This window comes from Leptopilina boulardi, unplaced genomic scaffold (assembly GCF_019393585.1).
Source record: "Leptopilina boulardi isolate dan_hultmark-lab unplaced genomic scaffold, ZJU_Lbou_2.1 LbouV2_298, whole genome shotgun sequence".
Classification (NCBI taxonomy): Eukaryota; Metazoa; Arthropoda; class Insecta; order Hymenoptera; family Figitidae; genus Leptopilina; species Leptopilina boulardi.
In genome coordinates this window covers 78872-367229 of record NW_026137860.1, presented here as the reverse complement: position 1 = coordinate 367229, position 288358 = coordinate 78872, and the positions used below count along the sequence as shown (strand labels likewise).

The window sequence follows — 288358 nt, the reverse complement described above, 5'->3', positions numbered from 1 at the left end:
AAAATTTAAAAGTGATAACATAGTTATGGTTAAGTGGGGAAGAAAAATTTTTGAAGGGACAGTAATTGCCCAACATGGTAAATGTATTTGTATACTTTTTTCCTATTTAAAAAATTTCTAATAAACAATTATTTATTATTTTTGAACATTATTTATATTTCAATCTCTGTTTTTAATTTATAATAATTAAATTTTATATTAATGTGAATTTGAAAATTATTATTTTATTATTATTAAAATTATTTTCTTCATGTTAGAATCTGAAGATTGGTTGAATGGGTTGACTGTTAGTTCAGAAGGAGTCATTTTGGGAGAAAGTTCTGAAACCAAAGAAACTAGTAAATTTTAATATTTTTGTACAATTTATATTTATAATAAGATATAAGATGAATATTTTTAACCTTCCATTGAAAAATTGCTTTTTTAAAACGAGTTGACACTTTGTTTATTATTATCATTTTGAATACACATTTTAATATATTTTTATCATCTTGTCATTTAATTGAATAGTAAATTTCAAAAAGGGCTCAACTCGTTTTTGCAATAATTTCAAGTGTCACAGAAACCAATGAATATCTTAAAAACAGTTTAATTTTAAAGATCTACATATTGGAAGTTCGATGACCCGCGACAACGAGAAGGAGCATAGATACGGGCTCCCCGCGTATTGCAGTACCATCGGAACCTTGCGACGAGCCTCTTGACGTTTTTCGCTAATAACTCAGGAACTATTCAACATAAAATTATGCAAATAGGATATTCGGATTCGGAACGACGCCGCAAGCTTTAAAAACCTTGGTGCAACCTTCCCAATCCATAAACAACGAAGTTACCAATTGGGAAGGTTGCGGTCTTGAAATTTCTATTCTGTTTAATTTTCTGAATCCAATGAACCTTACCGCAATGTTCCCGAATGATAAACACCGATGTTAATCCGGATAACCTGAAAAGCGTCGCGGATCATCGGATATCCATGCCTATACTCCTTAGAATGTAGTAGGATGAATAGAAACGCATGAACTCGCATGTGTATACCTAAATATTACTATTATCATCATTATTGTTTAAGATATACGAATGATTATATTATTATAAAATAGTCACAAATTTTGAAGTTTATCAAACCAAAATTTGGAAATTGTAATTACCGATGCCGAAATTAAAATAATATTTCCGCGCTGACTAGTGGGGGTCATCACTCAACACGTTCAGTGGAAGCTCCCCTCGCATCCCTCGGCAGAGCGCGAGAGAGAAAGAAGATACACTGTACCAGCAAATCTTTCTCTCTTAGATACACTATTCTTGCGTTCTCTCTCAACCGCATAAGTGTTCTCTCTTAGATTCACTATAGAGCGTGCGTCCCCTTCTATCTAGTAGCCGTCCTAAGAGAAAAAGGAGATACATTGTACCAACGAACCTTTCTCTCTTAGACTAACGTTTCTTTCAGCTGTATCGCTTCTCTCTTACTCCACAGACCGTTGAATGCATGGTAGTCGTTGGTTCTCGCATACTTGTTTGGACTATATGCTACAGGAACCTATACATATGAGCTCGGGCTATAGGCGCATACATGGTACACTGTATTCTCCAGTACCACACACTCTTATTCTCCCCACATATAGTTTCTTTCTTTCCCCTTGCTTCTCCGTTCTAACCAAGCCTACAAGCTACGCTATACCGTGCTGTCAAATTTAAAGCACGTGTACTTATTTTGATTCTATGCAACTCATGAATTCCAGATCAATATTGGCATGAAGCAAAATTACAAATTTCACCCAATACTGGAATTCCAATAAAATTAAAAAGATGTACTTTAAAAATTAAACATTTTTAATGATACATGTACAGTGAATGTACCAAGGATTTTCCTATAAGGAAAATTCCTATTTTCCAATTAATCATCCTTTCAGGATAATATATCAATTTTATTAATTATTTTATTGGGATTAAGTTTAATTCCAATTCTCGAAATTATTTAGCAACTTCCGTTTAAATGTGAAGTCAGCTAAAAATCAGCGTAGCAACAAAGTTCAATACTCCTAACTTCCATTTCCACACGTTTTCCAAAATTCCGATTCAGCATTAATTTCCCACTTTTCATCCCTAAGTGTACCTACGAGGCGTCTCTCGCCCCTAATTCGATTACTGCGGCCGGACGTAAAATAAAATCCAACTTACTCCGAAGTCCACGGAGGCCGGTTGAAATCAATTCGGGGAGAAGCTTTAAGAGAAGGTCGCTTTCCTTATCTTTGTCGCGAGACCAGCCGGGTACGTGTAGGACCCGCGCCTGCCCTTGCAATTGACGGGTCAACAAATTAGTGTAAGAGGGTGGAGTTGTCTGTCCCTGTCTAGTTAACGCGAAAACGACATACGGCAAATCGCTAATGCGCCACCTGAGTGAGTGTGAGAGGACACATAATTATAATAGTTTTTTTTATTGAATGTTTTGCCCGTCGGAAAGTGTTTGTAAGAGGCGAGAAGGTGTTCAACTCTCGACTATCCGACGGTAGAATAAGGAACATGGAACGGTAAGTACTCAACGTATCGTTCCGAACTAAAACTCAATTTCATTTGTTAAAATCTGATTATTTCTTTCTATGTCTTGGCAATCTTTTGATAAATAAATTTGTGATTCTTTCCTAATTCTTTTCTATTTATTTCCTTTCCCTCTATTCTATTCATAACAATTTAATAAAGGAAGTTGCGGTATATTTTCTAATTCAATCTAGAAAATATCAGCATTTTAGCGAAAACGAACCCATAAATAAAAACTTAAATCCTAAATTGGATTTAAGGCAGTTTGGACCTCCGAGAACTCTAGAAACTTGGGCCATCTCAAAAGCCTACAGTTTCTTTTAATTAATTATTTTTAAAGTAATTGATTTCTATAAACTAATAATTTCTTCAGTTCATAACAATAATTATACTTTAAACTGTTTTCAGTTTAACATTACATTAAACATTGTTTAATATTAATTTAATATTAATATATATATACACTACCGTCCGAAATTGTGCGAACTCTGCTTTTTCAACAACTATAAAACTGTTCAAATCTTCAAAAATATTAAAACTAAAATTTTTTCCTCTTTATTTTATTAAAGCTAATAAAATTCTGAAAGAAATGACACCTTGACAAAGAGAATATGTTAATTTTTCAATTAGATATCTAAGAAAAACCCAATTTTCAATGTTTTTACTATTTTTTTTATTTCTCTGGCAATAATTAATATTTTTAAACGTTCTTAGGCACATTGAAATCGTATTTTGTTATGCAATTCAAATTATATAAAACAATTCATGTACACATTCTTCCCTAGCGTATGCAAACCGTGAAAGTTGGCTCATAAAATGTCAAAAAATTTAAATTTAATTCTACAATAAAATATAATGTTTAAAAATCAAGTAAATATATCATTCTAAACTTCTCTGATTTATGTAAGTAAATTTAAGATTTATACATTTTACTGATTATTTTTTGTCATATAAATATTAATCACAATTTTTTGACATTTTATGAGCCAACTTTCATTGTTTGCATACGCTAGAGAAGAATGTGTACATGAATTGTTTTATATAATTTGAATTGCATAACAAAATACGATTTCAATTAGCCTAAGAACGTTTAATAATATTAATTTTTGCCAGAGAAATATAAAAAATAGTAAAAACATTGAAAATTGGGTTTTTCTTAGATATCTAATTGAAAAATTAACATATTCTCTTTGTCAAGGTGTCATTTCTTTCAGACTTTTATTAGCTTTAATAAAATAAAGAGGAAAAAATTTTAGTTTTAATATTTTTGAAGATTTGAACAGTTTTATAGTTGTTGAAAAAGCAGAGTTCGCACAATTTCGGACGGTAGTGTATATATATAAAATTTTATTAAATTAATATTAAACATTGAAAAAACATATAACAAATCTATCAAAAAATTATCTACACTGAGAAAAGTTAAACACAGATTTCGTACTAAACATACGTTCAGATAGTGTACATAACCTTTAGAGCAACATCGGTTCTAAATTGTATCGCAGCTGCGCTTTTTGGTGGACAGATACTGTACTAAATCGTTTGCCCCACAAGTTAGGTCAGAATCTGTACTCAATTGGCGCTGCTGCTGTTCGATTTTTGTACTGCGTCTGCACATGATTTAGGTACAATATCTGTCCCTCAAAAAATGCAGATGTTGCGTTAAACTTCTCTCAGTGTATCTTTACCTATCCTAAAAAAATAAAAAGAACATAAGAAAGTTAAAAGTTTTCCTCATTTATTCTTATACGAAAAGAATTATAAAAGATAAAATTTTCTTTACTAATTTTTTATTTCATATTTATGGATGACATTCTCAAAAAGGATAAATCAAACCTGTATGATGTCGGATACGACTTTTTTCAACAATTTTAAAATTAATTTAAATTATTGAAAATTCTGCAAGCCATACAATAACATTTTTCAGTCAAATGACAAAAAAATTTAAATAAATAGTCAAATGACTGAAACATTGTGTAAAATTTGATGTTAACAATCCACTCCGTAACGCCATATTTCATTCAATATTTTAGTGGTTTGGCCTTTTTCTTAATATTTCCTTAGGGATATGATACAATATTGTTAATTCTTATCGTATGGCTGATAGAATTTATAATAATTTCAATTAATTTTATTATTTTTTTTAAATACCGTAAATGGCGATTTGTCCTTTTTGAGAAAATCGCTTTATTTATTGTTACTTATATTGTTTTGTAGACAGACGTAGTCAGACTGAGAGAGCTGATTCTTTGGTGGAATGTTTAAACAACTGTTCTTTGGGAAATTCCCGTATCCCTATTCGTAAAACCGAGGTCAAGGCTGATGACAAGATTGACATTGGAAACGGCATTTACATCACGAGACTGCAGGACGTGAATTTAACCGAATTTATTGATAGACCAAAAAAAATTACCACGACTCTACTGACGTATATACTGGGAAAGGACAATCTACAAAGTATGTCGCTAACGGGAATGGGTAAACATGAATCCATTCCAGAAAGCGTTTTGGAAACTGTTGAAAGTAATACATAATTTTACATTTATACTTTGAATTTTCTAAATAAATTTTTAATGTTAAATATTTAGATTAAATTATATTTAATCTAAATAAATTTTTAATTTTTAATGTTTAATAATTTAATATTAAAAATATTAAATATTTTTAATATAACCCCATCTTTTAAAGGGGTTATATCGCTTTGTTACTTTTTCTAAAATTTTCTTAAACAAAAATAATTCCATTTCTCAATTTTCTTAACGAATCTTTTCTCTTGAATCTTATAGTATTTTTGATTGCTATAATCATCTCTCTACTTTTGGGCGGGTATTCTGCTGCTGCCCTAATAGCACCGGATTTTTAAGGATATTCTTGAGACATCCTAAGGATATCCATTTGCTTTCGGTGGTTTAGATATCCCATTAATGTTCTACGATATCTTAGGGAAAACCAAAATGCCACATGCAAATAGGTATACCCAGGATATCATAGAGATATCCTTAAATATCCTGTGAAATGTTCATTTTTTAAATATATTTATTTTAATATAATACATTTTTATTGCAGAAGTTGTATTTGAGAGATGTTCCAAAAAACTAACAACGTTTGAATTTAGAAAATGTATTTCGAAATTTTGCAATAATTTAAAACAAAAATAAAATATAAAAGTTTGTTGTTCGATAAATATTGTCAAATTTTTATTAAGTTGAAAAATAATAAAAAAATAATTAAAAGTAAAGATTGTTTATAAAACATAAAATTTGCACGACAATATATATCTTAATATATTAAGCACGTTCAACTTGACTGTCTATGTAACTGGAATTTCCAACTTTGATGTAAAAAATTGCTGTTGAACCTTATTTTCTATTCAGCAGACAATTTTTCTATAGAAGATTTAATCCATTTGAATTATTTTACATTGTCTAATACTATTATGAAGACATGAGTATTTTGGGATCATCGTTGTAACATCTTCTGTGATAGTGGATTTATAGGTATCGCATTGTTTCCTTCGTTATCTCTATTGTTATTGTAGAAACCAATTGAACCTTCTTTTGGTTCTTCTAGGTAAACCCTCTTTTCAGCCAAAAATTGTCATAACGGGAATTTTCCGCTGGTTTTTGGAGTCAAAGAAGAGTCAAGTTCGATTTAAAAAGTACGCTTTCAATAATTACGATTAAAGGCAAATAAAGTCCTTTTTCACACAATTTCTCTTTCATTATACCCTATAAAAGATGGATAAGATATATTTTAAAGCGTTTTAATTAAATAATTAGAAGCATAACAATTTAAAAATTTTTAATATTTTAATCAATTTTTTTACCCTACAAGTGTCAGAAAGGGAATTTTCCGCCGACTTTTAAAGTCAAAGCAAGGTCGTTTGAACCCTAGATTTAAACTAAAAAAGTAGGCTTAAAATTTCGACTCGGGATTATACGCATTATTAAAAAATATAAATAATCAAAAAAATATTTTAATGGACAGTGTTTTAAGTAAACAATAATTTATTATTTAAAAAAATTTTAAATGAAGCCTCCAAAATGGCTACCAAAATACAAGGCATTTTAATCTCAAAATAAATGCTGAAAAATAAAGTTCATTTCCTCGAGAAAGACGGGCTTCTCTAGAGACGCGACGATTTCCAACTAATTTCACGGCAATAACTGTACGGCAGAAATTCCCTGAAAAACACAGACACTCATATAAAGCACTATAAATAATTAATAAAAATTATGGAAAAAAGTAATAAACCCGCACTGGAATAACGATTTCAATACACATAGAAAGGGGGAAATGGTACTACTGACGTCGAGACTGACATTATCATCTTGCCGGTGCAGGAAGTTTTGAAATTAAATCAAATAAAAAAAATTATTATTCTAATATTTATTTCTATTTATATGCGAAATGAGAAGTTTAATCAACGTCTACTATAATGTTTCTTATTTTACTATTTTAAATATCTAATTTATGTGTTTGAAGTCATTTGCAAAAAAATGTTTATGAATCCACATTTTCGCTTCGGCCAAAAATATGTTTTTTCGTTCTTGAAAGAAAAAATATTTTTTTATTGTTCTTAAAGTGGATAAAATTATGGAATATAAATTTTCAAAATTTTTATGTCATGAAATTTAACTTACTTTCAACGATCTACAACTTCAAAGTTATTAAATTTAGAAGAATTATGCATAGAGGAAAATATTTAGTATTTGTTCTAACTTTGAATATTGTTAAAAAAATTGTGAAATGTTATTTTTAAAGAATATTATTTTTAAACAAATTAATTTTGTCACTTTAGAACCAGTAACAAATTTTTTTGTTTATTACATATCTGGAAGAATTAATATTTTGCAAAAAAATTTTGTGCTAATGAAACGTTTTAAATATTTGTAAAATAATACAAATATTCTTACGTTTCTCATTTCATTTGTCCAATCTTGAAGTGTTTTATTTTTATTTTCTATGAGTAAAAAAATGAAGAATTGAAATATATCCAGGACAAGAGTACAATTCTAGAAAAATACTATTTTTTCTTATTTTTTATCGCAGTCACTAAACTCAAAAAAATATTAATTTTTTTTATCTTTGCATGTTGCTTGGCCCATATGAAAAAATTCTGCGGAATCTCCGCAGAAATTCAACGGAGTGACTCCTCTTAGTGGCTCCGCAGAAACTCCACAAGAAAATCTTTTTTGTGAATTTTAATTTTAAAAAAATCTTTGAGGAATTTCAGCGGAGTCACTCCGCGGAATTTTTTAATCATAGGACGTATTTTAGACAACAACATTATTGGAATGTCGACTGGAATTTAAAAAAAAAATTAATTGATAAATGCAAATTATCGTTTGGGCTTCTGGCTTTAAAAACTTAAAAGTCAGTTGAAAATAGTCTGAATACTTTCGTCAACTGTCAGTCATCATTCCTAAAACATATTTTAGCCAAAAAAATTATATTAAAAATGTTTGATTGTCGTTACAAAAATGGAAAACTCTGCAAATTGCTTTTCTTGTTACAAAGCTCAATTCAAATTGAATTATAGACTTTGGATAGTCTCGACGTAATAGTAAATTTTTGAGAATGAAAAAATGAATTTGAAAAAATTTTTTTTTCTCATTTCTTCATAAGTGTCACTGAATTCAAAATTCGAACATAAATGTTTTTCACGTCAGCAAATTTTTTTTGCTTGTTGCAAAGCGGAATCTAAATTAAATTACAAACCTTAATTTTAAAAATATATCTCGTCTAATCAAAAATTCAAAAATATTCATTTTGGATGCTCATGGTTCGGAAATTTTTAGCAAGTTTAATGAAGAAAAAGACAGTTCAATTGAAAAATAGTAGAAAAAATAGAAACGTTTTTAAGGGTAATTTAATTAAATTTAATTACAAGTGAAAACTATAAATCTAAAACAATTCAAGTAATTTTATACTTAATTTAATCGAAATTTAATAGATCGATTTACTTTAGTGACAATAGTCTTTTGTTATTTAATTTTGTTTGTGAAATTTGCACGTCGAAACCATTTGGGTCGTATACAAATAATTAAAAATGAACAGACATATTTATTCGAATTTAAGCGGTAAGTTTTGCAGTTCAATTTAGTCTCTAAATTATTTATTTTCGTTTTAAAATTGTCAAAATAAAGTTTTTGGCTGACATATTATTTGATTATAATAAATTTTATTATTTAAATTGACATTTATCAATCTGTTTTGGATCTTATTTTGTAACTGATTTTTACCCTGTTTGGTTCAATTTTTTATGGAAAGATTTAAAAATTTGAAAAAAATAATTTATTAGTTAATCAGTTTTGCCACAATATGATACGAAAAATATCTGTCTCAATCTTTTAATTTCATTCTTCTGTTTTCATTTACTCAATCCTTTTTTAAATTATCTCTATTTCTTATAATAATTAATTCTCCTTTACTTTTTCTATTTCTCTATTTCCAACGTTTTTAGTGATTTTTGTTTCATCTCTGTTTTTTTAAATTTTCCTTTATTTTTAGGGTTCCGTACCCGAAGGAGGAACCCTATTAATGAGACTAGTGAAGCAAGGCATGTACCCCCCCCCCCCTAGCGGTCACACGAATTTATCTAGAGGGCTGAAATTTGGTATACATATGTATTTTGGCGTGTAGATTACAGGAAAAATATAGCGAATCTCATAGGAATTGATTATCATAGCGTTGTCAAGGAAAAACCATGAATTTTTACGAAAAATCCCTGAAAATGACTATGTACCCCCCCTCTGGTTGCCACATCTTTTTACATAGAGAGCTCAAATTTGGTACACTTATGTATTTTTACGTGAAAATTACAGGAAAAATATAGCGAACATGATTCGGATCAATTTACATAGCGTTGCCAAGGAAAAATCAAAAATTTTGAAAAAAAGCGTTTAATCCACCTAGCGCACACACTATTTGACCAAGACAGTTCATATTTGGTATACTTACGTATTTTTGCGTGTAGATTACAGGAAAAATATAGCGAGCACGATTGGAGTTGATGATCATATTGTTTTTAAGGAAAACTCATATTTTTAGAAAAAATCATGGATTTTTCGAATAAAAAAAGAAGAAAATTTTATCCTAAGAGATCCAAATTTATACTTTTTTACGTATTTTTACGTGTAGATTATAGAAAAAATATAGCGAGAACGATTCGGGTTGATTATCATAGCGTTTTCAAGGAAAAACTGATAATTTTCGTTTAAAATCATGAATTTTCCTCAAAAACCGAAGAAAATTTTATCTAAAAAGTTTCAAATATACACTGCGACCCGAGTTTAGCGTTTCTCGGAAACGGCAACAATAGGATGGTAATTAAGCGGTAAGCGTAAGATGCTCCGACTCGAGCAGGAGCGTAAAAGTAAGGCAACGCGGTTCCTTCTAGTTGAAAATGAGTACCAAGCGGAGACGTTCGTCTGGGAGGTACAAGGTTCTTTAATCTTTAATTTTAAATAAAAAATTTGTTAAATTATAAAAGCTTATTTATTTACATGTATACAAATTTTATTTTTGTTTTCACTCCCAGCAAATTTATAAATTTACTTTATGAAAATCTTAATTTTAATATTTGCTCTCAATGTTATATTTGATGAAATTTATATTATTTAATTTCAAATAAATTTAAAATTTATAAGGCAAATGGTGAGTTTTTCCCCTTTCTTGTCTGATGTCAGTACAATTATTTGAATTTTTATTAAAAGTAATTTTATAAAGGGAATAGACGGGGAGGAAAAAGAGACACCTAAGATATGGATAGTGCAGCTAGGATGTGAGGAAGAAAGAAGAGAGGTGATGGCGAATAAATATAAGCTGAAGGGAAGAAAGGAGAGGATAGAGGAGGATAAATCATGGGCAGAGAGAAGGAATGAATGGCTATTAAGAGAAAGAGCATGGGAAGAGATGAGGAAGGGCAGGAAGGTGCAGATAGGTAGAGACTGTATATGGGTGGAGGGGAGCAGATGGACGGTGGAGGATATAACAGCAGGAGTTGAAAGAAAAAGAGGAGGGGGGTTTGGGGAAAGCGCGGAGAATACAAAGGAGGGGGAGAAAGAGGAGGTAGTGGAATAAAAATTGTTTTTTGGAATATAACAGGGTGGAAGAATAAGGAGGAGGGTTTTTGGAGGAGTTTGGATAAATGGGATGTTGTAATGCTAAGTGAAACGTGGACAGAAGAGAAGGAGTGGGAAGTCGTAAAGAGGAAATTACCAAAAGGATTTTTATGGGAGGTGCAGGTAGCGAAGAGGGATAAAATAAAGGGAAGGAGTGCGGGAGGGATGATCTCGGGGGTAAGGGTAGGAATAGAAGAAATGAAAGAAGAAAGGCATCAGGAGGATGGAGTCATGGTAAGGAGGATGAAGATCGATAAGGAGATGTTAACAGTTGTAGGAATTTATAGGAGAAGGGGGGAAAGAAAAGGATGGAAAGTGGTGGAGAGTTGGATGGAGAAAGGGAAAGATGAAAAGGTATTAATGGGTGGGGATTTCAATGCGTGGACCGGGGAACTGGGAGGAGGAGGAACGTGGAACGAAGAGGAGAATAAATATAATAGAAATTCCAAGCATAAGGAGGTGGATGGTGAAGGAAGAGAATTGTTAAGTTTGTTAGGGGAAAGTGGATGGGCAATTTGTAACGGGAGTGTCGAAGGTGATGAGAAGGGGGAAATTACGTTTGTGGGTAGGGGGGAAACAGTAATAGATTATGTGCTAGCAGATGAGAGGACAAGGGCAGGGATCAAAAGAATGGAGGTAGGAAGTGAAGTGGACTCCGGTCATTTTCCGCTGGTAGTGGAGTTGAAAGAGAAGTTAAGGAAGAGGAAAGCGAGAAAAAGTAGAAATAAGGATGAGGTTAGAAAAGAGAAAATGGGAAAATGGAGTGTTGAGAAGTTGTTAGAATTTGAGAGAAGGATGCAGATTAAAGGCATAGAGCTGGAAGGAGAAGGGGGAGTGGATGAGAGATTAAAAAGGTTGAAGGCGGTAATAGAAGGAGTTAGAGAAGAGATGAAGGGAGTGGGAGTTAAAAATGAGAGAAAAGGGTGGTGGGATGAGGAGTGTGAAAGAAGCAGAGAGGAGATGAGGGGATATATAAGGGAATGGAGGAGAGGGAGGATGGAGAGGAAGGAGTACAACTGGAAGCATAAGGGACATGAGAAGCTGGTGAAAAGGAAAAGAGAGGAAGGAAAAGTGAGATTCTTGGAAGAGGTAGAGAAGGCGATAGAAGAGGGTAGAGAATGGGAGGTGATTAATAGGGAAAGAGGTAAGGGAAAAGGGGTGAACAGGGAGATCAAGATGGAGGAGTGGACGGAGTATTTCAAGGGATTAAGTGGGGGAATGGATAATAGAATAAGAGGTGAAGGGAGAAGAAGGGGTAGGGAGATGGAGATGGGTGGGATAAGTAGGGATGAGGTGGATGCAGCAATTGGGAGATTAAAGAAGAACAAGGCAACAGGAGGAGATGGGATAGAAGGAGAAAGTTTAAAATATGGAGGGGAGGCTGTAAGGGAGGAATTGTGGCAAATAATGAGCAAGGTATGGGAAGGTGAAGGTTGGCCGGAAGAGTGGAAGACGGGCTGGATAGTGCCAATAGTAAAGAAGGGTAGTGGGAGGAAGGTGGAGGATTATAGAGGTGTAACGCTGATGCCGGTGGGATACAAAGTTTACGCCGAGATTCTCAGGAAGAGATTGGAGGACAGGGTGGAAGATTTGGGATGTATTCCGCACAACCAGACCGGATTCAGGAAGGGTATGGGCACAGTGGATAACATCTATGTGTTGAATTATCTGGTGAGCAGGAATCTTCAAAAGGAAAAAGGGAAGCTGGTATCTCTGTTTGTGGACCTGAAGGCGGCGTTCCCATCGGTGAATAGGGGGGTGTTATGGAGGGTTTTAGAAAAATTGGGGCTTGAGCAGGGTTTAATTGAAAGAGTGAAGGAGTGCTATGAGGAGACAAGAGAAAGAGTGAAAATAGGGGAGGAATTAGGGAAGGATTTTTGGTTGGGGAGGGGGTTGAGGCAGGGGTGTCCGTTGAGCCCTGTTTTATTCAACTTGTTGATGGCCGACTTAGAGGAGAGGATGAGAAAGAGAGGGAAGGGGGGAGTTATTTTAGGGAAGGGAAGAGTGTATACCCTGGCGTATGCGGATGATGTGGTATTAATGGCTGAGGAAGAGAGTGGTTTGAGATTGTTGATGAGAGAGTTTGAGTTGTATGTGAGAGAAAGAGATTTATGGGTGAATGTGGAAAAAACGAAAGTTATGAGATTTAGAAAGAAAAGAGGGAGGGATGAGGAAGTGTGGAGTATGAATGGGAAAAGCGTGGAGGAAGTGAGTGAATTTTGTTATTTGGGATATTGGTTTAAATGGAATGGGAGTCAGGATTTGAATGTGAGTAAGAGAATTAATAAAGGGGGGAGAGTGATGAAGCAAGTATGGGGGATTGGGGAAAGAAGATTTAAGAATGATTGGAGAAAGAGAATTTGGTTGTTTGACGTGCTAGTATGGTCGGTTATAAGTTATGGGGTAGAAATATGGGGATGGAGAGAGAGTGAGAAATTGGAAAGATTGCATGAGAGGTTTCTGAGATGGACCATGGGAGTGGATGAGAAATGTCCAGGGTATATGCTAAGGGAGGAATTGGGTAGGGAAAAGCTGGTCATAAGGCAGAGAAGAAGAGCGATGGGGTTAGAGGAAAAGCTAAAACAGGGGAAGGGGAGTAGAGTGGCACAGGCGTGCTGGGCTTTGGTGAAAGAAGGAGTAAGGAGAGGAAGGAAGGATGTATCGGGATGGGAGAGAGAAGAGGGGCTATGGAGGAAGGAAGAAGATGGAGTGAGGTGGAAGGAGATGTAAAGGATGGTTGGAGTAGGAGGGACAAGCAGCAAAGGTGGGAAAGGATAGTTGGATCGCGTTACAATAGATGGTACAGGATGGTGAGAGGGGAAGGGTTACCGGGGTATCTGGAGACGAAAAAGAAATTTGAAGAATGGAATAGGGTGTGCAGGTTCAGAATGGGTGAAGGTATGAAAGAATGTAAGTATTGGATGGATGAGTTTGAGAAAAAATGTAGAATATATGGGTATGAAAGAGAGAGCTGGGCGCATGTGTTGGATAGATGTGTGGGAGGAATGGATGAGGGAAAAGGAGTGGGGGAAAGAGTAAGTTGGATTTTAGAAGAGAATGGACAGGGTGAAAAGTGGATGAAAGGCTTAGAGAGAATGAGAAAAGAAAGAATGGGGGGTTGTTAATTAAGGGGTGGGCGTTTTGTTTATATTTTCTTTGGGGGACGAAGCCAAAAAGGGCAATTGAAACTGGAAACGGAAGCCCTGGCACATTGGCGGATATAAACTTGATAGATTTAAGTTAGATTAAGTTTTGCGATTAGGTTAAGGATTTATGTATTTAGGTTAAGTGGAAGTTTGTATTTGGGAGTCTCGAACTCTGCGTATGCAGAGAGAGTAAATAAATATTTTTATTAAAAGTAATTTTAAGTATTACTTATTACTGTTTATAATTATAATAAAATCTAAAAATTAAAATATAATTATAATAATTATTGCAATAAAAATATTATGTATTATAAGATGAAGAATTTTCAAAAAAAGAGTTTAAGGATTTCGTATTTCAAGTAGTTCTTACGGCCCTGATTGCTGACGCCGATTTCGGGAAATCTCATTACTGAGTTTAGCGAACGACCCACCAAACCTGCCGCTAAACTCAGGTCGCAGTTTATACACTTTTACGTAATTTTGCGTGTAGATTACAAAAAAAATATAGCGAGAACGATTGAAGTTGATTATTATAGCGTTTTCAAGGAAAAACTGATAATTTTCGATAAAAATCATGATTTTTCACCAAAAAATTTTTTAATTGAGTTTTTTCAAAACATACAATTTTTTTAAAAAGTGGACTTTTTCCTTAAGTTTTACAATTTTTGACCTAGAAAGATAAAATTTTCTTCCTTTTTTTGGGGCAAATTCTTGATTTTTTTTTAACTCCAATTGTGCTTGCTATATTTTTTTGTAATGTTTTGCCATTCTTTATAATTTGCCATTTTCTATTTTTTACCATTTACTATTTTTATTCTCTTTTGACATTTTTTATTTTTTGATATTTTTATTATTTTTTAGTTTAATTAATTTATTTTCAAATCTATGCGCTCACATTATTTTCAAATTTATGCGTAGATTATGTTCTATGTTTATGTCTATGAATATGTCTATGTTTTCTATCTAGGCCTTCAAACTTTAAACCCCTCAAATTTTAGGTTTAAGGGTACGGAACCCTCGGTTTTAATGCGAGTGTAACTCGCACTTGTCCGATTTTCTCTTATTGTTCTAAATTCATTTTTAATTTATTATTAGAAACAACACGAAGCCTTATAGTAGGCATGCATCTAGCAGGGAGCAATACCGCAGAAATTTCAAATGCAGTTCGCTGCTCTTCTAATACTGTTCGTCTGTGGATTAACAAATATTTGCGTGGAGGCCTTAATAGTTTTGAAGATCATCGAAAATTTAATCACGCACCACGAAAGACAAATTTAATTCAAGACGAAATTATAAATGAATATTTCTCAGAAGATCATCCATTTTCTACCGCTGACAATTTTTTAAGCTTCGTACAAGCTGACTTTGGTCCTGGCATCATCAGGAGGCGACTTCACGAAATGAATATTCACAGTCGTACCCTTCTGTTAAATTTCGCCTCACAGATGATCACCGTAACCAAAGATTGCAATACGCTCAACGCTATGTCGGAGAACCAGAGGACTTTTGGGAAAATGTCATATGTGTCGACGAGAAAAATTTTTCCACTTCGGAAGATGGTCGACGTCGTGTGTGGAGGGGCCCCAACAGTAGACTGAAAGAAAATTGTGTTGTGGCGAAACAACATAGTGGAAGAATTTCCTGCAACTTCTGGGGTTGCTCTTCTGCATACGGAGTGGGTCTGCTACGACAAGTGGGTCGAAGATTTAATTCAAGGGCATATACACGTTTGTTAGAAAATGACTTTCTACCATATCTCAATCGAATTTTCCCGGAGAATGAGTATGAAGAAGTAAAAGTTATTCAAGACAACTCCAGAATACACACAGCTCGTTTAACACGACAGTGGTTTGAGCGGCACCCTCGAATAACTCTACTTCCCCATCCTCCCTATTTTCCGGATCTAAATCCGATTGAGAATCAGTGGGCATTGGTGGTTAAAAATTGGCAATCAGGTCAGGATAGAGATTTGGAGAATTTAGTTGATCATACCTTTCGTAGCTGGGAAGAAATAGGAAATACCCCAGAAGTTGTGAGAAATTCGATTCTCTCTATGCCGCGAAGACTCCAAGCGGTCATCGACAATGGCGGTAGTTGGACGAAATATTGATGTCAGATGTTTAATTTATTTAATTTTCTTTTCGTTTTACTATAATTGGCTACTGTTTTGATTTAAAACTATTACTGAACTTAATGGCATGTCACACGATCAATCTTTCTCTTATATTTTTTTTGGATTTATAAATTATGTCCATATTATTAAGTACTTAAAAATTTATTAATTTAATAAAAATGATTTCTATATTGGTTTTGAAGTGGCTTAAATTGAAGCCATAAATTCATGATAAAATTCATGCTTAATTTAATCCAGATAAAAATAATTAAAATATTCATTTTTAACTTTAAATTTTGTACGAACTCGTACGTACTTAGGAATTTTTGTATTTTCATTCTCTAAATTTAAAATAATAATTTTCTACTAATGAAAGACAGCGAATCCATTTATCCAGAAAATACAAGAAATTTTACATATCTTTTAGTAGAAAAATTTCTCGATTAATTTCCTGGATTTATTGAGTTTCCCGCTCTACTCGCGAATTTTATCAAAAAGGTATTTTTTTATAGTTATAAGTTTAATTTTATATAAATTAAATTAAACAATAATTGTGTATTGCTCAAAATTGAATAATTCATAAATTCATAATTATTGAATTTTTGAATTTCTTTTTTATTAATTACATTTTCTAACTTTTACAAAAATTAAAAATATATAAATTTACAAAAATTTTCTATAACTGTTTAATCAAGGATTAATAAATAAATTAGGTATTCAATTAAAATAATTATTATTAAAATACAATAAAATATATTTTTTTAAATATCAGGTAATAAAATAAAAACGTGATCTAAACTCTCTATTCATAGCTTTTTTTAAAATTCGTTTTATATAAAAAAAATTTTATAATAAAAAGTTAATTTTTCTATAGTGAATTTGAATTTTTTACATCAAGACGAATCGATTTGTATAAATATATAAAGCATATGTTTGATCTAAATTAATAAAATTAATCCAAATTCAAAAAATCAAAATTTCACGTTTTAGCCAAAAACTTTTATTTATTTAAATTAAATTAATTAATTTAAATTAAAATTAAAATTTAATTGAATTAATTAATTCAATTAAATTCAATTATATTCAATTAAATTCAATTAATTAATTAATATAATATAATTCTTCTAAGCTTTGTTTATCACGCATATATTCTTTGAACATAAGAATATTTACTTACACCTTAAATATTTCTTCATGTTTTCTATGATAAATTTTTTTAAATTTTCTCTGTGGTATTGTTTTATTTTTGAAGAAAAATATTTAATTATATTTAAATAAAAATTGTTGGAAATTAAATATTACCTTGATTTTCACTTTTTAAATAAATTTTTTACAGGAGCTCTAATGAACAATGTTATTCTAGACATCCGGAAAAAACATTGTCAGCTTTTTCTGAAAGATTTTGACGAGACTGAGGATGAGGATGTATTTTTTTTGTTAAAGTTCGACTTTTTAAATAAGCATGTGCCAAAAACGGAAGAAATGGTAAACAATAATTTAAAAACTATAAGCTTAGTGTTTGGCTATCTGCTATGCAATAGGTCATATAGGAATAACAAAAAAATTATAATTTTATATGACTGTGTAAAAAAATTTTTTTTAGTTTTATTTAATATTTTGTTTCTTTGTTTTTTTATTGTCATTATTCATTGCTTTCTGTAAAACTTTTTAATTAAATTTTATTTGTTATTTATTTACATTTTATTAATTTTGTTTATTTTCATTTGAAAAAATATAAAAAATCTACTTAAAAAATTTTTTCGCATAGTGTTTTATTTATAATTTATTTTATATATTTATATTTGAGACGTTTCACGTCAACCGGCCCAGAGCTCCATCCAAAATTCTAATCAACGAAAATCAACTTATTATGGCTCAAAATAATCGTCAGCTCATACTGCTTCGAATAAAAAGTGGCGAATTAAAAAATTCAAAATGGCGTCCTTACTGTACCTTGTTTTGCAAATTTTTTTAATAACTCAGCAAACAAATGTATTAATTACCTTGAGAAAATAATTGCAACATGTTGGATAATGGGTCACTCTTATGTTTTTGGGGTCACTGATTACGAATCTGAAGTCAGATTTAAAAAATTTTTTAAATTCAAGATGGCGGATCCAATATGGCGGACATTTTTATTAAAATTTGATCAGATTCGCTTGAAACTTGCTACTCGAGGATTTTTGGGGTCGCTGATTACAAATATAAAGTCAGATTTTAAAAATTCAAAATGGCGGATCCAATATGGCGAACAAAAATTTTTTAATAATTATCAGATTTGCTTGAAACTTGTTACTCGGGGATTTTTGGGGTCGGTGATTACGAATTTGAATCTGGATTTTATAAAATAAGATTGGTGGTTCCAAAATGGCTAATGAAGTATTTAAAAATTGGATGGATTCGCCACCCTTAACTCCATAAACCACCACTTTCACATTATTCAATTAGTTGTTTTAAATTTTTCTTCCATACAAATTTAGGCTTCATTTAAAAGATCTTAAATATCATAAAAGTAATTTTTCAAAATACTACCCTTAATCCCCAAAACTACCCCTTAAGGGGAGGGACTGGAGAAATTTCAGCCTACTGAAGTTATTATTGTTAAAGAGTGTCAATTTTTTTTCTGGCATAATTTAGGATCCAAAATTATTATAAATTATTAAAATTTAAAAAAAAAAATTTTTAGCCATTTTAGAAAATTTATTTTTTGGAAAAATTAAATTTCTTTAAATTCCATACGATTGATTGTTTAAAATCGTGAAAAAAGCGTAAAAAAAATTCGACAATAAAAAATAATGAAAATTGTGGAAGTAGTTGAATTTTTTTCAAAATTACCACTAAAATTGAAAGCAATCAAAATTGATCTTGTTTAGGGGTAATAATTTTTTTCAACATTTTTTTCAACCAAAAATCTTATTCTACTGAGAAAATCAACAAAAGGTAATTTTTAACAATTTTACAAATATTTTTATTTTTCAAAATTTTCATTTTTTGAAAAAATTAAAATTTTCAAAATCCATACGCTTGATTGTTTAGAATCATGAAACAAGCGTATAAAATAATCGGCAGTCAAAAATAATTAAAATTGTGAGAGAAGTTTAAATTTTAAATTTTCGAGAATTTTGAATTTGATTTTAAAAATTATTAACAAATTTATAGTTTTTCAATTTTTCATAATATATTATACATTTAAATAATTAATATTGTCAGAAAAAAATGGCCACCCTTAAACAGCTTTAATTTTAATGTGTTAAAATTTCAGCGGTCCCTCCCCTTAATATAGACATTTAAGATTTTTTAAAATTTACTCTACATAAATCTTTTATAATTTTAGCTAATTTGAGGCTTTTAAATAGCCTTAAATTAAATTTTAAAAAATCTACCCTTAAATTACTTTTTTAAAATTTTTCCTTTCCTTTATAAAAATTTCCTCTGTATCATTTTTTTACAATTTAAGCACAACTGAAACTTTCAAATATTCTTAAACTTAATTTCAAAAACTGTCCTTAACTCTAAAAACCTTAACCTCAAAAATCAGCCTCATTACATTTAAGTTTATAAATGCAAACAAATGTTACAATTTCATCCGCCATATTGGCTCCACCATTTTGAATTTTTAACAACTTTTACATCAGAATCGTGATCTGTGACCTGATTTTTAAAAGTTGACGTAAGATTCGTGATCATCGACCCCAAAAATCCCCGAGTAACAAGTTTCAAGCAAATCTGATAATCTTTAAAAAAAATTTGTTCGCCATATTGGATCCACCATTTTGAATTTTGGGTGCACTTCCGAAAACCCCCCCCTTCCGATTTTAATGAAACTTGGTATACTTACGTAATTTCATGCGCTGATCACGAAAATGATAGTGAAAATTACCGCAAATTTCATTTTTATGGTGAAAACCATAAAAAACACCATAAAATTATGGTTTTTTGCGTTTAACTCGTAAAAAACGCAAAATTAAAAAAAATCGTTCTTACAAAAGTTGTAGAGCTTCTAAAAATGAACATTTTATGTCCTATACATTTTTTACCAAAAGTCATTAGTTTTCGAGAAAAATGCAAAATATTTAAAAACGGTGAAAATCACCAACTTCTAGCTATTATCCACAAGAGGCAGATGTCTTATGTGACGGACAATGACTTTAGATTCGTAATGAGCGACTCCAAAAACCCCGGAGTAACAAGTTTCAAGCAAATCTGATAATTTTAAAAAAAATTTTGGTCGCCATATTGGATCCACCATTTTGAATTTAAAAAATTTTTTAAATCTGACTTTATATTCGTAATCAGCGACCCCAAAAACCCCCGAGTAGCAAGTTTCAAGCGAATCTGATCAAATTTTAATAAAAATGTCCGCCATATTGGATCCGCCATCTTGAATTTAAAAAATTTTTTAAATCTGACTTCAGATTCGTAATCAGCGACCCCAAAAACATAAGAGTGACCCATTATCCAACAAGTTGCAATTATTTTCTCAAGGTAATTAATACATTTGTTTGCTGAGTTATTAAAAAAATTTGCAAAACAAGGTACAGTAAGGACGCCATTTTGAATTTTTTAATTCGCCACTTTTTATTCGAAGCAGTATGAGCTGACGATTATTTTGAGCCGTAATAAGTTGATTTTCGTTGATTAGAATTTTGGATGGAGCTCTGGGCCGGTTGACATGAAACGTCCCATTTATATTTTATATTTATATTGATTTTATATTTATATTTACTAAATTGAAAATTACGTTTATTTACAAATACAATGAAATTAATTTATTTTAGACATTTAACATAGGCAAAGGAGGAAACTTTGTGAATGCGTATCCTAAAATATACAAACAACAGAGGCATTTACTGAGACATGGATGGTGGTAATTTGCTATAATTTGATTTGCTAAATTTTGATTGCTAAATTAATATTCCAATTGTTACTGATAAAATGATATATAGTTAACTTCTAAACAAATAAATAATTAAAAACCATTTAAAAAATATTTAAAAATAAAATAATTTTAAAGTCACGTGTTTTTTATTTTTGAGTAAAAATACACAACATTTTTTCACTTTTACAAGTGACAATCTCCCTCAGTAAAAATTTTGTTGGTGTTAAAGAATAACTTCTGGATAGAGAAAGCATAAATCGCAGTTTAAAAACTTTTCTTCAATAGTAAATAGTTATTGCCTTGTATAATTATGAGGCAATAAAATAAAATATGTTTGATCTAAATTAATAAAATCAATCCAAATGAAAAAAAATCAAAATTTCACGTTTTAGCCAAAAACATTTATTTATTTAAATTCAAATTGATAAATAATGAAATTGTATTCTTTGTATTGAAAAGAATCGACTAGTAAAAAGTATACACTTGAGTTAAAATTAATATAAATTTTCTTAATTTTTATTTTTTAAAGAATTGAAATTTCCTTTTTTGTAGCTTCGTTAAGTGTCCCGTATGTTTTCTTTTCCTAAAGTATAAGAACCCCGTTCTTGTTTTACAATTTATTAAATTAGTTAAAAAATTTTATTTTTTATAAAAAAAAATAATTAAAACAAGTAGGGTGTCCTTTATGTTCATTTCATGAACATTTTGCTTCCTCATTATATGATGCAAAAAATTTGCTTCCTCATGGAGGAAGCAGTAACACTGAAATTAATATACATAAAAAAATTGTGTTTGTTTAAATTCAAGTTTAAACATAAAATTATTTCATTCCTTGCATTATAATAAATCGATTAGTATGTATGATATATATTTAAATTATTATTATTATTTAAATTGAAAGAGTTAATGAAAGTTTAAAAAAGGAATACAATTATTTTATATTTGAACATGAATTTAAATAAACACAAAATTTCTTTGTTAAAATGTAAATTTTTTATTTTTTAACTTTCCTTAATTGTTTTAATTTAACGCAAATGTATACTTTATACATACCAGTCGATTCGTTTCAATGCAAGGAATACAATTATTTTATGTTTAAACTTGAATTGAAATAAAAACACAATTTTTTAGCTAAGACGTAAATTTTTTATTTCTTAAATTTCATTAATTTTTTTAATTTTATTCAAATGTATACTTTCTATATACTAATTGATTTTTTTCAATGCAAGGAATAAAATTATTTCATATATAAACTTGAATTTAATCAAACACATCATTTTTTAGCTAAAATGAGAATTTTTGATTTTTTAACTTTCATTAATTCTTTAAATTTCAATCAAATCTATACTTTATATATATCAATCGATTCATCTTGACATAAAGAAGACGATTATATTATATATTACCTTAAATTTTTCGATTTAAAAATTTTTTCAATTAAAAAAAAATTTTGGAAAAAAGACGATAAAATTTTTTTTTTTGGGTATTTTTAAAAATCCTCTCGTCATTTTTGAGAGATTAATGTGTTAAATAAGCCTACCAAATTTTACCCAAATCCATTAAAACCTGTTAAAGATATCGTGTTCACAAAAACTATCCACACACATACACACACACACACACACACACATACATCCGGACAATTGATCAGGATCTCATATAACATGTTTCTATATAGAGGAAAATTTGTTTTCACCATTTTTAAAAATTTTATAAACGAAAGGACTACATAGCTTCCTCCACGAGGAAGCAAAAACAAACAAATAATTAAAAAAATATTTAACTAAATAATCGTTAAAAAATTAGTTTCTTTAAAAATTTTTGGAAATATTAATTTTTCCAAACTCATATAACTGCCTGGGCAATTCGGATTTTTTTAAAACAATATCTCATACGGTTAACAACATTGCAAGCGACCAATTTCGTGGAATCGATGTCGGCCAGTCGCCCATTAGGACTTTGTATGGGACCTCAAACATCCTGTTTCGTACTGTCGATCAATTCGTCTGATTCAAAGCACAAATCATTGGACCACGGAATGACAAATCCAAAATATTTTGCAAAGCACTGTCCACTAACTGTGTGAAAACGAGCAGAATTTTTTTTTTTGATTGCACATGAATTTTGGCTCATAGTTTTTCTGTACTTCAACGACAATTAATGCAAAAAAACATGAAATAAAAATTAAACAAAAATTAATCATAAAATATTACAAAGAAACATCGAAAACAAAACAAAAAAATTTTAATTACAAAAAATATTATAATTTTATGTTATTTTAAATATTTTGTATTTAAAATTGTTATATTCTATAATTGAAGATTTTTTATATTTATATATTTTAATAAAAAAATATATATAACTAAATATAAAAATAAAATCAATAAATTAAATAAAACTAAAAAAATCAAGAAAATAAAATTAAGAGAAAATAAGATGACAAAAAATACAATTAAAATAATTTACTAAAAAATTGTAACAAATTCTTATATTTAATCAACAGATCATGAAGCATTAAATTATTGAGTAAATCGCAGGATATAAATACAAATGTATGTGATCTGTTATTATTGTTATCAAAATTCCCTCACTTTCTCAGGTTTTCCAGGTTGAAAAATGCGCTTTTTCCAGGTTTTTTGAGAATTATTTTTCTTAAGAAAGAAAAACCAAAATTCAAATTCATATAAATATGTTTTATTATGTGGCGCTTTAATCTACATTTTTTTTGTCAATTGTTTCACTGATGTTAACCAAACATAAAAAATGGAAGACAAAAAATTAATTAGAATGTGCGCGAGTGAAATTAAAATTAGGCCAATTATTTATGACAACAATTATGTCACCACTCCCCGTTACGGGAACAGAAAGCAGCTAATTAAAAAGGCATTTGAGGCGGTCGCTGAAAAAATTAAAGAAAAGGAAGACTGTTACTTTTGGTTAAAAGGTTACTTTTTTACAATTCTATCAATAAATATACACTAAACCCACAAGAAACATTTTCTACATAAAATTTAAATTTTATAAAAAATTATTTATTATAATCAATATTATCATTATAATCGAACTGAAAATATGGGTAAAAAATTTTTTTATTTCTGGGTTAATTTCCCGGATTTTTCAGTTTCCAGGTCAACCCGCGAATGTGACAATAAATTTTTTTTCAAGTGTTATAAGTTGTAGTTGTAAGTTTAATTTTATGTAAATAACATTACTTTTATCTATTATTCAAAATTGAACAATTCATAAATTTTTTATTCTCAAGCTTTTTAATTTCTTATTTGTAAATTAAAATTCTTAATTTCACTGTGTCAGCCTCTAAAATTGAATTTTTAAACATCCAAAACACGTCGATACCTCGATATTACTTAATTTTATTCTCTGACCTTCGAAGTTTTAAATCTGCAATTGCGAATTTTTTTATTTTGATGATAAAATCTCTATCAGGAAATAGAAAATTTTAATAACAAATGAAATGCCATTTACAACGATAACACATATTGAGACACATAATACGACTATTAACCTTGAAAAAAGAAAACTTTTTTAATATACAATTAATTTCACTTAATTATTTTTTAATTTTAATGTTAGAATTTTACACTGTCCATCTGAAAAATTTGACTAAACAAAGTTTGTTATTCCAATCTATCAAAAATAAAATATATTAAAATTTATTTTTTTTTTGAATTTTTTGAAAAAGTGACATGTTTCTTGTCAAACATAATAATTTTTAAATTTATATGGCCTACATTTTTAATTGCATTGAATTGAATTTACAGATAGACAGATAATGGTATTTTCATAGTAATTTTTATTATTTATGGTAGTTTTGGAATCTTTAAAACAAAAAATAGCACATGAAATTAATTTTAAGCAATGTCAATTTTATTTACATAGATTCTCATTATATTTAGCGATTCATGTTTTCTTAAACATTAATAACAGATAATTATAAAATATTAAATTAAATTACAGGAGGTAAAATCGAAAAAATGTGGCCCAAGATTAAAAATAAATTTACACAAATTTTGAGAAAAGAAATTAAATCAATGGATGAGGAGAATTATTTAGAATTATTTTCTTTTCTCTATAATCACATTGAAACCAGAAGACGCTAAAAGTGGTTAGTATATTTTTAAAACTGATAGATAACTATTTTATTCATCATTTATTTGTAGTAACCTTTATGATAAATAATGACTGGAGTAATTACTGGAATAACTATTTCAATAACTACCGCAAACACGAGTAATTTCTTCGCCTTACATTGTTAAAATATTTACCTGTTGCGCACTAAATTTTTATACTTTCCACGTCTGCGGAATAATTTTTTTGTTCTAAATTAAATGCATTACCACATATTGACAAAAAATTACGATTTCGTTGTAATTAAAAAAACATTGCTTATTGTAAAATTCATTCCGCGAAAAATTACTGAAGTTTCCAGTAATTATTTTTCATAAGGAAACACAAAAAATGTAACAGCTATAATTGAAAGAACATTATTATCGAAGTAAGCCAAATATTCGTGTAACAAATCATTATTCACAGCTAATTATTTTATGGTTTCAGAAAATTCCCAGTTCTTGAATTTGGATGCATTAAAGAAAAGGTGTCTAATTTCGTTCCGAATAACAATGCTTTGATTGTGTATTTTAATAATTATTTTTTTAATTCTAAATAAAATTTTGTCTTATTCCTTGATCCTGATAAAAATGTAATTCAAGAGATTTTTATTTATAACAAATAAAAAATTTTTAAAAGACAAATTAATAAATAAATAAACATAAAAATTTAAATTAACATTTTCCACATAGATCAAAATTTGTGAAATTTAAAATGCGATTTCAAGAATGCGAATGATAAAAAAATATTTAAATACTGGAGAAAATTTTGTTTTGCAATTCTTATTTTACAAAAATTTTCACTAAAAAATTTTAACGTCAAAAATTTATTATTTTAGAGAAATTGCTATTTCATAAAAGTTTAATAAAAGTATTTTAAATTTTCTTACTTGTCAATTTTCAATTAAATTTTTTATTAATTGCAATTACTGCAATTCATTTAATGTAAATTTTTATTAATTGCAGTGAATTAAAATTTAAGAAAAGAAATTTAAAGAAAAATTTTAAAATATACTTTTACAAAAATTACACAATTTCTTTATACAATTGGAAAATATAATTACATTGTTTTATATGAGATACAGAAAAATTTATTTTTACGAGTTATTTTTGATAATATTCTAGCGAACTCGAATGACATTAATTTAAATAATTTGTTTTGAAAAATTAAAATTTTCGGGAAAAGCTATCCATCTTATTCTTATTTAATTCATGTATTTCTTTGTGCACGTGACACAAAATATTGACGTAACCGATCCATAGTTGCTGCAAAAATCTGATTTATAAATTCCATGACTTTTCCAGGTTTTCCGGTACCAATTTCAGAAAATTTCAAGGCTAATTTACAAAAAAAAAATTTTCTATAAATATAAAGTTATTTTATTAGTAAATGTAAGGTTAATAATTATATTAATCATTATAAAATGAAAAACATTTAAATATAAAATTTGTGAAAACAAACATTTTTTCTGTTTGTTTTTAAAAGCTAAAAAAATTGTGAGCAGAATCAGACACGGGAAAAGTTATTTTTTAAATATTTTATTTTTGAAAAAAGAATTATTTTCAATGTGTCATAAAAATTTGAAATAATTTTTAAAATAATAACATATAATTTTTTTCTTATAAAATGCATGCCGTCAAAGTTTTACCTAAAAATTTTGAAAAACTCGAAGTCATTTTTTGAACAGAAAAATATTTTTTTAAACTCAAAAATTTATTGCATGCAATTTTCTAGAACAATCTAAATATATTGTCAAGTATTTTTATATTTCACAAGATAGTTTTTGATATAAGAAAATAATTCCAAATTTTTTTTTATTTATTTATTTATTGAATGTATACGGGTAGAACCCATTCGTACAAAGTACTATAACAAGAAATTTTATAACAATTAAAAAATTCAGTTGGCCGCATTAACATTATTGTTGTTATTATCGTACAATAGGTTACGAAGTTCTCTTATGAAAGAGTTTAAAGAAATACCAAAAAAATTGACATTACTATTGAACTGATTTACCTCCCTACGTAGTCTGTTAATTACAGAATTATCTAAATAGTCAGTTCTGCAAAAAGGAACATTAAATAATTGTGGATGCCTTGCGGGTCTTTGTGGTATATGAAAACCAAATAAAAGTAAAAGTTCTGAGCAGTTAATAATACCGTTAATAATTTTGAACAAAAATAATAAGTCAGCATACATAAATCTTTGAGATAATAATGGTATTTTAAATGCCTCACGCAAGTCTGTGTAATCATGATTCTGGTAATCTACAGGCATACCAATTTGTCCAGCTATAAAACGCAAAAATCGATTCTGAACACGTTCAATATCAACTATCAGGTAATCTTGATATGGTCTCCACAATACTGAGGCAAATTCAAGTATAGGCCTGACAAGAGCAAAATAAAGAGTTTTCAATGCTGTTAAATTACGAAAACTTCTTGCATTCCTAATAACGAAACCCAAAGCTCTGGTAGCCTTATTAATTGTTTGAGTAATGTGATCAATGTAAGAAAATGAATCGTTAATCATTATCCCAAGGTCACGTATCAAGGACACTCTAGAAAGTTTACTGCCATCTATAGTATAATTTTGAATGATGATATTTGAGGTTTTAGAAAATGATATTACTTTACATTTATTGATGTTTAGAAAAAGTTTATTTTTTTCAGACCAAGACAAGTTGATTAAGATCATATTGCAATTGCATGTAGTCACTAACATTGAATATTTTAATAAATAATTTCAAATCATCAGCAAATAATAAAAATTTACAAAATTTAAATATTAAGTTTATGTTATTGATAAAAAGTATAAAAAATAGAGGTCCAAGATTTGAGCCCTGTGGGACACCAGATGTAGCAATAAAAATGTTAGAATACTCATAATGTACACGTACTGATAAAGTTCTATTTTGAAGGTAGCTTGTAACCCACTTGAGTAAATTAGAAGAAAAACCCAGAGCTTCAAGCTTCGCCAAGAGAATACCATGATCAACTTTGTCAAAAGCTTTGGCAAAATCTGTGTAGACCACATCAACTTGTATACCTTTATCTAAGCTATTAAGTACAAAATTAGAAAAAAGACTCATATTTGTCAAAACTGATCTGCCCCTCATGAAACCATGCTGCTCCTCAATAATTGATGACTCCAACTGACTATAAAGATCATCATGAATGATGCTCTCAAATATTTTGGAAATAGTGTTTAAAATATGTATTGGTCGGTAATTGGTAATATTATTTTTGTTTCCGTCCTTATAAACAGGAACAACAAAACCACGTTTCCACAAAAATGGAAAAATGCCACAGGAAAGTGACCAATTAAACAAAATGTAGAGTGATTCAACGAAAGAGGAGCAGCAAGATCTCAAGAGGGAAGGTGAATGTCATCAGGTCCAGCCCCTTTGTTAATATCCAAATTTTTAAGTTTTAACAAAATTATTTCTTTAGAAATATGAGACACATCAATTAAATTATTACTTTTAATAAAATCATTAGCTGAAATATCAGAAGGGAGAGTGTGAACAGAACTGAAATAATTTTTAAAACAATTTGCAATATCTTCATTAGTGTTAACAGTTATTTGTTCATGTACCATCTCATTTGGAATTCTAGAAGTTCCGCGCAAAGTATTAACAAAATTCCAGAAGTATTTTGGATTCAATATAACTGAATTTTCTACACGGGTCATATAATTTTTGTAACACATCTTAGATTTACGTTTACACTCAGTACGAAGTTGTGAAAATATTAAATAATCTAGATTAGAATTAGAGCGTTTATAGTTTCGATGAGCCTCTTTTTTTAATGATACCAATCGCCTTAGCTCGCTAGTAAACCATGATGGATAATTGGATGATGTTAACATTTTTATAGGTACAAATAAGTTAAAGCCATAATATACAATATCATAGAAAATAGAAACTGCATCATATTCAAAACATTATCCCATTTAATATTTAACAAATAATTATTCAAGCCACACAAATCAGCATTAATAAAATCATATTTACCACGTGAAATACCAATATTATTATTAATGGCATTAACATCACTCGAAACATTAATTTCTGTAGTAAAAACTAGAGGTGGATGGTACTTATCTATTGGTAATATAGGCTCAGTCGATATATGCAAAGTAAAATTTAAAGAATTGTAATGTACCAGATCAAGAATATTACCAGCTTCATTAGTAAAAGTATCCACTTGATTGATATTTAAAAAGTCAAATGTTTCAGATATACGGGTGGCAATCCTGTTATAACTCTTCGATGTACGAAGTTTAGAGGTACATGAAGGACCATTTTCAGTATGCAAACGCCAAGAAACAAAGGGCATATTAAAATCGCCAATTATAATTAATATTGCTGAAGGAAAAGAATTATAATTTTTTTCTATAATATTACAAACAGCTAAGTATACATTAAAGGTAGAATTAGGGGGAATATAAAATGTCCCCAAAATATACAATACTGTTTTGATAGAAAATTTTACAAAAATGTGTTCTACTGAAAAGTCATTAGTCTCTAGAAGTGCGGCATTTAGCATTAAATTACATGCTATCAAAACACCACCACCTCGTGAATGTACGCTGGTATCACTATTTCTGTCCAAACGAAATATGTCATAATTCAAAAAGCCAAGCTCTGATGAATTAAAAGACAAGTTTAGCCATGTCTCAGAAAATATATAAACACTATAAGATACTGATAATAATGATTGCCGAAGATTAATTAATTTACTTCTCAATCCCCTCACATTCTGGTAATAAACCGATAACGTGAGAAATTCAGCTGTAGCAGGTCCGCACAATGAGCGAGAGGGGGGAGCACTTGATGAATCAGCTGTGTCACACAGTAACTCAGCACCAACACTCAAATTTACTATGTCTGAGTGACATGTACATTGCTCCGTGGCTTCTGACGTAAAGTACCGGACACTATCGATGGAGCACCGTTGCGATAGACAATGCGAGCATTTGTATCCTCCTTTTGTTGCCGCTCTTTCAAATCCTTTTTCAATGACGAAATTTCCTCCAATTGCATTTTCGTCATGTCTCTTGACAGTCGCATTTTTTGTAGAAGAGGTTGAAAGGCATCGTTCTTCTTTGCTGCCAGAAATGACATGTGGAGTAATCTTGCTCTCTCCTCTGTGCTGCATATAATTTTCAGGGGTCTTGGATGTTGCTGCGTCTGCGCAAACAAACCAATTCTAAATATTTTAGAATTTTCCAGTAAATCTGGAGAAGAGAAATTTGAAAAAAGTTGCGAAACATTATTTGAAGGGCTTTCTTTAGAATGTTCGTTAGGCTTATCATATTTATTTTCAGCAAGACCAAAAAGAATTAGATTTCGGGAACGAGAAAGACGGTCTTGAAATTCAGACATGCAGTTTGTAGTTGAGGAATGAACATGCAACTTTTCAAGAGTACCTTCAATAACTGCAATTCTTGTTGAGTGGTCGTTGACAGTTGAAATCACTCCACCAACTTTCAAATTCAAATCATCAACTTTAGAAGATATTTCACTTATTGTTTTTAACATTGTTGACATTTCATTTCTTGTTTTTGTCATGGTTGACAAATTATTATCCAATCTCTCATGTATTCCCTTCATTGCTCTGCTAATTATAAGTTCAACACTTTCATTCGTGATAGATTGCATTTCAGCACGATCTTGAGATAAGGTAATCGATTCCGATTGATTTATATTTAGTGGCGATCTTGGTCGACAACATCTTGAATATCCACCGTTAGTGAGCACAGTTGTACGAAGAGCACATCCAGGGTGATATGGAGTAGAACAAATCTTGCAAAAGGTTGCGTCAACAACATTTTGCTTACACATAATACACAACTTTGCACTCACAATATTATCCTTCGCTGCCATGCTTTATCAACACAAAATTAAGGTTAGAAACTGTAAACACTATGAATAGTCACCAATTTGATCATCAATCACCACAATAATTAACAAAAAACATGTAAAAGATTATCAGTAAATGAATTAGACCACGTAAAAGAAAATAACAATGCTAAGAACACAATTTTATTATAAAATTTGCAAGAGCATCCGACACGTGCTACAACAGTAGGCGGCCAGGGCCGTATTTTTTAGTTGTTTTTTAATATATTTTGACAGCTTTATTTATCCAAGAAATTTGTTTTTAATTGAATGTAATTTAATTTTCTAATTTAATTTTTGAAAATGTTTTTTTATTCATCAAAAATTTAAACCCATAAAAAATGTAGAAAAGTCAGGGAATTTTTTTTTTATTTTGAAATTTTATTTTTGTTTTACTTCGGAAAACCTGGTAATTTGTGAGAAATTTACAAGAAATATTAAAATTTCTGAAATTCCCTGAAATTCCAGGCTATATTTTAAAATTCCATGACATTTCCAGAACTTATTCAAACATCCATAACTTTTACAGGTTTTAAAGGTTCTGTAGCAACCCTGGAATAGAAGTTTTGTCTATTCTTTTAACAACCTCTACGAGGAAGTGCACAAAATACCAGTTCCAGTTTGCCTCTCCTGACTCACCGTCGTTAACTAAAATTAAATTTTTATTTTCACTAATTAGGTGTATAATTTTATTAAGTCAATTTTAAGTTTTCTTGTTTTAATTTACCTTTCAAATAAAATGTTAAAATTTTTATTTAAAATTATTTATTTTAAATTCGAATAAATTGAAAGTTTTTAATTTATATAAAATTAAATTTTAAAAAGTTTAAAGACATTAAAAACAAATAAATTTTAAAATGAGAGAGTCTGTATTATTATAATCATTTTGCAACAACTTTTATTGAAAAATATTTAAAACTTTAAAAACTAGATACCAGCTAGGTTTAATATATGATTCGTGAGGTCACGTACGGTTCAAATGCTCTTAACTCCATTGATTATATCATTGACTTATTGATTGAAAGAATTCTCAATAATCGTAATTTTTTAACAATCCGTATCGATTTGAATGGCGGAAAAACTTGAAAAACTTCTTGGACCGTTTGAGGATTTAATCCGTTTTAGCCACAAAAACATTCACATAATATTTCTAAAAATAGTAAGAATTTAATCATTAAATCTGGATTCAATTTTAACGCATAACTTTAAATTTTTTCATTCTACTGCTTTTAATTATTAAAAAAATCTTTTTTACAGGCAACAATTTTTTTTACATTTTTTACACATGTTTAAATTTACTTCAATGATTTTCTGATAATTAAAAATTCAACAAATTTGGTTTTTACTTTCTCAAATAATACTTTCTGAGAAAGTATTATTTTATTTCATATTTAATAATAAAATTAACATTTTATTTTTAGAAAACACACTTACCAAATAAATAAATTTTTTTATTTTTACGAAAATTCATTCTAGAAACACAGGCTTCACATATCCGTTGAATCCTTGCCTTTATTTTAATTTTGCAACTAAAAAATATAAAAGTTTCTTATTTTGATAACCTAAATTTCAAACGAATATTATTTTGAAAAAATCAAACTAAAAATTTATGAACATTTTATTAAATAAGAATTAAATTAAAATTAATTTAATTAATTTTAAAAGATTAACAATCTTCTATTATATTAAGTTAACAAATTTCGAAAAACGACACCGACCCCGTGACCTCGACACCGTCCTTGAAAAATCTATTTTCAATTATTTTCAAATAAATCAAAATACTTTGCATATATGCTGTTAGAAAATCTTACAAACTATTTTTATGTAACATCTTTTTTCAATTTCAACCCGAAAAAGGGTTATTTTGCAATTTTTTAAGAATTTTTTGATTTTTTCAATTTTTTATGATTATTTTTTATTATTTATTGTTGTTTTTTCAATTTTTAGTTAGTAACCTATAATATTGTGTTTAATTTTAAGTGTCATTAAAATCAAATGTTTTTAACTTAATAATTTTAACATTTCTTAATTTAAAACGAAACATCTTCTATTATATTAAGTTAACAAATTTCGAAAAACGACACCGACCCCGTGACCTCGACACCGTCCTTGAAAAATCTATTTTCAATTATTTTCAAATAAATCAAAATACAATGCATATATGCTGTTAGAAAATCTTACAAACTATTTTTTTTTATAAGTCCAAAAAAATTAGGGACTTAGAAAAATATTGATTTTTTTATTTTTAATACTTAATTTTCATTTAGAATAATGTAAAGTTATAATATGTTTTAACTTATTCATCGCATCCGTTCTGCAATTTTCTTAAGTTGTTTTATTTCTTATTAATTTTTAAATTAATTTTTTATAATTTAGTTTTATATGAGTGATGTTATTAATAAATTATTATAATTTATTATATTATTTTCTGAATATAACGCAGCCGTTACTATTCAGCGCAGCCATTCTAAAATTTTGGTTATTGCTAGATCATATTTTATATATTTTCTTCTTTTAAATGTGTATTTTTCCTCTTATAGGCGATATGAACAGTATAATATTAATTATATATATATATATATATATATATATATATATATATATATATATATATATATATATATATATATATATATATATGTGCATATACATGCGTATGTAAAGAATTATAAAATCTACAAATATTATTAAACAAACAAATAGGTAATAATAAGAGAAATTATCAAAATTATAAATTATCAAAATTATCAATAGTTATCACTATTGATTCACTATTTTATATGTATAATGACACTATGCAATTCTTAGAAGAACTGTACGTGCCACTTAACAATATTGCGCGAAACGTGCTACTAAACATTTTTGCGCAAAACGTGCCACTTAACAATTTTTCAAAATCCGTGCTCTTATTCTAAATCATCCCCAATAAAGCAATGGATTGAATGGTATATAAACCCCATCTCTGATCAGAGAAGATGTCAAAAGTTCCAGTGTATATCTCCGTGATTAATCTCATTGTAGAGCGACCCTTCAGTTAATTTCACGAAATTTATTGTAAACTTTCATAAAAGTACAAGTTTTGTTAAAGTTTCAATTAGAACAAATTCTTTCCTGAAAAGGTGCAAGAGAAGCAAATTTAATATTTAGAACAAAGTTCTTTCCTAAAAAGGTGCAATTTAAATTTCTTTTCACTTAGAATAGATTCTTTCCTGAAAAGGTGCAAGAAATAAAAACTAAATAATTACATTAAATAATTTCATTGATTTTACTGTCGTATTTTGTGATATAAAATATTTAACAATTAAAAGTCTGTAAGTTGCTTCTCTTTCACATTTTAAAAGAATTCTTTCAATGTAGGTGTGAATAACGTGAGATAATAAATTTAAAGCCTGAAAGTTGAATATTATATCATCATAAAGAAACATTAAAGTTGTGTGTGTTACACAAGTGTGATTCCACAAACTGTATTTTCATTATTGAAACAGAACCAGAAATAAATCTTATACGACGACTCAGCACTTCCATTGAAATCCGAATACAAGCGTAGAAGTGAGTAACCTTTACACATGTATATTATCATATGTATAAATAATAAAACATTAAAAAGGGGAATGTCTATCTATTATTATTGTTTTTAACGCAAGACCCATAGTTTTTTATAGTAACAACGATCCTACAAAATAAAAATATCAGATCTTACCAATCTGATTAATCAGCACAACCCTCCCAAGTAAATAAATAAATTATTTGTTTAAAAACCAAGCCTTAGCTCGGGATGTAACACACAACATCAAGCAACATATAATAAATCTCGACCCCCACCGGAGCCACCCCCTTCTCAAGATATTCCGTCGGTCGAACAATTACCTATAAAACGAAACATAATAGAATGTAGAGACCAACTTACAATGCGAAAAGATAATTACGCTTATTTTACTTCAATAACAGGTGAACCTAGAGATACAGGATCAAAATTACTTTTTCAAAGAAACGAATTGCCAAAATTTAAAAATTTAACCTTAGGACAAGTCAAGGAATATCACCGTGGTAATAAATATCACTTAGTATTACCAATTGATTCAAATATAAAACTGAACCTTACAGATAAACTAAATTTTATTAAATCAGCTATAAACTCATTATATGTAAAAGCTAGAGAATTAAAATTACATTCAATAAGTATATCAAAAACTGCAGAAATAAATCATATATCCTGGAATGAAATTTTAAATATTATAAATGACATTTTTTCCGATTTTTCATTAAAAATAATTATTTGTTTGGGAATAACCCAATTCCCATCCAAAGAGAAACAAAAAGATTTGATTGAGGAAGCACATTCTTCGGCGTTAGGAGGACATAAGGGTGTATCAAAAACATACAACAGAATACGTCAAAATTTTTATTGGCAAAACATGAAATTAGACATACAAAAATATATACAATCTTGCCTTAAATGCCAAATAAAAAAATTGGTGCGCGTAAAAACTAAAAATCCAATGGTTATCACAGATACTCCAGGTACAGCGTTTGAAAAAGTCTCTATGGATATAGTAGGGCCATTACCTGTAACAGAAAAAGAAAATGAATATATATTAACGATACAAGATAATTTTACTAAATATTCTTTAGCTATTGCACTACCCAATCAATTAGCAAGTACAATAGCAGATGCTTTTATTAAAAAATTTATTTGTATTTTTGGTTCCCCAAAAGCAGTACTAACTGATCAAGGAAGAAATTTTCTTAGTAATCTCATCAAAAGATTAGCCAAAAGATTTCGCATTAGACAATTTAAAACTACAGCATTTCATCCACAATCAAATGGTTCTCTAGAAAGATCACATCATGTTCTTGCGGAATATTTAAAGCAATTTGTAAATAAAAATTCTCAATGGGACGATTGGCTTGAATTAGCAACCTTTTCTTACAATACTAGTATTCATGAAGGAACACGTTGCACCCCATACGAATTAGTTTTCGGCAAACTAGCCAGACAACCATCTAGTGAATCTCCAGCAGATCATGAAAAACTTGAAACATACGATGATTATTTAATAAAACTAATAACTCGTTTACATGAAATCAGAGGAATAGCTAGAGAACATCTAATTACCGCAAAAGAAAAATCAAAAACATATTATGACAAAAAAATAAACCCCCAAAATTTCAACATAGATGATAAAGTATTTTTATTAAGCGGACCTAAACCAAAGAAATTTGGTGATCAATATACTGGACCCCATAAAGTTTTAGAAATCTTAGGAAAAGGAAATATTAAAATTGAAATAAAAAATAAACCAAAAATAGTACACGTAAATAGACTCAAAAAATCAAAATTACAGAACAAAAACTAATATATTTTTCTGTTTTAGTTTAGGCTAACACCATCATAACTCCGTTTACCATTGCCAGGTAAACAAGAAAAGGAATATAAAATATTTTTAATTTTTCAGAAAAACCAAAAAAAAAAAGGATAAATTTCTCTATGGTAAAATTAATTCTTTTATTTACTACCAAAACTCTTTTAATTATCTACTCCAAACATTCCTTTCAAACTTACTCCAAACATGCCTTTTTTTTTAAACAAATTAAAAATACTGTACTAAATTCAATGATAATAATAAAAAAAAATTTTTACTCAATAAAATAATGAAAATAAATACTTACCAAAATCACAATATTATTGATGAAAAACAGTCTTTTTAATATATATGGGACGTTTCACGTCAACCGGCCCAAAGCTATGTCCAAAATTCTATGCAATAAAAATAAACATGTAATAGATGAAAATACTCGTAAACTCATCCCCTTTCAATTGCAAAGTGGCAGGATTGAAAATTCAAAATGGCGTCCTTACTATGTCAAGTGGAAGCGGCTAACTTGAGAAATAAGTAAATATAATTATTAATTTCTTTTAGAAAATTATGCAAAAATTTTAGGTCACCACATATTTTAATGTTTTTGGGGTCGCTGATTACGAATCTGAAGTCAGTTTTTCAAAATTCAAAATGGCGGATCCAATATGGCGGATTATTTTTTAAAAATTCATTGAATTTGCTTGAAACTTGTTACTCGGGGGTTTTCGAGGTCGCTGATTACGAATCTGAAGTCTGTTTTTCAAAATTCAGAATGGCGGATCCAATATGGCGGACGAATTTTTAAAAATTCATTGAATTTGCTTGAAACTTTTTACACGGGGGTTTTCGAGGTCGCTGATTACGAATCTGAAGTCAGTTTTTCAAAATTCAGAATGGCGGATCCAATATGGCGGACGAATTTTTAAAAATTCTTTGAATTTGCTTGAAACTTTTTACTCGGGGGTTTTGGAAGTCGCTGATTATGAATCTGAAGTCCTAGCGTTCTGAGATGCCTGAAAGCTTCCTCAAACACAACTTTTCCTTAATTTTTCTTTACTCTCTGCTATGATTTAGAAGAAAATTAGGTACAATATTTGTAGATAAAATTATTCACCTTGTTGCGAGTCAAAGAAACTGTATAAATCGAAAGGAAGAAAACGAATAATCAAATAATGTGTCTGATTCAGTACATTTCATTATTAACTGATTAACTGAGTTTTAGTTACTTCTTAAATGCGGCTGTAATAATAATTTATTTTCATGAATGTTCTTGTAAGTAGTAACAACATTTGAGCATCGTAAAAACATGGACGATATCTAAAATATAAAAGAGCTTATTCAGAAATCGTAAAAATCTTGCACCTTCTGAACTGTAAGATCAGGTAATACTTTACCTTTTTTTGAAATGGATATTGCCAAAACTCCCTCCGCTTTTCTCAAAAGTTTCGCTTTTTTTGCTTGTCTTTCAGAACAACCAAATTCGGAAGCAATCTGACGAATAGTCCAACATTCAGGAGCTATTGTCAGTATCGATAAGCGTGAAGGATCGTTTTCAGGGAGAGAAGCAAATTTCTCTTTAAGACCACATAATAATTCTTCTAATTCATCCTCTCTCGATAAAAATTTTTTTTTCGCGGTGGTTCATCAGGTTTGCTTGAATTCTCTACTGAATTATCTTGGTTACATCTTTTTCTACATTCGTAACATATCCTAGAGAACGAAGAAATCTGAGGAAATACCTTTAGTAAGTTCTTCGATATTTTTCTCAAACCTGATCCCTTATGATTTTCTCGATTAAGGGGATTGATGCATCGATCTCCGTGGGTTGAACCACCAAAAAACTGTTCTTTACTCTCTGACATGATATAAAATGAAATTAGGTACTAAATTTGTGGATTCACTTTGTTAGGAAGCAAAGAAACTGTGAAAAACGAAATTAAGAAAAAAAACAAAAATGTAAATCGAACAATTCACCTTGTCATAAAATGGTCAAACACAAAATGAAAACGCAAGAATGAAAACAAATAACAAAAAAAATCAGTTAATGAAATAATTTAATTTATCAGGAAACGAATAAAACAAAAGAAACGAAACATCAATTTATGTTATTGAATCTGAGTTCAATACTATGAATGAAATGATCCTCCTTATCAGGAAGCGACAAAGACAAGAAAAAAACGGGTAATCTTTAATTTTTAAGTAATCAATCTCACCAACTCAAGAGTACAAGTAATTTTCTTAAATAAATCACATCTAAAACTATACACGTTAATTTGACACACTGAGGGATCAATAAAAACATTTGAACATCGTGAAAAAAATGACAATCGCTAAAACATATGAAGATCACTAAAACATAAGACCATCGTTATAACCTTTTAGAGGCCAATTCTATATAACTATTTTTACAGTTGACACACTGAGGGATTAATAAAAACAGTTGAACATCGTGAAAAGAATGACAATCGCTAAAACATATCTTACGAAGTCTGAATAAGCTCTTTTATATTTTAGATATCGTCCATGTTTTTACGATGCTCAAATGTTGTTACTACTTACAAGAACATTCATGAAAATAAATTATTATTACAGCCGCATTTAAGAAGTAACTAAAACTCAGTTAATCAGTTAATAATGAAATGTACTGAATCAGACACATTATTTGATTATTCGTTTTCTTCCTTTCGATTTATACAGTTTCTTTGACTCGCAACAAGGTGAATAATTTTATCTACAAATATTGTACCTAATTTTCTTCTAAATCATAGCAGAGAGTAAAGAAAAATTAAGGAAAAGTTGTGTTTGAGGAAGCTTTCAGGCATCTCAGAACGCTAGGACTTCAGATTCATAATCAGCGACTTCCAAAACCCCCGAGTAAAAAGTTTCAAGCAAATTCAAAGAATTTTTAAAAATTCGTCCGCCATATTGGATCCGCCATTCTGAATTTTGAAAAACTGACTTCAGATTCGTAATCAGCGACCTCGAAAACCCCCGTGTAAAAAGTTTCAAGCAAATTCAATGAATTTTTAAAAATTCGTCCGCCATATTGGATCCGCCATTCTGAATTTTGAAAAACAGACTTCAGATTCGTAATCAGCGACCTCGAAAACCCCCGAGTAACAAGTTTCAAGCAAATTCAATGAATTTTTAAAAAATAATCCGCCATATTGGATCCGCCATTTTGAATTTTGAAAAACTGACTTCAGATTCGTAATCAGCGACCCCAAAAACATTAAAATATGTGGTGACCTAAAATTTTTGCATAATTTTCTAAAAGAAATTAATAATTATATTTACTTATTTCTCAAGTTAGCCGCTTCCACTTGACATAGTAAGGACGCCATTTTGAATTTTCAATCCTGCCACTTTGCAATTGAAAGGGGATGAGTTTACGAGTATTTTCATCTATTACATGTTTATTTTTATTGCATAGAATTTTGGACATAGCTTTGGGCCGGTTGACATGAAACGTCCCATATATATCACTTCAGGTTTTTAACCGGGAATCCATATATTACCATTATTCAATTTTAATAATATATGCACAAATATATATTTTAGATATTCCATCTATCACCCTAAATTCAAATCACTCATCGATTATAATAATTAAAAAAAACACACACAAAAACACAAAAAATATAATAAATAAACAAAAAAAAAAAAACTTTTTTTTATAAATAAATACAAAAATAACAATAATAAATAAAAAAATAAAATACCATTATAAATTAAAAATTACACGAAATATTTCGTTGCAACTTCAAAATTAATTTACAATTATAAAAACCTTTAATTTGAAGTAAAAAGGTTTACATTTATTTAAACATAAAATTTAAAATGAAGAATTCTGAATTTTTTTTTTCATAAAAAAAAGAATCATAATAATAATACAGATAATAAATTTTTTTATATGTAATATTGAATTAACGATAGATTGTCAAGACAGGCAAATTTATATTGTAATAACATAAAATTTATAACTCTGTATTAAATAGAATTACGACGTCTCTGCGTAAAATGTTTAGAAATTAGTAACAACGTTATGTTTGAGTAAAATTAAACAAAAAATTAATGTAAAACTTCTCTAAATTAGTACTTCGATATGAAAGGACTCATCTTTTTTTTATAAGCCCATGTAAACAAATAAAAACGAAAAAGGAATTTAATCACGCTCACACTGTAATTAATAGATCAACGAATATACTTACTTTCGTTTAAATAATTTATGTAAACAAACAAAAAAAATCTACGAATATATGTAAACAAAACTGTCGACCATGTTGTTGCACTTCGTTTCACCACCATGCTCGATTTGGGGGGGAGGTGTCACGTCACCGTAACATATTTTATAAATAAAAGTTATTATTTTTAATTAATTAATTAAATAAATAAATATATTTGTAAATAAATAATTGTTTATAATTAAACAAATATTTGTAAACAAATATTTGTAAATAAACAGTTGTCTATAAATAAACAAATATATTTATAAATAAATAAATGTTTATAAATAAACAAGTATTTTTTAAATAAACAAATACTTGTAAATTAACAATTGTTTATAAATAAACAATTGTTTCTAAATGAATATATGTATTTATAAATAAATAATTATGAAACAAGTATTTGTAAATAAACAAATACTTGTTAATAAACAATTATATGTAAACAAATAATATTTTATAATAATATTATATTTATAATGCAAATGATATATATGTTGTTTTTGATGTTTGGTGGTTGAGGAATATAATTTTCAAATGAATGGACCATATATGTGAGTCACTACTACATAGAAGAGGGGACTAATACTGTTTACATCGGTGAGGTGGTACCGTGCTAGAAAAAGACTTCCTGGGTTAGCTGGTCCCATCGAAAGATTTACATTATAAAATTTTTGTATATAAAGGGAAATCTTTCCCATAGAGGACAGTCAAAATCAGTATCAATATCAGTATCAGTTGTGAAGCAGTTTAGTTCGACGAATATATACATATATATATATATATATATATATATATACATAAGTGTCGGCAGTATCTACAGTTACAAAAAGTCCAGAAGTTCAGTGAAAATTCTGTCATAAAATTTTTACGAGCGACCTTTTAACATCTGACATAGAAGATCTTATCTGACGTTGAGTGGTCCAGCTGTCGAAACACCAATAAAAGATTCGAGGTAAACAAGAACCCAAATCTTATAGGAAGGAATATTTGATAATTGTTTCTCATCAATTAAATAATTAAAAGCATAATATTTTCTTTTAAATAAACTTTTATATTTTGTTTATTAATAAATAGTTTTATTAAATAAATAATATTTTTTGACCATTCATTTAATACCTCTTCCCATCTTAATTTATTTAATTAAGTTAAATTGAGGAAACAGATTAGGGAATAATTATAAGTTCATTAGATTAGGAAAATTTAATAATATTTAAAAATTTCAAATTTAAATTTTAGACATAACAGCGTATATTGATGTAACTGTAATTTCATACTTTTATTGAGTTCTTTCCAATTAAATAAAAACAAATTGTAAAAGGGAAAATTTTTGTTTTATTGTGTGTTCAAAAAAAAAAAAAAGAAAATTCTTACTAAAATTTAAAATGATGAAAGTGTCTTGGCAGAAACGTTTTTAAATAGGATAAACGGTCCCACAAAATAATAAACAAAATTCTAGAGTTTTTCAAGTAACACGTTTTAATATTCTGAATTTTGGCAGCTTGGTGCCTCCCCATAACCTCAAAGTTGATAAGAAATAAATTAATTAATTTTCCGGTTTGTAACAAGCTGATGGTGGCAGCGGTGGGATGTTTCCTGCGTAACTGCCAGCCACGTTACATTTATGACATAAAATTGTTACTCCAAGGTGGTCTATATTGTGTGTGGCATGAATTACCTAGATCATTTAACTAGCAGGGAACGAACGTCCTTCTAATTTAGCACAGAATTTAGGGAGGATCAATCTGAAAATAAATTCTTATTGATCTTCTGTTGACTTGGAGTGAGGAGTAAAGTGACGACCCTATCCAGCTACAGAAAAAGAGATTTTGGCTCTCCTTAAGGATGATGACTTAATCTCTCTCTGTTAGTAGGACGGGGGCTCCAGAAACTCATGCAAGGTCAACAAACGAATTTGGTGTTGAGATACGAGGATTTTCTTTTCCCTCAATATCAATATTCTCAATTTTCAAAGTAGGAAAATTCCTCTTTTCTCATACGTCCTGCTAAGAGTATGTGATGATCCTAACTACAACAAAAGACTAAATGAATTTTGGCTCTCCTTAGGATGACGACATGAATTCTATCTGTCTTGTAGTTGGGAGCTCCAGAAAATTGTAGAACGAGAAAGAAACACCTTTTTCCTGCTGAGAAATTGAAGAATAGTCTTCGACAAGACACTGTAGTTTTATAGAAAGGGAAAGTTTAATAATAATTTTATTATTATTATTATTATTTTGTTTTTACTATTTTCTTTAAATCTAAAAAAAAAAAAATAAGCCGACAGTTTCCTCCGGAATTCCGCAGATCGAATATTAAGTTCGAGAATTCAAACAATTTCAAAAAAAATTTGCCATATCAAAATTAAAGAAATAAATATAAAGCCACTGATTTATCTTTTTCTTTACAATCACTCTAACTCGCTGTTGCCGGTACAACGCCGCGAGATCGGAAGAGCGTAGCTGCATCTGAGTGATTTTCCTTACTGGAAAATAAGATCTAAAGAAACTTACATTTTCCTATGATCTATACAAGCTCAAAAGCGCTGTTTGGTACGATCTCCCCGCATAGGAAAGTTTAACATGCTGAGTCTGATGTAGCGTGACAATTCAAAATTATGAAAATTTGGAGAAAGAGAAACCAAGAAAACTGTTGTTGAACTTAAAAACAAATAAAGTATATATATAAACATAGAATTAAATTAAAATTTTTTTTTATTCTTTTTTTTATCTTTGTTTTGTCTGGTTTAAAATTATGACTGGGGAGAATGCCAAGCAAGAATAGACTCCGTGGTGGCAGATCTAAGGCCAAGAAACTTTCCCAACAAAAAAATTTAGTACCTTTTGAAAGTAACTTCAAGAGCCCTTTGATTACGTGGGAGGAATTTTCTTACTATTTTGAGTGCCTGTTGAACCGAACTGAAATCGAAATTAGCCGCGCTCGGGAAAATTCACTTCAGGTAGGAAAAGTCGAGACATAGAAAAATCGGAAAATTAGTAGGAAAAGCAACGTTCACTACTCAATAACCTTCTCAAAACTGTCAGGATGACTAGCACTATTATAATTTAATATTGTGTGTTCTGGAATTTTAAATTATTCCTATGACGTTTTACGATGACAATACCGGACTATGATCCACAGACTACCATAGTGACGTCAGAAAACCTCATTAACGGTAATGCAGTAATCGAAATTTTACCTTCACTAAAACACAATTACATTTGCGAATCCGAATTAGTGACAAACTGTGACATTCTTGGACATCCGAGAGACGACTGCGCGAATGGAATTTTCATCGAAATCCTGGGGGTAATTTACCTTACGATCAACGGGACTCCGACTTGTTTCCACGTTGTTGATTCTTTCTATACAGGAAATTCTATCACAAATCCCGGTGTATTAGGAGGAAAAAGCGCAATCGAACTTGGATTGCTAAATTAACATTTCCAAGATATCAATCAACAATTTCCCTACAGAATTTTGAAACCCGATTTAAAAAAAAAAAAAAAAAAATTAAAAAAAATTTTTCTTCTCGTATGCCAAAATTTTATTTTAATATTTCTAAATGTCTCCCGGAATAAAGAAACAAGTTAAACGCAAACCTAGAGGAAAGCGTGCGGGAAAACGAGTAAAATCAATAACCGTTGTAGCCCCAGGTTCTGAAATTTACTACAATCTCGTGAATCCCGTTCAAAAGAAAAGACCGATCTGTAAGGTTACCCATGTACCTCGCGCAATTGCCGGCGAAATCGAGACAGGTCTCCCTAATGTGCCATCAAAGGCCAATTCCAGATATTGTTGCCGTTGCTGGGCTCCAACGCCCTATTGTCGAGGAAGTAATTCCCCCACCTCCAGGAATAATCCCCATTAGCGAGGTCATTAGGCAAAGGGGTTTGCGAAGAATTAGAAATCAAAGGCGATCCAGGCCTTACAGGATTCATCATCCCAATTAGGTCACATAAATGTTCCCCCGATTAACTAGAATTCCTACGGGGTTTTCCCAAGATCAATGGGAAGAGATTACAGAGAGGGTGGAAAACGTAGAGGAATTTTATAACCAACTCGGCTTTTATCATTCAGCTTTGCGATGTCAAACTGAAAGATTGGGAAAAAGAGCAAAGTTTTTGTCCCTCTGGTTAGCCACTCTTGCGGACTCGAATGCGTATCTCGCGGAGAAAATTCAGGAATTCGAAAAAAAAATTAATGACCAACAAACTAGTGTAGATGACCTTGTCGCCGAATTTAAAAAACTATCACTAAAGAAAATGAATGCCAATGGCTCCTGAGTGGAAGGAGATTTCTTTTGATAACTCAAAAGAATTCTTGTTAGAAGTACATAGATATTTAGCATATCTTATATACGAAGGCATTAATTTAAGAAGGTGCAACCTTTTCCTTGAATCCCGCTTAAGGGCATTAGGAACAAAATTAGATTTTTACTTCCGGCTAATTGGCGAAGAAACCGAAAGGGCTACTGAATTGAATTTATCCATCCTAGAGTTAGAGCTTAAAATGCAGAAATTGAAACTTGAGTAGCGATGCGATCAATAATAAAAATTTATGAAATGACTACAGAACCAGAATCTCCCTTTTTAACACCAACTGTAAACTGTTTTACAAAACAAAACAATAGATTTTGCATCAGTTACGAAAAGATCATATGTAAAAAAAAAAAAAAAAAAAAAAAAAAAAAAAAAAAAAAAAAAAAAAAAAAAAAAAAAAAAAAAAATTTCTTTTAGTAAACTGAAGCAAGCGCAGGAATTTTCCGCGGTGGCGACGATATTCGTACCCAAAATCTTCCAAGCCACAATTATATAAGCAACAATTGTCGTTAATTCCATTCAAGCAGCAAAATATATATATTTATAATTTTTGTTTGTGAAAACCAAGTAATATACGTGCAGAATGTCTGACCACGAGAATGATGATCAAAACCCGAATGGTGCCGCCTTTTATCCAAGGGGCGGTAACAATCCCAACATTTCTCTACAACAACAGGCAATTAATCATGACACTAGTGCAGCCATGACCTCGGTACTCGAGTGCTTAACCCTTCAACAGAGCACCTATCACATCCCTATTTTTGACGGAAGCAATCCTCCGTTAAAAGAATTCATTCAGGATGTACAAAATGGTGCAGTTTTTATTACGGGAGCTACCGAACCCGCGTTTGTTAAGGCTGTTTTTAGTAAACTGAAGGGCGCAGCTCGCGAGAGTTGTAGGGACAAATGTTTTAACCGCGTTTCAGAATTAATTGAACATTTGAAGAAACGTTTTGCCCCAACCAAGAAATATCAGTGGTACTTCGAAAGTATCATGACTCTTCGTTTAAAACAGTCGGAAACAGTGGGTGATTATTATGATCGCTTACAAGGATTACTTAGTGGAGCAAAATATGCCCTCGAAACAAAATATAACAAAAATTTCAGGGAAATAGGCCAAGATGAACGTAATCGGCGATTATCAGAAAGCGATATAATAATGCAGCCCGTAATCGACTGCGCCTTAGAATCTTTCATAAGAGGGTTACCGGAAGAAATGTCGATTTTCGTGGATACCAGAAATCCAGTAAACCTTCCGGAAGCATTAGAGCATGCAATCCGCGCCGAAGAACGTCAGAAGTTCTCGGAAAAATCTAGAACATCGTCCTACCATATTACTCGAACAGAGGTGCGTCCGCGCTCACCCAGCCCATATTCAAGGCAAGTAAGCAAAGAAATCCTTGTAGAAAGGAATAGATCAAGTAGCGATAGAGATACTACTCCGAATAGGTCAAATAGAGAGAAAACCGATGATACTCTTCGGTTTACTCCGGAACAACTCGCTACATTTTATAGATCCATGATGCCACAGCTTCAGGCCCCGACATCCTTTCCACCCCCTATGCAATCTGTGGCATACCCATCACCTCCTACGCAGCAGGTACCAACATTCCAACAGCCAATAATTTATCAAAGGCAAAATCAAGGCTACAATTCGGCCGCAACCCCTCCTCGATCATTATCCCCTGGACCACAAAGAAGTCCAAATGTCCAACATGGAAATTTAAACTTTCCGTCGACTCGTCGCTTGGACGCGGCCGCGAGTCCGACTCCGCAGCGTCAAAAGAACGTTCAATTTGCAGAGAATACAGTAGGGTCCTTAGAGCAGGAATCGAGGCCGAAGACTCCCCAGTAGTAAATTTAAAGGCTCCCGAATTCCGGAACGATAGGATCAAGTTTCTTGTAGATCCAGGATCGGATACTAACCTTATAAAAACCTGTGCGTTAAAACCCGAACTCACAATTGATAGGAGTAAGTATGTTGAAATTACGGGAATAACTCACCATGCTGTTAAAACACTGGGAATGATCGAGCTTACTATATGGAATATTCCCGTCGAATTCCATGTAGTAAGAAACAGTTTTCCTATTTCTACTCATGGAATCTTAGGAAGACCTTATTTGCGACAGGAGCAGGCGCAGATTTCTTTCAGGCACAATGCTCTCGTAACTGTATCCAATCCAGTGACCCCTATTCCATTTGTGGATAAGGAGTCACTGAAAGCTAGAGAAGCATTGAAGCCGGAAATCAAGCCTTTTGCCAGAACCTTTCGAATAAAGTCTAGAACTAGAACTCCTGTCTCGATTGACGTTACCAATTTAGATTTGAAAGAGGGATACCTTCCCCGACTCGAAACTCCCGAAGGATTATATTTGGGCGAGGCTGTTGTCTCTAACAAAAATGGTGTTTGCCATGCTATGGCTATTAACACCACTGAAAATGACATTGACATAAGGATTAATCCTCAGGAATTAATCCCGTTCGATTTTTGTAAATTCCCCGGAGAGGAACTTACAGATTCTGAGACTGAGGATCTAAATGTTGACCCGAACCAAGCGTATTCTGAAAGAGTTATAAGAGTAAAAAATGCGCTTCATTTATCTCATTTAACCCCAGAAGAGAGGAAAGTCGTGTCTAAATGGGCGGAAGATTATGGCGATGTCTTCCATCTAAATGGAGAGATGCTTACGTGCACCCCACTTATTCAACATCGAATCCCGACCATTAACGACAAAGTCATTCGCAGAAAACAATACCGGTCCCCTAACGAAGCCCTAGAACAGATTGACACCCAACTAAAAAAACAGTTTGACAGTGGTATCATTGCCCATTCTAACTCACCCTACAATGCACCTCTTTTAATTGTACCCAAAAAATTGGACGCCTCAGGCGAGAAAAAGTGGAGGGTGGTTGTGGATTATCGTGCCCTTAATGAGGCAATCCAGGGCGACTCTTTTCCCCTGCCAAATATTATTTCAATTTTTGACAGACTAGGGACCGCCCGATATTTCACGGTTTTCGACCTCGCGAGTAGTTTTCACCAAGTTGAAACACACCCAGACGATAGACATAAGACTGCATTCTCATCGCGCAACGGACACTTTGAGTATTGCAGAATGCCTATGGGCATTAAAAACGCTCCTCCCACATTCCAAAGACTTCTTAACGGCGTTCTAAATACAATGCTTGACACTGAAGCTTTCGTTTATTTGGATGATATTATAATATATTCAGATACTTTGGAAGACCACGATAAACGGGCCAGGCGTCTTTTTAACCGGTTACGAGACGCGAACCTAAAACTCCAACCAGACAAATGTGAATTCCTAAAAACAGAGGTGGCATATTTAGGTCACATTATTAGTGAAAACGGAGTGAAACCCAACCCTAACAAAATCATTGCAATTAAAAACTTTCCAAAACCAACCACCCCTAGAGACATCAAAAGCTTTTTAGGACTTTCAGGTTACTACAGGCGTTTTATAAGAAATTATGCGAAATGGGCTAAGCCCTTGACAGAACTTTTAAAAAAGGATGCCCCATGGAAATGGGAAAAACCCCAAAAGCAAAGTTTTTCTCGCTTGAGAAAATATCTCTGTCGCGACCCAATTCTCAAATATCCAGACTTTAGTGCGATATTCAAATTAACGTGTGACGCTTCGGAAAATGCCATTGGTGCAATGCTGACCCAAGAAAGAGATGGAATTGATATGCCGGTTGCATATAATTCTAAAGTGTTAAACGAAAACGAACGAAAATATCCAAAGCCAGAAAAAGAGTGTATCGGGATACTATATGCGACAGAACATTTTAAACCATACTTATACGGTCGTGAATTTATTTTAGCCTGTGATTTTGAACCGATTCATTGGATGACTTATATTGATGATCCAGGGCCTCGGATTCAAAGATGGAGAATTCGACTCCAGAACTATCAATATAGGTTTGAATACAAACCAGGAAAAATCAATAGGATTGTTGAAGCGTTATCAAACAATTCTTTCGATGAAAATAAAAGAAAACAGGGAACTGATTCCGAATCTAACTGGTCCGATTCATCCTTGTCCGATTCGGGAGCTCAATTGGGAAAGAAAGAATTCGTTCCCGATTCGGACGAGAATGTAGCAGGTAAACAGTCCAGACTATCTCGTACTTTTATGATTACAACGCGCTCCTCCGCTAAACGCAGTGAAGATAATGCGCGAGTGAACCCTGAGTGCCCCAAAATTGACTCCAAGGATACGCCACAACTCTCTACTTCAGCTGGATTTCATAAAAGGACTCATAGTTTGAAGGAAGGATTGAAATCCGTGAATCCAAAAACAGGAACAAAACCTTCTTTGAGAGCAATAAAAAGGGCACCGCCCATCACTACCAAGGAAACGAAAAGGACGGGTGTGCCCATGCAAGAAACTACAAAGCCGAAAGGATCAACGGATCCGCCAATCACTAGGGTAGCGTTTGGATCAGGATTAACGATCCTCAAGAGACCAAAAGGAATTAAGCCAAGCGCCAATGCCAAGTCAACTGGCGTTCTATATCCGGTTCCAGATCTTACCTCCGTAAAAACAAAAAAACCCAGGTTCGAAACCGCCCCTAGACCCCGAGGCAGACCCAAGGGATCAACAATTGCTAAGGATCCAAACGATAGTGAGGCTTATACGCCACCCCCAGGACTGACTCTTACCGATGCTGATGAGAGTGGTATTGCCCAACGTCTTTTGCAGCGACGAAGGACCTGCGCTACTGCAATCACCACACAAAGTGACTCAGCTTCATTATCGAATGAAGCATCGTGCGAAGAGGAAGAAAGTGAAGATGACGGCGAAGAGTCCGATCCTCCCGTGTTTCGGAAGGAGCACAGCGCTTTTCCTCATTTTCCCCCTAGTCCTACGTCAATAAAGAATCCTATCCAAAAACCGAATGATGACTCAACTAAAAAAACGGTTCCTTGGACCTATGAAAATCCTGATCCATACACTGATGTTTATGTGGATGGAGCATGTTGCGAAAACGGAGGTTTAAGTCCCAGGGCCGGGATTGGAGTCTGGTTCGGACCGAATCACCCCCTTAATATTTCTCGAAGATACAATGGTCGACAAACCAATAATGCTTCGGAAATTGAAGCAGCTGCTGTCGCGGCCCGTCAAGCAAGAAAGGCAGGCATTCAAAAACTAAGGATAAAAACTGATTCCCGATACTTAGTGCAAAGTATAAAGGAATGGGTACCAAAATGGCAGCAAAACGATTGGAAGACCACAGAAAATAAGCCTGTAAAAAATCGAAAGGTATACGAGCGCTTGATCAGGGCTCTAGGACCCCTTGATGTCATTTGGGAGCATGTCTCCGGTCATAATGGTATTGCTGGAAATGAGGAAGCTGACCAATTGGCTCGTGAAGGAACCCTAATGGAACCAGAACCAGACTCGTCATCTTCTGAACCCGAATTACCTGAGGAACCACCGCCAGAACAGATTATCATTGAAGGTCAGCGTCGTCCTGAAAGCAGTGATGAGGATCCTAATGAACAGCAACATCATGACCTATGTGAAGATGAAAACCCCGTTAGCAAGGAATTGCGAAAGGACCTTAACCAAGAACAGGATGAAACTACTAAATTGGTTCAAGAAGTGAATGATTCAATTAAAAAATTTGACGAAACTCTCGTCAACATTAAACCCACTGATCAAACCAACGATACCCTACTTTGGGATTATGAAGGATTGAATCATGATCCTCGAAGGCAATATGTTTCGGATGGAGAGGAGGATCAAGAACATCTGGAGTATCTAAAAAGCCTCGACCCAGCGACCGAATTTGATGATGAACTTCCTGAAAGAGTAAAACGATTCTTAGAAAGTTTTAACCGCACTCGTACTGGGGAACAATTAAAAAAGGGTCAACCTGATCCTACCATCGTTACCACAGAAACAGCAAAACAATCTCCTATTTCTACAAGAAGAAGTGTTGTTCGTTTCAGAGATGACCCTGAAATGTTTGAAAACTCCGAAAGGGATCAAATGTACTTGAAACAATCTCAACTATTCACCCCAGGACCGTTAAGGACCCCAAATGCACAATCCACCCCATTTTCCACATTCGGAGGCCAAAGGGAAATGAAAGGGAAAGAAGGTAAAAAGGAGAAAACACAGTTGGAACCTCGCCGACTACAACCAAGGAACGATGACAATCCAGTGAAGTGCGTACCCTCTGGGAGTTCGTTTATAAGTGTGAACGTTCCTTATTGTGATCCACCTTCCCTCCCTTCTACTACTGATCCCTCCAGTGACGAAGAGGGTGTGTTTGAAATACCAAACATCCCCAAAAGTGAAGTTTCTCCTATAGTTATAAACCAATGGACTCAATCCCTGACGTACGAACGAGACAATTATGCCCATTTTATCTCTGAAGACTGTGAACCTATAGATTCAATTTCCAAACTTTTGATTGCTACAGAAAAAATCGACCTCCAGGACATTCGCGATAGTAGGCCTGTCAAGGGACAAGTTTACGTTACTCCTTGCGGCAACTATATGGTCTATTCTATCGTTGTGAAAAAACGTCACTTTGATCAGATCAGATGGGAAGACGTAAATACAGGGTTAAAAAATTTAAAAATGGCCCTCGAGACTAATAAACAAAGATCCTGTCGAATGGCAAATAGCGGAGACCTTTTAGGTGCGTTACCCCAATACAAGATGTCGGAACTTGTCGCAGGAATTTTCCGCGGTGGTGACGTCACCATCATTTTATGCCACGGAAAAATCGAAGTTCCTCCTGTCGAATTGCGTCATAAGATTATTTCCGAATTTCATTCGAGCCTAGTTGGTGGGCATAAAGGAATAACAAAAACCTATAGGAGAATTCGTGAGCGATATTAGTGGCCCGGAATGCGTAACGAAATTACGAATTATATTAGGGAATGTAAAAGCTGTTTTGAAAACAAATTGGTTAGAGCACGCACTAGGGAACCTATGTTGATTACCGACACCCCAGCAATGCCTTTTGACAAGGTATCATTAGACACAGTGGGAAAATTGAGAACAACCCCAAACGGAAATCGACATATCCTCACAATGCAGGATAATTTTTCCAAATACTGCATCGCGGTTCCTATCCCTAATATCGAAACTAAAACTATTGCCCACGCTGCGGCAACTAACCTCTTTTCCGTATTTGGAGCACCTCGATGTGTGCTTACAGATAGAGGTCCTAGTTTCATAAGCTCTTTAATGAGAAAACTAGAAAGGATTTTCGGTGTTAAACAACTTACTACCTCTGGCTATCGACCACAAACGAACGGAGCTCTCGAAAGAAGCCACATTGAGCTGACGGACTATATTAAACATTATGCAAGGGACTTTGACGATTGGGATCGTCTACTCCCATTTGCCATGTTTAATTATAACACGTCTGTCCACGAGGCTACAAATTTCACTCCGTATGAATTGGTGTTTGGCTATGTGGCACGAGCACCTAGTTCCTTACCAGAGGGTCCTGATATTGAAACCTATGGATCCTATCTGAAAGACTTAATTACTAGAATGAATGAACTGCAAAATATTGCAGCAAAATATCTTGTTAAAGCAAAGAAAAAATCCAAAGAAATATATGATGCAAAAGCCCGACCTTTAAATGCCAAAATAGGCGATCAAGTGTACACCTACAAGGAAGTGAGAACGAATAAATTCGATAAGAGAGCGAATGGTCCGTATACCATAGTAGGGTTCACGCAAAATAACAACGTAATTCTCGAAAATGAAAACGGCGAAAGATTTTCTAAACACCGGGACAAGGTCATGGTTGCCCATTTATAATCAATAACCTTTTTTTTTTAACCTCTACTAATGTGGTATTCAATTTTAGGAGAGTAGACGAGCTGGGGTACAAAGACGACGACGACCATGATGAAAATTTTAATAGTGCTGTGTCTCTTCCGAATCCCAGTAGCACCAGCAACTCAGAGCAGCTCCAATAGATCTGATCGGACCAACTACGATGACCTTTTCCAAATCACTCCATTCAAGGCCAGCAGCGGGATGTATTTTGAATACATCGGTGAAATGAGGAGATCTGTCAGCAACTGGAGAATCGCAGTTTTTCTTGATATCGGTAAACAATGCCGATTCTTCGATGATTTGAAGTCCAGGTTGGAAAGACTAAGAAGGCAGTGCAGACCTGATGAAGAATGGTGTGAAGAATTAGTAGGGATTTATCAGTGGGAAGACAGGTGAGAAATGGCCTCGGAGCTACAAAAACAGTTCCGAGCCCAAATCGAAGAATTAGAAAATACTAAAGGAACCTTACCCAGGAGGATGACTTCTCAACTACGAAAACGACGAGCAGTCCCATTGCTGGGATTCCTTGGAAAGATCGCTGGACCCATAGCTGGCATGTTGACATATGATGATGGAGAAAAATTTAACGCAGCAATCCAAAATCTTAACAACGCTCAGGCCAACTTATCTCATCTAGTAGGCAAACAAACTCATGTAGTCAGGTCCCAACTCGATACACTGCACTCGCAGATTCAACAGCATGGCTCTTTGCTGAAGGAATTGCAAGAAAAGCTTCAAGACCTACTGGGTCACGTAGACCGTCCGAAGTCACCAGCTGAAATGGTACGGATGAATTTGACGTATGCTCTAGCTAGGGCATTACGGTTGGGACTTGATCATAGTATCCAGGCGACAACAACGATGCTGGAAGCGGTTCACGAAGCCAGAAAAGGAAATCTTCATCCGGGTCTCATCACATGGGAACAACTGGAGCCGATCCTGCGAGAAGTACAGGATAATCTGAAGGAGGTCAAGTTTCCTTTAGCCGGACCAAGGATAAGCATTGACGAACTAATGCGCATTTCCACAGTCACTATTCTCTGTGAAAATCATCAACTAAAGGTCCTGGTTGACATCCCACTCCTAGAAAAATACAACTATCAGACATTGAAATTCTGCGACGTGCGAGTGACGGTTAATCAAGATTCATATTGGAAGCCATTGACCACGATAAGCGGATGGATCTACTCCTTTGCAACACCTGAATCTGTGATAATTGCTTGTCACTCTACCAAACCTGTCAAAGTTTCCCTAAATGGCGTCGGAATTTTAAAATTGGCTCCAGGATGCTTTATAAAAGCCCAGGATGTAATTATACCAGCTACTACATCACAGGCCAGAGAATCCGAATTCATCTTTGAATCAGATCTGCACCTAAATCTAACGGACCTTTCGTCCCCATTATCGAAATACAACTACTTATTAACCGGATCAAGAATTTTAACGCCTTATGAGAAAGCAACAGAAGCAAAGTTTACTACCTTCGAGGCTAATTCTAAAACTCTCGAAGAATTGGAACAGCAACTGCAAGAATTTGCATTTCAACAACATTTAAAGGGTGAACAATCACTTCTTGTATACGGATCTTACATAGGAATCGTTCTGATATGCGTATTACTTGCCATTTATTCCTGCCGGTCGCCTTTAAAATCTGGAATCAGTCAATTGTTTCAACGACAAAATCACGGAAAGATTGAAATTAAAGTAATCGAGCAAGGCATACCACCAACCCAGAAAAGAAATGCAGTCCCGTTGGGTGGAGACTCCATTGTTTCAGAACAGCCAGTCCTACCGAATCCAGGTGTAGAAGATATAATCCTATTAAATACAGAAGCAATAGCAGCTCCAAGAAAGGTGGCTTCAACTGTCAAAGGTAACCGATTAATTTCTGAAAGAGAATGGACATCCATCGAGCCAATTGCAATACCAATGCGTGAGAAAAAGTCTGCAACTTCCGAAGATGTGGCACCTCCGAAGATTAAATGACTAAAACCAACGTCTGGGTCTAGGTTTTCGGAAACAAACTTCGAAGGACATGCAATTATGAACTATGAGAACAACCCTGTAGTTAAAAATAAACTGAACATCGTGAATTACCTAGAAGGGGAACTGACGAAAACGCCTTCATCTCCGTCAAGATCTTCCCCGGAGACCAACTCAAGGGTACCAAAACGACTACCCATCCAGCACCTTCAACCAGCATAGCCAACGTCACATCGTAAGTCATACGGTATAATTATTTAAGATTAAAATCATTGGTACACGGAAATGTCCAAATAGTGTTTGGTTAACACTAATTAACCAACCACATATGTGTATATGTATATGTATGCGAGTAAAGGTTGACCAAAAAAAAAAAAAAAAAAAGAAGAATAGTGTATATGCATATATATATGTTGTTCTCTCTCTTTTCTGTCTCACAAAAAAAAAAAAAAAAAAAAGGGGTGACGTACTGGGGGCTTTCTGACTCTGAAACTGCGAATTGTTCCGATATCATAAATAAATCAATCACAATTAATTGTAATTTGACGTGGTTAATACCGTTTATTTTTTTTCTCTTCTACACAAATAAAAAAAAGGAAAGAGGGAAGGTTTCTTTTGGCCTTCGCCGGACTGGATACTTTTTATATACACGGTTGGCAGGATCCCACCCAGGGTGGGCCAAATGTTTTCTTCTTTGTATATTGCAATAAGGGCTTGGAATCGTTCAGTTTTTTTTTCCAAAATTGTTATATGTTACCAAGTGGTATATTTTATTAATGTTTTGTTTGTTTTTTGTTTGTTTGAACAATTTATTGTTAATAATTTATAATTTTTTTTTAAATATACATACGACAGTAGAAAAATTTTATAAATTTGTTACCTTTTCTTCGTAGTTATTAATTCAAGGGTTATAAATAAAATAAAATATATAATTCAATTTGCAACAACTATTATTATAAATTGTTTAAACAAATAATTGTTGCTGTTTATTAGCATTCTTCATAATATTCCTGGAAAGTTGCAGTTTTTTTTCTGGTTTTGCGGCTTGACAGGCACAACATAGTAACAGAAAGATTTTATATGAATTTACTATTTAACTAATTGTTTAAACAATTGTTGAATTTACAATTTTACATCAAATCTATCTTTTATTGTGTTCCGCTTGATAAATTGCGGGATTGGAGGGGAACTGCATCTTTCTAGGTGCAGAACAGAGAGAGTTAATGGATAGTAGCAGTGAATTGTTTGAACAGATGAAGGATGCAATATGATATTTTTATATCTATTATTTGACATCATAGAGCACTCACAGTGAAGGGTCTGCATGATTTCAGGTCTTTTTGTAAAGTGGAATTAAAAAAAAAATATCTGAATCATCCCGGTTATCTCCGTACATACATTGATAAAAGTTATAAATAATCAAGAAGAAATTTTTTTCAAAAATTTGTTTTTACATTTTTGAAAGTTCTTAAGATTTTGTTCAGTGACTTAAAATCACGAATCAATTAAGGCAAAACTTTAGAAGATATGGCAATTTCAATTTGTCTGGCCCACCTGGGTGGGCATCTTGTCAAGCGAAGGTTAGAAGAAAAAAAAAAGGGGGAGAATGGATTTGACAAATTGGAAAGAGCCAAACTTTCCCTACCACTCTTCCTCCACGTCTTGCTCAGCATTGTCCTCGCCGTTGCCATTTTGAGCTACTGTCCGCTCCGGAACATCCGCCCAGGCAAATTTGTTGTCGACATTTAACCTCTAAAAAAAAACGAAAAAGAGAATTTAAAACAGTTTTTATTAATTTCAAACAATTTAAACAATTTCCGCTTAGTTTCGAAATATTCGCAATTAAAGTTACAATTATGTATTATAAAATAAAAAAATTTTTTTTTACTCTATTATAGGGTAAGTGCACTAATTGCGGCGCGATTCGAGTAAAAACACCTTTGAAATATAAAATTCGACATTTCTATTGTATAACGTCAATTTAAGACTTATAAAAATTGATTAATTAAAGAAATATGAGAAATTAAAACTAGTACCGTAATTTTCTATTGCGGCGCTTTTGTATCAATTTCGGTGACCAAAATTACGTGTATTTTGAAAATACTACGCCCGCCGAAATCGGAGCCAATGAAAATCTTAAAAATGTTTCAATTGCGGCGCGGAAAAAAAAAGAAAAAAAAAAATTTTGATCTTAAATAATTAAATTAGTAATTGTTTAAATGTAAATCTTTATAAGTAATTGTGTTAAAAAAAAAAAGATTAAAATAATTTTTTTTTAAATCATTTTGCAACAGTTATATTAAATATAACAGTAATAATAGTTATTTTTTTTTATGAATGCGCCGTAATTGATGCACTCGCCGTAATTGGTACACTTACCCTAGATGTAATTTTTGTTGTTGTTGTAAGGACATATTTCTAAAATGCCGCAGTCATAAGTATAAATTGTGGGAGAAAAGAGAAAGAGAATCGTCTTACCACTTTCCACCAGCCTCTTGTGCGTGGCTGCCCTGGCGCCAACCAGTCGTGGCACTGGAGAAAAGTCAGCTTGAATCCCTCTTTCAAGGGCTGAAACCCTACTTTCGGAGGGATCTCAGGCAGGTCCCTTAAAAGACTAAAAAAAAAAATATATAAAAGTTAAAAAAAAAAGAAAAAAAAAAATTTTGAATTGTTTTGTCTTACCAAACTAACGGAGGCAGACCCTCCGAAATTCCTCCCTCAACCAATTCCAGTGTCGGTAAATAATCCCCGACGTATACTGGGTTACGAAAGGATTGCTAAAAAAAAAAATAAATAAATTTTCAGAATTTTATTTTTTTGTTTGTCATATTTAAGTAGATACTTACTGGAGCCCAAAATCCACGAGCAAGGTAATTCCTCTCGCTCTCGTCCCAAAAATACTCCTGAAACCAGGAGGTCATGGAGCTAGCTCTTTCGACCCCGAAAGCCAAACTCCGGTCATAAGGCCATAATTCGCCAACTACGGTTCGGGGAGAAACAGGCCTCCATTCCCCAAAATTGATCATAAATCTAAAAAAAAAAACAGCATAATCATAAAATACAAAACAATTTATTTCCCTTTTCTATGCACATAATCTAATTGGAAGGAAATTTTCATAGGATTGGTTTAAAAAAAAAGATTATTAAAAAAAAAAAATTATAAAAAAAATTTTGTTTTATATTAAGTATAGAAATAATTTTATTTATCTTATGAACGAGTAAAAGAGGATATACATATATATATTTATTTAAAATACCTTTTTTTTGTACAAAATGTAGATCTTTTTCAGGTTTTCTTCAATTCAATTATAAAAAAAAAAAATAATTTTTTGAACTAAAATGATTCTTCAATAAATTAATTATTTTAATAATTTTCAAATACATCACAAATTCAATTATATCAAAATTACTTTTTCAATTAAAATTTTATGAATTGTCTATAATTAAATATATATATATCAAAATAAAATTGAATTAAAAAATAAATAAATAAATAAATAATTTTTTTTTTACCCGAAATTTCAATTTAAAATAAAATAAAACTCAATTATTTTCTAAAATTTCTATTCAAAATTAATTATCCAAATTTTCAATCAAAAATAAACTTAATTTAAATTATTATTCAAATCTCAATTATTTTAACTATTTTAATAATATTCCTTGAAAATTCAACCATCTGAAACCATTTTCATTTAAAATTCATTTTCAAAATATTGTATTTTGTCCGCATTTTCTAATAAATTTTAGTGAAATCTTCAAAAAAAAAAAAAAAAAAAAATTTTTTAACTACAAAAACATTTCAAAATTCTCAATTTTAAATCCTCGAAAATTCTATTAAATTCAAAAAGTTTTCTAAAATTTTTTTTTGGAATCAGATCAGACGTGGTATGGGGGGGGGTTCGGCAATGGGCTCTTCGGTTTCACGTGGGATGCTCATAAAATTACATAGTTAATACGAAATTTTAGATGGCTAAACACTACGGAAGAAATATGATTAATATCATCATTTTATTAAAAAGGGAAGATCAATCGTTGATTGATTGTAATACAATTAATCAATTTCCCGCGGCGAAACTTATAATTAGGATTTTTATATTGTGCATGTGCTGAAATCAAATATTTAGTCTAATAATTAATAAATTACTTTAGTGAGGTTCACAGCGTTTCTGATCAGCGATTTGAGGGAACAAATATTTTCTATTTAAATATTTACATATTTTGCACAATAAAACTATTTTACTTAATTTTCGATCAATAATTTGTAAAAAGAGAAAAAAATTATAAACAAAATGTTTTATTGTTTTTGTCAAGAAAAATAGTTTTTTTTCTTCGTTGTGGGAAGCGTTTTGAACTTCGCCGACGTATTAAAATTCTACTTTATTTCTAAGAAAGTGTTAATGACTGGAGCAATTATACCCTATTTGGTAATATATTGATGTTTAATAAAATAATTTTTTTTTTACAAAAACATCATACAAAATAATTTCTCAAAGTTCAAAGAGGTTTACCATTAAATAAGACATTTTAATTTTAATATTTTCGAACTGATTTCTACTTATTTAAAATTATTTTCACATTCTTAATAATTTAAATTCATTATATTTTCTAACGAACTATATAAACTAAAAATTTTCTTTTACAGTTTAATCATATAGTAATATAACCTGAAATTATGATAAAAAAAAAAAATAAAAATAAAAGAAAAAAAAAATTTTTATTTTTTTTTTCTGAAAATTAGACGGAAATTAGTCATGTGGTTCTTGTCATTTTCTCACTATTAACCATCAAAACTAATTTTGGGAAGGGTAGTGACGTCACCGGAGGCGTCGGGGCCTAGCCGAGTTCTGCGTTTTTCCCTATCAGAAACTTATCAAATTTTAGTTTTCAATAGGGAAACCTGGAGAAACTTCTCTACGGGTTCACATAAAAAAAAATCACTATTGAGCCATAAGGTCTCTGGATTTAAAACACGTTTAAAATACTGAAATTAAAGTTAATTCCCTTTTCCTTGTTTATGACTGTCGGTTACGAACTTTGTGCTTATGTATGGAAATAAGTGATTAAACACTCTAAATAAAAAAAAATATATATATATATTTTTTTTAAATATTAAATTTGACAAAAAATCAAGATTATTTAAAAAATGATACTTACCGAAATTGCAGCTTGCAAATTAATTAAAGCTGTATTCAGTTGTAAATCATCTGATTCTTTTAGAATTTGAGTATTTGAATCGTTGACAAAAGTAAATGGCATTCCATACATTCCTTTATCAAAGAGAATTTTTAAATTGGAAACTGCTACCACGTAGCCAATTTTAATATTTGAAGAATCGCGAAATCCATAAATTGATGATTTAAATAAAATCAATAAAAAATTTGAATTTAAAGAAAATTCAGTTGAATCACAGGATGACGACATAAAAGGAACATAATCAGTTTCATCAAATGCCTCCGAATTATCATCTGAATCTACGTTATTATCATCACATGATGCAATGACAATCGATTCATATTGAAAAATGCCCTAAAAAATAAATATTATTTAATATAATAAACTCAAACACAAATAAAATAAAAATATAGTTGCGTAGCAACCTGGAAACAATACAAAAAACCAGGGAATTTTCTATCAAGTACTGGAAATGAGGGAAAAATTTAAAAAAAATTGAATGTCTGTAGCAACCCTATTCAGAAATGAATATTTACTATTTGTGACCATCGTGCATGTTTTTAAGATACTAATGATCCAAGAGAAAAAATATAATCTTTGACAATTTAAATTTAAGAGTTTAAAATTTATGGGTGGAACCTTCCAATAATTATTTATTTCAAAATCCAATTTTAATTTTAATTCTTTATTAACTTATTTATTGAGATGAAATATTTTTTCATACATTTAATTCTTTGATGATGAAGAAATGTTTAATTCATTTATAAAAATTTATTAAACTTATTTAATTTGGGATATTATAAATGTATTTTTTAAAATATGAAAAAATTTAGTTTTTTAACCTGGAAAAGTAGGAAAAGTCATGGGATTTCAATTGGGAAAAATATGGAAACTCTGAAAAAATAAAAATTAATTAAAAAAAGTTTAACTTACATGTGCCACAAGATCTATTTTAATGACGACACCAACAGTGCTGCAGGAATCTGGAACTTTTTTATCACTATTATTGAAATAAAAATATATTTTTTTTAGCGAAATAAACTTTTCATTCGAAATGTTTTTATTAATTTGATTCTCTCTACTAGTAGATGGCTGATTTATATCAATTTCTTTGACATTTGCATTTTTCTTTTGAAAATATGTCAAAATTCCCATTGGTTGTTCATCATGGTCACCATCATCACCATCATCATAAGCATTATTATTCATATACATTTTTACTCAATTAAAATAGAAAAGGAACACAAAATTTAGAATAATAATAATTATTACTGAGAATGAATTTTTTTTCACAATAGAAACACTTCACTTGTATATAGGGAGACTATGTAATCTTAGTTTCACGAAAAGGTGCAGATGTCGCCACTGTAGATCACAATAATAAAGGCCAACGCACAATAGATTCGCGAAAGTGGTTCGCGAACGAGATGCATGAGATAGAAAAGGATACGAATATATCTGTGTCCTTTTCTAACTCATGTTTCACGTTCGCGAAACTATTCTGCTTAGGCCTTAATGCGCTTGTCCAAATTTGAAAATTCAAATTATGCTTTTTTATTTTCATGATTATAATTTTTTTTGCAACACTAATCTCTAAAGTTAAATTTTACACACCGAAAAGTGTGTGTAAACAAGCTCTTTTTAAAACGGTGTGTAAAGTGGTTCACTTTACGCACTGAAATTTACTTTACGCACCGAAATTTTTCTCACATCACAGTTAATTTGCATTTATAGATTCTCTGAATTCGTGATAAAATATAAATTTTGAGGTTATGGGTGTTTGTTTACTAACTTGAAATCTTTTACTTCTGCGGTAGTTCCCACTTAAAATATATATTTTATATCTTTTTAATAACATGCATACTGGATATTATTTAATAATGTTGTTTAAATGTAAAATGTGATTAGTAAACAAACACCCATAACCTCAAAATTTATATTTTATCACGAATTAAGAGAATCTATAAATGCAATTGAATCAAATATATAACAAAATTAATTATCAACACACATTTTATTTCAATTTAATTTTTAATTTTAATTTTATTTAATTTTATATGCCACAGACAATAATGCAGGTTACAATATTGCACTTTATTTCTAAAAAAAGTTTTCTATAACTGAAACTGTTCAATACTTATAAATTTTTGCTCGTTTCTCACGCGAAATTCATAATAAAATTAATTATTACAGTTAAAAGTGGAATAAAATTAAGAAATAAATTGATAAACTTTCCAGTTAGTATATGCCAGCCATGACACTCGAACTTTGATACCAATTTAAGGATCAAAAATTAATCCAGATTTTCGGATCATTTTTAAAAATGATCCAAATTTTCGAGTCAATTTGATTCCTTTTATGAAATCAAAATGTTGCAAGCCAAAATGAAACTTTTAAAGTAACTGTGTATAATATAAGGATTATTTAGACTATACAAAACCACAAACCTAATGAAAGAACTTTACTTTTAAAATTTAGACACTACGGTTTAATGATATTTTTCCTGATCTTCGATTGATTTATTTAATTCTGTACAATCGAAATTATTCTAATAGAGAGTTGGAATTCTTCATAATAGGTACTTAACTTTAGAGGTGGGTGTTGCAATAAATGTTGTATGATACACGAGCGTAAATCTGATTATACTTGTGTGATTTGCATCACTCATAATCACTCACTTTACGCACTTGTATCATAAATAACTATTATTAATAATTTTTAGTTAATAATTTGTTTTTTATCATCATCACCTAAAATATAATATAATAAAATATAATATATGATTTATTCTACGTCAAATTCAAAGTCCATCTGCAATTGCATCTCCGATTTTTTAAGATTTTTTTCTCTTTTAGTACTTATGGAGACTAGCTTTTATAAATTTTTTAAAAAATTTTGACCAAGGCATTTTAAAGTTATGAACAATTAATTAAATGAATAAAAATTTTATTTCTTCTAAAAATTCAATGTTTGTTTATTAAAATTATATTGGTCCACGTTTAAATAAATGAAGAATATACTGTATAGACACTTAATTTGCATCCGACTTATTTTTAACTTATTTTAATAGAATATAATTTTTGAAAAGTTGTAAAATATTTTAGCATTTAAAATGCACTTAAATTCATTTACTGTTATTCAAAATATATTAAAATTTAGTTATTTCTGAAAATATTAATTTTACTTTTTAACACTTCAATTACCTGTAAAATTTGTGTACAAAATTGAAATGATGAATTAATTTTTTAATAATTAATTGAATATAATACCTCAAGATATTGCGTAGATATTCTAGGGATATTAAATTAATTAACACAATTGCTGATAAAATCAATATTTATTATAATAAACTTATAACTAAGAATACTATGAAATTATAATAATAATAATAATAATAATAATAATAATAATAATAAATATTATTAATTTTACAATAAATGTAACTCTCACAATTAAAAAAACATTTATATTTTAAAAAAATTTTACAATAAAATAATTTATTATTCTTTGTAAAATAAAGTTTTCTCATAATACATTTTTAATAATTTTAAATTCTGTTTATTTAAATGGCCACCATTTATAAAACAGTTCATAATTTTTTCACCATCTTTTAAATTTTGGAAATTTAATACGAAAAATTTTATTGAATATTCAAATAAAGTTGAAATAGAAAAAAATTGTGAAAAATCAATGACATCAATGACATTGTCGCAATTTAAATTAAATTGTATATTTTGAATACATTGTTGTTTTAAATTTTTCAAATCATATTTTTCAGCAACGTAAAATAAATCCATTGCGGAATCATTAAAATTTACTATTTCTCTATTGTACATATAACAAAGCATTTTATCAAAAATTCTTGGTTGGATATCTGTAATTTCAACAATAGATGTTTTTTTTCAATCATATTGATTAAAAACATAGTTTTAAAAACACAACTATGTGAAGCCAATACAATCTTATGTGCTTTAAATGCAACACTGTTGACAATTAAGGGGGTCATCCCAACTGAACGCTGTTTTTTTTCACTTTTTTCGGGATTTCTTTCTGGGAAAGTGAATAAAACTACAACTGTGAACTTTTTCCTATATATTTATTAATATTTTGAGCCAACATTAAAATATTTTGAGACCAAAATAATGGCTCTATCCTTAGATTTTTCACTATGAACTTACTCATTAAAAAAAACTGCAAAAAGGCTGCCACGATAGCGGGACTTCTATTAATCTGAAACCAAAAAACCAAATGGCATTTTAATCTGTGAAGTAGCAGCTTTTATATGAACTAGGATAAATCAAAAATATTAAAAATTGAATATTTGGCAGGTTGTTAAACATTTTTTTATGAATTTTGGTGTTTTTTGCTACTTTTCAAGTGTGTAAAACAAAAACGGGTTGATGAATCAGAATTATCCTACTTCAGATAGGACAAATATTAGTACTGAGTAAGTCCTATAAATTTGGAGAAAATCCGTTGAATAGATTTTGAGTTATGGTGGCAGCCAATTTTTAAAATCCTGTTTCGAGAAAAACGCGTTTAAAGATTGATATACGAAAATCACTTATAAAATTTTGACTTACCCTTAATCTGCTATGCCTGGTCCGTAAAGTGCTCCTTCTTCTTCTTCGAAAAATGCTTGCAAAGCAGATTGTTCGTTTCTGGACTCTGTCCTCGCTTTTTTGGCGCTGTCGCTCAAGCGTAGTTCGGAACGGGAGATGCGTGCATTATTACGGCGATCCACATAAGCTTGCGTGATATGATTTATAGGGCAACCCATTGTTTCCATCACTTTTGCAATTCCATCAAAACCTTCATTAAAGATGATAACGACAAGAAAAGTGGCTATTTCCACTACCTTGGTGCCAGAATGAAGGTGTTTTGCAGCAAAAGTCCAGATCAGTGAATTTATGGATTCATTGTTATTTTGGGTTTCCGCGCCTAAACATCTAATCAACAGATCATCCTTTGTCAAATCTTTATAAATGGGTTTGATTACTGCTTGAACTTCTGCAGTTAGAGCTGGCTTAACATGGTGGAAATTACGGAGTTCCCCTGCAGCTTCTGCCTTGCGCCATTTACACCAGCTGTCTTCACCTACTGGACAATTTTGGTGCTGTGGCTTTTGATCTGTGGAACATTTGTGGAAGAATGTTGCCCAAATTTCATTCTTCATTTCAGCAATCGAGTCTGTGTGTCGTCGAATACCTAAGCCGTAAAATTTAGTTAATTCATTAATCAGCTTATCAGTCAATTTTCCAGCTCCTTTTCCTCCAATTCCTTTGTTGTTTTTCTTGGCGTTCCGGAGTCGCGTTCCCATTCTCTTCTCGACATGCCCCACACATTCCTTTTTTATGACTGACTGATCTTCTTCGTATGGCTCAGTTTTGAGAATCCCGTTAAACGTTTTGCTGTCACCATCTCAAACGTAAGTAAGATACTTTACGCCATGTTTTTCTTCAGATCGCAAAAACATTTGCACAATGGCATCGACTTCCATTTTTCCAGAGCTTCCTGTGTGATTTATACTGCATTCAGCTTCATGACTTTGAAGCCATACCTCGTAAGCAATCGAATCACTATCTTTTTTGCTTTTCCACAAGTTACATCCCCCACAGAAGCTACTCATAACAGATGTATCCACAACTTTACTGGAATATTTAGCAACTAATGTGGAAACACCAAACAAAGATGAAAATCCTCGCTTCTTCCAAGTACCGTCACCCGAAACTGTGAATTCGTCCTCAGGCTTTCCAGCTTCTTTATTCATTTGCTTCTCCTGAGTTACGGCAAATGATAGAACAGTTTCATAAACAGCAGATGCAGCTGTGCGAATATTTTGTAAGATTAGCGCATACGTAGAATTTCCGATGCCAGAACATATGCCCATTAAGCTGCAGGAAAGATTCAATCCTTCATGGCCGATTCCTAATAATCGCATTACAAAAACAACACGTCTATTCACTTCATACACATTTCCTATCAAAGGGCAAGAGTTGATCGTTTGAGTATTTTTACATTTACACGAAACACAGATTTTAAAACCCAAGCCTCGTAAATTGGATTGCGAAAAAGTCACATCACGTTCACACATTTTGCACTTTACATTTGCAGAAATAGCTGAAAATACACTAGTAAATTGTAAAATACAATACACAAAACTTGAATCAATTGGTACTTTTAAGTTCATGTTTCCTAAAAGTTTCTTCGCTGACGTTGAGGTAAATTCTGTTTCCTGTTCTTTTGAATGACGATTTCCATGAAATGACCGTTTTTTATTTCTAAAATGTCGAACAGGAGCAACTTTACTCCCTTTTGTAAAATTCATTTTAAAAACTATTCACTTCAAGTAAAAAACAAGTATCATTGCAAAGTACATTTCAGTTTGAAAGTTATGTGCTATGTACACTAAGTCAATAATAAACTAACCGTAAGATCGAAATACGTGACTGAATTTTTAAAATGCAACGTCTTCTGATAAACTATTTGCAATTAGAGCTCTTAGATATAAAACTTAAGAGTAAACGATGTTGTAAACCGCGCCTTTACCAGTGCTTGAACGCCCGATCAAAACACCTTGCCTAATTTGCTCTATAACTCCCCAACGACTTCGAATATTGAAAAATCCTTTTAGACGCATATTCTACTTAAGATTGTTACATCCCGATATAACATTTTTAAATTTTTCTTTATTTAAATTAAAGAATTTAAATATTATTTCTACACTTTATGTGTATTTTACAAGTTAAAGGCCCCTTAATGCAGATTAACCGTTATGCATATATGATTAACAGAGTGGTCAAGCACAAGTAATGACATAATATTAATAATGGTACAAAATAGGTTGAATAACATGATTATTATTCATGAAATATTATTATATTAACATTATTTGTGATTGAAAAACATTCTGGCAACAAGAAAATAACATCAATAATATTAATTAAAATAGCGTCAACTAATTATCATAAGGCATGATAATTAATCGACATAAGATTATAATTGAAATGTCGATATAGTAGAAAGCAATAAGATAAAGAATTCTTCCTTTTTGACATGAATAAAGAATGACTAATGTATAATAAAATACATATGTACGTATGTATATATATATATATATGTATATACATGCGTATGTAAAGAATTATAAAATCTACAAATATTATTAAACAAACAAATAGGTAATAATAAGAGAAATTATCAAAATTATAAATTATCAAAATTATCAATAGTTATCACTATTGATTCACTATTTTATATGTATAATGACACTATGCAATTCTTAGAAAAATTGTTAAGTGGCACGTTTTGCGCAAAAATGTTTAGTAGCACGTTTCGCGCAAAATTGTTAAGTGGCACGTACAGTTTTTCTAAGAATTGCATAGTGTCATTATACATATAAAATAGTGAATCAATAGTGATAACTATTGATAATTTTGATAATTTATAATTTTGATAATTTCTCTTATTATTACCTATTTGTTTGTTTAATAATATTTGTAGATTTTATAATTCTTTACATACGCATGTATATACATATATATATATATATATACATACGTACATATGTATTTTATTATACATTAGTCATTCTTTATTCATGTCAAAAAGGAAGAATTCTTTATCTTATTGCTTTCTACTATATCGACATTTCAATTATAATCTTATGTCGATTAATTATCATGCCTTATGATAATTAGTTGACGCTATTTTAATTAATATTATTGATGTTATTTTCTTGTTGCCAGAATGTTTTTCAATCACAAATAATGTTAATATAATAATATTTCATGAATAATAATCATGTTATTCAACCTATTTTGTACCATTATTAATATTATGTCATTACTTGTGCTTGACCACTCTGTTAATCATATATGCATAACGGTTAATCTGCATTAAGGGGCCTTTAACTTGTAAAATACACATAAAGTGTAGAAATAATATTTAAATTCTTTAATTTAAATAAAGAAAAATTTAAAAATGTTATATCGGGATGTAACAGTCCTCCCTCCTTAGATTGTGCATCGTCCTCGATGGACTAAAATTTAGATTTCATTATGTGAAATTTTACAAGTTTTACAATTTGGATGTGTAATACTTTTTGTTTATAGAATATGTTACAATTTTTGCTGAGTGTAATAAAGTGATTAATGTAGTGTTTAAAGGAAACTTTGCAGCTGCGAGGTAAGTTGAAGTTTAAACAATATAACAATGTAGCTGATGGTCCAGATGGCTCCTCGTGAGAAATTTAAAATGCTGTTATCATCAAATTGTTACATGATGATCTCAGTAGTCTTGTGATGATCCGTGTACATCCCTTTTGTAATTAGTCTCGCATTTACCATGAGTGCCAACAGTTCGTCCAGCAACGCGTCCACTGAAGATTTTGGAGATTTTTGCATCAACAACATGCTGCCCCTACCACTACTGATAGATCGCGAAATTCCTCATGGTGAGTTGAATCCTTTATCTTTTATTTAGTGTGTAATTAGTGTCTGCAGTGTGACGTCGCGTAAAACTATTAATTGCATTCTTGTTTATTCTTTTTCATACGTGTAATTTTCGTGAATATAAAGTTTATTTTTCATTATTATTTCTTTTCTTTTTGTGTTTTTATTTTATTTTTTATATATAATTTTTTTTTTTTTTTTTTTTTTTTTTTTTACTATGGAAGGTGATGATGTTGACATTAGTGATTCGGTAGAAAATAGTGATTTTGATTTTATTAATGACTTCGATCTCGAACTTTTAGGAAGTGATAATGTTGAAAATGACAGTTCGGTAGAAAATAGTGCTTTTGTCGAGAACAATAATTTGTATGATTGTGCACCAGGTCCGAGTGGAATAAATTCCTCTCCAAATGTACCATCAAATTCGTGGGCAGAAACTATGATAGTTTCGCATCAGCGCCTTCTCGGTTTGAGGATTAGTGATATTGAGGACAGTTTGGGCATATTTCAATTTGCCATTTGGAAAATGCCCTTCGAAAATGCTGCGAAATCTGTGCGTGATTTGTGCGAGTCGGTTTTTGAAACAAACTTTCAGGAAAAAGATTTTAAAATAGTGCGTAGGTTAGACATTCGGCGTGGAGGTGTCATGGTGCGCGTGTCATCCTTATCCTTAAAAACATTAATTTTGCACTATAAACGTCTATTTATGCTTCGTGGCTATCATGTTGATGCCTTGTAAATTTCTGTGAGAAAATTTTTGTTTGTTTGTTTATTTGTTGAAGTTTTATTGTATATTTTATTTATATACTTTGTGTTTTTGTTTTACAGATCGCGCACCTAGTGACAGGCCAAGGGTGTGGAGTCCGGGAAAAATCACTCAGTTGGTTTTTCTTGCCTTGAAGTTGGTCCAGCTTTCCCGGGAAGAACGGGAAACCACAGGGCTTCTTGGTTTTTCCCCCAACTTTGAGGTAAGGAATGCCGGGTCCAAATCATCTGGAAAAATGCGTATCCGGCGAGTGAGGAATTCCTGGAGTCCACATTTTTCTCCTGAGGGCAGGAGATCTTCTTTGTTCCTGGAACGAGTTCGCGTGGAACAGCAGTTACAGTGTTTACTGGCAGGGGTGAATCAAATTCCTGCCGGTAGACCTGACTGTTTGCACATGTCAAGAGCTGACACGTGTACTAGGTATTGTATTTCTATGATTCATATACGTATATATATTTATATATATATATATATTTTTTTTTTGAAATATGTAATCTATAATTCTTTTTCATAATTTTCTTGTTTCTATTTGTTTGTTACAGCTTCCAGGGACAACATCGGCGTTTTTGTCTATGTGGACGGTTGCTGAGCATTACACAGCGGGCAACCATGTGTAAATGCGGAACTAAATTTGAGGATCCAAGGATGCCTGGTCCTTCAGATTCTTCTGTTAAAGAATATATCCCTCCTTATAAGGTTATGTGTGGTCGTCAGTGTGAGTGTGGAAAATATGTTGTGAATGAATTTAGAGTAGATAAATGTAGTTGCGGGGCGAAGTTGCCTTATGCAGCGGATGCCACCGAGTATTTTAACCCTAGGCCTATAGATCTTAGTTTTAATAATACAGATATAGACGTAGAAAATTAAGATTATTTTTAACCTTTTAATATTTGTATATTTTTATTCTGTTTAATATAATAACAATAATAATAAAATTTTTACCTTGATTTTCCTTGATTTTATTTTCAGGTGTTTATTAAATTTTTAAAATATTAAATTTTTAATTTAAATTTCATTAAATTTTTAAAATATTAAATTTTTAATTTAAATTTCATTAAATTTTTAAAATATTAAATTTTTAATTTAAATATTAAATTTAATTAAATTTTTAAAATATTAAATTTTATTTTTTAAGTATTTTTATTAAATTTTTAAAATATTTGTTGTACTGGCTGAACTAGTAAGTATCATTATTATTATTATTATTATTATGCATTATTTAATAATACTAATGTGAAATATAAACATTTTTTTTTTTTTTTTAGTTTTTTTTTTTTTTTTTAATTACGTCATATATAAATGTAGCCCTTTTTTATCAATTATATAAACTATTATTATTTAGAATTAACAAATAATATCCCTTAAATATAATTGATACATTTTTTTCACAATAGATTGATCAATTTATTGATTTAATTGATCAATCTAGCGTTCTTAATGGAATAATTGTATTAGTATAATATACGCGCAGAGAAGCACTGCATATATATGATGCGTCAACATGGCTATTGCTCAGCGCACTCATATATATATGTCATGCAGGCTAGTCGCGACAGCGAGTATGACGGCCATGGGAGAGTAGGCGGTAGCCCAGGCGCGTGGCTGTTGGAGAGGAGGCGTGGGCCTGACCACGCCTCGCAGATCACCTCCGTTCTCCCATGCTCGCCTAATACCCAGAGCTCGCTACGAGGTCTTTTGCGCTCAATTATTATTAACAATAATAATAATATTGAAGTCAAAACACATTGTATATTGTTAGTTAGGTTTGTTTGTTTGAAATTATAATTATTAATGATTATTATTTAGGTATTGTTGATTTAGTTGTAAGGTATTGTTAGTTAACATTAATTATGAGGTTATTATTATTATTATTATGATTATATAATTATGAATAGAAGATTAATTAATTTATTTGATGTGTAAGTATAGAATAAAATGCATATGTGTGCGTATAGACACGTATTTTTGTTTTATTTTATTATTATTCCTTTAATTGTTAATTAAAATTAATATTAATGAATCAATGGACTGGTATTTAATTAGTAAAATTATTAGTTATTGATATTTTTATTAATATTTTTATATTTAATATTAATTAGTAATGGTGTTAGTTATGTTTAATATGTAATGTTATATTTAATTATTATATAATATTATTAGTGATGGTAATGGTTATTATTTTGTTATTTTAACTGATATACTTATTCATGTGTATTGGACAAGCGCCTTTTGTTGTATTGATGTCCTTCGCTTGGCGGCCATTGTTGTATTGGTCTTGATTTTCTTAGGGTCGATATACATGGTCGATATACAAGTTTTAAGTTGGCGCGTAGGTTTGAAAACTGTTGCCTCTTCTTTTTCATATTTTCTTGATAGTTTAGCTTGGAAATATACTTTATTTAATGAAAGTTTTTGGGGATTTTTTGGGGTCGGTCCTCCCTCCTTGGAATAATCATTGTCCTCAATGATCATTTTATGGATTGTTTAAATTTGGTTGATTTCTTGATCTTTTTCTTCGCATTGTTATCATCTTATAACATATAAAAATGTTTTTTAGGACTATTAATGATACTAATAATATTAATATCTTAATTGCCATAGATATGTAGTAAGTAGTATCGGTACGTGCCACTTAACAATTTTGCGCGAAACGTGCTACTAAACATTTTTGCGCAAAACGTGCCACTTAACAATTTTTCAAAATCCGTGCTCTTATTCTAAATCATCCCCAATAAAGCAATGGATTGAATGGTATATAAACCCCATCTCTGATCAGAGAAGATGTCAAAAGTTCCAGTGTATATCTCCGTGATTAATCTCATTGTAGAGCGACCCTTCAGTTAATTTCACGAAATTTATTGTAAACTTTTCATAAAAGTACAAGTTTTGTTAAAGTTTCAATTAGAACAAATTCTTTCCTGAAAAGGTGCAAGAGAAGCAAATTTAATACTTAGAACAAAGTTCTTTCCTAAAAAGGTGCAATTTAAATTTCTTTTCACTTAGAATAGATTCTTTCCTGAAAAGGTGCAAGAAATAAAAACTAAATAATTACATTAAATAATTTCATTGATTTTACTGTCGTATTTTGTGATATAAAATATTTAACAATTAAAAGTCTGTAAGTTGCTTCTCTTTCACATTTTAAAGGAATTCTTTCAATGTAGGTGTGAATAACGTGAGATAATAAATTTAAAGCCTGAAAGTTGAATATTATATCATCATAAAGAAACATTAAAGTTGTGTGTGTTACACAAGTGTGATTCCACAAACTGTATTTTCATTATTGAAACAGAACCAGAAATAAATCTTATACGACGACTCAGCACTTCCATTGAAATCCGAATATAAGCGTAGAAGTGAGTAACCTTTACACATGTATATTATCATATGTATAAATAATAAAACATTAAAAAGGGGAATGTCTATCTATTATTATTGTTTTTAACGCAAGACCCATAGTTTTTTTATAGTAACAACGATCCTACAAAATAAAAATATCAGATCTTACCAATCTGATTAATCAGCACAACCCTCCCAAGTAAATAAATAAATTATTTGTTTAAAAACCAAGCCTTAGCTCGGGATGTAACAAAGATATAGATCAAATTTATGCAAAAAAAAATCGATTTTTTGAAACGAACAGTTGGGATGACCCCCACGGTGGGTAGGAAGCGACGATAGGTTGAACAAAAGTGTCAAGAAAAACTGAAAGTGGGGTTGTATTTATGGATGATTGTAGGTGAAAAATCCGTTTAGAATGAAATCCTAGCTGCTCCTATTTCAAAGTTATCCACATTTTAATTTTTTTAATAGGATCAATTTTTGAAAAATAGAAAAGGCGCGAACATTTCTTTGTGTTTGTGTGTGTACGTGTAGACATATGTTCACATACGATTTCCACACTTGTAGCCAAATATAGCATCCTTTGTAATTTCCCAATTATAAAATAATAAATATTAAGTGTTGAAAGTCACTAGTAGACGTGGCAAATAACACAGCCCCACAAAAAAAGAGTGTCGTGCGCGGCAGACCAGACTAGTCATTTCACATGTATTTTGACGCGCTAAACACGAATCCGAAGTCCGTTTTGCTCCATCACGTCAGGATTTTTTTCTAACCTCCAAAAACCTGTCGGATTTTGAGAGGTAGGCTATTTTTTTAAAAAATTGATGGATTTACTTCAAAATTGGTATCTAGGGGTTTTTTGGGTCGCTGATGAAGAATTTGAAGTTAGATTTTCAAAATTCAAAATGGCGGCTCCAATATGGCGGACGAATTTTGTAAAAATTGATGGATTTACTTCAAACTTGGTATCTAGGGGTTTTTTGGGTCGCTGATTACGAATCTAAAGTTAGATTTTCAAAATTTAAAATGGCGGCTCCAATATGGCGGACGATATCGACCCTTCAAAGGGTCGAATTCCGCCCTTACACACGAAACTAGGAGCAATTAAACAGTTTGTCAAAGCCTTAGATAAAAAAGGAAACTGTTTCAAATACCTGGAACAAAAGTTTCCAAAAATCTCTGATGCGAAACTAAAAGAAGGGGTTTTCGACGGACCTTGTATTCGCAAATTGTTAAAAGATGAGCAATTTATCACCAAGATGAATAAAAAGGAGAAAGCCGCATGGCTTAGTTTCAAAGCAGTTGTCGAAAATTTTCTGAGTAATCACAAGAGTGAAAATTGGGAGCAAATAGTTAGTGATATGATTAAAAACTTTGGTAAGTTAGGATGCTTAATGAGCATAAAGTTGCATTACTTAGACTCGCATCGGGATCAATTCCCTGAAAATTTGAGAGATTACAGTGAAGAACAAGGAGAACGATTCCATCAAGATCTGAAAGATTTTGAGCGTCGTTATCAAGGAAGATGGGATGTAAATATGATGGCCAACTACTGTTGGATGCTGAAAAGGGATATTGTACATGGAGGCACCAATTTGAAAAGAAAACCATTACACAGATCCTTTGAGGACAAAAGAGTGCGCTACCATAAAAAGACGTAAATACCTTACTTATGTATATAAGAATTTCCATTTCTAGTTTTGAAAATCTAACTTCAGATTCGTAATCAGCGACCCAAAAAACCCCTAGATACCAAGTTTGAAGTAAATCCATCAATTTTTACAAAATTCGTCCGCCATATTGGAGTCGCCATTTTAAATTTTGAAAATCTAACTTCAGATTCGTAATCAGCGACCCAAAAAACCCATAGATACCAAGTTTGAAGTAAATCCATCAATTTTTACAAAATTTGTCCGCCATATTGGAGCCGCCATTTTGAATTTTGAAAATCTAACTTCAAATTCGTCATCAGCGACTCAAAAAACCCCTAGATACCAATTTTGAAGTAAATCCATCAATTTTTTAAAAAAATAGCCTACCTCTCAAAATCCGACAGGTTTTTGGAGGTTAGAAAAAAATCCTGACGTGATGGAGCAAAACGGACTTCGGATTCGTGTTCAGCGCGTCAAAATACATGGGAAATGACTAGTCTGGTCTGCCGCGCACGACACTTTTTTTTGTGGGGCTGTGTTATTTGCCACGTCTACTAGTGACTTTCAACACTTAATATTTATTATTTTATAATTGGGAAATTACAAAGGATGCTATATTTGGCTACAAGTGTGGAAATCGTATGTGAACATATGTCTACACGTACACACACAAACACAAAGAAATGTTCGCGCCTTTTCTATTTTTCAAAAATTGATCCTATTAAAAAAATTAAAACGTGGATAACTTTGAAATAGGAGCAGCTAGGATTTCATTCTAAACGGATTTTTCACCTACAATCATCCATAAATACAACCCCACTTTCAGTTTTTCTTGACACTTTTGTTCAACCTATCGTCGCTTCCTGCCCACCGTGCCCCCTTAATGTGACATCTTTGAAAGTTTCATCGTTAAAAAAAAATTTCAATTCATTTAAAAAATAATTAAATTTGTTAACAGTACTAAAATCCTCTTCAATATTATGTTTTAAATCACTTTCGTATTTTACAACACACTTAAAAGTTAAGTCTGGATAATCAACTTTCTGAAATTTAGTTATATCAACAACATTGTTGAAATTAAACACCCAAGTTAATGGGAAAATATTATCACAATTACTCGCTCTATTTACTAACACTTCAAATTCATGGGGACCATAAATAAGTGAAAAATCACACATGAAAGTGTTTATTGGACCACTAATTTTTTTTAATGTCATCCTAAAATATAAATTATTTTTACTTATATATTTTACGAATGACAATTGCCATTGATTATTTTCCTCTTTTGATTTTGTCGGGAAAAATGGTGAACGAGAAAATTTTTTAGTCATTGACAAACATCTAAAATCTTTTATTTTCCATTCCAATTTGTCCTCAACATTAATTCCTTCAGAAAAACAAATTGTCTCCGAGGAAAAATAATCGGAATCAATAAATTCGTCCGACATTTTGAAGCTAAAAAAAATTGAAATCTGCTTATTTTAATTAATGTAAAATGAAAAAAAAGTTTATTAACAAATAAAAATTTAAACTTAAAAGTAATATGTAAATTTATATTTGGTCAGTAAATTTTAAGAAAAATAACCTATAAAACCTGGAAATATCAGGGAATTTAGGTTTTGAAACTATAGCAACCGTAACATTACAATTAATAGAAAAAAAAATGAAACCAAAAATAAATCAAAATAAGCAAAAAAATAACGTTATTCTTTGTCTTGAAAATAATTTATTATTTAATGTATTGATTGCTTCATTGATTAATTGAATCAAAAATTGTTAACTCTTAAATTATTTATATGCAACGTACATAAGTAAATTTGCAAAAATTTATTAGTAATTAATTTTTATTACAATTTTTTACCTTTAAAAGTACTGGAAGAGAATTTTATAATTTTTAATTTCTGATACTTTAGAATTCAGCCTTAAAATTACATGGGAGAATATAGTAGAAAGAAAGACCAGAGCATGGAAACTTGTTATATACAGTAAGAATCATAGAGATATAAGAATAGAGTGCGCAAGCCTGTACAATTCCCATGTTACGCTGCGACAAACCAATAGAAGAAGACAGATTGCAACTAGTGGGCCCTGCCTTCCTTCTTATCTTACTAACTCTGAAACATCAGTGAAACAAGGATGTGAAAGGGGCCTACAAATCGCATCTGTCTCTTTCTGTCCAACGCATATAATCTGTCGTTTTTTCGAGCCTCTTGCACACTAACAGCAGTTCACGGAATACGGTGTACGCAGCCTTTGGCCGCATTATGGTCCTCTTGTTTGCATATTTAAAAAAAACAAGTAGTAAGGAGTCAGATATGGCTGAAAGTATTCTTGCTTGATAAGAAAATTTGAATATTTCCCGCATTAGAACTGTTGGAATTTTTTTGGTGTCGAATTAGGGCGCACTCACACCTTTTGGCTGCCTGCCTGCAGGAGTTGTCATGGCAACGTGTAGGAGTAACAGAGAGAGAAAATTCAAATTTGAATTTACTATCTCTGTTACTCCTTCACGTTGCCATGACAACTTTTTCTTCCTTTCTTTTTTTTTATTATTAATCAAAAAAAGAGATTACTTATATAAAAATAATTTTATAAATAATTTCATATTATTGTTATTATTATTATTTTACACTGAGATTTATCACGTGCAACTGCGCATCTGAAGTAAACAAATCGTAAAAAACAATGAATAAAAAAAATGAAAACCAAAAGACAAAAATGTGTAAAACAAATCGTGAACTATTCAGAAGAATGAAATGGCTTTATAAATTATTAATTTTTTTATTTATGGGTGCAGATAAATAAATAATGAATTTAAGTAAATAAATTATAAGTAAAAAAAAAATGACATAATTTTTTCTATAACATTTTTAAATTTAAAAAGAAATGGAATAAAAGGAGGAAGGATGAATAGTTGTAATTTTTAATTGGAAATTAAATTAAATAATATGAATCCTATTGCATAACAATTTTACATTTTAAAGCAAGATAAAATATTTAAAAAAGGAAGGATGAATATTTATAATTTATAACTCAACAATAAAATGACATTATCTAATATTTTTATTATATTATTTCTTTATTTTAAAGAAATTTGAAAAAAACATTATAATCTTTTAAGTACATTACGAGGAATGACAATGTTTCTTATTACATTATAATTAATTTGCGAAATACTTTTTCGTGATATATTGCTAATTTTAAATTCTTCAAAACTATTATTTATTTCATTTAAATCACTTTCATTCTTTTTACTTTTTAATTTTTTAAGATTTGAAATTGATCTTCTCTTTTTTCCATACATTTTTTTTTCTTTTTTATCTTCATTAACATTAGTATTTAAATTATGAACAATTTCATAAAAATTGTTATCGACAATATTTGGCCATAATTCACAATTTTTTAAAATAAAATCAGAAAACTCATTCTTCAAAATTAAAAACAAATCTGACTCTTCATTTAAATCATTATTTCTATTGCCACTATTATTATTTAAAGCCACTGACTGGAGAACAATTGGAATAAAAGCATTTTTTATGAGAATTGTCTCAAAATTATTTGATTTTAAAATACATTTATTCCAAATCTCAGAAACTAAAATTTTTTTTTCAATGCAAATGCCATTATTAATTTTTTCGACAATACTAATATTATATTAACAAAAACAAAATATTAAATAATTAAAAAAAAACATTTTTAATGGTTTAAATTCACTAACTTTTAAACATATAATCCAATATTAACTTTCGACCCATCAATTTTTAGTCATTCTTTATACCTTTCTTTTTTAATAAGAACTTTTTCCTCTAGTATATAAAATAAATTTTGATCTAACAAAAAAGTAAATTTGAATTATTTTTTAACATTCTTTAATAGTGGCTAAAAACAGAAAAAACCATAATCTAAAATTAAGGATATATTCTTAATGCCTATTCAAGAATATTTTATATTTTTTTATAATAAATATTTTTCATTGAATACGAATATACACTGAATTCAATTATAAAGGCGCCGTCCCATGACAGCGTGAAACGCCGGCGTAAAAGCGGAAAGCATGTGAATGAAAGAGATAGTGAGATATGTTCGTCTCTTTCACTCTCATGCTTTCCGCTTTTACGCCGGCGTTTCACGCTGTAATGGGACGGCGCCTTTATATTACATCCCAAAGGTTGCATAAAGTAAATTCGAGTAGCGCAAATGAAATTTAAAAAACTAGTTATAATTTTAATTTTGTCATCAATTAATTCATTTTTTCATTTAATTAATAATTATTATTATTCCTTTAATTATTTCATTTTTAATTAAATTCCTCCTCACTTTAATAAAATAAAGTGTACTGTGTAAAAAAAACGACAGCGTCGTCGGAAGCCCTAGTGGGTGACCACCACCACTATCCTAACCTACACCTAAAATTAAAAGTTTAACCACAACGACTATCATCACCATCATCAACATCATCTAAAAATGTGTTTTACCAACATCAAAAATGATGAGAAGAGGATCATCAGAGATTTACTAAACGATGATATTAGTAAACAACAATTGTTGATGGGTAAGTAAAAATTTTAAAAATAAATTTTCAAATAAAATAAAAAAATGTTAAAATCGTAATTCCTCTCACACGTCATTCCTCTTACTTCTCAGAATAAAAATTAAAAATTAATATAACTATCAAATCTTTATTAACTGTCATTGAAAGAAAAACAAAAAATTTTGAAGAGTAATAATTAAAGATTAAAAAAAAAATTCTGTTAAGTGTTACATAATAACGGAATTGTCATGTAACGGACTCGCCAATTAACTGACATGTCACATATAAAAAAAATGTCAAATAATTAAAATGACAAATAACCGAGTTGTCAATTCACGGAATTGTCAAATAACCAATAGGTAATTTTACCGAAATGTCAAGTAACAGATTTATCATTTAAACAAATTGTCATTTCACGAAATTGTCAGTTAACAAAATTGACAGTTATTTGAATGATCATTTAACGGAAATGTCAATTAACAAAATTTTTATTTATCAGAATTGTCATGTAACGGAAATAATCATTTAACGGATTTGTCGTTTATCAGAATTGTCAGTTAACAAACAATCTTTTAATTTCCGTTGAGTGACAATTCCGATAAATATAAATTTCTTTAAATAACAATTCCGATAAACGACAATTTTGTTAAATGACAATTATGTTAAATAACAACTATGTTTATTGTCATTTCCGTTAAATTACAATTTCGTTTAAAGATTATTCCGTTAAATGACAGTTCCGGTAAATTACAAATATGGTAATTGAAAAATTCGTGAAATGACATTTTCGTTAACTGACAATTCCACTTACTGACACTTTCGTTAATTGGTAAATGCGTTAAATGACAATTCCGATAAATAACATATTCGTTAACTGTTATTTCCGGTAAATGACAATTCCGTGAAGTGATAATTTGGTTAAATTACAAATCTTTTACTTGAAATTTTGCTCGAATGACGTTTTGGTTATTTGACAATTTCTTTAATTGGCAGTTCAGTTAATTTTCATTTTGTTTATTTTACATTTCTGCTGTGTGACATGTCGGTTAACTGGCAAGTCCGTTACATGACAATTATATTTTATGACAATTTCATCAAATGACAATTCGGTTAATTTACCTTTCAGATAATTACATTTCTGTTAAATGACAATTCCGACAAATGACAGTTGGTACATTTTCATTTGTCCCTTTAAATTTAATTATTATATACAATTTAAAATTTATTAAATTTTTATATTATATTTAATAATAATTTCTTTTTTTTCAGAGCAAACAAAACATGTCTTTTTAAATTTTTATACTGTCGCGCTTCCAGTCGAGGATAAAATTGCATTACTGAAAAGTGACTATTGCTTTTGTAAGATAACCAGAAGTAAGTAAATTATATTTAATTTATTAAAGTAATATATATTTTTTTTATTTTATTTATATAAAAATTGAAATATAATTGTATAATTATATATATATATATTTAATTTTTCAAAATTATTAAATAAATTCTTTAATTTAAAATAAATTAAAATCTCCAATTTTTATTTTTTACAGGACTCAACAATAGAGAAGAAATAATGAGAATTACAAAATTGTTTAAAAATTTACAATTGAAGATTACAATTTTTGAAATTAGTAAAATTGTGATAGAAAAGTTATATGATATATATTATAACAAGAATTTTAAAATTGTAAATATTGAAGAATATAATGAAATTTTTGAGTCTGATGAACTTCAATGTATGATTGAAAAATTATTGTTGCATAAGATATCAATGGAGCACGACTTAGATGAAGACAAGATATCATATGAATCAAGTAAAGAAGGAATATTGAAATTATTATATATTGAAATTTATTTGTATTTATCTGTAAATAAATTGGCTTTAATTTTTGAGCCACTAACAAATTAATTATATGTGTATTTTTATTTATTTATTTATTTAAAAAAATATCAAAACAATTACCAACTAAAAATACAATTCACACTTGGCTTCAAGTAGATTTAGGTTTTGCAAAAATGGTGACGAAATCTGGAAGTGGCATGTTATTACTCTTTATTTAAAGGTTTAAAAAACGTAAAGACCAAAATCTTAGCTGATCCTTTTCTCAAGTTATTGTCAAATTAATATTTTTTTAACGAAATTTATATAAGATAATAAGAGAATAATTATTGCACATTAGTTTAATTAAAAAATTTAATGTTTTAGTAACAATTAACTATCTTAAAAATAACAACGAAGATATTTTTCTTAATTATTTTAGTTTTAATTAACAAATTTAACACATTGGAATCATCGACAATTTTCTCAAAGGTGTTTTGAAGAGAACTCGATTACTGCTTTTTTGAATCGAATTAAATAGGTAGGATCGTCAATCAAATTAATTTTGTAACGCTCCCAAAACTTTAAAAATTCTCGGTGAATTGATTCACCAGCCTGTTCTGACCACAAACCTAAACCACGATTTCCTAAAAAACTCAAAATTTATTGAATGTGTGATACTGCGACATGGATTTTTAAAAGAATTCAATAAATTTTGAGTTTTTTAGGAAATCGTGGTTTAGGTTTGTGGTCAGAACAGGCTGGTGAATCAATTCACCGAGAATTTTTAAAGTTTTGGGAGCGTTACAAAATTAATTTGATTGACGATCATACCTATTTAATTCGATTCAAAAAAGCAGTAATCGAGTTCTCTTCAAAACACCTTTGAGAAAATTGTCGATGATTCCAATGTGTTAAATTTGTTAATTAAAACTAAAATAATTAAGAAAAATATCTTCGTTGTTATTTTTAAGATAGTTAATTGTTACTAAAACATTAAATTTTTTAATTAAACTAATGTGCAATAATTATTCTCTTATTATCTTATATAAATTTCGTTAAAAAAATATTAATTTGACAATAACTTGAGAAAAGGATCAGCTAAGATTTTGGTCTTTACGTTTTTTAAACCTTTAAATAAAGAGTAATAACATGCCACTTCCAGATTTCGTCACCATTTTTGCAAAACCTAAATCTACTTGAAGCCAAGTGTGAATTACCAACGAGACAACGGTCTCTAATTATTAAAAAATTATTAAAATTTTAAAAAGTTTTACTAAAACTATAATTAATAAAATTACTCTTATTACTAAATTAAAATTTCAGTACTTACTTAAATACTTTTCCCAATTATTTATTCCATTAATTTTTTTATTACTTTTTCAACATTTAATACAATATTTTTTACGTTACTTCTTACAGTAATTATGTAAGTACTTTTTTAAATTATGTTTCCAATACATACTCCAATACTTTTTTAAGTACTTACTTCAATATATAATCCAATACACGATCTTTGTATTGAATAGAGTAATTTTTCAAATTACTTCTTTTAATATTTGTTGCAATTCTTTTTTTAAATACTTATTTCAATACTTGATCAAAAATTTTTTTGTTTTATAAACACTTGCGTACTTATTATTGTATATTATGTATTACATTATTATTATTATAATAAAATAATTGTATATAATGTATAACATAATATATAATAATGTAATAATGAAGTTATATATATATTTATATAATGTATTATATTTATATTATGTATTATGTAATATCATATAATTCTGTACAATTAAAACACACACCTATATACAAAAGCAGAAACATACATTATATACACTTACACGCAACAAATGTTACTTTTATTATAAATGTAATATAATTTATTTACATTCACTTTATATTGTACTATTTTCAAGAACTTGTAATCTTATATTAAAAAATATTTTCAAATTGTACGCTAGATAACGATTAAATCACTTTCAGGAACGCTAAAAAATGTTAATTTTTATTGAAGAAATTAAAACATTAATTAAAACATGAAAACTCACATTTTTTAACATATATAATAGAAAACTTAACATAATATCTTCATTTAGGTGTAATTTTCTTTATAATTTTAATATCTTTCAAGAAAAAAATGCAAAGAAAGAAATGCAAAATGTTAACATCCCTCAACTTACAAACACATAGTGAACAGCAATCAGCATATGGAATTTTTTCAGATTTTATTTTATTTTAAACAAATTTAAGAAGGACATCATTAATACCTTCAATCATGAACTCCGACAAATGAAAGAACAAATTTTCCTCAATACAATCAACATCAACTCACTGGCTCAATATTTTGGAATTCAATGTAAATGAAAAGACACAAATCGAAAAATTACATCGGTGAATGTGAAATATTTAAACGATATTGAAAAAATTGAACTTAGCTTGTCTTCGACCTCTTCAAAAAAAGTAAAAAAAATTAAAAAGAAACGGAATTCTAAAATATTAAAAATTTTCAATACTTTTTGTTTTAACAGTTTTTAAAAAAAAATATCAAAAATGCCCTGTAATTTATTAAAAATATTAAAATTTCGTTCAAACATTAAACCAACATAACTAAATAATTTTTAACCACACTGTGTCAGCATCAGTGTAAATAGTTTTTGCCATTTATAATTATAATATAGATATAATTTACCGCGCTCACGCGATTACTGCATTTCATTTTGTTATATAGTATTTCACAATCACAATTTTATTGAAGAATATTGTCAAATTGTTGACAAAAAAAAGAGATTATTTCTATAAAAATAATTTTCTAAATAATTTCATATTATTGTTATTATTATTATTTTACACAGAGATTTATCACGTGCAACTGCGCATCTGAAGTAAACAAATCGTAAAAAACAATGAATAAAAAAAATGAAAACCAAAAGACAAAAATTTGTAAAACAAATCGTGAACTATTCAGAAGAATGAAATGGCTTTATAAATTATTAATTTTTTTTATTTATGGGTGCAGATAAATAAATAATGAATTTAAGTAAATAAATTATAAATAAAAAAAAATGACATAATTTTTTCTATAACATGTTTAAATTTAAAAAGAAATGGAATAAAAGGAGGAAGGATGAATATTTGTAAATTTAATTAAATAATGACTACAAAATATATAATATCATTGTTCCTTGATAACTTCTTACTTTCTTCATCAATGATTTTTGATATTACTTCATCTAAAAGTATCAAGTTTTGTCCGGTCTGTAAAAAAAGAAAATTAAATTTTTTTTAATAATAAAAATAGTATTATAAAATTGGGCAATTAGTAATTATTTTTAATATTTAATCAACAGAAAACAGAAATTTAAATTGTGTCTTAAAATTTAAGCTGAGTCTACAATGGGCACAATACGAAGTACAGTAAATCGTTCACGTGCTTACATCACAATGATATTTCAAACGTGTGATAGAAAAGGATACAAATATATCTGTCCTTTTTCTAACGCATGCATCTCGTTCGCGAACGACTTTTGCAAAACCTAAACTAAAATTCAGACCGTTTTTTATTTTACAGAGAAAAATGTCAAAATTTTTTAAAATAATATTACTATTAAATTTTAAAGTTTTAAATATAAAAAATTATTTTTCTCAAGTGACCTACTGATGATTTTTATTCAAACTTTTTTTCAAAAAAATTACTTTCATTTACGGAAATTTTAACCCAGATAGCACAACATTTTTCAGGAAGTTTGCTGCAAGTTTGCAATGCAAAACTCGCAAGTTTGCAACAAACTTGCGACAAATAGCAAAATGTCGTTTAGTGGCAAGTTTACTTCATAAGTTTACTGAAAGTTTGCTTAAAATTTAGGTGGCAAAGTTAAAACTGATTCTGTGCGCAGTAGTTTTTTTAAGCATTTAGGGATGCACAGTAATTTTTAGACACCTTTCCCATAAGGAAGAAATGAATGTTCTAAAATGCATACATTTCGCAAACAACAAATTTTTCAATTTTTCTAGAAAGTTTGCAGTAAATTTTCAGTAAACTTGCCACTAAACGACATTTTGCTATTTGTCGAAAGTTTGCTGCCAACTTGCTGTGCAAACTTGCGAGTTTTGCATTGCTAACTTGCAGCAAACTTCCTGAAAAAAGTTGTGCTATATAGGAAGTATATTCCGATTGTGGGTAAACAATTTTTACAATTTTCCTCTATATAGAAACATATTATATGAGATCTTGATTAATTGTCCGGATGTATGTATATACATATTATGCGTGTGTGTATGTGTGTGGATCTTTTTTGTGAACACGATATCTTTAACAGGTTTTAATTGATTTGGTTAAAATTTGGTAGGTTTATTTATCACATTAATATTTTAAAAATGACGAAACGATTTTTAAAAATACAATAAAAAAAATTGTATCTTTTTACAAATTTTTTTTATTCTTATTTGCAGCCCTCATCCGAATACGAATTTATTGAGGGTCTTTATGCAGTTTGTGCAAGTGATCCCTTCTCAGAAAGAGTTATATTTTTCATCATATTTTTTAAAAATGTTACCTAATTTTAATTATCTCAGAAGTTATGGATTAAATCAAATAACGTGTTTCTCATCCCTCTGTAATTCAACCATTTCGTATTAAAGAACTTTGTTTACCTGATTGATTGAAAGTCGTCATTGTAATTAAAAATTTATTTTAATTTTAATTATTAAACTTTTGTACATGAAAGTAATGGAATCTGTAGAAATTAAATTATTATATTGTTAGAAAATTGCAAAAATGTCTAGAAAAAATATACAAAGCTTAGGCTTTCGTGTATAATTTTGCGAATCGCATTTCCAGAAAAATATATATTGTACTATTCGAAACATACTCTGTACAAACGAATTAGTCTTGAGTAAATTATTCGTACAGAGTAGCGAAGCCCACCGTAATTGCTTCAATTAATATATTTTTCAATTTAATTTATTTTTATATTAAAAAAAGAAGTAAGAATATTTGTGTGTATTTATGAAAAATGTATAATATTTTACAAGTGAATAAATTTAATTTTTATTATCTTTTAAATACATTCAAACAATGTGAAAAACAAATTTTTAATTGACAAGTAGATGTATTAAATAAACAGATGAAAAGGTTATCTGAGGTAATTGTTAATAAAATTCAATAAAAATACAAATTTATAAAACGTTTATTTAAATTTTCAAACACATTTTTCTTAAATATTGTTGTACAATATTTTTTAAAAAACTATATCAAATGATATTATTTTAATACTAAAATACGAAAAATATGATAACAATCTTTGATAATAGTTTTTTTAAATTACACTCTAATGTTGATAATATTCTTAAGAAGAAGAAACATTAATGTATGTAAAACAAAAATTATAAACAAAATAAAGAGAAACGAAAAACAAAAGTAACTTTTTTTCCTCTTTAATTATAAATCAAAATAAAGAAAATGAAAAGAACCAAAAAGAAAAGAATAATATTGACATTAAGAAAGAAAAATCTTTAATTTTTTTATATATTCTTACTTAATTTTTTTACGTCTTGAAATGACGAGTGGGAAAAAAATTTTTATAACGATGCAAACTCCAACTTCTGGAAAAAATGTTTTTTCGATTAAAAAAATTCAGAGGGTGATGGGTCAATGCTGGCTTTATTTTTTTTAATTAGTAGAGCAAAACTACAAACATGTAAGGTTCTGTTTTTAAAAAAAGCCGGTAATTTAATATTTTTTTACTTCTTAAATTTGAATTTTTCTATTTAAGGGTGGTTTTTTCGATTTAAAAAAATTTTAGAGTGTGAGGGAGCATTTCTGGCTTTGTTTCTGCATTGCTGGAGTAAAAATGTCTGGTTATAAAATTTTTTAATCAGTTATTATATTGTATTACCTCCTGAATTTGATTCTTCAGATTAGGGGTAGTTTTTTCGATTAAAAAAAATCAGGGGGTGCTGGAACAATGATGGCTTTGTTTTTTTGAGTTAGTAGAGCAAAACTATAAACATGTAAGGTTCTGTTTTTAAAAAAAGCCGGTAATTTAATATTTTTTTACTTCTTAAATTTGAATTTTTCTATTTAAGGGTGGTTTTTTCGATTTAAAAAAATTTTAGAGGGTGAGGGAGCATTTCTAGCTTTGTTTCTGCATTGCTGGAGTAAAAATATCTGGTTATAAAATTTTTTGATCAGTTATTTTATTGTTTTACCTCCTGAATTTGATTCTTCAGATTAGGGGTAGTTTTTTCGATTAAAAAAATTCAGGGGGTGCTGGATCAATGCTGGCTCTGTTTTTGAGTTAGTGGAGCAAAGTTTCGTAGATGTAAAATTTTGTTTTTTAAAAAAATAAGTTGATTTATTTTTTATCTCCGAAGTGTGAATTTGTCCGTTTAAGGGTGGTTTTGGTCGATTTAAAAAAAACTGAGGGTGATGGAGCAATTCTGAGCTCAGATTCGGTTTCAGCGGGCCAAAATACTATAGGAAATATATGTGTAGTTCAAGAAACAGGCAACTTTTTTTTTTTGTGTGCCTGTGTTATCTATGTTTTAAAATTTAATAATTTTTTTATTTCTACTTACTTTAAATGATAATGGTGATTATCCAATTTCTACTTTTCATTTCTAAAATTTTTCGGAAATTGTAGGTATTTTTTTCCAAATTTGGTGAAGTACTTTTTTGAAATTTCCCTTTTATTTTTCGATGTTGAAGCAACAGCATTAGTACCTTCAGCTTTGCTTGCATTTGTAGACTCGGCAGAATTAGTTTTTGAAGTTTCACCGACAAGTTTTGGATCATCTGCGACTGCAGCAGCGGCTGCGTCGGTTGCATCGGTTGCGGCGGCAGCCCGGCTTGCCTGTAATTCACGAATTTTTCGAACAAAGCTAGATGTCTCCTCCCTCTGCAATTGCGATTTTTCAGCATCCTGTCTTTGCTTCACGATTTTAGCTTGTTTTGCTTTAAGTTTTGATATTTCTGCATTCATATATTTTCGCATGAAAATATTTCGAAGATAAACATATTTCTCTTTGAAATCCTTTCCAAACATAAATTCTGTGCTGATAAGGTCGTGAGACACAATATTTGAAAAGACATTTAAGAGGACCTTCTGCAGATTTTCTGCACTTTTCGATGAGAACAACTGAAAAAAAATTAAATGAAATTAATTTAACGCACTGTTGAAAATGTTTTTTTTGCATTATTTTGTATATATAAAATAATGAGGAAATAAATTGAAACACTTACTCCCGTGGACAACAAATGACGAGAATATTCTATTGAACTTTGCAAGTGCAGCGATCGGTGATCAATCTTAATCTCAGTTGCGATTAATTTGAAATTCACGGTATCCTCTTCCGTAACATGATTTTTGTTAATTTTTTCCTGTTCATTTCCACTTGCATAACAAACGCAAGCATATTGCATAAAGAATGGATCAGTCATTAACCAATATTTATTAAAAATCGGTATGTTATTTATTATACATTCCTGGATTTCTGTCGACGAACTCAAAATAGTTAATGCAAGATTACTCGTCATTAATGGGTGAATTTGTTTTAATGACATAGTGACCCACGATTTTGATTCGGATAGTGTTTCAAACAGTGTCTCATCGGTGTACATATTTTCTCCGAAAAAATTGTCACCTTTAAATCCAATTTTTCTCATCAATGCAGTACATAGGAAGGTGAAAAACTCGTTGACATTCAATCCTCTGTCAAATGCAAAGACTTCCTCCATGCACCTTTTTACGCAGAAATTGCGTACGCATTCCAAGGTTCTTTCATCTAATTGTAAATTTTCCATGTCTAGAAATGCCTCCTTCATTTCGAAAGCACTTTCTTTGTCCGCAACTACTTTTCTCCAATAGTTTAGCATTCTTTCTGTTTCCTGTGCAATGAAATCCTCCTGCTGCACGGATCGTGGCAAAGCATGTTTCGTAATGTATCCCACTTGAGCATCCGAGTACTGTGATTCCGTTTGGCAGTATAGTTTATCAAATTTCAATGTTCTGCATGGATTCTAGCACTTATTTTCGATGCATCCAGTACATAAGTTGAAATTGTCTGCATTGTCCGAAAAAGTCATTTTATTTACTCGAATAGTTGTTTCATCGTCTTTGAAATCCAGATAATTCCTCTCGATGACGAAGCGATGATAATCAAAATTGCAGTGGTTTTCTGAAGTGCAGTCATGTAGCACATCATTTACCACATTGACTGGATTCGCACTTTTGTCTTTCTGAAATTATAAAAATAAGGAGGATGTTATATATTTAACTTAATTATTTTTTTATTTTTTTTTCAAGTAAAAAATTTAATATTTATACAATTTTTAAAAGTTAAATTTAAATTTTATTTTAATTAATAAAAACGTATTTTTTAAGAAATGAAACAATTAAATTGTACAGTGTCATAAAAAGGGGCTCATGATAATTACACAATTATCACTTTACTGAATTGGCAATTAAGAGAACTTACACTTTACCAAAATGTCATTTCACCAAATGTTAATTTATGAAAATTGCTATTTCTTACAACTAGGCAAATTGACTATTTCGCGATATGACAATTGGTAAAAGTGAACAATTAGGAATAATTCCAATTTGGTGAAATGACAGTTCCAACAAATGACATTTCGTTAATGTGTCAGGTCTGTTAATTTCCAATTCAGTAAAGTGGCGTATCAGGAAAATTAAAATTCTGTAAAATAATAATTTAGAAACATGTCATGTCGGGCAAATGATTTTTTAAAAAAATGAGTTTCTACATAGTGATATTTAAGTTAAATAAAAGTTGTACAATTTTCATGATCAACAAAAGAAACCAAATGTTAATAATAATACTGTTTAATATTTTTATGGCAATATTGTTTATTTTAATTTATTATTTAATCTAATAGAATATGAAATAATTTATCTCCATTTTGATGATAGAAAATGGGTGATTAACTGTTCTCTCAACAGTAGTTTGCAATTCAGAATTCCCTTTTTCATCCAATGAGTATACATATACCTCACCAACCTTGTGGTTGTACATTGATGATGAAAATCTTGCTAGTACTGTAAAAAAAATTGATGTGATATTGTAATATTATTATTATTATATTGATAACATTTAAAAAATGTTTACAATTTTCAACATGAGAAAAAAACAAACAAATGAAGAATAAAAATAGAAACACACACACAAACACACACATAAGCAAACAAAATTTATAATTTGTAAAAATGATTATTTTTTATAAGTAAATGAAATAATATAAACTTACTTGTCAAATGACGCAACTGCTTGATTCTTCGATTTCAAAGATTTTTAACGGCGAGCGAGCAAACAGTCAAAAACTAGCAGCAAGAAACAAGAATAATAAGAACTACAAGGAAAACAATGAAATAACAGCAATGAAAAAAGAAGTAGAGAAAATTTTTGGATAACTTGTACATATAACTTTAGATGTGACTTGAAACCAAAATGGCGATGACATTGTAAAAATGTCTTAAAGCTGTGTTTGTAATGAACTCAATGTGAAAACATAAAGCGTTAAACACATTTAAAGTTTGAAACTGTAGAAAAAATATGTTTATTAATAATAAGGAGCGGTCACAACTGTCCAGTCTTGCTGTCTGCCTGCAGGTTGTTGTATTAACCAACATGAATTATAGTTAAACAAAAATTGTAATTTAAATTTTATATCTCTATTACTTTTTAGCGTTTACTTTAAAAGTTTAGGGTGAAATCACAATGAGAACTAAAAAGTTAAACGAACAGCAGTTTTTCTTGAGCGCAAGTGAGATAGAAGGATAGATTATTCTTTATACTTTCATGAAAAACTTTAACAAGCTTAAGACTTTAAGAATCAATTGTGCGTTATCCTTAAACGTAAAAAACAAAATAATTAAAAAAAATTTTAAAAAACATAGACAATTTGTAAATAAGTATTACGGAATAGCGTTCTAAAATTCTCGGTAAAATTGAAACCGGACAAGGAGAGAAAGAAGATTGAGGTAAATTACCGTTGGCAAGAGAATTTTCGATAATTTATGAGAATATTCAAAAAAGTTATGGATAATTGACTTTTTTAAATTTAAATATATATATTTATAGTGTCTAGGTTAAAAATAGACAACAAACTTGTTATCATATTAATAATTTGAACAATGAATATAGTAGACTGTAATTTTCTCTGTTTTTGGCATATATGACTGCACTTTTATCCTTGTCTAACACATACGTAGTCATGGCAACATGTGTGTTAAACAAGGATAAAAGTGCAGGAATATTAATTTACATGATTTATTATAATAATGTAATATTATATTAATATTAATATAATAATATATATTATATATTGTAACAAAGATTTTTTTTAATTATAATTATAATGAAAATTATTATTAATAATAATTGTACAGTCGAAAACATAAATGTCTATACTTTTATCCATGTCCAACATACACGTTGTCAGGAAAACATATGTGTCAGACAAGGATAAAAATGCATGTATAAATTCTCATAAATTCTCAGAGAAAAAAAAATGTGGTAATTTTCCAGGTAAATTACCGCAATCTTCCTAATCTTATTTACGTAAAGTACTTTAGGTAGAACGCTAAATGTAATCATATTTTTTCATGACTATTGTGAATTTACCCATTTTTTTGTAAATTTCCGTTTTGTCCACAATGTAAAAGTTTTACTGTGCTCAAAGCTTTACGTCTGCATATAATGTGTTCATTACAAACGAACCCTTAACCCTCCTTAGTACAGGTAGTGAGGGATTCCCTCACCGGTTTCAGTATTTGCTATCTAACTTTTTTTTTACTTACTACAAGACACTGTCCGTCCCAATACCTTTCAACAAAATCCTCATGTACACTTTTGTAAAAAAAAATTTTGTTTTGACTTAATAAATTTTTAATTATAAATTTTTAAAGGAGACAAACCCACAAAAATGTGAGAGATTTCTTCAAAAGAATCGTAATTTACAATCAAATAAATGTAAGTAATTATAAATAAACAATCAGTTATGTCCTTTTAATAACTTTTTTACTTATTAGTTTATAAATATATATGATTTTAATAAAATTTTGTAAAACCTCACATAACCTCAAATTCACTGCTTCTATATTGGATCCAATTGGATCAAGGTTATCATTAATATAAATTGTATATTTGTTGAAATTACTTTAAAATACTTATTAAAAATACTTAAATTTTTAATTCAAATTTGAAAAAATGTATTACATGTTTGTTTTGTAATATAATCGATTATTATTTAAAGGTGAGGGATTCCCTCTACAGTTGTACTACGGTGTAATTATTTCTAGGTTGTACTAAGGAGGGTTAAGGCCTAAGCAGAATAGATTCTTGAACGGGAACGCAATCGTAAACGGAAACGTAAGAAGGAGTAAGAGAAGGATAGTAAATATCTTTATTCTTCTCATGTCGGTTCTACAATGGGCACGTTTGTACATGAACGTGAACGTGTACGTGCTGACGTCACAATGTTCTGCAAATGGGTGACGTCAGCACGGAACGTACACGTTTACGTACAAACGTGCCCATTGTAGAACCGACTTCACACTCATTCTTACGTTTCCGTTTACGATTGCGTTCTCGTTCAAGAATCAATTCTGCTTTGGCCTTTAACAAAATTCCACTTGATCTGCCATTTTGGTTTTTTCGCATCGCGTCAACTCCAAAGTTCTCTGAAAATTATTTCTCTTTCTTCTAAATTATTGTTAATCCATTGTTTTAGTTGTTATTTTTGTTATTGTTGATTTTGTTGTTGTTTGTTTTTATTATAACTGTTGTTTGTTATTGTTATTCTTGACTATTGCTCACGAGTCAACGTCAACGACAACAGCTCAGCAGCGGGCAGTAGTGTCGTCAACGACACATGTAAGATTTTCATTTCTCATTGTATATTATGATGAATATACTGAATATACAATATTTTTTTGTCTGTTTCATTTTTTTAAAATTTTTATTCTTTCTAACCTCAACTTTTAAAACTTGGAAAATGGTAAATTTTTGACCAAGTGGAATAAGTGATTCTCTTTATAATTGTCTTAATTTACTAGAATATTTTTTTAAATAGTTTCCAATTTTTATATATTTTCATTCTATTCAACTTTATTCTCCGTTGAAATCCGATTTTTCTGATTTTCGACCCTTCTGAATTTGAATTTGGCCAAAGATAAACTGGAATTTTTCTGAAAATTGATTTTTTTAAATTGAAATTCTATAACGATTTAATGTTTATTCAATTTCTGTTATTTCAAAAAATCTCCCCTCATTTTTAAATTTTCTACAATATTTTTTTGGAAAGATACCAATTTTTCTCAACTTCATTTACATTTAAATTACCATTTTCATGATTTTTTATTCTTATAAATTTCAAATTTGGCAAATATAAATTGGATTTTTTAAAAACCTATTTTCCAAGTTTATATTTTTCAAAGTTTAGTTTTCTGAATTTTAATTTTTTAAGAATTGAGATTTTATTCGATTTCCGGTATTTGATAAATTTGTCCGTATATTTTGTGATATTTCACCATTTTTGTTTATTCGTTTCTGAATTTTACTGAACTTTGATTTTTCTGTCCATTTTCTTTGGAATCACGTTTTTACTGAGTCTCTAATTTTATAAATAAAACTTTTGGCAAATCTGAATTGGGATTTCTCTAAAATTTGATTTATTCCAAGTTTTTATTTTTTAAAACATTGTTTCTTAAATTTTAATTGCTTGTAAATTGTAATTTTATTCAATTTCCGTTATTTCGGAAATAATCTTCTTTATTTTACCAAATTTTAACAATATTTTTTTGTCATAATTCCGACGTAATTATGGTTATATATAATATTATAATATTATATATAATATGTAGGGTCATTTGGGGTAATTTTAAACAATAGAGGTAAATGTAAACAGTAGATATTGCAGCTTAATTTACAGATTTACAATTAAGTTCGATCCCAATATTTTAACCTCAGGTAACCTGCAAGAGGTTTTCATTATATCCTATTTTTTATTTCGACAATTGGCATTAAGAAAATTCAAATTATCTATCAATGCAAAAAAAGTTGAAAATCAAAGTCAAACTGTTTTAGTATTTTCTCTCGCATTTCAAAGAAAACGGACTTAAAAATCATACAAAAATTTTTTCTTATTCCTTATGACTCCCTTAAAAGAAATTCACTTGAATTTTTGATTTTTATCAATTCAGTTAATAAATAATTAACTGTTTACATTTACCCCGCTAAATTTGACAACTCGGGGTAAATGTTAACAGCAGCTTTAGACCATATATATTTTATAATATATCGAGGCAAAAGTTGTTTCTTTTTCATCTAGGAGACTTTTTAAAAATTTTCCTTGTTGGACCAAATAAATAAAATGACGTATCATATAAATTTTTATCAAAGTTGCTCAAAACGCTTAATTTGTGTTACATTAAGATTAATCAATTATTATTTATCCAGGAAGGATTTTTTCAAGTTTTTCTATCCCATAATGCAGTAGAAAAGTTAATATAATTTTTCTCTTAAACATTTCTGAGAAATAAATGTTTTTACATTTACCCCGAGATTTTGTATTTTTTACAAAATCTCCGGCTAAATGTAAACAGAAGTTGTTAGCGATTCAAGGTTACCTGTATTTTTTATTACTTCATAAAATTGTTCTACGGACCTAAAGTAATAAGTTTATGCAATAGAAAACCGGAAGTATTGCTTTTTAAAATAAAAAAATTATGTTATTCTCGAAACTAAGCAAATCGGTTTACATTTACCCCAATTAACCCTATAAAATAATAATAAAATTAATTTAAAATTACAGAAAAAAATGGAAAATAAATACACTAGAATCAGACTGGACGATCTGAAAACATTTGAAGTTGTTGCTTTGAATTCCATAGAGAAATTCGATCCAGCCAAATTTGACCCGAACAATAACTCGAGACTGTTCTTCAAGTTAGTTGGAACTGAACAACGTGTCCAAGTCTTTGAAATTCTGGGTAAGTGTATTAATGAAATGCATTTAAGTATATAAAATAAAAGTAAAATATATAAAATGAGAAAATTAATCGACAGAATTGGAAAACAATTTGAGACATGATGAAAAACTTGCTGAAATGGACAAAACTGGAATGAAATTAGTGGAGGAAAAACATTTGGAGAAGAAAATCAGCAGAGAGAAGAAGGATGAAAAGCTTGCTGAATCAGACGAAACTGGAATGAAAATAGTGGAGGAAAAACATTTGGAGAAGAAAATCAGCAGCGAGAAGAAGGATGAAAAGCTTGCTGAATCAGACGAAACTGGAATGAAAATAGTGGAGGAAAAACATTTGGAGAAGAAAATCAGCAGCGAGAAGAAAGATGAAAAGCTTGCTGAATCAGACGAAATGAAAATTAAAGCGATAGAAGAATTTTTATTGAAGAACGGTGACAACTGCAAGAAAAATCATTCAGAAGCAGAAAATGAGAGAACAAATGCGGTAATTATGAAAAATGAAATGAAAAATTTTTTTTTCTCTTATTTTATTTTTAGAAAAATTAAAAAATAATAAAAATATTTATTAAATTTTAATTTTTACAGAAATCAGTCGGGAATAAGAAAATTGAAACTGTTTGTGAAGGAAAAATGGAAATTATTTTGAGCACTGTTAATCAATTTCAAAATCAAGTTATGGATATGAATGCAGAAAGGACTCAAGAAAATGACGAAGGTAAGGAGAATCTATAAGTGTAAACTCTCCCTTCTTTTTCCTAAATTTTGAATCAAGTACCTAAATTTATTAGAAAAAGTAATTTTAGTACTATACTAATTAAATTTTTCCTTTAAAGGCAGTTATTATGAAAAAATATATTTCAATTATATAAAATTTTTTTTCCCTCATGAACAATATAACTAATTGATAATTACAATTAAATAATAAACAAATTTAAAGAATTAACAAAAATATGTTGAAAATATTAATAATAAACAAAATAAAATTTTTAATTTTATACTTTATACAGAGAATGTATGGAAGGAATCTTTTTATGAACTGCAAAAAAAATCGTTATCATTTTGTAAAGAAGTGATAGCGATATGCAATTCTGAAACTGCAAATGAGGAGAGGGAAAAAGAGAAAAACCAATTCAGCTCAAAGGAGAAAGAAAAAACATTGAAAGCATCTGAATCAGCATCATCCTGCAATGATAATGAAAGTATGTTGAAAAAAGAATTACCAATTTTACAAATTACGTGAAGAAATAAATTTTTTGTCATATTTGAAATCTGAATTTTGAAATTAAATTGAATTTTTTTTTATACAGTTAAGAAAAGAAAAATGGTAGAAAAAGTAAAGAAAACTTCAGCAGAACCAGATGCAAAAAGGAAAAAGAATAGCAATAAAAATGAACAAAGTGTGAGTATTAAAAAAAAGAATGAAATAATAATTAAAAAAAGCAAAAAAAGGAAAAAAAATATATAGAATTAAATAATATTTTTTGAATTAAATTAAAAATTTAATTTTCGTAAGGTTGTAATGATTGTAATAAAAATTGTTAAAAAAATTAATAAAAATAAAGCATAAATAATGATAAATTTTTCTTTTACAGGATAACAAAGAAGTGGAATCAAAAGACAACGGAAACGTGGCAATGTACACTAGGGAAAATGATATGGTAAATATTAATTTTAATGTAATAAAATTTAAAAAAAATAATAAAATTGTAGAGTTAAAATCATAATTAACAGACATTCATGTAATGTAAAATTTATATTTTTATTTTTTCAGATACACATTGGCAGAGACTACAAAATAAATTACAAAAAATGGAAAGAAATTAAGAAATATAAGAAATATTCCCTCATGTCCGCAGCCATTGCGGAGCAAGTGTTGCCAGATTTACACTTGTACACGTTTGACCTGGAAAAAGCCAAAACTATTAATGAAGAGAAAAGAAAATTGTTTCCAAATTCTTTGCTGAAAGCAATAGAAGGTAAGATTTTTAAAAATTAAATATCAATGAAGATTTTGCGTTCAGTTCATGTAATCCAATTGAAAAAAATTATTATTAATATTCTTATAAGTCGGTGTAAAAAAAAGCACTTTTTTTAACCTCTTTTAGAACGCGGTGCAAAAAATTGCACTTTTTTGCAACTTGTTATAAAAAGTATCGTTCGTAACTAGTGTTAATATTTGCAGATTTTTGAAAAAATTTTTTTTTGGGACGAGAAGCTTCGCTTCGCCTACATCTCGTCCCAAAAAAAACACTTTTTCAAAAATCTGCAAATATTCACACTCGTTACGAAATATACTATTTTAATATGTTAAAAAATATTAATATTATAGTAGATATGTAAGGGGGCTTCTGGATAAAGCGTTGACTTTAGCTATATCCAGAAGCCCCCTTACATATCTTTGATTGCGCAATATTATTTAAGTTAGGAATGTTGAATGTTTTTCTTATTTTAGCATTTTGTCATTTAACACTTTCTGTGGAATTTTTCTTGCGATCAGAGTGCATCCGATTTAAAGAGGATAGATAAAACAGTGTTGAATATGCATAATATGAGTGCATTTATTATAAGAAATATGCAATGTAAAAGATAAAATGTTAGGTCAATTTGCAGTAAATGTATCATTTTTAATTGATTATAAGACAAATGTTTTGTCTTGTAATAATACATTATATATATACATATAATGTAATGTATATGCCGGTAGCGTATGTCATATGGAACTTGTTTTCAATTTATCGCGTGCCACATGTTTATTTTTTTCTTATCAGACTATGAGAAGCCTGTCGCATGGTTTGAAATTTGAAATGCCGCGTGGCGTTATGTGCGGTGTAAAATTTGAAGACGGTAATGGAATTTATTGATGCAAAGAAAGGTATGTGATATATATATATATTTTTAACAATAAATTTTTCCAGGCAACTATTTTTTTATTAGCAACGTGAAGGGCAGTATAAAAAGAAATTGTTTATTGTTCTTTGCAGTCATTTTTCATCGAAGCTCTGTATGAGATTGTATAATATATTACTATTTAAAAAGTGGTTGTTAATAGTTACAAGTGTCTCTTGTTTTATTTAAAAAATATGAATTCTAATTGCCAAAAAATGATTAAAATTATGGAAAGTGCTCTGGAGACTGTAAATACAATTCAAAATAATAACAAATTTTTAAATGAAATTGAAAAGTGGATAAAACTGGGTTCATAAAATATTCTTGTTTTAAATAAACTTTTAAGAGTAAAGAAGGATCTAACAGTAAGTGATAAAAATAAGATAATAGCCACTCTAGGAATTTTGAAAACATTAAATCAAAAATTAAAGCAAACAAAAAAAGAAGGTAAAGGTATTGAAATAAATAAAAATAAAAAATCTACCAGAATTAAATGGGAAGACTTAGAATCAGCGTTTGAAAAAAGAGTGAGAACGGGAGTTATTATTAATTTAAAACATAAAGATTTATTTGAATTTTTAGAGGATTCACGATCATTAATTAAATATCGTTTAAAAAATGCATTGAAGAAAAACAATGGCTTGAAAGTAAATTTTATATTTACAGCTAATTTTACAACCGCGAGCGATGGTGAAATTATTGAAAAAAAAAAATTTTTTAACACAAAAAATGAAATTATTCTTCATTCTTCAGACATTGAATTGTTCTTTGATAATACAATTGAATATATTTCACAAAAAGTTGAAGATTTTAATGCAAAAGAATCAGGGTGGTCTTTGAAAGAAATTATAAATTTAATAGTAAATATTAACAGATATGTACCTTTACAAGGTGGATTCAGTACTTTTACAGAATTACCAAAATTTATAAGAAATAAGAAAGCTGTTGTTAAAATTAAAAATAGAGATAATTTTTGCTTTCTTTGGTCAATAATATCAGCTTTATATCCTGTTGACAATAATTCAAACCTTACCAGTTCTTATCCTGATTTTAAAGGTTTATTAAAATACGAAGGCATTAATTTTCCTATTGCTTTGTCAGATATACCAAAATTTGAAAAAATGAATAGTTTAAGAATAAACATTTATGGATTGGATAGTATTAAAAGCAACAAACAAGAAATAGTTCCTTTATATATAAGTAAACAGTTTTCTGAAAAACCGACTATTCACTTATTGATGATTAATAAGTTAGATGCTGTTTTTGATAATAGTGATGAAAATGGGACAAATTTTTATCATTTTGCATGGATTCGTAACTTGTCACGGTTGGTTAAATCACAAATGACAAAAAGTAAATGTCAAATTTGGATTTGTGATAGATGCTTATGTCATTTTAAATATGAATATTCACTAGAAAAGCATAAAATTGATTGTATCAAATTAAACACATGTAGAGTAATTTTACCAAATGAAAACGACAACATTTTAAAATTTAAAAATTTTAGATTTAAAGAAAAAGTTCCATTTGTTGTGTATGCTGACACTGAAAGCATTTTAGAACCTATTAATGATAATAAAATAGTTTCAGGTGCATATAATAAACATGTTTCACATAGTGTTGCATTCTATTTAAAATGTGAGTTTGATGACACAATTTCAATATTTGAAAGTTACAGAGGAAAGGATTGCATTACCTGGTTTATGAATAAATTGAAAGATATCGCAAATTCTGTTGACTTTTATCTAAAAAAAATAGTTCCAATGGAACCTTTAACTTTTCAACAAGAATTAGAATTTCATACTTCGGAAAATTGTTACATTTGCGAAAAATCATTTGAAATTAATGATATTAGATGTCGAGATCACAATCATTTCACAGGAAAATACAGGGGTGCTGCCCATCAGGGATGTAATATAAATTACAAAAGTTCGCATGTAATTCCAGTAATTTTTCACAATTTATCAGGGTATACTGCTCATTTTTTTATAAAAGAATTATGTACGAGTTTCGAAGGATGTGTTAAGCTTTTACCTATAAATAAAGAAAAATATATATCTTTTACCAAATATGTAGATGGAAAAAATGTGTGCTTTAGATTTTTAGATTCTTTCAGATTTATGCCCAGTAGTTTGGATAAATTGGCAAATTTTCTTAAAAATGATGAAAAGAAAATCACAGAAAAATATTGTAACAATATTAATGAATTTAATTTATTAACAAGAAAAGGTGTTTTCCCATACGAATATATTAATAATTGGGAAAAATTACAGGAAAATCAATTACCACAAAAAGAATCATTTTATTCTAAATTAAATGATTCAAATATTTCAGAAGATGATTATCTACATGCTTGTAAAGTTTGGACCACCTTTAATTTAAAAAGTTTGGGTGATTATTCAGACTTGTATTTAAAAACAGATGTCTTACTTTTAGCTGACATATTTGAAAATTTTCGAAAAACTTGTTTATCTGCTTATAATTTAGACCCTTTACATTATTATACTGCACCTGGGCTTGCATTTGATGCAATGCTCAAATTAACAAAAATAGAATTAGAATTATTAACTGATATAGATATGGTGCTTTTTTTGGAAAAGGGCATCAGGGGTGGAGTTTCTCAATGTTCAAACAGATATGCAAAAGCAAATAACAGATTTATGGAAACAGATTTTAACAAAAATCTTGAAGAATCATATATTATGTACTTTGATGTAAATAATTTATACGGTGCAGGAATGAGTGAATTTCTACCGCTTTCAGATTTTCAATGGGAAACAAATTTAATAAACTTTGATGTATCTGAAATTGCGGATGATGCTGCTTATGGTTATATTTTAGAAGTAGACCTAGATTACCCGGAAAATTTGCATGATTTACACAAAGATTTGCTTTTATGTCCAGAACATTTTGTGCCTCCAAATACTGACATCAAATTACCAAAATTGATAACTAATTTATATCCTAAAGAAAAATATGTTATCCATTACAAAAATCTTAAATATTATATACGATTAGGAATGAAATTAAAAAAAATTCATAAAATATTAAAATTTAAGCAATCACAATGGTTGAGACAGTATATTGATTTGAATACAGAATTGAGAAAGAAATCTACTAATGTATTTGAAAAAAAATTTTATAAGTTAATGAATAACTCAGTTTTTGGAAAAACAATGGAAAATGTAAGAAAACATAAAGATGTTAAAATAGTTACAAAATGGGAGGGTAGATATGGAGCTAAAGCACTTATTGGTAAACCAAATTTTCATAGCTGCAATATATTTGATAAAAACTTGGTTATTATAGAGCTCAATAAACTACACGTTAATTTTAATAAACCAATCTATGTTGGATTTAGCATTTTAGATGTTTCTAAATTATATACTTATGATTTTCACTACAATGATATAAAGAGAACATTTGGCGAAAAGTCCAAATTACTTTACACTGATACGGACAGCTTAATTTATCACATTAATGTTCCAAATATTTATGATTTTATTAAACGAGATTTAAAATTTTTTGATACATCTGATTACCCACAAGATAATATTTATGGAATTCCATTAGCAAACAAAAAAGTATTGGGATTAATGAAAGACGAATGCAATGGAAAAATTATAACAGAATTTATAGGATTACGCTCAAAACTATATACATATAAAGTATTTGGTGAAGAAAATGAAAAGAAAAAAGCAAAAGGGGTCAAACGTTCAACACTAAAAAAAATTACAATTCAAGACTATAAAAAATCACTTTTCAATTTCAAAAATTTGATAAAAACACAACATTTAATAAAAAGTAAAAAGCATGATGTATATACTCTGAAACAAAAAAAAAAGTTTTAAGCTGGCATGATGATAAAAGACTGTTATTACCTAAAAATACAGATACACTACCTTGGGGTTTCAAAAAACATTAAAATGCGACAACCACATAAATTAAATAACATAAAGTGCATTCAAGTTGAGTGAACTAAACATATTGTGCTTTCGTGATTTTTTCTAGTGCCTTTTTCGCAAATTGTAAGCAAAATTTCAAATTAATTTGAATTTATTATTTAATTTCAACAGTAAAATTTATTTTATTTAACAGAATTTTTCATACATTAATTTAATAATTAATTTTATTTTACAAATTAAAACCTCCTTTAAAATTTTTATTTTAAATTTACTTATTAATCAAATATTTTAATCGTTTTATTAAAGTAATAAATAAATGTTACAAAAATAATAAATAAATGTCAATAAGTAATAATACTCAAATTAACAATTTTTAATAAATTATTTAATAAATAAAAGTACTAAATAAATATAATTAAAGCAATAAATAAATTTTAATAAATTATTTAATTCTTTCATAAATTTTAATAAATTTCTTCATAATTAAATAAATTTTATGTAATATTTTTTTTATTTGATTTTTTAAATATAAGTTTCTTAATTTTTTATTTAATTGACTTCAATTGATTTAACAATTTCATTTTATTAACTTTATATTTATTGGTTTTCATTAAATTTTTAAATATTTTAACTGAAGTTTTTAATTTATTTGTTGGATTTTATTAATTTTTTAATTAACTTTTAATTTGTTTATTTGAATTATTCATTTAAAGAACATTTATATTCAAAATTTTTATTATGAATTTTTAAAATTAAAGCTTATTTAAGGCTTAAAATTTTTGTTATATTTAATTTACAGAAATAAAAAAAATGCCGTACACTAGGGTATCAATTAGAATTACTGCTCCTTCAGCTTGGCTTCATTCATGTGTAAATCATCAAACTTTTAAGAAATTGTGCATAATTCCAATAGCAATGCGAGCGAAAGAAATAATAACCGGAACTTTAATTCCTGATGGAAAGACGACATTATTATTTAAAGGAATTAAAGCCGAAATTATAAAAACACCGCAGGGATATTTTATCAAGAGACGTGGATTTACAGTCGAAGATATATTAGTAAGTAAAGTTATTTAAAAAAGTAAAATAAATAAATAATAAAATAAAATAATTAAATAGTAAAAAGTTACAACTATAACATTTTTTAAATAAATTAATTGAAAATATATAAATAATTATTTTTGATTCTATTTTAATATTAAATAATATTTTTTTTACAGAGTGGTGACTTTTACTCGTCTTTTGAAATGTCATGCAAGCTGAAAAAGAAAATAATAATTTAATTTGGGAACTAGAAAGCAGCTTAAATAATTATGCAGAGTCCGAATGCGAGGAATCTATGGACGTTAAAACAACAGAAGAAGGCGAGGAGGACGAAGGCATTGATATGGTAGAAGGTGTGGAGGATGGCGAGAGAGAACCAGCTGCTTCTAATACAGGAGAGCAACCGATGGAAGTTGAAGAGGCGGGAGAAGGGAAGGGGGCTCAAGGCATTGACGATGGTGATACAGTAGAAGGCGTAGGTGAGCAACGTATGCCTGAAGAGGGGAGAGGAGAAGAAGAAAAGGAGAATAAAGAATGAATGAAATAATATTTAGAAGTCAATGGACTTTACACTCTATTATATGTATAAAATTATATATTACTTATTATTTCTTCTTTTTCTTATACACATTATACACATTCTTATACAAAATTCTTACACATATTTTTTATATTTGTAAAGAACATATAAAATAAAATAAAATACAAAAATATTTTATTCCTGTGTGTTTAATTATAAATAAAAATAATTTTTTATAGACTACAGTTTTAATAATAAGCAATTTATTTAAAATATTTCTTTTTTTCCTATTGAGAAACTATTTCATTAATTATTACAAAACGAATTAAAAAATTAATTTAATTATTTTTTAAATAAAATTTATGCTTACTTTACTATATTTTTAAAAAAAAATTTTAAAATAATAATTCATATTAATAATTTATTAAATTATATGTTATAAAAATAACTTTATAAAAAAAAATTTGGATATCCGTATAAAATAACATTAAAAACTTGCAAGTTCTATTTATCTTTTTATTTTTCTTCATTTTACGTACAATTATAATTAAAATTACTGTTTTTATTAATAAAATAATAATAACATTTTTTCTTACTAATTAAATATAAAATCATAATAAAAAATTATTAGAAGATATTATAAAGCAAACTAATTGTATGTGATATACATATATGTCTTGGTACCCGACCATTCCCCCGAATAACATTCCCCGAATGTATTTTTCCCCGATGACCATTTCCCCGAATTGAAAAAAAGGACATTTCCCCGAATAGAAAAAAGACATTACCCCGAATTGAAAAAATAGATTTAAAGAAAAATGAATTTATTTTTGGCCAAATATTGTTACATTTCTTTTTTTTGTCAATTATTTTTAAATTTTCCATTGAATGTAAGTAATTATCCATCTTTTAAATTTAGAATTTGTTATTACATCGAAACATTGAAAGTGGCCAGTTTTTAATTAATTACAATATTGCAGCCAATTGCATGCAGATAATCTTTCCAACGCGCTAATCCATAAGTGCCGTAGGATTCAACAATTGCTTTCATTCTTCTTTGACCATCAAACCATTTCTTTTTCGGTGCTGATCTGATTTTTCGGCCTAATGAAAGTTCTACTAGTTGGATTTCCGTATCCCCTTGTTCTTTTTTGAAGTCAGTCATCACTTTCGTCGGTTGAAGGTTGGGCATCCCGTAATCTGCAGCGGCTGTGACTATTGCATTAAGAGCGGCATTATATTGCACTCCTTCTTTCGATGATAGTAGACAGTAAACAAATGGTAAAGCTACAATTTGGGAATTTTGGTCTGCCGGATTCGAGGAGGCTGTACCAAGCACAGTAAAAACTTGCGTGAATATGGTCGGAGAAACTTTGAAAGTGCCATCTAAGTACCACATCCGACTTGCTCTGTCAGTTATTCGAAATTTAATTTTTTCTGCTTCTACTTCTTCTCTCATCGGTGGGTGTGTATGTTGTGATTCATTAGGACCTTTAAGAATTTGCAAATTTCCATCGACGACTTTCGAAATTGCCCTAGCCTTACATTCCTTATCCCTTACTTTTTTACAGTCCCAGTATGTTTTTCCATCCCCTATTCTGGACCTTATATATAGAAATCCATCTATAGACACTCTTCTATCACCAATCGCTTCAACGTCGTAATTCATATTAAAAACTTTAATGAACAATTTATTTGAATTCGCTTTAACAAATTAGCAAGCTTTAAAACGTGGGTTATAATGTCAATACAGTCATTTGTTTTTCATTTTATATATATATATATATTTCGAGAAAATTGTTTTTCGGGGAAATAGTTTTTCGGGGAATATTTTTAAAATTCTTTTTCGGGGAATCGGCTTCGGGGAAATCGTCATCGGGGAAATCGTATTCGGGCAAATATCTATTCGGGGGAAGGTATTCGGGGAAATGACCGGTAATCATATGTCTTATAAGTATACACGACCTACGACAAATTTTACACAAGGTCGAGTGCGACTTAATACGTAAACATCAGATTAAATTCATTCACATAACGTAGTATTGAATTAGTTACATATGAAGAGTACTTTTTGATCTTTCTTTTCATTTTAACAAGTATTTTTAATATAAGTAATTAATTTTTTTAATTTAATTAAAAATTACAATTATTTAAAAAATTAATTAATTTGAAATTATAAAAGAATTTCTTCTATTTCTTATTCATAATAAAATTACAGTAATAACACAGGCACACAAAAAAAAAAAGTTGCCTGTTTCTTGAACTACACATATATTTCCTATAGTATTTTGGCCCGCTGAAACCGAATCTGAGCTCAGAATTGCTCCATCACCCTCAGTTTTTTTTAAATCGACCAAAACCACCCTTAAACGGACAAATTCACACTTCGGAGATAAAAAATAAATCAACTTATTTTTTAAAAAAACCAAATTTTACATCTACGAAACTTTGCTCCACTAACTCAAAAACAGAGCCAGCATTGATCCAGCACCCCCTGAATTTTTTTAATCGAAAAAAGTACCCCTAATCTGAAGAATCAAATTCAGGAGGTAAAACAATAAAATAACTGATTAAAAAATTTTATAACCAGATATTTTTACTCCAGCAATGCAGAAACAAAGCCAGAAATGCTCCCTCACCCTCTAAAATTTTTTTAAATCGAAAAAACCACCCTTAAATAGAAAAATTCAAATTTAAGAAGTAAAAAATATTAAATTACCGGCTTTTTTTAAAAACAGAACCTTACATGTTTGTAGTTTTGCTCTACTAATTAAAAAAAATAAAGCCAGCATTGATCCATCACCCTCTGAATTTTTTTAAATAAAAAAAACTACCCTTAATCTGAAGAATCAAACTTAGGAGGTAAAACAATAAAATAACTGATTAAAATTTTATAACTAGGTATTTTTACTCCAGCAATGCGGAAACATACCTGGCTGTAAAATTTTTCAATTAGTTATTTTGTTGTTTTATCTCCTGAATTTGATTCTTCAGATTAGGGGTAGTTTTTTCGATTAAAAAAATTCAGAGGGTGATGGATCAATGCTAGCTTTATTTTTTTGAGTTAGTAGAGCAAAACTACAAACATGTAAGGTTCTGTTTTTAAAAAAAGCCGGTAATTTAATATTTTTTTACTTCTTAAATTTGAATTTTTCTATTTAAGGGTGGTTTTTTCGATTTAAAAAAATTTTAGAGGGTGAGGGAGCATTTCTGGCTTTGTTTCTGCATTGCTGGAGTAAAAATATCTGCTTATAAAATTTGTCAATCAGTTATTTTGTTGTTTTATCTCCTAAATTTGATTCTTCAGATTAGGGGTAGTTTTTTCGATTAAAAAAATTCAGAGGGTGATGGGTCAATGCTGGCTTTATTTTTTTTAATTAGTAGAGCAAAACTACAAACATGTAAGGTTCTGTTTTTAAAAAAAGCCGGTAATTTAATATTTTTTACTTCTTAAATTTGAATTTTTCTATTTAAGGGTGGTTTTTTCGATTTAAAAAAATTTTAGAGGGTGAGGGAGCATTTCTGGCTTTGTTTCTGCATTGCTGGAGTAAAAATATCTGGTTATAAAATTTTTTAATCAGTTATTTTATTGTTTTACCTCCTGAATTTGATTCTTCAGATTAGGGGTACTTTTTTCGATTAAAAAAATTCAGGGGGTGCTGGATCAATGCTGGCTCTGTTTTTGAGTTAGTGGAGCAAAGTTTCGTAGATGTAAAATTTGGTTTTTTTAAAAAATAAGTTGATTTATTTTTTATCTCCGAAGTGTGAATTTGTCCGTTTAAGGGTGGTTTTGGTCGATTTAAAAAAAACTGAGGGTGATGGAGCAATTCTGAGCTCAGATTCGGTTTCAGCGGGCCAAAATACTATAGGAAATATATGTGTAGTTCAAGAAACAGGCAACTTTTTTTTTTTGTGTGCCTGTGTAATACACGAGAATACTGTCGGTAATCGATTAAAAGCAAAGAATACAACATCAGCGCCACGTGATAAGTTACCACGTGGTAACTTACCACTTACCATGTCGCAACGACTTGCTGTCGCGCCGCCTTTTCGTCCGCTAGGTGGAGTTGTCCATTCAACTGTGTAACAGTTGAATGAAAGTAAACACATTGAATTTGACAGGTGACCAAGGAAGATGTTTTACATCAATAAAAATAATTTAAAAACGATGTTGTTAATAAATTAATTAAAATTACTAACTTTTAATGTTTTTAAATTCTCATCATACTGAGAAAGTTTTTGATTTGTGTTTTTTTAATCTGTCATTCCATGTGAGATTTTCATTAATTTTTTTTTGATTTCTATTTTTTCAAAATTTTTATGAAAAATAAAAAAATGCGCATTTCCATCAAACCACTGAAAATCATCTGAGCGTGTCAGCTGGAATATTTTAAAAAAATCTAGTTTTAATATTATGTGAAACTATGTGAATTTCTACGTTCATTGGTCATAATATTACCGTGTCAATTTTATTTCGTTTTAAATTATAATTTATTAAAAGTAAGAGGTTCACGACGTGATTTGGTAATCTTAAATTTTGCACTTTTTTTGAAAATATTATTATTCGACAACTGCCAAATATTACATATTCTTATTTACTGGAAACATAAATCAATTAAAAAATGATGGAATTATTATAGGGTCAGTTGGGGTAAATGGGGACAAGAGGATTTGGAGCTTAATTTATAGATTTAAAATTAAGTTCAACGCCAATATTTTGACCTTAGATCACCTGCAAGAAGTTTTGAGTATTGCCAAGCTTTTATCTTGACAATTAGCAGCAAGATAATTCAAGTTATCGCTCAATATATAAAAACTTGAAAATCCAAGTCAAACTGTTTCAGTATTTTGTCTCGCATTTTAAAGAAAACAGACTTAAAAATCTTACCAAATTTTTTTCTTATTCCTTATGACTCCTATAACAGAAATTCACTTAAATTTTTCATTTTTGTCAATTTGGTTAATAATAACAAGATGTTCCCATTTACCCCGAGTTTTCAAATTCTTGGGGTAAATGGGGACAGCTTGTTATTATTAACCAAATTTACAAAAATCAAAAATTCAAGTAAATTTCTGTTATGGGTGTCATAAGGAATAAGAAAAAATTTTTGTATGATTTTTAAGTCTGTTTTTTTTCAAATGCGAGACAAAATACTGAAATAAAAAAAATAAAAAAATTTCAATTGGTTCAACTATTATATATCTACTACAAATTTTTTTCAAGTTTTTTCATCCCTTAATACAGTAATATACTTAAGGAAACTTTTTTCTTAAAACTTTCTTGGAAACTATGCTGTCCCCAATTACCCCAAATATTACGAAATTTTCTAAATTTTGGGGTAAATGGGGAGAGTCAGTTTCATGCGTTTAAAACTTATCTAAATTTTTCTCTGCTGCATAAAATTAATCCTGGGAATGTAAATAACAACTTTAAAAAAAATATACCCGCAAATATTACCTTTTAAAGGAAGAAACTTACGTAATTTTTGAAAAATAGCGATTTTGTCCCCATTTACCCCAACTGACCCTATCATTATTTTATTTTTAGATGTTAATTCGAATTTGAAAATTTGTATATACTTCCGAAGTAGAGGTACCTCCGATTTTAATAAAACTTGCTATACTAACGTATTTTGGTGCGCTGATTACGAAAATGATAGTGAAAATTGGCGCAAATTTGATTAGCATGGTAAAAACCATAAAAAAAACACCATAAAATCATGGTTTTTTGCAATTATCTCGTAAAAAACGCAAAATTTCAAAAATTGTTTCAAACAAAAGTTGTAGGTCTTAAAATAACACATATTTTATGTTGTGTGCATTTTTTACCAAAAGTAATTATTTTTCGAGAAAAATCCAAAAAACGATCAAAAACGCCACAAAATGATGGAAAAATAGTAATTAGAGAGGAATTTGGTAGTTGTAAGTAAGGTACTGCTCGCTTCCCTTTTTAAAGAAAGTATTTTGCTGAAATTGTGGGGTAGAGTCTACAGCAGCGGTGAACGCAAAATAGTAAACACGGCCTTCGACCGCGTAAGGTACTGCTCGCTTTTCTTTTTAAAAAAACCTTAGCGAGAGGGGGTGGATATGGCCGAATGTATTTTGCGGAAAATTGTGGGGTGGAGTCTACAGCAGCGGTAAACGCAAAATAGTAAACACGGCCTTCGGCCGCGTAAGGTACTGCTCGATTTTCTTTTTTTAAAGAAACCTTGGCGAGAGGGGGTGGATATTGCCAAAAGTATTTTTCTGAATTCGTTGGATCCTGAGTAATGGTGAATATGATACTATATACGAGTTAAATAATATGTCTAACCATGACTGATGTATATGTTATCATTATCATGGTGTTTTTGGTATTTTGGATTTTTCTCTAAAAATAATGACTTTTTGTAAAAAATGCATAAAGCATAAAATGTGTGTTTTTTTGAGGTCTACAAGTTTTGTCCAAAGCTTTTTTCGAAATTTTGCGTTTTGTATGAGATAATCGCAGAAAACAATTTTTTTATTATTTTATCCCTACTTCGGAAGTGCACCCGAAAATTTTTTCAGTCAAACAATTTTACAATTCTTTGAAGCTTGTAACTTTTTTCTGGAAGCTTTAAAAACATGTGCGAAACCCCAAAATTTTTTAAGCTTCTAGGAAAATGTTACAAGCATAGGAAAATTGTGAAATTTTTTTACTGACAAATTTTTCAAATTCGAATCAATATATTTAAAAATAAAATAATTATCTAATAATTCTATCATTTTATGATGTAGAATAAATTGATTTATGTATTCTATTACGACCAATGAACTTAGAAATTCACATATCTGCGCGCATCTATTTCGCCCGCTCGGAGGAACTACTTCATTCTTATATTTCGCCCGCGACGGGCGAAATAGATATGTGAAGTGTCTATTTCGCCTGTCGTAATAAATGTGATTTAGAAGACGTGCGAAATAACAAAAATTGATTATTTCGCCCGTCAGGTGATAATAAAAAAAATCGACCGAAATAATCTAATTCTAACTACAATATTTCGCCCATCAGGTATAAACGCGCACCTGTTGCATATTTTTCAAATTAATTTTAAAATTAATTTGAAGTTTTAAAGTAATTATTATATTAAATAACAACTTAATGTAAAAAAGGATATAAAAAATTAAGGTTATTAATATAACCGTGTTGTTAAATTTACTTGTTATTAATTTTCGCATTCGAATTGATAACAATCAGATAAGAAAAAACTAGATTCAGTTATAAATTGTACAATTAAAAATTAGCACATTTATAATAATTATAGGTTGAATAAATTTTAGAGAAAATATTCCGCAGCTCATACAATGTTTATACAAATTCATCTTCGGCAATTTATATCATTTTTCATGGGCAATTTTTTTACATGCTTTCTTTTATGATTCTTAACAATCAATCGTATATAATTTTCTTGTTTTTAAAACGGGTTTTTAAAACCTTGAAATAAATTTAAAAATCGACTGTTACTGACATTTTTTGTAATGTAAAACGATTAAAACTTTTTTTCCCCTTAAAGTTGATTCGAGATATAAGTGAATTAAAGATATTTTATAAAAATAATTATATAATTGTTTTATTGACTTTAATCATAAAATAATCGAATTTTTTTCAGAACTTTACATAATAAAATATTTTTATAAGCTATTGTCTAAAATTTATTTAACATAATTATTATATGTAAGCTAATTTTTAATTGTACAATTTATAATTGAATATAGTTCTTTCGTATCTGATTTTATTTATTCAAATACGAAAATTAAATAGACACTGCAAAAAGATTTATTTGATTCAAATAATCAGTAACTTGACTATTATCAAATAGGTAAATATTTATTTATATTAAATAATTATTATTTGAGTCACATAAATGGTATTTTTTCTAATACATAAATTATTATTGATTATTTGAAACAAATAATTTTTTTTTCAATGCATGTAAATTTAACAACATATATTATTAAAAAACTATATTTTTTATAACCTTCTTTAACCCTATAAGGAGTACATGAATTTCCTCACCCTCTAAAGGGTAACTGGAGTGTCTAGACACTCCCAACTTGAAAATTGTGTAAAAAGGTTTCTATTTGACATAAAACTAACTATATATAGTGATTTTTATTGATTTTTTAGTAAGAAAAACAATAGTTTTACTGATTTTTTGTTAAAATATAAAAAAGTTTTAAAAAACTTGCAAAAACGAAAAAAAAATTGCCAAATTTGTATTTTTTTTAAAAAATGTAGTTTTTCGAAAATTTGACTATTTAAAAAATATCGATCACATTTTGAAAGGTGAATAGATTTACTTTTAGAAAAAAATATTGGTTTTTGCATTATTTTAAAAAAATATAATTATTTGAACAACTAAAGTGCAAAAAAAATTGAAGAAAATTGACCAATTAAAAAAATCACAAAAATTGATTATAAAATAGATTTTATCAATTAATATTTATTAGTCTACTAGATGATTTAAACTTATTAAAAAAGATTTTACATAAAATTTAAATTTACTTCTTTTTTTAATTTTGTAACATTGGGGGGTAACTGTGGTGTAAATATACCCCACACGTATTTCAATTCGATACAGAGCTTCTCCTGGAGCAAAAATTTCGCGCGCAATACCATAGATCAAAACTGTCAGATGTAAAAATTGAATTATCGTTATGGTCCCGTTGTGAAAATATGATTGGTTAAGTCAGGAACATACTTTCAATGTTGCTTTGGTTGTCTAGATACCCCAGTTACTCCTTCTAGGGTTAAAAAAAGTCATTATTCAATATAACAATTATTTCTCAAAACTTCAAATTAATTTTTAATAACAAATATCCAATAGTTGTTTATACCTGACTGGCGAAATAATATACTCGCCTGTCTTGCAGATACTCGATTTTATGTACGGGATCTCATACGGGAGTTTACAATAGGGAATCACAATAGGGATACAATTAATTATAAATTTATTAAAAAAAAAATTTACAAATGTTTATAAATTAATTGTGAATATTAATTACACCCCCCCCCTTCGCGATAATTATAAATTTGTTTTCGTTTATTTTATTTTCATTTCCTTTTTTAACTTCTAATTTTTTTCCTTTTTTTTGTTTTTGTTCACTTTTTCCTTTTGTTTTTTTTTCCTCCTGTTTTCCCTTAGCAATAGCCTGAAACAAAAATTGAATATAATTCTTAAATTAAACATGATTTGTATTTTTATAAAATCTATTTTATTTATAATATTCTTACCTTAAATGCGTCATACCTTTTCTTCTTTTTTATGCCTCCACTTCTCCCCCTTGAGTAGCGAGTCCTTGGTGTCTACAAATTAAATGTTACACTATTGAATGAAATATTAAACTAAAATATAAAGGTAGATATATAAATTTTGATGAATTAATTTTATACGAAATATTTAGTTAAAATTACTAACATGTCGTCCTTTTAAAATCATTAAAAAAAAATTTTTGTGGAAAAATCTGGCCTAATAACTCTAATTTAATATAATTATTACCAGATAAATAAAATCTTAAATTAAATTATTAATTTTTGGAAGAGTTACAGTTGGCATTTTCAGAAATAATTAAAATTGAAAATGTGTAATTTTGAATTTTTTTTGAATTTTTCAAAATAATTGAATTTAACTGATTTTGAAATAAAATTTTTTCATGATTTTTGTTGCTGAATAATTTATTAAAAATTAAAGACAAAAATTGAATTTTCAAATTCTTTAATATTAAAAAATGCATACAGACAATTGAATTTTTGAAAAATAAAATAATCATTAAAAATAATTGATTTTTGGAAGAATTATAATTGAAATTATTAAATTTGGATAAAAAATTTTTAAAATAATAAAATTTTAAAAGGTTTTAAGTAAATTGAAATTTTTTGTAATTTTATTTGATTTGTTTTTAAATTGTAAATAACTGTTGAATTTCGTACAATTTTTAATTGAAAATGAATTTAAGATAATGGAATTTGATAAGAATTTCATTAAAATTATTAAAAGTAATTAATGTAGAGAAAGTTTTTCTTTAAAAATTTGTTAAATAATTGAAATAAAGAAGATTTTGGGATGAAATGTTTTAAAAATGAAAAAAAAGTAATACTTACTATCGGCATTAATTCCTTTTCCCCAGAAGTATGACTATCTGTATCAATTTCTCCTTCACGATGTAATTGCTGTGAGTTCTGAAAATTGTTGAAGCAAAAACATCAATAATAATAATAATAATAATGAAAGCAATAATTTGATAAGAATTTCATTAAAATTATTAAAAGTAATTAATTTAGAGAACATTTTTGGTTAAAAATTTGTTAAATAATTGCAATAAAGATGATCTGTATTGTATACTAAAAAGGACGTTTTGTGTTTAAAAATTTTATAAAAACGATTTTCGGATGGAATGTTACCTCCCTGAAGTACGCAACGTTTATCTTTAACGAAAATTTTTTTTTTAATAATTACATAAAAGTCCTTAAAATAGGTACAAACTAATGAAAAATAACCAAAATAGAGTTTAGAAAAAAAAATTACACAAATTACACCCCAAACACCCCCATAAAATTGAAAAATCGAAAAAAATAGAAAATATTCTATTATTTCGAATCTAAATGCGGGACCAAACATTTTATTTTTATTTTCGCATCTTTATATGTCCCTTAGAATGTAAAAAAATTGTGAGCTAATTTCATGGTCCGCAACCCCGATTTTTTTACCCCTAAAGTTTGAAAAAATTCAAAAAAATCGAAAAAAAATTCATCATTTCAAATCTAAAGGCGGGACCAAAAATTTTATTGATGTTTTTGCATCTTTATATGTCCCTTAGAATTCAAAAAAATTGTGAGCGAATTTGATGATCTGCAACCCCAATTTTTTACCCCTAAAATTTGAAAAAATTCACAAAAATCGAAAAAAAATTCATTATTTTGAATCTAAATGCGGGATCCAAGATTTTATTGTTCTTTTCGCATCTTTATATGTCCCTTAGAATGTAAAAAAATTTGGGTCAATTTTTGTGTCCCGCAATATTGGTTTTTTCACCAGCAAAAGCTGGAACAAAAGTTTCATTGTGTTAATTGTAGCCACGTGGAAATAAAACGTTAGAACATTTGGGACGCAGAATATGTTCTACAAATCATTACTTAGAATTTTCATTTTATGGAATTTCATTTGTCATAATTACATTTGACCCGAATTTTTATTTGTACAAAATAGTATTTTGCCGAATTTTCATCACATCTATTTTTTATATTGCAGTATTTTTGGATAACCTAAAATTCACTTCACAGAATTTTTATTTACTCGAATTTTCATTTAACATAATAGGCATTTTAAAGAATTTTTATTGGATAGAATTTCATTGCGTAGAATTTTCTTTCAGATGACTTTTTATTTGTTCGAATTATTATTTCATATAATTTCCGTACAACCGATTTTTCATACTACATACAGAATTTTTACTTAACCGAAAAATTATTTAACAAAATTTCTATTTCTACAATTTTTAATTGTTCGAAATTACCAAATGGCCGAAAAAACATGAAATTCTAACCAATAAAAATTCTTTAAAATGCTTATTATGTTAAATGAAAATTCGAGCTAATAGAAATACTGACAAATAAAAATTCAAACAAATAAAATGTCTGTGAAGTGTTTTTCGTTTCTATAAAAATTCTGTAATATGGAAAGTCGGTTTGATAAAAATACTGCAAAATATTAATTCAATGAAATAAAAATTTGACTCAAAAATAATTATGACAAATGAAAAGCTATAAAATGAAAATTCTAACTAATTATTTTTAGAGCATAATCATCTGTCCCAAAAATCAGAAAACAGTTGTGATTGCCTTTGACGACTATGTAGTCTAGATGCGTGTGTGGCGGGGATAGAGCCGAGCGCGGATATTCGGCTGCGTTCTGTTCAGATCGGCTCCTTGCTTGGCACTGGCCTCACCCTTCTCCCCATCAGACCCCGACGAAAGTCTCAAACTCCTTGAAAATCTTATTTTGCGTTTATCGATATATGCGTGCTCTCTCCATTCGGACATAATTTAAACTTGCTTTGGTGAGAAAGTGAAGCTTTATGTTTGTGTCAATATTATTTAGTGGTGACATGATCCTGAAAAATTCTGATTTTTTTTCAGTGATTGAAATTTTAAATTTTTATCATGAATAAAATTATAAAGTTTTTAATATTAAAATTTTTGAACATTTTTTGAAATCTTGATTTTAAAAATCATGAATTGTAGGACAATTTAATTTTTAATTCATACCTAATAATTTTGTTAGAATGTTTGTTGTTAATTTACATAATAATAAATAAATTGATACGTTTTTAAATATTCTACTAACTGGTTATAATAGTTTTGACATAATAATTACACAAATATAAATTTTTGAAAAATTATAATACATATTATCGACTTTATAATTTTATTCTTGATAAAAATTTAAAATTTCAATCACTGAAAAAAAATCAGAATTTTTCAGGATCATGTCACCACTAAATAATATTGATACAAACATAAAGCTTCACTTTCTCACTAAAGCAAGTTTAAATTATGTCCGAACGGAGAGAGCACGCATATATAGAGAAACGCAAAATAAGATTTTCAAAGAGTTAGAGACTTTCGTTGTGGTCTGATGGGGAGAATGGTTGAGGCCAGTGCCAAGAATGGTGAGGACAATGCCAAGCAAAGAGCCGATCTGAGTCGAACGAAGCCTAATATCAGCGCTCGGCTGTATCCCCGCCACACACGCATCTAGACTACAGTGAATGGCAATGATCACTGCTGTTTAGTTAAAATTTTCATGACACATGATTAAGCTCTAAAATCATTAGTTAGAATTTTCTTTTTGTAGAATTTAATTTGTCATGATTATTATTATTCTGTGCAATGAAATTCTAAACAATAAAAATTCTTTAAAATGCCTATTAAATTGAATGAAAATTCAAGAAAAAAAAAATTCGAACAAATAAAATTTTTTTGAAGTAAATAAAAGACAAATCAAATTTGTCCACAATTTTTTTATATTCTCAGGGACATGAAAAGATGCGAAAACAATAAAATTTTTGGTTCCGCATTTTGATTTGAAATAATGGATTTTTTGTTGATTTTTTGGAATTTTTTCAAAATTTAGGGGTGAAAAAATCGGGGTTACGGATCATTAAATTCGACCACAATATTTTTACATTCTAACGGACATAAAAAGATGCGAAAACAACAATAAAATTTTTGGTCCCGCGTTTTATTCGGAATAATAGAATATTTTCTCGATTTTTTCAAACTTTAGGGGTCAAAATATCCAGGTTGTGGATCATCGAATTTGCTTACAATATTTGTACATTCCAAAGGACATATAAAGATGCGAAATCAACAATAAAATCTTTGGTCCCGCGTTTAGATTCGAAATAATAGATTTTTTTCGATTTTTTTAAATTTTTGCAAACTTTAGAGGTCAAAAAATCGAGGTTGCGGATCATCAAATTCACTCCCAATTTGTTTACATTCCAAAGGACATATAAAGATGCGAAAACAACAATAAAATCTTTGGTCCCGCATTTAGATTCAAAATAATGATTTTTTTCGATTTTTTTGAATTTTTTCAAACTTTTGAGGTCAAAAAACTGGGTTGTGGATCATCAAATTCGCTCCCAATTTTTTTAAATTTCAAAGGACATATAAAGATACGAAAACAACAATAAAATCTTTGGTCCCGCGTTTAGATTCGGAATAATAGAATATTTTCTCGATTTTTTCAAACTTTAGGGGTCAAAATATCCAGGTTGTGGATCATCGAATTTGCTTACAATATTTGTACATTCCAAAGGACATATAAAGATGCGAAATCAACAATAAAATCTTTGGTCCCGCGTTTAGATTCGGAATAATAGAATATTTTCTCGATTTTTTCAAACTTTAGGGGTTAAAATATCCAGGTTGTGGATCATCGAATTTGCTCACAATATTTGTACATTCCAAAGGACATATAAAGATGCGAAATCAACAATAAAATTTTTGGTCCTGCATTTAAATTAGGAATAATTGATTTTTTCGATTTTGTATGGTTTTTTTTTTAATTTTAGGGGTCAAAAAATCGGGGTTGCGCATCATCAAATTCGGACACAATTTTTTTGCATTCCAAAGGAGATATAAAAATGCAAAAACAACAATAAAATCTTTGGTCCCGCATTTAGATTCGAAATAATAGATTTTTTTTAATTTTTTTGAATTTTTTTCAAACTTTAGGGGTCAAAAAATCTGGGTTGCGGATCATCAAATTCGCCTTCAATTTTTTTTCATTTTAAGGGACATATAAAGATGCGAATAGAACAATAAAATCTTTGGTCCCACATTTAGATTTGAAATAATAGAATATTTTCTATTTTTTTCGATTTTTCAATTGTATGGGGGTGTTTGGGGTGTAATTTGTGTTATTTTTTTTTCTAAACTGTATTTTTGGTTGTTTTTCATTAGTTTTTACCTATTTTAAGGACTTTTAGGTAATTATTAAAAAAAAATTTTAGGCGCATGAATTTTCCCAAAAATTAAAAACGTCGAAAACTTAATTGATCGAATTACATTAAGTCGATATTTTATTTGAACGAAATTCTAAATGATCGATATTTAAAATGGTCAACATTTCATTTGGTCAATATTTTATTTATTCGAAATTCTAAATGATCGATATTTAAAGTGGCCGATATTTTCTTTAGTCAATATTTTATTTTATCGAAATTCTAAATGATACAGTGTTGTTCATAATTATTAGAACGGACTGAAAAAATGTCATTTTTTGATTGCAGAATTTTTATAAATTAATTATTTGCTTCTGAGTAACAACTTTTTAGTAAATTATGTTCTCCTTGAATGTTTACAGATTGTAGTTATTGCACAACATCGCGTAATCTGCAGAAAAAATTATTCTCTCTTGACATTGTCTATTTTCGGTGTTCAAAAATATTCGAACGGATGATAAAAAAAGTTATATTCAAGTAAGTATTAGTCGGTTTCCTTTTCACTTCGATAAATTTTGTATTTTATAACATCGTAAGTTAAAAAAAAAATTATTTAGGGTGTGAGAAATAATCAGGACAATACCAATGCCCAAGAGTTTGGAAATTTCCAATGATCTTCGCTATCGCATCATTGAAGACCGAAAAGATGGATTATCATACGCAGACTTGGCAAAAAAGTATAAATTGTCAAAGTCCGGTGTCTACTATTTGTGTAAAAAATATGCGACAACTGGATTCGTCGAAAACAAGAGCGGGAGAGGCAGAAAACCCAAGACAACTGCGAGAGACGACTCCATGATTGTAAGACTGGCTAAAAAAAAGAGCGATATATCGTCAAGGGAAATTGTGGAAGACTTAAAATTAAACGTATCAGCTGTAACAGTTCGCCGACGACTCAAAAAATCAGGATTAGACAGCCGTATCCAAAGAAAGAAGCCATACATCTCAAAAATAAATATGAAAAAACGATTATATTTTGCAAAAAAGTATGTTTCAAAGGATTCTAAATTTTGGGACAGCGTTTTGTGGTCAGATGAAAGTAAATTTGAGCTTTTTGGATCAAAAAAACGTAAAAGAGTATGGCGCCGATCAGGTGAAGCGCTTAAACAGGCGAATATTCTGCAAACGGTAAAACATGGCGGCGGAAATGTCATGGTTTGGGGCTGTTTCGCCTCTAAAGGTGTTGGAGAAATTGCGATGATTGATGGGAAAATGACCGGAAGTATGTATGTCGGTGTTTTATCCCAAAATCTAAAACAATCTGCCACAAACTTGCGTATGGGTCGACGATATATCTTCCAGCAAGATAATGACCCTAAGCATACGTCGAAAGTCGCGAAAGATTATTTCTTGAAAAACAAAATTCAGTTACTGGGCAGTCCACCACAAAGTCCAGACCTTAATCCAATTGAGAATTTGTGGTCGATTTTGGATCAGAAGTTGCCTTTTGAACGACGAAAAAATAGGAATGAGTTTTTTGAGACAATCAAAAATGAATGGCGCAAAATCAGCCCGGATACAACGCAGAAATTGGTAGATAGTATGCCTCGCCGACTGAGAGCAGTGATTGAAGCCCTAGGAGGTCCAACTAAGTATTAAGCGATGATAGTTGATGGTTAAAAAATTTTTGTTTTCACTTTTTGTCACAAATTGTTGACAGTTCGAATAATTTTGAACAATGCGTTAATTGGTTTTATGTGAAAATGTTTCTATTTTCATTAATTTTATAAAGAAAATTAATTTGTTTTAAGCGTTTTGTACCTAATTAGAGTCAATTAAATGTAAAATTAGCTTATTTAAAAAATAAATTAAAAATTGAAGTTTCTATAGCAGAATGTATAAAATTTTTATTCCCGTTCTAATAATTTTGAACAACACTGTAGACATTTATGAAGGTCGACATTTTATTCCATCGATTTTTTATTCGGTCGAAATTCTAAATAACCGACATTTATGAAGGTCGACATTTTATTTAGTCACTATTTTATTTGACCGAAAATTTAAATGGTCGATATTTAAAGTGGTCGACATTTTATTCAGACGATATTTTATTTGGTCGAAATTCTAAATGATCGACATTTAAAGTGGTCAAAATTTGATTAGTTCGATATTTGGTTTGGTAGATATTCTAAATGAACGACATTTAAAATGGTCGATATTTTATTTGTTGGATATTCTAAATGATAGAAATTTAGAAGCATCGAATTTTATATCCTTCGAAATTTAATTTGGTCGATATTTTAAAAGCTCGACACTTTTTTAGTTATACGAGTTTTTAAAATGTCGACCAAATTAAATTTCGATGGATATAAAATTCGATGCTTCTAAATTTCTATCATTTAGAATATCAAACAAATAAAATATCGACCACTTTAAATGTCGATTATTTAGAATATCTACAAAACCAAATATCGAACTAATAAAATTTCGACCACTTTAAATGTCGATCATTTAGAATTTCGACGAAGCTGAAGTACGCAACGTTTATATAAATGATTTTTGAAAGAAATAATTTTTTTAAATGAAAAATTCTATAATTTTTTGCCTAAAAAATATTTCTTGTAGTTTTCGTTAACCAACAAATTATAAAAAAATATTTTTTAGGCAAAACATTACAGAATTTTTCGTTTAAAAAAATTTTTCTTTAAAAATCGTTTATATAAACGTTGCGTACTTCAGCTTCGTAGAATTTCGTCCAAATAAAATGTCGACCACTTTAAATATCAACCATTTAAAACGACCAAATAAAATATCGACTAAATAAATTGTTGACCACTTTATATATTGATCATTTAGAATTTCGAATAAATAAAATATCGACTAAATAAATTGCTGACCACTTCATATATATTGATCATTTAGAATTTCGAATAAATAAAATATCGACCAAATAAAATGTCGACCACTTTTAATATCGATCATTTAGAATTTCGATCAAATAAACTGTCGACTTTCATTAATGTTGTTCTTTTACAATTTCGACCAAATAAAATAACGACTTAAAGTAATTCGATCAATTAAAATTTCGAACTTTTTAATTTTTGGGAAAAATCATGCGCCTCAAAATTTTTCGTTTAAGATAAACGTTGCGTACTTCAGGGAGGTTGGAATGTTTTAAAAATTAAAAAAAAAGTAATACTTACTGTCGGCATTAATTCCTGTTTCCCAGAAGTCTGATTATTTACATCATTTTTAGCTTCAGAATGTAATTTCTCTAAGTTCTGTAAATAAGGAAGAAAAAACATAAATAATATTAATAATAAGAATAATGAAAGCAATAATATAGTAATATTTACCTTCTTCGATTTATCACTCTTATCTTCTTCTACGATTTCTCCATCTTCTATTTCTCCTCCTTCTGAAATATCATTTTCCTTGTTTTTGTTTGAAAACATTCTTGTTGAAAATGCATTAAAAACAAATGCCATTTTTGAGTCTGAAATAAATTATTTATAATAATTAATAATTCTTTAACGTCCGAGAGAATATATTTAAAAGGGTAAGTCCGAATGTTATCGTTTTTACTTACCCTTTTAAATTATTTATAATAATTATTTAAAAAGGATTTGATTATAATATTTATGCTTGCGCAAGAAACATAATTAAAACAATTTTACGTCGGTGCAGTTCGCAACGTTTATGATCAACGATTGATATGAAAATATTTTTCTATGCAAATTATTATTATATTTCAGATCTACAAAATTTTTTGCAACGTTTCTTGAACAATAATTTTTTCAAAAAAAATTTATTGAAAACAAATTATTTATTATGTGAAAAATACTTTTTTTCAATCAATTGTTTTTAACGCTAACAAAATTATAATAAATATTAATTTCAAACAATTTCAAAAGATCAAGATTTACTCCTTTCGAAAAAAATTATTTTTTTCCAAAATATTTTGTCAATAATTATTTTTTTAACATTTAGTTTTTTTTCTTTTAAATCAGAAAAAAATTGCAATTTTTAACCAATTTTTATAAATATAAGCTCATTTTACTCAGTGAAACATTCTCTACAATAGTTACCTTTTTTATATTCTAATAAGTATGTTGTTAAAAAGTTATTTTATAAATAAAATTTTAATTGTTTATAACTTTTTAAAAACATACTTATTACAATATAAAAAGGTAACAATTGTAGAGAATGTTTCACTGAGTAAAATGAGCTTTTGTTTATAAAAATTGGTTACAAATTGCAATTTTTGTCTGATTTAAAAAAAACTAAATGTTAAAAAAATAATTATTGACAAAATATTTTTTTTTTCGAAAGGAGTAAATCTAAATCTTCTAAAATTGTTTGAAATTAATATTTATTGGATCATTCCATTTTATTTCACCTATAGTCGTTGCGGCCTATTTTTAGAAAAATTTGGTATTTTGTATTAATGACTTTTAATACCCGTACAATTCATTTTTGACAATTATTTTATGAAATTTTATTTATTTACGTTGAAATTTAGTTTTTAAGTTGAGTTGCACGGAAAATAGGTTAGTTTGACAGCTTTGGAAATTTAATAAAAAAAACAGAAATAATTCAGTTAGTAAATTTTTTTTCATTGATATTTGTTGAAAATAGTCTCATTTAACCAATGTTAATTGATAATTGTGTAAAAATGTCCAAAATACTGCGTGAAAATTAATATTCAAACTTACCTGTAAAATGTCAAAATTTGTCACATTTTATTTATATTTTCCAAGAAAGTTTATAAATATTATAAAATTCATTACTACCTAACAATAAGTACTTTCCAAGTACTTTCACATAATATGTTGACTTTTTATTTTTATAATATAGAAATATGTGAAATTTTACCTTGAATGTTGTACTTTTCATCAACATTTTCATTTTATATGATTTTAAAAATTAATTTCTTCGCAGGCGATTAATGAAAAAATCCCATTTTGGTTTTAAAATTTAAGTTAAATCTTCTTTATTTATCTTATCAAAATTTGGTGATGGAGAACGAGCTAATTTTTATTTTTATTCACTTTAAAAAATTCACCGTAAAATACGAATTTTAAGGTTAAAAAACAAGTAATTTTATAAAACTGAAGTTGGGTTTCTCAATATAGATTTATTTGTATGAATTTTATTTATAAAAATACTTGTTTTTTAACCTTCAAATTCGTATTTTACGGGGAATTTTTTAAATTGAATAAAAATAAAAAGTAGCTTGTTCTCCATCACCAAATTTTGATAAGATAAATAAAGAAGATTTAACTTAAATTTTAAAACCAAAATGGGATTTTTTCATTAATCGCCTGCGAAGAAATTAATTTTTAAAATCAGATAAAATGAAAATGTTGATGAAAAGTACAACATTCAAGGTAAAATTTCACTTATTTCTATATTATAAAAATAAAAAGTCAACATATTATGTGAAAGTACTTGGAAAGTACTTATTGTTAGGTAGTAATGAATTTTATAATATTTATAAACTTTCTTGGAAAATATAAATAAAATGTGACAAATTTTGACATTTTACAGGTAAGTTTGAATATTAATTTTCACGTAGTATTTTGGCTTTTTTTACACAATTATCAATTAACATTGGTAAATTAGACTATTTTAAACAAATATCAATGAAAAAAAATTTACTAACTGAATTATTTCTGTTTTTTTTTATTAAATTTCCAAAGCTGTCAAACTAACCTATTTTCCGTGCAACTCAACTTAAAAACTAAATTTCAACGTAAATAAAAAAAAATTTCATAAAATAATTGTCAAAAATGAATTGTACGGATATTAAAAGTCATTAATACGAAATATCAAATTTTTCTAAAAATAGGCTGCAACGACTATAGGTGAAATAAAATGGAATGACCCTATTATATTTTTGTTTGCGTTAAAAACAATTTTTTACTTTTTAAAGATTTTTGAGGTTATGTTGACCCGCCACCTTCCTTAAATAAAACAAATTTATAATATCAGCAACACTGATGTTCAAAAAAGCATTTAATAATTTTATCATAAAAAATATATAAAATCTTTCAAGAAATCTATTTTAATTGTCCGTAAAACTTTATCGCGGTTTTCTCTAAAAAAAGAAACTCTCAAACCTGGTCATACCTATAATATTAATATTTAATATAAAATTATAAAAGTTAAATGTAAAAGTTAATTATATATCATTTCTTACTTATCACTACACGTGCGCGTCCACTTGACTTGGAATATAAATCAAGACTGACCAACTCGGCTAAAGGCCTGAGCAGAATAGAAACGTAACCGGAATCGTAATCGCAAACGCAACAGGAAGAATGAGTTAGAGAAGGACAAACAATATGTCTATCGTTCTCTAACTCATTCTTCCGGTTGCGTTTGCGATTACGATTCCGGTTACGTTTCTATTCTGCTCAGGCCTTTAAGGTCCTTCTCTAACTTATTCTTCCGGTTGCGTTTACGATTACGATTCCGGTTACGTTTCTATTCTGCTCACGCCTTAATAGATTGACGATGGCGACACACGTTACTGACACTTGTTGCCTGACTTGTGATTGGCTGTTACCCCCTACTATGAGCTATTAATGGAAATGTGAAGACGAAGTCTTTATAACACCTCATTGTTTCAATATCGTGTGTCGCGTGCATATGCGTTTCACTGCATTTGAAAATTAAAACAGTTAAAAACTGAAAATATTTTGAGTGACAATTGTGTTATATAGTACAATTATATTCACGCAGTTCTTAAAAAAATCAGAAGGAGAATCAGCTTTAAAGGTAGAAAAAATGATATTTTTTTAAATGTTTTTATTTCACCTCTGCGTGACTACTTTTTCCAACATGGCGTTTGCTGTTTTGCGATAGGTTTTGACAAATATATCTTAATATATAATGCTTAAGATTGGCTAACAAAATAGTATTTTTTTTAAAAATATAAAATTTAATATAATATCAACTGTCTCAACCTGCATACATCTCCCCTATATATATATATATATATATATAAATGAAATATCAATTAAAATTATCTATTTTATATTCGCCTGTTTTCGTAAAATTAAAGAGTTGTAGATTATAGGTTGTATTTTTAGCTATTTCTTAAATAAAATACAAATGAAAAAAATTATGTATGTAAATAATTTTAAATAATAATTTAACATTAAAATAATTAAAAATTAAATTTTAAACAATTAAAAACAAAAAATTAAAAATTGTTTTTAAATGTGTTATAAAGAAATAATAGCTTTAATAACAAATTTTAATCGCATTTTTTAAAATTGTTTCTATCACTGAATTCTTATCTTTTAAAACATCGGAATCTGAAAGTATTTAACTAAAATAGATCAATAGTATTTGTAGAATTTACAATTATGTTTACAACATTTCTTGAATCTAAATGTTAAAGTTATTTGATATTTCAAATGTAAATATTCTCCACATATTTTCTAGCAAAATATTTGATAGATTTTGAGCTAACATTTTGTAAAAAAAAATTAAAAATATAATAAATATGGGCGATTTCACATGAGATTTTCTTCGACCCTTTGTTTTTATTTTTGTAAATGCAGACCTATATTTAATGGCTGCTAACTAGGAAAATATGGATTTTTTCAATTTTTTCCAAGAGAAGATAAGTTTTAGTTTTTCTAATATTTTTCAATAATGTTAACGAAAAATTTTTTTTCACTTTTTATTAAGAAAATCCATTTTTTATAAACAAATTAAGTTTACATATATATATATATATATATATATAAACTATCTTGTATATATTAATTAATAGATAAATCAGTTTTTTTAAATTTATAAGTATATGATTTTTAAAATATTTTTTAGAACATATCTGGAAATACTAAGAAGATTTTGCAAAAAAATTTATAGTGGGCCGATAAGTTTTATAGGTTTAAATAAACATTGAAACACCGCGTACTGTATTGTGCACATTTCTGAAAAGTAAAAAAAAAGGCTGCATCTATTTCGCCCGTTCGGGTGAACTAATTCATTCTTCTTATTTCGCCCGCCGAAATAAATGTGTTTTACTTTTAGAAGACGGGCGAAATAAGAAAAATAGATTATTTCGCCCGTTAGGTGATACAACAAAAACGAACGAAATAATGAAAGTACAATATTTCGCCCAGCAGGTATAAACAGCTGTTGGATATTTGTTATTAAAAATTAATTGGAAGTTTTGAAAAATAATTATTATATTGAATAACAACTTGATTTAAAAAAGGTTATAAAAAATTATAAGGTTTGTTAATATAACGTGTTGTTAATTTTCGCATTTGAATTAATAACAATCAAATACGAAAAAAATAGATTCAATTGAAAATTAGCACATACATAATAATTAGGTTGAATAAATTTTAGACGAAATATTCCGTACCTTATAAAAATATTTTATTACTTAAATTTTGAAAAAAATTGATTATTTTATGCTACTAGTAAGTAAAAAAAAAAGATTACATAATTATTTTCATAAAATAATTATAAAAATGAAAAAAAACTTAAATTTTTATTGGTTTAAATTTTACTGTTAATACTTTTAAAATTCAACTTCTTCGACAATTTATATTATTTTTCATGGGCAATTTTTTTACATACTTTCTTTTATGATTATTAACAATCAATTGTATATAATTTTCTGGTTTTAAAAATTTTTAATTTAAAAAAAAAATTTCTAAAATTGACAAAAATATTTTTTTTCAAATTTCAATAATTAAGAATAATTTTTAAACCCTAAATAATGCCAGAAAAAAAATTAAATAGACTACATAAATTTTGAAATTTTACTGGTCCCTCTCCCCTTAAAATAAATTTAGAAATCGACTGTTTCTGACATTTTTTGTAATGTAAAACTATTAAAACTTTTTTTCCCTTAAAGTTGATTCGAGATGTGAGTGTATTAAAGAAATTTTATAAAAATAATTATGTAATTTTTTTTAATTGACTTGAATCATAAAATAATCAATTTTTTCAGAATTTTAAATAATAAAATATTTTTATAAGCTATTGGCTAAAATTTATTTAACCTAATTATTATATTATATGTACGCTAATTTTTAATTGTACAATTTATAATTGAATATAGTTTTTTCGTATCTGATTTTATTTATTCAAATAAAAAAATTAAATACATGCAAAAAGATTTATTTCATTCAAATAATCAGTCACTTGACTATTATCAAATAAATATTTATTTATATTAAATAATTATTATTTGAGTCACTTAAATGGTATTTTTTTCAAATACATAAATTATTATTGATTATTTGGAACAAATAAATTTTTTTTCAGGCATGTAAATTTAACAACACATATTATTAAAAAACCATATATTTTATTACCTTTTTTAAATCAAGTTTTTATTTAATATAATAATTATTTTTCAAAACTTCAAATTAATTGTAAAAATAATTTTTAATAACAAATATCAAACAGCTGTTTATACAGAATTTTTATTTTCTCTAATTTTCGTTTAACATAATAGCCATTTTAATATATCTTTATTACGTAGAATTTTTATTGAACAGAATATTCCTTTAGATGAATTTTCATTTGTTCGAATTATTATTTAACGGAATTTCCATATAACCGATTTTCCAATCTACAGAACTTATACTTAATCGAAAAATCATTTAACAGAATTTCTATTTTATAGAATTTTCATTTGTTCGAAATTAATAAAAAAAATATATATAAAATTATTTTAAAAAATTTCACTCCCATTTGGAAGGATTTCGGAAATTATTTCTGGATAAATTGTAGAAGCTTTTCCAAGATTTTGTATGGAAAAATTACTTATTAGAATTTCCAGAGATTTTTTATAGAAATTATATTTAAAAACTTTATTTAACTTGTGATTATTAGCCAATAATCACCTAATAACCTACTTTTTTTTATTTTTCGTAAAATACTGAATAGATTAAACTGAAATTTTGTAGAAAATTCTAAAATATGATAATGAAAGGCAGTGTTGTGTAAAAGTGTTGATATTTGTTAAAAATAATTATTATAATATATTGGTAAACTATTAAAAAAGTAAGAATTTTTGGAAATAATTTTCAGTCATTTTGTAAGGATATATACTCTGTTCCAGGAGAGATCGATATTTTTCTGCGCATCTTGTTGTAAAACATGTGTTGCTTTTCCTATGACTAAAATCAATCAAATTTAAAAAAAATTGAAAGATAAAGCTTATTTGCTGAAACAAAAAATAATATACGCCTCCTTTTATAGTTTTTTGCGCGTAAAGGACTCAAATTCGTCCTCAAAAATATCGATCTCTCCAGAAATAGAGTATAGTTCCGATTGGCCCAAAACCTCCAATCTTTTTGAAACTATGTATATCCACGTATTTTCGGAACATAATATTGTCAAGAAAAATGTTAGCATTAAAAAAAAATTTTAGAAAATCGAATTTTATTAAGTAAAAAATTAGATTTAATTTTGAGAAAAGAGGAGGTAAAAAATTTAAAAAACAAATTTTTTTTAAGTATCAATGATAATGATACACATACAAATTCAAACTGTACGCTACACCTACATTGAGACCACGCCTGTTAAAGGTGGAGTTTCTTACAGTATATAGATAACGCCTACTCATGTACACCATTTTGAATTTTTAGAGTTTTATGTCAGTGTATTAACTTTAAAATTTTAATTTATCAATTATAATTAATTACTACTATTGACAGTAATGATTAATAAGGATATTTTATAGAATTCTGAATATATTTTTATCATGCGTCCGAGAATATTTCTCTATAACTTTTAAGAAGAATCAATATTAGTTCGAAGATGAAAACGGAGTTAGAATATAAGCTATGGTAAATATAAAATTTACGATAATATATATAGGTACTTTAAGTATAATATAAACATGATTATTAACAATTCCATTAAATAATAATTATTGTAAAAGAGTAAAATAAACGATTGATGCGTGTTGTTTATTTTAAAATGAAATATTATGGATACTGAATGAGAGAATAATTTCCATACATGATGAATCGTTTAGATTAACAACAGTAAATATAATATTGAAAACTCTGAATGTTTTCTTACACATAATCTCATCGTTCCGGTATTTTCCACCTCTAAATATCAAACTCTCTATATATATTTCGAAAAGTAACAGTAAATATATATGGAATTCCTATAAATTTGAAAAAAGATGTTTAGATATTATTTTAAACATGTGTAAACATAATCTTCTGTGTATATCTCGGTACTTTGATATATAATATTGTACATATACTTACCGTACTGAGCTAGTTAAGTTCTCTTCACGTTTTTGGGGTTCTTGTGTCAATTACCGGATAATGACTTGTAAATATATATTGAGAAAGTTATACGTAGATAATTCGTCACGAAATGACTGTCACGAATGGTGTTTCAACATCCATATGTAATTTTAACATCATACAAAGCCCGCATATAATCTCTCGATATTCGTTGCCTATATTATATATTTACATTTCTAGAATTTACCTCAAAAAAAAATTAAAATTTTATAATTTAAACCTTCTGTTCAAAAAAATTTAATTTCTATACGATGAAACATAGAAAAAGAACTGGACTCATTTCCGTTGCAACTCATTATGAGATCTGCATCAAAATGATGAGTTAACAGCCAACTTCAAATTACTTAAAATGTACCTAAAGTGATTCAAATCGAGTTTGCATAGAAAAACTGTAAAAATATAGATTATGTTTTACATTGGGATATTTTCATATTGGTGTAGTACACTGCAGAATATTGTAAATTATCCCAGACAGCACGTAAGCTTGCAGCAACCTTGCGGCAAGCTTCAAATGTCCTACCTGACCCCAGCTTTCATGGTAAGCTTACCGAAAGATTGCAGTGTAAGATTACTGCAAGATTGCACAATAAGATTATCGCAAGATTGGCCAGTAAGCTTGTAGCAAGGTTGGTGCAAGGTTGCCAAATAACCTTACTTTAAACCTAAAAAAAATTTGTAAATGTTTCGTCTAATTTATATATAATAAAATTATATAAATTAAGTGAAACATTTTTTTAAAAAAATTTTTTTAGGTTTAAAGCAAGGTTACTTGGCAATCTTGCACCAACCTTGCCACAAGCTTACCGTGGATTCTTACTGATCAATCTTGCGATAATCTTATTGTACAAACTTGCACTAACCTTAAACTGCAATCTTTAAGAATACACTGTTAAAAATGTTCCTAGTTTTAATATACATAAAGTACTTCAATTTAAGAAACTGGTATATTAGAGTGTAATTCACATACAAAGTATATTAAATTTTATCACTGAAAAAAATTCAAATTAAAAAATTGCATTTTACTCAATTTATACATGTTCTTGTGTACAAAATAAGGTTTTTATTAATAAAGCAAAGTAATTTCTTTCATGTAAATACAAGTTTAAATCAATTTACATTGTAAAAATGCATATAATTTGACATTTATAGTACTTAACCTAAATGTCACATATAAGTATTAAAATTCTTGTATTTAGAATGTTTTTTTGAAAAATTTTCCCCTTATAAAACATTATTTGGACATAAACAACACAATAGTTAAAGAATTACGCACTGTTGTTTCAATTTCAAATAAATTTTCAATATCAAGGAAATAATGACCGTTTGGTGAAATAGGCATCTACAGCCGCCATGTTGTCACATTAAATTTAATATACAAGTATCTTAGTTTTCAATACCTGTAGTGCATATTCGCTTCATACGCATGTATATTAAATCTAATACAGATTTTTCTAACAGTGTATACTTACCATGCAAGGTGGAGTCCGATGGGACATTTGATATAAAATAAATATTAAAGTAAATTATACTTAGAGAATATTTATTTCTTTGATTCTTGTGTAATAAAATTTGTGAAAATATGAAAATTTCTTCATATTTCTTTCTTTTTCATTATATATTGACTTTATTTTAACAATTTTTAAATTAAGCGCCTTTTGCGCTTAGTTACTTTTGCGTTATACTCTCTAAATATGAATTAGTAAAAATGTTTATTAATTTCAATTAGTGACTAACTTTTTGCTTCTGAATTAGTAAAATTTTACTAATTATTAGTAACTTTTACTAACAATTTGTAAAAATTAAGTATTTCTAAAGCAAAAGGTGAGTCACTAATTTAAATTATTAAACATTTTTACTAATTCAGATTTAGAGATTATACTCTAATTTTGAAGCAGCGAAATCTCACTGATTCTTAGTGAGTAGTCGCACTGATTGAAATAATTATAAGTATTGTTTCAATCAGTGAAAAATTAATTCACTGATTCGATCAGTGACAGTTAGCTATTCCAATCAGTAAGTTTCACTGATTCGTTTATTAAATGAATTAGTAACAGTAATGATTAATTTTTAGTCAAAAATGACTAATTCATTAGTTAATCTAATTTTTAGGTTATGTTACATGACTAAAAAATAATTAATAGATTTATGTCTACCAAATATTTTAGTAATTTTTTTTTCAAATAATTAGTTAAATTTGACTGTTAAATGAGTTGTTTTCTACTAAAAGTTAGTTATTTTCTATTAATTGAAAAGGGGCTGATTCGTTCACGGTTTTATACTGTTAATTTGTAGTTTTCTACTAATTCATAGATTTAGAGAGTACTGCTGCTAATTTATTAGTTATGCTTACTATAATCGTTTCTCTCAGTGTATTTTTTAATTTTATGATTATTTTACAATGCTTTTAATTTTGAGAATATTTTGTTCTTTTATAAAATATCGAACTCTGTGGAAAACTATCGAAAGTAATGAACATTATATAGTTTAATTGTGCGACGAATTTAAAACGCCAAAAAGACTATACAATAACTGCAGGTAAAATTATAGCACAGAAAATTAAAAGGCATTAAAATAAGCTGCAACGCTTATTATTTTAATCCAATTTTGCTTATTTTAATACTAAAATAGATTAAAATAGGCAGAATTGGATTAAAATAATAAGTGTTGCAGCTTGTTTTAATGCCTTTTAATTTACTGTGAGGAGACTATACATTTACATCAATTTTCACGGTAGAGTTCTACTTTTTTGAGAATAAAATAGCGATATAAAAAAGATAAAAAATAAAAAAATTCTATAAAAAAGAATATTTTTTATGTAAAGGCTTATAAGCACAACTGCTTCGCGAACGTGAAATTCGTTCGCGAATGAATCGAACATAGCCTTATTTAATGCATTTTTCCATTAATTGAGGTTATGTTCGATTCGTTCGGGAACGGCGTTCGCGAATGAATTTCACGTTCGCGAACCTATTGTGCGTTGGCCTTAAAAAGTCAAATTAAAATTTTTGGTGTGTTCAGCTGCTTCAAAAAAATGTATGGCCTTTACAACGGGTTTTAAGGTTTTAAATAAACTTTTAAAAGAATTAATATTTCGATTCAAGCTAAAATTAAGAAGATAACACAGAAAAAATGTAATATTTGTTTTTTTGTAAATAACTTCAATTGTGACTCTTTGAAAAACTCTATTATTTTCAAAATTTTAATAAAATTAATAATGATTCAAAAAAAGTGATTATTACGATCAAAGTAAAAAAAAAATTTTAATTTTGAAATGAGTTTATGTCTTTTTCTTTTTGTAAGATATTTTTAACTAATTTTATAAAATATTTATATTTTTTCATATTTTGAATTTCGCGCCATTATCTTTGGTTTTTAGACAGTAGCGCCGTTCATATTTTGTTTACGTTATTTGTAAACGGTGTGAACGTTGTCACTCATGACAGTTCCTAACCTAAAAATCTAGTTTACTTAATTTAATAAATACAACAAACTCGACAATAAATATTAAATTTTTTCCAAGTGCAGTGTGCTTCCGTATTAGAAACAATCATTTTAATTCACATTTTTTTGAATAATTACTTGTTATTCGATGATAATTGTCATTTTGTTTGAATCAAAATGATCCTGATCCGGATCATTTTGATTCAAACTCAGAATGATCCTAATCCGGTTCATTTTTGCTGCGTATCAAAATGATCCCGGTAGCCGGATCATTTTGATCCCAGGTTTTTACTGTGTGAGAGGAATGACGAGATACTAAATGACAAAATTCATTTTCTATATTTAAAAAATCTACCAGACATATTTCATTCATATTTTTGAAAAATGTTCTTCAATAACATAACTTTTAGAAAAAATTGATAAAGTACCAATTTTCATGTTTCAAATAATTGTTTTACATATTGAAAGAATGAGAATCACTTAGATGACAGGTTAAAAGATCGATTTTTAGGAGGTAAAATTAGAAAAAAATTCATTAAACAATATAATTTTACAACTTTTTCTAGCACAACGTTTAGAAAAAGTAATGAAATACTGAAATATAACTTAGTACTTTCCCAAATGATTATAATTATTTAGAAAATCATGATTATATGCAAAATGATTTTTTTTAGAATCTCTCATATATGTATACACATGGGGGATTTATTCACGTGAGATTACCGTCGACCCTTTAAATTCGGCCAAATATTTTTTTTGTTCTGTAGTGATAAAAAGGGATACGTATTTTTTTATTTTCTGAAAAATTTTCGTCATGAATTTTCAAAATTTCAGCTTTTTCAATGGCTGATAACTCAAAAAAAATTTATCTTTTTAAATTTTTCTAAGAGAAGAAAAGTTTCAGTTTTTCTTTTACTTTTCAATACCCAAATAGCACAACTATTTACAGCAATTTTGCAGCAAGTTTACAATGCCAAGTTTGCAAAATTGCACTGCAAAATTGCTGCAAATTTGTGGCAAATAGCGATATGTCCTCCCTTTTCCAACTTTGCATTATAAGTTTGCAGGAAAATTTTTCAGAAAGTTTGCAGAAAAATTTCTTAGGTAGTTTGCAGAAAAATTTTTAGGAAGTTTTGCAGAAAAATTTCTTAGGAAGTTTGCAGAAAATTTTTATGTCAAACTTGAAGAAAACTTGCTAATTATTTGCTCAACTTCATGTCATGCGCAGTAGTTATCTATGGCACCTAGGGCTGCGCAATAGATTTTAGTGGCCTTTTCCACAGGAAAGTTATCCAGTAACAAAATATTATCATATTTACAACTCAAAAATTTAAAAAATTTTTTCTAAAAATTTCTGCAAGTTTTCTTCAAGTTTGACATACAAATTTTTTTCAAACTTCCTAAGAAATTTTTCAGCAAACTTCCTAAAAAATTTTCTGCAAACTACCAAAGAAATTTTTCTGCAAACTTTCTGAAAAATTTTCCTGCAAACTTATAATGCAAAGTTGGAAAAGGGAGGACATATCGCTATTTGCCACAAATTTGCAGCAATTTTGCAGTGCAATTTTGCAAACTTGGCATTGTAAACTTGCTGCAAAATTGCTGTAAATAGTTGTGCTATTTGGGTAATGTTAACAAAAATTTAATTTTCATCTTTTATTAAAAAAATTACAATTTTTTATAAACAAATTAAGTTTTTTTCAAATTTGGATATCATTTTTTTCTAATTTTTTTAAACATACCTGGTAATACTAAGAAGATTTTGCAAAAAAATTTAGAGTAGGCCGTTACCCAGATAGCACAACTTTTTGCAGCAAATTTGCAATGCCAAATTATAAGTTTACAATGTAAATTTGCTGCACAACTGTGGCAAATAGCTATATGTCCTCGCTTTGCGAAGTTCGCATTGCAAGTTTGCAGAAAAATTTCTCAGAAAAATTGCAGGAAAATTTTCTGACAAATTTTAAGAAAACTTGCGGACATTTTTCGACAAAAATTAAAAAATGTCATTGTTGTAAATATGATGATATTTTGTTACTGCAAACCTTTCCTAAAGGAAAGGCGACTAAAATCTATTGCGCAGCCCTAAGTGCCATAGAAAACTACTGCGCATGACATGAACTTGAGCAAATTATCAGCAAATTTTCTTCAAGTTTGCCATAAAAATTTTCTGCAAATTGTATGTAAAATTTTTCTGCAAACTTGCAATGCAAACTTCGCAAAGCGTGGACATATAGCTATTTGCCACAGTTTTGCAGCAAATTTACATTGCAAACTAACAAATTTGGCATTGTAAACTTGCTGAAGAATTGCTGCTAATTGTTGTGCTATCTGGGTAAGTTTTATAGGTTTAAATAAACATTTAAACACCGCGCGCAGCATTTTGCACATTTTTGAAATTTAAAAAAAATTGTTAAAAATTTTTTTTTTGGAAACTGAAATTATATTTCACTATGAAAAATAAAAAAAAAATTATTTTTAAAAATCCCGTATTGAAAAAAGCCATGATCTTGCCCCCAAAACTTTAGGGCCCCCGGCGGAGGCGAAGGAGGCGGGTGATCCATGATGGCCAAAGTAGGGGCCCCGCATGGATCACCCACATGATCGTTTACTAAATTTTTTTAAGTCCAAAATTCAAATATTTTTTCATCAGCAATAAATTAATGTTTACAGAGATTTAGAACAACGAAAAACAAGTTTTTAATTGTAATTAAAAAAAAATTTTTTGTTAACATTATTGAAAAGTAAAAGAAAAACTGAAACTTTTCTTCTCTTAGCTAAAATTGAAAAAATCCTTTTTTTCGAGTTATCAACCATTGAAAATAGGTCTAGATTGAAAAAACTGAAATTTTGAAAATTCATAACTCGAAAATTTTTCAGAAAAAAATAATAACAAAATACGTATCTCTTTTTTAGGGTTCCGTACTCGGTTCGGAACCCTATTAATATCGGTTTTTTTGAAATCGTGTACCCCCCCCTAGCGGCCACACGAATTTATCTGGAGGGCTGAAAATTAGTACACATATGTATTTTCGCGTGTAGATTACTGGAAAAATATAGCGAACTTGATTGGAATTGATTAACATAGCGTTGTCAAGGAAAAACCATGAATTTTTACGAAAAATGCCTAAAAATGACTATGTACCCCCCTCCTGGTGGCCACATCTTTTTACATAAAGAGCTCAAATTTGGTACACTTATGCATTTTTACGTAAAAATTACAGGAAAAATATAGCGAACATGATTTGGATCAATTTATATAGCGTTGTCAATGAAAAATCAAAAATTTTTAAAAAAGCGTTTAATCCTCCTAGCGCACACACTATATATTTGACCAAGGCAGTTCATATTTGGTATACATACGTTTTTTTACTTATAGATTACAGAAAAAATATAGCGAGAACGATAGGAGCCCAGGCGCGAGTTGGCGGTAGGCACCAAGTTGGGCCAACCATGTGCTCAGTCGGCCCACCTTGGGCAGCCAGAGGACGGGCCAACTAGCGAATTGATAACGTCAACCGACCTAGGGTCGACTTGGTTGGCCCAACTATGGGTACCCAAATCGGGCCAACTGTGGCTGCCCTAGTTGGGCCAACCGTTGGAGACAACGGTCGGCAGCCACAGTTGGGCCACCTTGGGCTGCCCTAGTTTTGCCGACTGTTGGGGACGACGGTCGGCAGCCATAGTTGGGCCAACTATGGTAAAGATTGTCGGCTCACCTATGGTAGCCAAAAGTCGGGCCAACTAGCGAAGTGATAACGTCAACCGACCTATGGTCGACTCAGTTGGCCCAACTATGGCTGCCAAAGGTTGGCCGACCTGGGCATTACAATTTTTGCCGACCAATAACAAATAAAATATAAAAATTTGTTATACGAATAACATATATTCGTAATTATTCTAACTTCATCGTACAATTATTTTAGGTATTTACACACTAAACGCAATCAAATACATACATACATTTTAAAAATATTTATCGCTCGCAAGGATCGAACCCACAACCTAACGCACCGAAATCTAACACGCTATCCATTACCCTACGCTTACATGAGAGTCTAACGAAAAATTATTCTAAGTTGCATCTTCAAAGAAATTTAGCCGACCGTCGGCCCGACTTGAGCCGACCATTAAGAAGTGGGTTTCTTAATATTTTGGCTGCCACAGTTTTATTAATCACCATTTTGTTTAAAGTATATCCCAACTGTGATTGCCAAATCACAAATCATGTCAACCGACGATCCCATAGTCGGCCCAACTAGGGCGACCAAGGTTGGAAAAACTGATAATTTTCGATAAAAATCATGAATTTTCTTCAAAAAACGAAGAAAATTTTATCTAAAGGGCTACAAATTTATACATTTTTACGTGTAGATTACAAGAAAAATATATGAGCATGATTGGAGTTGATAATCATAGCGTTTGCAAGGAAAAACTGATAATTTTGGTTATATTATGTGTCTATCTATGTCTTTATATGCTCACATTACAGGAAAAATTAATCAAAATTGGAATTTTTCCACCTGCCTTCACACTTTAACCACCTTAAATTTTAGGTTTAAGGGTACGGAACCCTCGATTTTAATGCGAGTGTAACTCGCACTTGTCCCATTTCTTGAATTTAAAAGACATAAATGAACATGTACAAGAACATGTTCCACATCCGGTACAAGAAAATTGACATGAAACCTGCCCTTCTAGAAAAAATCGATTGAAAACAATAGGAAAGAAATTTCTATTGTCCCCAATCGTGTTTCTTAATCGTGTTCTTACAATTGAAGACGATTGACTTTCTTATTATATTCAATCGTTTTCAATCGTGTTCTATAGATTGTATTCCATGCACTATTGCTTGGCGGGAGTTTTTGAAAATTTTAAAAAATGCAACTAATTAAACAGTCTAGAAATATATCATTAATTCAAAGATTATTTTCCGAACTAAAAAATTAAAATATTTATCAATGTATTTGTCACCACAGAAGAAAATCATATATTTTATCAAAAATTAATTAAAAGTTATTTTTTAATTTATCTTTGAATGAAGCTGCACAAGACGAAATGTTTCTAGTTTATAATTTATCGAAAAAATGTTTAAAAAATAATTTTTGACAGATACATCAAGTATTGTTTTAAATTGAATTATTGAATTTTTTTTTAATTTCAGTCAATATTGAATTTTTTTAAATAATCGAATATTGGAAGATCTACAATAATTATAAGATTCGTAGAAATAATTAAATTTCAGGTGATTTTAAATTTAAAATTTTGAAAATATTTTAATGAATGAAAAACTTTATACAAATGTAACATTCGTTTCTAGCACTAAATAAGTTTGTAAAGAATTTTAATTTAAAATTTTTAGAAAAAATTGATATTTCGAAGAGTTGCAATCAAAGTTTTTAATGAAGAAATTTTTTTTTTAATTTATGATAAAATTTGCAAAAAGTATTAGTTAAAATTTTCTATAAATAAAATAATTATAGAATTTAATAGAAGTAATTCAATTTTAGAAGAGTTAGAATTGAAAGATTTTGACTTATTATTTTTAAATAATTGAAATTTTGTAAAATTTAATTGAAAAATTTGAAAACAATAGAACTTTTTAAAGAATTTGATTGCAATTTTTAAAAATATTTAATAGAAAAATTATGGTTTTTTGTTGTTGGAAGGAGTTTAGGTGAACTTCGAACAAAATTTATACTGAATAATTTTTTTGTTAAATTTTTTTGAAAACCTGCTGGACACCTAAAGTTTAGAAAAACTAAAAATTTTGTTCTAAAAAAAAATTAAAAACTGAAATTATTTTAAAATGTAAGAAATAGAATTTTTTCTTATAAGTATTTATTTTTATATGTACCTAATTATTTATTTAATTTCTGTTTATATGTATTTTTTTACGAACCCATTTATTTATTTTTATTTTTTTGAGGTTATGTATTAACAACTCAAAGGTTGTTATATTTAATTTGTTCATATACAGGATAAGTAAACATATTGACATTATTCATATCACTAGAAATTTTACTTTAGATTTTAAATATTTGACACATACGCACGAACAGAACAAACTATATATTACAAAACACTTATAAGTAAAACATCTTTTCTGTTTGATTCAACACTTTTCTTATTCTTATAATTAACTATTTGCGCATGTGCGTATATCGTTCTCTCGATAGCACCCGATTAAAAACAATTGAAAAAGTTTAACTTATTTTACACGATTCTTAAAACCGATATTTAGGTACCATTATACTTTAAAAGCAGTAAAAAAGGAGTTAAAACAAAATTTTTTTCTCGTTAATTAATTTATTTAAAGGAAAGAAACCTTCTGTACAATATTAAGGGCGAATAGTTCTTCAAGAAAAAAACAAATTTTATTGGATCTTTCTGGTTAAACTGCAGCCTCTCAGGGTCATCGGATTTAAAAAAAGCGTTTTAAAGCTGAGACACGTGATTGAGTGAGCAAAGCGCCTACATAATACGGTTTCGTGGCTTCTAATGGGCCTTCTTGAAAATTTACGATCATTTTAAAAAAAAATTTAGTCCTAAGTTTTTTGCTTAAGTAGACTTAAAACTTAAACAAGAATTAATACTTATTCTTAAGTCTTATGTCTTAATTCTTATGTTTTAAGTCTTATGTCTTAATTCTTATGTCTTAAGTCTTAAGTCTTATGTCTTATGTCTTAAGTCGTATGTCTTAAGTCTTATGTCTTAAGTCTTAAGTCTTATGTCTTAAGTCTTATGTCTTATGTCTTAAGTCTTATGTCTTAAGTCTTAAGTCTTATGTCTTATGTCTTATGTCTTAAGTCTTATGTCTTAAGTCTTATGTCTTAAGTCTTATGTCTTAAGTCTTATGTCTTAAGTCTTATGTCTTATGTCTTAAGTCTTATGTCTTAAGTCTTATATCTTAAGTCTTATGTCTTAAGTCGTATGTCTTAAGTCTTATGTCTTAAGTCTTATGTCTTAAGTCCTATGTCTTATGTCTTAAGTTTTATGTCTTAAGTCTTATGTCTTAAGTCTTATGTCTTAAGTCTTATGTCTTAAGTCTTATGTCTTAAGTCTTATGTCTTAATTCTTATGCTTAAATTTTATGCTTAAGTCTTAAGACATATAAGACTTAAGAACTACGGACGGACGCCCGAGTCTCGCTGTAAGGCTTTTGGGCCTGGGCCACAAAACCCTAAAAATGACAAAATGGCAGCAAATTAAAAAAATGTTGAAAAAAGGGGTTTTTGGCAGTTTTTAGGTTGTACCATAAAAACCAAAAAGGAATAGATAATCGGTTTTAGACATAATGCCTGCAATCTTTAATTATGAAGAAAATGGTATTTGTTTTGATAAATAAAACCCGAGTTATGCTGTCCGCCAGTTTTAAAAACATCGTTCCGAGAAAAACGCGTTTAAAGTTTTAACTCCCAAATGTACAAATTTTTATCAAAGTTTGTCGCTGTATTTTCGAAATGAAGCTCTGCAAAAAAGTTTGTAATAGCCATTTCTTGTGTGCCAAAAACCGCTCTTTAGAACGTCGGTTAAGTTCACCACGTATATGATAAACAATTGAAAAAAATATTTATTTTCCAATCAAAAAATTATAACAAATTTGTTTTTCAATTACAGTCGAATCTCCCATAAGTTAACTTCCCATAAGTTAATTTTCCCCTATCACGTACCCCCTCTACCTAAAAAAAACTTTAGTTTTTACCACGAAGTAGTATAAGGAGACCCCACTTCCTTTTAAAACATGTAGTCGATTTTCCAATTTTCTTTCGAAATGTTATATTAGCGATACTAGCGAACCTATAGTGAAAATGTCGAAACACTAAAATTGTCGTCTGCTGCGCGTCTGAGATCGTCTGCTATATTATGCGACATAAATACCAGAGAGTATTAATAACATTAACAGTGTTGTTAAAATCAATTTACAAAACCTGAAAACCAAAAAAAGAGAAATAAATAACAATAACTCAATTACCTGAAACCACGTTAAAAATTGTTTTGAAATTGAGTTTAATATATGAACATATATATGATATCATAAAATTATTAAAATTAATACATTAAAAAAAATTGGAATGATTTTTCATAAAATATATATTTCAGTTTTATTTTTTTTATTTATTACAAAGCAGATATGAAATATATATCAAACTTGTTGCAGGTTGATGATAATATATAAATCTACACAAGAAAGTGTATTTTATAATAATACTTACATTATTTTCCATTTATCTTGTAACACTAACAACTTTTTTTTTTATCAGTTCTAACATTTTTTAAATGTTAAAAATTAAATAATATTGTAAGAAAATTAATTTTAACGTGAATAATGTAATTAAATTAATTTACTTAATTTATCCAATCCAATTGATTTAATTTATAATTTATTTAATAAGAGATTAGTTATTTTATAATTAATTAAAAGAAATTAGAAAAAGAAAAAATTTCAATTATGAGGCTTAGAGCATTATTAAGAAACTGTAACATTGGAAATAAATAAAATTAAGAAATTAAGGTGCGATGTCTATCTTAGAGCCACCAGACTGTCCATCTTAGGACCAATGACTCCATTTTTTTGGGGCAAATAAAAATTATTTACCAACACAGTGTCAACCGAATCATCATCATCATCAACCTCATAAATGAGGTTATTACGCTATGCATCCATTCGAAATCAAAAATATAGATAATTTTACCGACTGAAATAAAAACTGTTACAAAACTTTTTAAAACAAAAAATCCACGTGATATGTATTACAAGAAGAAAAATAATTCTTTCCGATCCGTGTTTATAAAAAAAGCTTCATCTGAACAAACTAAATCAGTAAAAAAAATCCCGAGGCGATATATACTTATACGAAAATTTTATATCAAATGTCCATCTTGGGGCCCTGTCCATCTTGGAGCCCTCTCCCCTATATAGTAATGAAGTTTAAAACTCAATAAGATATATCAGTAATAAAGTGTCACACATTACTATTTTTGTAATATAATGTACTATATGTAATAATGTATTAGTAATGAGTCGTCAAGTGTACATACATACTTTGTTATTACCCGTGTGGAAATTTTTCCAAACATTCTTAAGCGTCAATGTGACCCCATAGGTATCACCCTATAACGTTTAAGGCACAGTCACAGCTCTACTGCTTGACAGCCTGCGGGCAGACGAGGTGACATGACATGAGTCTTCCAGCAGGCAGGTAGGCGAACTGTGACCGCGTTTTCAGATTTATTTAGCAATTCACACTTTAATGAAAAGTAGTAAATATTTACTAACTTTCCAGTTACAATCGAAATTGTTGGAAAATTACTATAAAGTTACTATACATTCACTAAATTTCATCGAATATGAACGTGCTTGTTTGGGAGCTCACAGTAGCTTGGTGGGAGGCCGTCCAAAAATTACGTAAGACTTTTTTTTTGTATTAATTTTTCCCCCTTTTTCTCATGTTTTATTGGGAACCGCAGAGCTGTGATACGCCATCTGGTGTCGACCCACTTGCGGTAGACATTTTTTATTTTGTCTGTGTCTAACATATGTGTAAAGAAAGAGACAAAACAGCAAGATGGTTGCCGCAAGTGGGTTCAGGGTTGAGTAGTTACACAAGATTTCGGATCCCAATTGGTCGTAAGAAATACTTGACCTCCACCCACCTAAGTCGTACGTAATTTATAGACTGCCCTGAGCTGCGTTAAGGAAGCCCTGATCCTTACAAGGATCGCTTTAATATACAGTTTTTGTTAATTTTAACGCAGTTCAAGATTGTGGGTTATATGAAAGCAATATTAGTAAACTTTATTGCCAACATTTTTTAAGTATATTTTTTACAATATAAGTTTGAAAAATACAAATAAAAAATAATTTACAATAAAAAAGAAAATAATAAATAATTATAAATTATCAACAACTTTTAAATGGTAAGTATTGAAAAAAAGTTTTTTAATTTAACTTTTCTTTAAAATTAATGAATGAGAGCAGGATATGGAAATTGTAGACATTCTTTTAAAAATTATAAAACTGAATTCAAATTTTCTAAATGTAGTATTATTCTAGATTAATATTTGACATTACATTCTATAGATGGGTTCAGAGTATGAAGGAACTCCAACTACTTCTCAAACGAATGCTGATACTCTGGACCATGAATTGTATGGACGAGGTCAAAGGGGTAGAAAGCCTTTATTACCCTGGACACCAACAGCTCCAGAAGAAAACGGCCCACCATTAAAGGTGAAGAAAACGATGCCAGCTAAACAAGCTACTATAGACGCAGATAAAGAGGCGGCTAAACAGTTTAATGTACGATAAAAATAAATATGTTTCAATTATTATATTTAGAAGATAAATTACCTTTAACCGTAAATAAATGATTTCAGAAAAAAGTAAAAGAAGGCATTGCGAAAATTACTGAGGAAACAGACGTTATATGCTTAGAACGTGCTTTAAACAATGTAAATATTAGATTAAATATACCAGTTTATAATATGTCAATTATTAGTAACATTAATTAATTTGCAATTTTGCAATTGTAGGCTAATCCAGGCGTTGTAGTAAAAGTTGTTGAAAGAAAGCCTCCAAAGTACGCTATAGTTACAGCAACGAGCACTCAGGTAAATTAATATCAAATATTTTTCTTTTCAACAGATAAAAATGTATAGTATCTACAGAATACATCTTTAATCTTTTCACAGTGCAATATTCAATATAACAACTCAAACTTTCCACTAGACGATGGAGTAGGAGTAATTCCGAGAGATGAAGTTGCTGGAATTGATAGCAATGAAACAATTTCTGCTTTGAGGGTGGAAAATGAACAGTTAAAAATACGACTGGAAGCTGCTGAGGCTGTAATTAATGAATTAAAAGTAAAATGTAATAAATTAACAGCAGAAAACATTCAAACAAAAGCACACCTGCAATATGTGGAGAACAAGAAGGATACCCTTCTCCTTCAACAAATGGGAGGCGTTTTCAGGGCAGAACTTGCTCCTATTAACGAGAACGTTGAAACTTTACTCCACAGGCAAAACAATCCTGATGCTGCTGCCGCAGAAGCGTTCGGGGATCCAAACTCAATGGTACATTATTATAAAAATTTTCAACTATCCTAACTACTTACATTTTTGTCTACCCGGGCTATTACATTACAAAAGATGTTACTTTTAAATTGATTGATTTAATAAAATTCAGACACAAGTTATTAATCTTTCCCGTGTAGAAGCTTTGTTGTGGGCTCGATGGGGGCCAAGTATGGTCAATTGAGGGCTCCTGTTTACCCACTGGGTACATGTTTTTAGACATTCTGAGGATATTACATATACAGGGTTGCCACGGAACACTGATTTCAAAATTTTATGACTTTTCCAGATCATTTTTAAAAAAATTCCAGACCCAAATATAAATTTTTAAAAATTAGATTTTTAGCTAATTGTGACGAAAATACAAAATTATTAAGAAAATAATGTATTAGGATCAGTTCGGGTAAATAGAAACAACCCAGTATAAGTTTGTTAGATATTTCTATGACACGTTTGTTAGGCTTTTATGTATACATCATTTCATTTTATTTATTTGAGGAGCCGGGAGGAACAACTCGCCGAGCGCTCGGCTGGACGCTCTAAGGCAAGTTAAACGACCCAAAATGTTCGAAAAATTGAAATTCGAAATTATGATATTTAAAATATATTACCCTGTTTGATATAAAAAGGCGCATCTTTTTTTCTTTTGACTTTTTTTCATAGGACAAAATCATTGGATATTAAATGCCAAAAACTAAAAATAAAGTTTTCACGAATTTCATTAAATTTTTTAACTTAAATCGTCGTATCTTTAACAAATGTTAATGAAATCACTTGTCACTTTGTATACACACTTATTACGGTACATAGAAGACGATAGCATAATATAAAATTAAAGAATTATTTATTTTTTTAAATTATATATGTATATATAATTTGTATAATTTATATAATATGTATAATATGTATAATTTATATAATATATGTAATTTATGTAATTTATATAATATATTTTCTCCTAATAAATAAGTTTAAACGATACGTAAAATGAAAAATGCAGTTGAAAACGTTTGTTTACATTTAAGGTCAGCTTAAGGACAACACAACATTAGTACGTCTCGTTAGCGCGTCGCCGCTTTTTGGAGAAACACTTATATTTTCAAAACTTATAAATGAATCGATTTGAAAAGGAGAAATGAAAAAAAGATGCGACTCTTTATACCAAACAGGGTAATACGTTTTAAATATCAAAATTTCTAATTTAAATTTTTCCAACATTTTGGGTCGTTTGACTGGCTTTAGAGCACACTGAAAGAAATTTTTCGTAATTACTGTCATAATTCTTGCTGTTTCTGTCATATCGTATAACTGAATTAACATGGAACTGTTACTGCCATTCAGTTGGGTAATCCAACCAAACGAATAGTACTTCCAAAGAGCAAGATCTCTGAATCAGACTTCACATGACTAATATAACCTAACTTACCTACCAATTTGATAGAGTGTATAGCCAATTCAATAAGAAATCTCAACCATAAATTTGTGGCTGAAATTTCGATAGCATTTCTATCCGTACATCCAGCCGAGCGCTTGGCGAGTTGTTCCTCCCGGCCCCTCATTTAGATTGTCAAAGATTTTTCAACTTATCAGGCCATTTTTTCTATCAATATGTTGAGGGTATTAAAAGGCTCTAGTTAGACATTTTCAGCACACACGGAGAGAAAAAAAAGGCTGAGATAACCGGAGACCCAAGTAGTAACTGCCTGAGTGACTCAAGTAATAGCATTAAAGTCAACACAACTTGGGTCCCAAGTAGTTTTTGCCTGGTAAACACAATATTTATTAAAAGCATGATTAAAACTTAGATGATAAGGTAGGAAATGCTTGAATTTGCCAGCATAATTTACGCGCTCCCTACCTTACCATCTAAGTTTTAAGAAATCTTTTAATACATCTTGTGTCTGCCAGGCAAAAACTACTTGGGACCCAAGTTGTGCTGACTTTAATGCTACTACTTGAGTCACTCAGGCAGTTACTACTTGGGTCTCCGGTTATCGTAGCCTTTTTTTTCTCTCCTCGCATGTTTGGTACATTTGCAATATATATTTGGGACATACTAAGGACATGATTAGAACATTTTTGGATAATTTGAGAACATTTTAGGGAAGAAGATAATATCAAGTAATATATTACTTATTACTTAATATATTACGTACTAACAATATCATCATAATATCAAGAACATTTTTTGATATTTCGGTGATATTTTTAGGACATTCTGGGGGTAATTTCATGATATTTCAAAGATAATCTAGAGGAGTTTTTGTGGCAGACATAGAACATGTTTAGGGCCTGTATTATGTTTTTGGAACATTGACGCAATGTCCTAGGACACTTTGGAACGATCTAAAGACATCCTAAGACGTCTTAGTGCTCACAGGCTTAGCCATATTAGGGCAATTTCTATACGGTTTTTAATAAAAAATATCGCACTACATTCATAGCTGTCAATAGCCCGGATGACAATTTCTTTCTTCTTTCTCATTAAAAGATTTTGATTCCGTAGGTAATGTTTGCCGGTGTGAAAATAAATAATGAAAAATTGGCTAAAGCCAAAAGTGCACTATCGTTGACGTCGCGAGTGACGTTTCTTGCGCAAGGATATTGGTTACCTGAACAAATACCATTTGTTGGATCAAGGAAACCACAAAATGTTAGCGATGAAGATTTTATACCTGTCACACTAACCGATATCAATAACATTAAGCGTATGTATAAAATATTTGTATAGTATACTTAATTTTTTTAATAATATAAAAATTAATTATTAATACTTTATATTTTCTAGGAATTCTTTGTAGTCTTCAAGAAGACAATACATTAACAATAAAAGATGGATCGGAAACTAAGTTGAATGACGATAAGTTTATAAGAGAACATATTTTACAGGCTATAAAAAATTTGCGGCGTCCCCCAAAAACGAAGTAATTACTTAAAAAGTATACAACTTTGTACGGAGTTTCGCGCAAAAATATAATAGAAAATATAAAATTGATCACTTGCGCTGAGAATTCGCGCATTGGATCAATTATTTTTATAATTATCAATGTCAGTTTATTGCTTGCGTTGAGTTTCGCGCAAAGATATAAACAAAAGCATGAAATTGATCACTTGCGCTGAGAATTCGCGCATTGGATAAATTTCTTTGATAATAATAAATATCAGTTTATGGCTTGCGTTGAGTTTCGCGCAAAGATTTAAACGAAAACATGAAATAGATTACTTGCGTTGAGATTTCGCGCATTGAATCAATTTCTTTGAAATGGGGTGGTTTTAGTGGGTAGGACCGGTCACTGGGGAGTCCCACACTACCGAAAGGTGTGCGTAAATGCATTTCCACCAAAGAAAGGGATTATTCAAGACTTAAATAAACAACAAAAGAAGGAGGTAAGTATGCTTATTTAATACTTGAATGATCACAAAGAAGAAAAAAAAAAAAAATAAGCCGAATTTAATCTCACCATTGACAAGATAAAGGAACAGAAAGCCTTCATTATCATTCATTCTAACAACTTTTAAATGGTAAGTAATAAAAATAAAATTTAATCTAACATTCTATAGATAGCTTCAAAATATGATGAATCTCAAACCACTTCTTCAACGAATGATGAGTCTCTTGTTCAAGAATCGCATAAAGGAGGTGATATTGGCAGAAAGCCTTTCCCATCCAGGACAACAGAAAAAGATGGAGAAAACGAGCCACCAAAAATGACCAAAAATACAATGTCAGCTAAAGATGCGTTTAAGGTTCGATAAAAACAAATCTATTTTAATTATTATATTTAAAAAATAAATTGACTTTAGGCATAAATAAATGATTTTAGAAAAGAATAAAAGCTGCAATTGCGCAATCGACCAGGGAGACGGATATTTTGTGCTTGGAGCGTGCTTTCAGTAATGTACGTATTTGATTAAACATAAAAATTGATGTCAATTATTAATAACATTCATTAATTCGAAATTTTGTAATTCTACAAAGAACTAGGAGTTAAGGCGCAACTAGTTCCTTATAAGCATCCCAAATGCAGTCTGCAAAAGACAGTAGCTAGTCAGGTAAAATGAAACAGAAAATATTTTTTCATCTGAGAAAAATGTGTAATATCTACTATACAGTCATTTTCAATGTTTTTACAGTATAAAATCGAAAGTAATAAAACAAGCAATACAAAAATTTGTGCTGTAATGCTGGAAAAGTAAAACTTTTAAAAATATTAGAAGAGAGTCAGACAGAAAGTAACAAATTAGGAGCAATAATTAAATTGACGCAGAAAGCTAACAATGCTGCACTTTCTTAAAAGTAAAAGGCATTTACAATGAAGTGATTGCTCTCATGAGAAAATATTTTGAGATGTTAGTTCGCATAAGTAAAAAGTAAAAGTGATTTTCAATGAAGAATTTGCTCCCATGCGAAAATATGTTGAGATCTTAGTTCGCATGAATAAAAAGTAAAATGCATTTTCAATGAAGAAATTGCTCCTATCCGAAAGTTTGTTACGTTCTCAGTTTGCATGCAAATCAACCCCGGTGCTGCTGCTACTTGAATGACACCAAAGCTAAACAAAGTTTTATTAGAGATAATTTGTACACAAGATTTTGTGACATACATACATACACACACATACATCCGGACATTTGTTTAAAACTTCAAATATATGCATTCTAGATAAAAATAAAGCCCATATAACCCATTTTATAAAATCGAAAATCGTCACGAATACGAAGCTTCCTCGTGAGGAGAGGAAGCAAAATGCAAGTAAAGCTTGTAATATAAATAATAAATGTATTTGAATTATTATATGTAGAAAATAAATGGATTTTAAGCTAAAATAAATGATTGTAAAAAGCAGTAAAAGCTGGCATTAAAAATTTACTAAGAAGATAAACATTTTTCGCTTACAGCGTGATTTCAACAATGTACGTATTTGATGAGACATTTCAATTTATAATGACAATTATGTATAATATTAATTAATTTGAAATATTGTAATTGTAATAATAAAATTTGTATGCAATCAACAATGATTATTATTTGTGATACTTTTTTTGTGGTATGCAATACTTTTCTACTTAACTATTAAAACATTTAAAAATTAAAATTGAATACTAACACCAAAATGTCACAAAGAAAACCAAAAATTTTTTATTTTCTATTCAAATGAGAATTGTAAAAGAGATATGCATGGTTTGTTTACATTTCATATTTGTTTATTGTTTACAACTTGAACTTGCCCTTAAAAAACATATTTTTTCACTATATTATAACTGGACTGGAATTCTAACCCGCGTTCAACATGCAAAAACAAAAGAGTTGTGACCAAATGATCTAAGCAATCATCTGAAGGAAAAAATTTTCCCAATACTTTAGAAGCAAAATTTTTTAATGGTACAGTGTAGTTTTCAATACCTATCACAGCACCGGATATTTAAAAATATCCATAGGTCTTCCTATGAAAATCCATTTGCTTCTAGCGGTCTGGATATCTTGAGAATGTCCCAGGGATATCCTTAAATATCCGGCACTGTATGGAACATTTTTAAAAGAGAAAAGTACAGATAAAATAGCGTTACAAAATAATGGATTGTCAAAACCTACAAAATAAAAATAGCAAACGTAAATATAATTTACTTTTAACAACTCTATATTTTTACTTTATTAAAATAAGATTCTAATGTCTACTTTTTAATTCTACTATATTTTTAGATTTAAATAAGCGATGGATGTAATGGAAGAAGATAATTCTTTCTTAGAAGAAATAGATTATCCAAGCGAAGAGGAATATCTGTCAAATAATGAGGAAGAAGAAATACATATTCCTCACGAAGAAAATAACCTAGCAGATCCTGTGCAACCTGATGCAGAAGGATTTAATCAAAATCTTCTTGAAGAACAAGAAGAAAGAAATGATCTTCAAAATGTCAATGGTATTGAAAATGTCGATGGAAATATACCATTGCAAGAGCAAAGAGAAATAAGAGATCCAATAGCCGTAGGTGCACAAGGACCTCTTTTTGCAGGTTTGCAATATGATCAAAGAATGAATATGTTTCTTCAAGGAAGAAACGATATATATGCAAAAGATCACTTTTTGATTGCATTAGCACAAACTGTGGCTGCTAGGGAGACTTATGAAAGTCTCATTAATAAATTGGTATGGATAAAGCAAAGCTATATTTATTGCCATATACCAACTACAATGAAGCAGCTATGGAAAACAATGGGTCGAGATACATCCAATCTAATTTATTCACTATATTGTTCGATATGCAGAAATAAAGTTGGCGATGGTAAGACAGTCACAAGAGAATGTCATTGCGGTTCTTGCGGACCTAACTCATCAAACAAACATTTAGCAACTTATATTCTAACACCAATAATTCCTCAATTGCAGGAAATTTTAAAATTGCCAAATATAGCTGAAACTTTGCGTTATAGAGATGAGCGTGTTAAAATAAATGCGAATAATATAGAGGACATTTTTGATGGGGAAAAGTATCAAGAGTTACGCAGAAATGGAATTTTAAGGGAACCTTATAATATGTCTTTAACTTTGTGGATAGACGGAGTTGCCTTGGCAAAGTCATCAAAAGCTTCATGTTGTCCGATACTTTTACGTATTAATGAATTGCCACCGTATGCCAGACATAAACATATTATATTAGCCGGAGTTTATGTAGGAAACCAAAAACCGCACATGAATTATATGTTAATGCCAGTTGCAAATGAATTAACTTATTTGCACAATACTGGTATCACATGGGAACCATATGCCGGAGTTGAGGTCACCAGTAAGTTTGTAACAACAATACTTACGGCAGATTCTGTTGCAAGACCAGATGTATTAAGAATGACACAATACAATGGATATTTTGGTTGTACTAAGTGCCATGCACGTGGAGAACAGCTCCCAGAGACTAGAAAGATGGTATACCCTGATGTACCTCGTGTTTTGCGTACAAATGAATCTATCCGCAATGATATAACTCTTGCAGTAACTGAACGAAGGGTAGTTAATGGTGTAAAAGGAGCCACTGCTTTAGCACAAATACCGGATTTTGATTTAGATTCTGGAGTTGTTCATGATGATTGTCACAACTTTCATTTAGGATGTGCAAGACAGTTAACAAAAATATTTCTGGATGATAGAACAGGACAATGGTACATTGGAAGTCCTGCAAACTTGAAATTAATTGACGAAAGGCTTGCAAAAATTAAAGTACCATCAGAAATGTCTAGACGACCACGATCTATCAAAGATTACAATAACTGGAAAGCAACTGAATGGCGAAATTGGTTACTGTACTATTCTCTTCCATGTTTGGATGGAATATTAAAGGAACCGTATTTCAGTCATTTTGCATTATTAAGTGGAGCAGTATTTATCTTGAGCAATGCATCGATATCACAAAATGATGTATTGGTTGCACGTGCTTATTTAGACCAGTTTAGTTCTCTAGCACAGGGACACTATGGATTGAAAAACATGTCGTATAACTTACATTTTGCAGGACATTCACCAAAGTCAGTTGTTGAATGGGGACCATCATGGGTATATTCCACATATCCATTTGAGAGTTTCTGCTCGAAAATTAAGGATAACGTTACTAGTGCGAATAGTCGAGCAGATCAAATAGTAACCCGTTTTTTCATGAAAAAATTTCTCCAAAAGTGTGTTCATTCAAATGATATTTCTGAGAGAACAAAAAATGAAATAAAGCGATTGTTGGAGTATAATCCAGTAAATATTCCAGAAGGAACGCAACCAGGGCATTATTTTAATGGTAAGGGAAGACCAAACCAAAGACAACCTACTGTCCTGGAAATTAATGCAATAAGAATAACTGGAGAGACAATAGAGGAGGAAACTATTGTAAATGTCTATGAAAAAGCAATAATTCACAGGGTAGATTATCAAATATATGATAATGTACAAAGAGACATTTGCAATTCTGTAGTATACACAAGAAATGGTTTTCTCATAATTAGAGGATTCGTTTCCTATCAAATTGGAGAAAGAACAGTTTGCGGAATTATCGGAACATGTTTAGAAGAAGGTAACAATCTTTATGGAACTAGATACATAACTGAAGTTTTTCTAAATGGTGAAATATCTTTTGTGTCTTTACATGATGTAATTGTACCAGGAATTCTAATGAACATAAACAAAAAATGGATTGCAATTCCTATGTCAAACACTTCAAGTATAGATTGAATTTAGGCACGATAAATTCTGTGGTTAATCTAAAAGAAATAATCTACATTAGAAAATTGATCACTTGCGCTGAGATTTCGCGCATTGGATCAATTATTTTTATAATTATCAATGTCAGTTTATTGCTTGCGTTGAGTTTCGCGCAAAGATATAAACAAAAACATGAAATTGATCACTTGCGCTGAGAATTCGCGCATTGGATAAATTTCTTTGATAATCATAAATATCAGTTTATGGCTTGCGTTGAGTTTCGCGCAAAGATTTAAACGAAAATATGAAATAGATTACTTGCGTTGAGATTTCGCGCATTGAATCAATTTCTTTGAAATGGGGTGGTTTTAGTGGGTAGGACCGGTCACTGGGGAGTCCCACACTACCGAAAGGTGTGCGTAAATGCATTTCCACCAAGGAAAGGGATTATTTAAGACTTAAATAAGCAACAAAAGAAGGAGGTAAGTATGCTTATTTAATACTTGAATGATCACAAAGAAGAAAAAAAAAAATAAAAATAAGCCGAATTTAATCTCACTATTGACAAGATAAAGGAACAGAAAGCCTTCATTATCATTCATTCTAACAACTTTTAAATGGTAAGTAATAAAAATGATATTTAATCTAACATTCTATAGATAGCTTCAAAATATGATGAATCTCAAACCACTTCTTCAACAAATGATGAGTCTCTTGGTCAAGAATTGTGTGACAGAGGTGATATTGGCAGTAAGCCTTTCCCATCCAGGACAACAGAATAAGATGAAATATATGTATGAAAGTATATCAAATAAATTTTTTTTGAGTATAAAGAAAAAATGTAATTAGCAAACAAATATTTTTTTAGAATTCTTTTATTTAATAAAATTAATATACGATAAATAAATAAGGTAATTACGATATGAACCTATTTCTTTCCAACAAAAAATTCACCTGTAATAAAATTTTTTATTACAGGAAGAAAAATAATTCATTTCGCATCTTGTTTTTATAAAATGCTTTAACTAAACAACCTACATCAGTAAAATAAATCAGAAGGCGACGTAAACTTATAAAAAAATTGTATACCAAATGTCCATTTGGAGCTCTCTTCTCTATAAGCACGTAAATTTCGAAAAGTAATTTTAATTAGTCGTGTCAACGATAAAGAAATTAGAATCATAATTTCAAAATGGCAAATTCAATATGAGGGAGGACTTTTTGTAAACTAATCAAATTCATTTGAAACTTATCATCTGAGAGTTATTGGGGTCGCTATTTATAAATGCGATGTAAAATTTTAAAAATTAAAAATGATCAAAAAATATATCTTGATTCTTCAGCATGTATATAACTCTCAGTTTGAATGAGTGCTTTGAATTACAATGTAGTTCTGTTTGAAAAATTTATAATCAAATTTCAAGCTAATTTTATGAGTTTTATAAACTGGAAATGTTTAATAACCTCCAATATGTTCAAAAACGCCTTCACTTTTAGGTTACATCATCTATTATAATACCGGGATTACCCCGGGCGGAATAAATTTTGAGATCAGACTCGGATTTAGCACATTAAAATGCATCAAAAACTAGTCTAGTTCTTGACTCTGAATTAGAAAGAAATTTTGCGGGCCTCCACAATTTTTTTCAATTTTTTTTATAAAACCGTTTGAAGATTGACACAGCAATATTTCAAAGTCAGACAATTTATCAAATTTTGACAGTTTGTATTTTATGTCAATTTAAAAAATCATAATTTTCCAAAAATTTTTGTCGAATAGTTTTTCAGAAAACATTTTTTTGTGCAGTATGACATATGGACTCCTACCGGAATTTTACACAAATCCTAAAAAGGATGATTGAAATTCGCAGTTTGCATGGAAGACTGTGTAAACTTGTTAAAAAAGTTAAGTTTCATTTAAAAAATTTGTAATTATTTTTTATAATAAAACAACTTTTGCATATATTTATGTTTTTCATATTAACATAATTTTTATTTTTTTAAAAACACTAGTACTTCTACTTTTAAAAATCATCGGAAATTTCATGTTAGAATTTCGTAAACGCCAAACCTGCGTATAATCATATATTATATATTGCCAAACTAATTTCCATCCACTGCACAATATATTGCTGTAAGCTTTCCTTGAGTTGTAACCTAAGATTTTTAAGCTAACAATGTAAACTTCAGGTAAGGTTAAGATGAGTTTCAAATGTCCGACATTCGTAAGCTTACAATGTAAGATTGTAGTCACTTTACATTACAGTAAATCTTCCCAATCAATCAGTAAGAAAACTTGCAGGAAGCATGCCGTGCAACACGGAGAAAAAGAAAAGTGTTATTAACTTGAAAACTTGTAAATTTTACAAGATGGGCTTGTACTTATATGGACAACGTGACTTTCTTGTTAATTTTACTAGGTTTTTCATGTAAACACGTTCAATGGTTTAAACAATTTTTACATACAGTTTTAACTGGCCGGTTAGTTAATTTTACTAGTTCGCTTAGTTTATTAAACAAAGTTCAGATATAAAAATTACCATTATAATTTGTCAATATCACAATTTCAAGAAGTAATATAAACTTATATAAATTGTGAAAACTATTAAATTTAATCATTGTTTTAACAAATTCCAAAAGTTAAAATTATATTAAATAACGTTATTTTTACTATTTTGGAAAAAAAAGCTACTTAACAATAATGCAAATTTTATAAATAAGTTTGTTGGGAGAAATAAATTAAAAATATATTGGCATTTGAACAATATTTATTTATTTAATTACAAATTTTGTATTCACATAACGTTCATAAAATATTCCTTTACTCATACTTTTACCAAAAGAGTTGACACTTTTCGTAAAAAAAGTTTCCTCTAATTCTCCTGGAAAAAGCTGAACGCATTCTATGGCCCACTCTTGAAAAGTTGAACTACTTATTCTATAATTAAAAAAATTCAAAATAAAAATTTTTTTAAACATTTTCACCTTCCGCATTTAATTATTTTATTTATACCTGTTTTCTTCAAGAGTTTTGTCTATAACAATTGCTGTTAATTTATTGTAATTTAAAGTTTTGCATCGTCTTCAATTCATACATTATTTCTGTTCCTTTAAGGGGTAACACCACTCAAGCAGTAAGGAAAATAGCCTAACTTTGACGATTTATATTTGCAGTAGGATAAAAGAAATAGGATTTTTCTTCAGATAGGTTTATTTAACACATATTCAAGTATAAAAAATAAATTTAATATTATTATTTTAATATAAAATAGCGGCGATAGAGTCCGGCTCAAAAATCTTGAATTTTTAAAACACCTACACGGGAGGACGATTTTCTAGGAAGGTGTAAGATCTAGAACAAAAATCCAAGAATTTTATGAATCTCTACTCCATTGACTATGGAACTACGTAGGGGTTTTTTTTAATCAAAATTTGTACAAATGGTAGCACTTTGAAAAAAAAATCGATTTTTTGCCAAAAAACAAGCAGTAAATTGTTTATAAAAAAAAAAGTTTACATTAAATCAAAAAACGGCTACGTAGTTCCATAAAGAAGGTTATTGTGTAGTTACTGTTAAAATTTTAGATCAATCGATGCAACGGTGTTCGAGTAATCCGTCCTCCCAGTTTGAAAAAAGTGGTTTCGAGAAAAACGCGTTTAAAGTAGAACTAACACACAATGGGCCAGCAGACCTTTACAATGTTCTAAAATTCATAATTTCCGGAGTACAACAAATTTAAAGCTTTTCATGACGAATTCTATAGTTTTTGGGGTCACTGATTACAAATCTGTAGTCAGATTTTGAAATTTTTTTTTTTTTTTTTTGAAAGTATGGATTTTTTCAAAGGCGTTGTTCAGTGCCTATATGATGCATTAGTGACACTCAAAGGGTTAAAAAAAAATTTTTTCGCCATAGGACACCCGCCTATTGTTTCTACAATCCTAAAGTACATTTTAACAAAAAAAAAAAATTTTTTTTGAAAATTCTTGAGTGGTGCTACCCCTTAATCGTAGTTTCCAGAATTTTTTTAATGTAACCGCAGCTTTTGTTATTATTTATTAAACAATTAGCCACAGAGACATCAATATGTATTTCAACGGATGAGTGGTTTTTTCAGAAGTTGTTTCATCTAAAGGATCTACGAAAATGATTTCGCTTCCTACTACAAATTCCGCTGAATTCACTGAATTTAATAAATCCATTGATTCTTTTGAATTAGATAAATATGTGGCATATTTATTGGAAAATTTACTTCGGTCGCCTATTACGGGAATTAATTCTTTAATCATATCTTCCGTTAGAAGCAAAAATGCTTCAGAATCAATTGCGTTTCCTAAAAAATGTAAGTGTGAGATTTACTTTATTACGCAATAATTAAAAATTATTAATACAAAAGGAATCGCTGTGTTTCTTTTAAAAAGAAAAGGAAAATGTGGTAGGTAAATAATTTTTCGAAAATTGATGGATAAAAAGTACTTATGAAAAAAATTTAATATATAAAATAACGAAATTATCCCTATTGAAATTGAAATTCCCATTCAAATTTCTTTGAAAATTAATTTGAATATTAATATTACAATAGCGAGAAATAGTTAACCTATAAAGTAGATGCCAAGTGAGAACAGAAAAATATGTATTATAATGATATAAGAAGATGATATCGATCATTCCAAGTCAAGGATTAAATAAAAACATTATTCTTTACGTTTCAATGGCACAGCCATCCTCTTCAGGAACTTAAAAAAATGAAACATTATTCAAAAGGAACTTTTTTGGAATAAGTAAATTTCAAAAAGATTAAACGTCTCAATTGACAGTGTCTATTAGCAATCGTGTCAATTGAGACGTTTAATCACTTTTAAATTTAGTTATTCAAAAAAAGTTCCTTTTGAATAATGTTTCATTTTTTTTTTAAGTTTCTGAAGAGGATGGCTGTGCCATTGAAACATAAAGAATAATGTTTTTATTTAATCCTTGACTCGGAATGATCGATATCATCTTCTTATATTATTAAATACTACCGAGTGAGAGAATCAAAATTTTATTATGTATTATAATGCTTACCTTCAAAACTGTCAATAAGGTGACTGAGTCCCTATGTTGATAAACACTCGATGACATGCTTGTCCATATTTTACTTTATGTATCACTTTATTAATCGTTATTAAAAAAATCTCACGAACCGGCATCGAACCACGCTACAATATACAGAGAGCTAAGAGACGCCGCACGTTAGGTTAAGTAAGGTATAGAGGACACTGTGCGGTTAGTAGATTCTACTAGTTTTCCCGTAGAATTCAAATGTACCTACAATGTTTTATAAACAATATTAAGAGTAGTAAATTAAACAAACAAAAATATTAGATATACATATTTCATATTTATGTTTTACTAGAATGAGTGTTTTTATTTTAGCCAAATTTTACTTGTAATTAGTACATAAAAAATGTATAATTAACATGTTGCGGGTAATAATTTTTACTCTTTTCAAGGTTTTTTCTACTTAAAGTTTTTAACAAGGTTTTCATTAGTTATTTTAACATTTCTTTTTTTTCCGTGAAGGCATGTAGTGCAAACATGTAACACCTGAACTTTACGCTGCACAGTGGTCCAAAAATCCAAAAAGTTGGCCAAAAGTCTAAAAGTGCTTAAAAATTTCTGAAAATCGTTACTCGGGGTTTTTCGAGGTTGCTGATTACGAATCCAATGTCAGTTTTTCAAAATTCAAAATGGCGGACTTAATATGGCGGACGTAAAATGCAAAAAGTGATTAAAAATGTCTGCAAATCGTTACTTGGGGGGTTTTCAAGCTCGCTGATTACGAACCCGATGTCAGTTTTTCAAAATTCAAAATGGAGGATTCAATATGGCGGACGTAAAATGCAAAAAGATCCCACTTATAATTTGATATTATTTTTTATAAAACAAAAAGACGGATGCAATATGGCGGATTTTAAGTGCAAAAAATAATACGAGGAAAATAGCGAAACCGTACTTTCGTTCGCAACGAGAATGTAAAAAGGCAGCCATGTTTGTCGTAGCAATGACACGCGCGCACACACACACACAGCAGCAACTAAGGCTCCCTCAACACGTGGTCAGTTTACCGGTAGATAGTCTTATATATGTGTGTGTGTGCGCGCGCGCGTGACGTTGCGACGACAAACATGGTTGCCTTTTTACATTCTCGTTGCGAACGAAAGTACGGTTTCGCTATTTTCCTCGTATTTTCTTTATTTATATTCGAATCAGTTTGAAATTGTGGGAAAAACTTCCTGATTAGTAAAGGAAAAACTTTCTCGCGAGAAGTTTTCATAATTTGAAAATTCATCGCATACTTTTTTGTGTTGAAAAGTGAAATTCCTCTATTTGTAAATGACGTCTTTTAAAATTTTTTAATAAATAAATAATGTGATTTTTCTTATTTTTTATAGCTTGTAGGCTTCTGTTGTGTATATTGTGTATACTTAAAAAATTTCACAAAATTTCGTCAATATTTGACCGAAAAAGGACGATATATTTATTAAAAAGTAATTTATTTTCGAAAAAAAATTTTTTCAGTTTTTATTTTTTAGTACTAATAAATTACATTTTAGAAAAAAGTTTCAAATAGATAAAATATGTATTTTTTTCTTCTGCATAACCTAATATTTTTTAAATATTTTATTTATGAGTTTTAAAATTTGATGGTATAGTGGAGGGGCGGACAATACTTCTGCGTGAGTTCGAGCGAAGAATCGGTTCTACGATCCGGCTCCTCAATTGGTACTAGAGGCTTTCTGAGGTTCATGATTTCGAATTTTCACTTTTAGGCAATTTTCTTGATTTTTTGTATTTCGTTTTTGTTCACATTCAAGTGTGTCTGTAACTTGTCTTGGCAGGTCTTGGCAGCTAATCTTTCCATACTTTTTAAATGTACTTATAACGAACATTTTTGTATATCAGACTTGGCAGTACACCGCAAAACTTTAAACTTATACATCTTTATTGGAAAACTTTACGTATCTCAATAGATGATTTTACGTAATTTTGATGTTTCCAATTGTCCGAAACTTTCTATCAAAAATTATGAACAAATACTTCTCTGAAAATACTTACTTTCTTAAGTTGAATTTATTTTAAGATTTTAAAATTAGTCAATCCGTTGAAAAACTGTGCACTAACAAAGAAGATTGTTTTTTTACCGAACGAGCAATTATCGAGCGCGTTCTGAAAGAACGAATCAGGAAGGCAAATCTGACTAAAAATAGAAAACTGTATCCCTTTCACGGAGAGAAAAAAAAAGCTACGATAACCGGAGACCCAAGTAGTAACTGCCTGAGTGACTCAAGTAATAGCATTAAAGTCAACACAACTTGGGTCCCAAGTAGTTTTTACCTGGCAAACGCAAGATCTATTAAAAGCTATCTATCTATTAATTATCTATTATCTATTTTTGTTTGTTTATCTATTTATCAAATGATAAAGTAGGAAATGTTTGAATTAAGCTGGGAAATTCAAACATTTCCTACTTTATCATTTAAGTTTTAACCAGGCTTTTAACAGATCTTGCGTTTGCCAGGTAAAAACTACTTGGGACCCAAGTTGTGTTGACTTTAATGCTATTACTTGAGTCACTCAGGCAGTTACTACTTGGGTCTCCGGTTATCGTAGCTTTTTTTTCTCTCCGTGTTTAATGACTTTAAACAACTCTAGGGGTACTACTACAACTATTTAAACAATAAAAATTATGAAATTAAATTTTGACTTTTGGCCAACTTTTTGGATTTCTGGACCACTGTGCGCTGTGATCTTGCAAATCCAGGGTGGCCACAAGATTGCGTTTATCAATTTTCCTGACATTTTATTGACATGACAACAAATTTTCTTGACAAAAATTTTTTTTGTTCAGAACAAAGAAAACACAAAACAGTGAAACTGAAGTTACCAAGGTTGATTCAACGAAAAAAGTAAAAGTTGAGGATTCTAATTCCCATCAAGAAAATTTGATTACTTTCAACCGTACAAAACCTGAAAAAAACAGTATTTATCATTGTTTTGTCATGGATTTCCCGTAACTTCGAAATTTCAAGTAAATTGTTATTTCCTTGACTCGGAAGCAATTTTTCTCGTTTGATAATTATTTATTTCAAGGCTAGAAGCATCGATTTTGAGTTTTTTGATACGGATTTTCCGAAAATCTCGAAATTTCATGTAAATTGCTATTTCCTCGCCTCCGAAGCAAATGTTCATTTTTTTGAAAGGCTTCTAGCATTGAAATAAATAATTATCAAAATGAAATCTTCCGTGGCGAGGAAATAGCAATTAACTTCAAATTTCAAAATTTTCGGAAAATCCGTATCACAAAATTCAAAATCACTGCATTCCCAGACTTGGAAGCAATTTTTCTTTTTTTTTAATTCTTCTAGCATTGAAAAAAATAATTATCAAACGATACAAATTGTTTCCAAGTCGAGGAAATAGCAATTTACATGAAATTTCGAGATTTTTGGAAAATCCGTGACAAAACCCAACCAAAGTTTGATTGCTCTGACTCACCATTTTTCTTGTCAGTGTATTTTTGAAAACTATGAAAACATAGAACTTCAAATTTTTTAATGGACATTTAGTGACATTTCAACAACAAGTACAAATTATTTCAGGTAAAAATACTTTAATCTTTCCGACTTATAATACAAGGAAGTAAATTTAATTTTTAGACAGTTGTCCATCAGCGTCCTCGTTTCCGGCTGATTGACTGATCCAAAATATAAAAGCAAAATAGAATTTTAATTTGTAGGGCTATAGCTATCGCCGGAACAAGGAGTATTTAAAAATATTAAAAATTGAATTTTTTATGCGGTTTTGAAATTATTTTTCAAAAAATCACAATTTTTTGTGTCTATTTTGTGGTGTAAAAAGAAATCAACTTGACCTTGATCGAAATCGGTCAAGTGGTTTCTGAGATATCATTGACGCCAGTTCGAAAAAAGTAGTTTCGAGAAAAACGCCCGGCTAGAAATTTTGTCATGGCCCAAACCTGGGTTAAATCTGGCGTCCATAAAATTGGCATGAAACGCCTTACCCGATTTGGGTCACAAGATGAAGCCACATTTTGCCGCTTCCCAGGTTTGGCCCATATTGGGTGAGGCGTTTCAAGCCATCTTTGGGCCAAATATGACAATTTCTACACGGGCGCGTTTGAAAGTTTAAGTATACGCTTAACCGCGCGTTTAAACACACTGACTTATGGCCGATTCCAGAATGGAGTCGCAAACACAGACGCATCCCCATTCAAATTAGCATTGAGATTAGTCTGCGTATGTGTCTCCATTCTGGAATCGGCCTATTAGTGCTATAACTTTTAAAGGACGGTGTATATAAAAAAATCGCTTTACCCACATATTCTACATGTTATTGATGAAATTTATGCAAAACAAAAAAAATAGTTAGCCTTTACAGCTGCGCAATAATTTTTAGCATGCATAAGTGAAGAGTTTTAATAATTATACCTAAATTATTAAAATTTCAAATTTTTTTCAAAAACATTTTTAAACGAATGCTCTTGTACAAGAACATATACGTGTTCATGTAAATGTACTTGTACATAAAACCTACACAAAAAATATGTACAAGAACTTGTACATTTTCTTGAACAAGTTTTTTCAGCCGGGAATAACTCTGGATAAAATAACAGTAGGATATTCGCTAATATACGTCAAAAGATGCGTCTTTAAAAACTCTACAAAACTAGAGATAAATATCTATTGGTGTCAATACATTTTTTTAAGTCATGGTAAATTTGACTAAATTTATAAACTATTTAACTATCTCTCCTAGTCCCAGGAGGCGCCTATATGAACAAACAGTAGTTGAAACAACTATGTAAAAATTGTCAAATTAACTGTAAAGTATAGCAAGTATTATTACCCCACACAGCACCGAAAGTTTCCTAAACCTGTATTAAAGCTGTGCGTGCTAAGTTGGAAAAATTTACCGTAAAGCTTAGCACAGGTTGTGTAAATATGTAAATGTCCGCAATTGAGTAAATGTTTAGCGTAAAACTGTACTGAATCTTTAAATTACGTATTTAGTACAGGTTTAGCGCAAAACTGTACTGAATCTTTAATAATAATTATATTTAATTTAATTTTGTTTATTAAACAATTTTTTAATTTAAATTATAATTTAATAAATTATTAAATTTTAAAAGAGCATTTATAAATGAGTTCCCGGTTACACATATGTAACAAATCTAGATCTCTGTTACAAAAAATATAAATTTATCTTAAATTATTAAAATAAAATTAGATTTCGTTACATTTTGTTTTTATTTGGCGTCAATAATATAAAAAAAAAAAATTCTTCCGACGTGTTGACTCTGAGACGCGAACCCTCGACCATCACAGCTCTCAACCGCACTGAGAGCGCCTTAACGGGCTCGACCAGGGGAGCCTATGAAATATCTTGAGAAAATGTCTCTTATAACGAAAATACTTTAAACAGATACTTACATTATTTTGTAAAGTCATCAAACAGTTTTTCAGATGTTTATTATTACTAATGTAATTTGTATAATGCTAATACTTAATTACAACTCACTTTAAACCAGAATTTTCTTATATGAAATTAATGTGATCAAACATAAATTATTACATAACTACAATTCAATAATTATTTTTTTTAAACAAGGAAAATAAGTTACATTGACAGAATTCTTAAGTTTTTAAAAGTTCCAAAAAAAAGTTATCAAGCAACAAAAATTTACGCACAATTTTATTATTTTTAAACACTATAATATTAGGGGTACCTCCAATTTTAATAAAAATTTATAAAAATAAATTGGAGGTACCCCTAATATTATAGTGTTTAAAAATAATAAAATTGTGCGTAAATTTTTGTTGCTTGATAACTTTTTTTTGGAACTTTTAAAAACTTAAGAATTCTGTCAATGTAACTTATTTTCCTTGTTTAAGGGGGGAACACCAGTTGTAACTTTCGAAATATCGATTTTTTTTTTGGTGCATTTTCTTAAAGTATACATATTTAGAAATGTGTCTGTAAATTTCAAAGTTGATCCGGTGAAAAATAAATGAGATATACAGAACACTGCAGCGGCGCGTCCCGTGGCTTCATACAAGGTGGCCAGCCATACCTGACCCTAACGACAGATGGCCTTTTCCTATGATTTAGAAACGGCAACCACTGCGGAAGAGTTATTATATGGTCCAGGAATCGATGACTCTTTGTAACTTAGAAACAAAATTTCTTCTGAACAAAAAAAAGTAAGTTGAAACTTTTAATGCGTTTTTCTCAAAATGACATTTTCCAAGTCGGTGACCACGATTACTCGAATACCATTAAACCGATTTATTTAAAATTTAGTGTGCTTCATTTACACATATAAGTCTAGTTCGTGATCGAAGGATTTTTTTTTTTAATCAAAACTTTTTTTTATATAGCTGAAAATCGACCGTATTTTTTTAACGAAAATCATACTTTTGACTTTGACAGGTCGCCATTTTGTCAAATTTTTTTTTTTTTTTAAATCCTTCGATCACGAACTAGATAATCTTATAATAAATGTAAATCAATTTCATTTTTGTATTTCAGACGAAGTATACTTGCAGAATGCTGGTCACCGCAATTCGCCTTTTTTCTTAAGACGCCACTTCAATGGCTCATATCTCCAAAAGTTTTTGTTAAAAAAATTTTTTTTTTCTTTTAAATTACAGCTTTTTACATGTACTTTTAACTAATAAATAGTATTCTTTAAAAAGATTCATTGTTCTTTTGGAAAATATTCTTGAAAAAAGCATTATTTTTTGAGTTACAACTGGTGTTCCCCCCTTAAAAAAAATAATTATTGAATTGTAGTTATGTAATAATTTATGTTTGATCACATTAATTTCATATAAGAAAATTCTGGTTTAAAGTGAGTTGTAATTAAGTATTAGCATTATACAAATTACATTAGTAATAATAAACATCTGAAAAACTGTTTGATGACTTTACAAAATAATGTAAGTATCTGTTTAAAGTATTTTCGTTATAAGAGACATTTTCTCAAGATATTTCATAGGCTCCCCTGGTCGAGCCCGTTAAGGCGCTCCCAGTGCGGATGAGAGCTGTGATGGTCGAGGGTTCGCGTCTCAGAGTCAACACGTCGGAAGAATTTTTTTTTTTTTATATTATTGACGCATAAAACTTTACCAAATATGTAATTTAAAGATTCAGTACAGTTTTACGCTAAACCTGTACCAAATATGTAATTTAAAGATTCAGTACAGTTTTACGCTAAACATTTACTCAATTGCGGACATTTACATATTTACACAACCTGTGCTAAGCTTTACGGTAAATTTTTCCAACTTGGTACGCACAGCTTTAATACAGGTTTAGGAAACTTTCGGTGCTGTGTGGGTACTTTTACAGTAAATTTAACCAAATAAAGAAGTTATTTCAATGATTTTTTGTCTTTCATTAGGTTGCAGTTACAAATTTTCAAGGTTCCAGGAGGGGCCTATTAACAAAAAGTAATTGAAACAACTATGTAAAAACCGTTAAATGAACTGTAAAATTTAGTAAAAAAAACTATTCAAAATAGTAAAATTATTATTATTATTAATAGTAGTATGGAGATCCATTTTTTCATCATCTCCCCTACTACTTTCGTTTATATATACCTTATAATATTTAATTTTGGATATACTTCCGAAGTAGGGGTACCTCCGATCTTAATGAAACTTGGTATACTAACGTATTTTGGTGCGCTGATTACGAAAATGATAGTGAAAATTGGCGCAAATTTGATTATCATGGTAAAAACCATAAAAAAACACCATAAAATCATGGTTTTTTTTCGATTATCTCGTAAAAAACGCAAAATTTCGAAAAAAGTTTTAGACAAAAGTTGTAGATCTCAAAAAAAACACACATTTTATGTTTTATGCATTTTTTACCAAAAGTTATTATTTTTCGAGAAAAACGCAAAATAGTAAACACGGCCTTCGGCCGCGTAAGGTACTGCTCGATTTTCTTTTTAAAGAAACCTTGGCGAGAGGGGGTGGATATGGCCGAAAGTATTTTGCGGAATTCGTTTGATCCTGAGTAATGGTGAATATGATACTATATACGAGTCAAATAATATGTCTAACCATGACTGTTGTATAGGCTTTCATTATCATGGTGTTTTTGGTTTTTTGGATTTTTCTCGAAAAATAATGACTTTTGGTAAAAAATGCATAAAACATAAAATGTGTGTTTTTTTGAGATCTACAACTTTTGTCTAAAACTTTTTTCGAAATTTTGCGTTTTTTACAAGATAATCGAAAAAACCATGATTTTATGGTGTTTTTTTTATGGTTTTTACCATGATAATCAAATTTGCGCCAATTTTCACTATCATTTTCGTAATCAGCGCACCAAAATACGTTAGTATACCAAGTTTCATTAAGATCGGAGGTACCTCGTACTTCGGAAGTACACCCTTAATTTTTATATACCTAACAGAGAAAAATCCCTAAACGCTGGGGATTGAACGCACGACTCTAACAAGGGTTCTAGATGGGAGCGAAATCGCAGAGTCGTTGCGATCGTCGCAATCCCACTGCGCCATCTACCTAGTGCGTCACGGAGGGGAGTGTACAGAGTAGATGGGATGGAGGGGTTACCATGCTTGAAACGACTTTGCGATTGCGCTCCCATGTAGAACCCCTGTAATGCTGATTCTACACTCTCGTCAAACTGCGCGAGCGGTCCGTTTTTTATATACATATATAGATATAGTGAAATATGGAAAGCGTCACGGAAAAGCGGACCGCTAGCTCAGTTCAGGTGAGAGTAGAATAAACATAACAGCGGTTCCACATGTATGGGAAATCGTATCGTCGTTGCGATCATCGTACTCCCACTGCGCCATCTACCTAATACTTTCCCCTTCTGACGCCACGGAGGGGAGTGTATGAAGTAGATGGCGCAGTGGGAGTACGATGATCGCAACGACGATACGAATTCGCATACATATGGAACCGCTGTGAAGGCCTTTCTCCAATAGGATCCTAAACTCTTGCGTTGCGTATGCATTGCGTCGGTTGCTATTGGCAACCAATGCTAAAATCAACGCGTCAGTCACGCAACGCAAAAGTTTAGGTTCCTATTGGAGAAAGGCCTTGACAGTCGCAAGCCCACAGCGGAGGCACTGTCGCTGTTGTAGATCACGGTTATGCGCATGTGCAAATTTGAAAATTCAAATTATGCTTTTACAGAAAATTAAAAGGCATTAAAATAAGCTGCAACGCTTATTATTTTAATCCAATTTTGATTATTTTAATACCAAAATGGATTAAAATAAGCAAAATTGGATTAAAATAATAAGCGTTGCAGCTTATTTTAATTTTCTGTGTTTTTATTTTTATGATTATTATTGTTTTATTAATAATTTTTTGTATTCTCATATGTGGTTTACATAAAGACACAAAAATGATTAATAAAACAATAATAATCATGAAAATAAAAAAGCATAATTTGAATTTTCAAATTTGCGCATGCTCATAACCGTGATCTACAACGGCGACATCTGCACCTTTTACCTTAAGCTAAGGTTATATGTATAGTCCCCCTTTTATGCAATGAAAGTGCCTCCGCTATGCGCAAGCCGACAACTTAACCAACTAACCACGCACGCAAGCTAGGATAACTTGCATGATATTTGATGACATTCTTGTCACTATACAGTTAATTTTACTATCCAATGTAGTCAAATTTACTGCTTTTAATAGTTATTATCTTCTTTTAATTAATACTTCTCAAACCTTACATAAAAACTTTTTCAACTGCTAAAAATAGTAATATTTACTACAAAATAACAGTTAACTCTACAACAAAAATTATATGTTAGACTTGAACGGAAGTTATTTCACATTAATAGTGACAACATGAAAACAGTAAGGGTGCAGTTCCATGATGGCGAGAATGCAGAATGCAAAGCCGAAAACCATGACGAGTGCAAAAGAGATGGAAAAATATCGCTGTCCTTTTCACTCTCATGATTTTCAACTTTGCATTCTGCATTAGCGCCGTCATGGGACTGCACCCTAAATCTAATTCTTTTTCTGCATTTAGGTGGAAATAATTCTTTCAAATACACAATTCATAAATAACTATTTTCAACACTTATTTTAACTATACGTAAAAACATTTAGTTTAGTTGTTGTTCTGTAACTAAGAAAAATTGGTTTTTTCAACCACATAAATCATAAAAATAACTATTTTTAACACTTATTTTAACTACATGAAAACAGTAAGTCTAATTTTTTCTTCAAATAATAAGAAATGCTTCATTCAACTACACAAATCATAAAAATAACAATTTTTAACAGTAGTTTTAACTATTAATGTGTTGTAAAGCCATTTAAAATCACATGACAGTTATTTCAACTACAAATAATGTCATTTTTCTGTGTGCACATACACACAGGGAATGACATTTTTTAAAAATGTTATTTTTGGATTCTTGAGGTCGAAAAACATAATACGGGGTACTATCTACACTGTTAGAAAAATCTGTATTAGATTTAATATACATGCGTATGAAGCGAATATGCACTACAGGTATTGAAATCTAAGATACATGTGAGAGATTCTTTTTCAATCGCCCCAGCCCAAAAAGTCAATGTTCTGGGATTGGCTTCATACTTTGGTAAATTGTTGTCCTATATGATAGTAATAAATCCCTAAAATATAAACTCATTAAAAAAATATTTGTAGAAAGTAGAGGGGGTTGAAGTTTTGACGTTAAGGGTAACATTGTCATTTTCAAATCCGAATAACTATGACAAAAGTTAATGGATTTTAATTTATCTATAATGAATTTTAATGCATTTTTCACGTACTTTTCAAAAATGTTTAGGAAATTTAAAAAAAAAAATTTTGACCCCTTTTTTCTCAAAATCAACCCTTATTTTTCGATTTTCACCCCTTCGGGTATTTTTTTTTTTTTTTTTTATTTTCATTGGAAAGCTGAGATTTTTTCCCATGAGCTATGTAAATATGAAAATGGGACAACAATAATTTTGTGAGAAACAGAATATTTAAGTAGGCGGTGCCGAAAAGGGTGCCGTAAAGGGTAACATTGTTATTTTCAAATCCGTATAACTATAACAAAAGTTAATGGATTTTAATTTATCTATAATGAATTTTAATGCATTTTTCACGTACTTTTCAAAAATGTTTACGAAATTTAAAAAAAAAAAATTTTGACCCCTTTTTTCTCAAAATCAACCCTTATTTTTCGATTTTCACCCCTTCGGGTATTTTATTTTTTATTTTTTTTAGTTTCATTGGAAAGCTGAGGTTTTTTCCCATGAGCTATGTAAATATGAAAGTGGGACAACAATAATTTTGTGAGAAACAGAATATTAAAGTCGGCGGTGTCCATAACGGGTATACCTAGAGATCATTTTCGAGGATTTAGGTAGCACCGCCGACTTTAATATTATGTTTCTCAAAAAATTATTGTTGTCCCATTTTCATATTTACATAGCTCATGGGAAAAAACCTCAGCTTTCCAATGAAAATAAAAAAAAAAAAAAAAAATACCCGAAGGGGTGAAAATCGAAAAATAAGGGTTGATTTTGAGAAAAAAGGGGTCAAAATTTTTTTTTTTAATTTCGTAAACATTTTTGAAAAGTACGTGAAAAATGCATTAAAATTCATTATAGATAAATTAAAATCCATTAACTTTTGTCATAGTTATTCGGATTTGAAAATGACAATGTTACCCTTAACGTCAAAACTTCAACCCCCTCTACTTTCTACAAATATTTTTTTAATGAGTTTATATTTTAGGGATTTATTACTATCATATAGGACAACAATTTACCAAAGTATGAAGCCAATCCCAGAACATTGACTTTTTGGGCTGGGGCGATTGAAAAAGAATCTCTCATGTATATTAAATTTAATGTGACAACATGGCGGCTGTAGATGCCTATTTCACCAAACGGTCATTATTTCCTTGATATTGAAAATTTATTTGAAATTGAAACAACAGTGCATAATTCTTTAACTATTGTGTTGTTTATGTCCAAATAATGTTTTATAAGGGGGAAATTTTTCAAAAAAAACATTCTAAATACAAGAATTTTAATACTTATATGTGACATTTAGGTTAAGTACTATAAATGTCAAATTATATATGCATTTTTACAATATAAATTGATTTAAACTTGTATTTACATGAAAGAAATTACTTTGCTTTATTAATAAAAACCTTATTTTGTACACAAGAACATGTATAAATTGAGTAAAATGCAATTTTTTAATTTGAATTTTTTTCAGTGATAAAATTTAATATACTTTGTATGTGAATTACACTCTAATATACCAGTTTCTTAAATTGAAGTACTTTATGTATATTAAAACTAGGAACATTTTTAACAGTGTAGATAGTATCAGGTATCATATTTGATCTTACATATACGGACAGGAATCTAGATTGTACGGGATACTATATACATATTGTACGGAGTACCATCTTGATTGTAAAGTGGGTAACATAACCTCACTTTTTTATCATCTAGATGGTACCGAGTAGCATGTAGATTGTACCGGATAACATCTACTTTTTACCATCTTAAGATCATAATTTCTTACCATCTATTTCTTTCCGTGTAGGCGAATTTACGTTTTTACCCAATTCCCCAGTGAACATCTAAATATCAAAAAAAGAATTCCCAATACAGATAAGTCAATAGAAAAGAATTCATACTTTCTATTTTTCTTAATGCGCAAAATTCTTTATTTTTAAACTTTTTGGCAGCTAAAAGAAAAAAATTAAATGTTTGGAGAGTAAATTTTAAATGTCTATTCCTTTCAATCGTTAGCTTCAAAATTTCCAAAGCGTATTGAAAGGTATAAGAAATTGACTATATATCAGCAGGGTTTCTACAAATCATGGAAAATATGGAAATCATGGAAATGTCATGGAATTTCTGATCATATCATGAAATTTTTTTCAATTTTCGTATCTAAAACTCGAATTTACACACTGAAAAAAATTTATCTGAGGTCTTCAACTACTGTAGGATAGTTGACTGGAAAATAGTTAAAGTAACTACTTTTTCAGTTACTTTAATTGTGTGTGTGTAATTAATTGAACTACTTTTTATGTAGTTAATAATTATCAGTTCAATTTACCAAAAAATGTAGTTGAATATCAACTACTAAAACTGAAACAACTACAAAATTTCGTTCTGCCAACTACATTCTTAGTTATTTTAACTACTTTTTTATAGTTAATACAACTTTTTAAATTTACTTGAGGACCTATTGTACTAGGCAGAGTAGTTAAAAAGTAGTCAAATCTACAAGTTTTTTTTCAGTGCACGTTCATTGAAAATGACCATAATTTTCAGTTTCAATTTTCATGGAAATTTCATCATTTTTCAACTGGAAATCATAGAATTTCGTGAAAAGAAATTTGTAGAAACCCTGTATCAGGTCTTTTGGAGCGCATTTACAGGAATAAAAAATGTGGGGAATAAATGAGGCATTTCTATACCAAGTAAAATTGTGCCACTGGCATAGTACTGACCCAACACTGCCAGTCAGTATAACAGTACTGACTGTCGTACTGGGCCAGTAGTGGGCCAACTCTGGCTGGTAATGCTATCCATAGTACTGATTTTGTCCCGCTCACCAGTACTAACGTCGTACTGGAATAATACTTGCAAAGTACTCATCCGGAATTAAAATTTCATTTTTTTACAAAATGCTATAATACTCTTTCCATTGCAAATTTCATCCATTTAAGCTTATTGATCCCATTTTTACCACGAAAAGGTGATGTGAGGGCAATAATTGTTAATTTAATTTAGAATATATAAACCATTATTAATAATAAATAATTAAAATAATCAGGGTGTCTAACAAAGATTGAGAAAAAAATTCCCTGACTCCTCCCTGACATTTTTTGATTTTTCCCTGACTTTTTAATAACCTTATTTCTGCTTTTTTTGGACAAAAATATAATTACTGACATATTTAACAATAAATTAATTTCTAATGGTAGTAACAAATGGTAATAAAAACCATTCAAGTTTTTTTAGATTTAAAAATTTTTAAATTCACAAAAAATTTTAATTTTTGTAGAAATTTACAGAAATTTCCCTGACTTTGAATGAAATTTTCTGAAATTCCCTGACATTTCCCTGACCAACAAAATTCCCTGACTTCCCTGACCGTTAGACAACCTGATAATAATTATCATTTATGTTAATTAAGTTATATTATTTTTAATAAATTAATTTAAAAAACATATTTTTGTATTGTAATTTTTTTTTAATTCATATTATTTAATTTTTTTTTTGCTTTTCACTTATACTTAATTTAATAATTATTTAATAATTAATATTACAGATAAACAAATATTGTACTTATAACAGGTTCACTCTAGAACTTTTTGTAAACTAATATTAATCAAAAAGAAAATCTATTTGACCCAGTACTGGCTCAATATCGGCAGTACTGGCAAACCAGTACTGCGCCAGTAGTGATCTCTGGTATAATACTGAATTTTTTCGTTGGGTATTGTCAATTAGTAGTACAAGAAACACAAGACGGGAGTCCTTTATGTTTATTTCATAAACAATTTTACCCAAATCCATTAAAACCTGTTAAAGATATCGTGTTCACAAAAAATCGGGACACACACAAACATACGGACAATTGATCAGGATCTTACATAACATGTTTCTATATAGAGGAAAATAGAAGGTGTAGGTGTATAGGGTGTCCTTTATGTTCATTTCAGGAACATTTTGCTTCCTCCTTGTGTAAAGCAAAAAAATATGCTTCCTCGCGGATAAACCAAAAAATTCTTTTACTCATTTAATTAAATTACAAATTAAATTAAAGTAATACCAATCCATTCATTTTAATACAAGGAATATAATTATTTTATGTTTAAAGTTGAATTTAAATAAACAAAAAAATTTTCAGCTAAAATGTGAATTTCTGATTTTTAACTTTCATTATAATTCATTAAATTTAAATCAAATGTATACTTTATATATACTAATTGATTAGTTTCAATGCAATAAGGAATACAATTATTTTACATATAAACTTGAATTTAAATAAAACAAAATTTTTTAGCTAAAATGTCAATTTTTGATTTATTAACTTTCATTAATTCTATAAATTTAAATCCAACATAAACTTTATATATACCAATCGATTCATCGTGACGTAAGAAAGACGATTTTATTATATATCACCTTAAATTTTTCTATTTAAAAATTTTTCAATTAAAAAAAATGTTTGAAAAAAGACGATAAAAATTTTTTTGGGGGCATTTTTAAAATTCTTCTTGTCTATTTTGAGATATTATTGTGATAAATAAACCTACCAAATTTTATCCAAATGCATTTAAACCTGTTAAAGATATCGCGTTCACAAAAAAATTCCACACACACACACATCCGGACAATTGATCAGTATCTCATATAACTTGTTTCTATATAAAGGAAAATTTGTTTTCATAATTTTAAAAAATTTTATAAACGAAAGGACTACAATTCTTTTTCCACGAGGAAGCAAAACACTAAAAAATTTATTATTATTATATATATAATTTGTTTTGATATTATTTCCAAAAATAAATAATGGCAAAAAAAACACTTTTGCATAAAATGCACATTTTTTTTTAAAGACTGAATAAAAAAAATGTCCAATATTTTATTTTCAGAAAAGTCACTGTTTTCTATTAAATATTTTAAAAAATAGAAGAAAGAAAAAAAAGTAGAAAACAGCTCTGCGTTCTTTGGTCACCTGTCAAATTCAATGTGTTTACTTTCATTCAACTGATACACAGTTGAATGGACAACTCCACCTAGCGGACGAAAAGGCGGCGCGACAGCAAGTCGTTGCGACATGGTAAGTGGTAAGTTACCACGTGGTAACTTATCACGTGGCGCTGATGTTGTATTCTTTGCTTTTAATCGATTACCGACAGTATTCTCGTGTATTATATACAGTGATTTGTACATTTATTATTTATTTTACTATTTTTATATTAAAAACAGTAAGATATGTAATTATTTATACAAAATAAAATTAAATACATACTAATGTATAAGTATATAATAAGTGTAGTGCCTATTTTTATTATTTTACGTGTTATTATACTCATTTTCTAACCAACTCTGAATGAACACTGAAATCTCACTGACGTTATTTATTTAATTTTATAATAAATAATTGTTATTTTTCAATAAAAATAACAATATTTATTCATTAATACATCTAAAATCAGATACAATTGAGATAGATGGGTTTTTATTCATTTTATCTTCTTATTAACAGATCACCGAGCCAACACCGAACGAACACCGAGTCAACACCGAATTCAGTGTTCGTTCAGTGTTCCAAATCTGCTAGGGTTAATAAAGAATTCGATCAATTATATAATGATAATAAGGTCTTAAATGAAGCAATTAAAAACAATACTAAAGTAATAAAAATGATCTTAGATTCATCATCTCAAGATTATAAGTTCTTAGAAAATAAACTTGTAGCAGACTACGATATACTAAACCAAATGAAAGCAGAAATAAATAATAACAAAAAGAGTTTGTTTATTCAACAAAAATTATTAATAGCTGAAACGTTAATAGAAGAAATGAACGACGACATAGATTTAGCAATAAGTTCAATTAATTTAGGGAAGCATGAAATTATAAACCCCCAAATTTTAACGCCTAGAATGTTGCATGAAACAATTGATGGATTTGAAAAGGAATTTAGGACTAAATATCACATCGAAAGCGATGAAAGAAACTATCAACATATTATAGACATTAGTGAAATTACTACAATTATAAAAAATCATCACTTAGTATATATAATTAAAATTCCGATTTTAGATGAAAAAGAAATGACAATAGTAAGAAGTTTACCAATTCCAGAACGAATAATTAATGGTCAAGCTATGGTGTTTTTACCAAACCACGAATATATTTTGCAAACGAAAACTGAATACGTACCGATTGACAAGACAGATTTAGAAAAATGTAGTAATATAGAAGACTATAAAATTTGTAAGAGAAATCAACCGAATTATTTAATATATCAAACAGTAAATTGTGACGCGGATTTAATAAAAATGTCTAACAGAAATTGTCTAAAATCTCCATTACTACTCAGCGATGAAACATTTATGAAAACAGAAACAGGTTATATATGTATATTTGTAAAAGAAACAGTTATAGATATAGGATGCGAAAATAATAATTATAATGGTAAAAAATTGGGTACTTATCTAATAACAGGGAATAGATGTAAGCTATATACGAATGAAATAAAGCTAGATCTTAATAAACCGATGAAAAATATAAGTAGATACTTTGAGGATAAAATCACAATAGAATTAGATTTTGAGAAAGACGATTTAAAATTAATTAATGATAAATTACCAAAATTACCAAGATTTCTTAATTTAGATAGAATAAAAGAAGCGAAAATTAGTATGGAAGATACCGAAGCGATGCTAGATAAATTAAAGACACATGAAAGATTTAAGAGTTGGACAGAAAAGTCTTTAACGTATTTAGAGTACATAGGATATGCAAGTATTGTAATTATAATCTTCTATATAATGTTTAAAACGGGAATTATACAGTGTATTTTAAATTTAATAAGATATTGTATTGGGAACTGTTATACAAATCGTAGTTTTAACAATACAGGTCCAACGCAGTTTGTAGCTACTGAGAAAAATCTACCAGGATTAAATTTTGAATTACATTCGAAACCTCCTAGAAGGAAACCTACATCGAATTTTTAAATAAATGTTAATTTGAAAATCATCGATAGTTTAAAGGGGGGAGGTGTCGACAGTATGAAGTATGAGTGTGTATTGTAAAGAGTGGGGACTATTGCACAGTCCTTTAAAACTAATGCATAAGCAGGTGTGGTCAGATTAATTAGTCGCTACGCAAAGTGATAGCACGGTTAGTAAATTGTCTTCCAAAAAGACTCAGTGAAGCTTTGGAAGGATTGATTATCTCCAAGTTTTTGTACTTTGCTTGTTAAATAAATAAAGTAGAGTTTGTTCTCAGTTGAGTAACCAACTCACAAAAATAATATTATTAGTTGTTTCTTACGGCGACAACACTATGTTGTAAAAAATTTTTAATTTTAACAAACTAACGGGACAAATCCATCCGTACAGTAGTACTTTCGAAAAGGAAATGCATTTGCAATATTCACCAAAACATGAAATAAATTTCACTAACTTCTTGGTTAGTATTTGTAATAGTTTAATAAATATAATATTTCATAATGATTTAATTATAACAAATAATTTAATGAACTTTTAAAACATTATGGAAAATTATCGCTGATAAATGTATTTCCTTTTTTGTTAACTGGTTATTAAATATCAAGTTTTTTTTATTTGTTTGTTAAACTGATTTTTATGTCAAATTTAACTTAAAAATTTCAACTTTTAAGTTGAAGGTAATGAACAATATATTGCGACTAAATGTGACACGCTTTTCAAAGCTTCAATATTTAATTTTCACTAAACTAAAATCTGTGAATTCAATTGAACTAAATCAAAGTATTAAAATAGTTTTTCCTCCTTGTAAATTTACTTATTTCACTATGATTTGTATCGAAATAAGGTTTTAATACATGATTATATGATTAGAGACAACGATTTCAACAATTCTCGTTGCATTCTCTTCTGTGGAATATTTATTGCAACTAAACCTCGAATTACTCAAAACTAGAAATATTTATAAAAATGGTAAACTTTTGAAAATAAAGATATGAAAAAATGTCATTTTTTGACATTAAATCATTCACAAAAAGCGTAAAAATATTTTATATTGGTATGTTATTTGTTAAGTTGTTAAAAAAACAAAATAAAGAATGTCACACAAGAGAATGCAACAAGAATTTTTGAAATGGATCAATCGATTTTAAATTTATGTTGGCAGCCAAATTTCAATAAAAATTTAAAGTTCTCCCTCTCTCGTAGTAAAACAAAACTATTTTTTAAGGTGATTACTTAATTTTTTTATTGTCTTAAATACCCGTGTGGAAAAAGCCACGATCTTGCCCTCAAGAGTTCGGGGCCCCCGGCGGGGGCCCATGAGGGCTGATCCATATGGCGAATCCATGAGGGGCAACGCAGGGGCCCCGCATGGATCGCCCTCATGATCGATTAGCAAAATTTTCTAAGTCCAAAAATCAAATATTTTTTTATCACCAAAAAATTAATGTTTATAATGATTCAGAACAACGAAAAACGCGTTTTTAATAAAAATATATTTACACTTTTTTGAAAATAACACTCACACTTATGGCAAAATAGATGAAGGCCACCGTAGGGGCCCGCATGGATCGCCCTCATGATCGATTAGCAAAATTTTCTAAGTCCAAAAATCAAATATTTTTTTATCAACAAAAAATGAATGTTTCCAATGATTCAAAACAACGAAAAACGCGTTTTTAATAAAAATATATTTACACTTTTTTGAAAATTCACCTGAGATGATTCATGATAATAATCATAAAGCATATAATTAATTATATTTTATAAATTGCATTTGATTGGAAAATATAATTTAATATCTTAACTTTAACTAAATGATGTTAAGCACTTTTCTTTGTTAGGTATTTTTCAAGTTTAAATAGCATCAAGAAGTTAGCATTCGTTTTGAAGTAGCGTGCGTAGCGTAGTTGGTAAAGCGTTAGACTCATAGTCCGTAGGTCGTAGGTTCGATTCCCCCCATGCGTTAGATTTATTTATTTCTCAGGTTTGCGTTTAATCATTAATTCTATGTATGAATTAATTGAAAAATGAAAATATCGGTTAATAGTATGCATAAATTACATATTTTTTTATTTTTTAATTAATTAATTTATTATTACTTTTAATTATATCCGACAGTTAATAAATTAGAACGTTAATTAATAAATTCAATTTGAGTAAGAATTTAATTTAAAATTGAATAATTATTAAATAAATATGTTATTTATTCATAACTTTAGCTTATTTATTATTAATTAACTTTTATTATTAATATTATTGATTAAAAAACATTATGGCAAACTTCAGGGCAAGATGAGGGCAAACGTGAGGGCCCATAAGGGCGCCCGTAGGGGCACCCTCATGGATCGCCCATGCGGGCGCCCTCATCGATGAGCATGTCGTTTCCATGAGGGGCCCCTATGGATCATCCATATGCGGCCCTCATGGCATGAGGGCGATCCATAAGGGCCCCCGCTGGGGGCCCACATCACTTTTCCACACGGGTATACATAAAACTATTTTAAAAGATTTAATTTAATATGTTTTGAAACTTTTGAGAATAAAATATCTTTAAAAAAACTTTGTATTTATGGTTTCAAAAATTTAAACGACCCCTTATAAAGGGAAAAAAATTGAAAAATCATTATTTAAAGTATTTTATTTTTTTATGTACTTTTTTTTAAATAATGGATAAAAAGGAAACAAAGAGATCGATTATTATGACCAAAGGAATTATATTCTTATTCTTACCTTCATCAACTTCAGACTCAATATATTGAACATCATTTAATATATTTATCAATCATTAAAAAAACTATTAAATATTTGGTTCTAGTCAGCAATTCAAAAATCGCCACAATCTAGATCAAAATAATTTTCGATCATTCGACGTTCGTAATGCAAGAAATTCAATGATGGAAATTATTAAATTTAAAACTACTAAAAAAAAGAATGTCACAGATGAGAATGCAACAAGAAATTTTTAAATAGATCAATCGTTTTTTGAGTTATGTTGTGTCAGACAAATTTCAATACAATTTAAAATTGCTACCTCTCTTGTAGGAAAAAATTAGTATTTTTTACGGTTTTAACTTAATTTTTTTGTTTTAAATTAACATAAAACTATTATAAAAGATTTATCTTATTTTAAGACTTTTGAGAAAAAAATATCTTAAAAAACCATGCAGTTTATGGTTTAAAAATTGAGACGATTAAAAAGCGAAAAAAATGGAAAATCCTTATTTAAAGTATTTTACTTTATTTTTTTTACTTAGCTTTTATTTTCTATATCTATAATAATAAATGGAAGGGAAACAAAGACTCAAATTAAGACCAAAGAAATTATATTATTCTTACCTTCTTCATCAATTTTAGGCCCATTGTAAAGGTCTTCGTCGTCGAGATATTTTCTCCAATTTCATCTGCAATAACATCATCCATATTTTCATTAATATTAAATATTTGGTTGTAATTGATAATTCAAAACGTCTTTCGATCGAAAGTTTCGATCATTCGACATTCAAAATGGAAGAAACATAAAAATTCTAACAAATCTTATTTTGAAAATATTTATGCACTCTAATAAGTAGTATAAATACCTGTTTCTTCATCGTTTACGCTGTTCATATATACATTAAAATATTCTGCAATGGGTTCTCCACTGACATATGAATTAATGGTTACGAATTCTTCGACCGTTATTTTATGTTTTTCTAATTTCTCCCATAATTTTTTTATTTTGGAGGCAATAGACCTCTTGCCATTTAGTCGCGGTGTCTGTATACCTCTTAAATTATTTTCATCAATTTTTTTTGGTCTAAAAATAAAGTATTTTGCAAAGAGCGCAATTTACCTGTTAAAATGAAAAACAAATTCGTTTAAATGAAAATGAAAATAAATAATTTAATTAAATAAAAAATTTTGTTTAAAATGTGAATTTGGGGACTTATGAATATACTATAAAACAAATTTTTTAAAATTATGATTTGATAGAACCTTATTTAGTAGAATATTAAATTGTTGAAATATTAATTTTGCAAAGTTTTAATTAAACCGATTATCAATGTTGCTGAAATTTTATTGCTTGGAATGAATTGAAAATCAATTTGCCAGGAATTAAATTTTCTTAAACCTCAATTTGTGTGACACATTGTCACATAGAATACAAATTTGTTTGAAATATTTCAGATAATTTAAATGTTCGAAAATTAATTTGACATTATTTTGATTTAGCCGAAAATTAATTTTCCAAAAATTAAATTTCTCAATTTGATCAAAACGTTGTCTCGTAGAATATTAATTTAAAAGAATATTAATGTTTAAGAAAATGAAAATGATCGAAAATTAATTTGACAGAAATAATCAGGTGCTCAGTTTAAATTTCAGCAATCAAATTATCAGGAAAATTGTTATTGGTCAAATTTAAACTTTGCACCAAATTATTTCAGTCAAATAATATTTGGCAATTTTGATTTTCTAAAACATTAATATTCGAACAAATAAATATCTTGCTAAATTAAGATTAAATCTAATTTTAAAAAAAATGGAGATTCTTTTAAATTAATATTCTACATGATATTCGATAAAATTGAATTTCGGGAATATTAATTTTTATTTAAATTAAATTTCTGCAACATTGATAATCGGTTTAATAAAAACTATTCAAAATGAATATTTTACAGAATAAGATTAAAGTGTGGTGTAATCAAAATTAAGTTTAATAATAATATGATGAAAATAAAACTTTGTAAAATAACAATTCAGTTTAATGAAAATTTTGTTAAATAACATTCCAATAAAACGTAAGTAATTTTTTTCAATGTTATTAAAAATCTTTTTTTAAAACAAATAAAGAAATCAAATTTTTTTGTTTTAATTATTTTTAAAGAATATATTTTTAACATTGAAAAAATTACTATTTTAAAGAAAAACTGTGGAGGACTATAAATGTCATAATTTTTCAATTACATACCAAAGAATTTCCAACAATCTTCAGTTATTTCTATTGTAAAATCCAATCGTCCCCCATATAATTGGAAAACATCTGTAATTCTGTTTATTTCATTGTAAACAGAAAATTCAATTGGTTCTAAATTGGTTCTTTCAAAATGTACCAAGAAATTTTGTACATTTTGATTGTTATTTTGGTTTAATTGAGCTTTAATTCTTTGATACGCATCTTAAGTTTTTCCAGGCGAAAGAAGAGGTAAACTGGTAAAACGAGAATTGCCATTATCATAGTTTTAATGTTTTCATCTTCAAGAAATCCTTCAAGAAGGTTAATAATTATTTGTTTGTAAATTTCCTAAAAATATAAAATACATTTGGAAAGTTAACAAATTTTAAAAAGAAACTTATGAAGAATGAAACAAGTGCCCTTGAAGATTTTCTACCAAGAACCTTTGTAGAATCCTATGTACCCAAGTAACACGGAATATTGGTTGAATGTCACTGATCTGATATCAAGTGGGAATATTCCTGTGACATTCAGGCGATATCATAATAACACCTTCACGGGGACATTTCACGGTGATATTCGCGTGACATTGTATGATACTGAGAAAATATTCCTGTGATATTGATGAGACAATTCATAAAATTCTAAAAAAAATTTCTATTTTTTATTCCATTTATTTTTTTTATTTAAATATTCAAAACAATCAAAACAAACTACATTTTAGAATTTTCTAAATTACAGGAATATTCTATCAATATCACAATCAATATTACGTGAATGTCACAGAAATATCACCGTGGAATGTCCCCATAAAGCGGACATTATGATATCGCCTGAATGTCACAAGAATATTTCCGCTTGATATTACCTTGACATTCAACCAACATTCCATGCTGCTTAAAGCATCTTATACATATACATACATTTCTGAACTTACCAATTGAAATGAGCTTATGTAATTTTGTACACAAAATATTTCATAGGGCTCGTTATATTACATATAATAGCTTTTAATTGCGTTAAAAATCACGGTAAATTTATTTATTTGTAAAATTCCAAATTGAATCTTACCTCTTGGTAATGGAAGAGACTGCCTGAAATAACAGCTCTTGGAAATGTTAGACCAATTTCTGCTTTCAAAGCTCTGTTATGAGAATTACTTTTTGAATTCCTAATTCTGGCACTACCTCTTTTAATTTTTGTATTACAGCTTTAAAAGTTTTCTCGTCATTACTTGCATTTAAAAGTGCCCAGGCACAAGGAAGAACCTTCATAGAAAAAAGTATAAATGAAGGAAATTAATATAATATAATATATTTAATATTTAATAGGGTAAATGCACTAATTACGGGACGATTCAAAAATTATTAAACTAAAAGCTTATGTTATTTAGATATTAAAAAAAATTAACTTTATAAAAATCAATTATTTAAACAAATATGAGAAATTAAAACTAATACCGTAATAACTTTCTGTTTCGGCGCGGTTGTATCAGTTTCGGTGTATCAATTACGGTGACCAAAATTATACGTGTATCTCAAATAATTAAATTAATAATTGTTTAAATGTATCTTTATTAATAATTGTATCATAAAAAGATTAAAATAATTTTGTTCAATCATTTTGCAACAGTTATATTAAATATAATAGTAATAACAGTTATTTTTTATCGGCTTATATTTCCTTGTCAGGTGAATGTAAAATTCACCGTTTTCTAGTATTGAGAGTATAAAAGGACGATCAAAAATTAATACCCCCAATGTATTCATATCCCCGTCTTAAACAGATATGACTTTAAGGGTGCCATTATCATATGAGAGTAAGTGACTCCACCTCTCAAAGTTTAATTCTTCTGCAAATCTGTGTAAAGAGTCCGGTAGATCGGGCCAATATTTTTTAGTCCATAAATACATCGTGTTTTGCATGCTTTCAAATGGAATGCCAATAGTGGACCTTCCATGGCTGAAATTTTTTTTTCATAATTTATGTATAAATTATGTTAAATTTATGAAGCTGAAGTACGCAACGTTTATGATAAATGATTTTTAAAAAAATTATTTTCTAAAATGAAAAATTATAATTTTTTGCTTAAAAAATATTTCTTGTAGTTTTCATTCATCAACAAATTATAAAAAAATGTTTTTTGGGCAAAAAATTACAGAATTTTCCATTTTAAAAAATTATTTGTTTAAAAATCGTTTATCATAAACGATTGCGTACTTCAGCTTCGTTTAAATCTAAATTTTCAGTTATATGAAAATATTATTAGTTAAGTAGATGTTAGATTAAGTGAAAATTTACTTAATAAACAATTTTGTTACTTTAAAATTATTATACTATTAAACTTTAGCTACTCGGCGTTTACTAAAATCCAGCAAAAAAGCCTAAATTTAGACTTTCCGGCAGTCTACAGGTTTTTGGAAATTTTTTAAAATTTAAAACCTTTTAAATGTAAATTGGGTTGAAAGAGAATTCTATGAAATTTATATTATGTAAAAGTTCGGAAAAATAGAAATTCTGCGTTACATAAGAATTCATTTAAATAAAAATTCTTTGATTTACAAATTCACTTTTAACGTAAATTTTTCTTTATATAATAAAGTTAATCACAGTCTTGTCTTTTCTTTCGTAGCGAATAGACGTGTTTGTCCGTTTTGTTGGTACGTTAAAGGTGACGATTACGTGTTTGTCTCTAGAGCGATTTAAGTTGATTGTGCAGTGAAGTTTTTCAATAGCCAACCCGTATTGGTTGCTTGTGTTTTGTACCTCTATTATATTTCTACTGCAAGTGTGTTTTCTTTTCTTTTTCGGGCCCGTAAAGGATATAGCTTGTGTTTTGGTGCTTAGTTTATTACTATTATACTATGGAAAAGCTACAAGAGTCAATTATAGCATTGACAAATGCCATTGAGTGTTTAACCAAATCTCACAACGAGCTGAAAAAGGATGTGCAAGAAGCATGCAGTTCTGCCATGGAGACCATGAGTAATCTTGATAAATTGTCTAGTAGAGTCAAGAAGCTCGAGACGAAAATTGAAACACCTAATTGTACTGACAAATCCAACAATATTGTTATTTTCAAACTGAAGGACAATGACGATAATAATAGCGATTTAATTAAGACAATTATAAATACATTAGCAAAAATAAAAATAAAAAAATAAAAATTTGTTGCTATTCGTTGGGTAAAACTAGTCGTCGCAAACGTTCAGGAATTTAAGAAGCTTGATCTTGGTATTTCCAACGACCGTTCAAGTCAAGAAAGGAATCATATAAGGAAAATGGTTAATCTGTCAACCAAACTTCGAGAAGCTGGTTTGAATGCTTTAGTGAAGAGGAACAAGCTTTTCATTGACTGAATTGAGACCGGCGAAAGAGATGCAGGTTGCAGAGCATTATGAGGGACAAGAAGAAGATGCGTAAGAGTGAGGAAGACCAGGAGGACGGAGAAAAAGAAGAAGTAGGCGATGAAGCGGTAGATGGTAGGGATGTAAGCGGTGGGGATTCGGAGAAGAGAAGAAAGGGCCCTGGCCGCCCCCCCAAACTGGCAAAAGTGACAGAGTCACAGGCGCATCGATCCATGGATTCTTTCTTAATAAAACCGTCGAAACTTGGTATGACCCCCTCTTCACATTCGAGTGCAAAGGGAACTCCCTCCATTTCGGCAGAAGTCTCGGCTGATTAGCAGTCATCCATGCTGTCATTGAATGCATCTAATGATTCCTATCAGAAGAGGCTTGGATCTCCTAAAGAAAATTCTCTCATAATTATATTCTGGAACTAGCAACTTTGTCGTCCGCAAGCGGCCGACTACGTTGCTAGTGTGCATTAACCATATTTTTTATTCACTTTTTTTTAAAAAAATTTAATATTAGAAATGTAAAAAAAATTTCTTTATATTGGATCTACCACCCAAGTAGCAAGGAATATTGCTCGAATGTCAAGCTGATATCAAGCGGCAATATTTTTGTGACATTCAGGCGATATCATAATGTCCTCTTCACGGGGACATTCCTTGGTGATGTATCTATATGATCTATGTGACGGTCTTTCACACAAAAAATGTAACGCATTACAAAACTTACATTCTACATTTATTAAACCTAAATAATTCTGTGGATCTTTACTTTCATTGAAATCTTTAAAAGACATTATTGCAACTCCTGCAGTTTTTTATTCCAATTATCGTTTTTACATGTTAAATTCTTTTCTTGACGCACTTTCTTTTCATATTCCGTTTCCGTAGAAAATTTTTTCTTCTTACATGACAAATTATTTTCTTGACGCACTTTCTTTTCATCTTGAGTTTCCATTGATATTTTGCTTTTCCTACATGCCAAATTTTTATCCTTGCGTATTTTCTTTTCATCTTCAGTTTTTATAGATAATTTCTTTTTTTTGCATGTCAAATTTTTATTGCGCTCTTTCTTTTTTATTTCTGTTTTATTACGATTACGTTTTCGCAATCTCTCATTCTCCTGTCTTATTATTTTCTGCTCATATGTAACTTCGCGCCTTGCCTTCCTTTTTCTTCCCTTCTCTTTAATTGCTCGAATTATCATTTTATCATTTTCTTTACTCAGAAAATTCTTCATTTTTAAATATTCATGTGGTGAAATTTTGTTCACATTATTATCAGTCGTATGAATTATTTTCTTTTCACTAGTGTCATTTAGAGAATGTTTAATTTTTAAATATTGTATTAATAGAACTCTGTTAATATTATTACTGTGCAAAGTATTAAAAACAGAACAAGAGTTTAAAATATAATTTTCATGTTCCTAAGTTCAATTTATGAAAAGACGGTTCTAATTATTCTCTATTATCGAATTCCTATTGTGAGACGTTCTTACTGCCAGAAAATGATTTAAGCGATTATTTTCAAACATTGACTTAAAATGGTTTCTCATTTTGTTATTATCAGTTTCATAATTTACACGGTTTGGCATTACGTTAAATAATACAGATGTTGCAAATGCTATTGCATATACTCCACACTAAACACTACCAAAAAGTTGTTGATTAACAGCTTCAAAAACTACTGTTGGCTTAAAAGGGAACAATCTAATTAAACATTTTATTTGATGCACATTTAAACACCCCTCATTAAGGCTATCAAAAATATAAAGCCTTACTCTATCGTAATAAACATAAATTCAGTGACCATAATTGTTATTACCGCTAAAAAGTATTTTAATATGTTTATCACCTTCTCTAATTGGGACAATAAAATCAAGCATTTGTACATACAAAGTACTTTGCACATTGAAAAATGAATTGGAATCTTTTCTTAATAATTCTTCAAATTTGTACATATGCATGTAATTTAACAATTTATTTCTATTTTCAATAATTTTTAAATCTTTATCACTTAAAATAACATACTCTTTTATGTTGGCCATAGTATACTTCGTTTAATTTTATTTTTGATTCATGAAAATCTAAATATCTTTAACCCTTTTGCTCACTCTCTCTAATATAACCAATTTATCCTTTTATTAAATATAACCAATTTTGTCTTTAATTCAATACAACCAATTTTACCTTTTATTAAAAATAAGCAATTTTTCCTTTAATTCAATACAATTAATTTTACCTTTTACTAAATATAACCAATTTTTACTTTAATCCAATATAACCAATTTTTCCTTTTATCCAATAAAACTACCAAATATCCAAAAGAATGAGAGAACTATGAGTAACTATGAATCAATAACTACTGATCAGCCAATAAGTGCAAAAAGGACACTCTTATATGAGTAATCAGTAGTTCATTACAAATAACATATATACGTATTTATACCTGTATTAAAACCCCGGAACAAATACCACAAAAAAACCAACCATTGGACAATAGAAGCTTTGTTAATGGGGATTAACTCTGAGGACACAGGTAATAATTTCTTTTTTCACATTTATTATATAGAAAAATAAAGATGTACCAAGCCTTGGCCAATAGAACCTTTGTTAATGAAGATGAACTCTGAGTACATAATGAAATGTACAGTAGGTTTACATTGACATCGGCACGTCCGACGTCTCGAAATTTTTTCCGTGTATTATCACAAGGAAATATAAAGATAAAAGTCAAAAACTGAAGAGGTAATGTATATCTTTCTTTCTCACATCAAGGAATATAACATATAATTTTCATTTAATATTGCATTTCTCTATCTAGAGGATTCAAAATGACATAAGAATATCTTCGCCTAAAAATCTTACTCTTCTTTCTTTCTGTTTTTTAAAAAAAAAAATATGTATATACCAGTATTAGACTCTCAGAACAATTACTACAAACAATACCAATCCTTGGACAATAGAGCCTTTGTTAATGAAGATTAATTCTGAGGGGCCAGGTAATAATTTTTAAATTTTTTTATTAAAATTTTCTGGGGCTCTAATACAGGTAGGGGAGAGTGATAAACAGTGGGACAGTTTAAACAGTAGGTCACTTTAATTTTCTGAAAAACTACTTAAAGAAACTCGACCAAAATTTAAATGTAAACCATGTTTATGACAACACACTATCTATACGCATGCGCATTTATACTTACACAGCGACTAAAAATGTGATTTTTTTATGCTAAAAAACATTAAAAAATTCAAAATTTATAATTATTACAATTATTGTTCGGCAACATTTGAAAAATAACACTTGATAAGAGAACGACTATTCAAATTTTCCTCCAAATTGTTTTTATGTTATGACCAAATTACGACGTATGATCAGCAGTACTGTAAACGTAAAAAAAAATAATAACAATTTTTTATATGAAACTTGACATCGTATTATAAAAATGTAAAATATTATTAAAATATAAGTGTTTTGCAACATTTGTTAACGTTATTTAATGCAAAACATATATGTGACCTGGACAGTTAAAAGGGACCTTTTGTCCGAAAAAATCGATTTTTTCGGACAAAAGGTCCCTTTTAACTGTCCAGGTCACATATATTTATAAAGTATGAAGCAGAATATTATTATTGAAACAAATATTCATTATTTAATAATAGGTGTCCCACTGTTTAACACAAACCTTGAAAACAAGAAAAATGTATCAAGTTCCAAAAACTTGAAATTTTTCTATTTAATCACAATATAATTTAAATAGGATATATGCATTATGTGGAAAAGAGTTCAAACTTTATGGTAATACCAAAAAGTGGAGAAAAATATAGAAAATTGAAAAAAAAGTGATCTTATGCCATTTTGAATTGTCTAGATAGAGAAACGCAATGTTAAACGAAGAAGTACTTATGTTATATTCCTTGGTGTAAGAAAGAAAGGTATGCGTTACCTATTCAGTTTTAGACTTTCTTCATAGTTTTTTCACGTGATAATGGGAGAAAGAAATTATTACCTGGGTCCTCAGAGTTATTAATTAATCCTCTTTAAAAGATTGCAGGTCAAGCGAACCCTCATTTGCAAAATAAAGATATATCTTTCTCTCTCCATAACTTGTTCTTTTCTCTGTCACCGAAAACCCAGCAGAGGTCCGGACGGAATGAATGAATGAATGAATGAATGAATACCAAGATTATTATAGTTAATTCCCATGGTTAAACTAAGATCATTGAGCTATTTCGATTGACCAATCCGGAGGACATATTATGTATTTATGAAACGTGGGCCACCTCTATCAGCGTTGTCTCCGAATTCATCTTGTACACCCGCGAAGCGCTGTGTTGCGGTGCACAAAGTTCATTAATGTTCTAAAGAGCTTTTATGAAATTCTTCAGCGGCGATAAAAAACGGACGAGGTATGACTGATATTGTAAAAGTATCGCAAGGTGTTTTACAGGGGGAGGTGTTAAGTCCTCAACTTTTTTCAATTTTTACTAGTGATATTGAGCAATTTCTGAAATCTGAAGGTTGTCGTGGACTTTCCATTAATCACTCGACAGAAGTTTTAATAATAGTTTACGCGGACGACATTGTTTTATTATCCGATACGCCGCTGGAGCTTTCAAGAATTCTCGAAGCTTTGAGAAAGTACTGTCATTTAAATCAACTGATTGTAAATATAAATAAAACAAAAATAGTAATATTTCGTAAAAATGCTAAAGTTAATGTAAATCATTTTAAATATTTTAAATACGGTAATGAAAAAATCGAGGTTGTGAACGAATATTTATATTTAGGGGTGTTATTTACAAGTTTTTGTTCTTTTTCTGACAATATGAATAGAGTAGCTGCCTCGTCTAAGGCTGCAGAGAATGCGACTCTGAGCGTAATTACTAATATTAAGGCGGACACTTGGTCCACCTACAATAAACTCTTCGAGAGTTTAGTTAAAAGCATTCCGTTATACGCAATAGAGGTCTGGGGTCACAAATGCACAAATTCATTAGAGAAAAGACAATTATCTTTCTTTAAAAATTCTTATGGATCCCTGTTAATACTCCGATTTATGCGGTGCGTTTGGAGACGGGGAGGCTGCGCTTGGCTTGTGCCGTGCTCTCAAGAACAATGTCTTGGATAAATAAAATAAATAAAATGGACAATACAAGGTTACCAAGGCTGTGTCTTGAGAGACTGATGGAGTTGGCTAGGCGTGGAGGATCCGGTTCTGAACTCAATTGGTATTCACAAATTAAGCATTTTTTTGAATATTCCGACATGAAGGAGTTATGGGATTTATCAGATATAGAAAATTTAGTTAGAAATTCAAGTGATTTAATTGCAAAATTTACGAAAAAATGCTTGCTACGGGACTTAGAGGACAGAAGCAAATCTAAAAGTCTTATAATTTGGCCGAATCTTGAAGTGCACCCTGGTCCTCAGCCCTATCTCGTGAAACGTTTTGATCTTTATTATAAAAGATTATTTGCACAAGTAAGATTCGGAAATAAATATAGAGACATAGTCCTAAGAATAGTAGAGAAACGGTTGGTCTATAGCTCATGGGTCGATTCCTGCTGGTGCTTGGAGCGTGGCAGTCTTTTTCATTTTTTAATAGAATGCAAAAATCATATTCACGTAAAACGAGAATTTTTTCCGAGCAGCCTAGATTGTGCCGCGGAGGTAGGGTTTCGGATGAAAATAATGGACACTCAATGTACCAAAACTCTAAAACAATTTATAAGGATGATAGAAGGAATGCTGAATAAATAAGATATTTAGTACAAGTTTTATTGTTTTTGCGTGCAACCTTGGTCTTCATTACTAAATTTTAATATGTATCTTTTTATACCATGTATTGCACCGAATGGTTTGAAAATAAATTATATAATAAAGTTAATAAAATTAACTCTACTAACTTTATTTATATTATTATTTTATTAATAGAGTTAATTTTATTAACTTTATGTTATTGCTAACATAATTTTTTTCATATTTAACTGGGACTGATAGCTTTTCAGTTTTATTTTATATAATAAACTGAATTTATATTATTTCGAAATCGACGCTGTGAAAATATAACAAACTTATTTGTGGGCGACCTTCATGCGTCTCAATAATTTTTGTATAAGTTTAAAATTTTTTTCTTAATACTTAGTTTCTGTTCTTCCAACGTATATTATTAATAATATTTTAATTTCTTAAATGTGAAATTAATTAATTTGGGAACATCTGTGATTTTTTAAAATGAGAAAAAGAATCCTTCAAGACATATTTTCCGCACGAACGTGAATCTTGAACCAATTCACGTGAAACAAGGTTTTGACGGATCGCGATCGCGAGTGAGCTGACATAGCTTATGCCCGGGACCTTATGTCCTGATAGTGTAGTTTATGAACAAATAACAGAAAAATAAATAAATAACAAGTGTCTTCAATTAAATTTGAGTAGCCATATTATTCGGCGTTAATCACTGTAAGTATAATTAATATTATTCAGAGTGGTAGTCAAGGTTTTGGCTAATCGATTTTTGTATTTTTCTAGAAATAAAGTGATAGATGTGTTAATATAATCTTGGTTGGTACCGTCCTTAATACCGAGCTGTCGCACCCAACATATTCTCCTCTGCCGCTTGAGGAGCATAAAAGAAGTAAAATATATCAAAATATTTCAATACTTTTTTTCAGTTAAGAACAATATTTCTCTAAATAACTATGCCTGATACGTAACAATGTTAAGGGTAAGCCCACAAGTTGTGAAATGTAATCAAACATGAGGTTGTAAATATTTATTGACAAGCTTGTGCATGACTGCACTTTTTTAAATAGAAAATATTTTTTTTCTTTAAAAAATAATTCACCTTACAAAAATTTAATGTAAAAAATAGAGTAATTAAAAATTATCGAAATATAAATTGAATTAAATTTTTAAAAGGGTTGGATAGTTTATACTCATTCATAATGAGTATTAAAAAAAATCTCAAAAAAGCAGAATTGTAAGAAATGTATATAATCGTAACAGTCTAATGATGTATGATTCACCGTTTACGCATTTGCACGACGTGTTTCGCCGAATGTGATTAGTCTGCGACGAGCTACCGTGAAAATATTAAATTCTGGAACAGTAGTTTTGTTCCGCTTTCGTCCACTTGTGAACTACAACTTGTGAAATACGGGTTTATTTGTGGAATTGTGAACAGCTAAAATTTAATTTAAAATGTTCCATTATGGCGGTGTGTAATCGCATCAATTGGTGTAAATAGTGAACGTGCTGTGGCGTGACAATCGCTCTGATGGTATTAGAGTCGGTTCTTTTGACGTCGATTGCGTGTTCGGGTAATTTCGTCTTTTCCGGAAATAGTGGGCAGAGCCTTACTCCCACTCTATCCATGGACCCCACCACATTCACGGTGGCAACTCTTAAGTTTGTGGCCAGAACTTTTGGGTTGTCAACTGCTGGGAGTAAAGCGGAAATAATAGGAAGACTGCAGGAACCTGATCCTTCTGATGAGTGGATGCAGGCGGCGAAATTACACCAAACCGCTAATGGGGTGCAACACAACCGTAATGATGAGCATGTTATGGACGGTGCTGATGATTTGCAGGCTAGAGAAATTGATCTGATGAGGCGAGAAAATGAGTTGATGAGACGTGAACTTGAGCTTGCAAGGCGCGAATTGGAAGCTTTGAGGATTGCAACGCCTACTGTTGCCAATCAACAGGCACCGCCTCATTCAAGTATTAACTCCATAAAAGATCTTTCGAGCGACTTTGAAGGTGAAGGCGCTGATTTCCGAAGATGGAGAGACCAATTCAATCTACTTACAGACACTTATAGATTGAATGATGATCTCAGACGACTGTTACTCGGATCTAAATTGAAGGGGAAAGCACTTCGGTGGTTTCACTCCAAAACAGAGTTTATTGGAATGACGACGAATGAATTAATCACTGAAATGGAGTCCATGTTTGATCACAGTCAAGATCGGATGACATTGCGAAGGAGGTTTGAAGGGCGCCTGTGGAAGATTTCTGAGTCATTCAGTGACTATTTCCATGAAAAACTCATTTTAGCCAATGCAGTCCCTATAGCAGATGAGGAGTTACTGGATTATCTGATAGATGGTATTCCGGATACATCTTTATGCAATCAGGCCAGGATTCAGCAATTTCGAAATAAAACAGACCTTTTATCTGCTTTCGAAAAGGTATCATTAAAGGACGATGTCAAATCTACGCACGAAAACAAACCTTCCGTTTCCAAGGACTCTGCGACCGAAGAGATATCCAAAGGGAAAAATTCTGCAAAACCTGCGCAGTCCCCACTACGTTGCTTTAATTGTAGCAGAAATGGTCACGTTGCTGCTAATTGTTGTTTGCCAAAAAGACCAGTGGGCGGATGTTTTAAGTGCTTCGAGCTTGGACATCAATCGAAACACTATCCAAATAAAAGAATTCAATTTCAAAAAGAAAAAAATCAATTTTGCAACGTGATGGTGAGTCCAGAAAATTTTGAACGATTGGTGCGCGAAGACGTAAATTTAAAGCAGGTTCCAGAACTTGACAACCTCGACGCAGAAAATCCATTGGATAAACAGTGTTTCCAACTTCTTGTGTATGAGTTCAGTGTTGGAGAGGGGAGTCATGTGGTGTCTATGGACACACTCTTTGATACGGGAAGCCCTATTAGCTTCATTAAACAAAGTCAAGTGCCAGCGGGGAGCATCAAACCTTGCACAGCTGATTCTCTACAGGACTATAGTGGAATAAACAACAGTGTTTTGCGGAAATTAGGTATTGTGTCGACAAAGGTGAGAGTTGATATGGCATCGGCAATTGTTTTAACAAAGAAAAAAAACGGAGAACTAAGACTTTGTATAGATTATAGATTTTTAAATAAAATTACTGAACGTTTAAATTATCCTTTCCCTTTGATTGAGGATCTTGTTGATTGTTTGCGGGGTAAGCGTTGGTTCACGTTGCTTGACCTGAAGGACGGTTTTCACCATATTAATATGTCTGAAGAATCGGTAAAATATACGGCTTTTATTACACCATTAGGACATTTTGAGTTCCTTAAAATGCCGTTTGGTTTAAAAACCGCTCCTGCAACATTTCAAAAATTTATTAATAAAATATTTGCAGATTTAATCAGGTCAGGTGACGTCATGGTTTATCTTGATGACATACTTATTGCAACTAATACGATTGAGCGTCACTTGAAAGTTTTACAGCTGGTCCTCAGATTAATGGTGGAAAATAAACTAGAATTAAGAATGGACAAGTGCAAAATTTTGCCGTCAGAAGTCGAATATTTAGGTTATAAAGTCTCGATTGAGGGCATAAAACCAAACGAACGCGGTATTAGCGCTGTTGTCGATTTTCCGGTACCACGTGGTATTCGAGATGTTCAGAGTTTTTTGGGTACGATCATACTTCCGTAAATTCGTGGCCGGATTCTCAATAATAGCAAAACCCCTTTACGATTTGTTAAAAAAAACGTGGAGTTTGTGTTTGGCGAGGATCAATACCGAGCATTTGAAACCCTTAAATTGAAATTATCAGAATCTCCTGGTTTAAGTATTTATTCCCCTAATGACGAAACCGAACTCCACTGCGATGCTAGTAAACTGGGCTTCGGTGCAGTCTTATTGCAGCGGAAAAATGACGGACAGTTTCACCCAATTGCGTACTTCTCGAAACGTACTTCCGAGGCTGAAACAAAGTACCATAGTTTCGAGCTTGAGACACTCGCGATCGTTTACGCGTTGAGGCGGTTCAGGATATACTTGCTAGGTATTGGATTCAAAGTCGTTACCGATTGTAACGCTTTGAAATTGACACTCGACAAAAAGGAAATAAACCCACGAATTTGCAGATGGTCAGTCGAGTTAGAAGACTACGACAAGACCCTTGAGCATAGAGGTGGAGAAAAAATGCGTCACGTGGACGCCCTTAGTCGTGTCTTGAACATTATGATAGTTGAAGATAATACGCTAGAATCAAACTTGATTATTTACCAAAATTTGGACAGTTCCATCGTAGAGTTACGTGAGAAATTGCAGGAGAAGGAAGATAAATTTTATGAAATGCGAAATGGTTTAGTGTATAGGAAACGAAATGAGGAAATATTATTCTATGTACCATCGAAAATGGAAAATAAAGTAATTAGTAAATATCATGACAAGATGGTTCATTTCGGTCCGGAAAAAACATCAGAAGCCATATTACGCAATTATTGGTTCCCGCAATTAAAAAATAAAGTAAAAACGTATATCGCAAATTGCTTGAAGTGTGTTGCATTCTCACCGACAACAGGTAAAAAGGAGGGGTATTTAAATTCTATTCCAAAAGGGGAAGTACCGTTTCTGACCTGTCATATTGACCACTTTGGTCCAATTGATAAGAACATCGCTATTAAAAAATATATATTGCTGGTAATCGACGGTTTTACCTTTACAAAATTATACGCCGTAAAAACCACTAACTCTAAAGAATCCATAGATTGCCTTATCAAGCATTTTAGAAATTACAGTCGTCCAAAAACTATCCGATGTCGAGTTTTCCTTAAATAATCTGGTCCATAGTGCAACCGGCATAACCCCGAGTAAATTACTATTCGGAGTCAACCAAAGGCGAAAAACAATAGACTGCGTCGCGTAATACTTAGAGGAAACGAAGGGTGTGGAAAAAGATAGAAATCTTAACTCGATGAGAAACAAAGCAAGCGAAAAAATTATAAAATCCCAAGAATATAACAAAAAATATTTTGACTCGAAACGAAAAAACCCGCACCAATACGAAATTGGCGACCTTGCGGTTATTACAAATTTTGACAGTACGGTGGGTGTGTCTCGTAAACTCATCCCGCAATATAAAGGACCGTACAGAGTAGAAAAAAAATTAAGGAACGACAGGTACGTGTTGTCAGACCCAGAAAACTTTCAGGTGACGCAAAAGTCGTATATTGGTACGTGGGAGGCTTGTAACATGAAGCCATGGCAGACAGATTTTGTTGCGTTGCTCTGTGAACATTACTCCGAACATTTTCCGTCCTTAGAACAATTCGAGGCGAATTAAAGTGTAGGATGACCGAGTGGAAGAATATGTAAATTCGGGTTCTTTAAGTAGAGATTAAAGTATTCTGTTTTAAAGAATCACGTCTAATCGTTTATATTCTCAATCAAGAATTAATCCCGACTTGTTATTGTAGAATATTAAAGGATTGAATGTAAGCGATCTCAAAAAAAAAAAAAAGTATATTTCCCGAAACAATCGTATGAGTAACTAATTGAATGAACACATTGTAGTTCTAAGCAAAATTATGTTTGTATGTGTGTGTTGAAAATAAGGTTCTCTTCGCGTCAAAACAATTCTGTATCTGTGAAAAAAAGAGCAAATAAAGATTTTAATTGTAGAGTACCTTTGACTGAAATAATTATTGTATATTTTGATTTGTATAAAGTTGCGTATGTGTATGTGTCTTAAAATATAAAGTTTTGTTATGTCGAAACGATCATTTAAGATAAACAATGGGTATGATAAATAAATGATTGAAATAAATTCTTATATATGTAACATTAACTATTAAAATTATTGGAGTTATATTAATATTGATATGATACACGTTGGTTATCAATTGTGCATTGACAATATAATATATATTAATTGTATAGTGTATGTTGGTATATATGCAAGAAAATGTAAATAAATGAAAGAATTTGTATGTCTGAATCCCTTGTTGTATGATCGATTGATATAAGTATGTACTTCGGGGCGAAATACAGCCAGGATGGCCGATTGTAAGAAATGTATATAATCGTAATAGTCTAATGATGTATGATTCACCGTTTACGAATTTGCACGACGTGTTTCGCCGAATGTGATTAGTCTGCGACGAGCTACCGTGAAACCTTGACTTACAATAAAGTACTTTATATAATAATCCTAGTTTATTCATTTTCACAGAATACACATCAGGATGGATAAATTAATTCTTCTTACTGAAAAGAGAAATGAAAAAATTGCGACTTTTGTCTCTAATTTATCATATCAAAATCGATACTTACAATTCACTGACTCTGTTATAAATTATTCTATTCTTGAATGACTGCGATATGCGAGCCCGAAATAATTCATCTCTCAATGCCAGTTCGTCCCCATACCTCTGGTCTACAGCATGGATGTGATTTTTTAATAATTTAAATTGTGCAGATCTGATATTTAAAGTGCTAGTAGCCTTACAATTTTTTAAGTTTTTAAATTTGCAGTGATAATACCTGCAAAGATTTTAAATAATGAAAAATGATTAAAAACATTAATTTTTAATTTATGTTCTCCCTTTGTTTTAACTCAAAAAATTGAACTTTCAGGGCATCCACTAGGGAGTTGAAATTCAATTCCTTTTTTTTACAATGTATATGTATTATAGCTAACAAAGGCTTCACAGCATAAAATTTTCTAAAAAAAAGGGGGAATAGGGGTAATTATGTTTGAAAAAGGGGAAAAATAGGGTCAAAATCTAAATGTATATTTCCCAGTATAGTAATTAATTTTTTTTAAATGTCATTTTCAATGTTTTATAAAAATGTGAATTGCATACATCTAATAAATAAACGCTTTTTAATTTTTTAAACTTATTTTTAAAATTAATTTTACAAAGAATGAAAATTACTTCTAAACTAATTTTTTTCATGAAAAATGTAAGTAGTCTTCTTATTTTATCAAACCGAAAACCGCACACTAAATCTGAATCAGTGAAAATTTCACTGCATTCAGATCAGTGGCTCAGTTTTCTTTAATTCACCAGTGGAATTTCACTGAGAATCAGTGGTTTTTACTGATTCCCAATAAAGTTTCATCGGTTAATTAAAGAAAACTGAGCCACTGATTTGAATTCAGTGGATATTTCACTGATTCAGATTTAGAGTGCGTCTTGTAAAATATACATAACTTGATTTTATTCATATTTTTCAAACTGAAATTTTTAATTTCTTTCATTTAAATTTTAAAATTAATTTTCATTTGAAAAAAAATCCAATTTTCCTAATTCAGGCCTCGGATTGAATTTAGAAAGAACAAGAAGTCATTTTCATTACAAGTCGATATTTTTTATTTTTAATAAATTTTATCAGTTAATAAATATTTTATTATCATTAACATTAATTATTACAAATTAAATAAATTTTTTCTAATTCTATAATATAAGAATGTTTCACAGGAACATTTTCATGAACATTTTTTTAAACTTCATAATTAAACTATGAAAAATTTTGAAAAATAATAATTCAAAGTAACTTTAAAAGAAGAAAAAATTCCATGTCATTGTACAAATTATTCAAATTCAGAATTTTGGCAAATGTTTTAAATAATTAAATTTTCAAAGAAATTTTAAACAGAAATTGTTACGTTCACAAAATCTTTTTCAAAATCATTATTTAAAATATCTAATAATAATGATAGTAATAATTATATTATCTTAGTGTGGTATAATATTGTGTAAAATGCATAATATTGTATAACCTATTGTATGGTACGATTGTTATTGCATTATTATATTAAACCTAAAATTAATACGAAATTAAAAAATGCAGTATAAACCAATACGGCAATTAAAGTTCATAAGAGGTCAAGACTGTCACCACAGTACGTAAACATTAAAAGTCGTTCGCTTCTACAAAGAATAAAAGTAGAAGACCGACACAATGTAGCATATTTTTCGCATTCTGTAGACACATGCATATGGTGTCATACGAGGTCATCGCGGTCAATCACCTGATCAAATAATCTGAATCGATTAAAGATCAACTAATCTTAGAATTAACGTATATTAATTATTTAATTAATTAGTATTGTTCTTATTATATTCCATTATACAAAATTAGTGTATATTTGTATGGTTGAATGTTTGTATGATTTTATTATTAATTTCACAAAAATAAGACCTTTTACATGACTTACATATTTATTTATTTATTATAATTAACAATTAATATTTTTATTAATATCTTAATTAACTAAAAATAACTGGAATATATATAAGTCATGTAATAAGATCATTTTTCCAAGAATTGTCTGGAGCAGAAGAACCAGTGCATTTCCCCACTTTTACCAAGAAACAACAATGACTCCTCCCCATCAGATGAATTCTTATTGGTCATTATAAAGCAAATTAATTCAGATTGGGTAACAGTGACGATATAAATTATTTAATATGTTGATTGGCTATTTAAAATCGTCACAACGTCACCTTTGCCCCGTCACCCCTATACCAAAGGGTATAAAAGGCTGGAAATTCTCCTCCAGAACCGATACATTTTTCTGCGACAGTTTACTTCAGACAGTTGTCTGTATTTCGGTTTTCTGTACTTTAATATTTATCCCATCAGTAATAGATTCGTTTATTTATTCCGAAAGCGGATTCGGGCCTAATTGTCAAAATTAACAATTATATGGCATGGTCCATACGAACCATTGTACTCGGTATAATTTATTTCGGATTCTGATGTAAAATCTGGTCAAAGATCGGCATTCGAGTATTTTTACTTTCGATAAAAAGATAACCAAAATCTCGTACCCGTATTGACTTCCAACCAATTCTAAACCTTGTTAAAATATCTAAACACATAATTTATTCAACCATACTACGTATACATTCCTTCGAGGAAAGCACATAAGTAAGTTGTGAGTAATACTTGGTTGTAATACTTTATTATACTTATAATTTAATTTGATTTTATATTTGAGTTCTTATTATAATAAACTAATATTCTCTTGCATATCTTTATATTTTATTTTCTCTTAACCTTTAATACTCTTTTCTGTCAAATAAGTAAGAACAATTTCATAACGGTCCCCATAGGGCTGAGGCAAGAAACATTCCTACAAATAAATAAAAATAAAGCACGAATATTGCATTCGTGTGAAATATTTGCTAACGACTTCCGAAGTATAAAATACCTTTTGACTACGCTTACCTTCAAAATTAAATATAAACGTAACAGAAATTGTATTTTAAAGAATTTTTAATAAAAATAATTTGAATTTTTGAAAAATTGAATAAAAATGATTGAAATAATTAAATTAGCGAAGAATTTTTAAGAAAAATTTTGGATGTAATCGAATTTGGAAACAGTTTGACTTTGATTTTCAAGTTTTTATGTATTGAGAGATAACTTGAATTATCTTGCTGCCAATTATCTTGCAATACACAGAACCTCTTGTAGGTTGTACCCAACTGACCCTACATAGTATACAACAGAAATAAATACACTACTATATATACAAAATATAGTAAGCCAGCCCTATTAAAGAAAGGGGCGGTAAGAAATAGTGAAATATTCCCTGCCCTCATCTACTGAAAGTCGTTTTCAACAGGTTTAAAGAGCAGTCTATTCAATTGAGGGATTAGTCCGAAATTACAAAATGAAGGCAAATAACCATTGTATAAGTACTTTATTAAAATTATTCGTGTGTCAAACACTGGATTTAGTTATTATAATTATCCAAATATTTATTGGTGATACAAATGTTATTGACTTTTTCTAACTAACAAATAAATGAATAAGATTTTTTAATTAAATATTCCTTGACCTTTTTAGAAAACATTAAAAAAGACAAAAAATTTTAAAGAGATGCCTTAATTCTGAAAAAATTGCTTTCAGAAAATGTTATCTTTGGTTAAAAAACATTTCAGGTATTTTATTTATTATTTTAAACTATATTACATAATTATCACTTTTTTTTGAAAATATTATTTGCGGTTATAAAAAGATTTTTTTTAATCATAAAAAATAAGATACCTACAAGACAATGTTTGAAAATGACATATGCACATAAAGCAGAAAATAGGAAATCATAAGTGCAAGAGATGTAGACATATATTACTATTTCCCTCACTCACATGATATTTTGCTCTTTTCCATTTGATTTCACCCTAAGAGTAGTATACCTCCATATCAGTCACAACCCTTGAGTTCAAATGATATGCTCTTATGTGAAAGGCATGTATCCTATGACTGACATAGTAGTAATCGTCTGCTAAAAGAAACACGTTCATCCGCGTAAGGTATCGTTGAGCTCATAATGGTCTGATCACCCGATAAAAAAATATCCTCTAGGCTGATTGCGATTACATACTTTATGCAAAGTAGAAGTTAAGTAAAATATTATTCTGTAATGTTCATAATTATTTTAAAAAAGCAATAAAACTACTTACAGTTTCACTGAAAGCGTTCAATAATTTCAGATTTCTTTAATGTGACAATTAAAGTTTGCATATGAAAACTCTGGAATTACCAGTCTTCCTTTCTTCAATATTCGTTAGTCCATATTTTAATTCATACGTACTACTATGAATAATATTCACTTCAAAGAAATTTAGCACATTCTTATTTAAACTTTTGAACAAAATTCACTTTTTTGTTTATTTATATTCTCCTAATTATGTTTAGAAACCAGTTGACAATATGCAAAGCAGGGTTGGAAAGGAGGCGTCATTTGTGGTTGTTTTACGTAGATTACAGTAATTTATGTTTTAGTAAATTACGTGTTACCGTCCACCTGATACAAAATGTTACTAGAATCTAGGACTTTTTCTGATCATGTGTTCTTCCAGTTCTTCTAAATGACACTCAACGCCATTTGCGCTATATGACCTCAAAATTTGGGATTCTGTCTATCCTGCTGATTGTAAATTGTCAAGAAATAAACATATTAGAAGCATATATATGGATAAATAAACCGTCCGAAATTGTGCGAACTCTGCTTTTTCAACAACTATAAAACTGTTCAAATCTTCAAAAATATTAAAACTAAAATTTTTTCCTCTTTATTTTATTAAAGTTAATAAATTTCTGAAAGAAATGACACCTTGACAAAGAGAATATGTTAATTTTTCAATTAGATATCTAAGAAAAACCCAATTTTCAATGTTTTTACTATTTTTTTTATTTCTCTGGCAAAAATTAATATTTTTAAACGTTCTTAGGCTCATTGAAATCGTATTTTGTTATGCAATTCAAATTATATAAACCAATTCATGTACACATTCTTCCCTAGCGTATGCAAACCGTGAAAGTTGGCTCATAAAATGTCAAAAAATTGTAATTATATTTATATGACAAAAAATGATCAGTAAAATGTATAAATCTTAAATTTACTTACATAAACCAGAGAAGTTTAGAATGATATATTTACTTGATTTTTAAACATTATATTTTATTGTAGAATTAAATTTAAATTTTTTGACATTTTAGAAGACAACTTTCACGGTTTGCATACGCTAGGGAAGAATGTGTACATGAATTGTTTTATATAATTTGAATTGCATAACAAAATACAATTTCAATGAGCCTAAGAACGTTTAAAAATATTAATTTTTGCCAGAGAAATAAAAAAAATAGTAAAAACATTGAAAATTGGGTTTTTCTTAGATATCTAATTGAAAAATTAACATATTCTCTTTGTCAAGGTGTCATTTCTTTCAGAATTTTATTAGCTTTAATAAAATAAAGAGGAAAAAATTTTAGTTTTAATATTTTTGAAGATTGGAACAGTTTTATAGTTGTTGAAAAAGCAGAGTTCGCACAATTTCGGACGGTAGTGTAACTTCTGCTTTATATAATGTCTACAATTGCATTAAGACTAAAATAGACATGTTTTCATCTATAATAAATACAATTTACATATATCATTTAAATTGTAGAAATTATTTTTCAGCTACTTTTATAAAAATAGTTTTTCCATTTTTTTTAAATATTCAATATTTATTTTGGAATTTTTAATTAAAATTTTGAGTATGTTATGTAGAAAAGTCAGTATTTCATGTAAAGTAGAACTTAATATTTCATTTAAAAATATTTACAAATAATAAAGGAAAATATTACTTAAATCTATTTCATCAAAACTTCACCTACAATTTTGTATTTTTTATGAAATAAGAAATTCATGCTTATAAGTTGTAATTTTGTAGACGATTATACGAACGTAGGAAATTATATTATCTAAATTATTATTTATGTGCTTCTTCATATTAATTTTATCCATCTGTCAAACTTTTTTTCAAATCAATTTTCAAATTCAATTTTTAATGGTCCTGTAGAATATTCTATATAATAAATATCAAAAATCATCCCTACAAATTATTAAAATATAGGCCGCAACGATTTTGATTGTATTTGGAATTAGTGAGTTGACTTAGATATCTTAAAATTTATTGAAAATTAAGAAATGTTTTGGAAATTTTTTTAGTCACTAACATGAATGACTATAATCCTGGACCCGAATATCAACAGAGAGATAATGATACACTTCTCCTAGAATTAGTGCAAAATTATCCTTGTCTTTATGATAAGGAAAACGTCCACCACAGAAACAATGTAACCACTGTAGCAGCTTGGGTAGAAATTGCAAGAGTCATGAATAATCTTCGTAAGTTCTAAATAATATTTTAAAACAAAAAGTATTTTGAAGTAAATAATAAATGCTATGCTTCCTTCAGCTTCTGAAAGTAAAGCGCGATGGAAAAATTTAAAAGACTCCTTTTACCGTGAAAAGAGAAAAAGGGCTGATGAAGGAAGAAGTGGTCTTTCAAAGAGAAGGGGATTCCCATTGTTCAATAACATGAGTTTTATGGAAGGCTCTCTTAAAAGAAGAAGGTAACAAATATACTTTTTGTACAGGTGTGCAAACAGCTCAAAACTCAAATAAATTTTTTCAAGTTTTCTATGTTACAAGCCGAGTCAAGTCGAGCTTTAAGTTCAAACCAGGTTGAAGCCAAAAAAAGCATTTTTACCATCTCGAATTATTTCTAGTTTTTCAATGATTTCGAGTACTCGACATTTTCTAGTTCTTGAATGATTTCGAGTACTCGTAGTTTTAAAGTTTTTGAAATAATTCGAAAATTCAACAATTTCAAAAATTTTTCAATAGATTGGAGAACTTAAACTAATCTTGATTTTTAGATGGACTCAAGGACCAGAAAATTTCAGTAACTTTAAATGAAAATCTTAAAATTTTTGAATTTTCGGATGCACTCGATAACTCGAAAGTGTTCGAGTACTTCAAATTTTGGAGAACTAGTATGCAATCTAGTTCTCGAAGTTTTTGAAGTTATCGAAAATTTTGAGTTTTCGAATTTAATTGAAAACTATAAAATATTTGACGACTCGAAAGTATATAGTACTCGGTACATCGATAAAGATCTACCTCAACTCGGCTCGACTCGAAAAAAATGTCAGCTCGACTCGACCCGAATTTTCGAGCTGTTTGCATAACTTTAACTTCTTGTTAATAGTAAATTTACTATTTTGACATAAAAACAGTACGAATGACCTAAATAAGGCTCATGTATCAAGCTGCAGTGCAATTAATCACAAATATTATATTATTAATATTTTGAGAATTAAATATATATTTGAGCCAAAGATCATTTCTTTACAAAGTTCGAGTGGAGTTAATTACAATTATATAATTTTCAACATTTTGATCTTCAAATATTGAAGTCCTTCATATTGTAGTTCAAATTGTTAATTTTACTACTTTCATTTACAAAATTTAATCAGAGACATGAAAATTCCTCTGCACTTAGTTTAACGGCTTATTACAATTATAAATATAGTTTTCAATATTTTATTCTTCAAATATTTGACTACTCTATTCCGAATTTGCAATTTCTACTGTAATTATCTTAATCGAAGACTCATTTACGTTTTTAGATTCTTAAATTTTATAATGCTACAATTTCACATTTTACTATTCTAGAGATAAAATTTTAATTAAACACCATCAGAATACTTCAAGTGCAAGTTATAGTGCAATAAATAATACAACTATAGAATTTTCAAAATATTACTCTTAAAGTACCGAATTTGACATTTTCATTAAGAATGTAGTAAAATTAATGAAAGTAATAAAATAATATAACATTTGCAAATTTCAAATTTTAGTATTTCGGCAAGAACATTTAAACGAGGAGCACAAAAAATATTCTACGCCAAATTTGAAATAATTTTCCCATACTTATAATGTTTTTAATTTTTTGACTCAAATTTTGGAATTTGCCAATTTTATTAATTTTAAATTCCCAATATTTTAATTAGAAAAACCACAACACTTTAATGACAAGGTTTATTGTAATTAATTACAATTATTCAATTTTTTGAAGGCAAAAAAACATTACAATAGCTATAGCAATAGGTAGAACATTAGAATTCTGCCACTTGATGATTTTGAAGCACATTTTTTTTGCTCTTTAAGATTCCTGATGCCTCGAAACGAAAAATTCATTTCATTTGAAAATATTCGCTCAATGATGTTCACACTTAATTATGAATTGAACTAATTACTAAAATAAAAAAATTCTTTCATATATGTATGTGGACATCCGCATGTAAAAGTCAAACTTGGTCAGATCTAGATATCGGAAAAATAGCAATTTACTATTTTCGACCAGAAATCTTAAATTTTTTAATATTTCTTTTCAATCAATCTACAGGGTCTTAGGAGTCGAAAAATGCACCCGGAATATTTTTTTGTTAATCTAAATATTTAATTTCATCGTTTTTAAAAAAAGATAAAAGGTCCCACTTTGTTGGTTTCACATTATTTTCGAATATTAACAAGTATTAATAATTAAAAAAAAATTTTAAACCTATTGATTTGTCATCAGAAAAGTACTTCTGGCTTAAAAGAATTATAAACTGAATAACTTGACGGAAAATGAAATTTTCGTCATTTTCGAAGATTATTTATAATAAAAACTTTTAAACAAATTTAATTCAGTTTCGTTTTATTTCTTCTGCTTTAAAGTAGCCAATGCAATCATTTCCAAACATAAACTTTGTAACAGAATTCGATTCATTAATTAAAAATCGCATTTTTTAGAAAAGGTTCGAGTTTCTCGTTTGTCATTATTTTCAAAACTCGAAGTAAAGAAAATTTACAAACCTATTGGTTTATCATTAGGGAGGTGTATTTGAATTTCAATCTTTAACTTCACTCACGGTGAGCTTCGTTTAGGTTCAACCTAAACTGCATGACCCTTCTCAGGTTTTTTTTTATATCAGTTCGGTGATGCCTCACGATCATTTTAAGACGAAAATTAAAATAATCGTTGGAGGGAAACTCAAATTATATTGATTTTAAAATTTTTTTTCTAGGTTATTGAAGATATTTTCATTAAAATACCGTTTGGTAAAATACTTATTACTTCAAAAGCTACAATTTAACATAAAAATAGATTATATATAATAATTAAACCATTTTGATACATAGAATTAAGAAAATGTTTAAAAATAGTCGAAAAAACTGAAATTTTTCTAATTTTTTAAACTTTACTCCTTTATTTAACGTTATTTCAATAAAGTCATGTAGAAGTGAATTAAAGTACATAAAATTTCCTGTAAATTAAAAAAAACTCTTCTATCTATTACCGTTACAAAAATATGGTCATTTGAATTTTAAATTTAATTGATAAATAGTTAAAATTTAACATTAGGTCTAGATTATTTGGTAAAATTGTTTTCGCAGAACTTCATCTCAATTCCATAATATAATACGTATAAGAAGGTTTAATCTTGAACAGTTTCAAATTGAAAAAACTGATTTATCTCACTTACATCGAAAGTTACATTGGTTTAAAGAATGTCTATTTCTATAAGAGAGATTTGAGTAGTTTTTAAAAATCCGTTTATTTTGAAAAATGCAACATAATCATATTTAAAATATTTACTTTTTTAAAAAGTAAATATTTTCAAAAAAAAGTAATTTTTCAAAATAAACGAATTTTTAAAAACTACTCAAATCTCTCTTATAGAAATAGACATTCTTTAAACCAATGTAACTTTCGATGTAAGTGAGATAAGTCAGTTTTTTCAATTTGAAACTATTCAAGATTAAACCTTCTTATACGTATTATAATATGGAATTGAGATGAAGTTCTGCGAAAACAATTTTACCAAATAATCTAGACCTAATGTTAAATTTTAACTATTTATCCATTAAATTTAAAATTCAAATGACCATATTTTTGTAACGGTAATAGATAGAAGAGTTTTTTTTTAATTTACAGGAAATTTTATGTACTTTAATTCACTTCTACATGACTTTATTGAAATAACGTTAAATAAAGGAGTAAAGTTTAAAAAATTAGAAAAATTTCAGTTTTTTCGACTATTTTTAAACATTTTCTTAATTCTATGTATCAAAATGGTTTAATTATTATATATAATCTATTTTTATGTTAAATTGTAGCTTTTGAAGCAATAAGTATTTTACCAAACGGTATTTTAATGAAAATATCTTCAATAACCTAGAAAAAAAATTTAAAAATCAATATAATTTGAGTTTCCCTCCAACGATTATTTTAATTTTCGTCTTAAAATGATCGTGAGGCATCACCGAACTGATATAAAAAAAAACCTGAGAAGGGTCATGCAGTTTAGGTTGAACCTAAACGAAGCTCACCGTGCACTCTTTTCAAAATGAGGTTTTCGGCATTGTAAACTTTGAAATTCTGTAATTCCTTAGTTTTTTTACGTAGAAAGTTCTAAGGCCGCTTAAAATTTTCCAAATTTCGCAAAGAATATGCCTATGTAGGTCCAATAGCGCAAAAATGGGACCATTTCATGCGGACGTCCACACACACATTAATTTATTTCAATAAACGTCATTAAAATATCCTATATGCTTTGTGTTACCGAAGGATTTTCTGTAATGTTCCGGGTCCTGTTCCAAGTACATCACATGCTTCCAATTCATCATTTTATTATCCGCACAATGAAGAGCATAGCGAATCAGAAGAAGAGGACCCAATTCAGTCATCTTTTCTTCATTTATCGTCAATAATGATAAAAACGTCTTGCTAACAAAAATTCAGAGAACTCAGAAACTGATGATAGTAATAATTCTTCAGCCGATAATGCCTTTGCCAACTTAATAGCATCAGAATTATCTAATCTTGATGAAGGAAAAAGAGCATTAAAAAAACAACGCATTTTGCAAGTACTATACGAATAATATGTAACTTTTATTGCAATATTATTCTTACATTTTTAAAATGTTTCCAAATATTCCAATGATTATAATGATAATGATGATACTATGCTTTATATTCTTCATAAATGTTTAAACGTTTCTTTTAAAAACTTAAAAGAAAATTCTATTCTTTCAATTAGTTGCTGATTCAATTTTTGTAACAATAACATTGTTTGTGACAATAAAATTATTTTTCTAATCCTATAAATTTCGAAGATTTACCATTATCTTTCCATTAAAAAAGATGAGAATAAATTCATCAAGAAAATAACATTTTCTCCCTTCAAGTATTTTATAGAAAATTAATTACTTTTTTATCAGAGAAAGCAATGAATAATAATAGTCAGGTAAATTCACTTCTTTTAAAAATATTTTTTATTTCCAACATAATCTTTCACCCGAAACTATTGAAGGTAAACATTAATTGAATATATTTTAATTAACAAAAATACAAACAAGTTATAGAAATTAATGAAGTGATAATTAATATTAAATAAAAGACAATAATTACTTGAAGTTTCTCAAGACGAAATAAGTATGAGGTAACTTGCTTGTGCAGTTTAAAAATAATGTTCATCTGGAACCTTATTATTGTGCTAGTCTAATTTGTGCTAACAACTTTTTGTAAATATTTGCTTAATACGCAGTAAATAAATTTATAAAATAAAATTATAAAGAAAACACATTTTTACGCCGTTAGTGCTTAAGATTTGTGCACAAATTGGTGAGAACAAAACTGTTAATAAAATTTTTCATCTTAAATTTTGATTATATATAAATAAGCTTTTTATACTTCATTCGAATCGTTTAATAATGTTGTACAATTTTTTTAATCATCTAAATTATCCAATTTTGAAAGAAATACTTGTAGTTCACAATATATTTAAAATATCTTTAAAACCAATGAAAAAAGTGAAGTCCCAAGGAGTCTACAAGAAAATGGAATTATATAAAAGAGCACTAATATGAAGGTCATGAGAGGTTCATTTAAATGACATTAATTTCCGGTATCTCGAACATAATCGTACTGCCACGGAATTTCGCCTGCTGCAGTTTGAAAGTAGTTCATGAGAATATTTCTGATTCTCCTACCCTCTGTTGTTTCGTTAGCAGCCTGAACTACTGGCAAAGGATGCAATTGGCCCTGGTTGTTTCCTCTCCACTCTCCAGGGTAAACATTTCCTCTATCTTCCCAATCTACAAATCTGGGGGGGCAATATTGCACTACAGGTGGATTTTCGAGTTCATGTTTTGATCTTAAAAAATTGTGCAAGCATATTGTTGCCAGAATTATTAAGTCAATGCAATCGACTTCCAACTCCAAAATCCTTTTAAAAATCCTCCAGCGAGCAACTAAAATACCAAAGGCATTTTCAATTACCCGTCGTGCCCTAGACAGTCGGTAATTGAAAATTCTGGTCGCCTCATCAAGGTTATTTCCACTATAAGGAATTATTAAATTTCTTTTAGTTGGAAAAATCCCATCTCCAAGGAATAAAGGTGGAGTTGTTAACTCAGTTCCAGGAAGTGCTGCTCTACCTAGAGGTAATCCAAGCTCCTGTCCTCTCATGGATTGTCCAATTGGGCTTTCGTTGAATATTCCAGCGTCATTATTGCTTCCCATTTCTCCAACATGCACAAGAGTGAATTTATAAGAAGCATCACAAGTTGCCAATAGAACAATGCTGAATTGCTTTTTATAATTATAATAGAGAGAGCCAGAGTTAGGTGGAGCTTTTATTGGAAAATGTTTTCCATCTAGTGCTCCTACGCAGTTTGGAAAATTCCATTCCCTCAAAAAATGCGCCATTATTTCGCACCATTTCTGCGTGTTTGGGGGCTGCAAATAAGTAGGTGCAAGTACTTGAACTAAAACTTGCGCCACTTCTTTAATAATGTTTCTAGCAGTGGTCTCTCCAATCCTAAATGCAAGTGACACAGATAGGATTAGATCTCCAGTTGCATAGTACCTAGAAAAAATATATATAAAATTTGTTGATGTAAAAGTCAAGAAACTTTTGATAATAAAATTGTGCATTCATTTAAGGTACTAGTACTCACATTATAGAATTTTCAAAAAATCGATTTCTTTTTTTTACATTTTTCAACACCTAATACTTTCAGAAATCCACTTTTAAAATACTTTTTAAAAAATTCTTGCATTTCTTCGAATTAAAAAAATATCAAACTTAAAGAAGTGAAAATTTTCTTGTGTTTTTTGACATTAAAACCGTCATAATTAATTTTGATTTAGTCATTTTTGACACCGGAATCGAAAATAACGCACTCAAAACCTATAGAAAATGCAGGCTTCGATGCGTAGAAAGAGACTAAGACTAATTTAACCTATTTTTAATTTATTAGAATTCTTATTCAGTAGAACTTTAAGTAATTCGAATTTTGAAATCCTAGAACCTAGAATCGGAAGCTTATATAAAATATTTAGCATTTTAAAAGAACAATTTTAATTAAAAATCTCCAAAAATTCAATTATTTCATCTTAATTTAAACTCTTCCAAATTTCACTTCTTTCTAAACTTTGTATTTAAAATTCTTGGCTAAATTAATAATTTTAATCAATTTTATCCAATTAAGACTTTTTAAGTACCTTAATGCCGTGAGTAATCGGTGTTCTGGTGGTAAAGCTCGTGGACTTCTTTTTACGAGATATGGATGAACTAATCTTAATAGTTCATTAAACGTATCTAAATCCATTCTTATATAGCGGTGCATCATGGTGCCATCAAATTTCAATTGCTGAAATAAATGGTAGTAGTCACCATGATCTCTCCTGGCTTGATTAATAGGCCTATCCCACCAACGCCTATTTCTCCAACGATCAGCAGGAAAAGAGCCTCGGCAAGCCCCATGCAAAAAATGCCCCTTTTTCGTACCTCGAATTTTGAAACTTTTTTTATGACAAATGGTTACATATGATGACCCAATAATCCCTGCAAAATTTCAAGATGAGCATGTTCCCCCTTTCCGAAATACAGGGGGTCAAAGGAGGCCATGTCCAAAATTAGAATATGCAATATAATCGAATAATAATGTTAAAAAAAATCGGACCAATTGGTTCCCTTAAGATTTTCGTCTGCTGATTACGAATCTAAAGTCCGTTTTTAAAAATTAAAAATGGCGGATCCAATATGGCGGACGACATTTTTAAAAATCGATCCAATTGACGTGAAAATCGTTACTCAGGGGTTTTTGGGGTCTCTGATTACGAATATGATGTCCGTTTTTAAAAATTCAAAATGGCGGATCCAATATGTCGGACGACATTTTTAAAAATCGATCCAATTGAATTGAAAATCGTTACTCGGGGGTTTTTGGGGTCGCTGATTACGAATATGATGTCCGTTTTTAAAAATTCAAAATGTCGGATCTAATATAACGAATAAAGGCAAGATTTAAGGCTAAATTCAGCTTGCAAAGGCCAGATGTAATAATTACAAAACCGTCTAAAGTAAGATGTAATATTCCAATCAACAAAGATAAGAAGTAGTATCCCAACCAATGAAGGCAAGATGTAATCGACAACCCGATCAGCAAAGATAAGAGATAATAATCCAACCAACAAAGGTAAGATAAAGTTATCCAACCAATGAAGGCAAGATGTAATCGACAAGCCGATCAACAAAGATAAGGGATTAGAATCCAACCAACATAGGTAAGATGAAGTTATCTAACCAATTATTTTTTTTCAAGTCAATTGGATCGATTTTTAAAATTGTCGTCTGCCATATTGGAACCGCCATTTTGAATTTTTAAAAACGGACATCATACTCGTAATCAGAGACCCCAAAAACCCCAGAGTAACGATTTTCACGTCAATTGGATCGATTTTTAAAAATGTCGTCCGCCATATTGGATCCGCCATTTTGAATTTTTAAAAACGGACATCATATTCGTAATCAGAGACCCCAAAAACCCCCGAGTAACGATTTTCACGTCAATTGGATCGATTTTTAAAAATGTCGTCCGCCATATTGGATCCGCCATTTTTAATTTTTAAAAACGGACTTTAGATTCGTAATCAGCAGAAGAATATCTTAAGGGAATCATTTGGTCTGATTTTTTTTAACATTATTATTCGATTATATTGCATATTCTAATTTTATACATGGCCCCCTTTGACCCCCTGTATTTCGGAAAGGGGGCACATGCTCATCTTAAAATTTTGCAGGGATTATTGGGTCATCATATGTAACCATTTGGCATAAAAAAAGTTTCAAAATTCGAGGTACGAAAAAGGGGCACTTTTTGCCGAGGCTCTTTCTTCTTAAAATTATGAAAGAGGCCATTAATGCCAAAATAAGAAGTAATTCAAAATCAGAAATCATTTTATCCTGAAAATAATTAAATCATTATTAACAATCATGGAAATCACCAGTCCTTATGAAAGGTAACGTACACCCATAGTACATTCAATCCCAGTGAGCACAAGGACGTTTTACGTTTTAAAAACGTTCTTAGAAAGTTCTATGTCAGAACAAAAAACGATTTAAAAACATTCACGTTCTAAAAACGTTTTAAAACGTTGTTAGAACGTGAAAGTTTTTTAAACGTTTTTTGTACTGACATAGGACGTTCTAGAAACGTTTTTAAAACGTAAAACGTCCTTGTGCCCGCTGGGAATTTATTGACATTCCATTACGTTTCGGCAAAAGTCGTTGCCAACTAATGTAGAAAAAGCTATATATAAGCTTCGACGTATATAAATTGAAAAAATGAAATTATTTTGCAAATAATAAGTTGCGGCTACTCCGCACGGCGAGAGTTATATTCATTTGTAAATATCTTGAACCCTTATAAAGATTTTCTAATGGATTTGTATTTATTTCGCATGAAATTGGATCAGCTTTTAGAATACCTGAATCAAAATACTTCGTCTTCCAACTGTATTTAACTATCTACATCTACTTTTCTTCTCGAAACAATTTTGGCTGCTCATTTTTATTGTTTAAAAATGCTATAAATTCCAAATTCAATATTTTTTTTAATTTTAAAGCTGAAAACACGTAAATTAAAATATTTTACACTGAAATAACATTTAAATGCATTTTTCATGAGATATAACCCAAAAAATCAGGAAAATCATGTTTTTTGATGATTTTTTAAAAACTTAACAAAGATTGACAAGAAAAAGAGTTTCTATATATTGTACATTGTACGCGAGTGTTTAAAGAAGAGAACCCAAAAGAAAAAATTTGAAAATGTCAATTTTTAAAGAAATAAGGGCAATTTACCTAAAGAAATTTAAGAAAAATCGAGTTTTTAATGAGGTTCAAGTTATTTGAGCCGCAACGTGTTTTATATAGAATAAATATTTCAAATTTTTATTTAAGGTCATGTTATTGAAAATCATTAGAAAAATCGATAATTGTATTTCGTAAGATTTCTCCTAAATAGTAATAAATTTTTTAATAATATTTTAGGAGATGAATAAGTGAATGTTTAACTACCTTTTTCTGGTATTTTTAAAATATTTGAAACAAAAAAAATTTTTTTAAATTTTTTTGTCAAAAATTTTAAAAGTGAGATTTTTCGTAATTGGTAAGAAATTTTTAAACAATATTTTAGGATATGATAAAGGGCATGAAAATATATCATGTTCTGGTCTTTATTGTATATTTTGTTTAAAAAATTTTTTACTAATATTAATAATTGAGCACCCAGTGATGAAATGGCGATGGTAAGTTATCGATATTTGAGTTTTTTGGTTTTCGTAAGATTTCTTCTAAAGGTAAAAAAAATTTGAAAATCTATTTTAGGGGATAAATAATGGCACCTTAATATACCGTTTTCTGGTATATATACATAATTTTATTCAAAAAAATTTTTCTTATAACTTTTATGTAATTTCAATATTTAGGAATATAAGAGCAGCGCCTCTGGCGGACATGTTCATAACCAGTTAGTCGTCATATTTAAAATATTCTGAAGGAAATAAATAGAAATATAAGAAAACGTTTAGTATAGTATAAATAATATTATAACACAATATAAATAAAAACAGGAATTTTATAAATAATTAATTGTAAAAAATAGTTAATTTAGTGTTGCTGCAAATTGTGAATTTTATTATTTTATGTGTAAATTTTTTTTTAACGAATAAATATTTTTCCAATAAGTATGTTTTATTTACATTTATTTGGGGCATTCCACGCGGAATTTTCATTTAAAATTTATTTTGTCCAATAATTTCTTTCGATATTAATATGAAAAATAAAAAATACGTATTTTTTTATTTGATAAAAATGAAGGAAGTTATAATTTTTTGAAATTTAACGTCATCAAAGGCAGTGTATTTTTGAAACATTTTTTATTTACTGTACAAAAGAATAAAAAATTGTGCTGTATATGAAATTTGTTCACTTTTCCTCAAATTTTTCAAATGTGCTAAAACATAACGTACCTATAAGGGTAGCAACAAAAAAGCTGAAATTAAAATTAGAAAGTGAGTTTTCTCAAAGATAGAAACTTTCGGTTTTTAATTTTTTTTGTACTGCAATCAGTGATGACTAAAGAATTTTTTTCCTATCTGCGAAAGTGGTGTTTTTAGTTTGTAATATTTTTAGTTTATAAATTAATATTTTTATTTTTATTAGTACTGCTCACATAATTTCAAGCAGTTATTATTCTTCAAATATAATCTTTTTCCATTATCATTCATTTGTTGTTTCTTAGTTTTTAAAAATATATGCTATAGGGTCAAAATTTCTCAAACGGATCACCTAAAATTCAGAAATTTTTTTTTAGTCTAATTTTTTTTGTCAACGGTTTCTTACACAAAATTATGTGGGGAATTCAAAAAAAATTTAATTTTCTGTAGGACGTCAAGAACACTATTTTTTAATAACATTTTATAAATAAATAATATAAAAATCTATTAAATATGAAATTTTTTCAAAATAAAAATTATATTTAGAAACTCGACGCCTCCCGTTGATAAGATGCTCGTTCATTTGTCAGAATAATAAAATGCCAACTCGAGCTCAGTTCAATTTGTCAAAATAATAAAAGGCTAACTCAGTTTCTGTATAATATAATCCTATCTCGCATTAAATTCGAATTCAAGTTTTCGTTAATTAAAAAAGAAGTTTAAGTCGATCAGAATATTAATTCATACTTTTTAATGATTAATTAGTGATTAATAATTATTAATAAAATAAGAAATAGAATAAAAAACAAATAATAAATAAAATGAAAATAAAAAATATTATTAAAAAAGAAAAAAATTAATTTAGCCTTGAATTATTTATTACTAATATTATTTTATTAATTATAATTTTTTTATTTTGTTAATCATTAATTAATCATTACAAAATATTAAATTAATATTCCGATCGCGTTAAAAATTTTTTATTTTACGAAAACTTGAATTCAAACTAAACTCAATATAACATCATATAATATTATTTAAAAAAATAACGGAGACAATAAAAATTTTATCCCTCACGTCAATTAATTATTGTGCTTCAATATTTAATCTTTTTTATTCGGTAGATTTTTGGGAAAAATGATTTTTACATAAAACCTTACTTTTTTCTGTTTTAATATTATTTTTTATTTTCATTTATTTTATTATTTAATGTTTTTTATTCTATTTCTTATTTTATTAATAATTATTAATAACTAATTAATCATTAAAAAGTATGAATTAATATTCTGATCGACTTAAACTCCTTTTTTTAATTTACGAAACCTTGAATTCGAATTTAATGCGAGATAGGATTATATTACACGGAAAGTGAGTTAGCTTTTTATTATTTTGACAATTGAACTAGCTTCATATTGAACTGAGCTCGAGTTGGCATTTTATTATTCTGACAAATGAACGGGCATCTTATCAACGTCCAACTACATTTTAAGACGAGAAAAACCCTTTTTTTTAATTGGTGAACAGGAACTGGAGAAAAATTTTTTTAAAAATATGAATGCAAAAAATTTCAATTGTTTATAACTTTAACAAAAAATTTGTTTTGACCTAAAAATTTCAGGGACTTATTTTTACCATGTAATAAGTCAAAAGAAATGATTTTTGATCAAAAAAAAATTTCTGAATTTTAGGTGATCCGTTTGAGAAATTCTGACCCTATAAATATTTGCGTCTAGCTAAAAAATTAAAAACAGTAAAAAACACTATTTAAAAACAAAATATAATTTTTTTTTATAAATTGTCTAGTATATTTTCAATAAATAAATAAATAAATTATGAAGAAAAAATGCGATCCAAAAAATAAGTTTTATTTTTAATAATTAAGTACACAAATTATTATATTATTATTTAATTATATTTATTCCTGTATTCCCTCTTTTTCTCCCTTTCTCGATCTCTCTCTCGTTCCCTTTCTCGTTCTTTCTTTCTTTCTCTATCCCGCTCGCCTTCAATGTCCCGGACGTCCAGTTTTATTTTCCTCATTTGCCTTTCTAATTCGCCAATTCTTCCCTCCATTTTTCTTAGAGACTGAAAGAAATAATTAAAAAATTATTATTTATTACTAATTATTTATTTACCTATTCTTATTACTCCATTTTAGTGAAGAATTAAATTTCACAGAATATTAAATTGAAGAATTTATTAGAAAATAGAGAACAAATCTAAATTTTAATAATTTTTTAATTGAAAACTTTATAAAGGCATTTTGACTTGATAAATCCAAATCTGACTTCAGAATTCATTCAGCACGTCAGGTTTTCAAGATATTCTAACCTAAAAGTACAAAAAGACTTTTTTCATTGTAATTGATGTCGTGTAAAATTAAAATATAATTTTTTTTCAAAAAGGTGGATTCAGCATCTGATAATACTATTCTTACCCAATGTATTTAGAAACTTAAAAAATCTTTACTTGACTCTGAATTATCGTCATTTGAATTTTTTGAGTGGTTACGAATATTTCAATATTCGTGTATCAGATAATGCTTATAAAAATTTAAATAGCGATAACCCAGAACCAAATAAAGATTTTTGAAGTTTTAAAATAAAATCTAAGGGTAATAATAGTACATTCAGATGCTAAAACCACCTTCTTAAAAAAATTATATTATAATGTTACGCGGTCTCAAATGTGATAGAAAAAATATCTTCTTTGCACTTTTAGGTTAGAATATTTTGAAAATCTGATGTGCTGCATCAAGGTAAAATTTGGATCCAGTACATCAAAATGCTTCAGAAGTAAGCTAAAAATTTTATCGCTCTAATATATAAAAGGGCAACTTACATTTTGAAAGTGACGAATATTTATCGCCGTAGGCGACTTTTGCAGGGTATTTGGTTGTTGCATCTGTTGTTGTTGCCATGGTTGTTGTTGCATCTGTTGTTGTTGCAACGGTTGTTGTTGCAACCGTTGTTGTTGCAACGGTTGGTGTTGCAACGGTTGTTGTTGCCATGGTTGTTGTTGCAACGGTTGTTGTTGCAACGGTTGTTGTTGCAACGGTTGTTGTTGCAACGGTTGTTGTTGCAACGGTTGTTGTTGCAATGGGTGTTGTTGATTATTATCCATGACTCTAAGTTCCTACAACAAAAATTGTAATTATATAAGACTTTTTAAAATAAAATATAAAGGTACATAGTTATATAGTACATTGAAAATAATTATCTTTGTGATATTATTCGGACTAATAATGTTTTTTGAATTCAACAATACAATTTTGTGAAGTCAAAAAGTAATATTTTTTTGTTGTTTTCAAATTCACTAATTTAAAAACCAAAAGAAAATTTTTTTCTTCGCATAATGTGTTCAAAAATAAATTTTTTTTCAAATATTTGAAAATAAATTACTTTTTCACAGTTTATTTATAAAATGTTAATAAAAAGCTGTGTAATTTATGTCTTACAATTTGTATTTCCAAAAATATTAAAATGAAAAACATTACTTCTTGCTAAAAATAAATAAAACAAAAGACTTTGTTATTCATTTATTATAATAAATTATTTTACAACAAATATTATTTTTAAAAATCATATTCTTACAAATTTACATTGCTTGAAATAAAAAAAATTTTAGTACTATTTTTAGAGATTTAGATGAATTTTAAAATTATCAAAAACTAATAATTTCAGCAAAATAGATCATTATAAAGCAGAAATACAATTTTTTAAATATATATTAATTATCTTTAAAAAATATATCCTCTTTATATTTACAAAAATGGTAATTTTTGCAAAAAGATCACTCTGTATGATATATTTATTCTTCTAAGTCTTAAAAAATCAAATAAATAAAATAATCTCTTTACCTTCATAATTCAACTATTTTTTTTAATTAGTAATTATTTTCATTTTATAATTAAAGACTGCGAAATTAAATTTTTTATATATAAATTATATAATTTTTAAATATGATAAATATTTAATAGAAAAATTGGTCGTTTGCCCTACATTAAACTATGTTGCTAAAGTTATCAGTTTTTTCAAGTTTAAAAATTCATCTAAATCTCCAAAAAATGGTACTAACATTTTTTTCAAACAATAAATAAATTTGTAACAGTTTAAAAGACGTGTATTTTTTGCATAGAATCCAAATATCCAATGAAGAACGTATTGTTAAAAAATAATATTTGTTGCAAAATATTTTTTTTCAATATTCTACTTTTTATTTATTTATAGAATGTTAACAAAAAGAAATGTTTTCAATGTATTAAAAAGTTTTGAATATAAAATTTTTAAGACATAAATTACGCTGTTTATTATTTACATTTTACAGATAAATTGAAAAAAAGGAGTTTAACTTGAATTATTTGAAGCAAAATTTTATTTTTGAGCTCAGCGCTCCAAGGCAAAGATTTCCTTGTGATTTTTAAATTGGTCAATTTAAAAAAAACGAAAAAATAATTTTTTTTCACATCTAGAAAAGTATGTTGTTGAATATAAAACAAATTAATAACTGGTAATCTATTATTTATTACGATAAAAAGATATAATTTTTAAACATAATGAATATTTAAAAAAATTTAATTCTTTCTATGCTCTATATTTATCTCTGTTGCTGAAATTATTATTTTCTTTTAGTTTCAAAATTCATCAAAAACTTAAAAATAGAACTAACAATTTTTTTGTTTACAACAAATAAATAAATTTTAGTACAATTTTTTGAGATTTTCATTAATCATAAAACTAGAAAAAAATAATAATTTTATCTACAGTTTATTATAGGCTAAATAAATAATTATTTTTATTATTAAATATTCATTATTATTAAAAATTATATGATTTTTATACTTATATATAATAGATTTAATTTCTTGAAGACTTTAATTATAAATTGAAAATAATTACCTTCTTACCATTGTAATGCAAATTTTTTTTTAAATTGTTAGTACTAAATTTTTTTATATTCAACAACATACTTTTCTAGAAGTCAAGAAAATATTATTTTTTTGTTTTCAAGTTGACAAATTTAAAAATCAACAAAAAATTTTTGTCTTTGAATGCATTATTGAAAAATAAAATTTGTTCTTCAGATATTTCAAGATAAGTTTCTTATTTTCAATTTGTTTACAAAATTAACTATAATAATCTTTGAATTCATTCCTTCATTCCGTCCATTCATTCATTCCGTCCGGACCCCTGCTGGGTTTTCGGTGACAGAGAAAAGAACAAGTTATGGAGAGAGAAAGATATATCTTTATTTTGCAAATGAGGGTTCACTTGACCTGCAATCTTTTAAAGAGGATTAATTAATAACTCTGAGGACCCAGGTAATAATTTCTTTCTGTCTTTATCACGTAAAAAAACTATAAAGAAAGTCTAAAACTAAATAGGTAACGCATACCTTTCTTTCTTACACCAAGGAATATAACATAAGTACTTCTTCGTTTAACATTGCGTTTCTCTATCTAGACAATTCAAAATGGCATAAGAATATCTTCGTCTAAAATCTTAATCTTCTTCCTTTTTGTTTTGAAAATAAAAATAAATATATATATCTATCTATATATATATACTAGGGGGTTATGCCCCCTGCGCGCTTCGCGCGCCAACCCCCATCCCCCCTCCTCTCTTCCCCTCCTTTTCCCCACCACCACCCTAAATTTAAAGGTTATGTTCGTTTCAAGACTCTGAATATAGCCGCAAGTCCCCCCTCTCCCTTCTCTTCTACCCCCCCTTCTCTTGACTTGCGGCTATATTCAGAGTCATGGAACAGCGGCTTCGCGCGCCAACCCCCATCCCCCCTCCTCTCTTCCCCTCCTTTTCCCCTCCCCCCACCCTAAATTTAATGGTTAAGATCGTTTCAAGACTCTGAATATAGCCGCAAGTCCCCCCCCTCTCCCTTCTCTTCTCCCCCCCCCTTCTCTTGACTTGCGGCTATATTCAGAGTCTTGGAACAGCGGCGGCGGCGGCGGCGTTGGCGGCGATATCTTTTTGTAATATAGGTAGATATATATATATATATTAAATACGAAGTTTTCGCTTACTGAATTTACATTAAATTACTTTATTTTCTCTTTAATCAATCTCACTTATAAACTAAATAGTTAGCATCTTTTAATATGTAATTCCACCATAAGTCTGACAGTTTACTCCCGAAAAATTGGAGAAACCGACCACTTTCCAATATAATTAAAAATCCATTCTGGTACAAAAACGTTGAGCTATTAAAATAATTTGTAATAATTTGTAAATAAAATTATTTCACGGATTCGTGTAGTTTGCATATTTGTTTATAAAGAATTTTTGAATTTGATTTTGATAAATCAGAATTCCATCTTAAATGTAAGTAGTGTTTTTATGGTAAATTTATCATATGAACATAACTTTAGTGGTAATGTTATAGTCGATAAAGATGTTATTGTTGACTTTCTTCTTTTTAAATTATATTTCATATTTCTTATTCAAAACGGGTTTAAGTTTTTAGATTTTTGAACTGTCATATGTATTTATTTATAATGTTAACTTGGGCCAATAAACGTAAATTTATACGGATAGTACGATGCTAGATTTTTAATCGACGATCCAGAAAATTCAGAGTAACTTGTTTCAAGCAAATTTAATTAATTTTTAAAAGTTCCCACACTATGGTGTCCTGCCATTTTGAATTAACAAAAATTTAATCTGATTTATAATCAACGACCCCAAAAATTCCTGAGTAGAAGGTTTCAAGTGTTTCTTTCTGAATTTGAAAAAAACTGCCATATTGGATCCGCTATTTCAGTTTAAATAATCGATGCCAAATTCATAGTCAGCGATCCAAAAAACCTCAAAGTAACCAGTTTCAATTGAATTTGATAATATAAGTCTTAAATTCTTTTTGTTCACCATATTAGATCAGCCATTTAAAAATTTAAAAACCTATATTTGCCAGATTCGTAGTCAGCGATGTTAAAAACCACCATGTAACTAGGTTTAATTAAATCTGATAAGTTTTAAATTTTTTGTCCGCCATATTGAATCCGGCATTTTAAATTTTAAAAATGTGATGTCAAGTTCGCAGTCAGTCATAAACGCCCCCAAGTTACCACTTTTAATTAAAACCTATAAGCAAGAATACTAGATAAACAGAAGGTCTAACTCAAGGAGTGGGGGTACATTAAATCTCCGTGAAAATAGTGAACACGCAGTAGGGGGTTCTATTGTATAGTAAATGAGTATAGTAAATGAGTATAGTAAATGAGGAAAAAGTTTTCAAAAGTTGATAAATCCATATTTTGTTTTTTCAAGAAATTTGAAGAAATGTCAGAAACCGAGAAAATGCATATAACATAACCTCAAATTTTTGAACTAACCAATTATTCGTATACGAATAATTGGGTAGTTATTTAATTTATTTAATATAATAAATAATAATAATACATAACCTCAAATTGTAAGTAAAATATATTAACTCACAGTTTGAGTTTTGTTTGCGCAGAAGGTTACTGCCACTTCTCGAGTTCGACTTTCTGTTTCTAGTCTTTTTGCCGATAAGTGTTTAATTGTTTTTGACTGCCATATTGAATCCGCTATTTAAAATTTTGAAAAACTGGTGCCAGATTCATGGTCAGCGACCCAAAAAACCCCCAAGTGTTCAGTATTATTTAAATCCAATATATAAGTTTCTTATTTCTTTGTCCGGCATTTTTAATTTTGGAAAACTGACGGCAGATTTGTTTAGTCAGCGATCTTAAAGACCTCCAAGCAACCAATTCAAAGCAAAAACTATATAAATAAAATACATGTTAAGGTATCACATCGGTAAAACCGTTTTCTATAGATTTTCTTGAAAATTTTACCATATGTTCTTATTATCATTCTTGACAAATTTGCAAAATATAAAGAATTTTCGCCGTACGAAACCAGAGATATTAGCAATCAAAGTTGCTTATTTTGCATGGGAGACGGGACTAATGTATGGGGGAGAAGTACATTTTCATAAATATCATCAGAAGTTTTCTATAAATTTTTTTCAAAAACTAATGTTGAATTCACGAATAAATTTGGAACTAAAATATACAAAAAAATTTATAATTTACCGTGCCGTTTATTTGTAATTATAAATTAAAAATTCTATTTCATGACGTCATTTGTAATATATAGCACACCCGCCACTTTGATGTGGCAACATCGCAGGATGGTAACATTAGTTAGAGAGAGACAGTAGTCCACAGTAGTCAAAGCGGGACTTATAGCGACGTTGTCAAACCTCCTACTCCTTCCAATCGCTGCTAGTGTGGGGTATACGTGTACGAGTGTATTTGTAGAAGTAGGTACAGTATGGGCTGAGAGTATAGGGAGTTGAGGGCGAAAGTATACTGCGGGAAGTAGTAATGCGAGCTACAAACTTTTGACTCCGATTAGTGCCGATGTGATACCTTAAAAATACACTTATTTTTAGAGGTTATGTTCCTTTATTTACTTTGTGGTCAAGAATCAAGCACGATCCGACACGCAACCAGTTATTGGCGGACTTTTCCGCGAGACCCCTTTTTACTTTGACGAGTTTTCAAACTTATATGTGCCCGCTCTGGTGATTACGACTGCAGCGCCTAATCTGACGGATAATAATAACAACACTGGACAGCTACAACAGGTGCAGTGATGCGCAGAGGTGATTAATTGTCTTTGTCTCTACAAAGTTGTGCAGACCGTGTATAAAGTGAACGTTTACTTGAAAAGCTCTGCGGTTTACACAAGGCATAATTTAAACATTTTCGTGTGTGGTAAGTGCGTTCTCTTTCGAAGTGACAAGTCTGAAACGATGGATATAAGTAATTATTATTTGATTAAAAAGTGCAGATATTTCTTGAAATATATTACGAATATTATTAGCTAGTATTATAACCTCTTTTTATACATGTTTAATCAATTATAATTTAATTATATTAAATATAAAAAGATTAGTCGACTATTAGTTGGCCTGGTTTAAATGGCTATAATTGATTGTCGACTATTGGTTTGAAGCACTTGTTTTTGAAATATTTTTTAAAAATAAATATTTCAATTGATTTACAAACTACCAATTTGAAGGTTAAAACGTCCTCTACACAACTAAAAAAGAAAATTTAAAAAACATTCATTTACTTGCAAGTTATTATTTTTTTTTTAATTATTGACGACTATTGGTAGTTTACCTTACATGTTTTCGAGAAGTTTTTTCTTGCTCTTTTGAATGGCGAAACAAAATCAAAATATTACCCTTTTTACAAAAATCAAAATTGTTTTCATTTGTTTCTTGTTTTAAAGGTAAAAATTACTCAATTCATAATTATTAATAATAAAAGAAATAGACTTTAAAACATGAGGTTAGACTTATTCTAAACCCAAAAGCTAAAAGTTTATCAATTTCCGAATTTAAAAAACCCAATATAAATTATGTTGAATTAACAGATTATTAATAAATAATTATTAATTAAAATTAATTATTTATTTATTCAAAATCTGATAATCAAAAATGCTTCATCTTAGACTCGTTAAAAGCAGAATTCTAAAAACTTTATTAAGCTTAACATTAGAATTACCGTAAATTTATTAGTTTGTAATATAGTATATAATTTATATAGTTATTTTCAAATTTTAATTGCACTTTACAAAACTGGAAAAATTTCAAACATTTTGCGAGTTAAGTATCGGAATACATAAAAATTCTATAGGGTTTGGTGACAGTAAAATACGCAATTCGTAATGTTCATTTTACAATAAGGACGTTCGTATGTGAACGTCTTCCGTGACGCGTTTCCATTCACATTTAACACTAAGATACTTTGCGTCTGTGCATCACGTTAAACTTAATGTAGAACCGACTTTAGATAATTACATGCGACCAATTCTACTTCCAATATTTTAGTCTACATTTTAAATGAAAAGCAAGTTTGAAAAGGTTTATAAAATATATTTTTCAAAAAAATGAAGGTTTACACAGATTTAACATATTACCGTCCTTGCAAATCATAGTTTTACTGTTGTATTTAAAAAAGATTAAATTAACAAAAAGTTTTTAATTTAAAAACATTTAGATTTAACTTAGATGACTGAAAATTAAACAATTTTATAATATTATTTTCAATTTCTCACTCGGTGGTATTTAGTAATTATATTAATGATGATGATATTAAAAATTACTAAAACATTTTAATCTAAATATAATGGATTGCAATTAATAGAAAAATGTCGTCGAAAAACACTTCTATACGAATAATTCATACTAATTTTTTTACCTTCGACTTAACTTTTGTGGTCGTATCAAAAATGACATTTCTTTTAATTTCTCAAAATAAGAAAACAAGGATTTATCATATTTTAAAATATTACTTCTAAAATTTAATAGAAAAACAGTTCCTTTTTCATAATATAAAATTTTTTCCAAATTATTTTGTGGACTTTTCATATTTTCACTAAAAGAATCGAATATTAATTTTTCTCTTTAGTTTCTTTGTTTCTTTGTTTTTTTTTGTATTTACATATTTTTACTTGTTCGTAAAGAAAGCTTTGTCGCTTTTTAATTCTCAAAATTTTAAAAATATACTTAAAGCGAACATAACATGTATAAAATAATTTTTCTTTCATATAACCATAACTTTTTCAAGAATTTATTACTTTGAATGTTTCTTGCATGAAAATTAGCACTTTGATAAAAACTTTTTAAATATTTGATTCGCAAAGTAAAATTTCACAGAATAAAAAATTATTTACTGCTTTTTTAATTTTTAGATTAAAACAATGGAGGAGAAGGAAGAACAGCAATGTACTGGAAACTCAAGCAGTACTCCTAGTTCATCAGGTATATTTCAATTATTTTTTGCACAATATAAATGTAAATTTCAATAATTTACTGTTTATATTCAGTACCGTTGACCTAAATAATTGTAGTACACCAGGGGCATATTTATAAACATTTGTACAGATGAAAAAGTTTGGTTAGAAAATTTTAAAATCTAAAATTCAACATCAATCATAAAATTTACCAGAGTAATTTAAACAATGGTTAAGGTACGCGTAAGACATCCAATTATTATTGATGAGACAACTATTGTACAACGAAAACTTCATTAAAAATAATTATACAAAATTTAATTTTTTTTATTTGAAATAAAAATAAGTGAATTATAATTTGTTAGGGGATACAATATAAAATAATAAAAAATATTTTCTACATTTTGTAGTTTAAAGTTTTCACACAGACTAATTCGAAAAAAAACGTTTACTCTATTTTATGAACAATAAAAATTTTGTAGCATAATTGTCTCGAAAACAAAAATATGATTATGCAAATTTTAACTGTCAATATATTTCAAGTAATATAAAATTGTATATAACAATACTTACAGAAAATTTTCAGAAGAATGTCCACAACAAAATTAATAAATTCTTATATATAGTGTTTAGAATATTGGAGAATTTTTGAATAGAAAAAGTTGCGTTTTTGTACTACAATAGCCTTATACGACCGTAATTGTGTTTATATTTTAATTTATTAGGAAATGCTGTCAGAAGAGGTGGTCGCCAAAAAAAAGATTACAAGAAGTTTACCCCAGAATTGATAGGTCCAAAAAATAAAAGAAAAGATGCAATAACGGTAACCAAAAAAAATGCTGCACAGGCAGATGTAAGTTTTATTTTAATATACTACTTGTTATAAGCATTCAATTTCTAAATTGTGCCGAAATATTTTTGTCAAATATATTTTCCACCATTTTTCTTTTCTATAAAATTAAAATCATAACAAATGAATATTCTCTGCTACACTTAAATTTTTTTTAAGGTTTTCTTTATGCTCAATTTATCTTCTTTTAAATAAATATTCTGATAAATTTACATTTGATCAAACTGCATTTCCGTAAAATTAATTTTCGTCTCGATTTTTGTTAATTTCTCAATAATTTCTGTTTAATAGAAAATTTTCCAAATTTTAACATTATAAAAATTAAATATTCTGGTAAAATAGAAATTTTTAATTTTTTCACACAAAATAAATTTCTTTTTAAAATACTGTTTTGATAAATAACACAAAAATGGTTTCTTTGCCGTGACACTACATTAACAGGAAAATTAAAAATTAAGTTCATTTTCAAGTTTCTGTTTAAATAAAAAAATAAGTTTCATTTTTCAATTTTCTCGCTGAATCCGAATTTGGAGTCATAATTTGGTTCCAATTTTTGAAAATAACATTCAAAAATATTTTTTGAAAAGATTTCGAGTTTCTTTCCAAGATAATTTGAGACAATTTGATAATTTTGCTGATTCAACTGGAAAAAATGCATGGAAATACTCTGATGTGGTGTCTTAATAGAAAAACTTTTTATTTCTGCTGTTAATTCGTTTCTTCAATTTTTTTTAAGATTTGGTATCTCAAACATTTTAATGTCTAAAAATATGTGGGAGTGCAGTGTTTCGGCCAAAAACTTTGTTTTTATGTATGTGTGTTTATTATTCAAGCAAATTGAAATTCTAACTAATTGAAATTCGATTAATTAGTACCGCCAAATTAATTTTAGTTCCGATAAAAATTGTACAACGTTGACAATAATATGTTAAATGGTAATTCTATCATACATTCTAACAATAGTGAATTATTCTGGTAAAATAATATTAAAGGTTTTATTATTTTCTTCTATGAGTATTATTAAAATTTGGGGAAAAAATTACATTAAAATGTTTATAGCACAGCAGTTTTTACATAAATGACAAAATTTTTACATTAAGGGCATGTTATTCAGATTTATAAAGAAAAGTAAAGATATTGTGAATGAAAAATATATAATACAAATTGTCGAGTAGTTAAATTTTAATTGAATAAGCTTTAAATTTTAATATTATATAAATTTATATTGAAAAAAGGCTGGTAATTTTTTTTTTAAATTTATGTAAATTGTGAAACTTTGTTGCAAAATATTTTTCATTACTTTTTTTCGTAATTGCAAAAAAGTAGTAGCTTTAATATCGATTTGTCATTTCTATAATAATGAATAAATAATATTAAAATAAATAAATAAATACTATATTCTAACATGGTCAAAATAATTTCTTTTTCAAATTATAATTATATATATATAGAATAAAAGTAAACTACGTACAATGTTTTATTTTCTAGAAAAAGGCTGCAATACAGAAAAAACGGAATGAAGACGCCGGAGACAAATTTTTTCTACAAAAATATGACGAGGCACGGGCTCTTGAAAATGCATCTAATTCCGTGGAAAAACAGTTGCCGTCGGTAATGAATTCATTGTTTTTTATACTTTAATAGGTTTGGTTATTAAATTAACATTTTTCAAAATATGTTTTTTGATAACGTTAAATTTATTTAACATAGGTATTAATGTTAAGCTGACCCAAAAGTAGTTATGGAATTGGCTTATAATTTTGAGAGCGTATGTCCTACATAAACGTAATAAACTCCCAATGTATCAGATTATTTAAAAAAAATTTAAGCAATAGGGGGTTTTAAGTTTTTAATTTTTAAATGACTCTGTCATCTCCAAATCCATGTAACTATGTCAAAACTTAACAGATTTACGTTTGTGTATATTATATTTTTGTTATGTATAGTGTTATAGTATACATTTAATATAGTATAGTATTTTTAATCCCATCTTCTTTAAAATTAAGTTTTGTTTTTATTTTCCAAATTAAAAAAGGTTGCAAACTCAGCAATAATGCCTAATAGGTATTATACTAATTAATTTTATAGACGGCGAATTCAGCGGATGTTAATCAGTTGAGAGAAGAAATGCACGAGAAACTGGATGACATGCGTGAAATACAAACAAAGGATACAGAATCTGTACGTAATGAAGTAAAAGAATTGAGACAAGAAGTCTGTCAATCTAGAGATGAAATATTAGGCGTACTTAAACACATCGCAGATTACAATGCTCTTCGAGAGTCTCACAAGGTAATAAAAATTTTAAATAACAGATAAATGAATTATGAATAATAATAAATATGTTGCAAAATTCCCTAAGTAATTAAACATAGTAAATATCAAGATTGCCTATTGTGAATATTAGTTCCTGTTATTTAAGAATTTTAAAATAAATGTTTTATATGTATGTGTTTTTTGTGGTCTTTAAATTGGACACTTTTTTTTGCACAGGCAAAGGGTTAACTTTTATTAATTTACTTATATGTTGGAAACTAAAAAAAGCGACACTTATATTTCATGTACTAAAAGGATACATTTTAAGATATATTAATTAAAAAGAATATTAAAAAAACTGCTGATTTGTAAAAATACCAAAATAATTTTGAATTAAAAATCTGGTTAAATTTTTTAATTTTACGCAAAAAAATTTTTCAGCATTTGAAAGAGTAGGATAGAGCGTCTCGAAAGTATACAAGTAAAATTTATTATTTTATAATTGCTCACTTCAGTAATTATGCACTTATACACTTAATTTGATATGGAGTCACAAAAGTATTTATGCGGCTCTATGATGATAACTTAAAAAGAAAATGCCATGTTTATTTTTTAAAAATTATAATAGATTAATAGCACTCTCTTGCTTTCCGAAAAATACTATATTTTTATTAATTATAACAATTTTAATTTAATTCTAATGTTACTTACAATTTTCTAATACCACAGGTGTATACAGTTAATAGGGACCTTACATACAAAAATCAAAATTCTGTTTACTGATTCTGATATAAAAAAATCTTCTCTGTTAGAGTCACTAAATAATAAAAAATCTATTTTTGTACATATTACATATAAGGTCCTGTCCTGACAGTTCACGCTAATTCAGCATACAACTTTCGTACTTTACGAAAAAAGAGCTCCATGATTTTTTCAAAATTTTGTATCTAACACTTTACAAAATCCCCCACAGCACCGAAAATTTCCTAAAACTTTCTGAAATATTTAATTGAAATTTCGAAATATTTCATTGCAATATTTCCTAAAAACTGTGTAAAAAATTAAATATCCTGCTTGAGAAAATATTTGGCGTAAAACTTTCCTAAAAATATCAGTTAAGTTTTCAAAAAAGTTTTAACGACGAAACTTTCCTAAAAATTTCAGTTAAATGTTCAGGAAAGTTATACGCTAAACACTTCCTCAAGCGGGATATTTAATTTTTTACACAATATATATATCAAATTTTTATAGATTTTGACTATGATTTTCCAAATAAACGCATTAAAATGCGTCAATATGTTAAAAAAAATCCCAAATTAAAGGAGTTTAATAAATGAAATAGTTTTCTTATAATGAGATCACGTTAAAAATTTGTGTAGAATCAAGTACTTTTTACAAATGTTTTTAAAAAAATCAAAACATAAAAACAATTTTATACCTACATAAAATTTGAATTTATAAATTAAAAGAAATTGTAAATAGTTTTTTGAAAATGTTGTACTTCAAATTTTCAAACAAATTGTTTAAAAACTATTAACTATTAACTATTTAATTTTAATAAAATTAAAATTAAAATTGATGTAATTTTGTATAAGTTAGAATCTGTCAAAAAAAAATTTTAACTAAAATTTTTTCAAAATTTATTTCTTAAACATCTGGATGAAAGATTTTGAAGCAAAATTATTGAGCTCTTTTTGTAAAGTAAAAAAAAGTAAACAAAAAAGTAAATATTAATGATATATTGATTTGGCTTGGACTGTCCAGGGTCCAAAAAGAAATGATTAAATTCTTTTAAAAATTGAACAAAATTTTGTAAAGTGAAATATTAATAAAATAAACTGGGGAATATTTTTTTAAAAATTATGTTAAATTTTTGTTAAAATTCGTTATGCGTAAGCATTGTCAGGGTAATTATAATTAATAAAAACTTAATATTTCTCAGTCATTTATTAATTAATACTTTCTTTATAAAATTATAAGGTAACTGTAAAAACACTTACTAATTATATAAATTATCTGTTACTAATTTATTGGTATTTATTTATTTTATAAACAATTTTTTATTTATTTTATTGCACATTTCTGTTTTATAGATTGTACAGGGAGTTCCAATACGAAGTAATGAATACATGTATGCGGAGCACGCGACGACATTATATGAACGTGTAAAGTGGTTGGCATTGGGGTATTTCGACGAAACGTTGCACATTATTCTCTACATGGAGAAAAAGAGCACTGTTCGAGAAGAGGGAAAAGCATATATCACTCACACGGATTGCAACAATATTTGGAGTGAGTTTCATTATATTTAATTTTTAATAATTAAAGTTGAAATAATATTTATTTATATAATATAAATATAACTTATTGATATTAAAACGTTTAAGATATTAGAATTAAGATCGGAAATAAAAGAATCAAGATTTTCCAGATGAATATCCATTCCAACTAATTCATAATTAAAAAAAGAATTGATATATGTAATGAACACTAGTCTGTAAACTATGTTTTTCAAAATGCCCGATAACTTTTCTTGTACAGATCAACTATATATTTTTAATTAACAATTTTATATCGATTTTTCATCAAATAACTTGAAATTTTGATTCGAACGTGTGTATAACAGTATAACTACTTTTTCTTGAGACATTATTTCAATAGTTATTTCGTTTCCAGAAGTACTTCTGTACTTACAGAAACAGGATGATACTAATATACCCGGAAATCTCAACACGACTTACCCTGCTATTAGAAAGTTAATAAGCGCAGTTTTTCGGCACTACAGATACGACCACAAGGATTCGTCTCCTGCCAATCAGTATGTACTATTATCAAGGAATTCATATTATACACATTTGATCGCAATATTGTGATAATATCGCGTGATAATGTTGCTTAATTTAAATTTCCTGCCTTATGGGATTAGAAAAATGAAAAGTTTTAATTATATTTTTTTTTTCGTAAATTACTACCAAACTTTTTATACTTCAGTTTTTTAATGTCGATAAATCATATTCAAAACATTAAAATTGAAAAATAATAAAAAAATTCAAAGTTGTTAAAAAATCAAAAATTTTCGCATTTCTTATTTTTTGTAATATTTTTGCCAATTTTTTCTAGCTTCTCTCCATTCGTAAAAAACATGTAAATAAATTTTATTCAAATAAAAATATAAATAATTTTAAGATAAAATTGTAAATTAATTTTTCTAAAAACCCAGCTACTTAAGAAAATATGTGTTATTAATTGATTTAATTCTTTATTGCAGGGTTCGCAACGAAGGCACGGAAGAATAAGAGTTTTCTGTAAGAGTATTACATATTTTTTATACTAAAAATGTCAACATAGTTGGATTAAATAAAATAATTTCAATATAAAAAATTATTGATAGTAATTTAATTTTACAAAACCTTTCACCGATATTTGATATATTTGATAAAGCGTTCATTGATTTTTAAAGTTATTTAAATTACTCGTAAATTTAAAAAAGGCTAACTTTTACAAAGTACCAATTATAATATTTTTCGAATAAATTCTTTCTGGTATTGTTCTTGCAATTGCAGCATTTCTTTAAAAAAGGTAAATAAATAAATGTTAGTTTGTATAAATATATTTTCAGAGTAGCGAGTGAACTTGTAAACTGCGAAAAACCGGGAAATGATCGGGATTCCTTGGATATTCTAAACATTTGATAAAGGTTTATAAAAAATGAAAATCTCTTTCACACATATGTGTGTGAAAATTCTTTTTTATTAATTCAAATATTTGTTCATGTCGTTTTGATAAGGATATTATTGTGGGTTTAAAATCATATAAGAGAATTTGCCATCCTCTTTTTTTGCTTTAAGATATTTTTTACTTATAGAAAAAAGGAGTGGTCGCACAGTTTATGATCGTTACAGTAACTGCTAAAAGCAAAACAATTGCTAGTAACATAGTTAATGTAGTTTAATCAAAATGTTGATGTTATTGTTTAGTCTATTTTAAATTTTCATTATTTCAAGCAATTATTTATGCTCAAATTTAAAATTAACATTTATTTATAACATACATTCATTGTCTTGGAAAATAATGCATTATAAAAGTGTCAATTTTGGATTTCTGAGGTTCATAAAATGTAAAGATACAATATTGAAAGTAAGAAAAATGAAAACAGCAATAAAGAAAGTACTCAATTACAACATTTTGAAGGGCCTAGGGTTAAAAAATAAAAGAATCAGAACCTCTCTCGGACACTCTCGATATTTTCCGGGTGTCTCGAACTCGGTTCAAAAAAGAAAGAAACCGTTAATCTATTGACTGTATTGTTTTTGGAATAGAAAACTCGAACTCAAAGAAGAATTCGGTCTTTCAAACTTCCGCGGGTATTATTTAAAGAATTAGAAAAGCGAAAAGTAAAGAAACTTTTATATTATATCTACAAATTATTTTTTAAAAATAAGTTATTTCTTTCAACTTACATTTAAGACAATCTATTGTATGTTTTTTATGCCATTCTTGAATTGATAACATCAAAGTTAAGAATTTTTAAATGTCGAACGTTTTCTTTAAAATTACTTTTACAGTGTGAGTGACGGTCACGAAACTAGTCACGACTCATCAAGAACCTTTGCTTTTAAAAAAACTTCTGGGAGTACAAAATCTCTTTTGGGGATATAAGTTTCTTGGTTGGTCTAGATAAATAGAAGAGGGCGGTAACCAACTGTTTTCAGTCCAACGTATAATATTTCCACCCTATAGAGATATATTTATTTTCATTTTTTTTAATTATTCAAAAAAATAATACTAATATCTTAAAAAATTGCAAATTTGTAATAAAAATTTAATCTATTTCGTTAAATTTTTCCCTATTTCATCTGTTATGAGAATTTTTTATGCTTTTTATATTTTTCAATTCTAAGTTTTAACCTATTAAAATTATAATCAATTATTGCAAACTTAATTACTCCAAATATTAATTGCAAAATGGATTTATTTTTAATTTTAATCAATTTCAAATTTAGTTAATTCAAAATTTAATGAATTAAAAATTCAATGATTTAAATTTAAGTCAATTAAAAAATCAATTTTTCCAAATTTTAATTAATTATAAATTCTATTCTTCCATACTCGAAGTAGTTATACATTTAATTCTTTTAAATTTAAATGATTTTAATTCAATAATTCCACACTCTGATCTATTAAAAATTTATTTACTAAAAATTTAAAAACAATTAAGCTGTTACTGATTGCAATTAAATAAAAATTTTAGTATTCCAAATTGTAATCAACTATAAATTTAATTATTCCACATTTCAATCAGTTAAAAATTCAATTTTTCTAAATTTTAATAATTTATGAATTCATTTTTCCACACGCCAGTTAGTTCAAAACTCTCAATTACTCCAAATTTTAAGAAATATAAATTAAATTGTTACAGATTCTAATTCTAATTTGGAATTTGTTAAAATTTGGAGTAATGTAATTTTAGGGTGGACAGAAAAAACTGATTTTAAATTTTTATGACTTTTCCAGGTTTTCCAGACAATTTTCAAAAAAATTCCAGAGCCAAATATAAAATTTTTTTCATAAATTTTAACTAGCTTTAGAAAAAAAATAATTCAAATAAATTAACAATAAAATATTAATATTATCATCAATTTTTCATTCTGTTTTTTAATTTCTTGAAAGAAACCACAAAATGAAATTATTTATAAGTGAAAAATAATGATTTTTTCCATGCTTTATAATGTTTAATGTCCACAAGATTAAATTCTTATTTAATCACATTTTATACTTATAGTATAAATTATAAGGAATAGAATATTTTTAGCAAAGAATTTTTATTTCATTTAATGAAATTTCTATTTATACTATTTTTCATATGACAAATTATCTACTTTAGTGAATTTTTATTTAACAGTATTTTTGGTTAACAAAATTTATGGGCAACAAAATTTTTACAAATTATTTAAAAAAAATTTTAATTAGTGGAATTTTTATTCGATTGAATTTTTACGTATCTTAATTATTGTTTAGCAAAACTTTTATTTAGCCAAATTTCCATTAACAGAATTTATATTTGAACTAATTTTCAATTAGTAGAATTTGATTAAAGACAAATTCGGTTGAATATGTATTAATTTCTTAATACCACTTCATGAAATTTTACTCAATATAAATTCATTTTTACAAAATTTGATCCAGTAAAAATTTGAACTAATGAAACTACTAGAAAAGTGAAATTATATGAAAAAAAAGTAAAAATATAAAGAAAAATTTTTTATCAATATAAAGCTTTAGATTCGCAGAAATTCCAAATTTTAGGCCTTAAATTTAAATCCGAAATGTTAAAATGTCAACTTGAAAATTCGAGATTTTCGCGATTTAAATAAAGGAAAATAAAATTTCAAACGAGATTTTATAAAATTCCCTGACATTTCCATGTTTTCCATGACTTTGAAAAAATTCCATCACAATTCCAGGTTTCCCATGTTTTGCAGGCCTGTGGCAACCCTCAATTTTTAATCGAATTAAATGTGGAATATTTGAATTTTTATTTGTTTAAAATTTTGAATAATTTGTGAAAAATTATTTTTCTGGTAGACTTGTTTTAGAAGAAAAATGATTTCAGTTTCAAAATTGACAATTTTTCGAAGTAATAAATATTTTAACTATTTTTCTTAATATTTTTTTAAATTTGAGTTAGGAATTTCATTTAAAATAGTCATTTAAAGTTTTTAGCGACTTTAACTTATTGTTATGTTTTGAGTAAATTTGTTGTCACGTTTTAGTTATCTATTGTTGGAAAATTATTTACCTTTTTGCCTGTTTTAAGGAAGAAAGCTATTGTGATCCCTGCACATGATATCTTAATTTCGGTAAGGTAAAAAGTTATAAAATTTTTAATTGACAGAATAGTTCTATAGAGGAACATTTTCTCAAAATGTAAAGAATGTTTTATCAAAATTGATTTTTTCAAGTACAATACTAAGAGAAATACCTTCATTGAATTTTCTAAAAAGTTGTCTTGCAAAAATGGCATTTTGAATACTATCCACTTTCATGTATCCAATTATTTAAAATAATTTATTTAGTCTAACCTTAAATTTTAGATTTTTTATTTTTAATAACTGCATTTAAAATCAGTTAAACCTATAATTTTAGTGACATTAAGCATAAATAAAAATTTTTCAAGTGTAAAGCTTAATTAAAGCATAAGTCAATATGTTTATCAACATAATTATAACATAATTGACAATATTTAAGAGTTTAATTGCAGCGTAAATAATTTTTTTTAATAGCATAAATCGTTGTGATGAAAAGCAAAAAGTTTTTATTTTTTTGTATTAACATAAAAATATTTGTTTCAAATTCAATTTAATTGATTCATATAATAATTGTATTCTTCCATTTGGTAAATAATTATTTAATAATAATTAAGACAATATTATTTTAATCAAATAATTCTTTTTCTAGTGTAAACAATTCTAAGGTTATACCGTCTTATGAATTCTTATCGATATTAAGATTAAGCGCTATTTAAAATTTTTTTAAAAAGTGCCTACTAAATATCTAGGAAACAGTATGTTAAATCATATCTTTGGTTAAATCACTTTATTTATTTAGTAATATTTAAGTAAATATGAAAAAACATATAACTGCGCCCCTGGCGAATCGGAAATTCCGTAAATTCAGTAATTTATACCTGAAAAAAGTAAAGAAATTAAAAAAATAAATTAATTATTATTTAGTTACAAGTATCTTTTTTTTAAATCTTGATTCTCGGAAGAGAGGATATCTAGGGAGAATGTGCTGCATTTGAATAGTCAACATATGTTTGAATTAAAAAAAAAATCTTAAAAGTTTGGAAAATATTACTTTAGCAGAGATAAACATGCGTGAGAAAAGTGATACAAACAGAATGAGATTAAAATTCTCGAGATAAGTGTGTTACTTCCCAGAAATGGAACCATTGGTTTATAGTCTTACGTTGATAATCAAAACTGTACTTGATAGGCGGATGGTCTATAAACATCCTCTGTCCCGAAAATAAAAGCCTGCTTTTAAATTATACATAGGGCGCACTCACACCTCTTGCTGCCTGCACAGGAAGCCAGTGAGAGCCAATCAGAGAGTCAGTAGATTTAAATTTGAATTTTCTGTCTCTCTTACTCTTGTACGTTTTCTGCGTGGTGGGAGGCTGCCTGTGCAGGCAGCCGGAAGTGTGCGAGGGCCTATACTTGTATCTCAATTCTGTCGTCAAGAATAAAAAAAAATAACAATTTTATTGATATTGAGTTTTTCATATCAGTGCTTACTTAAAAATACCAGCATCTATAAGATGATAAAAAAAGACTTAAAAAAGTCGTAGAAAGTAGTAGGGATGGAAGTTCTGACATTTTATTTTGGAAATACGGAATTGGGAAGAATTTTTTTTGTACTTAACAACCAAAAAAAAATTTGTTTGCTTTGCCTTCAAATCTTTTCGGAAGGTTAATAAACAATTGATTAAAAATTCTTTATTTTATAAAAAATTAAAAATTTGTAAAAACCACAATACTAATTGTTCAGAATCATCAAGGAAACGAATTGATCAAACTTGTCAGTGAAAAATAATACAACATTGTAATAGTTAAATTTTTAACGTGTCACCAGTAAAGTAGGGATAGATGCGTCCTCTATTAGATCTCTGAATTGAAAGAATGAATTTTGATGTATTTTTTAATGTCCTAGAAAGTTTCAGCCAGGTCGCAACTCGGGGCGTTGAGTTCTGTATATAATAATTTGAATTTTTCAGTGCAGTTTTCCAAGGTGGATAAAATTGATCTAAAAAGTTGGATCAAAACGTTGCATCTACACATTTTGATCCGATTTTTTGGTTCAATTTGATCCACTTTGGAAAACTGTGTGTGCGAAAATTTTTATTACGGAGACAATTTACACTCAAATAAAATATTCCAATGTTTTTCATGTCACAAATGAATCCAACTAACATCCCCAATTGTACGTATGTCAAAGTAAAGAGTAATACCGTAATTACGTTACCAATTCAGGACAGGGAGGAGAGCGTCTTGGTTTAATGTTAAAATCAATTGTCAAAGAGGGGGGGGGGTCAAAACATTAAAAAGTTTAATAATGTAGCTTTTTTACGGCCCCTTTGTTTTAATATTATAGTGTATGATCGTACAATCAAGATAATATCGTAAAACATAAAATAATATTTCAATCATAAAAAATATAAATCGAAAAGAATTTAAAATAAACGTGTCTTTGAAGCCACTTAATTTGTAAATAATTACTGGATTAAATTTTTATTTTATTGCAGAGAGGTTGTAATATAATTTCTAACATAAATTGCTAATAATAGTATTAAATTTTTCTCAGGGCTCTAGGGGGCATCTATCCGTACCTTAGGAGTCATCTATCCCACCCAGGTAGGATAGATGGCACTTTTGCAAACCTTTCGAATTTTTTTCTAATTCATTGAATATTGAACATAAAAATCAGGTTCTCATGTATGTTAAAGATGAAGAGTAGCAGTATTAAAAAATCAAACAGCCAAATAAAAATATCAACAATTATTGAAATTACACGAATTATTCGTATTGAGGCGCATCTATTCGTACCTTACTATATAATTTTAAAATCTCAATATTATTAAAAAAATGTCAACATCACGAAACAATATAAATTTTGATTGTTTGAAATTTTACAGGATCCTCCTCTTGAACTGCAATGCAAGCAAGTCTGTGGTATAAGAAAAAAACTGGGGTGGGAATAGCATTCTCATAGAACTAGAAGTAGATGTGCAGCATGTAACCGCCCAAGCTTCTTCCTTGTACATATTTGTGGACCAATCAAAAAGCTTTTTCCCCTCACTGACATTTTTTATCCGTAAACATTGTGTCACATGCGGGGATACATTAGTAAAAGACGATCAGTGGCAAACAGTCAGTTCAATTTGTAAAAGCCATCTCAAATAGAAGGTTACTTCTCTGAACAACATTAAATTTGTCGATTAGGAACCCGTAATTTATATATCTGAATAATATTAGTTAAATCATTCGATGTCTTAAAACTTTTTCAAGCAACTATAAATTAATATCTCTAAACGTTTTTAAACATATTTAAATACTTTGGACATCTTTAAACGTCTTGGAGGGTATAAATCCAGTAACAGTATAGAAAATATACATTGTACATCAACTTCACCACCCACAAAGTAAGTTAAAAAATATTAATTACTTTAAAGACAGTAACTTTAATATCAAAATTTCTATCTTTCACACTATTTTTGCGTTTCTACTCTTTTAAGTGATATCCATGGAAGTTTGAAAGACCGAATTCTTCTTTGAGTTCGAGTTTTCTATTTCAAAAACAATGCAATTATTAGATCGGTTTTTTAACTGAGTTCGAGACACCTTGAAAATATCGAGAGTGTCCGAGAGAGATTCTGATTTTTTATTGTCTTTTGTCACTTAGGCACTTCAAAATTGTTAATTTTTACTTTTATCAATACAAGCTTATTTCTTTCTATTTACGCCGTTTGTATAATGCATTATTTGTACATATTGAAAAAAAATCTTATGTTATAAGATTGACTTCATTTTTATGAATCTTGGAGAAAAGATGCTATTAATGTAAACTAAAACTTGTGTAAACATAAAGTCATTACCTTACACACCTGAGGTCAAAAAGTTTGTGTGAAATTGAGATTCTTACTAAATTTCATTTCTGACAGCTTTGTCTTGAATTCAAAAAATCAAAAACGCTGATAACACAGGCACACAACATTTTTTTTGTCCGTGTAACTACAGTAGTATATATTTCTATGCAATTTTTCTCGATGACTACGAATTCGAAGTCAGAATTGTTGGATTGGCTGAAAATTTTGAGATATAAATTGAAAACACTGCTCAAAAACACAAAAAAGCAAAGAAAAAATTCCATGACATTATACTAGTGTATTCCTATGTAATTTTTCCTCTCGAATCTGAATCTGAAGTTAGAATTGCTAGATTAGCTACATTTTTAAAAATAAACTTAAAAAAACAGATTTTCAAGTTTATTTTTCAAGTTTAAGCCAATCTGGAAATTCTGACTCTGAATTCGGATTCAGTGGCCAAAAGTACATGGGGATATACTAGTGTAGTGTCAAAAGAACATTTCAGTTTTTTTATTTTAATTCATATCTTTGAACCGTTTTTCGAGTTATACGCGATGTTAAGCATAATTGATTAAGAATTAAATCGACAGTATCAACAATCGTAAACAATTGTAGACAATATTGTTTTCGGAGTGAGAACAACTCAATGACAGGTTATGACTAACATTGTCCGATCACAGAGGGCATTTACGTAATCTTCTTAGTAGATGGCGTTACGTGTTAAAAATATAAATTCTTTTCCAAGATTTGTTCAAATTATCTGTTTACATTATTTACATCTGCTAACATTAAGAATAAAGTTTTTATAGTTATTATTTAATTTCTCCGTATCCCTTCTAAAGTTTATCGAGTTTTTGTTTTTAACAATATGATACATTTCAAGAAAATTACGTTTTAACCAGTTATGCTCGGAACTTACTATTTTTACATTTTCAAAATCAAAAACGTGATCATTGCTATGAGAATGATGGACAAGAGCTGAAACGTTCGTATCTTTTGAACATGAATATTTGTGTTCATATATTCTTCTTTTTAACTTTCTCTTTGTCTGACGAAGGTAGACTACGTTACAGTCTTTACATCGAATTTTATAGATTAAACCAGATCTCTGAAGTTTAGGAGTTGAATCCTTCATGTTACGGAAGATATCATGATTATTATTATTTGACTGAAAAATAGCTTTTAAATTATAACTATTGCATATTCTACTAAATTTATTATAAGTGTCATGCGTATATGGAAAAACTATAATATTACCATTATCAAACGGTTCAACATTATTACCTTGATTATTTCGTTCACTATTGTTTAATTTAAAAATCCTACGTTTAATGTGTCGTGTTATAAATTCCTCTGGATAATTATTATCTTTAAGTGTGTTCATAATGAGAGTTAGACTATCATTATGAAACCGCTTTTCAGACAATTTGATACCCCTGTCTACCAACGTATTAATGATACTTATTTTGTAATTTATGTGAGAGTTTGAGAGAAAATTCATGTATCTTCCGGACCATGTAGGCTTTCTATACCAGTTCGTTATAATTTTCTGATTTTCATTTATAATTGTCACATCCAAAAAGTTAATTGTTACTACTCCCACCTCCAATGTAAACTGAATTCGTTCATTATATTTATTAAATTCGTTCAGAAAATATTCTACTCTATTTTTCGGAATTTTTCATTAAATGAAAAACGGACTATTTTTGTCTTTCATAACACATTTATCAATGTACATAATATTCTCAAAAATTTAACAAGGACTATTTTAAGAATGTTAAATCTTAAAATAAGAATCCTTTCCAAACTTAAAATAAGATTTCATTTTAATGTGTATCAAATTTTTCAAAAGCAAAATCATTTTATTAAAATGTTATGAATTGCAGTAATAATTATAAAAGATAATTTAGTACTGATTTGTTTGGACTAACCATTTGAAAGTACTTATAATTAATTTAACAGTTTTAAGCCGCAGAAGAACAAATTTGTTTTTAAAACCAGAAAAGAATATTATACACATATTTATTTTCATTTTATTGAATAGTTTTCCATGATGTTGGATATCCTTTAAAAAATCTTGTTTAATTAAAATATATAATCAAAAAAAGCTTTAACTGGAACAGTGATAAGTTTGACTGAAACAGTGATATATTTCACTAGAACAGTGAAAGTTTTCGATATTCCAGTAAAACTTATGGATGTTAATATTTAATATTTGTTTTAATTATTATTTTAGTCAATCGAATTGTACCTAGGTGAACATTTTCACGTAAAAGTACACATGGAAATTTAAGAGGATTTACACGTAGTTATAATTTACGTAAAAATCTACTTGGATGTCCTTGTACTACGTAGAATTCCAAGTGGTGTTTTAAAGTATCGCCATGTGGAATTCCACGTGTACAGATTTGGAAGATTTTAAAATTTCTTAATATATACTAATAAGATCAAAACATAAAAGCCGAGATGACCTTCATTTTCACGTAAATATAGCTGTTTAGGATTTATAGAAGTTTTTATGAAATTCAAAAAGTTCCACATGCATTTCTACGTGTCAATGTTTCAAAACGAAACTGAGAATTGCACGTACATATATAAATATATATATATATATATATATATATATATATATATAGACTTTAACGTATATTTCCCCGCGAAGATTTTCATCTGGGTAATCATGGTTAAAATAAAAGTTTTTAAGTGATAATAATAAGAAAATAATACACGCTGCAGTGTATTAAATAATAATTGCAACTAATTGCTTATTAAAATAAAATAATGTTTTATTTACCCTGATATATCTAATCAAAAAATTTATAAGCAATTTAACAAGCATTATATTTAATAAAACTTTTGCCCGAATTGTATAAATTTAATATAGAATTTTTATATACAGTGTTGTTCAAAATTATTAGAACGGGAATAAAAATTTTATACATTCTGCTATAGAAACTTCAATTTTTAATTTATTTTTTAAATAAGCTAATTTTACATTTAATTGACTCTAATTAGGTACAAAACGCTTAAAACAAATTAATTTTCTTTATAAAATTAATGAAAATAGAAACATTTTCACATAAAACCAATTAACGCATTGTTCAAAATTATTCGAACTGTCAACAATTTGTGACAAAAAGTGAAAACAAAAATTTTTTAACCATCAACTATCATCGCTTAATACTTAGTTGGACCTCCTAGGGCTTCAATCACTGCTCTCAGTCGGCGAGGCATACTATCTACCAATTTCTGCGTTGTATCCGGGCTGATTTTGCGCCATTCATTTTTGATTGTCTCAAAAAACTCATTCCTATTTTTTCGTCGTTCAAAAGGCAACTTCTGATCCAAAATCGACCACAAATTCTCAATTGGATTAAGGTCTGGACTTTGTGGTGGACTGCCCAGTAACTGAATTTTGTTTTTCAAGAAATAATCTTTCGCGACTTTCGACGTATGCTTAGGGTCATTATCTTGCTGGAAGATATATCGTCGACCCATACGCAAGTTTGTGGCAGATTGTTTTAGATTTTGGGATAAAACACCGACATACATACTTCCGGTCATTTTCCCATCAATCATCGCAATTTCTCCAACACCTTTAGAGGCGAAACAGCCCCAAACCATGACATTTCCGCCGCCATGTTTTACCGTTTGCAGAATATTCGCCTGTTTAAGCGCTTCACCTGATCGGCGCCATACTCTTTTACGTTTTTTTGATCCAAAAAGCTCAAATTTACTTTCATCTGACCACAAAACGCTGTCCCAAAATTTAGAATCCTTTGAAACATACTTTTTTGCAAAATATAATCGTTTTTTCATATTTATTTTTGAGATGTATGGCTTCTTTCTTTGGATACGGCTGTCTAATCCTGATTTTTTGAGTCGTCGGCGAACTGTTACAGCTGATACGTTTAATTTTAAGTCTTCCACAATTTCCCTTGACGATATATCGCTCTTTTTTTTAGCCAGTCTTACAATCATGGAGTCGTCTCTCGCAGTTGTCTTGGGTTTTCTGCCTCTCCCGCTCTTGTTTTCGACGAATCCAGTTGTCGCATATTTTTTACACAAATAGTAGACACCGGACTTTGACAATTTATACTTTTTTGCCAAGTCTGCGTATGATAATCCATCTTTTCGGTCTTCAATGATGCGATAGCGAAGATCATTGGAAATTTCCAAACTCTTGGGCATTGGTATTGTCCTGATTATTTCTCACACCCTAAATAATTTTTTTTTTAACTTACGATGTTATAAAATACAAAATTTATCGAAGTGAAAAGGAAACCGACTAATACTTACTTGAATATAACTTTTTTTATCATCCGTTCGAATATTTTTGAACACCGAAAATAGACAATGTCAAGAGAGAATAATTTTTTCTGCAGATTACGCGATGTTGTGCAATAACTACAATCTGTAAACATTCAAGGAGAACATAATTTACTAAAAAGTTGTTACTCAGAAGCAAATAATTAATTTATAAAAATTCTGCAATCAAAAAATGACATTTTTTCAGTCCGTTCTAATAATTATGAACAACACTGTACATAAATGAATTGAGCGTTTCAGTGCAATAATCTGTCGAGCCGCGGTCGACCAGCCAAGCGCTCGACCGATTGTTGCACCGAAACGCTCAATTGTACACTTATTTGGTAATTATTTATTTGAAGCATTCTACCTAATTAAAAATCTACCACTGCCATAGTACTCCGCTATAGTCTTGCATTACTAATACTATACATAGGCATTACTAGTATACTAGGCCAGCCCTGTCTGATAAACCTGTGCAGTACTAATTTTATACTGTCAGTCAGTACTGGATCAGTACTGACATCTTACATGGCATAACACCACACCGGCACAGTACTGATTAATTAAAATAATTTTTTTTATTAACACTATCAATAAATTAAACAATTATTAATTTATAACAATAAAAATGGCTTGGTGGTGAGAACACTTGATATACCGAGCGGTAGGCTTGACATCGAGGTATAACGGTGTGGATTGTCGATTAATTATCAGATTCACACCGCTGAAACTCGACTGTCAATAAGCCGGTTGTACTCAGGAGAGGTTTTCACTACAGTTTTCCTATCTCATCTGGCAAGAATACCCAATGAGTGGTCCAGGCAAATGCAAGTAATTCTATCTTCGAAAGTCGTACTGTAGGCCCAATGTAGGTTAATATTAATTTAGAATAATTTTCCAAGGTGGTTATGCTTCATGTATAAAAAGTATTTCTAGGGGACTCTTGTCGAGAGCGTAAACGGTCAATAGGACAAGAGTATAATTGAAAAAAAAAATTAATAAAAATAATACTTTGCACTTAATTCAAAGCAGATTCCTGTTGTATAAGCTTGCTATCTTAATTTTAGATAATTAAACATTAATTATTAAACATTTATTTAAATAATGATTGTAATAATTATTGTAATAATTAAAATACGAAGCTTTAAATCACTTTCACTATAAATTATTCTGGTAAACACTTAAAGCACCATTGTATAAATTTTTCCTGTTATTTTAGACAAAATATTTTTAAGAAGTATCTATATTTTTGTATTGTTACAATTTTTTAAACAATTTTGTCACGTATTATTGAATTTACAGCTAATTATTTATTTTTATTTAATTAATTTGTGTTTTTAGAATGTTCATTTTCAATTTACATACAAGTCAAATTATTAATATGCAGAATGCAGAGAAAAATTACTTATAATTTTGAAAAATCTCGCACGCATTGGGAATTAAAACTTAGAACGGTGTCAAGCCAGTATTTTGCCAGTACTATTTGGCTCCAAAAATTAGTACTGACTGTCAGTACTGGGTCAGTACCAAGACATTGTCAAATTCTGTCTTACAAGACAGAATTTGAAATGTATAAAGCGAAATTATAAAGCATAAACTAAATTGAAGATTGAGGTTAAAAATTAAAAATAAATATTAAATAAATAAATAATAAAATAAATAGTATTCATTTAATAAAAATTAAAACTAAACTATTTTCAAATATACCTCTTATAATTTTGTATATTGTCCTTTTTTATAGTACTGAATTTATATAGAATCATTTTATTTAAAGGTCAATAAATAAGTCTAATAAGGCCAGTTAATCTGTAATAATAATCATTTATTTATTGCGTCAAATTATTAATTATTTTAATTAATTTTACTATTTTCTTTATGCGGTTTCCATAAGTGATGTAATACATTTCTTTGTTCATATCTGGACCCTCAACCCTATTTCTCAATTTAACATTTTTTTCAACGCCACGCTCTCTCTTCCTTGTCTATCAAAGTCTATAAATTTTGAAATATTTTAAAATAAATATTAATTTTTTCTCTTAACTTATGGAAAAAATGTGCAGTGTTAAGAAATGTTTTCTTTTAGTGTCAAACCAAAAAGAAAACTCAAGGAGCAGAAATCGACCTTCCTTGAGGAAAAGATTACGTTTAAAACGTAAAAAAAATTATTATAAACTTCTTCAAGATTTACAAAATGCATTAAGAGAACCACCACCACCGCCACCACCTCCACCACCTCTGAGCCTATCCTCTAGACCAAAAGTTACTTTGGAGAAAAAAGTGAAGAGATTTAGAAAAAGTCTGTGTCGTAGCTGTATGGAAAATGGCAGATACGTTGAAAATTGTTTCCAGTGTCAAACATTATTTATTAAGTCGTATAAGATACCTAAAAAATAACATTGTAAAGAAACCAATTTTAGATAATAAAATGGATGGAGTTTTATTAATTAATTATACTTTTTTAATAGTATTGGAAATATAAATTGATTAATTAATTAACACCACTCGATTTATACTTTTTTAATGTTCAACCATGCGTGAAAAAATTATTCGTTTCTGTTTGAAAAAGTTTTTATAAACTTAAAACGGTTAAGCACATTAATTGTAGTAAGCACGCCAATTACGGCGTGCTTTGAAAAATATCTATATTATTTACTATTATATTTAATAGAACTTTTCCAAAATTATTAACAAAGTATTTCAATCTTATATTTGTTTTTAAATATTATCGATTTTAATAGTTACATATTATTATTATTTTTTATTATCCAGATTACATAATCTTTTAGTAAAGTAATACATCAGGAAATTTCATATGAGAAGTCCTAAATAAGCATGCATAGTTTTAATTTGATATTGTTCATATTTTGCAAGTTAATTACAATAACAAATTAGTGTAACTTTTTTTTTCATTTAAGTATAACTTCTTTGTTATTGCAAATAAGAAAAAAGTTTCATATATTTTTTCTTCAAAATATGTTCAATTTTTATAAAAAAATGTTTTGTTTAAAATTTTTTAATTTTTTAATTATTTATTTAAAAAACAAGTTTTATTTTTACTTTTTAAACCTGTTCTTAAGCAACTTCAAGCCTGCAAAAAATTGAGAATATTGCTTGGGATATGTATAAAAACATATTAAAATTTGGCGAGGACGTTATTTTTCATTTTAAGATAAAAAATTTTTTAATTTGTAAATGCGCGTAGAACTACATGTAAACGTATGGTTTCACGACTGCCAGCATGGTGGGGGCTCCCTTCACTGCCTCATGCCCCACCATGCTGGCAGTCGTGAAACCGTACGTTTACATGTAGTTCTACGCGCATTTACAAATTAAAAAATTTTTATCTTAAAATGAAAAATAACGTCCTCGCCAAATTTTAATATGTTTTTATACATATCCCAAGTAATATTCTCAATTTTTTGCAGGCTTGAAGTTGCTTAAGAACAGGTTTAAAAAGTAAAAATAAAACTTGTTTTTTAAATAAATAATTAAAAAATTAAAAAATTTTAAACAAAACATTTTTTTATAAAAATTGAACATATTTTGAAGAAAAAATATATGAAACTTTTTTCTTATTTGCAATAACAAAGAAGTTATACTTAAATGAAAAAAAAGTGACACTAATTTGTTATTGTAATTAACTTGCAAAATATGAACAATATCAAATTAAAACTTTGCATGCTTATTTAGGACATTATACACTATTTGTTGCCAAAAGTAGAAAAAAATCTGAGACTTCAACATTAAATCTCATACGATTTTTTATATATATTTAAACAGAAATATGTCGAATTTTCTATGACAAGGGAGTATCATCTAGAACCGCGCCGATAAACTAGTGCATTTACCCTATATTCTTTAATAGAATTGAATTTCGTTAGATTTGTAGATCAAGTATAGTTTTAAAATTCTCACAAAATAGCCCAACTTAGTAACTAAATAACCAACAAACCAACTCATTGAAAATAAAGAATTAAATAATTTCTCTGAACAATATTGAAATTTTATTGTTAATAAATTTAGACATACAAGCAATATTTTTTAAATTTAAATTATTGAAAAAATAAGTAATAATTATTTCAAACAACTAATGTTCCCGTAAGTGAGATTCATAACATTTGGCTGACGAACCGCTGATTTAGACTACTGTTATGCGCGGTGTTTCAAATTTCCAGTTTGCGCAGAAATTTCAATTCAGATTCTGTGAAGGGAAAAAATTCTTGACTAGAGGACTAGAAACAAAGAAACCTTCCTTTGCTGTTTTCTCATACAAAGTTTTGGTTACTTGACAATGGTGACAGTATAGGCTTGCTTTCGTTATCTGAATTTTTTCACACTTTGATACTTTGATACATACGTACAACTCTCTGTTTACTTAACGTATATGACGTCACTGAATTTTTTGAATATTTTTATAACACTTTCTGCACCTGAGTTTGAAGCGGTGTAAAATGTGTACACTTTCATTGTAACGAAAACAGAACTAATAAAACACTTAAGCGCCTCGCAGCGTAGTGCCTGCGTATGAACACTTAAATCTTACCAACCAGATGTTCTGTCATATGGTGCTATAGAAAAAAGCAACGAGTACCTTTAACAGTATAAAATTAAACTGTATAACTAAAAGTTAAATAAATATGCAATTAGTGAAATATGAAACAATAATTAAAATTTTTTGAAAACTGATTCAAGTTAATTTTAGAAATTAAATTTGATATTTCTTTAAGTCTATCAAAGTTTTTTTATAGTGCTATTGCATATCTAGAACAACGATATAATTGAACTAGAGCAATGGGGTCAGATTTATAGTTTTACATGTGTCATTTTCAAAATTCTCAAATTTATACTTAAAAGATTTAATATACCGTAAACCGGGGCAATTTTACCCACAAAAACGCTACATTTTTAATCAACGCTTCATTAAAAATCAGAATTAACAAAAAAAAATTTTTTCAACTATTGCGTTTTGTTGTGGACATCCTTCTGAAGATTTTCATATAAGTTAGACGTTGAAAAAAATTTTTTTGCCGGAATGACAGAAACTTAAACTCGTGGGTAGAGTAGCCCCGCGGTTGGGGCTAGTCTACCCATCAAAATTTGTTTATTTATAAAATAGTCTAAACATTTTTTTTCATAGTCTAGGCTATACAAAATCTTTTTTCTGGACTGTCTAGAGTAGAATAAAAGAAAACAATCTAAAAAAATTTCTTTTGCTGGATTTGTTTAACAAATATAAAAATAAAACACTGGAATTTCACAAAATTGTAAATTTATTTAAAAAGTAAAATTTTTGTATTAATTGTGTATCAATTAAAAAATAATAAGCTTTTAAGTGATTTTAAGAGTAAAAGTTTGAGATTTAACGTGAAAAACGTATAAATATTGATTTCACATTTTTGAGGTTATGTTGCACTTCGTCATGAAATCTTATAATTTTCAGGTATTTTTAGTTTTTTTACACAAAAACACGTCACAAATGAATAAAAAACATGCAATATACACTTTTTTGCTTATTAGAGAAAAAATCTTTGAAAAATAGTTGATTTTAAACAATGGGTAAAATAGCCCCTCGAATCCTGGATTTTTAGTTTTTCACAATTTTCTCTTAAAATACACAATAAAAAATTAGCGCACTACGTATACGTCATCACAACTAAATTGACAACACACACCTGGAATATTTTGCGAAACACTATTGAACGACGCGAGATACAGTATAAAGTTTGCAAACTTTCGAAATTTTGAGTCCGACTTTAACGACTTTACGAATTTTTTTATCCTTTTTGACAAACAATTAAGTGATTGAATTTTACGCCCTCTATAGCACAACTATCAAACATTATTTACCCCAAGCGGCAAGTTTAAACAATTCAATATAAAAATTTTAGGCATACAATACTAGCGATGGGTATAATAGCTCCTGGGTGGGTAAAATAGCCCCGGTTTACGGTACCTGAAACTTTTACAAAAATTAGTAATTTTTAAGCAAGTCTATTAATTAACAAAGTGAAATTCACCAAAAAAGTGAATGATTATTTTCAATATTTGGATTTTTTCAAGCTTTCAATCAAGGTTTGCTTTACCAAAATAACACTATGTAAAAAAGTTTCTTGTTTAAAATATATGTAAAAACGTTTTTCAATATCGAAAATAATATTTTAAATTCTAATCTCAAATAAACCACGTGTTAAAAATGAATATCAGTGATAAATAAATAACTTATATAAAGCCATTAGGCCAAAAAAAGAAAATTTAACATCTTTATATTTAAATAATTGGCTTCTCAAATTAACAAACTAATTAACAAAATAAATAAATAACATCAAACATCCATTGAGTATGGTAAACATAACCTATAAATTGAATTATTATGTATTATTTTCTTTGACAAATTAGGAAAAAATAATTTCCATTATTAATAATTAATTAAATTAAAACTTTGATATTATATTATCTGGTAAGTCAAATCTTTTTAGCTAAAGAAAACAAAATATTCTATCATTTGGGTATAACTGGCAGACTATTTTGTTTGTCTTTATAATTGACTTCGGTAAAATTTTCTTTATTCTGTAAAATTCCTACATAAACAGAATTCATTCAACGACAAAGGACAATGTTAAGAACATGCGATTTTTGGGCCAAAATGGGAAAGCTGAAATGACCATTTACTATTGTTCAGTGTCTCCTAGGAAACACAAAAACACCACTCTTTTATTTCTAATACGAGGGGAAAGGGGTGAAAATCACCCCTATATGTATTGAAAACTTAAAAATTATTCATTCTAAAAAAAAAGAAATCTTTGGAAATTTCTATTGTTATACAAATGTATGCAGTCTAAAATAATTAATACGACAGCCAATATGTTTTCCGAAAAAAAACCTAAAATACACCCCAAAATTACCACCCTTTAAACAAAAAATGAGAGTAAAAAATCAAAGAGAAAGCAACAAGTGTATTCTTAATAAATCATAGTATTTTCTTTAAACTAAATTAATAATAATTACTTTAGTGACTTATAATTAAACATACAAACCCTAGTTTTCCAAAAACTACCCCTATTTTACCCCAAAAACATAACTGCCCTATTGAAAAAAAACACGTATAATTATACGTATAATAATACGTATAATTATACGTATAATTGTACGTATAATTATACGTATAATAATACGTATAATTAATTATACGTATAATAATACGTATAATTATACGTATTATTATACGTATAATTATAATTCTATTAAAAATAGAATAATAGAATAGAATAGATTAATTAGTAGCAAAATTGCACTGAAAATTTTTAAAAATTTTAAAATGCAAATTAAATTTCACAAAAAAAATATCGTCGAATGTCAATTCAAGCAGTCACCCATCCAAGTACTAACCGCGTCCAACGTTGCTTAACTTCTGTGATCTGATGAGAACTTGTTCCTTCGCCTTGGTGTTTCCGCTGTCTTGTCTTGATTAATAACTTTGTCGTATAAGTATCACTAAAAGTGAGGTTAGGTGCGATACAATACTTATACGACAAAGTTATTAATCAAGACAAGACAGCGGAAACACCAAGGCGAAGGAACAAGTTCTCATCAGATCACGGAAGTTAAGCAACGTTGGACGCGGTTAGTACTTGGATGGGTGACTGCTTGAATTGACATTCGACGATATTTTTTTTCGTGAAATTTAATTTGCATTTTAAAATTTCTAAAAATTTTCAGCGTTATTTTGCTACTAATTAATCTATTCTATTCTATTATTCTAGTTTTAATAGAATTATAATTATACGTATAATAATACGTATAATTATACGTATTATTATACGTATAATTAATTATACGTATTATTATACGTATAATTATACGTATAATTCTTGTTTCAAATTCGTATCTCTTATTATACGTATAATAATACATATAATTATACGTATAATAATACGTATAATTATGCGTATAATTATGCGTATAATTATACGTATAATTATACGTATAATAATACGTATAATTATACGTATTATTATACGTACAATTATACGTGTTTTTTTTCAATAGGGTGTTTACATTTAAAAATTAAAAATGGACAACAAAATCTGCGGGATTAAAAAAAAGTGCTCCTTATGAGATAAAATTACAGTTTCCACTAAAAAAACTCACCAATCCCTTTCGTTATCAAAAACTACCCTCATTTCATCCCCCAATATGAAAAAATTCGTATAAAATAAAAGTGTTGAGAATGAAATGTCTGTTTGATTTAGAATTGTAATCACAGCCAGCTTGATAAAAAACACGAACCCTAGTTTATCAAAAACTACCCATATTGAACCCCATAAACATAACTGGTTGCATTTAAAAATAAAAAACAGACAGAAAAATCTGATCCGTAAAAAAATGTACTCTTTATCAGCTGAAATCACGGTTTTCTTTCGAAAAAACTCACTAACCCCTCTTGTCTTCAAAAACCACCCTCAATTTATCCGCTAAAATGAAAAAATGCCTATAAAATTTTTATTTTTATTTATTATTTTATCATGCTGGCTCTGATTGCAATTCTAAATCAAAAAGACATTTCATTCTCAATACTTTTATTTTATACAAATTTTTTCATATTGGGGGATGAAATGAGGGTAGTTTTTGAAAACGAAAGGGGTTGGTGAGTTTTTTTTAGTGGAAACTGTAATTTTATCTCATAAGGAGCACTTTTTTTTAATCCCGCAGATTTTGTTGTCCATTTTTAATTTTTAAATGTAAACAGTTATGTTTTTGGGGTAAAATAGGGGTAGTTTTTGGAAAAGTAGGGTTTGTATGTTTAATTATAAGTCACTAAAGTAATTATTATTAATTTAGTTTAAAGAAAATACTATGATTTATTATGAATACACTTGTTGCTTTCTCTTTGATTTTTTACTCTCATTTTTTGTTTAAAGGGTGGTAATTATGGGGTGTATTTTAGGTTTTTTTTCGGAAAACATATTGGCTGTCGTATTAATTATTTTAGGCTGCATACATTTGCATAAAAATAGAAATTTTCCAAGATTTTGTTCTTTTTTTGAATGAATAATTTTTAGGGCTTTTATACTTAAAGGGATGATTTTCACCCCTTTCCCCTCGTATTAGAATGTGTTTTCGTGTTTCCTAGGTGACACTGAACAATAATATATGGTCATTTCAGGTTTCCCTTTTTGGCCCAAAAATCGCATTTTTTTAACATTGTCCTTTTAGCTTTGATTATCATTAGTTATAATTTTTTTCAGAGTAATAATTAAAAAATACGACCAATGCACATGTAATTATTTGAATCTGACCCCATTGTCGACTGCCATATTGACTCATGACGTCACGATTTAAGATCCCTATAATTCCCTATTTTAGCAAAATTTATAAAAAAAATTTTAACAAATTATATACATTAAAATGTGATTTGTTTATAATAAAAAATATTTTCTTGAAAATTTTTTAAAATCATTTGCCGTTAATTAATGTCCTATATCCACTGGATAATATCGGAATACTTCGAAGGGTGGCAGTTTAGATATTCCAAGGATATCTTAGGATGTCTTATGGATATCATCTGAACATCTCTGTACATATCCTGATAATATCGTACGGATGTCCTGTATAGGATATCTTATAGAAAGCGTATGGATATTATATGAATTTCCTATATGGATATAGTTTGGATAGCGTATGGATGTCCTATGGGTAACCAGTTGATATTCCGCACAGCGGCGGTTTGGATATTCCATGCACTATTAGAAATCGGTCTCCAACTTTACACCGATGAAATTAAAAATTTTTGGGGTTTACACCCAAGCGTTTGAAAAATTGAACGTTCAAACTCATAGGGTGTGAATTTCAATCGGTCGTGGTTTGAAGTACAGATTTCAATCCGTGGTGGTTTAAAATCCAGTTTTGTTGCGCGCGCCTATCCCACTTTCACAAAATTCGTAGAAAAACTCATTAGACGAATATACCTGTCACCTGCATAAAAAATAGTTTTTAACGTAAAGAATAATTTAATAAAAAATAAATTCTAAAATTTTTATAATAATTGATAAAATATGTTTTCAAAGTTTTTTCTGTCAAATAACTTAATTTTGTGATTTTTATGAATTAATCACAAAAAGGTAGAATTATCAAAAAAAATAAATACTCAACAAATGTAAAGTATTTGCGATGAACTTTCCGATTTTCTTAGCACTATTTATTCTTTTCATTAATAAATACAAAAAACCTTGAGTCAAAAATTGACCATCAATGTAAAATCAAAAAATTACATATACGTTAACCTAGAAATACCTATACGTACAATTTTTAAATTAAATTTTCTCCTGAATTCGATCAAAATACATCGCAAAAATTTAAGTGAGTTTTTATTTTCTTCTATCTTAAATATTCCGCCTGGTTTCAAACTTTTTCGTCTTGCATCAAAAGATTTATAAACGATTAAAAATCGGGCAAATTAACAAAATGCCAATAATTTTTTACTTAAGGTTTTTTATATTTATGAATGAAAAAAATAAAAAGTGCTAAGAAGATCTGAAAGATCATCGCAGATAGTTTACATTTGATGAGTTTTTATTTTATTTATAATTTATTTATAGTTTATAAAATAACAGCCTATTTTTTACTTATACTGTTGTTAAATTTAATAATTAAATAGTTCTAGTACACTGTACAAAAAGGCTTTTTTTACTTTGTAGCACGTTTACAAAGGTAAATAAATAAATAAATTTAATAATTCCACTTTTTTGTTATTAATTGATAAAAATAACAAAATAAGGTTTTAATGTTTAATGTTTTAATGTTAAAGTTATTAACAATTAAAAAGAGGGGTTGTTTTTTTTAACAATTGATCATATCTTTGTCAAAAAATATCGTACACCAATTTATAACCATGCGTTTTAAAGCTGATAGATTCACCTTTCAAATGAATGGTATTAAGTTAAAATATGTGACGCTCCATGAGAAAAGGGACCTTATGGTCATTGGCCATAAGGTTCCTTTTCTTCGTTTTCTCCATGAGAAAATAGTCCTTATGGTCATTGAGCATAAGGTCCCTTTTCTCATGGAGCGTCACATATGATGATTTTTTTTTAAATGGATCATTCTTAATTAGACAGATAAAAGTTGAAAAATATAACTTTATCCTAACAATGTTATCACAAAAAAATCTGATTTTTAAGGGGAAAAAGTATTTAAAAAACCTCCATAAAAATATTATTATTATTATTGCTCCTATAGTTTAAAAAAATTATATTTTAAAGGTACTTCTAAAGAGTGATTTATAATAGTTATTGTAAATTTAGAGAATATGAAGGATATCCAACATCAATATGGAAATTATTTTATATAAATATTAGTTTAAAATTAATATACGAATGTAGAAAATAAATGTTACTACTGAAACTATATTGCCTTGCTTAAAAATCAATCATCTTGATTGATATTTTCTAGGCTTGACAATCTATCTTTTATTTTCCTTTTATAAAAGAATAATAATCATTTTTATTTGTCATTTATTTTCTTAAATATGAAGAGCATTTTTCAAGAATTGAAAATAAAATTATACCCTTAAAGTGCTCACAGTTGCAACTGCAGAAACAGAAAGTTAGATGAATTAGTTTAAAAGGGAGTCCTCAATTCAGGTGACCCCTCATCTTTCTAAATGAGTAATAATTATACGTTTCAGGCTGGCCATGCTGTCAACTGTGTGCTTTTTCCTGGTAGGATACTTTGGAGCGACGAACTCACAGTATTTTTCCAATACTGAATTCAACAATGCATTGGGTCTTTACTATGAAAGGCTCATGCCTTTGCAAACTGTTTCCGCAATTTGGAGAGCAAACATTTTTTTAGACATTGAACAGTCCAATAACTTTCTGACCGCACAAGATCATAAAGTGGAAGAATTAATTACTCAATGTCTATCCATGGCCAAATATTTATGCGAAAAAACTTTTGGATTTTCACGCATAAGCAGAAGACTCGAGCTAGCTAGACGTACTCAGGAGGTCCTATCCGATACTATTACGGCACTTCGAAACCATTCACAGTTGCATACAGAGAAACTGCCTGCAACAGTAATGAGAAGAAAAAGGAACATGCCATGGTTTGGATTCATTGGAAAGATTGCTAGTCCACTTGCAGGAATCTTGAATTACGAAGACGGGGAACGATATGAGCAGGCGATCGAGGAATTGAAACTAGGACAAAGCAATATCTCAAAACTTATGGGTGAAACATTAACTCTAGCAACTGTCATAAAAATGGAATATTCTATAGAGGAATATCAAACAGGACTGGAAGAAATATTAGCAGCAATACGAGCAGCACAAGAAGGCAGATTACATCTCTCACTGATATCAAGAGATCAAATCATCACTATGGCTCGCGAAATTGCAGAAGAGATGCCAGGACTTTATTTTCCTATTCCTGTATCGCAAATTAATATAATAGATGTTATGCATCTATCCACAGTCAGCATGCGAGTCCAAGGAAAACGAGTATTCATAGTGATAGATATTCCAATATTAGGGCGAGACATTTATGACCTGTACATGTAGCATCAAATTCCTATTCCACAAAGTGATCAACCTAAAGGAGATAGAGCTTATATATTACCGAGAACAAAATATATAGCATTAGAACCAGACAATAAACGATACATTTACCTCGACGACGATACTCTCCAAAGTTGCAAGATGACCACCAGCAAATACATCTGTCACCTTAGGCAACCAATATATGACGCTAATTTAGTACCGTCATGCGAAGTTAACCTTCTTTTGAAACCTTCTCGCGAAGTACTACGTACGTGCGACATTAGGTTGTCCACTAATCAACAACCTTACTGGACCTCTATTTTGTCACCTCTATTTTGTGGATGGTTATATTCCTTACCTAAACCGGAAACTGCTCAATTAATTTGTAATAAGGGACAGCCAAAGAACCTAAAAATAAAGGGGAGCGGAATCTTGCAAATAGCTTCCAACTGCAGAATAAGGACGGAAAGTGTAACTTTCACGACTTTACCAATTTATAATGAACCTACAGAGTATGTTTACAAGCCCCAAATTAGTTTAAATATAAGTGAATTATCTCCAGGACTTGCAGAATATAGACTAACAGCCACGGACATTACAGAACCAACAAAAAACCTTAGCCTTTCACCATTATGGGACAGCGAGAAAACCGACGTCGCTTTGGCAGATTTAGAACGACAATGGAATTCTTTACGTGAACATCATATTAAGCTACAACAACACCAAATTCTAACACATTCAACCTTGGGAGTATCTACTCTATTAGTAATTATATTCCTCATATATTTCTTCCAGAACTCACTCAAAAAATTTGCACAATGTATAACAGGTTTTGGTAAAAAGCAGAATAATGTGATACTACAACCTATTGATTTACCAGCAGTTACTCTCCAAACATCAGAAAACCTTAATGTAATACCAACGATCGAATCACAAAGGCCCAGATCATCATCCACTTTACAAACATCAAAAAACCCTCATGTAATACCGACGATCGAATCACAAAAGCCCAGATCATCAACCAGTTTACAACTAAGCACTAACGGATCCAGAAATCGACAGTTTCTTTCTAAAGTGTAAGAAAGAAGAGACAACTGGGAATTATAATTTTTAGTAATTATAGTAGCTTCCTAATTTATTTTTTAATGAATTGAACACAACAACATAGGATAAATACACCAGTTACTGATAGTGTACCAGTTCTCGATGTTAGTAATTTTATTTTTAATATAAATAGTATATAGATATTTCAGCTAAATTTAATAATTTAAAAATAAGTACGACGTCAATATTTCAATCTCAAATCACCTACAAGAGGTTCTGATAATTAGCAATTTTTTATTTTGACAATTGACAATGCCATACTCCGATTTAGCGCTTAATGCATAAAAGATTGAAAATCCAAGTTTCGCTGTTTCAGTATTTTGTCTCGTACTTTTATAAAAATAAATTAAAAATTCAAACTAAAATTTATAATTACTCCTTATTAAAACAAAAATTTTTAATTTTTTTCAATTTTGACATATGCCAATTTTGTTAATTAATAATTAACTTTTTACATTTACCCCGAGAATTTGAAAACTCCGGATAAATGTAAACAGAATTTCAACTGCATTTCAAAAAATGTAATTAAACAAACTTGCTTCTATTTGTCAACTACACTATTTTCCCATTGTAAACATATATTGAAAAAGGTGTGTTTAACCCTTTCTGTCTCAGTGAGATTAATATAAATATCAATATTTCATATAATCTTTTGATATGACCGAAAATATTAAAAACGCATCATATTTGTATGAAATTTGTTAGTTTGTGGTTTTTGGGGTCGGCGGTTACGAATAAGATGTCGGATTTGCACAACTCAAAATTTCTGACCAATATGGCGGACAATAATATTAAAAATCATGATTCTTAATTTTTTGGTCGACATATTAAATCCAAAGTTTTGAATTTAAAAAATCTGATTTTGGATTCTTATTCAGCAACCCCTAAAACTCTTTTTTAACAAGTTTAATGAAAATCCATTAAAATTTATTGGAATTATTAAAGTTTTTACATTACTACTTTTAGCATGCTTGACTTTTGATTTTACATGATGCATGTCAATCAATTGGTTGGATTATTTTACATGTACCAAAAAAATTTTATCAGTTTTTCCATCTCTTAATACAGTATTATACTTGAGATAACTTGTTTCTTAAACCTCTTTTAACTACAGTGGTGTTTACATTTACCCCGAATTTTAGTAAAATTTCAAAATCTCGGGGTAAATGTAACCAATCAGTTCTAAGCGAATCAAGTTCATCAATATTTTCTTGTATCTCATAATATTTTTCTAGGGAAATAGAGTAACAAGTTCATGCAAAAGAAAACCGTTAGTTAAATTAATTTTAATAAAAATATTTTTAACGAAAAAAAAACTTAAATTTATGGTGAAAAATAGATATTCCGTTTATATTTAACCCAATTGATCCTAATCTTTATATTTTAAACTACGTATTTACTTAATCAAATTTCAAATTAAAGGTACTGACATAATTATTTACTTAAAATTATGTATTACTCACAGCAGTCAAATTTTCTTGTTTTGACATTTTCTTAATACTTCTGGTTGGTTGAAATAAAATTTTAGAAATGGAATATTATTATATTTCCAGGTACTTTTTTTATGAAATTGTCACCATTATATATCAGAAAAACTATATTAATATTGTATGTACATATGTTTGTTAAAAAAAAAATATTTTATATTTTTTAAAACCAAATCATCGGTATCTGGTTCGAATATTTTATGTCTGCTCCATTTCTCGAGATATTGATTCAAGAATGGGCTTAGTAAGAATTTTATAAATAAATAATCATATTTTTATGATCTCGGAATTACTCGCAAAAAAAGTAGTATAAAAATAAATTTGTTCAAAACTTAAATTAATTTCTTCACATATCTGAATATGTCGTTTTGGTTTCCTCCTAAAGTAAACACTCTATGCTATAATTCTTACGATTTTTTAAAGATTACGAGTAACACAAATGATCTACACAGAAAGAGAATTAACTTGCAGCATTGTTTACGAAAGGTTACAAATTGAGTTTTGTATCAGTCCGAGGAAAAAACGTTAAAAGTTTAAGTATATCCAAAAAATAGTTTGAAAATGGCTTGTGCATTGTTATCAAAACATTTGTAAATAATTTAAAAAATATACATAATATCGTACCTTGTTTTGATATAATTTACTACATTCTCATTAAAGCGGATAAAAATTATTATTGTCGAGAATTGATAAATAAATGTTGAAAAAATCTTTATTTTATCTTTAAAATTAAAAAACGTTATCTTTTTTTTCAATTTAAAAAAAGTAATATATTTTTTTACAACTCGTTAATATTAAATGAGACTGATCATTTTAATGAATATACTATGGAAATTTGAAAGACCGAATTCTTTTTTAGGTTTGAGTCTTCTATTCCAATAATGATGTACTTAACAAATTCAAGGTTTCATTTTCTTTTGAACCAAATCCGAGACACCCGAGAAATACTGAGAGTGTCCGAGAGAGGTTCCAATTCTTTATTCTATTTGCAGTTAATAAAAAAACAGAGATCGCACAATTCCTACAGGTAGAGTATGTGCCGGCGATCGACAATTCAGTTTAAGAATTTCGTCTCACTTTTTTATGTTTATAAGAAAGTGAAAGTCAAATTGGATGGTTCCTTAAATTTTAAAAACTTAAATTAAGTTTACAATTTAAATAGTAAAATAGTATTATAATTCAATATATTATTACACTGTGCTACAAAAAAATAAAAGTGTCATACACTTTTATGGAGACCTATTAGAAGTTGTAGGTCTAGTAGTACTAAAAAAGGTGGTATATCAGGAATTTCCCAAACACCCACAAAATTTCATTTTACGGTCAAAAAACCGGTTTTTGGTGTTTTTATGTAAAAAATTACTCATAATTTTCTCAATTCTTGACCGATTTGCAAAATTATTTTGTCTTTTAAAAGGGGGAAAACACACCTTTTTAACCGTGTATTGCTTGTTTTGTCAAAATGAAAAAAATTTTTTTTATCATTACAACAAAACAGACTAAAAAAGAGGAAATTAGAAAAAGTCGTCATAAACATTGTACTTCTTATAGACTGTTTTTCAAAACACTGCAATATAATTGGGATAATGGAAATATGTTTTGTTTCGTATGTGGTTTGTTTGTGGATAAAAAACATCGTTTGAACTTAGAAAATAATAAAAACTTGATTGGTGTCTAGAACGCTTTCTTTTCAGACTTAGTTATACCACCTCCGATCGCTGGTATAACCCAGAACTCGCGTGCGTTGATTGTTAAACATAATTCAAGAAATAAAAATAAAAAATAGGCCTAGAATGTTCGAATTTTATTTTTTCTCTAATGATATGTCATAAACAGCTTTATCATAAACTGAACAATTATCATTTCTGCTCACAATGAAACTAATAATGAATATTTTCCGTTTAGCTTAACATCCAGGGAACAACCTACAACATTAAACACAGACTTTAAAAATTGCAGTATTTATTTTAATAAATAAAAAAAGACAGTTTCAGATGCTTGCTTTTCGATGTAATCAATGGAATTTAGTAGAAATAGACTTCAAAAGCAAAAAAATGCGTATTACACATCAGCCAAGTACATAAAAATTTAGCGAAAAAATTCTCAAATCTTAAAATTCATACAATTCCGTTAATTTTGGCCAATTTTATTCCACAATAGCTTATTTTACGCGGAATGAAATGTACTTTCAAACTATTGTTTTGAAAACAATCTCCGGTGACGAAAAATAATCGAAAAACTTTGTCAAAGTTGACTATACCGGAAAAAAATAAAAAATCGCATATTCTTTCAACAGTTTTCATTTTGACAAAACAAGCAATACACGGTTAAAAAGGTTTGTTTTCCCCCTTTTAAACCACAAAATAATTTTTAAGTCTTATAACATTTTTTTAAAGAGGTTTTTTATACCTACCTTTTTCATCGCCTCCTGCTTAAAAAACTAAGTAAAAATAATTAACTAATTATAACATAAAAATCAATTTTTTTAAGGTAAAACTTATATTAAAACTCTTCTTTCTTTTTTTTTCTTAATATTTTTTAAACTTTAAATGACAGAAGCAGTGAGCATTTTTTATACTGTAGAGGTATGCCAGATAATAAAAAATAACAAGAATTCTAGAGGTTGCAAAATAGAACAAATTTAACTGGAATTCCTGTGACCCCAGTGTGATGCTTAAGGATTAATATTGTAAATTAATAATTTCAATTATGTAAATGAAGGTAAAAAAAGGCAAAAAAATTTGCTTGAGTTTGATGTACACTTTTCGTTATTTTGAAAAAGTATAAAAAATGATTGATTAATTTCAAATTTAATTTTTTTTAAATCTGTTAAGTGGATAAGTAAAAACACAAGATATTTTATTCAAGGATATTTATTTGATCGACTTTAAAAAAATTCAATTATATTTCAAACATATTGCATTAAATTTAATTTTAAAAAAATAGTACATTATGAAAGAATGTGACAAACAGTTGAACTAGAGGTTAGAAGAGAATCAAATTTTTAACATTTTATAAAATAAAAAATTGCAGTTAGAAGATTGACACGACAAACATACTTTAAAAGTTCGTGACTTATTTTTCCAGATTTTCCAGACCATTTTTGTACACCGAAATATAAAATTTCTTACAAGAAACCACAATAGTATATTTCCTAACAAGTGTGAACATTGCAGATTTTTGAAAAAAAAACACGTTTCAAAAATCTGCAAATGTTAACACAAGTTACGAACGATACTTTTCATGACAAGGTGCAAAAATGATTTTATTCAAGTTAAAAATAATGATTTTTGCCATGTTGCGATGATTGCAAGATTAAAATTTTATTTAATTAAATTTCTATTTATCTGATTTTTCATGACAAATTAGTTACCTTGGCAAATTATATTTGTTAAACAGAATTTTTTATTAACAACATTATATAAGAATATTTTTGTAAAACTAAATTTCAATTAGTAAAATACACTGTGATAAAATCACTAAATAAAATTTAATTTATTAATTGTAAGGTTTCTATTTTGTACGTCGGAGGAAAAATGGAATTTCTAAAAGACGGTCGAAATAAAACGAGTACATTATTTCGCCCGTCAGGTGATTAAACAAAAACAGACAAAATAACAAATAAGCACAATATGTCGCCCGTCAGGTAGGTATAAACATCTCTTGGATATTTGTCAAATCAATTGGCATAATTAATTTAATGTTCTGAAGAAGTATAAAAATATATCGTTATATAAAGTTTTAAACGAGAATTGATTATTTTAGGACTTTAGTCAATAAAGAAAAACATAATTATTTGCATACAAAATCTATTACAAAATTTTCGATTAACATAATAAAACATATCGTAAAATAACGATATTATAATAGATTTAATTCAGGAAATGTTGCCAAACGTACTAAAAAAACAAAAAAACAAAACAAAACTGTACAGAAATTCTATAAAACTATGTTTTTTTGAAAAAATTTTCGTTTATTTAAATTTTGACTTTTAAAAATACTGTTCAATTCATTTTATAATAATTAAAAAAATCTTTAAATTTTTTAATTTGGATCAGGAAAAGAAATGTGTGGCAACCTTGATTATTTTAAATCTTAATAAGTTGAAAATTCAATTATTCCAAGTTTCATTCAATTATTTTAATTCCAATAAAAGTTAATTATTTAAGATAAAATTGAAATTTATTTAAATCTGTAATAGTTGAAGTCTAAAGTCACTAATACTAAAAATACTTGAATTTTTATCGTTTTAAATTTTTGATATAGATTGGATTTACATTTTTTATCAGCAAATGTTTTTATCAATAATAATCAAAATGTGTTAAAACTTGAAAAAATCATTGTGACCAACGCAGGGCTGCAATGATTTTAATCAAAAAGTTTTTTCAATTAAAAATTATAAATATTTTTTTTTGAAAACAAAAATCATTGTAATTTTTTTATAATCATTTTACATAAGCGCGCTTTTGCCAACCAATTCAACTGATACTGAGCGTATATTTTTTTGACTTTTATTTTAATACATTCGAAATTGAAAAATGCAGTAAGAACCGAGGACTAAAAAATTAGTATTTTTGTCTGCAATTTTAAATACGAAAAATTAGAAGAATAAAAAACAATATTAAATTTTTTTCATCCAAAGAAGCGTAAATATCATTATTCTGTTAGTTTCCCAAAGTTTCTAAAACAGATTTTTATTTTTATTGCTTAAAAAATCACAAAAATCATAAATGTAAAATACCGGTCAAAATTGTAGATCACACATCTTTTGATACATGACAAACACCATTAAACATAAAATGTAAGACAACTAAATTTTTTTTATTTTTATTTCTTAAAAGGTGATAAAATTGTCACGAAATTAAAACCTATAAAAAGTGATTTGGTCATTTTTTAATCAGATATTTTTTTTAAAAAAGTGTCATTTTTATGACATAAATATTATTCTCGATAAAAACGCAGTCTGTCAAAGTTGTACAGAAAAATGCAAAAATTTATTATTTAATATACTTTCTTAATTAAAATAAATGTATTGTTTGATGTTTTTATTACAAATTTTACCATTTTTAATAGAATAAATAACGGATTGAAATTTAAATTGAATTTTTAATTGAATGAAACTTGGAAAAATTGAATTTTTAACGGATTAAGGTTTAGAAAAATGAGGGTTGTCACAAAATTTTTTTCTGATCTAAATTTAAAAATGTGAAAATTTTTTCAATTATAAAAAAAATTTTAAAAGTATTTTTAAAAGTCAAAATTTAAAAAAAAGGAAATTTTTTCAGAAAACGCGTAGTTTTTACAGAATTTCTAAAAAGTTTGTTTTACAAGTATTTTTTGCAAAATTCACTAAATTAAATCTATTTCTTCTCTTGTAAAACGTTATTTTACAATATTTTTTATCATGTAAATTGAAATTTTCGTTAGATATATTGCATGAAAATAATAATGTATTTTTATATTGATTATATCATTAATTGTCATTTAATTTGTCAAATATGAAAGAGATGATTTTATACGTACCTGACGTGGGCGAAATAATATACTCGCTTTATATCGCCCGTTTTTTACAATAATAATATCTTATACAAATAAAATTTTTATAAAACTACAAAAACTACGAATTAAAATTTAAATGAAAAACCTTAGTGTGTAAAAGAATTTTTTAAAAAAAAAAAACGAATAAATTTGTAATGTTAACTTGGATACTATTGAAATTGTCGCAAATTAAACACAGAAAATAAATATTATTTCAAAACGAGATTGTATAAAATTTAAATTAAATCAGCTGATTTTAATAAAAATTATTTACATAAATAACAAATATATATAACCTAAAAATACAGATTCGTTTTTCTTGTCTTGGAAATAAAAAATGAGTTAATTAAGATCAAATTAAAAATTTTGAAATGTTAAATTTAAATTAAAAATAAATCACCAAAATATGTATTTAAGAAATAACTGCAATAATTTATTTTTCTCTTCAAAACACTAACCTCTATTACTGTTTTTTCGACACATTTTTTCTTGTTGATATAAATAGTACACTTTTCAACACAAATAATTCACTTTTCACTTACACAATATTTTTTATTATTTATAACCATTATTATTTCACTATGAATACGTTATTTACATCCGTTCCACTGTTAAAATCGTTTCCTGAAAAAAATCAATATTCTGTCAAAACACTCAATTTCTATTAAAGACCTTCAATTGGCCATACTAATGCCATCTGGCGTTCACCGCGGCAAACGCGTTGACACGGTGTCGGTATAAGCAAAAATGACAAAAAAAATACACAATAATCACACTAACTTTTACTTATTATTTTCAAATTAAAACACTTGAAAATAATTAAATAACACTTTTTCAATGCTTTTCCAACATTAAAAATACATATCAAGCACACATTTCACGGAATTATATCTAAATCTTACAATACAAACTCCACCGACATTGGTACATATTTTACACTTTATTTCACTTATTTCGCATTAATTTATGGCAAACAAGGTCTTAAATTGCTCATGAACACTTTTTCTATCAATTACAAGATTTACTTTCATGTATTTTCGCATTAAAACCATGTTTTTTGATAACGTCCAGTTCCGACGCTCCCTGGACGCTTCCTGGACGCAAAAAGCGTCCGAGATGCGTCAGGCGTATCCGCTAGGGAACAAAAGACTTACAACTTCTCCTGACTCACATACACAAACATTCCATGGTTTTGGTAAGTTTAGGTTGAAACATTTACTTTTATCATTTGTATTACCTTGAAAAGAACAATGGTATTATTAGTAATAACATTGTTATTAGTATTATAAATTATATTGTATAAAAATTAACTTACAATTTTTATTCAATTTAAACGAAATGGTATCAAAATTTACAGAAGTGGGTAGTTTGTCATTACCAATTTGACTGAGTCTCTCCTTGTCGTTTAAAAAATTATCTTTAAGAGATTGCATAATTTTTTGCTGTTTAACGCCTACAAAAAATTGTTATATTTAATTTTTTTTCTTTAACTAGTTAAATTTTAAATAAAATCATAAGAGTAATAAAAAAAGTATTTTTGTAATTTGAAAAATACGTATAAGTATTGAAATTTTATAATGGAAGTAAAAAGTATATTTTTGTACTTACAGTAGTCTTTATTTAACTGTGAGGAAATTTCATTAGGATTCACTGGCATAAACGATTGACAATCTCTAAGACCTTTTCTGGTTTTGTCGTTTCCTACAGACAGATTTTCTTTTAAACACAGTACAGAATTTTTCTGTTCATCACCTAAAAATTTTTTGTTGATAAATAAAACTGTTAATTTAAAAAAAAACTTTATTTGAGCATTAAAATTAAGTATTTTTAAATTTCGGAAAAAGTGACTATTTAAATTTTATGACGGAAGTAAAAAATAACATTTTTGTACTGACAATTTTGATCCATTTGTGAAGAAATTTCATCAGGATTTGCAAAAGTAAATGAGTGACTATTTGGACTATCTCTAGGAGCTTGACAGCTTCTGTAATTTTCTACGGAGACGTTTTCTCCCCACGACTGTACATCATTATTCTGTTCATTGCCTAAAAATATTTATTAATGGAAATTTTAATCTTTAAATAAATGCATTATTATTAAGAGTTTTAGTATTAAAATAAAGTATTTTTAAATTAAAAAAAATAACTATTCAAATTTTATGATTAATTAAAAACACATTTTTATACTTACAATTTTCATCTAACTGTGAGGAAATTTTATCATCACGATTTACGGGCATAAATAAAGGAAAATTTCTAAAAGCTTGACAGTTTCTGTCATTTTTTATAGAGATGTTTTCCAATAAAGAATTTTGTTGTTCATCACCTAAAAATTTTTTATTTATATAAAATTCTGGGGTTCATTTAATTAAAAAATTTAGTAAGAAGTGCTTCATCAAAAATGTTTCAAAACTTAATATAAAATGTTATTATTTTAAAATAAATGTAATTTTAAAACTCAATATATAATACTAAATATATTTTTAACAGTCAAAATAATTGTTGAGAAGAATTTTTTTAAATTAAATATTTATTTAAAGCAAAGAAATTTTAAAAAAAGCAATTTAGTAATGTTACATTAGGTAATCGTTTGTAATAAACATAAAAAGCTTACGATGCAGAGGACTCCTTGACCTGTTAAAAGAAACATCAACTTCCTGAAATATAGAAGGAACTGCGTTTGACAATAACCGAGGATGTTTGTAAGGAATCTGTAATTAATGTTTGAATACAAAATTTTATATTTCTAGGTAATATTATTCCATTAATTCAAAATTGAAAACAAATAAAATTTTCTAAAAATCATACATATTTACCTTTGCAATTTCTTTACCTTCATGGTATTTTACATAATTCCAAAGAATTTCTTCTTTTCTAAAATGTTTACAACAAATTCGTGCTGTATGTCTTAGAAAACTGACACCGGGGATCCTTGAAATCCATTGATTTCGCAGTTTAGGATTACTGGGAACTTTAAACGTAGTAATAGTGTTGACATTTTCTTTATTTTCTCTTTTATTTGAATCACAATTCGGTACAGCACAGCCGGTTGGCATCTTGTATTTATCAATGAACTACTGAAAACCGTATTATTACATTGAAAACAAGCGATTATTCGTTTACCTACTAATTAATCACAACAAAACGTTGTATCGCGTGTTTATGTATTTAGAGGTTAGAAATATTTGTTTAAGGCTAACGCACAATAGATTCACGAAAGTCGTTCGTGAACAAGGTGCATGTGATAGAAGAGGACACAAATATATATCTGTCTTTTTCTAACTCATGCATTGCCTTTGCGAACGACGTTCGCGAAGCAGTTGTGCGTTAGCCTTTACATTTGAACCGTACACCATGTGACGAGCGACTATTATCTCGCTCGAATCGTAATTCGATATTAATCGACATGCGATTAAATGTCGCGGCAAAATATAATATTAATTTTTGATTTAAAATTATTATAACTCGTTCATAGATTGAGAGGAACCGTTGGCATTAAACTTTATAAATATGTTCTAAAATATTTACTACTTCAAATATCTCCCTATCAATAGCTGAAATATAACAAAGATAAAAAGCATATGTCTTGCAGACATCCAATATGTCTTTAAGAATATCGTTACAAAAAATTACTAAGCTTCAAAACATATTTTCGGCGATATAAATTTACCTATTGTCACTTGGGAGATAATATGTTCTTAAAACTCTAGTACAATTGTTAACCATAAACTAAAGGGAAAAAACCCAAAGATGTCATAAAAAATTGTCTTTCAATTTTCAAGTAGACCCTCTTTGGAGGTAAAGTAATAAAAACCCATCTGTTGACCAAAGCGCATTTTATCCTTTTTCTCATGGTAAAATCACGTATTTGGAAATTCCAGATTTCACACTTTTTATATATATTATAAGGATAAATATGCATTTTATATAAAAACGAATATATATATATATATATATATATTAATTATTTAATATTCTATAATAAATGATAGAACTGCTACAGATATGATTGTACTATGTATTATATATTAATTGTGTATTGATTATATATTATGTATTGTATACTAATTTTTATATTAATTATGTATTAATCCCACATAGCACCATATTTTGCAGGAAGCTAACAGATAACTAACAGTGTTAAGTTCGGAAATTAAGACGGTTAGTTTCCCGTTAGCTTCCCTGTAGCTCTATATGTCCCCCGCTATTAACTTATCCGTGATAGCTTCCAAAAAGTTATCGTAGTAAGTTTTCTTAAAGAGTGCAAAGAAATGTTTGTGAAATATTAAATTGTTATTTAACAAGAAGTTTGCTTATTAAGTTTCTTTAAAACTATTTCCGGTAAGTATTCTAAAGATTTTAATGCAAATTTCCATGTAATTAAAAAAGAAAGTTTCTATTGAATTTCATTCAGTACAATTAAAAAAAAATTATTTATTTCTACACCTGTGCTTCTGTCACCCTGCTTTTATTAAATCTCTAATAATAACGGAGAAATTTTTGGAAATAAATTTGGAGGGACTGGGGATTGAACCCGGGTTCGCCGCGCAGAAACTCAGACCCTAACCACTAACCTAATCGACCAACTGAGGGGAAATAAGTTTTGTGTCCTCTTGAGGTGCAAGTGATCTCATTGGTTGACACATGGTTGCCAACCTAAATGGCGGGTGAATTTAAATTTTTTAAAAAAATGAAAAAACAACTCAATTTATTAAAAAAATATTAATTATTGAAATTTTATTTCTATTTATTAAATTACCAATTTGATAAAATTTAATAATATTTCTCGACAAAAATTTACAATTTCTATTTTCAAAAAATTATTCAACTTCTTAAACATGGTTTATTATTTAAAAATTGATGATTAAAAAAAATTAATTTTAAAACTTTTCATTATTAAAAAAATATTAATAATAAATTTAGTTTATAATAATAATATTATTGTTTATTGTTAATATCAATATTATTAATAATAATAAATTAATTTTTTTATTATTATAATTATTATTTTAAATAAATAATAAAATTAATATTAATAACAAAAATACAGTAAAAACTATATATTATTATATATTTAAAGCGAAAAAAAAAAGTAATTTTTGAAGCCGAATAATAGAATTAATTACTTAATTAACAATTTTAATTTGTATTTTATAATAAAACTCGAAAAAATTAATTGTTCTTATATTATTTTCGATAACTTCCGTGATTTGTTTAATTTCAACAATCATGTTTAATTTATACATATTTCGTCATATAGACATAGAAATTGAAAAAATTATTTTCGAGATTCTTTTTTTTTAATTTTCTCGCATGTTTAAAATAAAGGTTAACAAAAATTCTTCAACAGTTTCAAGGTGAACAAACAATTTTTGGTAGAAAAGAAATTTATTTAAAAAATTTTTAAACGAATATAACACAGAATTATTAAACACACTTTAATATTATTGGCTTTTAAAGTCATTTCAACAAACAAAATTGCACATTGGCAAACACATTCTTTCAGCGTAATTTTCTCGACATGAAAAACAAGATACTTTGATATTAAGGAACTTAATAAAGTAATTTTTAACATTAATAATAATAATTTATACTTTACACACACATATTTCCCGCAAAATTTTCGATGCTTTCCATCTGGTCATAATAATTAAAAACGCGTATTAAAAAAAAAAAACGATTATCCTAAATTTTTAATCTCACTGTAGAATTCTAATCTACAAAGAATTCTACAAAACAATGCAAGTAAGTCTATTTGAGTGCCGTTAATTGCACTATACATATATATTAAATGTTCTTTTCTTGACAAATAAACTTTTAACCACTTCGTAAAATATTTTGAAGAAATAAAAAATAATTATTATTAGCCAGCGACTCGTTCGGATTTCTTTACAGTTAAATTTCTTTAATAATGCAACTAAACTCGAAATTCTTTTTACTTATCTTCAAATGTCAAATTAATCTGCATTCATTTAAAATAAAATGAATTAAAACTTTTTGGAATCCATTGCTAAAAAATTATTTTTTGTTTAACGGCGAAAATACCGCCAAAATATTCGAAAATTTTTTATACTTAAAAAATAAAATTAATTTGATATTTGAAAATAATGTTTCTCTTTTTTATTTAAACACGATATAAAGTTTTTTTAAATTTCTTTTCATTTTTCGATATCTACTCATTTCCCGTGTCCTCCTCATCCGCATCCACATCCGAACTTGAATCCTCTTCGCTCCCTTCTAATTCAAGTCTCTCCTCCTCTTCCCTTCTACGTTGCCTTTTCTTTTCTTCACATAAATATAGCCATTTTTTAATTGATTGATTGATCTGGTCTCGGGAGAATCTTTCATCAAACAATTGTTTAATTGCTCCTAGCAGGATAAAACAAATTTTAAAAATCAATTACCTTGACCAGTTTTTAAAGGTCTGCTAATCATCGATTTTAAACTTCTAATCGCATCAAATTAGATAAAACTGTTTTTAATTAAATGTGATTAAAAATTTTAGAATTGAACTGCAGCAAAGACAAATGGAATTTTTTTTCGAATCAACTTTTTTGTTTAATTTTCTACAAATACTTTTAGCTTTAATAGGAAAAATTCTTAAATAAATAGAGTATAAATTACATATTACTTTTCCATTTATTTTCATAAGAAGAAATAAAACGGAAACATTCAAATTAAAATTTTTTACTACTACACAATTAAAAATTTGACAAATATTATTCTAATAAAATTATTGTCATTTAATTACTTGATTTCTTATATTAACTAAGTAATGAACTAGAAGATTAAAGAATTTTTATGTGCTCTTGAAAATTTGTCATTTTCTTTAAATTTTCAAATATACAATTCGAACTATTGATTCAAAATCTTTGAATATTTCACATTCGATATTCTCTACCCGGTTTGGGTATAAAAATGAGAATTTGAATGATTACTTACTGTGTATAATTTTATTGAAACGCAATTCTTTGAAGGCCAGTTTCCTCTCGCTTCTGCCGTGAAGGGTGTACATTTTTCCAACTTGTTGAGTTAAAAGGTAATTTAACATTTTACTTACAATGACGTAAATTCTGTTTTCATTGAATTCGAGTGTAGCTATAGTATTAGCCTGAAAAGAAAAAATATATAATTATACTCATTATTATTATTATTATTTTAAGATTTTATGCTTAATTTTTATGAGACAAACTAGAATAATGTTATACATGTTTTTTTATTTCACTAATTATAAGAAATGAATAAGAATAATAAAATAAATAAGAATAAGTTACAACATTTAAAAAAGTTTTAAAAAGGTGAAAAATGATCCCTGCGATCGGTAAAACAGTTTTTAAAAAAACGTAATCACTACAAGGCAACTCTAAAAAATCAATTTGTTCAAAAATTTTCAACTTTTTAAATGTTTTAAAATCTTGTATGATAAAAAATTCTCTTGAATTCATTAAATTATTATTTATAAATAAAATGTTTTTTTTTAAACAAAATATATCATTAAAATAAGATCTAACATCACTTTGTGTTCCTTGTAACAACTATGAGTGTAACTTCTAAAACAAATGTTAATTTTTAAGGACAACACAAACCACTTTTGAAAAAAACAGTCGAGATTGTAATTTTCTTTCGACAATCCTCATTTCTTCTTGATTTTTGACTGGAAACAGTCGTAAATCTTCATCATCTCGATCGAAGAAATTCACGGCTTCTGCCACTCTTTCCTCTACGTTTTCAAGATTTAACCTTAACATTGTGACTTAAATTCTTCTTTAAAAGGATTGTATGATAATTTTTTTTTCGACTTGTCTACTGTAACAACGTAATGAAAATTAACTACTTCAAAAATATCACATTGAAAGAGACAGAACGATTAAGAAAAATTAAGAAAAAATAAAAAAAATTGTGATACATATTAAATAAATGAATGAATACGTAAACATTAATTGAAATAAACATTACATGAAATCGGAGCTATTATTATTTTTCTGTCTAGGATGATTTTAAAACAATGATTTAATTTATTTTACAACAAATAAAGAAAAAATAAAAAAAACTTGGTTTCTTTTTTCATAAAAAATGTTTTAAAATTTATTTATAAAAACTATTGTAATGGAATTTACCAATAACATTTATAATTAAATTTTTTTGGAAATTTTTAATTACTTTTTACAAAAAAAATTATTTTGTAAGGTTAAGTCTAAAAAATATGATGAAAATAATATGAATAAATTAAAATAAATTTTAATTTAGAAAAATTGCCAAGTTGTTATTTTATTATATTAGAAAAGTAAGGTACAGTTTTATTATGTGTGACGCTCCACGAGAAAAGACACCTAACGTGACATCTAATTTTTGGTTATGTTTGTGATTTTTAGAGTGAAAATACATAAAGAAGATGAACTATTAATACAAACCATTTATTTTCAAATTTTTATTATACCTAAAATATTTTTAAAAAACTAATTTTGATTTGATCTAATTAGAAAGGAACTTTTTAACAAGATAAAACTGTCACTAACCTAAAATTAAATGTCACATTAGGTGTCTTTTCTCGTGGAGCGTCACATATAATAGTAATAGTTAACAAATAAAATAGGAATTTCAAAAATTAAATCCTTACTAATTTTGGAAAATTAACAACAAAACCTTACCACACTTTTATTAAAGATGTAACTTTCGTTGATGAAGTATATGGCTATTCCTTTCTCTAAACGCTGCGAGAGACGAAAGTGAAACAATCGGAGTCAAAACATCATGAATGAAATAAATGTTTTTTGCTATTGTTATCTCGGAAACCTTTGTTATTTTAATAAATAAATTATTTTAAGAAATTAGTTAATTATTTTGCTTTGTCATATAACTTTAAAATACTATAAATTTTTAAATCTTGCATTTGATTGAGTTGAAAAGGCGCGAAAATTCAAATTACCAAAAAATCTATTGTAACTATCGGTATTTATTCATTTCAATTCTTCGTTAGGAAACTTCTTCCGTTTTCAATTTATTTTCATAAAAATTATAATACACCAGTACACAATTATTTTAGTGTTAAAATAGCGTTCGAAATAGCAATAAGGAATGAAAAAAACGGTTAAAAAATGTAAATCTTTCAGGACTTATTAAAATATGCCCAATCTTTTTTCAAATTTCTTTTAATTCTTTACAATTTTCACCATTTGTTCTCATTTTTCTGTATATGTATAAGAAAACGAAAGAATGGTTTTCTCTACAGGGAGCGTTCACATATGACGTCACGCACTTTTTCAAGATTTTGAATCTCTATTCCCTTGCCATGCTATTTTATATGAAAAAAATGCATTGTTTCATTTTTATGAAGACCTCCCTTAGCCACTAGAGCGTAACATCGTATCTGAATGCTCCCATGAAAAAATTTAACATTTTTTATAATAAAAAATAATGTTACTTTCAGTCTAAAAGTTTTGAATAGTAGTATTACAAAAATTCAAATAGAAAGTAACAAAAATCCAAAATTTTTCAAAAAAAAATGTATTTCTATTTGATTTGAGGTCATATAATGAATGAAATCGCGAGTCATTTTAAAGAAAAATTTTTCCAATATAACTAGGGTAAACCAGACAGTAGTCGGCCACTTTTTAATCTTGTGTAGTGTTAATACTATATAAGATAAAAAAAATTGTTTGTCACTAAACATTCGTAGTATCATTATGAACAAGCCCAAGCTTTTGTAAATGCAAAAAAAAAAGTTTTTGATAGGTTTTTGAGGGGTGGCCGACTACTGTCATATTTTTACTGATTTATTACTTACTTATTTAAAAAAATTTTTTAACAAATAAGAAATTTTTTTTTAGAATCATGATTAGTTTAGCAGTTTGGTATAATCGTGAAGAATAATTAAACATGAAAGAAATTTAAATAAAATTTCAATTACCTATTTTAAACAGTATTAATTAAAAAGATTCCTTGCAGGTGGCCGACTACTGTCGTTTTCATATTTTTTTATTGATAATTTTTTTAACGAATAAGAAAATTTATTTTTGTAAACTTGATTAATTAAATAATTGCTTATAATCATAAGGAACAATTGTACATTAAAAAAATTTTCAAAAAATCTTTTTTCTTCTTTTTATAGAGTGTTAATTAAAAAGTTCCCCTTAACTGGCCGACTACTGTATGGTTTACCCTATATTAGCGATAAATGAACAAATTATGATACATTAAAAAACAATTTTAATCAGATAAAAATACATCAAGTTTTAATACATATATAAGCATTTTATTATGAAATATAATTATTATAAATATGATTCTGTTGAGTTATTATAAATAACAATATTTCTTATGACTTGCTTTTAGTTCGAAAATCAATAATATAATGTATATGGGAATTCGGCTACATTGTTACAATTATTGTCATTCTAGCGAAGTTGAAAAAGTAAGATTCGTGACAAGAAAAAAAAACGACAATTTATAATCCCATTTTACAATAAAGGTTTTATCTAAAAAATGTAATATGAGAAAGTTTACATTTGCAGTCAATTTAGTAACATTTTACAATTTCTATTTTATAAATGAAGTTTGAACAACTGTAAAAGGCAATTTGTCTAATCAAACATTTGATCAAATAACCAGCTACTGTTTCTATGTTTACAATTTAATTTTTCTAATAAAGAAAATATGCTTAAAATTGTCTTTATTTCCAGAAAAGAAAATTGATTTCAAATCTAGGATGAAATTAATTTATGAGTAATTCACATATATCACTGTCGTTTGCTAATCCTTTTTTAATTACTTTTTTTAAATTACAAGTTAAAGTTGGCATAAAAATTAATCAACTTTTCTTATTTTTCGATAAATATTAAAAAATCGACTACCGTGTATAGAATTTTTTCCTTTTATCTTTCATCATAACTGATCGCGATTGATCGTAAATATTTAGTCATATACTAAACATTCTTACACAAAATATTTTTTTATTTATGGTGCAGTTCTATACAACATATCTGCTTTGAGAGGCTCCATAAAATCCAGAATTCCGTTTCGACATTTACATTAAAGTAAAATTTCGCTGTAAAATAAAATCTCGCTGTACACATCTGGAAACAATTTATTTGTTAAGTTAATCATTTATCTTCATTAACAAAAAGTATTTCCTTTGATAAAAATCTTTATATTTTTCTAATTTCTTTTTATTATTTAACAGTAATTACAAATTATGTTTAAATATTCCAAAGTTGTGCAGGATCTGATTTAAATAAGCAACAGTTTGAACAGTAACATACTAAAAATATTAGGAGGTAATACCCCTTCAGAGGTAGAAAAAATAGAACTATCTTTCATAGTTTATTTAAAAAAATATAAAAAAAATTGTTTTTAGATGGTTTATTAAGTGTATATTGCAGTGAAAAGAATAGTTCATATGAAATTATATTATTAAATTGCGGCGATAGATGCCATATTTTAAATCGTCTATTTTTATGATCATCAAAACGAGTGGACTATTTTTTCGAAGAAATTTAAGACTTTTAATTAAAAAAAGGCAAAGAATTTTTATAATTTATATACTATATAAACCTTGAAATTACATACGCGTTTTGTATTTGGATGTAAAAATTTTTAAAAAAAATTTACTGCTCATTTTTGCAAAAAAATCTATTAATTTATTCAAAAAATGCGTTATTAAAAAAAATCATATAAAAAACCAATATAAACTTCCAAAGTTCATAGTACATAGATTATGAAATTTGTTGCTTTTTCGCACTAGATCTTAAACTTTTAGACTAAACAGTCCACCAGTTTATGTCATCGAAGAAATTGCAATTTTACAGGAAGCATGTGTAAAATTGCCATTTTGTAGTACAATTTCAAATAATTCTTTTTACATTTCAATATTTATACAATAAACACTAAAAATAAATCTTGTTCTTTTTTCCATTTTCATAAATAAATCATCAAAGATACACTAACTTTTCATTTACTAAAATATAATAAAATTCTGAAGAAAATGGTACATGGACGAAAAGAATATGTTAATTTTTTAATTTTTTATCGAAGAAATATCCAGTTTTTAATGTTTTTATTATTTTCTTTATATTCCTGGCAAAAATGAAAAAAATTTTAAAGCTCTTAAGTTCGTTGGAATTGTCTATTGTTAAACAATTCAAATTAATCAAAAAACTGTATAAGCACGTTCTTCCGTAGAGCATGTAAGACATGAAAGTTTGGTAAAAAAAAAGTTGAAAAATTATTATCAATATTTAGGTGGAAAAAAATTATTAGTATAATGTGTAAATCTTATATTTGTTCAAGATGAGCAAATAAGTTATAGGGTGTTTTCGAGGTTCGAGCTATGAGCATGAAAAAGTGCTTAACATATTTTTCTCTTTGGTCCCTCAATTCCTCTGTAAAGTTTTGGTCGTAGTTAAATCTTAACCCTGCTCCTCTCATAACCTCAATTTTTGAATATCAATAAAAACAAAAAGATTAAGACTGCATAAATTGTAAATGAATGAAATATTGCAAAATTTATGACCCACGTTTTTAAGCATCCAAAATCTAATTACATTTTTAAGAAAAACAATAAATTAATAAAAATTGGATTTTGGATATCGTGAATGAAATTTATTTTTATAAATTATCTACACTTCAAGCAGCTTAAAGAGCTGAGAATCAGCTGACTGAGCTCGAGCTTCGATAAAATTTGATAAAACAAATATAATAAAAATAACCAGGTTTTTCCAGGTTTCAAAAAACTGATGTAAAAACACACCTGTTTTTGTCAAAAAATATAAAACTTACGGCTAGTTTCACTTGTACTTATTGCTGGCAATAATTTAACCAATTAGAATCAAGAAAATTAAACAGCTTCAAATAAATGGGTTGAGCACATTTTCGTGCTCACTGAGCGCTCCTAGCTCGAACCTCGAAAACACCCATAGATTAGGTACTAATTTAATTTTAAAACTCGCTTTAATGTAAAAATAACTTTTAATTTTTCGTTTTCTTTTGACCCGACTTTCACGTCTTGCATACTCTACGGAAAAACATGCATATAAAGTGTTTCAAATAATTTGAATTGTATAACAAAATACCATTTCTATTATCTCAAGAACGTGAGACAAAATTTTTATTTTTGCCAGACATATGAAAAAAATAGTAAAAACATTAAAAATTTGGAATTTTAGTCGATAACTAATTAAAAAATTAATATATTCTCTACCTCCGGGTTTTCTTTCTTTAGGAATTTTATTATTTTTTAGAAAATGAAAGAAAAAAATTTAAGTTTTTATATTTCTCTAGTTTTAATTTGTTTTATAGTCATTCAAAAAAGAAGACGTACAGTTCGTGCCATAATGCAGGTCTTTTTTGTCTCGAAAGTATAGTTTTATTACCTAAGACATTTTAATATAGTTTATTGTTCTATGTCATTAAAATAAAAAGTCATTATTAATAAGAAACGATATTAAGTGTGACATACCACTATTTGTAACGTAATTCCCGAAATGGTTTATTTAATGCAGAAGAGGAAGCATAACCAAACCCCGTCGGGTTGGTACTCTCCAAACTTTGCTAAGTATATTCTTCACTGAAGTTGATATAAGTTCATTACTGTTAAAACTTCCGATGTGAATGTTCAGAGATCGAGAATCCGGCTCATCATACAGATTTCCAGTTGAATTAATTGGTTTTACAATAAGTCGAATATCATGTTCATCGCGTTTTACAATATTCAACACCTTACCAAACATGCCACCTTTTAATAGAATGAATCTATCTTTATCGTTGTTGCAGTCAATTGTAATAGATTCATTTTTTAAAATTTTATATTGCTGTACAGCAGATTGACAGTCCATCGTCAGTGGTCCGGTATTGTGTTGTTGTTTGTAAATCGAATAAACTTCCGGCAGTGAGTTTTTCTGAGCAGCTTCTTTTTCAGAATAACGGCGAGCAATCTGCTCAAGCGGTTTGTCTCCCTTCCTTATCATTCTTTTTATAGTGGTCATGTAATTTTCGAATTTAAAGGCACTAAATTGGTCCAATAGTCCGTATCGAAGCGCATCAGCACACAAATGTAACAAATTGTGGACATTTTGTGAAACAAATTCGATACCATAAATCCTTTGGAAATCAAGTACAAATTGCTCAAACATTTCATGAGCACAATTAATGTTTTCTGGCGACTGCATGTGAAACTTGCTTACTAAAAGCGTAACGGCACAGTGAAAATGTATGAAATTCTCATACAATTCTTCTGGCAAAATATTTTTCAGCGCTAATGGACCAGTATAAAGCAAGAAAGTTCGAAATTCCGTTGCTTTCCAGTGAGAAAAATTCGTTAGTGACCTAGGTTTTCTTGCAAATTCGCATGGAGCACTGAAGCGTAATGTCAACAATTTTTTTGAAATTTTATTGACATCTGTAGAAGATAATCTTGTTTTCAAGGGACCCATAATCCATAAACGAAGTAACTTTTTCATGACACCAAGCAATACCAAGTGCATGTAATCCAGTGGTACCGAAGTGATGCCACCAAAATTAGAAACTTGTTTCAAAATGGTTGCACTTCCTGTCTCCACTTCTTTGTATTCATCATTTTTGAATTCCTCATCAGTTTTTAGTTGGAACGGTCCTATCCCAGGAAAACAAATTCTTCCTTTTTTTTTCTTCTTTTTCCTTTGTTCTTTAGAAATTTCATATCTTCCAGATATACAACATTTCGGACAGCTGTCGTAGCCAGTATGACCTTTTAAATAAAGTATGAAAGCCTTGGCTGGTGTATCGCAAATCAAAGCGTAAAACAAAATCCGAACACCCTCTAATCCTTTTTTACATAAGTCGATTAACTCATCGACGAATTCTTTAATAAAATCATTCGCGTCCTTGGGTTTTTTTTCGCCGAAATATGCACCGACAGGATATACCTCTTTGGAATTAATTTCAGAGCATAAGATTAACCATAGACTCTCATTTGACGACTTAAAAATCGGCAAACCATCAACATTGAATACTAATTTCACTTCTTCTAAGTTTTTACCCATTTTCTCATAATCTCTAAGAATAGATTCGACAGCTCGTTTAAGACCAAAATGATAATATTCTCCATTATCCATTTTGGATATATGGACTTTCCTCATAGTACCCAATAGTGTCCGGGCATCCAACGGTAAGTTGAATGTGACAATTGGCTGTAAAAGCAACAACAATGCAGTTAAAGCAATTAAGGAAATATGAAATTTTAAGGCCCACTGTCGAAGTTTGTTTCTAAAAAGGTTCCCAAAAGTTGCATCATTATCTGAAGAATCGTTCAAAACATTTTCAATTTCATCATCTTCCTCAACACTACTTTGGCAGGATTCACTTTCCGAGAAGGAGCATTCGCTGCTGACATCAGAGTATAAGAATTCATCATTCGTACATTTACATTCATTGAGCATGTTACAATTTTCTTCTTCAATACAAGATGGGTCTGCACTGTAAATAAAGAGATAGAGGAACCTTTGTAATGTAGTTTATAGAAAAAATGTAATATAATTTCAAATAACAGAAGATCTGGTCGATGACTAAGAGGAGTTTTCTAAGCAAGGGAAGTTTAAATAAGTTATTAGAACCTAAAACTATTATTTGCAAGGCTAGGGATATTAAACTTTCCAAAATTTCTAAAAGTTATTTAGTAAATTAAATTAAATTTACTATTTATTATACACGGAATGTAGAATAATATGTATTTGAATATATTAATATTGTACATTTTATTTGATATAAATTTCATTGAAATTTTCAAATTTGCTTTCTCAAAGAAGTATTAAATTAATGAAAATATTCGAGCGCAATATTCGGTCATTTTTCTTTACAGGGACTATATTAAGTTCAAATTTTTGTACACTTATTTAACTTTAGAGTGACTGATCGAAAGAAAAAATTTTTGGTAAAATTAAAAATATTCTAAATCTTTCCTACATTATATCAAAGTGTAGAAATTAAATATTTTTGATAATTTTAGTATAGAGTTCTTTCTTCATTTCAATGAAAATAAATGATTTAAAACATTTTTTAATTACCTGTACAAGAAACTTTTTACCAAGTGAAATTTTAAAAGATAAGTGTTGACTTATTTATTACAAGTGTCATTGCATTTAACGAAACAGTGTTTCATTTACATGTCAGAAAAAATTATTTATTTAAAAAAATAACCTGGAGGAATGACGTCGATCTGCAAGCACTTCTCCACAGACGTCGCCGTGCTCTGTAGCTGTATTTTCAGCCTTCATTTCATCATCTTGAACATCCATTGACATGCTTCCTTCTACATCAGAACTAAAAATATCAAAACATTATGTAAATTACAATGATGTTGAAGGTGGCACCTAGTTATCAGTACCCAGTTGATTTTATTAACTTTATATTTTATATTTTAACTGTCTTTACTTTTATCTGATCCTAAAGCTGACACCCATTCATCAGTACCTAACCATTTTAAAAAAAAATTATGTAAGCAAAAACAAACAAAGGTAAATAGGTAATGTAAACTTAATAAAATTAATTGAGTGCTGATAAGTGGGTGTCAACTTCAACATCAGTAAATTATAACTGATTTACCGTAGTTTTCGAATTTATTTAAATAACGAACTAAACTTATCCCAGATAGATATTTTAAACAATGCTCTGCAACATTGTTTCACATTAAAAAATTTTATTAATTTATGGATAGGTATTCAGAAAAATTGAAATTGCACCTCAATTTTTTATTACTATTTTCTCTAAACCAATTTATAATTTAATATATTTATTTTACACAATTGTTGTACACTATCGCCCAAGAATATAGTGATGCCACTATTCTTATAATTTTAAACAAGCTTTGAATGTAGAAAGAAAACAGAACAAAAATTTTTCCTACTTTTTTCCTGATAGCTGTTGAAATTATAGAAAACATGACACCTGATCGAAGATTTTGTGTTCAGCCTTTTGTGAGATATACAAAAAATGTGGATTTGGCATTCTTTTCTTAATTTCTTAATTTCTCGAAAACTAATTAACATTTTCTGACAGTAGTACTGAACTTATTTCAATTACTATTTAATGTAGAATTCAAATTATCTACTGGTATTTTTATATTTTTTTCCATAAAAGTTTCTAACAGTGAAAAGCGGAATCCAAAAATTTCGAAAAATGGAAAACCACTTTCATAATAAAACATAATATTTTGTAATGAAATAAATAAATAAAACATTTTCTTGAATTATAATGTGTCAAAGAAATTAAAAAAAAACATGCAAAATCCACATTTTATATATATATGTATATATAACGCGGAAAACTGAACAGAAACTCTTTAAGTGGATGTCATGTCTTGCATATTCTTCGTTAGTTTTCAGGAAAAAAATAGAAGAAATTTTTGTTCTTTCTATATTCTATATTTAAACTTTTTCCACATGTAAAAATATGGACGTCCTCATACTTAATTTTGGACGGCAGTGAATAATTAGTCTATGATATAATGAGAACCTGTAAACAGTTTTCCATAATTCGAATATTTATAATGGCTATTAGTTGGCAAAGTTTTTTAAAAAGTGGAAGAGGGCATAATGAGGAATAATACTTGAGAAAAACGATAAAATTTTAATTAAAGAACATGATTTGTTTATGTAAATTAAGTTTTTCTTTTGAGGGTTAACAAAAATTTGATTTCTATTTACAAATTCTGTTGCGCTGATTACGAAAATTAAAATTCATTTCTTATATCTTATGTTAAAAAGAATAATATAAAATTTTGTCTTTTTCATTGTGCTTCAGACTTTTTTGTGAATACTAATGACTTTTGTTAAAATAAAATATTAAAAAAAATTCTATTTTTATGACTTCTAGGGTAGTTGCATCAGTAAAGGAACTGACACCAGTAAAAGAACAAATTGGTAATTTTCCATGATATTTAATAAATTACTATTTTCAGTATTATGAAAAATATGTTGTTAGGATCTTGACTTTTTTTAAATCTTGTTTATAACTAGATATTTGTGTTTGTTGTGATCCAATTGAAAATTAAAATTATGTTGTGTTTGATTATTACTATGTTAATCAGGTTAGAAATAAAGCCGATTTTTTTAAAATTCATGTCTGATTATGGTTACAAAAATAAAAAAATTAAAATGTATTAATTTCATAAATACCAAAAATCAAACACTAAATTTAAGCAACTTCAAATTTAAAAAGTAAATAAATTTATAAGCAAACATTACATTTATAATAAATGCAATCCACTGGTGAGGACCAATATTCTGGTCAAAACGTCTAGAGTTTAAACTAAAGAACTATTTTTCTTTATTAACACTTTATCCTAAAGCCACAAACACAACATAATCTTGTTTATAACATTAGATCAAATTTATAGATCAAATTATATTTTTGAAAATAATTTTTTAAGATTTTAATTGGTTACTAGCTAAAAAAAACGCGCGCTAAAGCGCGCGAGTAGCTTCTCGTTTTTCTATTACATAATTATACTGATTGCAAAAAAATATTTCCAAATTTTTACATTCTTAAATATATTGAATTAAGTATTAAATAGTCATCAGAGGTTATTATCAGTTTCAATAATTTAGTAAAAACAAACTAAAACTCAAAAATAAATTCACGTTTTCAAGAAAAATTTGTCATGGCAAATATTTTTGCTGATTTTTTAAATATGAATTTCAAAAAATCTAATTGTATGTTAGACGAGTTTATTTAGAAATTATCATTGAACTTTGCAAATTTTTGTAATAAAATATTTTGACTTCAAAAAATGTGCGATAAAAATTCTTTTTCCAATTGTAGAAATTTTAAAATTGCAAAAGAAGTGCTAAATTGTGCTTGCCATGCACAACTGACAATTTTTTTAATAAAGGCACAAAAAATTTTAATAAACTTTGCAATTTTTTTCGAAAAATTAAAAAATTTCCCAAGACTGTAATATAAATATTTGAGATTTAAATTTTTTTAAAAGTAAGCATCAAAAATGATAAAAATTATAATTTAAATATTTTGCAGAAAAACAATTTGTTATCCAAAAAATTAAAATTTTTAAGAATAATAAAAAATTTTTATATCAAAATAGTAAAAGTGCTAGATAAAAAATTTCTTTTCTTCTTAAACAAATTGAATACTACAGAAATATGTTAAATATAAAAGTTTACTTCGAAAAGAAAATTGATTTTCTAAAATATTAAAATCTAAACATCTGTTTAATTTTCACATTTGTCAAAAATTGAAAATTTAAACACAAAGAAACATCATAACCACACTTTAAATTGTCAAAAATCAAAACTTATAGAAAAACAAAAGCATACGCACATTTGACTAACTTCAAACTGCGGACAGAACGAATGAAAGAAAGAATACCAAGATTAATATAGTTAATTAATTAATAATAATTAATGTCTATAACAAATGAACATATAAACAGAAAATAGGGTACAAGTAATTATTCGTTTAAAAAATATTTCTAGATTTCAATGTTCAATCGAAAAAATTTGCATTTTAATAAGTTGTAGAACTTTATTAAAATATTTCTAACATTTTTTTCTTAGTTATTTTGACCCAAGAGCATTGTTTTAATGTAATTTTATTATATTAAAATTCTTTCACAGGTGAAATGGCTGTTTTTATTTTACAATTATTAACATTTTTAATATTTTTTGTTGATAAAATTTGGCACCATGACCATTGTATTCTATACAACATTTACTGTTCAGAACATATTTTTAAATGCAAATTCGAAATTGCATTTTGATAATAATTAATACTGAATGTGTTTCCTTAAATGTTCTTTCACTGGTGCCATTACTACAACTTATTTATTTAAAATAATTTTTTACAATTTTACATAATTTTTGAGGTGAACGCAAAAAACCATTTCAATTTATGATATTTTTAAATGGTTTCTACCATAAAAATGAAATTTTCGGGTAATTTTACTACGACCTTCATAATCAGAGCATAAAAATTCACAAATGCTTATAGTTTCAAGAAATTCCGAAGTATGTATAAGAAAACTCTCAATTTTAATAATGTTCAGAAATTCTAAAAACAATTGGAAAAATTTGATCTCTTGGACAGGATTGCAATTAAAATTTCTGTAAAATAAAATAATTAAAAAAAAAACATTTCCGAATAATTCGAATGACAATAAATAAGATTTTAATTTACACCGGAAAGAAAAATTTCTCTCAAATTATTTGATTAAAATAAATATTCACTTAATAACATTTAAGAATTGGTTATTTGATATAAATAATTTTTTTCTTAATGAAAAATAAAAAAAACATGGTACATAATTTGTTTGAAATTGTAGAGACCAAATTTTCAAAACGTTCATTTAAAAATAAAATTTTTTTATACAAGGAACATTACAATTATTCTTTTTTTGTAGAAAATATGAAAATTATTTCTCTTCGAAGTAAACAATTTTATTAAATTTATATATCTTGTAAATAGGTGAATAAAAAGTTTGAGAAACCAAGATTAAAAATGACAATTTCCAGGATATGTTGGTTTGGTGAAAACTGCCTTATATATAGATATATATATATATGTATATTCACTTTAATTCAACAGAAAGAAGCTTAAAATGAACATAAAAAAAATCAGGACATAACAACGTGACAAATTTTATATTTTTTGGTCCTTTTACCTTAAAAGTTTTAAACAACTGATGAAGTAAGAGAAAAAACATTGGGAATTGACCAAACTGTTATTTTGAGGAAAAAAATTTTAGGTTATGTCTGTTACTTTCAGAACGAAATTATATAATACAAACCACTTATTACTTTAAAGTATTATTATTACATCTTAAGCATGCGATGGACATTTATTTTTGATATATGCGTTACCTAATTAAAAAGTAATTGTTCAACAATTAAGTAAAACATAACCTCAAATTTTTTCCCATTAATATTTCTTTTCATTTCAATACAATAAAATGCTACTAATACAGTTAATTGCAATTTAAGTAAATGTTAACATATTACTCAAATCGTATATATAAACATGTTAGATAAAAAGTGAATTATTTTATACATACTCGTCAAGAGTTTCATTACTACTTCCGGCATCTGCAGATTCATTTTCAATTTCCTTCACAAATTCGTTGTATTGTTCATCCGTTAACTTTTGAATAACACGTCTGAAGTGTCGCTTAGAAAAATTACATTTCCGTGCAGTTTTATACATCCGAGATTCATCCATGATTTCCAAAAAAGGCACAAAATGGACACATGCACTTTTTACTTTCTCATAGCATGATGATCCGCAGAGAAAACTGGGTAGTGGGCAGAACAACCAAGGTTCCGCTACGCGCAGGTACAAAAATCACTCTCAATGAAAACTCACAAAACTCACTTGTCAGTTAAATCGGCAGCCATTTGGACAAAGATTTTGAAAGTACAGAAAGAAATTTTTGCTTAAATGTCTTTTTTATAATTATTTTAATTTTAAAAAATCGAAATAATGCACATACATTAAATTGTTAACTAATTACAAAAATATAATTGAATAATTTTCTGGAAAAAAGAATTATAAGTAATTAAACTATATTAAAAATTGCAATATAAAGACAACCGTAAAAAATGATATTTTTCAATTAAAATTAATTAATTAATTAAATAGATTTGAATATTGAAATACAAGAGTATAGTAATGTATCAACTTTTAGTATAATTAATTATTACAATAATTTCAATTTATTATTATTTTATTAATAATAATGATCGATTCATTATTTCAGTAATTTAATTTTATCAGTGTAATAATTAATTAGTACAAAATTCGAATTTCATTAATTATTATTAAATATTATTTCCAATTTTGGCGCACTAATCTTATAAGCAAATGAGCTGCCATCTAGCAAGTCAACTTTTGCCCCATGGCTGAAATTATCTATTATTATTATTATTTGATTTTTTTTCATTCTTTAATATTGACTTATATTTTACAAACTCTTATTACTGTTCATTATTTATTAATTTTTAAATCGCAGAGGTCTGCTTCGGGTAGAATGATCCTATTATGGCTATTTTCGGGAGTTACTGACAGCATACTAAGAGTGAAAAATTGACCAATCGGCATAAACATTCCGTTAGATCAGCCAACCGCACTATACGAGTACACTGCGAGTATACACTACCTCATATTTGCACTTGCCTTTTGCACCTATTGTAGAACCTCCTATATTCTGTTACGTTACATGTGTCCTGAGAAGCCGGCAGCCGGCATAAAATTTCATCAACAAAAGTGATTATTAAAAGCAGCTTGAGAGGTAAGTTTTTTCTATTAATTTTTCTGCATCTATGAGGGTTTTAGTTTTGAAATTATCAGTTTATATAATTTTTAATAATATCGATAATGATGAGCAAAAAAACCCTCACTCTTTTTCCGTCTAAAACAACGTGTTCTCACGTTGATTGTGTAAGAAAGCTTTATTCATTTTTTTATAACCTAGCCATATTTTGTTTAACGCATTTAATTATCAATCGTCGTTTATTACAATTTTTAGATTTAATGTCAATGTTTAATGTATCACTATATATGAGAAGTGTGTAACAGAATATTACAAACGTATACGTTTGTGTGTTATTTATTTGTATTTTCTATAAAAATTAATAGTTTATATAATAAAACTATAATAATAATAATAATAATAATAAACTATAATAAAACTGCAAAAGTATAGTTGCATTATCTTCGAATTTTCACTAATTTCTATGTCAGTGATTAATGATATATGAAAATGATTTAACTAATCGATTTTTAGATTTGTGTGAAAGTTTTGTTTTAGAAAAATTTTAAATATATAGATTTATTTTAAAAATATTTATTAGTTAACATCCAAAATATCAGAGATAAATTTCTTAAAAATTTTAAATAAAAAAATAAATCTGAAAATTTTAAGCAACTAAAAGTTTGAAAATCGAATTTTATTCAATCAGAATTTATGCTTATCGTCACATCATTTAACCTTCAATGCAACCCAAATTTAATTACCCACATTGTCAATGATCGGAAATTCAATTGACTTTAAGTTTATTAAACTTCAATTGAAATCGATTTATTAATATATGTATATGTGTACTAAAATTTACTTTTTACAGTCATTTTATAAAAAAAGCTTTTAAAAATGAAACTGATAACAACCCTATATAATTAAGTCAAACTTGAATAATTCCTATTTAAATGTTGGAAATTTTGATCAATTTTAGATATTTTCCGTTTTAATTCAGAATTTTACTGATATTAAAATACATAAATAAAAAAATCATTATAAATTACATCAGCCTCAAAATCAAGTCTATTCAAACTTTAATGGAATCACTGAGATTTAATGACTTTTGAAATTTTCATAAATAAAAAATACTTATCAAAATAAATAAATAAATAAATAATAAATTCAAAATAAAATACTTATCATGTAAAACATGATTCATCGATAATCCTTAAATGTCAAAGCATCATATAAAGAAAAAAATTAGTTCTTAATCATTTTTAAAACATTTTCTTTTCTTTTTGAGTTCGTCTTTTTTAGAAATATTTATACATATAAATCAATCCTATTAAAGAATTAAAATATTTATTTAATATCTAATAACGTATATACATATAGATTACTGTGACTTTTTTGTAAAACAATATAATTTCTTTGTTTTTTCAAGACGTGTTTAGCAGGGTGTCTAGCAGCCGAGAATTCCGGGAAAATTGAGAATTTGTCGGGAATTTAGTACTACTGGGAAAACCCCGAAAATTGCCGGGAATTTGCCAGAACATTTGGGAATTTTTCAACTGTTAGGAAAATTCTTTGAAACATACAACAATTTCAGTTGAGGCGTTTTGTGCAGAAAAACTTTGGTTCGAGCTCAGCGTCAGTTCTGCTTTATAGTCCCTCAATTTTACTAAACAACGAATTTTTATATATGTTTTGTCTGAATCTTTTCTTTAAGCAGCTCTCAGGGTCATTAATTACTAATATGAAGTCAGATTTTGAAGATTTAAAATGTCAGATCCAATTTGGAGAACATATTTTTAAAAAATATTGAGTTTTTGTGAAACGTGATATGCATAAGATTTTAGTGTCGAGTATTACGAATCTGATGTTAAATTTTAAAGATGTTAAATTAAAGCGAATTGAACCTTTTTTTTAATTTTTCTTCCACATTGAACACATTTTTTTATCAATGAAAAACGCCTTGAAATATAAAATTGATGGAAGCAAAACTCTTTTTCTATTTATTTACTAAAAATGACAAAATTATGAATAAAATAAGTCCTGAACAAAGTTAATTTACCATTATTTCAATTAGATATTTTTAGTGTCATTTTCAAGGTTTAATAAAAAATTAAATAACTTTTAAAATATTTAACGCTTTATAATATTCTGAGGCTAATTTTTTATAGATTAATAATTAATTTTTTAAATGTTAACGTGACATTTTTATTCTAAAAAATGAAAATCTTTAAAGTTGTATCAAGAATACTTTAAAAAATTTGCAATCATTTTTTTTTGACAAAAATAATTTTTATAATTCCAACTAACTTATCTTATGCAACTTCCTTTTAGAATTGAAATGATACTATATTTTATATATTTTAGCAGGTGGTTTTCGGTGTAAAAAGTTTTTTCAAATTATTTTAGTTTCTTGGTACAACTTTGCCAGCTTGAATTTTTCAGAAAAAAATTACACCTTAACGTTTGAGATTCATTATCTTTTTTAAAAAATTAAGTCTAAGAACATTAAAAGGCGTTAAGTATTTTAGAAGTAATTGAAATTATGATATATGCTTGAAATTATACTTTTCTAACAAGTACCTTAATAAAATATTATTATAATTACTTAGTTCAGATCTTATTATTTTCACATTTTTGTCATCTTTTAATAAATTTAAAAAAAAAATTTTTTTCTATCAATTTTATGTTTCAAGATGTTTTTCATTGATCAAAAATGGGTGGTTGCACAATTCCGATCGGTAGTGCGTTTCACAATATTGTAAAATAAAATTCGGTAAAATTTTACTTTACTATCCGAGAATTCTGGAAATTTGAAACTAACAACTGTTAGACACCCTGTTGAGGTACTATGTTAAATAAAATTTTGCTTAATTTAAAATTCAATATCTTAACGATTTCTTTGAAATAATATTTTATCGGTTTTAATCGTTATTAATCCTATACATTCCGAAATTTGTTTTTGAGACAATCAGTGTTTACCCGAATCCAATTTTTTAATAAAAATGATATTTATTTCCAATCAACTCCGTTTCATTCCAAAACAAATTTTAATCTTTTCTTTTTACTTTATTACGAATCAACTAGAATCAATTAGTGTATTGAAAAAGAATGGATTCAAAATGAAATAAAATTCTGTTTTACTATAAAACAGATGTAATATAAAAAAAAAATTTTCTTAATTTACATACATACTAGAAATAATGAGAACATTTATTATAATAAAACTATAATTTAGACTACAAGTCATTCCGCTTAATCGGACAGTAGGGCCGTTAAAGAAAATAATCGAAGAAAATCAGGAGCCTCTTGAGGAACCCTGATCGGAGTCCGTTTCATTGGCGTTCGGGTAGTAATGAAACATACTTTTTTTTATAGAAAACATTGCGTTATGGGGGACGAACCGTATGTCGTTGTTTTTTTCAAGGATGACGGATTAGAAGTTATAAGAAAGGAATGGGCAGTCACCGAAAATGGCAGGATAGTTGCTAGTTATTTTCCACCGAATGTAACAGCAATTGAACTTAAAAAGCTTCTAAGTTCAAAAATTTCACCAGTCTTTGAAAAAAGTGAATGGTGCAACATCGATGGAAAACCGTACACTATTTCCAACGTCTTAGATACCGCAAGTAAGAACATGTTCAAAATATTCCTATGTGTTACTTAAAAAATGCTTTTTCTCATAAAATAAAATTTAATGTTTTAATTCTGTTTTCAGAGACTGTCGAGTTAGCAAACAAAAAACTAGAAATACATATTCAATTATCTGAGGTTGATAGTGACGAGGGAAAAATTGCTGAAAAATTGAAGCGCAGTAGACATTCAAGATGCATAAAAAAACCGACTGAGATTTTAAATTCAGATAAAAAAGAATCACAAAAGCGAAAACCATTCTGTAAATATATTCTTATAAGTTTCAGTAATTAATTTAAATCTAATGTAAATTTATTTTGACATTTTTAAAATTTGTTATTTTTATTTCTAGCGAACATTACCAATTCTCTCTGGCGGCCGGCAAAAGTTGGAAATAATGTTCGTGATGATAATAATGAAAATCCTGAAGGTGAAACTCTTGACGGTAACACTCTTCATGATGACTCTCTTCATAATGAACCTCCTGAGGATAATTCTGGTGGTGAAAAAGCATCAAGTAAGTATATCATAATTTATCTGTTTGTGTAGCTTTAAAAAATTTAAGAATGATTTTGCATCAAGATGCTTTCATGGGTTTGAAATACAATTTTCATACCGAATTTTGATATAATATTGATATTCATATGCTACTAAGACCCTCATTACAACAACAAAATTTTTTCTTAATCCGATTAATTTTGTTTAAAGAAACATGAACAATTTGGTTACAGGTGAAATATTATCAATAAATTTATAATTTGCGTATTACAAAACAATTGAAAGAATTAAAATATTTAAAAAATAAAATAACACTTATTTTGTAAATACATATTTATTATTTATTTATATAGTTTAAATTAAATTTTTCATATCAATTTTATAATAATAATAATTTTATAATAATAATATTAATTGAATCAAAATATTTTTATTATATTGTAATCATAATACGTTTCGTTTAGTGGCATGATTTTTTAATTGTAACCAGAAAGAAAAGAAAATTAATACTAATAATTTTAATTGTTTTGAAGTATTTTACAAATTCAAGTATTTATTCAAAAAAAATAAATACTAAATTTTTCAGTTTCAAGTTTTTCATTCTCTTTGTCAGAATTGATTAATATAAAATTTCTTCGGCAAAAATTTTTCCGCATATGGGCGAATCTCTGGAACCTTTATGTTCCTTACATTATTTTTTCTAAAAGGCCAAAATATCAAAACTAATGATTATTAAATATTTACATATTTTTAAGTAGAAAATAAGGATCACGATTTAATCATTAATATAAACTATTTTTGTTACTTTTTCTGTGT

The 288358-nt window shown here is 28.6% G+C and overlaps 7 protein-coding genes across 7 annotated transcripts; 4 read left to right on the top strand and 3 right to left on the bottom strand.

Annotated features, from left to right (window-relative positions):
• Positions 1-67186: 67186 nt before the first annotated feature.
• Positions 67187-69904, top strand: LOC127282338 (uncharacterized). The gene is made up of 3 exons (XM_051306509.1): positions 67187-68183; positions 69010-69367; positions 69490-69904. Exons 1-3 carry the CDS (start codon positions 68075-68077, stop codon positions 69812-69814), a joined length of 792 nt encoding a protein of 263 aa, XP_051162466.1. The 5' UTR covers positions 67187-68074; the 3' UTR covers positions 69815-69904.
• Positions 69905-94137: 24233 nt separating this feature from the next.
• LOC127282334 (DNA ligase 1-like) lies at positions 94138-95545 on the top strand. Its single transcript, XM_051306504.1, has 4 exons — positions 94138-94309; positions 94386-94789; positions 94891-95020; positions 95313-95545. The coding sequence occupies exons 1-4, from the start codon at positions 94138-94140 to the stop codon at positions 95543-95545; spliced, it is 939 nt and encodes a 312-aa protein (XP_051162461.1).
• Positions 95546-111666: 16121 nt separating this feature from the next.
• On the bottom strand, positions 111667-123397 carry LOC127282333 (uncharacterized). Its single transcript, XM_051306503.1, has 6 exons — positions 123335-123397; positions 120489-120628; positions 120336-120413; positions 112784-112861; positions 111917-111988; positions 111667-111834 (listed from the first exon to the last, which is right to left on the bottom strand). Exons 2-6 carry the CDS (start codon positions 120618-120620, stop codon positions 111667-111669), a joined length of 528 nt encoding a protein of 175 aa, XP_051162460.1. The 5' UTR covers positions 120621-120628; positions 123335-123397.
• Positions 123398-123776: 379 nt separating this feature from the next.
• On the top strand, positions 123777-228912 carry LOC127282327 (uncharacterized). The gene is made up of 8 exons (XM_051306496.1): positions 123777-123915; positions 222416-222485; positions 223183-223310; positions 224796-224918; positions 225396-225599; positions 227657-227855; positions 228240-228381; positions 228832-228912. The coding sequence occupies exons 2-8, from the start codon at positions 222425-222427 to the stop codon at positions 228857-228859; spliced, it is 885 nt and encodes a 294-aa protein (XP_051162453.1). The 5' UTR covers positions 123777-123915; positions 222416-222424; the 3' UTR covers positions 228860-228912.
• LOC127282331 (uncharacterized) lies at positions 141970-146405 on the top strand. Its single transcript, XM_051306502.1, has 6 exons — positions 141970-142188; positions 142266-142340; positions 142422-142499; positions 142581-142967; positions 145474-145675; positions 145756-146405. Exons 1-6 carry the CDS (start codon positions 141970-141972, stop codon positions 145893-145895), a joined length of 1101 nt encoding a protein of 366 aa, XP_051162459.1. The 3' UTR covers positions 145896-146405.
• LOC127282330 (uncharacterized) lies at positions 206280-207997 on the bottom strand. The gene is made up of 2 exons (XM_051306501.1): positions 207891-207997; positions 206280-207252 (listed from the first exon to the last, which is right to left on the bottom strand). Exons 1-2 carry the CDS (start codon positions 207995-207997, stop codon positions 206280-206282), a joined length of 1080 nt encoding a protein of 359 aa, XP_051162458.1.
• On the bottom strand, positions 213529-230144 carry LOC127282328 (uncharacterized protein DDB_G0285291-like). Its single transcript, XM_051306497.1, has 3 exons — positions 230024-230144; positions 214512-214805; positions 213529-213755 (listed from the first exon to the last, which is right to left on the bottom strand). Exons 2-3 carry the CDS (start codon positions 214791-214793, stop codon positions 213576-213578), a joined length of 462 nt encoding a protein of 153 aa, XP_051162454.1. The 5' UTR covers positions 214794-214805; positions 230024-230144; the 3' UTR covers positions 213529-213575.
• Positions 230145-288358: the final 58214 nt, after the last annotated feature.

What these genes read in the sequence shown, in the direction of transcription:
- LOC127282333 (XM_051306503.1), bottom strand. Translation starts at nt 120,620, where the DNA reads ATGGCATTTGTTTTTAATGCATTTTCAACAAGAATGTTTTCAAACAAA. An exon ending in AGAGTGATAAATCGAAGAAG is followed by an intron (nt 120,414 to 120,488) that starts GTAAATATTACT and finishes CCTTATTTACAG; the next exon opens with AACTTAGAGAAATTACATTC. An exon ending in AAAAGGAATTAATGCCGATA is followed by an intron (nt 111,989 to 112,783) that starts GTAAGTATTACT and finishes TTTAATTTGTAG; the next exon opens with ACACCAAGGACTCGCTACTC.
- LOC127282328 (XM_051306497.1), bottom strand. Translation starts at nt 214,793, where the DNA reads ATGGATAATAATCAACAACACCCATTGCAACAACAACCGTTGCAACAA. An exon ending in ATATTCGTCACTTTCAAAAT is followed by an intron (nt 213,756 to 214,511) that starts GTAAGTTGCCCT and finishes TATTTCTTTCAG; the next exon opens with TCTCTAAGAAAAATGGAGGG.
- LOC127282327 (XM_051306496.1), top strand. Translation starts at nt 222,425, where the DNA reads ATGGAGGAGAAGGAAGAACAGCAATGTACTGGAAACTCAAGCAGTACT. An exon ending in TGGAAAAACAGTTGCCGTCG is followed by an intron (nt 224,919 to 225,395) that starts GTAATGAATTCA and finishes TTAATTTTATAG; the next exon opens with ACGGCGAATTCAGCGGATGT. An exon ending in CTCTTCGAGAGTCTCACAAG is followed by an intron (nt 225,600 to 227,656) that starts GTAATAAAAATT and finishes TCTGTTTTATAG; the next exon opens with ATTGTACAGGGAGTTCCAAT.
- LOC127282338 (XM_051306509.1), top strand. Translation starts at nt 68,075, where the DNA reads ATGAGTGCCAACAGTTCGTCCAGCAACGCGTCCACTGAAGATTTTGGA. An exon ending in AGATCGCGAAATTCCTCATG is followed by an intron (nt 68,184 to 69,009) that starts GTGAGTTGAATC and finishes TTTGTTTTACAG; the next exon opens with ATCGCGCACCTAGTGACAGG. An exon ending in AGAGCTGACACGTGTACTAG is followed by an intron (nt 69,368 to 69,489) that starts GTATTGTATTTC and finishes TGTTTGTTACAG; the next exon opens with CTTCCAGGGACAACATCGGC.
- LOC127282331 (XM_051306502.1), top strand. Translation starts at nt 141,970, where the DNA reads ATGGGTTCAGAGTATGAAGGAACTCCAACTACTTCTCAAACGAATGCT. An exon ending in AGGCGGCTAAACAGTTTAAT is followed by an intron (nt 142,189 to 142,265) that starts GTACGATAAAAA and finishes AAATGATTTCAG; the next exon opens with AAAAAAGTAAAAGAAGGCAT. An exon ending in TAGAACGTGCTTTAAACAAT is followed by an intron (nt 142,341 to 142,421) that starts GTAAATATTAGA and finishes TTGCAATTGTAG; the next exon opens with GCTAATCCAGGCGTTGTAGT.
- LOC127282334 (XM_051306504.1), top strand. Translation starts at nt 94,138, where the DNA reads ATGGAAAATAAATACACTAGAATCAGACTGGACGATCTGAAAACATTT. An exon ending in CCAAGTCTTTGAAATTCTGG is followed by an intron (nt 94,310 to 94,385) that starts GTAAGTGTATTA and finishes ATTAATCGACAG; the next exon opens with AATTGGAAAACAATTTGAGA. An exon ending in GACTCAAGAAAATGACGAAG is followed by an intron (nt 95,021 to 95,312) that starts GTAAGGAGAATC and finishes TACTTTATACAG; the next exon opens with AGAATGTATGGAAGGAATCT.
- LOC127282330 (XM_051306501.1), bottom strand. Translation starts at nt 207,997, where the DNA reads ATGGATTTAGATACGTTTAATGAACTATTAAGATTAGTTCATCCATAT. An exon ending in CGATTACTCACGGCATTAAG is followed by an intron (nt 207,253 to 207,890) that starts GTACTTAAAAAG and finishes TATTTTTTCTAG; the next exon opens with GTACTATGCAACTGGAGATC.